The 242,198-nt window shown below is 36.9% G+C and overlaps 7 protein-coding genes across 16 annotated transcripts; 2 read left to right on the top strand and 5 right to left on the bottom strand.

The window, feature by feature from the left end:
• Positions 1-3,217: 3,217 nt before the first annotated feature.
• On the bottom strand, positions 3,218-22,297 carry LOC101740465 (protein rolling stone). Of its 2 annotated transcripts, none has more exons than XM_004930000.5 (5): positions 22,043-22,297; positions 14,760-15,037; positions 7,613-7,723; positions 7,182-7,371; positions 3,218-4,442 (listed from the first exon to the last, which is right to left on the bottom strand). In XM_004930000.5, exons 1-5 carry the CDS (start codon positions 22,066-22,068, stop codon positions 4,235-4,237), a joined length of 813 nt encoding a protein of 270 aa, XP_004930057.3. In that variant the 5' UTR covers positions 22,069-22,297; the 3' UTR covers positions 3,218-4,234. The 2 variants fall into 2 exon arrangements, with proteins under 2 accessions (XP_004930057.3, XP_037866875.1); XM_038010947.2 differs by lacking the exon at positions 22,043-22,297 and adding an exon at positions 15,135-15,757.
• A 1,024-nt stretch (positions 22,298-23,321) lies between these two features.
• On the bottom strand, positions 23,322-26,306 carry LOC101746117 (protein rolling stone). The gene is made up of 5 exons (XM_021350565.3): positions 26,148-26,306; positions 25,572-25,912; positions 25,258-25,368; positions 24,757-24,946; positions 23,322-24,359 (listed from the first exon to the last, which is right to left on the bottom strand). Exons 1-5 carry the CDS (start codon positions 26,234-26,236, stop codon positions 24,116-24,118), a joined length of 975 nt encoding a protein of 324 aa, XP_021206240.1. The 5' UTR covers positions 26,237-26,306; the 3' UTR covers positions 23,322-24,115.
• A 2,319-nt stretch (positions 26,307-28,625) lies between these two features.
• LOC101746260 (uncharacterized) lies at positions 28,626-57,780 on the bottom strand. Its single transcript, XM_062668492.1, has 9 exons — positions 57,575-57,780; positions 51,615-51,968; positions 44,452-44,562; positions 43,905-44,100; positions 38,745-38,934; positions 34,385-34,739; positions 32,107-32,220; positions 29,966-30,152; positions 28,626-29,884 (listed from the first exon to the last, which is right to left on the bottom strand). Exons 2-9 carry the CDS (start codon positions 51,898-51,900, stop codon positions 29,686-29,688), a joined length of 1,638 nt encoding a protein of 545 aa, XP_062524476.1. The 5' UTR covers positions 51,901-51,968; positions 57,575-57,780; the 3' UTR covers positions 28,626-29,685.
• Positions 57,781-61,415: 3,635 nt separating this feature from the next.
• On the bottom strand, positions 61,416-85,204 carry LOC101746399 (protein rolling stone). 2 transcript variants are annotated; one of them, XM_004930216.5, is made up of 6 exons: positions 85,028-85,204; positions 68,456-68,606; positions 67,789-68,000; positions 65,505-65,651; positions 64,946-65,173; positions 61,416-64,107 (listed from the first exon to the last, which is right to left on the bottom strand). In XM_004930216.5, the coding sequence occupies exons 1-6, from the start codon at positions 85,074-85,076 to the stop codon at positions 63,956-63,958; spliced, it is 939 nt and encodes a 312-aa protein (XP_004930273.2). In that variant the 5' UTR covers positions 85,077-85,204; the 3' UTR covers positions 61,416-63,955. The 2 variants fall into 2 exon arrangements, with proteins under 2 accessions (XP_004930273.2, XP_012549327.2); XM_012693873.4 differs by lacking the exon at positions 85,028-85,204 and adding an exon at positions 78,957-79,765.
• A 12,899-nt stretch (positions 85,205-98,103) lies between these two features.
• On the top strand, positions 98,104-133,355 carry LOC101746536 (voltage-dependent calcium channel subunit alpha-2/delta-4). Its single transcript, XM_012693880.4, has 19 exons — positions 98,104-99,157; positions 108,908-108,989; positions 109,824-109,934; positions 110,689-110,968; positions 111,637-112,169; positions 113,707-113,926; positions 118,554-118,690; positions 119,394-119,432; positions 121,039-121,185; positions 122,213-122,287; positions 122,970-123,151; positions 123,414-123,617; positions 124,012-124,169; positions 124,616-124,892; positions 126,184-126,490; positions 128,851-129,084; positions 130,433-130,550; positions 131,170-131,576; positions 133,162-133,355. Exons 1-19 carry the CDS (start codon positions 99,081-99,083, stop codon positions 133,267-133,269), a joined length of 3,696 nt encoding a protein of 1,231 aa, XP_012549334.2. The 5' UTR covers positions 98,104-99,080; the 3' UTR covers positions 133,270-133,355.
• A 384-nt stretch (positions 133,356-133,739) lies between these two features.
• Positions 133,740-162,482, top strand: LOC101746672 (voltage-dependent calcium channel subunit alpha-2/delta-3). 8 transcript variants are annotated; one of them, XR_009973241.1, is made up of 28 exons: positions 133,746-134,281; positions 135,713-135,794; positions 135,877-136,252; positions 136,745-136,876; positions 137,225-137,484; positions 137,565-137,711; positions 138,879-138,998; positions 139,560-139,742; positions 140,356-140,490; positions 140,589-140,681; positions 141,725-141,751; positions 142,512-142,592; positions 143,715-143,789; positions 144,759-144,863; positions 145,087-145,158; positions 145,995-146,200; positions 147,246-147,403; positions 148,071-148,133; positions 148,582-148,675; positions 151,801-151,905; positions 152,752-153,019; positions 153,705-153,827; positions 155,745-155,870; positions 156,281-156,392; positions 156,945-156,962; positions 159,188-159,594; positions 160,193-160,346; positions 160,967-162,482. XR_009973241.1 is itself a non-coding variant. In XM_038010953.2 (27 exons), the coding sequence occupies exons 1-27, from the start codon at positions 134,169-134,171 to the stop codon at positions 160,286-160,288; spliced, it is 3,777 nt and encodes a 1,258-aa protein (XP_037866881.2). In that variant the 5' UTR covers positions 133,740-134,168; the 3' UTR covers positions 160,289-162,482. The 8 variants fall into 8 exon arrangements, 7 of the variants coding, with proteins under 7 accessions (XP_037866881.2, XP_037866882.2, XP_062524755.1 ...); XM_038010953.2 differs by having other exon boundaries at positions 133,740-134,281; positions 160,193-162,482; XM_062668771.1 differs by having other exon boundaries at positions 138,879-138,992; positions 160,193-162,482.
• A 201-nt stretch (positions 162,483-162,683) lies between these two features.
• Positions 162,684-164,760, bottom strand: LOC732994 (mitochondrial translational release factor 1). Its single transcript, NM_001046990.2, is given in 2 exon segments — positions 162,684-162,928; positions 163,625-164,760. Coding segments are annotated over 2 exon segments (1,206 nt in total). The 5' UTR covers positions 164,594-164,760; the 3' UTR covers positions 162,684-162,691.
• Positions 164,761-242,198: the final 77,438 nt, after the last annotated feature.

The following is a 242,198-nucleotide window of genomic DNA, read 5'->3' as shown; positions in this document are numbered from 1 at the left end:
ATTGTGGGTGCTTTTTAACAAACAAACAACATTCTTGTATATATATGGATGGTACAGTTAAAATATTATGTTTTTGGAAGAATGGTTTACAAGAAGTCAGAGGATGAATATTGCACATGGCACGAACACATTGCTTTTGTGCAATGAACACTCTATTTATGTGACTAGAATTTCCCCAGAGGGGTATACAGTATCTGATATTTGAGGCGACATATCCATGATAGGCCTGTAATGCAGTTTTTAAATTACATATTTTTGTAAGTCGCCAAAGTGCATATGAGAATCGATTAATTTTACTACAAGTAATATCTATGTGAAGATTCCAGCTACATTGATTATCCACATTTAATCCTAAAAATGTTATGCTATTACATTCATTTAGTGTGTTATTATTATAAGTTATATTTAAGTTATTAATAAATTTGTGTCTATTATAGAATTGTATATATCTCGTTTTGTCTAAATTAGCTTTTAAGTTATTCTTATTCATCCAATCTATGACCTTACTAACAGTAGCATTTATCTCATCATTTAAATCTAGTGTGGCATCTTTGGTGATTACAACGGCTATATCATCAGCAAATAAGCTGCATGGGTAATGTATGTGTTCTGGGAGATCATTTATATAAATGATAAAGAGTAGCGGTCCTAAAATGCTCCCTTGTGGGACACCTACTTTATTATACGCTAATGAAGATTTAAAAGCCACTTCTTCATTGTTATTATCAATATCCCTAATTTCAACATATTGTTGTCTGTTGCTTAGATAACTACTAAGCCATTTTTCAGCTATCCCTCTAATGCCATAATTATTACACTTCCGTAGAAGAATGTTATGGTCAACAAAGTCAAAGGCTTTGGTCATGTCAAAGAAAACTCCAACCGTGGGTATTTTTCTGTCTACATTTTCAGTAATTTTACTAATGAGTTTAAAAGCTGCTAGTGTAGTAGATTTGCCTTTTTGAAAACCGTGTTGTTCAGATTTTATAACTTCAGATTTATTAAGAAAAGTTGTGAGTCTAGAATGCATGATTTTTTCGAATATTTTTGCAAGTATAGGTATTAAAGTAATCGGTCGGTAGTTATTGATGCATTCCTTATGTCCTTTTTTGTATATAGGTTTCACTATTGAGATTTTCAATTTATCAGGAAATGTACCTTCAGTTAATGAAAGATTGATAATATGACAGAGTACAGGTGTAATGGCTATTGCACATTGTTTTAGTATAAAGGTGGGCAGTTCATCATAACCTGTTGAGTTAGTATTATTGAGAGAATGAATTGTTTTATAAATTTCCTCACATGTAGCTGGCATTAAAAATATACTTGAGCTAGATATATTTATGTTTTGTGTATTTATTGCTTGTATATTATTATAGTTTTTGTTTTCATCATTTGTTATTTCAATGTAATAATTGTTAAATATGCTAGCTATCTCTGTAGTGTCAGTGATTACTCTGCCATTATGTAAAATTTGTTTAATATTGCTTTTGTTATTTGAATTAATTTTGTTGTCATTTTGCTTTATAATATTCCACGATGTCCGACATATATTACTAGATTTATTTATATGATGTTCGTTTCTAATTTTTTGAGCTGTAATTATGCATGATTTTAATATTTTATTGTATTTTTTATATTTAATTTTTGAACTAGTAGTTTTATTCTTTATATATGAATATCTGAGTTTCCTTTTACTTACGCATGATTTTTTTATACCTGTAGTAATCCATAGCGTTTTTTGGCTTTTATTGTTATCAATTTTAATTTTTCTGAAAGGAAAGCATAAGTTATAGAGTAGAACAATATGATCATGAAATGAATTAAATGCTGCATTTAAATCAGTCATCTCACATTCCTCTGTCCAGGACAAGGAAGCTACGTATTCTATAAATTTATTAATATTATATTCATCAAAGTCCCGTTTTCTAATGTAATATATCTTTTGTGGTTTTTTTACATATTTCACAGGAATACAGACTGTTTGTCCAGTTTCATGGTCTGATAATCCCAGGGAATGTATTTTGCCTTCTGCTTCACTAACATTGCTTATTATTTGATCTAAGCACGCATTTTGTCGGGTAGGTTCGTTAATGTGAATATTAAATCTGTGATTTTGTGTTATTCTTTTATATTCATTTAATACATTGGAGCTTTTTAATAAATTTATATTAAAATCACCACAGACAATAATTATTGATAAAGCTTCTATTGTTTTGCACTGCAGTGTAACAAACGTCTGCTCAAGCATTTATATAACGGAATCACATGCTTTGGTTTACTTATTTTTAGCTAAGACGGACAGACGGGCCGATGTCGTCGGTTACAGGATCCCATAAGCAGGGCCGCGCCGACCACCGGCAGCGCCTGTGTGTGAAACCCATGAAGCGCCTCCTATTTTTACGAATCTTCATTTTTCAGTATATATTTTTAATTATTTGTTAATTTTGACTTAGTTTTGAAGTAAATTTTGGGATGCTTGTAATATAAATGCATTATATGTTTTGTTATTTACAAGTTATATGTTGTGGCTATTTTACCTATGGATACTCCACTACAAAGAATTTGTGGTTGTGTAAGTGTAACGTAAATAATTTCGGTGGCGGCGCGGCGCCCTTATTGTCTGGGCGCCTGTGTGCACCGCACACTTCGCACACAGGAGCAGCGCGGCCCTGCCCATAACCATCGTAAAGTTAATGAGACCTTGTGACATCGAAGTCTCAAGTCCTCGGCTGTATATCTCTAGAAACGTAAAAAGCGATATCAATCAGTGTGGGCTCAATATGTTGTCTACATCCAGTAGATAGTTCGAATTTTTTAGCTGTACTTAAGTGTTGTAGGGCTAAGCTTGCGTCTATTTAATTATTTCATTAAGATATTTCGAATGCTTTAAACAATTTTCGAGGCCACGAACGACCTATTTTATTATCTTGAATTTAACGAAACTTTGGATTACGTATACAGAAAGTTGTTTTTTGGCTCTTAAACCTAACCCATGGTCTAATTTTTAGGCCTTAGTGTTCATCTCAGGTTATTGTAGAATGAAGCCGATCGGAAAACCAGGACAGGAATTTGTGGAACGGTTATAAAGTGAGTATCCAACTGCCGACCAATGATGGGTAAGTATTGGTAGTACAAGAAGACCAGAGACGCGAACTCATATTTTTGAATCAAGGTAGATTATAAATTATTATTTTTTTCAGTGTATTAAAATAGCTTTTATTACAATTTAAATCAGTTTAATTTAATTTTTTTATTTACAATACCTACCACACTATTTTGAAACTTCGCAAATATTTACAAAGATAAATATCAATGTTTCTCATTTTTACAATGAATAGTGTGTAATTAAGAAGAGACAACCTGTCTTCGCTGTACAATTTTAGTATAAAAAAACTGTAGGAAGGTTTTTTTTGTTTGCACACAAGTGACGTCTAATTTCCTTTTTCATTTAATACGTTTTAATTATTCTAAATTAAATGTCTATAAGCCTTCATTTATATCGATATTTAAAATATTATTCATATAGTGTATGCGAGCTTTCAAACAAACGTAACACAACCAATAAAGTCTCAATATATTCAATAGTTCTCTGAATATTTTAAACATCGACTGGCTTCTGTTACTCGACAATAGTTCGAATAGTAAAGTAGCTTTAATTTTCTCCATAGAATAAATATTAAGGACTTGTACATATTAATAAAAATGTGAGCCGTCACGGGACGCCTGGCAGATGTGAAACATCGACATTATTTTGTAAAAGTAATATGCAGAAAAGAACAGATTGTGATAGGAAATATGTCATAATGATAAAATAAAATATTACAAAAAAAATATTTGTTTTGAAGTAAAATACAGAGAATCACACAGTCGATTGCGCATGGCGACGCGTCGCCACACCGTACACACTACTGCATTTAGACTGTATATATATACCATCATATAGCGTCGTCACGCCATAAATCGGTTTTACGTGCGGCTATAGATGTTTCACATCAATAATACTTTCAGACAATTTATTTAATAAATTAAAACAAACACCGATGTGTTGTTGACACAGAACAATGATAATATGTATTATCATAAAGGAGCTTTTGCAGAAACTCTACCATTAGAAAATGAAACACATAATAATTATGCTCTTAACCAACTACACAGGAATGGCCACACTTTAAAACACTTCTTATTAAATATATTATTTACGAATTTGTTCTTTGTTAGGATATAGGTTGTCTTATGCCATATGTCGATCGGGCGGTACGGGAGCTAAATCGTGGCTTGTGGTGCGTATGAGTGAGGTAGAGATCTTGTCCCGACAGAGAGCGAGCCCCCACAGAAACGCGTAGATGATGATCACACCGGCTGCAGCTCCACCTACGATGGCGCCTGCTCGCTTCGCTTGTCGCCAATCTAAAACTTCGTAGATATATGGGAAGCCGTTTCTGAAAAACAAAAAATTAAATAAATCGAATACAATATTTTTTCATTTAACTATAAAGTGGCAGGTACCATAAAATTCTATCCACCACGTGAATGTGAAACAAGCGTCTATAATTACAAAAAAATCATATGGAAGCATTATGGAAGTAAACATAAATGATGTTGCATGTGAAAGTTAGAGGTTTATTGTTGTTAGGTTCGTAAAACGAATTTTGAAAGACATTTTTCTATAATAGCAAAAATCTAACAACTAGCGTGTGTCTATAAGAGTATGATGAGGAAACATATTATCCTAAAGTGGATACCGCTACGAATCAGATTGTTACTCAACGTCAATGTTTGAAAGGTGTATGATTCATTATGTAATTCTTCGAATTAAGGTATTTACAGTCGTGCGAAAATATCATGGACCTTAAGGTAGAGGTACAATTTCCTTAAAATAATAATTGCACATGGATCTAGGTCAAAGGAATAAAATCGCGTGTTAAGATCAAACCAGTAAACTTTATATGTATATTTATATAATTTCCGACCGATTGCGTGATTGCCTTAACCCGCGCGAATTGGTATTGTTCTTGTTGAACGAAGGGTTCGACGTGTACAAGGACGGACTTGTCAAGATACATCGGTCGTATTGTAACCTAACCCACGCTGTTTCTCACTGGATTTTCTCAGTGGGTCGCGACTCCGATCCGGTGGTAGAAGAGATTAGAAGCACTGATTAGGGCTAGTATTAACAAGTTTTCCAGGTTGAGCCCCGTGATCTCATCGATCATACCGTGCATAGCTGGAATAGCCCCTCGAGGCTGCCAGCGGTTAACAGCGGTAGGCAGTGGCTTAGCTTTGCCCCTGGCATTGCTGATGTCCATGAGCGACGGTATCCACTCACCATCTGGTGGGCCGTATGCTCGTCTGCATACTAAGGCAATAAAAAAAACTGCGACTCCATACGGAAAAGAAGTATAACCGTCTTGGGGTAGGGGTCGAATTTCATTGTACGGCGCCTAGAGGCACTCGGGGAATGTGGGACTTGACACTTTGCAGACTGGAGATCCAAGGATATTTTTAAGGTCCTACCGAACAAACTACTCTTTGCACTCTCAATCAATCGGGACGGGGTTAGAGCCCGGGCAGAGTAGGTGGGTTCCCGCGGTTAACACTATAATCAAAATCGCGGCGCCACTCGTCCGAGTCGTCGAGGCGATCGGCCGCGACCAACGACACCGGTCTCCACGGTACTGCTTCAGGCCGCCCGGGCGATGCCGCTGGTGTTCCGGGATACCCTGCTGGGTCAAACCTACAGGGTCGGAACGCGCAACACTGCCGACCCGGTTTCTTTCTTACATTATGTCCGGCGACGACAATGACGACAGAAACGCGAATTGTACCATGGACCGCAGATACCGACGCGCCGACTCATCTAGGTGCCAGTGGGCTAGAGTTACGACAGCGTGCCCCGCAACCTCAACTTTTTCGGGTCCCCCCGTGACCATCGCCAGGGTGTTAGTCCACTCGAGCGGTAAGCCGCATTAAGGACTCATCGAATTGTTATAAACTGTATCTATTGTCGTGCTTATAATGAATACATTATAAGCACAACAATATTATCTTTTATTTACAACTGTGAAAAAGCGTTAAGTAATGGATGGTATTATTATGACGATAAATCATATCTATGTTGATAAAGCGTGAATTATGTCTGTGATCCGATCTGTTCCTAAAAACACCATAAAAAAAGTATTGTTTTTAATATTACTTTAAAAAACCTAGAAATATATTGTAAATAAAAAAAAGGAGAATCGTCATACCTTTGTATAACAACTTGGTATATTTGGTATATATTGTTTTTTTTTCATCGTTGTAGTCGGAAATTATCAGAGTGGATATAGATTATACTAAAACTGCGCCCACCTTGAAAACGTGGGTTGTAGTCTGAATTACGGCAAGATTAGTTTTAAATCGAAACGCATGATTGCTTCGTGGCAAAAACTGATAACACGGTGGTATCGATTCGTGCGTACACACAGGCGTATTGTAAAGCCGCCCACCTCTACATCGTGATTGCAGATTACATATTTGCGTACGAGCTTTTACGTACGTTTCACGAGCTTTGTTCATCGTGAATGTCATTCGTAAATACGTATTAGATACATGCATAGCTTAAATACAAAATTTTAACAAAACAGAAGATCGATTACAAAAAAATAAAAACATGAATGTGGTCGAAGTTAATTAAATATGCATTATTAAGTATGACTGGTCATAATATCATAATGAAATTTGAATGGAGTCACATGAAATGCACCGAACTTCTAGTGTTTTTTTTGGTGTTCGCGAGTCGTTGTTATAATCAAAAGTTATTTTACGTTACGAATACTTTATAATTTTCGTGGTGACGATTGGATTTCACGTCGAAGAATTTTAGGACCTTATTAAAATTAAATTTGTTTTCATTATATCATTTCCGAATTGTCAAATAATGCCGTTCGCGCGGTTCTTGCTGGAGTATCCCCTTATGCTACTAGCGAAATAGGTAGGGAAAAAAGTCGATTAATCTATAGTCATCATGGTAATGGATTGACCAATCAGTCGTCGATCAGTTAAAATAACTTTTAATTATATTTTCGAGTTCTCTGGTTTTATTGTATAATAAAGTATCCCGTTGCGCCGTGATAACTGCATTCTGGTCGGATTTTTTCAATAAAAAATAATTGTAATTTATATTAGAATTTAATACTTACACAGTGCCTCCAGCAACATAGTATATGGCCGAGAAGGCCGCGTAACACAAGCCCATTCCTAAGGGCTGGTATAGATGCAGGAATCGTATCGGCGTCCTCGTCGCCAATAGCTCAGCTAACATAATCAAGGAGTTTACTGCATGTGTTCCGATATCCAGCCACAAATCATGTGACTCCGGGTCCTCAGGTTCTGACGAAGACAAGTTTTTTTTTTACGTTCTTTAAGTAGGTATTTAGGGACATAAAAGATCACTTGGTCAGTCACAGTAAGTGCGAAATTTAATCAAACTAAAATAAAAACTCCAAAGCATAATTTGTGATTATAGGAAATTTCAAGCCAGAACTATTTCTATAATTTTATGTTCAGATAGAACGCAAGATTAAATCATAGAAGCGTTTAATGAATTGGGCACTTTCAATAACATCCTTACCTGGATCATAAATAAGTATCCAGTAGAGTGCAGTGATCATGATGGCGATGGTCACAGACACGTTGAATAGGAACCAATACGTGCTCACGAACCACGGTAGTCCATCCCCATCTGCAAAACAGATCCATCAGTTTTCCTTTTTCCAGAGTTTACTACGAAGGATCATACAAAGACTAGAATAGATATTAAGAGTTGCAACACTACAACTGTCTGCTTGAATAAATTAGTAGTTGTTTGTTTTTAAACGAAAATACAGTCATCTAATGTTTTAGATATTATGTATAGCTTGTCTCGGAGCTGGAGTTAAGAAATTATATTTTATGTGTAATGAGTTGTCTTTTGTAAAGAATACTGTCAGGTTCAGTGATCAGAAAAATAACTTGTTTTTTGTCACCTGTTCATCGGAATTATTGGCACTTGAATAAAATGTGTTTTTCATTAAATCAATAAGTTTTATGATAGGTTTTTTTTAATCTTCTTGTATACGACTACATTACGTAAATATTTAATTAAAATGAATCAGGGAGGACGCTAATCTTAATGTTTTATTTTTATTAAATATATAGCTGCTGCTAAATATACAGCTGTTTGGCCAAAAGTTTGGATTGAAAATTATCATAAATATATATTATGTATGTATGCAAAAGTGTCGAAATTCAATGTTACGAATGAAAGAAGGACTGTGGTGGCTATGTCTGCCTGCGGTGATTTCATTTTGTTGTAGTGCATTTGTAGAACTTACATTTCTACGTTATAATCCTACCAATAATCGTGGATGATTTCTTTAGAAAATCTTATTTATATTATAATGTGTGGACATTACGCAAAAAATTACATTATCTGCAGCTTAACGAGCATTTGAATTCTCTGTGCACCCTTTCTACACAATGTGTTCAATTATTCGTGCGCACTGCTTGTTTTGTTTGTGTCATTATAACTGAAATAGATTGAAATAGATAGTAATAGTAAAAGAAAATATTTGAAAAAAAACAAAAAAAAAGTCCGCTGAGTTTGTTTCGCCGGTTCTTCTCAGGACTGTGGCTTTTTTTGGAACCGGTGGTAGAGTTAACATTGTTATTTATATTTTGACATTCAACAAGTGTGTTATGCTGAGATCTAAGTTGAAAAAATGATTTTAAATTTGGATCAAAAAAAATTATAACATATAACTACGTGCGATGTCATTGGTTGTTGGTCCAATAAAATAAAATAACACAACCTCACTGTGTATCGTAGTTTTTTGTCAGAGCTATTTTCTTAGGAACTGGTAGTCGTTGAATATAATTGAATCTGTAAGTTATCACGTGTTTTTTAAATTCAATTTAGTGTAACCTTATTAAAAAGTTTATTATTAAGTCAATTTCATAAAAAGGTTTAGTTTTTTTTAGTTGACGCTTCAGTACCCTACTAGGTCAGGTAGGTATTCATTGAATAATTTTGAGGTCAATGTCGTGATCAAATTTCGTAAAAATCTATGTAATTTTCATAGTGATGGTTTTTTTGTAAATAAAATAAATTTACCGAATTCGGGTGGTCTAATCCGTACTGCAAAATTAAAATAGAACAACAACAGAGGTTTAGTATGTCTCAACGATTACTGATAGACCATGGAAGGACATGGAAAGGCAAGCGCTACAAAGACAGGCCGTTGACACGCTGAGACGTTGTCATCAAAAACAACGCGGGACTACAACGGTTATAAATAGCTCTATACCGAGAAATATGGTAATATTTCTCAAATATATTATGTGTATAATCTATGGTAATATTTGATGAAGGCTCTCACCTGAGAGGGCTTCCTGCGACGTAATAACATATCGTTATTATTTCAATATTACTGTTGTCGAATCTTGCTTTTTTAATTTTAAACAATAATTTAATATATATAAGATATTAATTATATATAAGAATTTTATATCAAAGTTTTATAACAAATAGTTAAGCTGTGATTACAGCTAGTAATTAAATGACTATAGAAGCTTTGAGCTTGTGAAAGTTGACACGGTACCTTGCGTACTTCTTTGATCAATAAATAATTGGTAAAAATATCTTCCCATTTCTTTTCCTGTATTATTTGTTACAACGTAAATTTTATGGCGCATACTTTTTTCAATATGCCCTTTTAATATCACTTTTAAAAATACTTTAGCAATTTCTATCGTACCTCTCATGATTACAAAAATATAAACCATTACATCACATACTAGATTCTATGTTGTTGCAATAAATGCACGTTACATCAGTCCGTGTTTACAAATAAAGCACACCATAGGTCTGGCGTAAATTGAGCAACTTTGATGTAATGTCTTGTCAAGCTGTCTTTACATAGTGAACTGGGAAGAAACTTAACCTACATTTGTTCGTAATTTCGTGTGTAGCTAGTACAGATTTTAGATTTATCATAAAGTATTGCGAAGTTTTAGAAATATTTAAAACTAGTATTTTCTTTGGTTTTCGTAAGTCTTAGACATAATTAAAACAAGTTTCACGACGACGTTTCAATTCAGATCGCGACCATGAAAACTGTAAAGTATCCGATAAGTCAGTAACTATAAAATGATAATAAAAAATCTCGAAATTAAACCATAAAAGTAGTTTTAATTAATATGAGTATATCACGGCCGTCTGGTGTAGTGGTAAGTGACATGGTCACTACACAAGGGGGTCGCGGTTTCGAATCCCGCCAAGGGAAGATATTTGTATGATAAATATAAATGTCTTTTCCAGGGTTATGGATTGTATATTAAATATATGTATGTGTATAATAAAAATATTACATTTATTTCCGTTATCTGGTACCTGTAACACAAGTTCTTTACGAACTTATCAGGGGACCAGTTAACGTGGCGTGATTGTTAGTAAATATTTATTTATTTATTTATCATGAATGCTCACACAAAAAAATTGCAAGCTGTTATCTGCAACTATTTACCTAATAAAGTTCACGACCAACGATTAGGTTTGAACTAGTACCTCGCCTTGAGGCAGAAATCAAAAATAAAATAAAATTATAATGTATATTAATTCCATGTAATGAACTAACAAACACTACTTCGCTAGTTGCAGTTTGCAGGTGAGTTAATAACATTTGTGCAAATATGTATGTTCTCAACAATAATCCAGCACTAATGGTATTATGATTTTTATTACCTGTGACATCATTTACAGTGTGCTAATTACGTACCAATATTTTAAGAGTGCACTGCAACATTCAAAAATAAATAATTCTACAGAACTAGAACTAGGTTATTGTGACATTATCGTTTGATTTTTTTGTAGTATTAATTGGAACCTTTCGCTTTTGTAGATATGTTTGACATTCTCGTAAAAACAAAATATATTTTTTGTTATTAATAACCATAGCGTCGTGAAGGAAGTCAGCGATTTTGATAAATTGGTACACGTTACACGTTTCAACAGTAACTAAAAACATACTTGTAACCGGCGGATGTAAATGTAGAATTACACACGTATTCAAAATGGGTAATTATTCACGAAGGCACATGCCAGCAACGTATTTAAGCGATGGTTTGTCTCTCATTGTATGTTATTATTAAGATGAAGGTTTTTTTACTATATTTTTACTTTTATTCTATATTCTACATCAATCGTCATTATCAACAGCCCACAGTCGTCCATTGCTGGACATAGGCCTCTCCCAATCCACATCACTGAGCCCGGTCTACGGCTCTCCTCATCCACTCCTTGCCGGCCACCGTTCGGAGGCCACATACCTAGTCAGGTCATAAATTCTGTCACATGTTTAATGTAAAATAATTGAAACAAGTTTATTCATTATGTAACCATTCATATACCAAAATGAACTTAACAAAACATAGATTCTTATGACACTAAAGTTTATTCAAAATGACCTCCGTGATTTTGAATACAGGCCTTCAATCTGCGCGGCCAGTCGTCTATCGCAGCACGAACGAGGTCCATGTCAATATCGGCGGCTGCCTTAATCAAGGATGTCTTGAGTGACTCCAAATTGGGATGAGGCTTTGGGCACGCCTTTTCCTCCAAGTGTTGCCATATCTTGTAATCTAACGGATTCAAATCTGGACTGGAGGAGGGCCAGTCTTCGTGCCGGATGAAGTCGATTTCACACGCCGCCAGCCAGTCTTGTGTGCTCTTCGCTCTATGAGCTGGCGCCGAATCTTGTTGGAATACCCAGTGCCTGTTATTGAACATGGTATGAGAAACAGGTTCCACAAGGTTCGTCAGGACTGTATTTTGATACACAACTGCATTCGTTTTTACACCTTTCTCACAAAAATGTACCTCTGTTAAGCCCCAATAAGAAACTCCCAACCATACCATGAGCGAGGATGGAAAATAACGTCGTTGGACACGCGAAATACGGTTGCTCGCTTCTTCACTACTGTGTGCGTACACCTTATCATTTTGTTTGTTGTAGCTCTCTTCTACGGTAAAAATTTTTTCATCCGAAAAAAGAATTTCCCGATATTTTTTTCCCGCGTACCGCTTCAACAAAGCGCGGCATCTCTTCAGTCTCAGGTCCATTAGACGAGCATTCAAACGATGTCCTGTTTTTCTTCGATATGCCCGAATCCCTAAGTCTTCATTTAACACCCTTTTCACCGTGGTTCTGCTTAACCCCATCTGAAGGGCCAACAGTTTTTGCTTACGTTTGGGATTTCTTTGAATTCGCGCCTTCACAGCTTTTATCACTGCTGGAGTTCTAACAGACCGAGGGCGACCACTTCTTGACCTGTCATCTACACTAGAGTCTTCATTGTATCGTTTGATGGTACGATAAACGAATCTTTTGGTTATATTCAAAATTTTCAGTATGTTAAAAATTTGAATTGGCGCGTAACCGCAACGATACAACGCAATAACTGCAACACGGTCTTCTTTAAGCGTCCACTCCATATTTAAAAATGAGTGAAAATTCCAAAAGTATACATTTTTATTTTCATGAACAATTCGAAATTCGAATTCAATAAACTTTTTTGTGGCCAGCATTCTAAAAGAAAAGTTTTTACTGTGTGACAATACTTATGACCTGACTAGTTATATTCCACAATATTCTATTATTCTACTATAATATATTCTTATTTTTTATTAAATACTCGTACTTTATATTTCATGTATAGTTTTGTATTGGTGTTAGTACTTACTAATATAAAACTCCTGCCCATTTCTGTTGCGAAGCAGTCGTGGGTTCGTGGTAGGATAGAGGTTATGCTATACGATTGAGATTTAGATTTCATGTCTCAAGGTGGCGAACGGCATGCACGCCGTGATTTTTATGGGTTCAGGTAACCATTTAGGTAAAGCCAGAATGGCAGTGAGCTCGTTCATCCATCTATGCAATAAAAATTTGTTAGCTACAGCGACACGATAAGTCTTTCATCGCGGTCACCATTAACGCCACTCTTAACCCAGTTGATACAGCTGGTAGCTGTCGTCAAAGCCTATATCTATAATTCCACCATATTAAAACGAGGGGATGCGAGCGTCATAACCGAGAACTAAGCCGATTAAAACCCCCTGTTGCTGTAGCTGTAAAACCCGCGCCCGAACCTCGGATGAGGTTCTCTCTTATCCAAGGTAGGCCGGGGGCATGTTGACGCATTCCGCGCACAGCGCAGATACCCCACTATCCCAGTAGATTGAATGTTTCTTTCATAGCTACTAGCGTCAAATAAGCACAATTTCCAAAAGCATGACGAATTTATTACTATGCCTTGGATGCGTTCTAAAACTAAGCCATATTAACTGTTTATTTAAATAAATACTGTCAAATATTTGTTTCCCTTACTAACTTTAGTAGTAACTAAAAATTAATTCGATGAAAAACTATTGTTACCCATTAATTTATAAGGAAGAATCCTGCAGTGCTCTACACTGGACCAAAGTCTGTTTAATACTTTGTAATACTATGTGTATATATTTTTTTTCCTACCTATGCTGATACCTTTGAGAGGCTATTTCAGCTTCACCCTAACGTGTGTAGGTGAGCTCGCGGGGCTAAAACCGGAGTGTTGCTAACACTGACCCTAGCAAGAGCAGTGCTTCGCAGAATATACCACCGGGTCGGAAACGAGACCCACTGAGAAGATCCGGCGAGAAACTCAGTGGGCTGTGTCTATGGGTTAATTCGCTCGTCGAGCCCTTCGTCGCAAGCGACGGGTTCGACGAGGACGGAGACCGGATATGTGTATAAGAATTAAAAGAAGCAGATAGAATTGACTTTACTATAAAATCTCACAATTTGAATGTAGATGTTTGATAGAAAAATAAGAACTTAGATTTGATTCATCTATTAAATACAAAACAAGATAGGTACAATAAACTATCAGTAACTATTATTTAAAGCAAATAACAACGGCAATAACACCTGACTTATTGCCATGTCATTGAATAAATACCACAATAAAACATTTATTAATTTTTAACATATTTTTCTGATATTATTTTTATAACAGGAAAAATAAATGGTAGTTTATATTTGATTATTTTCCTTCCTCGCTTTTTTTTAATTTCCTGCCTAGGTAGGGCGCGTTGCTCTTTTATTATTATTAATATTTCATTGTTACTCAGTGATCTTATCTGGTTTAATTTGCGTCACCATTTAATTTAGTTTTGATATTCAATAATAACACCGTTTTGGAATCTGGATTGTTTCCCCTACGCCCTACATAAAAACATGCAAATGGCAACATTAGGATTATCCAAACATCGTGTAGATAACTGTACCTAACAGCTGAATTAAACGTTGATTATAAAAATATTAACCACGCGATTATACGAGGACATGGGGATACGGCCCCGGCCTCCCAGTCCGATAAGGGCGTGAAGGCCAGTATACCTGTTTAATAAAACACAAACATTGATGTAGGTATCTAATCAATCGTTCAGGCTATTAACAGTAATCGATGTCATAAATGTATTTAATTATTCGTCGTAAAGAACCGGCGTCAATAATCTCACAATGATGTAGACAGAAATTTTTGACAGACAGAAACAAACACTTTTCAATTAACCTCGGTTTTCTGTTTGATTTGTTTGGACTTTTATTGACATCAACTTTCTGAGTAAAAGTACCTATATCTTTTTATCGCTTTGCAACATAAATACATTTAATTACGTTAAGGGTTTAGAAATTTTAGCTTACCCATGTTCTTTCTGCATAGAGCGATACATGACAAAACTAGGCCATTCAGTGTGGTCATCGCCACTAATACAAGGCCCCAGTTAGTGAGGAATACCAGCCATGTGGGCGTCGGGGATACGGTCACCGACCACACCAGGATCCCCAGAGCCGCACTTGCTAGTATCAACCTCATGACCAACAGAGGGACTGGTGCTTCTCCAGGTTGCCATGACGACGCGTAGAAATCACTCAGTTTATCATGCGAAGTCACCCACAAGTCCGAGTGCGTGATACTTTTCCTATAAAATTTCACCATTTTGATCACTGCACTGATTCACTCCATCTTAAGAATACGAATGTCTATCGAATCTCAGATAAGAACAGATAAATAGGTACCAAATGCCTCGAAACGTGCCGCGGAACACTAAGTCTGAAGGGCTGAACTGTTATCAGCTGAGAATTTTATCGATCACTATTCTATTCTGCCAATACTATGTATTGTTTAAGTTTAAAAATATTCATATAACATTTATTATTTATGAGTTTAATACGAGACCGAAAGAGTATGTTTTGAGCTACAAGTTCACCTTCAAATCAAGTTAAACAATCACAGCACTGTTTCTTTTTTGCGTACGTTCCATTGTTTTATTTAAAATGGCAGTTAAAATAACAAAGTAATTGTGAAGTTAATTCTGTGCGAGGTGCGCTTCTGATCGACTCTTGCGACGGACACAGCGCTGCGGCCGTTGCATCGAACGCTTCGTGCTATTCTGCAACACTTCGCATTGAACTTGCGCAAACTAATCCGACTCTCACTTATGTAATCGTTCGAGTTTTTATGTCGAAATACCTGTCATAATTATGTCATTAGTTCCTTGAATGCTTTTTAAATATCGAACAAAAATAAGTAAATTTGATTGATAATAATACCACGTGGGAACGAGCCGTTAGTTCCAGACCGTTGGTATTGTTATATTGTTAATGCATGCGAGAACGAACAAGTTTGGTAATCTAGCAACTACAATGAAGGAAAAAGTTTAAAATGTAGTAGTTTAAATGGTTTTTTGCGGGGTTTTCCAGAGACCGCGTGTTTTTGCGGAATTTTTAATCAGATACGCTTCGATCAATAATATTACAGATACGTAACATAAATAAACCCACATTTTTGACTTTGAACAGATTTAGGTACTCATTTATTTGAAAATATCGGAGGGTTCTTTATTCGGGGTATATGTTAAAAACAATATTTACACCTTAGGCAGTTCCTAAAGCTGAAGATAAGCTGAAAATAATAGAATTTAAAGGAAGCGGAATATAAGTATGTGTTGTTTCGAATAATCTGTAATCTAAAGGGAGGTTTTTGTCTCTACCTAATGTTAATAAGCTAAGGGGATATACCAACTAGGTACTCACGGACCGCTAGGTAAGCTCATGCGCTCATTCTTTTATTTATTTATTTATTGATGAACAAAACAAATTACAATCATTACAGTACATATTAGCTAAATCGTACAAGTAGTACCTAGATCTAATCTGGATTTCAATCTAAATGGTATGTGCACTCAGCAAATCCGTATTAATGTACATAACTTTGGTCATTGAAAACAAAATTACAAATAAGAATTAAAAAATTCAAATAAAAATAAAATTACGAATTTCAGAGAAAAAAAAATGGTATCTACATAAGTAGACAACAATACAATCAACACAAACAATATATTGATAACTAGCCATTGTTAAATAGGATATCCTTTACATATCTGACAAAATTCTGAGACAGTTGCTAACACTGACCCTAGCAAGAGCAGTTCTTGGCTGAACCTACAACCGGATTGGGATAGCGACTCGCTGACAAGATCCGGCCAGACATTAAATGGGTTGAAAGGCAGACTTCATAATGAATTAATTTAAATTAAGTAAAGCAGTTCGTTTTGCTTTCGGAAATAATTCTCATATACTCTCATGTATACTATATACATAACTAAAAATGTTATTTATATTGTGAATAGCTCGGTAGCGTAGTTGTTAGTGACCCTGACTGCCGGACCAAGGGTCGTTGGTTATTCCCACTTGAGATAAGTAGATATACGCGGGACGAAAAGGTTTTTTAATTCTTTGTCTGAGTGTTTAATATAACTAGTCAGGTCATAAGTATTGTCACACAGTAAAAACTTTTCTTTTAGAATGCTGGCCACAAAAAAGTTTATTGAATTCGAATTTCGAATTGTTCATGAAAATAAAAATGTATACTTTTAGAATTATACTCATTTTTAAATATGGAGTGGACGCTTAAAGAAGACCGTGTTGCAGTTATTGCGTTGCATCGTTGCGGTTACGCGCCAATTCAAATTTTTAACATACTGAAAAATTTTGAATATAACCAAAAGATTCGTTTATCGTACCATCAAACGATACAATGAAGACTCTAGTGTAGATGACAGGTCAAGAAGTGGTCGCCCTCGGTCTGTTAGGACTCCAGCAGTGATAAAAGCTGTGAAGGCGCGAATTCAAAGAAATCCCAAACGTAAGCAGAAACTGTTGGCCCTTCAGATGGGGTTAAGCAGACCACGGTGAAAAGGGTGTTAAATGAAGACTTAGGGCTTTGGGCATATCGAAGAAAAACAGGACATCGTTTGAATGCTCGTCTAATGGACCTGAGACTAAAGAGATGCCGCGCTTTGTTGAAGCGGTACGCGGGAAAAAAATATCGAAAAATTCTTTTTTCGGATGAAAAAATTTTTACCGTAGAAGAGAGCTACAACAAACAAAATGATAAGGTGTACGCACACAGTAGTGAAGAAGCGAGCAACCGTATTCCGCGTGTCCAACGAGGTCATTTTCCATCCTCGCTCATGGTATGGTTGGGAGTTTCTTATTGGGGCTTAACAGAGGTACATTTTTGTGAGAAAGGTGTAAAAACGAATGCAGTTGTGTATCAAAATACAGTCCTGACGAACCTTGTGGAACCTGTTTCTCATACCATGTTCAATAACAGGCACTGGGTATTCCAACAAGATTCGGCGCCAGCTCATAGAGCGAAGAGCACACAAGACTGGCTGGCGGCGCGTGAAATCGACTTCATCCGGCACGAAGACTGGCCCTCCTCCAGTCCAGATTTGAATCCGTTAGATTACAAGATATGGCAACACTTGGAGGAAAAGGCGTGCTCAAAGCCTCATCCCAATTTGGAGTCATTCAAGACATCCTTGATTAAGGCAGCCGCCGATATTGACATGGACCTCGTTCGTGCTGCGATAGACGACTGGCCGCGCAGATTGAAGGCCTGTATTCAAAATCACGGAGGTCATTTTGAATAAACTTTAGTGTCATAAGAATCTATGTTTTGTTCAGTTCATTTTGGTATATGAATGGGTACGTAATGAATAAACTTGTTTCAATTATTTTACATTAAACATGTGACAGAATTTATGACCTGACTAGGTACATTTTTTTTTACTTTACTTTTTTTACTTTCCTTTTTTTTACTTTTGTTTACTTATGACGACGCTTGTAGCTGAAAGTAAGTATTGTACTTTTTGACGAAGCATGTTGCTGATAACTCTCTATTTCTGTAATCTGACGAAGCGTGTTGCGGATAATAATATGTACTTTTAGGTTATTAAAATAATATACATATACTGAAGTGACTAATATATTTTTATTAAACACAAACATATAAATATAGGTTTAAAAGTATATAAGTATGTTGTACAGGGATTCCTAGTTTGGAGCCAAATGATCGGGTGTGATTTGTTGATACAACAGATCAGTACCTCTTCTCCTCTGTTTGATTTTCAGGTTTTTTGGATAGTACAGTAGTTGTTGATACGAGCTTTGGTATGATTAAAAACTTTTGTAAATATTTTGTTTCACCTTTACAACAAATTAAAAAAGAAAAAAGAAAGTATTGGAAGACATCGCAACGTGAAGGTTACAACCCACCTTGAGACATGAAGTCGAAGTCTCAAATGAATATTATAACGGCTGTCCCATCCTTCACACCGGAATGGATGACTAATCAGCTTACATTGTCTTATCACTGATCTGATATATATATATATAGAGCTATATCAGGATAAATTTTGGGTTATTATTCTGTGGTAGTCGAAGATGGAAATTGCTATTGCCAATATAAGATACAAGGCGTTTTTAATCCGGAATTGAGAGCACAAAATTACCAGCGCGGCTTTTTCTATAGGCCGAACCTTTTGTGGCCTCCCAGTGCCTAGGTAGCGCGCTCTATGGGAATCGACGGTCTGCAGATGTTGGAAACAAACCGTGGGACCGTAAATCCAAGAAGACCCACTAAACGACTGCTCTGCACTGTCTCTCAAGCATCCAATCCCCGACCGAGACCGGACTCGGGACTCGAAACGCAGTCAATACTACAATGCAACCAGACTCGTAGCTCATCCAAAGGAAGCCCTGCTGATGTAACATTCGTAGCGAATCCAAGGTTCTGAAACGTCAGCGGTGTTCCGAAAAAGAGCGCCGGGTCAGAACCAACCTGCCGGGCCAGGACGCGATACACCGCTAACTGGTCGCTCTTATGAGACGTGCTAGACTGCAAGTACGGCGTTAGGGGTCTCGACCCTCTCAGATCGTCCCGTGACCTTCACCGGGGGGAGGTCGTCTTCTAAAGATTTTCACCACGACCTTTTTTTACTACCTGCTGCAATATTTTTATTAAACAGTAAATAGTAATATAATAGTAGTCAGTAGTATAAGTTTATATTTTTACCACTAAGTAACCGCTTAATACCATGAATCCCGCGAGCTGATTTTCCATCATATCTGAGAAGACACCTACCAATGCGTGCACGCAGCAAATTCAGGGTGTTAACAAATGGTATTTAAAACAAATTCAAAACTTGTAGTTTAATAAAATTCTGACTTCATAGCGATACGCTACAATGTTCTTTTCATAATTCAGAAGGTACCTGATTAACTATTACTACTAATTCTTAACCTTATCGTGTTCAAATGTAGTTAACTGTTCTGGTTCAGACAATAAAACAAATACTACATAAGGATAATTACATATATGCATTTATAATGAGCTGCATAATTACACAGTTAATCTGTTGAAGGTATTACAACTGGCATACAAAGAAAAATATAAATTATTGATCAATCGGAGAACAGCAGACGTTGAAAAAATACTTTTGTTTTTATTTCCAGAAGCATCTGCGGCGACGAGATCTTTATGGCTGCAAACGAAATACCTGTCTTATCAAATCGTGTTGTTGAGTCTGCTCGTAAATGAAGAGGAATATTTGGGATGACGAAAAAAACATTATTTTTTTGCAGTTTTTTTAGGATCGCGAGATTAATAGTGGCTCATAGGCCATTTTAGTTTCACCAGAACAAATTATAACAAACTGAGGGAGGTCAAACAGTTGAGGGGCAGTATTTCTGCTGCACAGAAGATTCAGCTGATACTGTGGGCGAAGAACGTCGAACACTTCGATGGACTGGGCGAGTACGGTGAACTGAGCTTTAGCCGTTGCTAGGGTCTGAACTAGGACAGCCAACTGTACCGAAACTACTATCGGGACGTGTCCTAGTGTCAACGATGGGTGGCTGCTATGGAAGCCGGCCCAAAGAGGTAATTCAAGGTGTTAATGGGCTTATTGTGTCGCATCGGTGGTAGGATCTCTTGTGAGTCCGTACGGATAGGTACCACCACCCCGCCCATTTATGCCGTGAAGCAGTAATGCGTTTCGGTTTGAAGGGTGGGGTAGCCGTTGTAACTATACATATACCTAAGAACTTATATCTCAAGGTGGGTGGCGCTTTTACGTTGTAGATGTCTATGGGCTCCAGTAACCACTTAGCACCAGGTGGGCTGTGAGATCGTCTACCCATCTAAGAAATAAAAAAAAATCGTTGTCGCGAAGGAGCATTTCAATGTTGTCGTCATATAGATACTTAAGGATGAAGATGCTTATAATGCTGATGAACAGACGAGCTCACAGCCGTGGGCCCATAGAAACTTCAATGCCGACGTGAGGTCGCATTTTACATATCACTTTTTTGCGCATTGTTAAAGTGGATGATCGCACTGATAATTAAGTAGTTACCACCATCCTGTCTAATTAAAAAACGAAGCAATCTTGTAATCCGTTTTGTGAGGTGGAACAGTCGTTGCGCAAGCCTTGTTGACTACTGGAACCAACAAACGTCACAAGGCTAATACCGCGGCCCATTTTTTTTTGAATTTTTTTTACTTAGATGGGTGGACGAGCTCACAGCCCAACTGGTGTTAAGTGGTTACTGGAACCCATAGACATCCACAACGTAAATGCGCCACCCACCTTGAGATATAAGTTCTAAAGTCTCAAGTATAGTTACAACGGCTGCCCCACCCTTCAAACCGAAACGCACTACTGCTTCACGGCAGAAATAGGCGGGGTGGTGGTACCTACCCGCGCGGACTCACAAGAGGTCCTACCACGCAAATTATAATTTTGTGGGTTTCATTTTTATTACACGATGTTATTCCTTCACCGTGGAAATCGATCGTGAACATTTGTTGAGTACGTATTTCATTAGAAAAATTGGTACCCGCCTGAGATTCGAACACCGGTGCATCACTCAACACGAATGCACCGGACGTCTTATCCGTTAGGCCACGACGACTTTATCTATTATTTATTTATTTTATTATTATTTGTGGTGATAGCTTAACAAAGATTAATAGGTTAATGTTAATAAATGTATCACTATGTCCAGCTAGTAAAGCGTTCATGATACAATGGTGGGAATGTCAATAGTATCAAAGAGAAATACACGAATACTTAGCAGGAAACATAAAGAGGATATTGCTACTACGAATGAGTTGAGGGAATGCACCAGAGGCAGTTGGAAAGCAGGATTGTGTACCGGTATTCCCGGAAGAATAGCCGGATCGACTGTTACCAGCGTAGGATATAGGACTTTGAACTTTAGGATTAACGGCTCTAATTATTCAAAATAGGAAGGAATGGATAATTTATAACTTTTATATAAATTTAAATTTTTGGGAAACTACAATATTGTGGCAATCATAAAATTCACTGATTTAGAATTTTGTACGCTTTCATTATTATTGTATGACAATTGATACAGAAATCCAAATAGGTATATTCATGAATTCCTTCCACTGTGTAGGAGTAACATCGTGTAACAAACACTCCAAGGGTCAAGGTTTTCGTTCACGTTGTATTGTTTACCTATGGTAATGGTAACCAGTTACCACCAGGAGAGCTCGATCACTCGTATAAACAATTAAAAAAAAAAACTCATCAACTATTTCGACTTACCCATAATCATCTAAGTTTAAGTACATCACTGAGTTTTGATAAATTGCGATTTATTGGAAATTGAAATTTTAAAGATTTAGAGCTTAATTTTAATTTCTTAATTATAGCAAATTAATCACTTTAGTCCTATTAGATGTAACTAATGATAATATAATTCAATGTGGAGGATATATTTCGTCACAATAATTGATTGCAAATATCACATTCATTAACTACCAAGTTTGAATTTTACATTTGTTTAATCAATTAATCATGCAGCTAACTATCACAACGCTGTCTTGTCCCTAATTGTCTTTGTCATTTATTGTCTTTATTTCCAAGTTAATATAATATGTATTAATCCTCCTTGGTATTCTTTGATTGTATCTATGGAATCTCTTGGAATATAATTGAGCAATAAAGACATAACATACATACATATAACGATAAGTTATTTAGAATGAAGTATGTATAACTACAGTCAAACCTGGGTAAGTGAGAACTGGATAAGTCGTAAGAAAACTCTATAAGTGAGAGTAATAGCAAGGACCCGTCATTTTAAGCTCCCAAAACCTCTATTAGCGAGAAACAGAAACCTCTGTAAGAGAGAGTCGTTTTTTCCTCATGGACCTCCGTAAGTGAGACTGCTACCTATCTATACCTCTATAAGCGACAGCCGAGCTTTATTTATTTATTTATATTATTTAGGAGGAACAAATGACAAAACAAATTACAAATTTAACATCTGCTATTTTATGACTCATTTTTATCTTTCGTGGAACTTCTTATCATTGTTTTTGTATTGTTTTCTCGTGAATATTGAACATATTCTATTTCGTGGAACTAAATAACGTTGTTATTTTATCGTACTCTTTTATCGCATTATTTTCAAATGGACACGTGTGCCTGTGTACCGTCCTGTTTGTCGGACTTACTCAGTTTATCGTTAATCAATTGCGAAGGAAAGTTCTGTTCTGCATCATGTAAAAACGTAAAATTAAAGTACTGTCATTAAAGTCATAAACTTAAAATAGTGAATGCATTTGAATGCGGAAAATCGCGAATCGAAATTCAGAGGGAGCATTAGCGAGAAACTCGGGTTAGAAACCTCTATAAGCGAGAATGAGATTGGCGCTCCCTTGAACTCTCGCTTATCCAGGTTTGACTGTATTTGTAAATTTATGATTTTGCTTTAAATAGTAAAATGCTAGGTTTAAACAGTAAAATACATACACAAAGTTATATGGAAGCAATGTTATTAATTGGATATATTCAATAATTGCTATCATAGAAACAACTGTTTGGTAACAACATTTTATTTTATGTTTTTGCAGCAAAATCTTAATACTATTATTTGTACATCCAGTCATACACACACACTCATAGAATCAACAAAATTAGTCTAAGTTTTCATTAAGCCATTAGTTTTATCTTAATCCTATGAAACTTGAACACTGCATTGATTTTATACAACCAATTCGACAGTGTCTTGTAATTTATATAAATTAGTTTTACTAAGTTTATTTATCAACCAGCGGCCCGCTCCGGTTCCGCTCGGGTCTTTAACAAAAATTTCAACGGTTTTATTTCTTTTTAAATGAAAGAACACTTATTGCGGCATAACTGTAATAGTTAGACATATGCTGTCGCGACACTTTTTGTGAAAAGTAATGTGTTCTACAAAGTCGTAGTACATTATTTTATTCTATCATCAATAGTTTTCGCAGGGCACGCGATGTAAAGAATATTTTAGGTATTTTTTTTTACACCTTGGGTCATTGGAGTTTTAGTAAGGATCCCTATTTTTTTTTTAAAAAGATTATAGCATATGTCACTCGGGAATAGTGTAGCTTCCAAACAGTGAAAGAATTTTTGAAATCGATACAATAGTTTCGGAGCCTATTCAATACAAACAAACAAATCTTTCCTTTTTATAATATTAGTATAGATATACGCTAAAAACGCTACTGTATTTTCGAGCGAAAAAGTGTTAACTTCAAATATCAAGCGGGTCTCAGTGACCGATATTCGTTTTTCAATAACAGCTAATTTCGCCGTCTACATTGGTTTTGTTTCTTTATCTTTTTGAATCAATCAGCTGTCATTTAGTTGTACTGTTGCTGTTGGAGTTAGTGTAGGCTGCCGCAGAGGCACCTCCTCAGGTACGTTTGGTGATGTGGCATTAAGGAACTTTTTAGAGAGTTTGTCTCGGCCAACGGAAAACGCCACTGTTACTGAGTGCAATATGACCAGAAGTAGTCCAGTCAAAGCCACAACCCCGACAGTGGGTCCAGGGTTGGCCCAATTCACTACCGGATAAATCCAAGGGTTTCCTTCTCTGAAAAAAGGAAATAGTGTTAAGTAAGTTTCGGTGTAATAATGTATTATTTTATTGACTTCCATATTGTATCAACGTATAGAGATCACATCGTGAATGACGCAGACACCTTGAGATATTGAGACATGGGGTCCAATCCTCAATTACATCACGGAACGGTTCTCCCACCCTATAAAGCGGATTGCTTCACTTTTGAAAAAGACAGAATGGTGATAATAAGTTTTGCAAGCAAATTGATGTCCATCAGATAAACAACGATTTTCCAAGTGAGCTTGAATAGCTTAATTCATTCAAAATTCCATAATTATGAAATAAATCAACAATATTTGTGCTAAAGCAGTCGTGGGTCTACATTGGAACAAAATAATCTTAAATGAAAATCTGTTTAAATACTCACTGTTCAACCCCACCAGCGAAGTAGTATATAATCCCGAAGGTGACATAAACCACGGAGAAGGTTAAGGGTTGATAAATGTGTAGTAAGCGACTTGGGTGCAAAGAGCTCGACATCAACATGAACATTACCAAGGAGTTGATACCGTGGATGGCCACATCCAAGGCGTGGTTTAACTCTTCTTCAATTCCAGCTGGAAAATTGTAAGTTTTTTAATTGTGGCATGATAAAACTTCGAAATTATTTGAAAGTGTCGTCCTTTTGTGTGTTGAAAATTGCAATTAGTGTTTTAGATTATTAGATTGGTATTTTATTAATTATGTCTAATACTACTATATGGTTTAATTTACAATGACCTTTAGAAAACTGCTTTAAATTAAAATGAGGAGGAAGGATTTAAATTGGGTGTGGACCTACGTTTTTATTATTATTTATCCTTTATAGGATTCAGACTTTCAATTGTGTTATTAATTTTCATAAATCAATTAATAATGAAATACATACCCTCAAAAAGTAAAGACCAATAGAAAATTGTGATCAGGAATGCGAGTGGTACGGCAATGTTGTAGAGTACCCAGGAAACCTTGACATACCACGGTAGTTTGAATTCAGCGCCTGTTATAAAATAAAAGCAAACCTCCATTGACACAACAAAATGAAATTTTTTCTTTGAAATAAATACATTAAATAAATTATTTAAATACAAATATAATTAAACCGAGGAGGAAATTAATAAATACTGAAATACTCAATTAATTAAGAAACTGAAAATTTCAGGCGTGCAAATGAAAAATTAAAAAAAATATATATAAACTCACTAATTGGTCCGTAGAAGTAGCAACGTGCAGAAACAGCAGTTGCAAAACCCGTCGCCAGAGTGTTGATCGTGAGGCCCCAATGTGTGAGATAAATGAACCAGTAACCGAATTTGTCGTTCATTACATAAAAAGTCATCGAAGATATCACTGTGCTAAGCGAAGTGAGGAAGAGTAAAGTCCGCCAAATTAAAAGTGGCACGGGCGACCGCGTTGTCTGCCAAGCGCTTAGGTAAAAGTCAGATGGTTTCGCGTGTTCCAAACCAAGCATCCCAACGTGCGTTTCTTGTTTTATATACTTCATGAACGCGCTCATCTTGACAATTGTTTGAGTAACTTTTACACTGAAATACACGAAACGTTATCGATTAGAGAACGATAAAGGTATCTTTGATAGCGAACTATTTGTCAACGAGTCGTTGTGATTGTTATTATCATTGATGCCAAATATTTTGTATCAATATCACGCCGTTCGTTTAGTGATTTTAATTCAACAAAACTTAGTATATTATATTGCGAAACACTTCAGAAGTTTATCGTTAAAATAGTAATTTACTAAAAACCGATTCTAATCTTTACCTTTTATATAAAAAATAAAATATTTCACAACCCACAATCGTAAATATTAGCGTTAGTAGTTTTTGAATAGGAATAACTAGTGCCAACATTTTAAATTGTTTCAACGTTGCGCTTAATCAAAGCTAAAGGTTGAACTGTTAAATTCACAGTGATCTTTTCTAACATAACCAAGTCTTAAATACATTAATATTCTCCTGTAATTTACAAGCAACTTACGTCACATTTACTAAAGGAAATAACAAATACATCTCACATTATCGTGGAGGCAAAACCCTGAAAATTAATACACTGTTGCAAATAATGAATGGAAGCTGGTGGTAGGACCTCTTGTGAGTTCGCGCGGGTAGGTACCACCATCCTGCCTATTTCTGCCGTGAAGCAGTAATGCGTTTCGGTTTGAAGGGTGGGGCAAACGTTGTAACTATACTTGAAACCTTAGAGCTTATATCTCAGGGTGGGTGGCGAATTTGCGTTGTGGATGTCTATGGGCTCCAGTAACCACTTAACACCAGGTGGGCTGTGAGCTCGTCCACCCATCTAAGCAATAAATAAAAGGAATGATAACATTTTGACATACCTCACGTTAAACTTGATTTCTTTGAAAATTCAGACGATTATATTAATGGTCTAGTCTCCCGAAGAACACTCGTAGGAACTTAACAAAATATTTTTTTATTGTATTGATAAAATAGTAGTTACTTGTTTAATCTGTACGAAGATGAAGCCGCTAATAGTACTATGATTCTAAGGTTCATACAGCGGCCTACAGCTTTCCGAGAGTAATAGATTCGATATTCGAGTGATTGGATTTTGTAGATAGTTTAGAATGGGAGTATCTTGGAAGGTAAACCTAAATTGGCTTTAATATGTTGGGAGTTCATAACAGAGCGAACGTTATGCCTGATTAAAGATACGCTATTTAAAGCCCTGGACAAGCCTCGCGTCGAGTACTCTGTCTCGTCTGAGCCGGGGCTCTCAAGTACACACCATTTCCATTTGAGTCCATGTAGAAGAGGACTCTTTGGATTGTCGATACGGCCAATATCATGGATTCTTTGGAACTTCTGGGCCTAACGAGAAAATTTTAAGCTCTCTGTGTTCTTGAACTCAATGTTCCACAGGTTATGCTCTGAGGAATCTATACTAATATATAAATCTACAGTGGTGTTTACGGATGTTCCGTTATAACTACTGAAACGTGCATCAAATTGACTTGAAACTTGGTATCCATGTAGAATATACATGTACTTAATGGATAGGCTAATATTTTTACGAGTGTTGGACTCCCTACACCAGTTAAGGGGCGTTAATGATGAGAATCTTTGTGGGGGTGAGAAATAATAATGTTAATTTTAAATGCCCAGCGAAGCGGACGGGTACAGTTAGTTGTATATATGATCCTATCATTTCCTTTTAGCAATCATACCATTTATCACCTGAGCAATGTCCTTGATACTTATAACTACTGTGTTCAACGACAGTTTTAAATCGCCCTTTTTTATTTATTGCTTATGTGGATGAACTAGCTCACAGCCTACCTGGTGTTAAATGGTTACCGGAACCCATAGACATCTACAACGTAAATGCCTTCACCCACCTTGAGATGTGAGTTCTAAGGTGTCAGTATAATTACAACGGTTGCCCCACCCTTCAAACCGAAATGCATTACTGCTTCACGGCAGAAATGGCAGGGTGGTAGTACCTACCCGTGCGGACTCACATGACGTCCTACCACCAGTGAAGTGAAGTGAATTGTCATATACAGTCCGGCTTGAAATTAATTTCCAGGGTGTTTTCAGGTCACGTCTTTCTTTATACGAGTCAGTGGGTTGGCCATACTTCTGGTATTACTAGTGTCCATGAACAACGGTAATAACTTACCATCAGGTGCGACATTAGTTCTTCGCCTAATGTGGCAATACCGCTCAAGGTCTTTATTTGCAGGGGCATGTATGCCGAAAATACAGAAACCGTGCATATGGAATGGTAATATTGGTATGATTATAGGAGATACGTTCTCAGGCGATACTATTTAATAGCATTCTTGAGGCATATTTGTAATAAGGTCTACTTTACTTTTTCTATTAGTCCATTTGATAACGCGTTTACAAAGGTTGGATACCTAGATATTGGAATCTTTTTTATCAATGTGTATGTATCGATGTACCGCTTAGATCTGCGAATAAAGAAGTATAGGAATTGTATCGCATTTTAATTCGCGAATAATGAAAACCCGAATGAAGTAAGCGCCATTAAGCTTTTACTGTACTAAAATTTATGTACGTATAAAAAAAAAAAAAATGTGGCTTTCAGTAATGTATTAGATGAACTTGGGTTGAAATTGTTTTTATTTTCATCTAAAATAATGACAAATAAAAGAAAATTTAAGCACGTCAAAATTACGGATACACTTGCATGTACTTATAATCATAAAAGGAAAGATTGTTCGGGGCAATATATCAATTAAACGCAACAATGTACATTCGAAAATAATTTTATTTCAAATAATAATTTGTTCCAATATCCGTACAAAAATACACAGAACTGAAGCAAAAATTACAGGTGAACACTGAATTTCCTTTTGTTTTAAGTCGGGTAAAAATTACAAAAAAAACTTGTTTACATTTATTGTGAACGAATATCTTATATGTCGCAGAATTTATGAGGTTATAAGTTTTAGCTTTACAATTCAGTTACATTTTACTATTGATATAATTAAATTGTTAAGAATTATTGGACAATTTACATGCTTCAAGAAACTTATTGAAATTTACAAATCATAAATTGTTTCCTGTTTATGTTAACGCTAAAAATTCGCCACATGATACAAGGTTATACTGAACTGAAGTAAAAAAAAGTTTAACGCTTTTTTACTAATACCAATTCAATACATTATGTATGTCGGAGAGACCACATTATTAACACCATCGTCAGACATCATAGGGACGAATAGGGTAATCGAGCTAAGAGAAATATGGAGTACATCAATAACGTTTGATGTCTTAACGTTTCTTTTTTTCCACAGGAGAAAATTGCCGGCTTCCCACCCGTACGGCAGGTGGAGTATGTGGGAGTCGAACCTCACTAAAAACTCCTGCCGCTCACAGCCGGCGCACTACCCCGGACCGGGCGGGGCTATTGAGACGGCGGGACCGGGTTTACGCAGAGCATATTACATCCATCCCGCCGTAATAACGTTTGTTGTCTTAGAACAATTTAGAAATCTTCTCTTGACGTTAGCAAACGAAAACGAATGACAGTTCTTAGGCCGCAGGCACCGCTCTTCAAGAAGGCTATTTGGTAAGTGCGATGGCGTCTACGCTTCTCCATGACCTGGGCTCTGTCGTAGCATGAAGTTAGCCGAGTTCCGACGATACCGCAATCGTGCTACCATCTCCCGGGAATCGTGCTGCGTTTCGTTTAGCTACCAAACTAATGACTTTCTCCGATATGTATATTTTAATACCACATTCTGGCCGATAAAATACCTAACAGCACACTCTAATAATTATAGTAATGAGATTTCGAACGGAAAATATTAATGGTATAGGTCATTAGATATGTCCAATGAGTGTGGGTACTTCGTGAAACGTCTTGTAAGGCTGTCCCTTGCAACTGACAAGAGAACAATTATGATGTGTACTATGATGATAAATATTGCCGAGCCCACAGTTGTAATGGCAGCCACCCCAGGATTCGACCAGTCCAGCATCGGGTACACATACGGCTCACCAAAGCTGTTGGATAACAATCAAAAGTTTTAGCTTTCTAGTCGAGATCGTGATGAAATTCATCAAAGAAGTAGCAATAAATCTTACGGATTAGTTCCGCCAGCGTAGTAATAAACAATGCTGAAGATGAGATATACGACTCCGAGCAATAGCGGATGGTGGAAATGTAGACATCGTACAGGATGACGAGAGAACATTAGTAGAACTAACATCAGGATCGCATTAACAGCATGGATGAACACGTCTAGAATCGGATCCATAGCATATTCATCTTCTGAAATTAAAAAAAAGTATTGGGTTAGTTGATGTGAGTTGTACTGTATGTAAGCATTTAAATCTTATCTAATTCGGTCAATTAATGTTAACAATAATTACTCTACTCAATGTTATAAGTACCTTACAAAACTTAATTGCATTGTACTACCATGCCAAAATTATTTTCCGTACTTATTGTCAAGTTCCGTCCGAACTTTTCCTTTATCGAGTCCCGTCAGAATTAATTAAATAATCGGTTTTGAAGGGACAATAGAGTGTGAAAAAAATTTAAAATATTTTTTATAATAACGAAATAACGACTTATTATAAGTAATAATTTTTTTTTAAATAAAAGAGACTTCAAGAAAAATATATTTAAAACGACTAAATTGAAATAAAAGTTAATCGTGTTTTGAAAACAAGAGAGGAGACAAAGGAACATGTTTGTTTTATTATTCAAGATAGCCGTACTCGCCCGCTTCGCTGGGCTTTTAAGATGTACATTAAGTATTATTTATTGTCATTATTATTAGGGAGTCCAGCACTCATATAAATATTAGCCTACCCATTAAGTACATGTATTTTATACATGGATACCAAGTTTCAAGTCCATCGGATGCATGGTTCAGTAGTTATAACGGAACATCCGTAAAAACCACTGTAGATTTATATATTAGTATAGATTTGTTTCGTTCATCAAATTTACCAATTGACGTCAATTTAAGTGCAATATGACGTCTTGTTAAAGTACCAATTTAAAGTAGGTATTGTGTAATCCATAATGAGGAAATCCTAAATAATATTGTTGTGGTTTCCTCAAAAATAATACAAGTTTCAATTGGTGCAGACAGTTTGACGAGCCACCAGGAAGACATTTATCATCTCACTTTTAGCTTTATTATTATTATTATTATTGCTTAGATGGGTGGACGAGCTCACAGGCTACCTGGTGTTAAGTGGTTACTGGAGCCCATAGACATCTACAACGTAAAATGCACCACCCACCCTGAGATATAAGTTCTAAGGTCTCAGTATAGTTACAACGGCTGCCCCACCCTTCAAACCGAAACGCATTACTGCTTCACGGCAGAAATAGGCAGGGTGGTGGTACCTACCGCGCGGACTCACAAGAGGTCCTACCACCAGTATTTACGCAAATTATAATTTTTGCGGGTTTGATTTTTATTACACGATTTTCAGGTCTCTGGTTTATTTGTTCTTCTTTCTTTCACTGGATACATCCTCCACTGGCAGTGGGAATATCCTACTTAGGAGTGGGACATTTCCGGCGGAAGAGACAAGTAATTAGTGATGAAAGGGAAAATTGTAACTCTAGTCAGTAGATACCACCGTTCTCCTTGTTTTTGGACCTGCTTGCAGATCTGCATTCCTATTTGAAGGGCAGAACAGCCGTTAAACTATACATTGGTGACATAGATACAATTGGGTGGCGAGATTAACATCATGATCATGGGATCTGGTAACCACTTAACACCCGGTTAGCTGTGAATTTTTCAACCGTCTAGGCAATAAAAAAGAAATTGTAGGCAGAGTTGAGTTCACACAAGGCTATATACTACCGCGTTTTCGCTCAGTGGTAGTAGTTAATCTATACTAATATATAAATCTATAGTGTTTTTTACGGATTTTCCGTTATAACTACTGAACCATGCATCCGATTGACTTGATGCTTGGTATCCATGTAAAAAATACATGTACTTAACGGATGGGCTAATATTTATGTGAGTGTTGGACTCCCTTCACCAGTTGTGGGGGCGTTAATGTTGAGAATCTTTGTGGGGGTGAGAAATTATAATGTTAATTTTAAATGCCCAGCGAAGCGGCCGGGTACAGCTAGTTATTAATAAAATCACATATTATAACCGAAACATGTTTGTGTTGTATAATTGCTTGGCAAGTAATATTTTATGACCAAAATAATAGGCAATTGTTAATTACAATTAAACATTTACCTGTTTTGGTCAGTAAGCTCCAGTAGAATATCGTGATAAAAAACGCAATAGGAACTGTGATATTGAAGCACACCCAGTACGCTTTCACGTACCACGGTAGTACAAATGATGCTTCTGAAAACATATAAAAAAAAACATTATATAAATCGTATCAAAGGGATCGGTAGAGTCTAAACATTTTCTTAAGCTCAACGAATAAACGGAACTCTATTAGTGGTAGTATTATGAATTAAAAACTTCACAGTAGTATTGGGAGTATTAGCTTTAGTTCTGACGATTAGGCCATAAAAACTCGGTTATTAAAGGGCAGGCATTCTATAATATTTGTAGATTATTTATGGCTGACCATTTGCGAGCCTGCTCGGGTTGGAGTCAGTACTTATATCTATGGCGAAGATTCCGGGCGCCATTTCGGGTAGTGGATTTTACCTCGTGTTTCAATGTAAGCAGTGGTACTCACGATGTCTATGGGTTTCGATAATAACTAAGACCCAAGGGGGGCAGGGGGTATATGGGATAAAAGAAACATTTTAACTTAACACACAACACCACATTTCTTTTTTTTATGACTGATAGATTACTGGTGGCCCGAAGGCCTTTCCAGTTCCACCAGGACAGGTGGACGAGCAAAGGCTCAGCCAGGAGGGGTGGGCTTTGCTAACAACTGCCCGAGCTCCTGCGAAGGAGACCTAACAACTCAAGAGCAGCTGCTTCGCGAATGAATCTACTACCGAATCGGAATCGCGACCCGCTGAGAAGATCCGGCGAGAAACTCAGCGGGCTGATGCATTGGTTAGGTTGCACGATCACATTCCATGCACTCGGTTGTGGATTTCTAGTGAGTAATAAACGCACATCGCAATCATCAGGAAATACTGTGATAAAAATTAAGAATTGAAACAATTAGTCATTTTAAATCTTTGTTCACTATCTAATCAACAAATTCGAATTAAAATGGTATCAGTACAAAATGTCTTGTCTGTAAATTTCAATGATTTTACACGTTCTTTTTATCTCTTAGCAGGCTATCAATAACCTTGTTATTCAAAAGTCTTCATTAAGCATTCGAGACAGTCATATTCAACCATGTTGCTGGATTTAGTATCTGAATTAGTATTGATCTAATTTTATGAATACGATTATACAACCTAATCTATTGTAACAACGACCACCTGACCAAATAAATATGTATTTAAAGTGTTTACTGGGTCAAGTACACCTAGTGAGTAAATTTGACGAAGATCTATTATGACGATAAACCACACGTCTATGATTGAAAAGGTATGCACGTTTTTTGGGGTTCGTTTCAGAATTACCAACGACGTTGTAAGTTAATACTTTTCAAAATGTATCGAATCTATTTAAATTCCTGATGAATTCGGTGTTTTGTTCTCTGACTCAGCCCGGTGTTTTAAGTTTTGACACGCGAACATCTTAAATGTTATAATTACTTAGACTTTCGATTAGCAATAATATAAATTCGGATCCTCCCGATCCACTAACAGTGCTTTTAGGTACTTCAAGCACCGGTCAAAGTTCTCGTCGAACCCGTCGCTTGCGACGAAGGGCTCGACGAGCAAATTAACTCTCAGACACAGCCCACTGAGTTTCTCGCCGGATCTTCTCAGTGGGTCGCGTTTCCGATCCGGTGGTAGATTCTGCGAAGCACGACTCTTGCTAGGGTTCGTGTTAGCATCGTAGTCAGGTTTGAACCCCGTGAGCTCACCTACAAACGTTAGGGCGAAGCTGAAATAGCCTCTCAAGGCTATCAGCATAGGTAGGGAAAAAAAAAAAAAATAATAATCGAAAATGTGCTTTCTGCATCGCCCTTGTAGCTACGAAGTATCTACCATTTTTTGGAAACCGTTAATGCTTCAAAGAATGACATTATTATATAAATACATAGAATGTCCGTGAAACCACTGTGCGCACCTAGAAAACAAAAAATTCTCAAGAGACCACAAGCCGGGCACTATAAGGAATTATAAAATTCGCCGAGTCCATGTCCAAATTGAATGTGATATTTTTTTACCTAGTGTCAACAGATGCAATTAGAAGTAGCCGTTATCAGAAAATTTGGCAGTTACAGGAGACCAAACATACCAAACAGATCCTAACTGCTGTTACCTCTTGAGACATGAATTCTAAATCTCAACTGTAATATAATATTCAATTAGCTTCGTAAGTCTATCAACTTGCTTTGCTTAAAAAATGATACAACTCGCCTACCAAATTGAAGTAATTATAATTCAATCTAAAATATAACAAAAAATCTTACCTATACATCCAGTTTTTAATGATACCAAAGAAACTGCGAGGGCCGCTCCCGACGTGATTGTAATTAGAATAATTCCCCAATGAGTTAAATATATTGTCCAGTACCCGAAAGTCATACTTTGGCTTGTTAATATTAATGACGCCATTAAAATACCAGCTGATCCCAGGAACACCAAGGCCCTAACACACAACAATGGCACACTTGAACGGCTACTCTGGTAACAAGACAAATAAAAGTCCGATGCAGCATCGTGGTTTAAATTAAAATTGCTCAATTGAAATTCTGATTTGAAATATTTCTTAACTCTTCCCATGTCGAAGGATTTGTAATAACTGACGATTTTTGCGATCGGACAAAATTGTTATCAGTTACAATTTTATGACTGAGTAACATTCATATCGATTTTGTAGATAACGTTCCTTTAAAATGGTTTCCTGATGTTGCGAAATGATTCAAGTTATAGTTGTAACGGCTTACCGAAAATGTTTAGTTTATGTGTACTTCGAATTTTATAATATTCGATTTTTTATTTAAATATCGTATCTAAGTAATTAGGCTCATGATGACAGCCCATAAGAACGAACATAAGATTGTTTTCTATTTTTTCTTAACCAAAATTGTTGTCGTTGAATTGTTTTACTTTGAATAAAATGTCATTTTATATTTAGTTCTGTTTTTTTTCATCTAACAATTTTTGGAATTTTGTATACTTTGAAGTTTTCGTTGTCTAACAAATACAATGTCCATTACCCCATTAGGTACACGTGTTAATATTTCATTATTTTTATTAAATAATGTCTTCAGCTCGCTGACTTCGGGGCCTCAATCTCACGTTTCAAGGCGCTCATTAACAGATAGCTGTCCAAGGGTTTCGCTAATCACTCAAAACCAGTGTGCTTAGTGCGTGTTTTTTAACGCTCTCGATAGCGCAAAAGTTAGCTCATATTTGTATGGAATGGGATCGATTGCGTACGTTCGCCGCTAGGGGCGCTGTTCCAACTGCATACAAAAATGGCTTAACTTTTACGCTATCGAGAACGTTAAGAAACTCGCACTAAGCACACCGGTGGGTCTTGAGTTTGTTTTCTCATCCAGAGCCATTACATTGTGAATTTCGTAGGGCTCGATATATGTATGTACGAGTACGTTGTTACATATTTAACTCAGTTAAGACACCAATCATCTCGGACAAAACACTTTGTAATTTTTTGTGGTTACTGGGAGTATCTAATGTCGGCCTAGAATAGTACCGCATCTCTTCCAGAAGGTGTCTTGAAAAGCGATAAATAGATTCTTCGAGAATGGGCAACAACGTTCCCTAAATATTACAGCAGCATATTGCTATTATGAAGCCGCATTTATTGGTCATAGAGACATTTGCGGACAGGGGTGGGTTCAATCACCCTGCCTATTTTCTAAGCGAAACAATGAAGCATTCCAGTTTGAAGAGTGTAAGTTTTACAAGACAAGGACTCTTATGAGATAGGACCGCCGCTTAAAACCAGGTGGGGAGTCAGTTTGTCTACCCATCTAAATCAAATATTCTTCCTTTCAGAAGTAGAGGAGTAGAAGAATTTTATCATTTAGATGTGTCCAGTATAAAACCGGAAATTGTATAGTTAATGTCAGTAACATCTAGTTGAAGTAATATGTATACATTGTAATTGCGTTTATAGGTTCATACGTCTTTCGTAATCGTAACGTATTAAGTCCACGTTCCGACTTTGTAAGGAATTACTTTTTAATTGTTTCATTTTAATCGGCTTAATATTTATGCGTGCGCGATAATAGAATCATAAGTTGTTGTGAAGTTATTTGCGGACCAACTCCAACTTTAATTAAATGTCAGACTAGCATTACAATGATATTGATATAGTAGAAAATTGATGACTCGTAAAGATATTCAAACGGATAATCGTTTGATTATGCTTTAATTATTTTATTTTGTTTCTATATTATATAATTAGTCTGGCCATAAATACTGTTACAATTAAAAATAAAAAAAAATCTATTGCAAATAACATTTATTACTTCTATAGTGTGTTAGTTTAATAGATATAGGTATATAAAACAATTTAAAGTATAAAAAGCATATTCGAAGTGGTCTCCATTGGCTGCAATACAGTCCTTTAAACGTTGAGGCCAGTTATCAATAGAAGCACGCACTCTTTCCATGGGAAAATTTTTCACTGCCAAATCGTACGGATTGTTTTAGGGACTCCAAATTATTATGGCGTTTAGAGCAAGTCGTACTCTTTAAAACTGACCATAAATCATAATCCAACGGATTAAGATCGGGACTAGACGACGGCCAGTCTTCAGCTCTGATGAAGTCCGAAACGTTCGTTTCCAACCAAGACTGCGTAGACCGAGCTTTATGACCTGGCGCCGAGTCTTGCTGGAAGGACCATTCTTGATTATTGAACATGGTGTTGTTTTAAAAATTGCATTTGGCTCCATATCTACTTTGTGTAATGCAATCACAGCGATTCGGTTCTCTTTATCACCCCACTCCATTTTAATATCGCAAAATATTGTACAATGTATTGGCGCCAAAATGAGAAAACTCAATGAGCAATCATATAAAAATGACAGATTCCAAATTCAAATGTAATATTTTGTTTATATTTAATTGTAGCAGTATTTATGGGCAGACATACTGTCTATATATCGAATATCTAATATACTATATTAGATATTTTATATTATTTTCTTACCTTTTATTTATTTGATTTTCTTGATTAAGTTCATATGTGCCGCAGTTATTTATTCTATGATCTCATAGTCCCAGACTCATCACTCACGTATGTTCACTCTTCGTTTATCCGTAATTGCTTAATATTACAATCGGTACAAACAACATACTGATATGTTTAAAACTTTCTGAATTCAAATTTACACAGCGCGAAGACTATTTTTCCGTTATCGACAGGTCGAGTAGTTTCATTATAACATCAAAATCATCAAAAATTCTAATGTATCCGTAATTACTAAACGATTGAGAAATAGATCTCAAGGTAGGTGGCGGAATTCCCGTTGTGATATGATAACCACTTAGCACCAAGTGAGCCGTGAGGACCAATGCAACGTCAAAGTTACCTTTCGTAAGTTTCGCAAAAAATATTGCGATTTCCATCCAACGTGACTTCGATAACAGTTAAGTATTTCAAACCTCGAAATAAAACACGGTCGTGATTTAACTTAAAGAATACAAAATCGTTTTTATTTACAACAACAAATAACATTCCTAACAGTTTTATTTAGTGAATTAACCTTAAAAATTAATAATACCGTTTAATAAAATAATAATAATAATTAATAGTATCGTCACAATACAATTTTTCTCTAATGTCATTGTTACAAAATTATTTTTTGTTAAATTTTATTTAAAAAAGGCAACAACACATCAACTTCACTTTAAGTCGTTTCTTTGGCAGTTTCGTAGTTCCGATTCGATTTCAGGTACTTTTGAATCAAGCTGGAGTACCAGGAAACAGCAAGTTTTTTCTATTGTTTGTTTTAAAATTGATTCATTACATTTCAGCTTTAGTTTCAACAATTAACCATTTATTTGATATCATCAATCAGTGAACGGTGTATTTTAATTAAATGGTAGCGTTTCTCTTGTGACATATTTATTTTAGCGACATGATTTATTCGACATGAGTAAAGCTTTATCCATGCTATACTCGTAGTAGTCAAACGGTTTGGGTATAAAAATGTTCATACTACATGTCATAAATATAATATTATTAAAGTTTGTCGAAAATTATTATTGTAAAATTTATAAGATTCAAATACTTTCAAATTTGTTCTGATTCTAAAGTTTCTGTCTCTCTTTATCAAATGACATTATTTTTGCGTTTCATGGGCTAAAAGAGTTCTTCTTTAGATTATGGCAGGCCGCTAGCTCACTGAATTTCTTACCAGATCTTCTCAGTGGGTCGCGTTTCCGATCCGCTGGTAGATTCTACGAAGCACTGCTCTTCCTAGAGTCAGTGTTACTAACACTTCCGGTTTCAGCCCCGTGAGCTCACCTACATATTGGAGTGAAGCTGAAATAGCCTTCTCAAGACTATCAGCATAAGTATGAAAAAAAAAGCGGCCGCATTTAGCGTTAGTATTATTGTAGCTGACACACTCTACAGCACCTCAATTGCAAAATATATGTATTTTAAAACCAGCCCATCAGTAATGATTAATATCTATTGATCGTACTATCAGTATGATCAAGGATATCAATCATATCGGAGGTTTCTTATTTATCAATCATCACTCATCACGTTCGCACTTTTCTTCTTTGATGAAGGCTTAATTCTGAACGAAAAATGTTGGTGAATGATGGAAAAATTCATTAGGGTTCGAATCCATCATTATAAACTCCTGTTGGATCTGGTTTACATTGCTTCGTAATGGAGTCCCGAGCAGCCGCCATTGCCACGGTGATGAGATGCATTAAGGCAAGGAATATAGCCGTGAGGATAATTACTACCATCGTTTGATTTGGCTTTGACCAGTCTATCACTGGATAGATGAATTTGTTCCCCCAGCTGAAAACAGAAAGATGTATTTTAATTTAAATTATAGTTAGAAATTGGGAAATAAATGACTATGGAGCAGAAATGAACAACTTATGGCGCAAGGTTCGAATAGCATTTAAAAAAAAGTAAGATCGTATATTCCTTATTAAAGATTGGTGTGCGACAGCAGTCTTCCCGAACTGCTAAAACTATAGCTTCCACAAAATCCATCTGAGTGGAGTTAAGAGTGCTGGTATGGAGCAGTACTTTTGACTCAACGGAGAGCTTTGAATTCATTGTGGGGTTGGGCATTTTGTGAACTGCGTAGTACCACGACTATGCGTATTATTACGTGCAGCTATAATATATTCTTCAAGTCATTTCATTTATAATTGCGATATATGTATCTATACTTTATATTATAAAGAGGAAAGATTTGTTTGTTTGTTTGTTTCGAATAGGCTCCGAAACTACTGGACCGATTTGAAAAATTCTTTTTCCATTAGAAGCCGACATTGTCCCTGATGAACATAGGCTACTTTATTTAAATTTTTTTAAATTTTTTTTTTTTGGTTTCATGTGTCTTTTAATGTTTCCGAAGCGAAGCGTGGTCGGGTCGCTAGTATTAAATAACATAAGATTTCGAATCTTTTTTTAGTGATGCCAATTTCTGTATTTGCTTTAATGAATTGATATAAATATACACTCTGTAGATAACATTTTAATAATTAAGTATTAATACTATCATATAAGATATGTATAAATATATATTTGCAAAGGCCTGCCCGTGTGTATATTTTAGTATAGGTTCAATCGGACATTCACAGATGAGTCAGAGACATTTGAATGTGAAATACGAGGGCGGCACTGAAAATTTCGGGAATTAACGAAGTGACACAACATTACTATTTAAAAATGTATTTATTGCTTTTCGAAGTATTCTCCGCGAAATTTGACACATTTTTCCATACGATGGAACCAATCATTGAAGCAACCATTCCATTCGGAAGTTGGGGTCTCCAAAATGGCCGTTTTGTAGGCGTCCACAGCTTCTTCAGGTGATGAAAATCTCTGTCCACGCAATTTATTCTTTATTTTAGGGAAAGTATAGAAATCATTAGGGCTTAGGTCGGGGCTGTACGGCGGATGGTCTAATAATTCTATGTTTTCTTGCTCTAAAAACTCTTTTGTTCTGTGCGCGGTGTGAGAACTCGCATTGTCGTGATGGAGGATGTGCGGCGGTTGCAGTTCTCTTTACGGAGTTCAGAAACGACCTGTGGCAAACAAATGCTAGCATACCATTCTGCATTAACCGTTCTTTGTCCCTCAAGAGGAATAGTCGTAACATGGCCGGTTTTGGAGACAAACGTGGCCACCATTTTTTTTGCAACACTCCGTGAACGAACAATTTTTGTTGGCTTTAACTCATTTTCGAACACCCAAACTCGTGACTGGTTTTTTGTTTCGGGTTAGTACGCGTATATCCAGGATTCGTCACCTGATACAATGTTGTATACAGCAATTGAGAATCCTGCGTGGAATCTTTCGAGAGTTCTGACGCACCAAGTAACGCGAGCCGCTTTTTGTTCTTCACAGAGCGAATGCGGTATCCATCGGGAAAACAACTTTTTTACACCTAATTGTTCATGCAAGATTATTTGGATTTGACTCATGCCAATGTCTAAAGTTGCCTGAATTTCGCGGTATGTCACATGTCGATCTTCCTCAATCAGCTTACGCACAGCATCAACGTTTTCTTGGGTGACTGCACTTTTTGGACGACCTGGACGGGGATCATCACTGAGCTTGACACGTCCACGTTGAAACTCAGCAAACCAGGGATAAATTGGGGCTTCATCACCAAATGCAGAAATCATCCGGTCAACACACTGTTTTTGTGTTAAACCACTTCGAAAGTCATAATAAATTATCGCTCTTGAATTTTCTCGAGTCAATACCATTTTCTCAACGACTAAACAAGTTTGACAAAACCTCGTGACAAGACCGAGAATCTTTTTTTAAATAAATAAATGGTATTCGATTTTTAAAACCAAGGAGTTTTCAGTTAAAAAGATTTTAATATGACAGGAACAGTGGAAATATTCCATTCCCGATACTTTTAGTGCAGCCTAGTATAATTATGGAGATGTCTATTAACTAGATGACAACTTAATAATAGTGTTACTGATTCTAAATGAAAAAAGATCTGTTATTGTCATATCGCCACGTGTTTTCTTTGGTAATATCTACTTCTAATAATAATGTGGTTTGGAGAAGTTAATGATTGCCTATGCATCATTTCGAATGCATCACCTTGAACATTGAGTAAGTTTGAAATTCTAAGTGCTCGAAGAAATACTGTCGTATCTTTAAACTGTAATATTTTTAAATGGCGAAGCGACAGTTGTAATTACGAAAATTCTCTTTCTATATTTGATGCCTTTTATTATAAAATACTTTATGTCGTCGTTTAGGTCTTAAGGTCGTTTGGTATGCATTTTGAGTATGCAGTCCGTGGTCTACTTTCGGAAATAAGCTAGAAATCACAATGTTTAATTTGTGTGGAATGACGACTGTACTATTTTTCAAACTGGAACGGACGACTTATTCCCGACAGGAATAGGTAGGGGTCTCACCACTTATATACGATGGTCCGTTCAATAAGTTTAGACACGTCATTACGGATCCTCCCGATCCATTAACGATGCTTTTAGGCACGGAATAGATAAATTTTTAGGTACCTCAAGCACCGTTCACCGTCGTCGTCGAACCTGTCGCTTGCGACGAAGGACTCGACGAGTAAATTAACACATAGACACATCCCACTGAGTTTCTCAGTGGATTTTCTCAGTGGGTCGTTGGTCGTGTTACACGTCAAGGAGAAGCTGAAATAGCCTCTCAAGGCTATCAGCATAGGTAGAGAAAAAAGTTTAGACATACGAAAATTCTTATGGTAGCGACTTAAAGTACATTTATATGTAAGTTCACATATAAGAAGATCAATCATGAAGAAAACATAAGAAGATAAAAATAAGTAAAGATAAAAAAATAGATTTTTAAATTTAAATCAACGATATTTACGTTAAAAATATTCTTAAAAGGATGTAATATTTCTAAATTAAAGCTTATGGCCCGCTGCTGTTACGTATATATATACGTCTTGATTTCTCGATTCATGGTTTCCAATCGTGAAAAAAGATTTTGCAGAGACTGATTTCAATATTTTGTAATGACTAAATAACATCCCTAATAGCAACCTGCTGAGTTTGTCAGCGTATCTTCAACGCGGGTCATTATTCCGATTCGCTAGCGGATGCATTAACGAAGCAGCCCTTGGGCTGTATTATATGTCTATTGTGATTTTTTTTACTTCTCGATCATTTAAACCTGAAATCAAATTAGTATGAAGTTGGAACAGCGCCCCTAGCGGCAAACGAAGAGAAACTAACACTGTTAGGCATTCGCGCAGTTGTTAGTCATCTCCCTCCTCACTCCTTCCTCTTATCATTAATACTGACCTTACTAATAATTATTACGTTTAATATACAGATTTTTTTCAATAAATACTTGCTAGTTTTATGACAAAATACATTATGTATTAGATATATTATGCATTATCTCAAAATAATGTAAGCAGCACAAAGTAGTGACTTAGAAATTTTGTTTAGTTGCGACTTACTTTCGAACAAAGATAGAGCGGATAGTTTCGACCTTAACACGGAGAATAACAAAGAAAACCGAACGACTCAGTGACGAGGTTCATTTGTAAAGGCTCTGTTACAACATGGCGCCGTAACGCGTCGGTCCCGTGCGATCTTGACTTTTATCACGTTTATTTGTTTTTAGCGCGGTTACTTATCAAATATGTAATTATTACGCGACGTTGAACTTGTGAATTGACATTGACATCAGTGTTTATATTGAACATCTCGAAAAGAGTCAATATTAAATACTCTAAATAAATCTTATTGGTAAATTTTTATTTCGATGGGCCCTCGTAAGGTTGTTGTTTCTTTCGTAATTCACCACTTGGCACCGACGCGGTACGTAAGGTGATAAAACGTGTTCTTTAAAGTTTTAGTCGGCATTTTGTAGGTTTGCAATATATTTCCAAGGTTAACATATACTAATGAATACTGAGACTATGGCAGCGGAGTAAAATTAAGTGATTCTTCTATTAAAATAAAACAGTAGGAGCCGTGTAGTATTTTCTTTGTTTCGCGAGTCGCCGATATAAATAAAACGATTGATAAGGCTCAATCTTGCATTTATTATTTCTATTTGTGACTGACGTGCAATCACGGGATGGGATCTAGAGTTTTTTTTAATTCGAAAGAGATATAAAATTTGGTTTAATATTATTTAATATCATTAAATTGCAAAATAAGAACCATAAACTTATGAAGTAACAGACACGCTAAAAGAAGAAACAGAAAAGTCCCTCACTACAGCACGTTCCAATCGATAGATTTAAGTCGTCGTGTCCTAAAGGATAAGACGTCCGTTGCATTCGTATCTAGCGATGCAATGGCGTTCGAATCCCGCAGGCGGGTACCATTTTTTCTAATGAAATACGTACCTAACATTTAATAAATGTTCACCATTGACTTCTATGGTGAAGGAATAACATCGTGTAATAAAAATCAAACCCGCAAAATTATAATTTGAGTAATTACTGGTGGTAGAGCCTCTTGTGAGTCCGCGCGGGTAGGTACCACCGCCCTGCTTATTTCTGCCCTGAAGCAGATAATGCGTTTCGGTCTGAAGGGTAGGGCAGCCGTTGTAACTATACTGAGATCTTAGAACTTATATCTCAAGGCGGGTGGCGCATTTACGTTGTAGGTGTCTATGGGCTCCAGTAACCACTTAACACCAGGTGGGCTGTAAGCTCGTCCATCAATCTAAGCAATAAAAAAAAAGTAGGATAAGGACAAGAAGTAGTCGAGTGGTAGTAACATTATATAATAGGCGCTTTAAGCATAAATATAGCACAAACTTACGGATCTAATCCACCAGCGAAATAATAAGTGACAGAGAATAGCATGTAGGCTCCGGCGAAGTACAGCGGTTGCATGATGTGTAGCAGTCTACTGGGATGCGCCGAGAACATCAGCTCAACGAACATTACAACGGAGTTGACGCCGTGAATCATTACGTCCAGCACAGGATTCGGTGAGAACTTCACTGTGTCCAATGCTGGAAAACATTTCCTGATATTACGTATAAATTATTATTATCACGATTATAAATATGATAATAATATTTAAAAAAAAAGTACAATAACATACACTATTTAAATATTTTATTTACAAAATTTGTTTATGTTTATTTACGTTTTTTTTTTGTTTTATGTTATTATTGTGGTGTGGGAAAATCATTATTGTATTATATATAATATTTATTCAGTAATTTCAGTTTTAGATAAATTTAATAATCCATATTGTATGCTAATTTTGTTAATTTTACCGTGTAGTGTTTTTTTTCTATACAAATGAAAAAATTCCAGGTTTGCATATTTTTTTAAATTCTTATTAAATGAGTACTTACATGATTTTAATATTCCCCAATAGAACACAGTAATGAGAAAGGCGACCGGGATTGAAATATTGTAGAGAACCCAGTACGTTTTTACATACCAAGGCAAGCCAAATGTAGCATCTGGAAATTAATTTATTTCTTTAATTAACACGAATGGTGAAGAGGTTTTGAGTCGATTTGCTCATAAAAAAAGAATCTTATTATATTTTTGTAAAAGTAATATTTCTTGGAGCACATCATCATTGTTTTTGAACGGTTAGCACAGGCGTAAGTTGCACTCCCCTGCACTCTTACACCAGGGGAATGCAACTTACGCCTGTGCTAACCTTTCAAGAACAAGGGCGGGCCCTAAAATCCTTGGGCCCGCGATCTGCTCTCAACACCTGCAGATCGTTGAGTCTCACATACCCCGCGCGCCCCCTAGGCGCGGGGACCTCATAGGAGGTTTGGCCCCCGGAAAAAAAAGGCGTAAGTTGCACGGATTTTTCTAAATTACCTTTTTTTATGATTGAAACATTACTGGTGGCCCGAAGGCCTTTCCAGTTTCACCAGGACAAGTGGGCGAGGGACAAGTGGGCGAGTCTAAATTACCGCCCAGAATTGTGCTGAATGGAAATAGAGGGAAAGGCCCCGACCTTAAACCTGATGTATATTAGTAATTAAATTATAATGAGTATTATTAACATTGCAATTTAATTTCCTTGACTGATGATTAAAATCAAAATTTCCTGGTAATTAAAAAAACAAAGATATCCTTTTTGAAAATTCTATTGTTGTGTTGAATTTTGATTTCTGTGTGCTACTTGAATTTTAATATGTTTTACATTTTATAATTTTAACCAATTTTAATTTAATTAGGTACTTTAATTTTACTTTAATGCTTAATTTAATTGCATTATTATTATTAAGGTTAATTTTAAAATTTAAATGCTAAAAGTCAAAGATTTTGTTTCGTATCTATATTTTAAATCCTTCCATTTCAACTTAATCGATTTTCTTTATACTTTTGATACATTTTTTGTCGAGTGCGTGTTTTGTTGATGCAGTGAAGTGGCACTTCTATTGGTACGTTGACCTCGCTTAGAAGTTGATGAGTAAAACTTAGGTACTTAGAGGCTGTATTTGGCAATTTTTGAATAATCGTACTTCAAAGCGCATATATTTATAATCGATAACCTCGAAGCTTGTGAGTGTCACAAATAGCGCTTCAGAAAAATAAATAGTCTCCTTGACTTTTCGAGACGAGATAATAGTATAATGCTGTCTGTAGTTTGTTATTTGATGAACCATCAATAAATCATTTATCGTCAATGTAGCTAAATTTCCCAACCGCGTTAACTTAACTACACAAGGGGGTTGCGGGTTCGAATCCCGCCAAGGGAAGATATTTGTATGATAAATATAAAATGTCTTTTCCAGGGTTATGGATGTATATTAAATATATGTATGTGTATAATAAAAATCTTACATTTATTTCCGTTATCTGGTACCTGTAACACAAGTTCTTTACGAACTTATCACGGGACCAGTACAAAAAAAAAAAAAAAAAAAACTTACACGATATTTTACTCGGTAGGTACTAGCACTCATAATTTGTTAGTTGTGTAAAAACTTCTGATAGCGTTGAATGTTTGGTATTCGCCTCCTGTCTGAGAAGATATTAGGAAATAAACTTGTTTTAAGGGCCGAGTTTATGTTAGCGTTAACTTAGGATTTAATTAGTCGTGAACAAGAATATTGCTAAGTTTATTTTTGTGTTCGACTAGTATATTCATACTATTACATACATTAGACATATTCAGTTTTATTTTTATTAAATTACTAGTATGCTAGCGCATCATTTGTAACATTTACAAAAATATTCATGCTACATTGGCAAAAATATTTCAAGGATTCACATTTCTAATATTTGAATATATTTTTAAGACGATTTTATTTGTATAAAAAGATTTTAATTACGCTTTAACAGCTTTGTTTGAGATTCTTAGGATTAATACTGATTTATGAAGAACTAAAGCGAATGGATAAGACTCGTCACACAGCCCCTTATAAGGTTTGTGTCAATAGGCACAAGGTAACAAGGATAACCACGCTTAGACGTGATCTTCTCTACGTGTTGTTGTCATTGCTTGGTCGTACGTAAATATACGGCGACGACATACAGTGAATACCTAGTCGTATTGTGCTTCTCATTTTGTGGGCGTTGTTACTTTGAACTGCAATGCTCCATACATACACTGGCAAAAAGATTGACTTACTGCGATGGTTTATTGTAAAACATTTATACTACCCGAAAAGGAAATAATATCACGAACGAAAAGGTTTATTAATTTTTAAAACTTATAGTAGGAAATTGTCCTTTGAGTAAGTTAAAAACAAATATGTTACATTTAGATCGATAATATTAGTGCATCCTAATGTTTGGTCGCAATTTTTAGTGGTATGAGGTTTTATGAAAACTAATTTTTGTTATCGGATTCATAGTCTTTCTCTCGTGTTTACGTAGTATACGATTGGATTTTATTGTTTGTAATTACGTTCTTAATAAATATGATTATCCATATCCGAAGTTGAACTGGAATCAACTATTAATATGCATTATACAGAAGAACTATTTCGAGGGGGAATAGCCCACTGAGTTTCTCGCTGGATCTTCTCGGTGGGTCGCGTTTCCAATGCGGCGGTAGATTCTGCGAAGCACGGCTCTTGCTAGAGTTCGTGTTAGCAACGCATCAGGTTGAGCCCCGTGAGCTCACCTACTAGCCCGGTGACGCTGATATGGTTTCTCTAGACCGTTAGCTTAGGTAGGAAAAAAGGGGGGGGGGGAAAGCCATTTGGTTGAAGCGACATTTTTGCAACTATACATATAAAATTTAAAATTTGGAAAAAATATCATAACAAAAAAACATCTTCAGCTATTTCAACGAAGTAAACTTAATTGCAGTTCAATTAAAAACACCGAAATGTTAATGCTAATCTATACATATAAATAAAATTAGAGTTTCTGTTTGTAGTATTGAAACAACTGCTTTTTACTACATGCATATGAATAAATATACATACACCAAAATAACATTTTTTACAATTTTTGTCTGTCTGTCTATCTGTCTGTCTGTTTGTTCCGGCTAATCTCTGGAACGGCTGAACCGATTTTGATGAGACTTCCACTAGTAGATAGCTGATGATGTAAGGAGTAACTTAGGCTGCTTTTTTTAGGCTAGCTTCGCCCCGCGGCGTCACCCGCAGTTATTGTCGTATCGCGCGCAACATGGCGGGCTTCGCCTATCAATAAAGGAAATTTAATGTTTCCGAAGCGAAGCGATGGCGGGTCGCTAGTACCAAATAAAACGCATCTTTAGTTACAAAGATTAATGTTGCGTATTAAGTATCGTTTTAAACAAACTAGATGATGACCCAGCTTTGTTCGGTTTTTTTTTCATAACGCCATCTTGTTGTGTCTTTAAAGCGGTTAGTTGCCCTCAATTAAGAAAAATAGTATTATTATTCGCCAATAGATGTCGGGAAGAGTTGATTATTGAAAACATGAATAAAACAACATTTTCTGAAAATAAATCGTAGCTAGATCGATTTATCGCCCCCGAAATCCCCTGTATACTAAATTTTATGAAAATCGTTGGAGCCGTTTCCGAAATTCAGATTTTATATATATATATATATATATATATATATATATATATATATATATATATATATATATATATATATATACAAGAATTCCTCGTTTAAACGTATAAGATAAATAGCCTTTCGCCCCTCAATTTAAAGACTAACTATAAGTACATACGAAACTACTTCTACCCTGAATAGATATTTCATCTGCAAATATAACGCGAAGAAACAGTTGGTAACTGTGACGAAATCGTAGAATTTGTGCCCAAAATAATTGTTTAATCAGCTGATTTTCACTTATAATTTTCTTAGTATTATTAGTATTATTTTGTGTGCACTCAATACAATTTACCTTATGTCTCCGTCTATAGAATTGGTTCTAATATATCATTATATGTATATATGTACTTAATTTATTTTATCAATACATTTTTACCTACAAGTTATTTGTTTATGTATTTTAGGTGAAGGTTAAACTTTATTTTTATTGCAACAAAGAAAAAATAAAGAAAATATGCATACCGATTGGTTTATCAATGTAAGCATAGACAGATATAGTGGTAGAAAAGGCCAATGTTACTGAAATTAGTAAGACACCCCAATGCGTGAAATAAATGAACCAATATTTTATATGCACGTTCAAAGTCAAGGGCAACATTATCACAGAGGCGAGCAGCACGCACGTCGCATACAGGAAAAGGGTGCTCCGTACTATGAGTAGTGGCAGCGAGGAGAGGTTGCTTTGCCAACAGCTCACGTAGAACTCGACAGGCGACGGGTGCTCCAACCCACACATCCGCCAGCCACAATGTTTTCTCGCACACTTTACATTCATCATTTGCTTTAAAAAAATAATTTCACTGATTTTAGAGATAACAACGCACGATGAATCGAACGAGAAACAGACAATACAAATGGATTAAATGTAAATATAATATTTGACGATTGGCCTTTGTTTTACCGAAGCGTTCAACCAGTCAATGTGACCGATCGTCGGTATTGTTACTGCCTAACTGAGTTGCGAAAATCGGTGGTAATCACTGAAGCGTAAGATCGACTGGATTTGTGTTTAAAAAAAAAAGCATTCACAATTATTGCATTTAAATGTTCATTGCAATATTGTGTTAAATGAATAGTCCTAGCTTTAATGTTTAAATTTGCATGTTTCCCGAGATTTCATTGTAATGAGCGTTACGGTGGTTGATAATTCACTTTACTAATGCAGATGCATGACTGGTTAACGTATTCTCAATGGTTTTATGGAGTCTGACCTACAAATGGATCTTGCGAAATAGCGCGTTAGCACACCAAATTATTTATGGTTAAAAGTTCACACACCTTCCATTAATCTCGATTATTCTCACAGCACATAATGCGTTCTGTCATAATAACAAACATTTTTGTACATTGTTCTGTTAATCTTGTTATATCGTAATTGTAATGCCAAATTATTGTAATCGGCTTTGGAATTAGATTAAATAAGTCAGGTTAAGACGACAAAAGTTCCAAACCGGTTCACTTGTTAGCGATTTGAAGAGATGCACGCACGTGATTTTTAAAATGATCTGATCAATTTGAATCGGCTCTGTTTGCGTAATGTGTGCGTAAAAACGTGATCGTTTATATAGCGAGCATCTGGTGCGTACATACATACAATGTATTGCCGTGAAATAGCGAGTTGTTCGAAAGTCACAAATAGTTTTGGCTGTCAGTCAACAGTACAGAAGAGGTGTAGGTGTACTACATTGCAGTATTTACTACGAATAGTATCGTGTAGATTATAATAATAGGTTGAGGAAAAAGTTTCTTCGCATTTTTTAAGAAACTTCACAAAATATTTTAATGTATTTATTTACATTTAATTAAAGTATGTATGTACCATTTTGTTCGATAACTTTTTGCCTTCTTGTAGGTAGGGACATGATCCAATTGCTATAGAAATTTTGGGGCTTCTGATCAAAATACCACGACAATTGGTTTTGGCAGTCCTCTCGTGATGTTAACCTGACACTGCCTAAAGAATTCTGAAGAGACCGAAACAGGTGAAAATCTGAAGGTGCAAGGTCAAGGCTATACGGCGGATGCTTTGACACCTCCCAGCCAAGTTCTCTCAATTTTTGCTGAGTGGCTAAAGATGTGTGAGCTTTAGCATTATCATGATGAAAAACCACACCCTTTCTGTTGATTAATTCCGGCCGCTTTCTCTCAATTTCTTGCTTTAATCTCATCAGTTGTTCGCAGTAGAGTTCAGAATCGATGGTCCTGTGATGGTCATCACCAGTTATCAGCTTCTTCAATGGTTCGGTTTCATTACGTCGTAATAAAGAATCACAAATGAGAACACGGTTCATTAGGTTTCTTTCAGTGAGCTCGTGAGGTACCCAAATATCGAGTTTTTTCGTGTACCCAGTTTTTTTCAAATGCGCCAAAACTGCTTAGTGGTCAATTCTCAATTCTTCAGCTATGTCGTAACTACTGATATGCCGATCTTGCTCCACTTTTTCAAAAATGGCATCCATTTTATCCGTAATAGGGCGACGTACATTTTTGACATCAAAATTTCCGGAATAGAAAACGCTTAAACCAAATTTGTGCTACTCTCACAGACACTGCACTAGGTCCGTAAGCATCGCAAATTTTTATCGCGGCTTGCGTTGCATTTTTATCTTTTTTGTTGTAAAATTTTAAAATGTATCGAATTTCTTCATTAGATTCACTCATCTTGACAGTACGAAAAATAAATAAAAATCACACATTTGCCTAATTTGAATTTGGAATTATCTTTTTTAAAATTTAAACTTTTAATGATACCATAACCAGCCAGATACGAATAGTATAGCCAAAGAGATTATATTACAAGTTCATACATACTATAATGCGAAAAGACTTTTCCCCAACCTATTATTTTCGAATTGCGCTGTAATATGTTGAAAATTTCGATTGTTAAACTGCAATTGATTTGAATGTGGAATATCTAGGTATAATTTTGAACTGTTTCTGAGATCAATTTTATATTAGCGTAGCTTAAGTTTTCCGTTTGTCGTCTTTGGAAGTTTCTTTGGGTTGCATTGGAAGATTACACCTATTATCGAGCAAGCCTTTTTTATCGCTCTATATATGTAGATGAGCGATCACATAGCGAAGTCGATTGGTGTCACAACACTTATGGGTTTCCGTGGCCACTTAAAATCGTGTGAGCTTGTCGATCTAAAGAAGAAACTCACCTTACAATTTTTTTCTATACCTTGGAAGAGTGGACGACGTAAATCTAGCCACTCATATTGATCCTAATTGTATTATATAGGGGCTGCTTCACAAATCGGAACACGTTACTGCTTCGCGGCAGTAATAAGCAGGATAGAGAGAGAGAGGGAGAGAGAGAGAGATACATGTTACAGATACCTACCCGTCCGGCCTCAAAGGATGTTAAACGACCAGTATCTTTATTGATTATATGTATATGGTGTTTGGAGGTCGTACAGAATAAACCTATTACGTAACAAAGGTTCAAAAGAGACGTATTGTATATAACTCAAACATACCTGGTCTTCCGCGTTTCCTTAGTACTACGATGACACCGAACATAGATTCCAGGACGATGAATAACAGACCCCAATGTGTCATATACACAAAGAATAGTTTCGTTGGCCCCCAGAAATAATTCATTGACATGAAAAGTGAGATGGTTGCCCACAAAAATATTGGTATCCTCCATAACAAAGGGGAAATGCTTCCCAAGCTGGATTTCATAAAGATCTCGACGGATTCATCCTCCGATCCCAGAAATGCCGAGATGCAGTACAATCCGTGTTTCCATGTGTATTTCATCTTGAAGGAGTTGTAGTATTACAATCAACACGAAGTAGTTGTTAATAGCATATCAACTGTTGCATAGTCTGTGGATAAAATTATAAAATTAAATTAATTATATATTTAAATATCTGTACGTTTCTTTTGCACATTTTAAACGGTATTGCAAAATATGTGTGACTGTGACCGTGAATGTTCGTTAGCGAATCTCTGTGACCTTCGAAGTCAGTTGTATGTCCTAGATTTAAAAAAAAATGCATAACAAACATCTGTTTATCATGGACGTTGATTATTAATAAGGCATTTTTCTGTTTAACTTTAATGATATACAGCATAGTTTGAATTTATCAATACATTTCAAGGCGGATTCATCCGTACTAGGTAACTAGCTTGCGCTCGTGTAGTATTGTAGATATTAATCGTTAGGTTAATTCTAAAGCGCTTTCAACAATGAGCTCTGAGTGTCATTCAAGATATAGCAGAGTCGAAACCAGGTAGGTGTCACTCTTATCATATTTTCTGAACAACAATGACATCTGTGTGTCGCAATAAGTTTTCACGGTTGGCAATATTTATGTACTGATAAAGGTGCAGGCCATATTTAAAGTTGGCAGTTAGCATGGCAAATCTAGTAGGCTCCGCGAATAGCTTTATAGGTTATTTATCGCTTAATTATCTTTATCTATCTAAGACTATGAAATAATAAATTGACAACATAAATAAGTTAAAAAATTGCGTGTTTCCATCTCATAAACCTAATCGACTTGCTTTGTATTTTTTATGTTAAGGTTGCTTTAAATTAAAAGAAATGAATCAGTCAATTTATTCATTTTATTACACTATAATAATTTTAGGCATATTTCGTATTGAAGGACAGGTCTATAAGGTTTGTAATACTGTACCAAGATAAGATGTCCTGTATATATTGAGATCAATGTCCGAGGCGCCGCAACGACTCGCCGGAATCAGGTCAAACGTTAATTTTGAACATTGAGTGAGGGAGCATGAGGATCTGCCTTGTCTACCGCCATCAGCCAAATTGAGAACGAAAATTGGAATTATTTCTATACCTACTACATGTATGTACATACTAATATTTTTATGTTCTATAAGCAGACGAAAAATGTGTCATTGTCATTTTTTTTTATTGCCTTTGTAGGCAGACGAGCGTACGGCCCACCTGATGGTAAGTGGTTACCGTCGCCCATGGACTTCAGCAATGCCAGGAGCAGAGCCAAGCCGCTGCCTACAATCATGTCAATGTCAATCATGTCAATCAACTGGCAAGGTGAACAGAACAAGACCACGAAGTAGAGGCCCGACACGTTGGACTGACCAGATCCGCACTACCCTCGACACCCCAGTTCACGATGCTCTACACTCGGTGGCAGATAGAGGCAAATGGCGTGGAATGGTCCGTAATAAACTCTTGTTGCGAGGAGGTGGTCACGACCCTCAGTATTGAGGAAACCGAAGCAAGAAGAAGAAAAAATAAGCAGGCGGTGAATTCGTTCACTCATTATTGAGTGCCAGTAGATAAAGGGAATACGAATCGAATCGAAGTGAATCGAATCGAAAAGAATTGCAAAAATTTTCTCTTTCCGGAAATCCGGTAATTTAAGAATGTATACAGACAGTCTGAAATATATAAAGCCACTAGATCTGTAGTTTTTATTTTCGAAGTGAACTAATATTTTGGACAATTAAGCGATAATGGTTAATGCCCCTTGAAAATTATTATCACCCATCTGATCGATTTCATGAATCGATAAATCATTCCCAATTAACACCAGTGGCACCAATTGTGCGACATAATTGATTAAGTTTTATTTTGAATAAGACAAGTTTGAGTACATGTGAATAAAAGAGAAAAATATTCTTGGTTATTGTAAACAAACATTACGAGTTTCTTGGATTTAAAATTTGATCAAAGGTCGTTTCGTGACTTCCTAATTATCATCTTGTTTATGGCAAGTTTTTATCATCGCGTAAACAAATCAAGACTATAATCGAAGGTAACGCTTTTGTATCAAATAATCCCCGTAAAATATTTAAGCAAAGAGATCTTGTCTCCGGTAATCAGCGTATAGTTGATTACTAATATTTTAATTGAAGTCCAGAAATTTATTAATAATGCTATTGAAAAGAAATGTTTTAGCCATTTGTATCCAAAACACAACATGTTGGTGTGAGTAAAATACAACTTGAACTTGGACGTTTGATATCAAATTGTTATTTTAATGTAATTATAATATTATATTCTGTTTAGTTTTAGTGAACGTAGGTTCCCGATTTTTTCTTTCCTCGCTTTTATTTTGATATGAGTAACAAAGCAAAAACGTTTGGAGCCCTGGGTCTACGGAGAGACTTTGGTTCCCCATGTGTTTTGTAGGCGACACATACCGTAGGGAGCGCTTTGAGAAATTATTCCAGATTATCCCTTTGTATTTTTTGCATCAACACAATGTCCACTATCGGAGCTGATTTCATCAAAACTATGTTTTTTTTTTATTCCTCAGATGGGTGGACGAGCTCACAGCCCACCTGGTGTTAAGTGGTTACTGGAGCCCATAGACATCTACAACGTAAATGCGCCACCCACCTTGAAATATAAGTTTTAGGTCTCAGTATAGTTACAACGGCTGCCCCGCCCTTCAAACCGAAACGCATTACTGCTTCACGGCAGAAATAGGCAGGGTGGTGGTACCTACCCGCGCAGACTCACAAGAGGTCCTACCACCAGTAAAAAAATGTTGAACGAACTAGGCGTCCATCTTTAGCGCCTGTTGAGAAATCTTTTTACCACATACCGTCCGGATTTAGAATGAACTCCCTTCCGCAAGCTTTCCCTAGCGCTATGACATGTCCTTCTTCAAACCAAATGTCAGGAAAGTCCCCTCAAGTAAGCAGAGACTTAGCTGTGGCCCTGGTATTGCTGAGGTCCTTGACCAATAGCGACTGCTTATCTGCTCTGACTGCAATTAAAATACAGCAATAATCGATTGTTCAGTAAAATAATTGTATGATGTACTTAGAAGCTATATTAACAGTACAATGTCTGGCTTGTAATGATAGCATTTAATAATATTTATAACCGGTCGGACGTGTTGTTGATATCACCGTTAATTAGGCATGGCACGAATGATAAACTAATGGTAATTTCAATTCAATTCAGAATTCGACCTTTATCTTAAGGTAAACGTTGCCATTATTCTCTTGGAGGTCCAGAGTCTGCGTGTCTTCGCGAACGAATGAATTGATAATATTTTGGAATTTTCTTCAAAATTGTAGTATTATTAACACTTTTTAAAATAATTATTACGATCTACTAACTAATATTGTCTGTCAACATTAGTAATTGAAAGATAAACGTAAACTCCACTTCGCATATGAATAAACAGACCGATTTAATTGTTTGAAATATATTTTCTGTTCAATTATAAAAACAAGACTTTTTAAGTCGATTAATTTTGCAAATTTTAAATTATATTACGTTCTAAAAATGCTGGTAGTTATTTAGGTATTCATTTTTTCTTTATTTCAACATTTCTTTATATAATCTGAATTTAAGATCATTTAAGTTCAGGGGCAAAACGAAACAGAGATATACCTCACACAAGATGGCAGAATTATATCACAAGGACAACGACCCGAAACTGGATACAGGTAGTTCAGAATAGAGAACATTAGTTTTTGTTGAAAGAGGCCTTAGCCCGAGGAGAGGTTATTGCAAATAAGTATAAATATATATATTATATATACACTTATGTATTGTAAAAATTGCTATTATTGATTGCAAGAAATGTAAAGGCTTTTTATTTTATTTTATATAAGAGCGTGATTCCTATGCAAATGTTTTGTACCCTATATATTATGATGTAATAAGTGACTAGTCAACATTTAAAAAAAAACTTATATTTGTTCTAGGTTTTTGTCGATCACGCAGACGCCTAATTTACGACTGAATTTTAAAATATTGCTATTTAAAATCGCTAATTCATCACCAGCAACCTATTTAAACAGCTATGACAACTCGTGAAACAAATTTAGAAAAATACAAACGTTAACTCTTTAACTAGTTGCTATTGATAAAAAAGGCTACATCGTAAAAGTACATCGTAAAAAGAAAGCATTATTCGTTTGCGTAAACAACCATTAATACTCGTAGTTTTAATCAGTTAATATTTATTTATTTATTTATTTATTTATTTATTAAGTCACACCAACAAAGTGATCATCAATACAAAACATTGACAAAAGTTCATGGCAGATGTCACCTCAATTATAGGTGCAATCGACAGTGCATTAACATCAAAAATAAAAAAAAATATACAGCTAAGATTTGAATACATTTCATTCATTGCTTAAGATTAATTTAATTTAATATTTTAATAAATAATAAATTAATTTAATATTTCCTTTCAATTTTAAAATGACTAGAAAATATCTGACTTAGTTTTCATGATTTTTTTGTTTCCACTCTATAAGTTAACAATTCGAATATAATTTAACCCACGAGTTAAATTTTATCAGGTGTATTTTACGTAATAGACATTACCCCTTTACATCGAACGGTAGTTGTGCCTATAATTAGTATTAATGAGTTCAAGGGTATAGAAAACGAAGTATGTATGTTAGTTCTTAATATTCCGATCCGATATATGAGTTGTGCTGCAAATGAGCGATTTGTAATAAAATTAAGGATATGATTTGGCTTGATGTTGCTTAATTTCCGATGTTATCGCGTATTGTATCAGCTATTCCTATAATTATGATGAAACAACTGTATTCAATTTTTATAGTTAAAAGAATAAACCGAAAAAAAAGATCCTGAATTTTATATGCTGTTAACGACGATTAACAATACTTAAGGAAAAAGGAGTATCAGGAGCTTGTACATTTACACGTGTAACAATTTAATGGGAATGCATAGGTGCTGTGCGGCAGAAATAGGCTGGATGGTGGTATCTACGCGTGCAAGCTACATTATAATAAAATATATACTCTATGACTAGTATACACGCAAATTGTAATATATTTAACAGAATTTTTTAAAAATGATCTTTCGTATTTGATAGTTTTCCTCCTACAAGTTTTACGCTCAGAGTTACTTATCAACATTGATCGGCAAACGAACAAGAACACGTTCAGAACACAATGCTATCATTATAAGGTTAATAACAACATATTTTATCTAATTAATTAGTAAACGTGGAAAAAATATGTTTTATATGAATAAGAAGTTTAAGTGCGTGAAATTTTAATTACAATAAGGTTATGTTTGAAAATCTGTCGATTGTAATTTAAACAAAGAAATTGTACATATTATTATAATGCGTTCGACTGAAATTACTCGTGTCTTTACTGATTGAGTAATAAGACAAGAATTTCAATGAAATTAATTTTATTAGTATTATAACAATGCGAGTTTTTATATGATAAGATAGGGTTGATTAACAAAAATAAATAATAATATAATAAATAATAATTAGAAATTTGTTACTTTACATATTAATTGAAAGTTATTTGAGAATAACATTAGTTCATGATCAGCTATATATTAAACAATAAAACATAAAAAGTACCAAGGCAATTAGGAACTAATAAAAAAAAAAACTAGCATTGTTCATAAGACCTTTGTAAATCTTAATTAAATCACTTGTATTAAATGAAATAAAAAAAAAACACTCACTAAAACTTTTTAACAGTTTTACCTTTAGCCATTTGATTTTCAATATTTTTTTTTAAATTTAATATTTATCTCGTAATTTTACAATTCACGTTTTAAAATATTTTCATCGTACATGCGAGTGTATTAGCGCGCGAGTTTGTCGTGACTAGTTCGGTTACTAGCGCGTTATCCCAAACACTGGATACTGCACATGCGCTGACGACTGTACAGTGAGGTTACGTCCACCAAAACGGACTTGAAATAGCGCCTGATTTTTCATTTCACTAATATTGTATATGTCGGCGCAAATATGATTATTTACCTACCTATTATAAAAATAATAATGATTCAATGTGATAATCGGATAATCTGGTCATCAACTAATTACTCTGTGTTTGTTAAGATGAGAAATTGATGTAAAAACAGTCCCTTTTATTGTAATGTCAAAACTTGTAAACACGCTGACGTGTACCAAGCCCTATAAATACGGCCGTGTGGTCTAGCGCTGATTCATCCTTACGTTAGCATTCTACAATGCTAACGGACTCGCGCGGCAACGCGATCAAATTTTCGAATTCCTCCACGACAATCTTGTAGATATTTTGTTAGTGCAGGAGACCTGTCTGAAGCCCTCGCGTCGTGACCCGAAAGTCGCGAATTACGTCATGGTTAGGAATGACAGACTCACCGCCTCCAAAGGCCGGACTGCCATTTACTATAGGCGGGCCCTGCACGTTGTCCCTCTCGATACTCCCTCGCTCTTACATATCGAGGCATCAGTGTGCCGTATCTCGCTGACGGGACACCAGCCGATCGTCATCGCATCCGTTTATCTCCCCCCGGACAAGCCCCTCCTGAGCAGTGACATCGAGTCACTGTTCGGCATGGGAGACTCCGTCATCCTGGCAGGCGATTTAAATTGCCACCACACTAGGTGGAACTGCCATCGTACGAACATTAACGGTAGGCGTCTCGACGCGTTTATAGACGACCTCACCTTTGAAGTAGTCGGTCCCCCAACTCCAACATGTTATCCGTATAACATCGCGCTCCGTCCGAGCACTATAGACCTGGCATTGCTTAGGAACGTAACTCTGCGCTTGCGTTCCATCGAAGCACTGTCAGAGCTCGACTCAGACCACCGACCTGTCGTTATGCAGCTCGGTCGCCCTCACAACCCAGTCACTGTTACGAGGACCATGGTGGATTGGAATAAGCTGCGCACGTGCCTAGCCGAAGCCGCTCCGCCAATCCTCCCTTACGGCCCGGATTCGAATCTATCCCCCGAGGACACCGTCGAATCCATAAACATAATTACCGATCACATCTCTTCCGCGATCATTAGATCTTCAAAAGAAGTCGATGTGGAGGACAGCTTCCACCGCATCAGACTGTCCCCCGATCTTAGGAATCTCTTAAGAGTTAGGAACGCGGCAATCCGGGCCTACGATCGTCTTCCCACGCATTCAAACCGGATTCGGATGCGTCGTCTACAACGCGAAGTCCACTCCCGCCTAAGCGACGCCCGTAACGATAATTGGCATAGTTATTTAGAACAACTCGCGCCTTCTCACCAAGCATACTGGCGACAAGTTAGGACTCTCAAATCCGAAACTACCGCCACTATGCCTCTCCTCGTACGCCCTTCAGGCCAACCACCGGCATTCGATGACGATGACAAGGCTGAGCTGCTGGCCGATGCACTGCAAGAGCAGTGCACTACCAGCATTCAACACGCGGACCCCGAACACACCGAGTTAGTCGACAGGGAGGTCGAGCGCAGAGCTTCCCTGCCGCCCTCGGACGCGTTACCCCCCATTACCACTGACGAAGTTAGAGACGCGATCCACAACCTCCAACCTAGGAAGGCACCCGGCTCCGACGGCATCCGCAACCACGTGCTAAAACTTTTGCCAGTCCAACTGATAGCAATGTTGGCTACAATTTTAAATGCCGCTATGACGCATTGCATCTTTCCCGCGGTGTGGAAAGAAGCGGACGTTATCGGTATACATAAGCCGGGCAAACCGACAAACGAAACTTCTAGTTACCGTCCGATTAGTCTCTTCCCGACGATAGGAAAAATTTACGAACGGCTCCTTAGGAAACGCCTCTGGGATTTTGTTACCGCGAACAAAATTTTCATAGACGAACAGTTCGGATTCCGCTTTAAACACTCGTGCGTACAACAAGTGCACCGCCGCACGGAGCACATCCTGATAGGACTAAATAGGCGTAAACAAATCCCGACCGGCACCCTCTTCACCTTCTTCGACATCGCGAAGGCGTTCGACAAAGTCTGGCACAACGGTTTAATTTATAAACTGTACCTCTCATCGTAGCCGCTGGAAATTACATACCCGACCCAGTAGACCTAATGGTAAACCGTCGACGTCGCCCAAAGCACGTCATTACGGATCCTCCTGATCCATTAACGGTGCTCTTAGGCACCACAAGCACCGGTCACCGTCCTCGTCGAACCCGTCGCTTGCGACGAAGGGCTCGTTACGTCAGCAATGGTGACGTCACACTTTTTAAAAACATTCTTTCAGCGTTTCTCCTCCGACATATATTATCGTATACTGATAGATTTAACGAAGAGAAGTTGTTACATAACTAAAAGGAAAATCCAGATAATCTTAACTGTAATGATCTTTAAATCAAATGTAAATCAATATTAGCCCACTAAATCATTTAATTGTAATAGTCTCGAGTACTACTGTTTCTGTACTGCCTATTTTTATCTGGTTGTACTTTTAGGTACAACTATATGGATCAATAGCTCATGTCCTGATATCATAATAAAAAAATATTTTAAATTTTCTTTGATTACGTAATAATGTGTATACATTGTTTGTATGTAGGATCTATCAGTGCGTGCGATCAACCTCACCGCAACCTCGTTCAAGGTGAAGGCGGTTCGTTTTGGTGCGTGTTTAGTTTTATTATAAGCTTATTATTTATTTTCTGTTATTTAATACTCCTATATAAAAATGGCTAAGGTTAGAAGATTTTAAGGCTAAGAAATATTTCACTAAAACTCTCGGTCTAGCCCTTTAATGGGGATTATCTGTCTACCATTTGTCCACTACCCTTCGTGATAACCCGTCTGAATTCGCACTGGAGTGTCCTTCTTTACTTTTCTACTTACTTACATATACCGTTCTCTTATAAACTCTTCTTCTACTCCTTCTTTACTTACAAAAGCCTTCGTTGTTGTGGTCTTTCTTCACGACGGTTGCCATGGTTACTGAACCCATTTGTCAGGAAGAGCTGAACGGGGCATGGGGATAATACAGGGGGGTCTATACCTATTACTTTGCCTATAGTTTGCTAAATACTATAACTATATTGCTGTAACTATACTCAGACCTTAGAACTTATAGCTCAAGGTGGGTTTCGCATTTACGTCGCAGATGTCTATGGGCTCCAGTAACCACTTAACACCAGGAGGGCTATGACCTCGTCCACCCATCTAAGCAATAAAAAATTAAAAAATATAGATTGATACGCAGGATAGTTAATAGAATAAAATTATTATTAATGGATATGTTCTAAAAAATCGATTATCGAAACAATACCCAAAGAGCATTGGTATTTTATAATATCGTTTAACGATATTTTCTGTTTTCCATCTCAATAAAAAGCTCGTCCTTATTAAACTTTCTAAGATTTTTGAGTGCAGAAGCTCTGTCGATTTCTGTTTAATTTAAGATGTTCTATTTTTTATTAGTTTTGTTGCTTTTTTTAGTGTATTTGGGTTTTGATGAACTGTTATTGGAAAGTGAGATGTTTGTAATCCTGTTATATACATCTACACATATGTATTTGGTTAAGCAGATTTAACTGAAAAAACGAAAGATATCTAACGTAAAATCCATTTAATTATGCCACAATACTGTAGTTTTAGTGTAGACATTAATCATTTTACTTAATCAAACACAATTACTTACAAACTTATCGTAAAATATATTATTAGGAACTTGCCTCAATTTGAATGATCTTGAGATTCTGTCGATACTTTAGATTGTGATAGAAACTTTCATAAGAAGTACGCTATTTTTTCTTCCATTACTGCACATACACCGTGATTTTATTAATAAAGAAGCGTATTACATATTTTTAGCAGTCCAATTGAAAAACATTCTAATGAGAAAGTTTATATGGAAAAATTCATTTATTTGGTTGTATATCTCTTTAATATATTTTCGTAAATTACGTCTTCAAAAACCTTTTTCGCTTAAAGTTTCACAAGATATTATATCTTACGTTTTATGCTATTGCTCGCGATATTAAGCTAAGCTCATTGCGTTTAAAGGAATACAATTATTAACAATTACATACATACATACATATCATCACAATACGAGACACTTAATTCTATGATAAATTACGTATTGTTTACAATATTGCAATTTAATATAATACATTACATAAAATACTTTTGAATCATAAACATACGATAATCTGTTATTCATAAGAAATTTGTTTATGATAAATATCACCAAAAGGATTCATTGATAAGTCACGAAAGAAAGAATTGAAATAGTTTCAGCAAATGCATATTTTTAGTTAATTTTAAATGAAAAATACAAAATTGCAAAATATGCAAAAAAACATTCTATGTTTCGCTTCTAGTGAGAGCACTAACAGTGAAGTCGTTTTTTTTTTATTTATTGCTTAGATGATTGGACGAGCTCACAGCCAACCTGATGTTAAGTGGTTACTGGAGCCCATAGACATTTACAACGCAAATGCGCCACCCGTCTTGAGATATAAGTTCTAAGGTCTCAAGTATAAGTTACAATGGCTGCCTCACCCTTCAAGCCGAAACGCATTACTGGTTCACGGCGGAAATAGGCGGGGTGGTGGTACCTACCCGTGCGGTCTCACATGAGGTCCTACCACGAGTAATTACACAAATTATAATTTTGCGGGTTTGATTTTTATTACACGATGTTATTCCTTCACCGTGGAAGCCGATCGTGACCATTTGTTAAGTTCATATTTCATTAGAAAAATTGGTACCCGCCTGCCGGATTCGAACACCGTTACATCGCTACATACGAATGCACCGGACGTCTTATCCTTTAGGCCACGACGACTTCTTATTTATTTACTAATGAAATTAACAATATAATTATATCGGCTAATACTTTACGTGATCAATGTTCTGTGCATCTTAAGCAATATTTATGCTGTGCTTTATGTTAACATTGCTAGAATATAATTTATTAAAGTCTGATTTCTTATTATCAGATCAAAGTTATTCTTAGTATAAATACAACATACAGAAATAAATATTACAGTTGTGTAAATAAAAAACTTAAATCCAATGTCTGCTGTTTCTTGTATCCAGTAAAGTTATGATTTGATTAAATGGACAATTTTTATTAGTTAAACTAGAAGTATACAGAACCCGTGGTAGATTATGTACTAAGTATTAAAATATAGCAATAAAACAATATGATATTCTGTTTTCTTATAGCTGCAAATGTATGCGTAAACCAGTACAGCGATAATAGAAAAATGAACAAAAAAGTTTTCATATTTAAATATGGAATTCATAAAATTATATAATTAACATATCAAAGAAAGAACAACAAATGTCATTCGTATAAATTAAATTTAAAAAAAAAAACATACAGGAACTTTTTCCATGAGATATCAAAACCATCACAATACATTCCAAAGGTGCCAGTAATTTATTTTATACATAGAATTGTGACAATACTGATCATTTCCTATGTCCGACCTAATAAGTTATTCTGAAACTTTTAAGTCTTAAAGAGTTACTATTCAGTAGTCACATGTATCGTTGATATACCTACAACTGTTGAATCATTCACAGTGCGTTTCCAGAGATTTTTTTTGACATGTAACTGGAATGAACGACCCTGTGTTTCTTGTCCAAATGAGGTTAGGAAAAAAATCTTTGCGGTGGACAACTTCTGCTGTGCTTTTGCTGCTGTCCACGAGCGACCGTGACCACTCGTCACCAAAGTTGACCGTTTGCTCCTCATCTGTCTTTGTAGGCATAAAGAATAAGACAAGTGTTTTTTCGAGGCATGAAAGGAACATTTTATGTAATCATAACCACATCGTTTTTCGATTCAAATGATTTTCCGACATAGTTGTTTTAATTCAAATTTGTTTCGTCTATTGTAAAATGCATTCAAGGTACAAATCGCCTTGATTTTCAATTCATAATGTATTATACTATGACTATTCTATGCATTTCTGTCCCATAAAATATAAATGCAACAACATTACGTACCCAAAATCCTACTCTTACCTAATTAATAAATCACTGACGGAAATTGGATAGTTAATGTCCGTTTAGCAATACTTTGAATTAACTTTGCGTTGGAGTCTAGGAGCTAGACGCCACACGACACTATATCAATGTGTCGGTAGGGTGAGTCTGTCGGATTGCGCGCGTTTTGCGTACAGGCGCTTGGCGAGACGCAAACGGACTACGGCTAGGCAGGTCGCGACGCCGTGAGCCATCACCAGCACCACAGCACACAGAGCGACGAAGCCAAATGCAGCGGCTAAAGAAAAATAGTAAATGTTGTACGTCCCTGATGGAAAACGCTGTGCCTTCATACACGTAAAAAAAAAACTATAATTGAGTTTCTACTGAATTACTTATCATTGTAACGCATGATTCCCTCACAGCAGAATTAGGTAGAATGTGCCGACAATACGTCCTGCCACCATTAATTACAAAAAGTGTTGTCATGTTTAATTTATTGTGTATAAAATATTATGCATGGAAGTCGTTCATGTAAAAGTGGTTTTTTTTTCCTACCTATGTTGGTAGCCTTGAGAGGCTATATAACCGTTACTCTAGCGTGTAGGTGAGCTCTCGGGGCTCAAACCGGAGGTGTTGCTAACACTGGCCCTTGCAAGAGCAGTGCTTCGCAGAATCTACGCGTCCCACTGAGAAGATCCGGCGAGAAACTCAGTGGGCTGTGTCTATGGGTTAATTTACTCGCCGAGCCCTTCGTCGCAAGCGACGGGTTCGACGAGGACGGTGCTTTGAAGCCCTCCAGCAGCCTGATTCCACATAAATAAGCCGGGCATCTTCTCCGCACGGGCCGGAGTTTTCAATGGTTACAAATAGGAAACTTGAAGGAATATCGTTGATAATTACTTTTTTACTAATTTTTAAATTTATACTTGTGTTATCTATTTTTGATTTATGTATTGCATTGTATTGTATGGCAGATATGAATTATTGAGAAGTTCCAAAAGCTTTTTACTCTTTCGAATTAGTCAAACTAGTTTTTTTTTGGTCCGTATTTTGTACATACTAGAGAATACTGTATGAATAGTGTTGTCTGTAGTAGTAGAGTGTAGTAAATTAAATACTATTTCATTATTTACCTGGTTTATTCCAATCCAGGGTGGGATATATAGCAGCCTGTCCAAGTCTGTCCGTGCCCCCTACTGCCCAGTAAAATGCACTGAAGAGTCCATAAGCAAGACCTGCTCCGGCTCCGTACATTGCATGAGCCATCCTAATGGGGTGTGCTGTGACAGCCAGCTCACACAACATGATCGCGGAATTTCCACCATGAACAAGAAGATTTATTGCATTTATTTCATGGATTTCTGAAGAAAAAACAAATGTTAACGTTATATTGTTTGATTATATTTTAATGTCAATTGCGTTTTAGTGTGCAATAAAGTATATTCTCTCTCTCATTCTCTCTCTCTCTCTCTCTCTCTACAAATATGTATAAATTTTAGATTTTGCAATATCATTTTTTTATAGCCTCATATTTGAAGCTTGACTTGTAGATTTTAAAAAAAAAAAAAAATATATATATCGTAATTTACCACAAAAAATATATAAAATATTATTACCAAAGTCTAGAAAAATATTCAAGTATCGGTTTATCCCGCAAAATACATATTTACGATTAAGACTGTTTGCACTAACCAGGGTCATACACTAGGGCCCAGTAAACAAGAGAGATGACGAAGGCGAGGTCTGTAGCGACGTTTTGTGTGAGCCAATACACGCGGCACAAAATTGGGGTACGTTTACGACGAGACATCGGTACAGGAACATCATCTTCATCGTAAGCTAAGAGAAAAAAAGGTTACAAAAATTATTAGTCCTAAACAAACAATTATCTATACATGTAAATAAAATTGGAGTGTCTGTTTGTAACGTTAAAATAACCGCTTTTCACAACATGCATATGAATATATCAGTACACACACCAAAATAATATTTTTTACAATTTTTGTATGTCTGTCTGTCTGTTCCGGCTAATCTCTGGAACAGCTGGACCGATTTTAACGAGAATTACACTGAGAGGTACCTGATGATATAAGGAGTAACGTTTTTTTTTTGACTAGCTTCGCCCCGCGGCGTCACCCGCGGTACGACAATAAAATCGCGGGACTCGGCTATCAATAATAACATTGAATGTTTCCGAAGCGAATCGAGGGCGTGTCGCTAGTCTTAAATACAAAATACGAAAATTATACTATTTCTACGTCAATTGACCACAAGGCGATGTCAATGACAGCTTTTGTATACTAGTTTACAACGATGAGTTAACAGTGTCAAAGTAAGAATGAGGAACCAATAAGGATAATTCGAGCACAATGTACAGTAGTACCGCGCTCGACTGGGGTCTTAATTGACGCAAAATTGTACCCAATCAACCGTTCATGACCCGAGCGCGCTCTGTCGATAAATTGAATACCGAAAATGGGCTGTTAGATATTTATGTTGGTTTCAAATACCCGAATTTCTAAAACGCACTCCTTAATTTCATAGGAATAACTGTTTTTATCAAAGCTGGTACTGGTGGTAGGACCTCTTGTGAGTCCGCGCGGATGGGTACCACCACCCTGCCTGTTTCTGCCGTGAATGAGTAATGCGTTTCGGTTTGAAGGGTGGGGCAGCCGTTGTAACTATACTTGAGAACTTATATCTCAAGGTGGGTAGCGCATTTACGTTGTGGATGTCTATGGGCTCCAGTAACCACTTAACACCAGGTGGGCTGTGTGCTCGTTCACCCAACTAAGCAATAAATAAAAAAAAAGCTGACCGTCGTGAAAATAGTTTACTGTTAAATGGAATATTAAGAATAGAGACAAAATTAACTGGATAAGGCACGTGTTCCGTTGACTTACAGGAATCGCCGCTGATGTTGATGACAGCACGCGATCGAATCATTCGGTTTAATTGAGTCGCTCAAGAAATTGCGCCGCACATGGAATGTTTTATGTAAGAGACACCCACGCGAGGATCTTGACATTGGTCAATTCTAAGACGAGTTCTATCAATTTACTGAGTAACTATACTGAGATCTTAGAACTTATATCTCAAGGTGGGTGGCGCATTTACATTGTAGATGTCCATGGGCTCCAGTAACCACTTAACACCAGGTGGGCTGTGAGCTCGTCCACACATCTAAGCAATAAAAATAAATAAAAAAAACAATTTGTCAATCAAAAGGACTTTTACGTTTTAATCTTGTATTTTTATTGTCAGTATATTTTTTGACGTCCGGAAAATAAGCCGGTAATCAACAAATTAAAGAGCGGACGGTTAGCGTGGTATGGACATGTGATGCGTAGAGAGAAGATGCATGTGACTAGGAGATGTATGGAAATGGTAGTGCAAGGTAGAGGGGGAAGAGGTCGACCGAAAAAGACATGGATGGAGTGTATGAATGACGATATGAGAGAGAGAGGAGTGAGTGTTGGGATGACGGCTGATAGAAGAGAATGGAAGAGAAAAATTAGCTGTGCCGACCCCAACCAGTGGGACAAGGTGGAGAAAAAGAAGAGTTTGCAATACAGATTTCGTAGTGACAAATTAGTCCGTGGTCGTATAATGACAATAAAAAACTCGAGATAAAACCGTTTAAGTAGTTTTAATCATGTCTACAAATTGCGAAGACCGAAGAAAATACTAAGTTGTCATTCCTAATGGAGTTAGTATACATTGTAAGACCATACGGTTTGCTGTCAGAATTCTATTCAAGTAGAAGACATAAAGGTGGACGGGGTGTCCCCATTCAACACAAAATACCAATACTATTTGAATAGATGAGCGTTGGATTGATTTACGCTCTGACATATTATATAGGTTTTGATAACAGCGGGGATATTGTTTAACAAGTAATCGTTTTGTAATCGTAAAAAGTAATCATTCGCTTGGAAATTCCCGTTTATATGAACTAGTATCTTTAGTTACTTACTTAGATTAAGATTCCTGTCGTTTTTATAGTAGTACACGACGCCAAGTGCGAGAGCTGCTTGAACAGCTATCAGCATAAATCCCCAATTAGTGAGGTAAATGAACCATTTAAAGTAATTTAGTTCCAATTTCAGTCCGTGATACTTCACTGGGATGCGCTGACAAGCAAAACTCGCAATGTTAATGGCCAATACCGCAATAAATACTATCCACCTGAAAATTAAAGTGTTAATTTAAGTGTATCTTCTGTTAAGGCGGTACACATCATCGAAAAGTGGAGCTACCGTTTCCGTAAGCATTAGCTTGATCCCTCTCATATAAAAGATCCAAAAAGTAATATTCGAATCATTGTTCTACCGCGGCAAGTATAACATGCTATAACTCGATTTAAGAGTTTGCTTTGATTTAGTCAATTTTGATTGTAGAACATAAACTTGTGATCCCGAGTCTCGTATATGCCTAAAACGTGCCTTTAATCCTTAATTCACAATAAGGCGCTCCGTGATCTCTGACCTTCTTCATTGGATACACAGACGTATAGAAGCCTAATTGACAGATAGCTAACTGCTAATGGTAAATCATGGTATATTATTTTCATTTTGCTACCAACGATCAGTCTACCATAATATCATATTCTATTTATTTTATTTTAAATGCTTATTAATTACCTGTACAGAATATAGTATTTGGAAGGTTGTTGCCTCTTCTGCCACTGGCAACAGCCAAAGCGGTGAGAAGGCCAATGATCCAAGCTAAAAGCTCGGCTACTGGCTTGCCACATGCGGCCAAGCATCGCTGGTTTGCAAGACTTCTGCATTGCTGAAAACAATGTTGGGTAATTCGTAGCATAACTAAACTTTTCAAGCTAAAGAAATTTTAGCTTAGTCACGCCGTTTCGCTGAAGATCGTGCAGCTAAATAAAATACAAAATTTTAACAAAAACGAATTCCGACTTCAACATAATAAAATGAGAAAATCATCATTGTAGTCGAAGTCAATTAAATATGCTTTAATAAGGACACAAACTTATAAAGTCATGGTCAAAACCTTAATGCGACCAGATGAGAAGCACCAGCATTGAAATAAAAGAAAAAAGCAACCACATTGGTTCACAGAGAAAAAAGTGTTCAGGTAATATATACAAATAAAAAAAAACAGACGAATTGAGAACCTCTTTCTTTTTTGAAGCGAGATAAAAGGATTTCAGGGTTGACCTGTAGCAGTAAGTAGGACATGCATATTACATCGCCCGATCATTCCAGTTATCACCGGAGGTATATGAGGACAAGTTAATAATTTTAATACCAAAGAAAGCCCTGTATGTATAGAGCATGGAATGTATTAACGAGTACTTACAGTTGCGAAGCTATGAGCATTGACATTATCAGTTTTTTTAGCGTAGATGGGAGGAACGAGACTAATTCAGTTCCCACCTCACCTGATGTTCAATAATTACCAAAGATACTTTAGTCTTATTTGTATTGGAATGACGCCTATTCGTTCACCCTTCAACCCGAAACCTCCAGATACTTGAGCTAGGTACTGAATAGTTGCAAAAAAAAGTAAAACTTTCTTCAATTAACGTATTTATAGGAATCTATAATTTTGGGTTCACTGAGTAATATCGCAGTCTTAGAGCACCGTAAAATGACTAAACTAGACATTGCAAATAAAATCTATTCAATTTACATCACGTGAGCCTCAACGAGCTGCACGCGATCACTTATTAACCGCTCTAATTAACAAACGCTTGACCCTGCGATAAAAGTCGACGACGATGTCGATGAGGCGACGAGAATCATGAGGTTCACATCAAGAATAGTCTACGATTTTTTGTTGGCGTTATACATTGACTGCAATAATGAAATCGTACTTTTTATCAGCCCACAGACGTCCACTGCTGGACATAGGCCTCCCCCAAGCCTCGCCACAAAGACCGGTCCTGCGCCTGCATCCAGCGGATCCCCGCGAACCTCAATAGATCGTCGGTCCATCTTGTGGGAGGCCTACCCACGCTACATCTTCTAGTATGCGTTCGCCACTCAAGAACTTTCTGACCCCAACGGCCATCCGTTCTACGAGCAATGTGTCCTGCCCACTGCCACTTCAATGTCGCAGTATCGTACATCTGCTATTAATACGTCACAGAGGTCCATTCATCACCAATCAGGCCAACCACTCCAAATAATGTGATTTTGCAAAAATAAACATCTCTTTGACCTGAATCACATACGACTTAATACTAAAAATGAATGAATGTGGAGTTCACGGTTCAATCGATAAGAGTATGAAAGTGCCATTGACTGCTTTACAATCAACGATTTCATATTTGATGTCGTTATTTTTCCAACTATTGATTTGATTCACTTGTTTAATTTATATTATAATAGCACTGTTATAAGAGTTTAAGACTGATTTTAAGCATAGAACGTGGTCTATCGAATTCTTTATCAGTATTTCATAGGTATTAGTTTAATTATTATTACTTAAAAACTTTTAGCACAACGAATACGTGCGGATTAATATACGTTATGGGTTCAAGTTATATTCTATCTAGGTACGCTGGAAGAAAAGGGAACATGGTTTGCTTCAATATGTTTTCATAAGATACTATAATGTAATGAGCGTTGTAGTTTTTCACAGTCACAGTATTCGTCGAAGGTACGATGGCGATACGATTCTCTCCAATTAAATACACACCCAAAACATGATAATAAACAACTTCCACGATAACGGAATAAACCTGTGTAATAATAATAAAATGCGAATAATAAAATATTGCGTAATAACGTTAGTAGTACTCCAGTACCTAATTGATACCAGGTCGCTTGAAGGAACAAGAAAATTAGAACATTATCAAAATCTCCTAACGCATTAATAAATTAGGAACGCCTACATCCCCAACGAAAATTTCATCAGTGTGCGCCCGGGGCATGTGATTTGATATGATTATGCAAGAAAAACAAAAAGTCTGCAAGTACAGTTGTTAGAAATCTTCGGTTTACGTGTTATGTATATTTACTTATTCAATCCGCGTGTGTGTTAATTTCATGTGGATTATTTAATAGAGGCCGTATGTGGGATTCTAGTTATATTGTTTTTTTTTGGCCTACCTATGCTGGTAACCTCGAAGGGTTATATTGTGTTTAGCGAGCGCGTAGGCGAGTTCACGGGGCTTAGCCTGGCCAATTTGATAACACTAGCCCCTAGCAAGAGCAGTGTTTTGTTGAATCTACCACCGGATCGGAATCGCGACCCGCTGTGAAGATTCGGGTTACGAGGATCCATAATTTGTTTTAATACCGACCGCTGAAATTATTTGGGCTTTAAGCCGTTTGCACGGACGTTTTGCAAGTATAATATCAACCACGTCAACAATTCATGACTTTCATTAGCAGTACCACAGCTTGCAAAGTATCCCAGACATATCGACCAGCTATTATATCGATAAGGATTTCAGTTCTCAATTATTAGTTTTGTAAAGTGGTCAATAGACATACAAGTATCAGATAGATAAATCTTAAATAGATAAATAGGTATTTTCTACGGTTTTCGAGAATCCTTTTTTTTCCTACCTCTTCTAGTAACCTCGACGGGTTATACTAGATTCTCCGAGCGAGTAGGTGAACTCACTAGCCTGGTCGCGAATCTTAGACATAATTAAAATTATAATACTTATACATTATGTTGTTTCTGATAGTTTCAAACGCTTTATAGTTTTCGTGGTCACGGATCCATGACTGATAAATAAATTGTGTTAAAAAAACTGACTATATCCACGATTTCACCTGTGTTAGTTTTAGGATTTGAGACACAGTGTTGTTGTTATTTAGTTTCGACTCTTTACTTAACTTTAAATGACCTAGATATTTACCTTGTCTAATGCAGAGTTTTATTTTAAAATCGGACCAGAATCACCTAAAATTATGATGAAATTATGCGCGTTAAAACAAAGAGACAAATTTCATTGTATTATTTCACACGCGCTGTGGGTTGTTTAAAAGGTTGTCGTCGGTCAAATTAAAAATGGCAATTACTGTTGCATTACTAAATCTATAAGGTAATATTGGACAAGGGGTGTGTGTATACAAAGGTGTTATTAGTAAAAAAAAATAACACCTTTTTAGAATTGAATGCGATATACTATGGAGTTTTGTGGAATTTGGAATTTTGTGGAATGAAAGGGTGGGGCAGCCGTTGTAACTGTATACTGAGACCTTAGAACTTATATCTAAATACATAATATAAACATAACATACAACATATAAAATCTCCATTATACCGTACGTTATATTATACCCGTACGAGATTATGAATACGAACGGCGCTCTGCTGTTTGAAGCCAAAAAGAAATAGAAGAAGAGCCGTGGCTTAGAAATTGAAGTAGTACAGGATTCCTAATGTTTGATAAGCCAATTCGACTTTATCATCCATATGGTTCCTGTCTTGAACAATTGGAACAAGAATAACTTTTTATTGAGAGGCTATTATGACCGGGTTCATTTTCGCACCGATTGCGCCGTAAATCTATATCCAATGAATTAAAGTTAATGCAATTTAATTCAGTTTAATACTCGTCGCGTCGGAGAGCTCTACTTTAGATACAAATTTTGGTCGGCTCTCATGCCCTGAAAAGCAACGATACCCACACTATCCAATTTCGGGGATAAGCTGCCAATAATATCAAGTCTATTGAGCATAACAAAATATAAGGTATAAAGAAAAAAACTTGATTATAATTACTATAAAATTACCTTAAAAGTTCTTTATTTAGGAAAAATTTTGCTTGTCTGCGTCGAGTCGTGGAAGGCAAGTTTCAAGTTTTGCGAGTTCACTATCTCGTAGGAGGCGGTGGATATTAAAAAAAGTACTGCCACATCACAAACATTTAATATTGAAAATAAAACTATTTAATTTATGGGCTGATGCATGTGACAATAACGGCGTACATAACATTGGCAATTCATCGGCCCGAAGATGGAATACAATAATAAAAATAAAAAGGATACCTAACGAAAACACACCTGAAATTAAAATTTAACAAGTAAAAAGAAAATAAGAAATGTCAATAGAATATCAAGCAACAAGTCAGTTATAAAACAACAAATGATTAACGATTAAAGTTAAGGTGCGTATTTTGTTCCTAAATACACTAGCTCTTCTTTGGGATGCTCAAACATAGTGTGTAGGGCAGTCATTAGTGGGTCTCATAAACAAGTTTCTTTTCATTTTCGTTGTATGGGACCGAGGACGCGAGGTTCTCAAGAGATCAGACCACCGACACAAAAAAGTTAATTTATTATCTTATTTATGATCATAATATGGGTAATATAATTCTTCTATACGTTGCATTAACTTCCTTTAATTTAATTAAAATATGCGCAACCACTTTTCTCACCAAGAAACAATAACATATTATATATTTTTTTGTAGTGTACTATCTTTTTTTAATTTTTAAATATATTTACAATTTATAGCCACTTTAATGCATAATTTGATAAGATTATGCCGCTAAATTAATGTTAGTTCATACTTATTAGTAGAAGGTTTTTAAAAATAAGGATAATAGAGTTTAATATGAGAAAAAAAAAAATTAATTAAGTAGAAGGTTCAAAATAGTATGTATCCCAATTACTACTAATAAAGCTTAAATCAATATTCAAACAAGTTCTTCTAAGAAAGCATATTTTTTTTTTACATATTTTCCATTCAAGAACAAAATTAAATCTTGAACATTAACACCTTGGCACCTTGGCTGTGGCAAGTAAAATCAGAAACCTTCACTTGGTGCGGCGGCGAGTCGAGATACGTCCCTAACGACTTGTCCACCAGCGCGGGGCAGGTCTTTCTCGACCCACTAGCACTAGGGTCTACCTTCAATCTATTGAAATGCTATAAATTTGCGACAACATACTGTATCTATATTAATATATAAATCTACAGTGTTTTTACGGATGTTCCAGTATAACTACTGAACCCTGCATCCGATTGACTTGAAACTTGGTATCCATGTAGAAAATACATGTACTTAATGGATAGGCTAATATTTATATGAATTTTGGACTCCTTACACCAGTTGCGGGGGCGTTAATGATGAGAATCTTTGTGGAGGTGAGAAATAATAATGTTCATTTTAAATGCCCAGCAAAGCGGACGGGTACAGCTAGTACAATTTATACTAAATTGTTGTCGGTGTCGCATTTCGCACCAGCGAAAGGGACATAGTATTCTTCGTTCGCACCAGCTGAAAGTACTGAGGTGGATATGGGCCTGTCTCGCAATGAAGGTGTTAAGCTTCCGTCTCCAAAATCCGCAGCAATACAACACATTAAGTTCTGATCTTGATATTGTCTATACAATATGGTAATATAATTTAAGTTTTCATTACATTTGTATCTACGCAATAAATATACTAATTATGGAATACGAGTTCCGTCGCAGTACCAATGTCGCGCAAATGGCTGACAACATTAATGCTGTTCGGAGTGAACACTAGTTACAAATGAACGCACCACTTGTTGTTTGGCTTAAACGCTTCCGATATGGAAATCTTGATCTATAAAATGAACCCCGTGGTCGCCTAAAACTAAACGTCAACAACGACGAATTAAAGGCGATAGTAGAAGCATTGTTATTTACGATAAAAATTCTTTTTGTAAATCTTAAGGAGTTATCGTGTTGGTTAGATCCTGGTTTGGGAATAGATATAGTGGGCATAGGTGCTAGTGCCGGTATAATTCGTCATAGTTTCTTACCTAATGGCATCAGCATTACTGCGGATGTGCACTGTGAGGAATTGGACATAATAATAGAGCAGGTCGCAAATTGTCGGCCAGCCTTGGTTAATCGCTCGGCCCCGTTGCTCTTATACGACAACGCTCGACCTCATACGCCCAGCAGACGGTCTCTAAGCTTCAATTCCAGGGCTGGAAGTGTTGAATCATTGACCGTACTCACCAGACATTGGGCTCATAGACTGAGAGACTAAAGTTTTTCATAAGTTTGGACAAGTCCATGGCCGGGAAGAATTCAATACCTACTACACTACTCTACACAGCACTACAAAGTGAGTTCTTCATGAAGAGCGTGGATTACCACAACGCTGGCAAAGATGCATATCAATCATTGTTGCATATTTTGATTGATAGAACTCAAAGCATTTATAACAAAATTACTTTCCCTTTTTGTAAACTAAACGGCAACATCGTAGCCAAATACCATACAACGACTGCCCCACCCTTGAAACTGAAACGCATTACTGCTTCAAAGCTGATACAGGCAGGGCAGTGATACCTACCCTTGCGGGCTAACAAAAAGCCCCACCACCAGTAATTATAGTTTTTCCGGGTTTGATTTTTATTACACGATGTTATTTCTTAATTATGAAAGGCTTACGTGAAAATGTGTTGATTTTGTATTTCATTACAAAAATATAGACCTGCTTGTGGGACTCGAACACCAGCACAGTTGCAAGGTTCGAAACGAATGCAAAAGTTCGATGAGTGAACTAACCCACTGAGTTTCTCGCCGGATCTTCTCAGTGGGTCGCGATTCTGATTTGGTGGTAGATTCTGCGAAGCACTGCTCTGCGACGAGCGAGCCCTATGAGCTCATCTACCAGTCACAGCCTAACTGGAATAGCCTCTTATGGTACCAGCGAATAGAAAAGGAAAAAATAAAATTCTAAATTTGAGTGATGTTTCTAAACAAGTAAAATTCGCATGAGAGCTGGTATCCCAGATACTCGAATAGTACTTGAAAAATTTTCACAATTTATGACTCTTTATAGCTACAAATTACAATTGAAGAAGACCGATTCAAAAGGAAAATATTGTAAATGTTAGTAGGCAACTTACTTCGTTATAATTAGATTAAAAAACTTTAGACAATAACTATACCAGTCGGTAACTTAAAAATAAAATTATAGCTAATGAATATTAGCATGAAAGTGAAGTTAAGTGCTTTGTGACGAGCCCCAAAAATAAGATCTTCCCAAATGTGTTTGTCGTCCTAGAATGACTTTCTAGGCGACTAAGGTATTTCTCGGCGAATGCGCAGCGTTCTTAGAGTATTGTACTAGCGGTTTTCAACTAAAACTAAATCGATATTCAACGGAAAACGCTAGAACAATTAAATAAAATAAGGCTCGTTACAGAGGCAGACAGTTCAAGTGGAGATCAATGTTCCATTGTAGTTTAATTACTCGAACAATATGTAATGGATTCAACCGCTCGACGTACCTACCCATAATAATTGGCAGTCTCCCATTAATCAATTCAGCAACATACATAAGCGATACAATTTGAACAGCCGTTATTTTTGCATTAAAACTTTCAATTACATAATAAATGGTTGACTTTGTGGAATCAAATTAATTTATGAGATTTTCACGACTCGTAGAGATAATTTGCCTGATAATTATTAATATCAGTTTTGGGGTTAAGTTTCATGTTTTGTTTGATTCATTTTATAAACGCCTACGTTAAACTCGTCATTTTGCGGACACAAAAAATGTTAAGATGCTTTTGAAAGATGTTTCAGGTACATATAATATAAAAAGCCTATTTTAAGGAAATTATATTTCTTGTATCTACTCCGTACCTAAAAACAATTACGTAGTATGTATGTGTGTAGTATGTAGCTGAAAATATATTATAATTTCTCATTCAATTAATATTGTAGTATTTTTTTAAATCGACATTGTGTTTTTTATTCGGTTGGCTTAACAATACAGCTTCCGTGATAGTGATCTGTGGCCTTATGGGGGACACGTTATTGCTGCAGCCTTGACACACGGGATTTATCACGTAACTAGTACAGATGAACCACGGCTATGCAATTGAATTTGTATTTCAGTTAGAGACAAATATTCAGGATGGAGGTCGCATTATAAACAGGAAAATCTTAAGGATGTCTCATTGCAAAATTAACATTATCTCGTTTACTAAATGAATAAGATTCCAACCGAAATTGCTCAAATATTGATACATTTACCGGTTTGATTTCTTTGACATTTTATAGAATAGTTCGGAGAATGAACTGACGACCTTATTGTTTAGTGGTTATCGGAGCCCATAGATATCACGACGTGAAGTCGGTTAACTTGGCCCATGAGTTCGAAATTTTAACAACGGTCTCTTTCAAATCCGCACGCTTGACTCTAGGTAGAAATAGGCAGAACGGTTCTAAGTAACCGTGCGGGCTATTAAATGAAAATACAAATAAAAATATATGATGAAATTAATTATAAGAAGTTGTGTTCTAAAGGATAAGACTTCCTTTTCATTTAAAGCAAGTATTTTTTTTTGTGTCCTGTGTGAGGTAAACGTTGCTGGCGATAGGTAGGGTAAATCGGGGTTGAATCGATTAAAACCGTCGTCGCTTAACCCGCGTCCGAGTCTAAACAGAGTTCAACCTGGGCGGGCTGGGGCAAGTAGCAAGCGCTCCGCGCTGAGCGCACCTCTTCCTCTTCCCTCGGCGGGCGATCCGAGACCCACTTTGACAGCGCCGCGAAATTTAATCCCCGGAATTTCCAGCGAATAATAACCAGCATGGGTCACGGAGGGAAGTTGCTCTTTTTTAACACGTGTGCTTCAGAACCTACATATCCATAAATTTTGTTTATTTTGCCCCAAAAAAGCTCAGTCCATATGAGTTGCATACAGGTGAATTTTATAAGTTTGTGCTATTTCACATTGGAAACATCTATTATTAGTTTGTTATATTAGTAGAACAAATGCTGACAGTATCATTATTATATTATGTACAGATTCGTACAACGCGGATTAGACGTAATATGTAACTCATACATACTCAGTTTCAATTTCATACAAACGTTTAGAAGGTGCAAATGAATTTTATACAGATTTTTTTCCTCGATTAAACATTTTAAAAGAGGTAAATGCTATTAAATTTATTAAATTCTTTAAAACAACAAAACATATTCTAAATAGTGCACCCGAGTGCTCCTGACCCGAATCTCTTAGAAAATTACACGTGGCCTAGATTTGCAAATAGAAATAAAAAAAAAAGTCGAACTGTTAGTATTCGTAATGTTTGCAGGGATTCGCAACGCAGCTGATTATTTTCTTGCGATGATGGGAATTCGGGTTTCGTTAACTTTCTCTGCTAATATGTATTTATTTACAAAATATTTTTATACGTATTGTTATACATGTATACAAATATGATGAAGATAAAGCCTTCGGTCTCGAGTTTAAATACGGTTATATGAATTTACAGTTTCCTTCTTCCATATTTCCATATTTTACTGGTGGTAGGACCTCTTGTGAGTTCGCACGGATAGGTACCACCACCCTGCCTATTTCTGCCGTGAAGCAGTAATGCGTTTCGGTTTGAAGGGTGGGGCAGCCGTTGAACTATATTGAGACCTTAGAACTTATCTCAAGGTGGGTGGCGCATTTGCGTTGTAGATGTCTATGGGCTCCAGTAACCACTTAACACCAGGTGGGCTGTGAGCTCGTTCACCCACCAAAGCAATAAAAAAATATATATATAATAGACTATTAAAATATAGTTTTTTTTTAGATTGTATAGTCTATGCCAGACTACGAGTATTAAATGCAATGTTAAATATTTTTTTTAATTAATCAGAAGGCGCTTGTTTAATTTTCGTTGGGCATCGATAATATATATGTTTATTTTTGTGTATTGACAGACGGAAAGGCTGTTTGTTGTTTTTCATAAACAACATTGTTTTTCATAAAATTTTGTTAGTTCTAGTCATGGCAATCTGACTCATTATTACTAAGCCATACAAGAAATTTATTTTAAATATCTTATTTTCTAATCTAAACTCAATGCAGAAAAGTCATGATATTAATTCATTTAGCTTTGAAAACCAGGTGGATTTAGTGGTCTTCTGCCAACCACCGTAACAAATGATATTAAATATTAATTTTCAAAGTTTGAGGAAACATTTACGAAATAATACAATATATTATAATAATTTATTATTTACCAGTGCACTTAATTAGTTCCGAAAGATATGAATCATAATATTGCAATAATTTACTGAATTCTGAGTGTGAGCTATGTGTAATATTAACGAAGACTAACTAATATTGGTTTTGTACTTTACACTCACGTCACATATAGCTAAGTGCAAGAATACTTGTGCCATATAAAAAGTTCACAACGTCGACTTACAGATATCCAATTTCGGTAACTTCATTTTTCCTGATATCATAAGGTCTCGAATTTCAAAACGTGTCCAATTCGTGTCGCGAATTCGTTTGATTATACAAATGCATTATACGATGAACGCCCGAGAGTTAAATTTCTGCTTTTGTAGCGACCGGTGTGTAGAATTCTTATGTTCAATGTTTATAAAAGGCTGTGTGCGCATGTGCCCTCGTTCGGCTTATCACTGCGGCGTCGCGGACTAGACCGCTACGAGCTAGTTCTTAAAATCTATACAGCTACTAGAATTAGAATCCGTCCATAGACAGTTTGGTTGATTTTTAATTTCAAGGCTCGTGCAGGTCATATTGTATTTTGTTGAAATAATGTCTTATTAAAATAAAATAATAACGGAACAAGGAAGAAAACATTGTGCTTTGCTAAAATTTTGTTCAGTGGGTCGCGTTTCCGATCCGGCGGTAGATTCTGCGAAGTACGGCTTTTGTTAGGGTTCGTGTTAGCAGCATCGTCAGGTTTGAGCCCCGTGAGCTCACCTAGTAGGTGTCGGTTCATGGTCTCGAGTCGATCAATTGATAGTATAATTGATAGTAGGTACGTGATATCCACTGTATACATTTTTAACCCATTCATTTCTCTCTGCTGCATATTGACCATCGATGCGATGAGGATGTACATACGTACTATTAAAACATTCTTTGTATATGTATAAATGCATATTTATGGGTACATTTGTTTCACACTACGAGTATAAGCTACATATTGTAATGCAAATTTCAAACATTTCATTCAGCATGATATATTAAATAAATATGAAACAATACGTTTTTCTTTTTATTATGTTTCAATACTATACCGCCCGTTGTACTTTAAGAACTCAATCACAATAGTTGCATATATGCATATCTAAATATGTAGATATTGCGGTTAATATACTTGATTATTACAACTTGTCTTGGTGTGCGTTGTTTTCTCTGTCTGTAGTGAATCGTAAAAAATAAAAAAGATACATTATAACTCTGTGTAAGCTATTAGAGCCCACGAACAATTAGTAGTGACTATTGACGCAAAAAAATTCCAGTCTTCAATAGAATTATTTGTGCTCTACAATAAATGGACAAGTAATTTAAAGCAATTGGTTGAATTGCCAAATGGTGAGATTTTTAATTTACAAGTGGCCCGGGTCTTTCCCAGAAATATTTATTGAATGTTCACGTGGTATACATTCAATTGAAACAAATGAGGTGTTGATGAACTATTATAAATTCAAATTTTGATCTAGTTTCGGTAGTTTGGTTAAAAAGCAACATCAAGGCACAATCAGAAGTGAAGACAATTTGTCTTAATATCAGTTTGGCTGTATTCAATTGTCGCCTATCGCCATCACCATGATCAGTATATTTACCTAGTCAGGTCATAAATTCTGTCACATGTTTAATGTAAAATAATTGAAACAAGTTTATTCATTATGTAACCATTCATATACCAAAATGAACTTAACAAAACATAGATTCTTACGACACTAAAGTTTATTCAAAATGAAATCCGTGATTTTGAATACAGGCCTTCAATCTGCGCGGCCAGTCGTCTATCGCAGCACGAACGAGGTCCATGTCAATATCGGCGGCTGCCTTAATCAAAGATGTCTTGAGTGACTCCAAATTGGGATGAGGCTTTGAGCACGCCTTTTCCTCCAAGTGTTGCCATATCTTGTAATCTAACGGATTCAAATCTGGACTGGAGGAGGGCCAGTCTTCGTCCGGATGAAGTCGATTTCACGCGCCGCCAGCCAGTCTTGTGTGCTTTTCGCTCTATGAGCTGGCGCCGAATCTTATTGGAATACCCAGTGCCTGTTATTAAACATGGTATGAGAAACAGGTTCCACAAGGTTCGTCAGGACTGTATTTTGATACACAACTGCATTCGGTTTTACACCTTTCTCACAAAAATGTACCTCTGTTAAGCCCCAATAAGAAACTCCCAACCATACCATGAGCGAGGATGGAAAATGACCTCGTTGGACACGCGGAATACGGTTGCTCGCTTCTTCACTACTGTGTGCGTACACCTTATCATTTTGTTTGTTGTAGCTCTCTTCTACGGTAAAAATTTTTTCATCCGAAACAGAATTTCCCGATATTTTTTTCTCGCGTACCGCTTCAACAAAGCGCGGCAACTCTTCAGTCTCAGGTCCATTAGACGAGCATTCAAACGATGTCCTGTTTTTCTTCGATATGCCCGAAGCCCTAAGTCTTCATTTAACACCCTTTTCACCGTGGTTCTACTTAACCCCATCTGAAGGGCCAACAGTTTCTGCTTACTTTTGGGATTTCTTTGAATTCGCACCTTCACAGCTTTTATCACTGCTGGAGTCCTAACAGACCGAGGGCGACCACTTCTTGACCTGTCATCTACACTAGAGTCTTCATTGTATCGTTTGATGGTACGATAAACGAATCTTTTGGTTCTATTAAAATTTTTCAGTATGTTTTAAATTTGAATTAGCGCGTAACCGCAACGATGCAACGCAATAACTGCAACACGGTCTTCTTTAAGCGTCCACTCCATATTTAAAAATGAGTAAAATTCTAAAAGTATACACTTTTATTTTCATGAACAATTCGAAATTCGAATTCAATAAACTTTTTTGTGGCCAGCATTCTAAAAGAAAAGTTTTTACTGTGTGACAATACTTATGACCTGACTAGTTACAGTTTGCGAAAATGCCACAGTTAATAGATCTTAATAGAAAACAATGGTGGTAGGACCTCTTGAGAGTCCGCGCGGTTAGGTACCACCACCCTGCTTATTTCTGCCGTGAAGCAGTAATGCGTTTCGGTTTGAAGGGTGGGGCAGCCGTTGTAAATATACCTGAAACCTTAGAACTTATGTCTCAAGGTGCGTGGCGCATTTACGTTGTAGATGTCTATGGGCTCCAGTAATCACTTAACATCAGGTGGGCTGTGAGCTCGTCCACCCATCTAAGCAATAAATAAAAAAAACAAGCACATAGTAAATAACTGCTCTTGAAATCCATTGGAGGGTTGAATCATTTTTTTTTTATTGCCCTTGTAGGCATACGAGCATAAGGCCCACCTGATGGTGAGTGGTTACCGTCGCCCATGGACTTCAGCAATGCCAGGGGCAGTGCCAAGCCGCTGCCTACCGCTTAATACTCTCCACAAGCCTCTTTTAAAGAAGGACATGTCATAGCGCTCAGGAAACACCGTGGAGGGGAGCTCATTCCATAGCCGGATGGTACGTGGCAAAAAAGACCTCTGGAAACGCACTGTCGATGACCGCAGTGGCTCCAGGTAGTATGGATGAACTCTACTCCGGTGGCGGGCGGTGCGATGGTAAAAACGAGATGCCGGTATCATCTCGAACAATTCCTCAGAGCACTCCCCATGGAACATACGGTACAAAATACAGAAGGAACCGAATTCCCTCCGCAGACCCAAAGGTTCCAAACGATCCGTGAGAATGGGATTATCGACGACTCGAACGGCCCTCCTCTGTATGGAGTCAAATGGAAGAAGCTGGTATTTGGGAGCCCCGGCCCACAGATGGGAGCAGTACTCCACGCGAGGCCGGACTTGTGCTTTATAAAGCAAAAGTCTTTGTCCAGGCGTGAAATACCGCTTCGCTCTGTTGAGGACTTCCAGCATTTTTGACGCCAACTTGGCTTTGCCTTCCAAATGACTCCGAAATTGGACATCACTCGAAATGTCGACCCCAAGTATCCCGATACTCGCGGAAGGTTGCAGGGATACTCCTTGGAATTGCGGCGCCATGACAAAGGGGTCCTTCTTCGCAGTAAACGCGCAAACTTGTGTCTTCAACGGGTTGAATTGAACTAAGTTCGATTAACCCCACTCGGAGACTCGCCCCAGAGAGTTCTCCACTTCAGACACAAGTTTAGATCGTCTCTCTTGCACCACGCTCCGAGAAAGACTCCGATGGCCGATATATCGCGCATCCCCCGTGCTGTCATCCGCATAGTAATGCATGCCATCAATAGACAGCATGTCATTGATATACAGGATGAAAAGCGTGGGGGAGTGCACCGAACCTTGTGGAACGCCAGCATTAATGGTCATGGTATCAGAACAGTCACCATATACAACGACCGTGATGCTCCGCCCATGCAAAAAGTTAGCGATTATATTTACTCTTTTGAAACCTTTTTTAAAATATTAAACGCCATATATGATTCACAAGTCACGTCAAATGTTCGAGAAATACTAACTTCAATCTCTGATTGTGTACTATTTTTCGAACTGGAAATCGTGTCTGCTTTTCGGCCGGAATGGTAGGACATTGTTCACTATTAACTAGCAGCTTTTACTTGCTGTAACGGTTAAAATTACGCGAGTTTGATTATATTTTCCTTCATCGTGGATGTCGTCCTTGATTTCACTTTAAGCACATAAAAAATGATTTTTTTTTAATTCTTTAATATCGGTTGACGGGATGACGGTAGATGTCTCTTTCACGGTCAACTTTGTATTAACTGACTAGATACAAGAACTCAGGGAAGACTCCATGTTAGTACTGCTACCTGAAGTCACAAACTTATGAATTACGTCCGGATTTAATTTGTATACAGCGGTGATCCTTCATTGTGTAAATTTACTTGCGAATAGGACGTGTTAGGCGTAGTTTGATTGAAAAAAGCTATCATAGCATTCAAATTACGGCATGGTCGAATCAGTCGATAGAATATTCAGCTGTAGACTGCGAATGAACTGTGCGAGCTTGGCATTTCTGAAATCCATCGACAATGACCACTCATCACCAGTCAGCTGTATGCTCGTTGGCCTACTAAGGCAATAAAAAGAACCTTATATTCCATACATAGGATGCTTCAAAATATATATTTTTTGTTTTTTGTTTAATGGGTGGACGAGCTCACAGCCCACCTGGTGTTTAGTGGTTACTGGAGCCCATAGACATCCACAACGTAAATGCGCTACCCACCTTGAGATATAAGTTCTAATATCTCAGTATAGTTACAACGGCTGCCCCAACCTTCAAACCGAAACGCATTACTGCTTCACGGCAGAAATAAACGGGGCGGTGGTATCTACCCGTGCGGACTCACAACAGGTCCTACCACCAGTGATTACGCAAATTATAATTTTGCGGGTTTGATTTTTATTACACGATGTTATTCCTTCACCGTGGAAGTCAATCGTGAACATTTGTCGAGTACGTATTTCATTAGAAAAATTGGTACCCGCCTGAGATTCGAACATCGGTTCATAGCTCAACACGAGTGCACCGGACGTCTTATCCTTTAGGCCACGACGACTTCAAAAATTGAATAAAGCTATCATAGCATTCAAATTACGGTATAGTCGAATCAGTCGATAGAATATTCAGCTGTAGACTGCGAATTAACTGTGCGAGCTTGGAATTTCTGAGATCCATCAGAGACAATGACCACTCATCACCAGTCAGCTGTATGCTCGTCGGCCTACTAAGGCATTAAAAATAACCTTATATTCTATGCATAGGATGTTTCAAAATATGGCGGTACATCAAAATTTAACAACGAAAGCTATTTTTTGAGGGCTAAACACAATACCTATGTGCAGTTTAATTTTGTGCTTACAATTTCCTACAATTCGAATAACTACTTTAGAATTTATGAGATCAAATTTAATGTTATTACGGAAAGTATAACGTATAAATGTGTTGAAAAAAACATCTTTATTTAGTTTCGTTTGATGCGTTTAGGTCCTTCTGCATTACATGAGATAGATAATGTACAAATTTCATATTTCAAAATTCTATTGACAAATACATATTGTTTTGGTTTGGTTTAAAAATATATTTTGAGATTTAAAAACTTTTGTAGGATACTGTTTGATTTAACTCTCTGCGTATTATTGTGTTTTTATAATAATCGAATGTTGTATTATATAATTTAGTTTATTATTTATATTTCGAAACTTTTTTGTATGTTTGAAACAAACTGTATTAGTAGGAAATATTTCATACACGATTAATTGAAAAAAAACTGATCATACCTATTACAAAATTTAATTTTAGCGAAAGTAAAAAAAAATCATTACCTGGATCCACAGATGATTTCAAGGGGATTAAGACGACGTTTTTGCACATTTCGTATTTTTAGTGTCAATTGTTATTGCTGCGTGAAGCGGGCTAATTACATTTTTGTTTGAGTGTAGCGTGTGGATCGCGCGCTCGGCGGCGACTGTAGCCTGTAGCCACGGAAACATATGTACGCAGTACTGTCCGTCAATATTACTTCCCGAATAGCCTGGATGTACACCGAGTGCAAGTTTAATTTATATAAATAAAAAATTGAAATCACTTGCGTTTTCACTAAAAACTAACGATTATTCGAACTTTTATCCGTTTTGACGATTCGGAAGCAGGACTAAACCATAGACATCTTCCTTTTTTATTGCTTGGGTGGACGAGCTCACAGCTCCCTGGTGTTAAGTGGTTACTGGAGCCCATAGACATTTACGACGTAAATGCGCCACCCACCTTGAGATATAAGTTATAAGGTCTCAGTATAGTTACAACGGCTGCTCCACCCTTCAAACCGAAACGCATTACTGCTTCACGGAATGAAATAGGCGGGGTGGTAGTACCTACCCGTGCGGACTCACAAAAGGTCCTACCACCAATAAAAATCGTGGCCGCTGCAAATTACATACCAGATCCAGACAAACAAACAAAAAACAGTCACCGTTGTCTTAAAAAAGTTATTTCGTATCCTCCCTCTTGGTGCTTTTAGACATTTCAAGTACCGGTCACCGTTCCCGTCGAACGCGTCGAAGGGTTCGTCGTGAAAATTTACCCACAGACACAGCCCACTGAGTGTCTCGACGGATCGTTTCCGTAAGCCGCAATTCCGATATAGTGGTAGATTCAGTGGTAGATTCACGTGGCGAATCACCGCCTCATGCTAGGGCAGGTGTTAACAAAGTCTCCGAGGCTGAGCCTACATTCCATAATCAGGAGGCTACTAGCAATAGGTAGGCAAAAACAAAGTTTTGGAGTAGTTTCTAAGTGCTTTATCTTTATTGAAAACCCTTTCCATGGTTCAGGTTCTTTCCGACGGTATCTTCAAAGGTCTTTTTTCGTAACTTTAAAGCATCAAATATCATTCGACACCAATATGTCTGTATTCAGACTAGATCGGTATTGTGTCGTGTTCTCCTTCTAAATAGCATTTTACTAAAATTAAACTTTTTATATTAGTTATAGTTTATTTAATATTGTTGGTGATAGCACTTATCTGTACGCAATACAAACTTAGAATTTGAGTTGTAGTCGATCTCTCAGGCCGACATTTGTGTTATTATATTATCAAGTTTAGATCTCGTTGTATTCCCACCCTATCGCAGCTGTTGTTATTCTCGCCCCGTTCCCCTTAGGATCACGATTTTTTAACAACCCTTTCCTTGCCGCCATATTGTCTGCAGTGTCTGCTTCCGGTATTGGGAAAGCTGAAATGTCATAAAAACTTTATGCACATTTAGTGCAATTGATTTTGATCGATCAGATTTTTAATGCTTCAGATATGTTGTCGGAATTTAGAATACATAGCAAGTTCATTAAGCATACAATTTTTTGTTGCCTAGTTAGATTTTTAATAGGGTTTTAATCTAGTAAAATTGTGGAAGGTGACCTTATATCTTTTTTTATTCCTACCTATGCTGATAGTCTTGAGAGGCTATATCAGCTTCTCCTTGACGTGTAGGTGAGCTCACGGGGCTCAAACGGGGAGTGTTGCTAGCACTGACCCTAGCAAGACATTTTTACTGGAGTAAGTTCTATCTACTTATATTATAGATATTTGTTATTCGGGGTCTGGGTGAATTCTTTCTTATCTCCTACGTGTGCATTTGGTATCTAAAACAAAGGAGAGGATCCTAGGTTCAGGCCGTTGAATGTGAGACGTTTATTATTATTAATTTGATCTACTGTTTGTTAATAAGGCCATGAAACAATGTTTTGAAAGAGTTATTGCTATGAAACAGTATGATATTCAGAGCGATATGAACCAAAGGCAGAATGTCGTTACGTCCAAATTCGTGGAGGCGTCAATTTTATGCTCAAGTGAGTCACCCTTTATTTAAAAAGCCGCAGCTCGTAATATCCGATGAAAAAGGGTTGTTATATCAAAACGGTTGTTATATGATTTCATTGCCTCGTCTCGTTGCGAGAAGACGATGTCATAAAACATGGCAAACGTGTGTCCGATTACACACAGCGAATGTTCCTGTAGTTGAGCTGTTCTTTAAAAAGGTAAAATACAAATCAGTTACAAATATACTCGTACAATATATTATATTACTCCAATATTATGCTTGTACTCACTTTTATGTACTTGCGACTTGTAACCGAAAATAATCTCAAAAACGACTACTTTACTGAAAGCTTATTCATTTTTTTTTCTTCATTAAATTGTTTTGAGAATAGTTTCATATATTTTTTTGTTTAAAATTTTTCACCAACCAACTATGTCACTTAGAAATTTCGATATATTCTTTTAATTCTATTTATTGATATCGGACTTCCAAATATTTTTTTCTCATCCTTCACTTGTATGCTAGTAGTGCTCTTATGAGGTTGATATAACACAATATTTCATTAATATAGTAAGCCTTAGAAGGCAGATGAGCATAACCCCCACTTTGATTAGTGGTTACCGACGGTGATGGACAGCAACCATGCCAGGGGCATAGCTGAGCCACGGCCAACGGCTTAAGACCCCTTTCAAACCACGTTTCAAAAGACATGTCATAGTGCTAAATAAATACTGTGAAGAGGATTCCGTTTCAAAAGCCAAATAGTACAAAACGACATACCGTACAAAATAAAGTGAGATTCTAACTTCCTATCTATAACTATAATCCCAATGTATAATTCTTGAATAAAATCGCTGACATAACTAGATAGACTGTAGGAAACCGAAAAATGTACTGTAGATTTTACAGAAGTAATTGTGTTACACTGAAAAAGTTCACCTTCTGCTGCCCTTATTAAAATAAATGGTTCTTTAGTTGGAACACAAAAATACCAAAAGGATACTGGATATTAGAAGGAGAAGCTCAAAAAAGTATTTTGTATTTAATTAATGTAAAGTAACCGTAAAAATTTTTTTGTATACACAAATAAATTTGATACAAGAAAAGTCTCAATTAAAAACTTGGAATGGCAATTATTTTTAATCGTGACACAGGCTATAATCGGTAATCGAATTTGGACCGCGCGTTAGAGTACTCAAGCTCCCTAATCATTAGTAACAATGGGCAATCCGTGTATTGTTATTGTGTGTTATTTTTTCAGATTAGATTACTTGAAAACGCATGTTATTCTCGTATAACAATGGAATGCCTGATTAAGAATTATTGATATTTGGTATCAGGATTTTACACATACATACATATGTATGCCGCATATGAACTCGGTTACGCGATGACCTAGAATAGCACTATCTCTTCCTGTAATTCCTGAAGGCAACATAGGTATTCGCCGGATACCGGGTAGTTAGGTTATGATTAGGTTTATATACTTATATACATATTTTTTCTCTACCTGGTTATCCTAAGGGGTTATTCTAGTTACGCGCGGCCGGGCTATATTAATATGCACAAACATTAAGTACCTATCGTTCTCTTCTCTGTTTGTCAACCAATTTAATTTTTTTTCATTTTGTTTATGAGTTTTAAGGACATTAATAATAAAATATTGGAAATACTTTTTCATAATGACAATGAAAAAACTAAAGATAGTCCTAAGGTGATTGATTATGGTTCAATTACATACATAATAATATGTATAAACTATAAGATATGTAAAAATACCAGTAGACGTGGATTGTCATACACGATCTTTGATAAACATTTAATACTAAATGAGCTGTGAACTACAGTCTACCAATAAATACAGAAAAAAACTACTACAGCGCAAATTACGTGGGTTCTACGTATAAACTATACTATCAGAAAATTATACTTATCGATTTAACACAAAGTGCGATACGATGGGCAATGAATAATTTATTGCTTAGATGGGTGGACGAGCTCACAGCCCACCTGGTGTTCAATAGTTACTGGAGCAAATAGACATCTACAAGGTAAATGCGCCACCCACCTTGAGATATAAGTTCTAAGATCTCAAGTATAGTTACAACGGCTACCCCACCCTTCAAACCGAAACGCATTACTGCTTCACGGCAGAAATAGGCATGGTGGTGGTACCTACCCGTGCAGACTCACAAGAGGGCCTACCACCAATTTAGAATGGATTGTTAGTGACATTTCTTATCGCTAAAAATATAATTTGCGTATTTACTGGGCGTCTCGTGAGCTTGCATGGGTAGGAGCTACCACTCTGCCTACTTCCGCGTAAAACAGTAATATGCTTTTCCGTTTGATGGCTGGGGCAGACGTTGTACTATACTGCAATACTTAGAGCTCAAGTGTCAAGGTGGTCAGTGGCATTAGCGTTGTTGCTGTCCATGGGTTCCGGTAAGCATTTAACTCCAGGAAAGCCGGGAAGATAGTCCGTCCATCTAAGAAAAAAAATGATAAGTATTCAGGTTCAGGGATGACGTTGAGACTATGTTTGATCATCAACTGTATTGGTAGTATTGGTACTACTATATTGTCTACTTCTCAAGCTGGGGCGCTTCTTTGTCCAAGTAGGAAGTTGTAATTAGAAAGTGAGGTAAAAAAAATACGTGAGATTGACGACTTTGGTCCATTCAATAAGAAATATTTACCGGGTAATACGCAACCCACGGCCCTTTGACTCCTCGGTTACGGCTCTTTCGCAAAATATTAGGCCCCGAATATTACTCCATTATCTTGCCTTGTATGAGACGAGTAAACGTTATTGAAACATAAGGCTATAAAAATATACCTAGCTATTTAAAAAAATGGCTCTTTGAATAAATTTCAATTGTGTGTTATTTATATTTGGCTCTTTTGGTTGACAACGTTTTCGATCATTGTTTTAGATAGTTAACAAAGGATTTTAATGATAACAGTTTTTCTGACTATTAATCGTTTGTTAGTGAGGATTCGCTTTTTATGTATAGTCTAACAGGTAAATTAGGTACTAATTTTTACAATTATAAATTTTGAATTTGAATGTTACGCGCTGGGGTTCGGGATAAATAAAAATTCTACCGAAGTGCAAATTAAAACTCTATTTAACTTAAAACACTTAACGAACACTTTAAATTTCTCAATTCACCTCACCTTCTTCCCCTTCGCTTCATGTGATCCGTTCGCTGTTTCGCTTCGAGTAGTTCCGATTATTAACTGCCTTCGTGACGTCACGTTTTTATAGTCGATACGACATCCCTAGAATTATCGAGAACATTCTCCACAAGTCCAGTATTTACTTTAATTTATTTAATTCAATTTCTCAGCGGCAAATTGCAAAATACATCTTACAGCTTTTCTATTATCCGTTCGTAGTGGCAAATGGACAAATTATTATTTTTGTACCTAACTCCTCAAAAGCAAATATTTTGCCATATTATCTTCGGGGGTATGGAATATAATTTTCCATCAATTCCTGACGTAGTAATTTTGAAGATTATTGAACCTATATTATCTAACCAATAATTTATAAAAGACATTCAAATTGCTTTCGCTGATCGGTATTAACGAATATGTAGAATAACGGGTATGTAGGCGCCAGTGTGACGCGTCTATGTCATTGGCAACCCGCCCTCGAGACGCCTGTCTTGGCCTTGTTGGGCGGCGCCTTCAAATCAAATCAAATCAAATCAAAAAGTTTTATTCAACATAAATGAAAGTACATACTTATTGAACGTCAAAAGAATTACCGCCAATTCACAAGAATTAGCCTCCGTCCTGAGAAGAATTGGCAAGAAACTCAGCGGGCATGTTTTTTTTTTTTTTTTAATATTAGATTTTTATTTTTATTTTAAATATATTTTTTTTTTTTTTAAATATTCATATTACAATAAGTTATTATAACATAACAATTTTACAATATTGAAATTCCCGGAGCGAGCAACTCATTCCCACTTTGTGCAATCTTCTAGATAATCATTGACTTTATAGTAAGCTTTATTGCACAGATGTTCTTTAATAGTTTTCTTAAACCTATGTATATGTAGGTTCTGAACATCTTGTGGGATTTTGTTGTACAGGCGCACAGACAAACACCCGAATGAATTTCGTATCTTATGTAACCTACTCATCGGCACAACAAGCTTGTGTTTGTTCCTAGTATTTCTATTATGTATGTCCGACATCTTAGGAAACTCCTCAATATGTTTACGAACATACATCAAATTTTCAAAGATGTACTGGGATGGCATAGTGAGAACTTTAATTTCTTTAAATTTTTCCCTCAGGGATTCCCTTGAGTGCATGTTATAAATAGCACGTATAGCTCTTTTCTGCAGAATAAATATCATTTCTACATCGGCCGCATTGGCCCATAGCAAAATGCCATAGGACATGACACTGTGGAAGTAACTAAAGTAAACTAAACGGGCCGTGTCCGCATTTGTTAACATTCTAATTTTTTTTACTGCGTATGCTGCAGAGCTAAGCTTACTCGCCAATTTATGAATATGAGGTCCCCACTGCAGTTTGGAGTCCACTGTTATACCAAGAAATACGGTTGACTCAACAAGCTCCAATGATTCCTCAGAAACAATTACATTACTATCTACTTGTCTCACATTTAAAGATGATTTAATACATTTTAAAGTAAATTTAATACATTTCGTTTTCTTACTATTCAATAATAGGTTATTGATACGGAACCAATGAACCACACACGAAATCGCATCATTCACTTCGTCATAGACTTGTAATTGTCGTTTAATTTTAAATAATAAAGATGTATCATCTGCGAATAATACGACCTCGTGTCGGGACTCAATAAAACTAGGCAAATCGTTTATATATATTAGAAATAAAAAAGGACCCAAAATGGAACCCTGAGGTACACCCATTTTCAACGTGGCGCCTGAAGATCTAAACACTTCACAGCTAATTCCTCAAATATCGAGTAATGAATAAGGAAACTAAGGACTGGGAATAATTCTAACGTCACACAGCTGCGTTTTCTATGAATAATAAGTTTACTTCTAAATTAGTTACTGCATAATATTATTGGTACCATTTACCCGTTGCTTCCACGAAATAGTGTTACGTTTCGGTTAGTTTGGTAGGGAAGCTGTTGTAATTAACGGCTGATGCTTGAACGTCATGTCTCCGGACCGGAGTCTCAAATCTGAATGAAATATATCTAAATCACATTTCGTAATTAATCATATATTTTAGTCTCAGACTTATTCTATATTAAAATGGTTATTTAAAGTTCCAGTAGTTTTTAAGTTCAGCGTATAAATGAAACCTATACGGTCACGACCCGGAAGCTTAAGTCAAATTCACAAAGTTTTGTCTTTGATAAAACACAAACGTTGGCTAACGGACTCCGACGGGAAAAGAAGCTTCAAGTGGCCTTTACACAAAAAGGAAAGTTATGTCTGGTACTTGTTGTCCCTTTTGAAGTTTCAAGTAGATTCTTTGTGTTGGGTACAGTTGAGGGCCATCTTGACGGTATATGATATTACTAGCGACCCGCCCTCGCTTCGCTTCGGAAACTGTAATTTATTATTGATTTCTCCGCTATTTAATGGATGTTATTATACATATAAGCATTTCTCTTCAATCACTATCTATTAAAAAAAACCGCATCAAAATCCGTTGCGAAGTTTTAAAGATTTAAGCATACATAGGGATATAGGGACAGAGAAAGCGACTTTGTTTTATACTATGTAGTGATGTTAGGGATATACAATAAATATATTACACAATACAATAATACCTTCAGGGCGTTGTTGCGACTTCTACCTTATTGTAGTGTATGGTTGCCGATGCACACACTTATGAGTATTTCGCGATTATGCCCAAAAAGGTGACATCCATTATGTGTAGAGTAGAGGAATGCACCAATGTCTTGAGTGGATTAGCAGAAAGGCTGAATGGATCAACCTTAGGTAGGTTCAACTTGCATGTTCTATATGCTGCTTGCTGCCAGGGATGGATTTGACTTGATTCACTTTACTTTAAAATATTTATTTACTAAATTTTTATTTTTTTTATTGCTTAGATGGGTGGACGAGCTCACAGCCCACCTGGTGTTGAGTGATTACTGGAGCCCATAGACATCTACAACGTAAATGCGCCACCCACCTTGAGATATAAGTTCTAAGGTCTCAATATAGTTACAACGCATCACTGCTTCACGCCAGAATTAGGCAGGGCGATGGTTAATATAGTTTTTAGTTAATTTTGTTTCCCTACCTAATCGTTGGTAGCCTAAGAGCCTATTCCAACTTTGCGCGAACCGGTAGAGGAGCTCACGGGCTCAGCCTAAGAGAATTGCTAACACTAGCCCTAGCAAGAGCAGTGCTTCGCTGAATCTACTATCGGATCGGAATCGCGGCCCACTGAGAAAATCCGGCGAAAAACTCAGCGGGTTGTGTCTAGGAGGAGTTCTTAAGTTATTTGTAATACTGGCACACTATGAGCCTATGATGTCTTGAAATAAAAGTTTATCATTTTTTATTGTGTTGCGACTGAGCGAGATAAATATTGCACATCGACGTTTGGAAAGAGGCAATCGACTAATTTTGGCTTCGTATAACGTTGTCTTCGTATGGGTTCGTAGACATTTTAATTTATACTAACTACCGTCTAATATTTATATATTAATACGTGAAGCAAAACTTTGTATCCCTTTTTACGAAAATTGCGCGGACGGAGGAGTAAGAAATTTTCCACACTTATAGAGAATATAGAGAAGAAGTGCACAATGCTAATATTTTTTTTAAATAATGCATAAAAGATACTTTAAATCAATAAAGAAAACATTAAACACACTACCATGTATTTGACACAACACATACATAAAAATATACTCTTTGTTAACTGTCAATTGGGAAACTTTTGTTATTTTTTAAAGTCTGTGGTCGAATTGAAAATAGATTAATATTGTTTGTATTTAATATTATTGATCTATAGTGCAGTTTTGGCGAATATTGTGATTATATTATCGAATTATAATAGTGTTTGACAATAGAACCATAATAATGCTTAAACTAATAATTTCAATTAATTATAGTCGAATTTCGACTACTGCGGGGCCACTAGTTTAAATAAACATGTTTTTTTTTTTTTTTTTTAGCTTACGAACTAAAAATCTAACAGTATTTTGAAGGCTAGTAGTTCGTTTGACTTGGGTTTGAGGTCACTCATACATTCCTACAATCACTAAGCATAAAAAAGAGCATTCAATTTCCTATTAACGTACCATTAATTAATAAGTTATGTTAATTTTATATAATAAAAATATTTATTAAATATATTTATGCACTTAATATAAATATTCAAATAGTTCGCTGAAATTAATTTTATAGCAACGTGGGAGTTGGGTTATGTGTTTCTATGATTAAATTTTCATTTAGCGTATTCGTGGAGGTTTTACAGCCCTCGTTTTATTTGGATCATGCAAGGGTGCGCCATAATGTATTCATTACAAATGGGAAATTTACCTACCTACGTACGTGGCGGTGTGTTTGTGGTATCATAGATAATACAGTATTAAAGTTTTTTCTATGCATATGTTTTAGACAGATTTAAGTGTCATTTGATTCGATAATTAGTGGGTTCGAATTTAATTTGAATTCTGTTTGTTTAAAGGACAGAATGTTCGAAAATATTGGTCTTTTCGTACTTTTGATAATTTGTATTTTAAAATTAAAACGAAAATGCAATTTTTTATTTAATTATTGTATAGGTGGGTGAATGAGATCACGGACTTTATACTTCACAACGTAACGACTATCTTAAGACCTCAGAATACAGAAAAAAACGTTTTTTCTGTATTCTGAGCTTAAGACACGTGACGAGTAAATTGGAATGAAGGCAAAAAAAAATTTACTTTCAAGAGGTCTAAGAACCCAGGAAATATGGATATTAGAATATTAAAAAAAAGACAGGGAATGGATGATTTGTTTATGGTTCGAAATTAATTTTTTTGTTGTTGTTCGATTAGCATTGGTTTTTCATTTTGGGGTGGAGCTTGAGTAGCATATTTTATTTAGATTAAATATACTGCGGTTTTTAGTGACAATATTTAGTGAGTATTGAGAATTTCTCAATGGATAAAGATATCGAACAATGAGTTTGTCTTTAATTTTGCATCGCCAATAGAATTTGGTGTTCGAAGTCACTGAAAATATTACAGAAGGCTTACGGTTAACCAAAAACTATATCAAAAATACGTGCTTTTTTTAATGCTTAGATGGGTGGACGAGCTCACAGCCCACCTGGTGTTAAGTGGTTACTGGACCCCATAGACATCTACAACGCAAATGCACCACCCATCTTGATATTTCAAGTATAGTTACAACGGCTGCCCCACCCTTCAAACCGAAACGCATTACAGCTTCACGGTAGAAGCAGGCACGGTGGTGGCCCGTCTACCCGTGCGGACTCACAAGAATGACAAGAGGTCCTACCACCAGTAAAGGTATATGAGCGGTAAAAAGCGTTTAAAAGCCGCTGAGATGTGATGGAGCATTTGTCTTGCTTTTAATAGGTCATCAATGTCTGCAACTGAAGTTAGCATCGCAAAGACGAAGGCAAATTGAATGAAAAAAGAAAGATGTGTGGTGTCGTGGGACACCGGATAACGAAGTTCCTTATTATAAAAATATTAATTTTAAGTTCTATTCGAGGTTTCTAGAAAATAATTATTCGAGTATACATTTTTTATTATGATTTTTTTATTGATAAAAATAAATAAACTATTTCACAAAATTATCAACTTTATTTTATTCACAATGATTTATAAAAAATATATTATCATAATATACAAAGAAACAGCTATTTATATGAATAATATTAATAATAACCGTCATCACGTAGTCTATATATACATCAGACACTGTATAGCCATCATACTAAGACTATACATAAATAATAAAAATCTTACGTTACGGACGTTTTTTCCCGGTTAGGATACCCCTCCGCATTGCCACTTAAGGAACTTCGTTTCAAAAAAAAATTGACAACCTAAAGTCGACAAGATTTAAAAAACACGTCCAATGGATAACCTCTTCTATTTTTTTAATATGAAACTGAAGCGAAATATCGCATACATCGACTTACAAGAATAAAATAGATTAGAATAACAAAATCAAAATATTGTCTGAAATTAGTGGCATCCTGTTTAAAGTAAATATAATCGGTCTTAGGGAGATTACATTATAAACTTAGTTATTGATTGAAGAGTTCATTATGTAAATTCTCAAGCCAGAGCACTCAGGAACCTTTAGGGAGTCCTTACATTTTTAATGCTGACCTCGTCATGTTTTCTTCGGAAACTTTTCTTTCCGTTTTTAACAAATGATGTTACTTGTGTAATACGAAGTACCACAAAACTTTCTTTTATTGTCATTCTTCTATTGAACCAGAAAAACTTTTTTGTATTACTTATTTTAATTTCAACAAGTTCAAGTTCAACCAAAGTCGGATAATGACTGGAGAGCATTGCTTTTAATAAATAATAACGACAGACATTCTTGTGGTAAAAATATATTTAATCATTCAATGAGTTTTTTATTCATTGTCCGTCGAAAATTTTATAATAATAAAGTAAATGGATCTACAAAGCGGTACTTAGTTACAATTTTCGTGTCACCCGTTACAAGATCAGTAGTTACATAGTTACATTAGTGAGGGAACGATATAGAAAATGAAGAAGTTACAAGATCGTCAGTGATTACAGCGTTAATAATATGTAGTTACGCCTCGTGAAATCCTTAGGATATACAATTCGACTGGTAGTTTATGGATCAGAGAGAGTCACATAAGTAACTCGTTTACCGAGATGTTTCAATTGTTACTACTACTACTTACTTACTTACTACATGTTTCAATTACAAATATAACACGGTCGAAACGACAGCACGTAGATGTGTCGTGTTCTGAATTAAATAAGCACATTGAGCAGCGAGACAGTGAGAAGATAGGACTAAGAATATATTTCCAGTCAAAGTCAAAACACTAGTGCTAAGTATTTGATTAATTTGAAAATCTGACTGTTAACTGACATATAACAGTTTACAGTTTACGTGGTCAACTGTCGACAGCCGGAAAGCATTTTAAGCATCGGAAAAGGTATAATGATAATAAATTAATCAGTTAAAGTACTTTTTGTTATGACCCGGGAAAATCGAAAAAAGTATTAAATGATTTGAAATTAATTTCACATTGCGAGCTTTAGTGGGAATTTAACACCAGAATGTGAGCTCGCCTAATCATGGACCATTTAAAAATAAAATTCGATTCCAAACATAAATTGTCAAACAAGTTTGACACTAAATCATGTTTAACAGACCACCCAAAATTGCCAACTTTCAATGAAGTTAGAAAGTTCCAGTATAAATTACTGAGTTTGGAGCTTTATCCGAGAAATACTACGAAATCAGCACAAGAATATTTGGTAAAAGGGAAATAAAAAGCGTTGATATACAGGAAGACGTATATTATTATTTTATTAGCAGATTTCAGACATTTTTTCAGATGATGCCGGTAAAGTTATTTACAGATTTCCGGCAAAAGTTCAAATTACATAAAAGCATCACTTAAATGTGATATATTATTTACTCTTCGATTTAATGTTTTCAAAATATAATTCACCTTTCACTGGAATTTGTACAAATATTGAACGTTTTTTTCGCAAATATTCAGTGAAAGTATCGACTTTCCAATAAATATTCAATTAATTTACTGAAATGGTCGGCCACTACACGTGAAGCGTTTAAGACGAGGGTTCGTAAACTGTTTCTCAGAGAGTTAGCAGAGTCATCTAATTGATAATATTTATTTATATATATTTTTGTATGTATATATTTATGTATATGCACTTATTTAAATATGAGTATTTGTATCTATAAATATTATGTATGTTATATATATACACATGTGTTTAAGTAATATTACTATCACACTACACCTCATCTCTGCACCCCTCTAAGGTAGACTGTCAGAGAATGCCTATGGCATTAAGACCGCCTTAATACTGTCTAGTATTAAATTAAAGAAGCCTTTATTAACAAACTCAATTCATATTTAGGTACATACTATTAATTTTTTTCTTCTTTTTTTTCTTTGCATTTGACATCGGCTAAGATTGTTTTGCTTTCGCATAGGCCTCCCCCAAATCCAGCCATAAGTTCCGGTCGTGGCATTTCCTCTTCCACGTAGAGCCTGCAACGGCTTTTGTGTCGTCTACCCACCTTTGGAACGGTCGTCCTTTTAATATTTTCCCCTCTCGAAAGGTCATTTTATAAGAAGCAAAACAGAAAAATGGGCTAAATTACTAACTGTCTAGTATATAAAGTTATAAATAAAAATAAAAATATAAATGGTAAAATCTTTAATATGAAAACTTTTCAACTGAACCTAAACCGTGTTGTGTTGCATAAATATATTATGTATTGCAGCTTATCGTATATACGTTCGTCGTCCAGCGGCCGACCTATATCGTATCCGCTCGATTCCGCCCGAAGCTCGCCCGACTCGTCGCCGGGCCGCCCAGAATAGACGCAGCACGTGCGTCTAAAGCGACACACGCGCCGCGCGATCCGGACTCGCACCGTCGTCTTAAAGCTCACCCTCATTGAGCCCAACTCCACTTCATCACACAATCGTGTATAACGTCGTCCAAACGTAAAGCCGCCGTTTTCGTACGGGCTGGTTTCACCCCCACGGACCGCCACCGAAAACTAATAGTAAACTATTTTTAACTTCATTACGGTGAAAGCATTTAATGCGTGTGAATGTTTATGTGATGGCCTTGGTCGTGTCTCCGGCGAAAGCTTATGATATTTCGTTCAAAAATAATGTTACGCTTCGTCTAGTTTACGGGTAACATTGTCGTTTTGTGTCTTAATACCTTAATAAAATACAGTAATTACGTGCCTTATCTTCGTAAAATATTTGTGAATTTCGAGGCGTTTCGCAAAGTTAACGCGAAGTGTTCGTTGTTGGCGTGTGAGTCATCGGCCCTAATATGCGATGCTTGAAGCTCACGATCCTCTTGGTGCTGTTTCTGACACCAGATCCTGTCCCAGCCTGGCGAGCTGACATGTAAGATACCACTAGTTAGTTTGTTAAAGTTTTTTAATTGTTCTCAGAGATAGCTCACGGCTTAACTGGTATGAAGTGATTACTTTAGCGTCAAAGTTTAAGTCTCATTATATTGCATTGGTATTTTACAAACTGAATGGCTTGACTGATTAGCGGTAGAAATTGGCAGTGTAGCGTGCGTGTGTGACAGCTGTGTGTGCTGAAAATACGCCTTTACACCTATAGGAATGGTTTCATGGGTTCCAACTTTTAAACTCCATGTTATCGGTTGTATAAAACAAAAGTAATTTGTTACCATAAGTCTCCTTAAGTCCAATTATCGTTAATTTGATATTATGTTGTTAAAAAGTAAGTTTTGCGTTTTCTTTTCTATACCTAATACGAATTCGATGGCAAGAAATAGTTTACGATTCTTTCAATATTTTTACGTTTTACGATTTTCGCGAACTGAGTCGTCCGTGACCACGAAAACTGTAAAGTATACGAAACTTTGGAAATAATAGAATAACACTAAAAACGCGAGATTAAACCGTAAAATTAATTTAAATTACTTTACGATTATTTTTTGATTTTGTATTTAAATAAAATTAAATGGTGCTTAAGCGGTAATCATATTATTAATTATATTTACTCGGTAAATCTAAGAAATATGTAAAATATATCAGTCTGAGTTTCTAAGTACCTGAGCTTTGAGTTTATTGAAAGGTCAAGGTTGTGATATTTATTTACGAAGCATTTTCATAAAAAAATTATTGGTTTTAAATTTTGTTTTTTGAAGAGCGTATTCTGTTTTCGGTTATGTAGGTGTTAGTTTAATATAGAAATTTATAAGCATCGAAGCTTTTCATCCAAAAAGGTTACGATTTTTAATTGAAAAGTTGAGACATTTTTTACAATTTCTTTATTACAATTGAGTCGTCTATTATCAAAGGTGGCAATCTGTGCATTTGGACAAAAAAAAATTATTGATATTTCAATACAGATTGATTTGAATATAATGGTCTCCTTCAAAGAATACGGTTCAAAACCTGCATTAAATAAAGGTTAATACTTAACCTGTTATTTATCTAAGATGTCGTTCAGAAGAGTTTTGTGACTGCCAATGGTATTCCAAAGTCAATAATTCGTTTTTTCTGATTTACCAATAATTATCCAAAAGTCACATGGCCGGCTTTGATAATAGTCGACTCAATTACAATTTCATATAACGACTGATTATACAAGAAACGTTTCTGGGGTGCCTATGATTTGGCAAGATTATAAAATAATATTTGTGAGGTTGTTCGGACGATTGTTTTCTTCAATCATGGACTTTGTGTATAAAATATAATACGTAAGATATTAGGACAGTTTTATGTCCTCCTGTAATAGACCTCAATTTCTGTCTGGCGATGACATGTACTGGATTCAATAAATCTCATAATATCTGGATGCCGTCATGCATATGAGATTGATGCCCGAGATGTATTGGAATGTCGGTTTTAATACTGACTTCAATAATACATCTTCTCTGTACAATCATAAATTCTCAAAATAAGAGCCAATAGAATACGTGCTTAAACTAAGGGTTATTTAAAACTATTGACGTTCTTGTTTAATTTTATTTTTCCTTTTATTTCCATTTATTATTTTACTTTAATTATTTTCCATATACATATGTTTCAGTATAATTCAGGTGTGATAACGGCAATAACAAATTCACTAACATTAATAAAATAAAAACACGAATTATAAACTTTATTTTGCGGTATTATTTTGCGGTAGGCAGCGGCTTGGCTCTGCCCTTGGCATTGCTGAAGTCCATGGGCGACGGTAACCACTCACCATCAGGTGGGCCGTATGCTCGTCTGCCTACAAAGGCAATAAAAAAAAAAAAAAACTTGTGTCTTGTTTATAGGTAACACAATCGATCTTCATGATATTTCCATTGATTAAATCTTCATCTGAAAACAATATATTGTAATCTCCGCTTTAATCCGCTAAATTACCGAGTTAATCCGATCCCTGAATTGTGTTTTAGTGAGACAGTACAAGGAATATGGCACATTAACTTTACGACGCCAAAGCCAATATGTTTTAATATCGCGCAGTAACTTGTGAAATTTTGGTTATTATGTAATTAATTATGTTATTATGTAATTTGGTTATTATGTAAGTTAATTAAAATTAGCATGAACACAAAAATCACGTATCAAAATTAGAAAATTAGTTAATCATAGATAGTTTTCGTTTTGTATTATTTATTTCAATGATGGATGAATGAGCTCACGTCACATTTGGTGTTAAATAGTTTCTGGTGCCATTAGGTGTCATCATGTGACTTTTGTGACCCACACATGGCATGGTCACCAAAGTCACACTGTCCCCACTTTGAGACACGAGATCAAATAGCCAATTGTTTTCTATAAAGGCGAGCCTTCGCGGCAGAAATAAACAGGATAACCTACCCATTTTACAATACGCCCTACCGCCATTTTACCTCCTACCGGTATTTTCCATTAATTAAGGGATTTCATTGATCGGCCTATATTCTACGGTTCCCGACGTAACGTTCCGCTGATTTTTATAGCGTTTTTTTCTCTCTTCGAAACTGTATAATTTTCCGATATTGAAAACGCTAACAGGATTGACTCCCTTGATTTAAGGTGACCCGGTCACCAACATCAATAATGTCAGTATTTCGCTGACAAACTAACAACACTGAGAGCTTGTAAATAGTACAAATGCATTAAATAATAAATTATTGAATAATAAATTAATAAATTATATACACATAAATGTGTAATAATCTAAAATAACAATAAACCCTTAAATAGCAAACCGAGCTAATAATTACCTTTATATTTTTTTATCCGGTTGATATTAGATTGATATTAGAGAGAGGTTATAAAATTATTGTATTTCTTTTAAGTTTGTAGACGTATTGGAGTCAGTGAAAATTACATTCAAATTACATTCAAAGCTAATAAAAGCAAGTGAAAATATGTTGTATGAGCATTAAATTATGATTAATTAAGATTTTTTTTTAAATTAAGAATTTATTTTATTACATTTATTATTAACATAGAAGTTTAGAATTAACCAACGAAGTGTCAGATATCTCACAGTTTCGCAAATGCTACCTTTGGACTAAGTGGGATTCTAAAACATTGGACCAATTGTTACGTTGGACCAAAGTTTTGATGGCAGGGAATATTGAAAGTTGCACGGGTAGGTACCTACTCCTATTGAATATATCCGGTTTGAAGATGGAAAATCAATTTTAGAATGTACTTGAGATTTGATCCAGATATATCGAAATACAGCATCCAGTAACCGTTTCACATCAGACAGGCTATGAGCTCCACAAACAACAAAACCCAACGAAGACAAGAGCAACGAAAAGAGGTTCCCAGGCATGCGAATGACATTTCCTGCTTACTATCGTGAAGTGATAGGTTATTTTAAAGTAAAATTTTAAAGGTTTAAGCGACATTTTTGAAATATATCAGGGTAACTAATTAAACTTTAAATTTGGAAAAAATATCATAACAAAAAGAAATATCTTCATCTATTTCAATCCAGCAAACCTAATTGAAGTTAAATTCAAAACATCAAACTGTTGATACTAATACCAAATAAAACGGTCCTTTAATTACATAGGTAAATGTTGCGTATTAAGCGAAATGTCGTCTAAACCAAATAGCTTTTTACCCCTCAGTATCATTTAACAACAACGAAATAAAATGATATATTTCAAAACCTTTTTTGCGGCTTAATCTTTATTTATTTATTTATTTATTCTTATTATATCATTTCTGATGTCTCGAATACGAAAGAAAATACTAAAATAAAATGGAATTTCCCGGAGCAAACAATAATTCAGCAACAACTATTCCAACGCTGTGTTATCTTTTAAATTCTAGAATAATTACACGAAGCCAACTTAAAGCAGCATAGAACTTCAGCTCTGTTTATGACAGTTTGGAAATTAAGTAGTGAGAGTATGAATGGATCGTGCTGTAAAATTACAACATTTGTATTATGTTTTAAATTAAACGAGTTAAAATGCTTATTTGTGAATGACTTGTGCAATTAAACTTATGTACTTATTATGCCGACAAGTTGAATTGAATAAATGTAAAAAAATTTTGGTTAAATCTATATCAATGCATTCATGTTAATTACCTTTAAACTTAGTAATTATAGAGAGGTATTGACATTCATATTCATATAAACAAGTGCATCTTAATGATAAGCAGTTTGGTTTTAGGAATGGGTTATCGACTGATACTGCGATAATGACACTTAAGAGTACTGTGCAGTATTATACTGGGAGGAAGACGCCTGTGTACGCATGTTTCCTGGATCTGTCCAGGGCTTTTGATCTTGTTCGATATGATTTACTATGGAATAAGTTAGCTAGGGAAGTAAAGCTGCCGCCTGAATTAATTAAAAATTTTCAGTATTAGTATGGCAATCAAAATAATAGTGTGAGATGGGCCGGTGCGCACTCTGATGCGTACCGTTTAGAATGTGGTGTGAGGCAGGGGGGTCTAACCTCACCTTTGCTATTTAGCATATATATGAATAAGCTCATCGATGAGCTCAGTAGTGCGGGTGTCGGCTGCATGATCGATGGAGTTTCTTTTAACAATATTAGTTATGCAGACGATATGGTATTGCTGAGCCCATCCATGAGTGCACTCAGGAAACTTTAAAAAATTTGTGAGAACTATGCTGAGTCCCACGGGCTGAGGTACAATGCCAAGAAGAGTGAACTGCTAGTGTTCAAAGCGCAGAACAAAACTTACGAGAACGTACCTCCAATCTGGCTAGTGGGCGCAACGCTTACACAAGTCAAGCGCTTCAAGTACCTCGGTCACTGGATAACAGAGGATGGTACGGATGATTGTGATATAGATAGGGAGCGTAGGGCGTTGATAGTAAGATGCAATATGCTGGCCCGCAGATTTACTGGTTGCGATAGCTATGTTAAACTTACAATTTTTAAAGCTTATTGCCAGAATTTTTACGCCAGTAGTCTGTGGACCACATACACGCGGAGAGCTTACAATGCCCTACGCGTTCAATATAATAATGCGTTTAGGATGATGTTGTCACTGCCACAATGTTTGCGACATCTCACACCGATGACTTCTTTGCAATAATGCGGAAGAGAAGTGCATCGTTATTGCGTCGAGTTCGTGACAGTGGCAACAGTCTTTTGAGAATCATATCGAGCAAGATCGAGGGACTGCTGATCAATAGCCTTTGCAGTAGGCACTTGGAAGGAGAAAAATAAATAAAATAAAAAATGTAATGGTTTAAAATGTATATATATAATGAGAGTTATGTGTTAGATTTTTTAAGTCACTAACATAGATATAAGTAATTACTACTAACAAAATGTTATGGTTTTAAAAAACAAAACTGAAATAAAGAATTAATAATAATAATAATAATATTGTGGCGGGTAGCCATCATACAACGCAAGATATTTGACAGATGCTTGAATCTCGCTTACGACATTTTCAAGATGAGCTTGCATATATACAAGTTCCGAACGACAACATTCGGACCGTCGGTCTACCGAGCAATATCACCCGCTCGGTGGAAGATCTTCCTTTTGTCGTTAAACATCACTAAAATGTATACCCGATGGGTGTCGTTAAATTGTGTTAAGGATCCACCGGAGAATGGGCAGCAGCATTCTTTGAGAGTATTATATCGGCATACTCTAATCGCCAACCGGAACTTACAAGTGATTAAACGCAATGTGAGGCGGCACTGGAAGTTAGAAGTCACTATCCAACATACTTCTGCTGTGAAGCAATCACGTTTTCCGGTTTGAAGGGTGGCAGAATCGTTGAACAATATAATTGAGACTTCGACCTCGTACCTCAAGATGTATGGCGGTACTAACTTTGTGATGTTTCTAGCATTTTGAAGATTCTTTGTTCTAATACAATATAGCACCCATTAATAATACCTCTTCGGCGTCCCGAAAGCCTTCCGGAGGGAGAGGTACGGACGCTAAGCATTCGAACGAGCAAAACAGCTAGTTAAAACTTGTGTAGGTATGTTTACGTTTTCTATTCTGTTTTCTATGATAGGCATAATGTACGTGATCATGTTTAGATATAAAATTATGAACAGAATTGCCTACGGCACCAAGAATTACCCGGGTCTGAGTTATTAAATGGCATTATTTATTACATGGACATTATTTATTACATGAGTTATTTTGCTATTATCTTCTTCCTAGAGTTTTCCTGGTTTAGTGCCAAGGGTCCGCTTTCCTACTAAAATTCCTCCTCCACTTTGCCCGGTCTTCGACACCCTTCTGCGTGAGGTTATTCTCCTCCATATACGCTTTTACTACACTCAACAGCCTTTTTTAAGCCTACCGCGGGATATTGGACTTGGCACGTAGAGATTGAGGCATCTATCTTCGATTATTATATAAAATTATACAAAAAATGCATTACACAAAAAAAAAAAACTTAAGTAGATAAACCTCGTTAATCGGCAGACCGCGTCGTTTCTTTTTACTCACTCCAACGAATTTTTGAACAAATCTGTACAATATAAAACGAAAGTTTGAAGCTTTTGTTGTATAATTGGTGTTTGTTCTCCGAAAGTTTCAAATAAACCAAAGTTTGAACGTTTACATGTTTAATTATGAGTAAACTCATATCCAACGTTGTTGCATATTCAAATATTAAATTAATACGTTTCTGCATATTATTTAAAATGAAGTTTGACATAAAAATATGATTTACTAGCGACCCGTCGTCGCTTCGCTTCGGAAACATTAAAACACACATGAAACCAAAAAAATAAAATAAAAAAAATTAAAAAAAGTAGCCTATGTTCATCAGGGACAATATCGGCTTCTAATGGAAAAAGAATTTTTCAAATCGGTCCAGTAGTTTCGGAGCTTATTCGAAACAAACAAACAAACAAATCTTCCTCTTCATAATATTAGTATAGATATAGATATAGATAAGATATCGGGCGTACGATCTGTATGTACATCTCAACTACATTTACTAACACTGTAAATAAATTTAATGGGTTACTCAATGGAAAATCGGGTAACGGATTTAGGTAAAATTTCGCATATAGTTTATAACACGTAGGATAGTTTTATCATGGTAAATAGCATGACCCGGGCAACGCCGGGTATATCAGCTATAATAAATACGAGAGTGTCTTCACTGACTTGTGATTATACGTAGTTTATGGTCAGAAAGGGACACAAGCAACTCTTTACAGCGGGTTAATGGAGCGAGTTTCATCATTCCAGAATTACAAATTTAATGCGTTCAGTAAATGAATAAAGTGCAACTCCCTTAATCATTTTTGTTTAATTGCTTATATGGGTGGACGAGCTCACAGCCCACCTGGTGTTAAGTGGTTACTGGAGCCCATAGGCATCTACAACGTAAATGCACCACCCACCTTGAGATATAAGTTCTAAGCTCTTAGTATAGTTACAACGGCTGCCCCACCCTTCAAACCGAAACACATTACTGCTTTACGGCGGAAATAGGCAGGGCAGTGGTACCTACCCGTGCGGACTCACATAAAGTCCTACCGCCAATAAACATATTGAGTTCTATTGGTAGAGCATATTGTATTGTCTAAATATTCCTAAGCCAGTGCAATCAAGCTTCGACTTCACGTTCCGAGGTGGAATGCTGGAATGAAATTGTGGTTTCTCTCAACGCGAAATATGCGTCAGCTGGTCTCTCCAAGTAATAAGTAAAATACAATTAATTACATTGAATAATCAAGTGATTCTTGATTGAACGCGTGAGTTCCATCGCAGGCAGTACAAATGTTCTAAAAATATTCGCGCCCCAAATAAAATGCCCGTAACCACCAATCTCCGTTGTAGATAAAGCTAAAAGTGATGCTTCGAGTGCCGATAAAACTAAATTTGCTTGATCGATACATCGATGGTTGGTACATTGGTTAGATAAGTAACTTTAGTGCCACTACAACGTAAATATCGGTACAGCTAATCGGTATGTTGTGACACATTGAATAGCGTCAGCCGTAATATGAGAGAGATTAGGGTTGCATATTCGAGATTGAAAAGCTGTCAGTATATTTTTAGTTCATCTGTAAATAATTTGTACGTGATGTGAACTGACTGGTTTTCTTCCAATCTGTGCGACGATTGCTCTAAAGCTAGATTACCTTAGCAAGTCAAAAACACAGACCTTTTTCATTTACGTTTCATAATATATATTACCTTTTATAATATGTATTTTAACTACGGTAATTGCGATCAAAATAAAACCGGGAATGCAAACAGTCTCTGACAGCCGAACATTAGTTACAAAAAATATTCAAAAACTCATATGGCAAAATTTTAAGGTCACCACTTTTTCATAGCTATCTTTATCTGTCTGTATGTTTATTTCTGATTGATTCTGACGATACGTCGTTTTCTTGTTAGAGTCAGAAGAAATCCTCCAAGGCTCTGCCTAATAATTGAAAAGCCTTATCTAATATTTGAGCACCGATTAAATTTTTACCGGAATATCGGCCATATTTTTTGTGGCTCCTTACAATGTTATTTTAATACACAATCGGTTGATTATTTCTGCTAGTGGTAGGACCTCTTGTGAGTCCGCACGGGTAGGTACTATCACCCCGCCTATTTCTGCCGCGAAGCAGTAATGCGTTTCGGTTTGAAGGGCCGGGCAGCCGTTGTAACTATACTGAGACCTTAGAACTTATACCTCAAGGTGGGTGGCGCATTTACGTTGTAGATGTCTATGGGCTCCAGTAACCACTTAACATGAGGTGGGATGTGAGCTCGTCCACCCAAATAAGCAATAAAAAAAAATCTGATCTTAAATGTTATAATATATTAGTAGTATATTAATATTGTAATATATTAGTTTGAAAACATAATATTCGTTAAACTGAACTGAACAGTTCTGAAAATAGGATAAGCAATAATTACTTTAGGATATTCACGTCATAATCCAATTCCAATTCTCGAGCATTCCGATCGTGAGATCGAGTTTTGCCTAATCGATTTCTGAGAGTAAAATATAATTCTGTTTTGTAGGAAAATTGTATTGTTGTTTAGTTGTATTTATGATGAAATATTGTTAGTTTCGAAGTATAACTTCTTCTTGATATGAGTGTAACTCAGATCTTTTGTTTTTCTCATTTGGGTGAACGAGATTATGGGCCACCAGGTGTTAAGCGTTTACCGGAATTTATAGACAAGTCTGAAGTGTCAATTTTATAGTATAACAGCTGTCCTTTCAAATTGAATCGCATGAGTGCTTCGCGACATAAATATGCAAAATAATGATAATTATTATGCGTCCTAAGAATACGCTCCATTGCTAGCAAATGGCGGTAGGCGATCGTAGGACGTTTTGTGGTCACCCTGCCTATTTCTGCAATGAAGCAGTAATGCGTTTCGGTTTGAAGGGCCAACAGTCGTTGTATTGTAAAAACTAAGACCTTAGAACATGTCTCGTGCTGGGTGGTGGCATTTATGTTGTAGATATCTATGAGCTCCGTTAACCACTTAACACCAAGTCGTGAGCTGGTCCATCCATCTAAGCAATAAATAAATAAAGTGCAGGCAATGATTCAGGATATAGTTTCTAACCTAATCTAATACCAGGTGTGTCGTGAGCCATGACGATGCAGTAGAATATCATATTATTACAACGCATAACTGAGTGGCACATTAATTTGCTGAATATTTTACTTGAATTTTGTTTCCAGAGTAAAAACTTGGGCAAGAAACTTGGGCGAAGAGATATGGAGACTCAGCGAAGCACTCACAAAATCAGATCAAATCAGAATCGTGAGTTCGAATTTTTATTTACATATTTATATGAATGTTAAACTCGCTGGTTTGTATCGTGAACATAAGTGTTTCAAATATATTTTATACGTACTTTTGTATTCGTTATTTTTTATTTGATTTTAACTTGATATTGATATTGAGTTCCTGTTGATATTGAAATTTAATCTATCGGATTTCCATAATTTTTTGCGCTTTTTTTTGCCTACCTATGCTAATAGCCTTTAGAGGTTATTTCAGCTTCGCCCTAACGTATAGGTGAGCTCATGGGGCTCAAACCTGACGATGCTGCTAACACTGGCCCTAGCAAGAGCAGTGCTTCGCAGAATCTACCGGATCGGAAACGCGACCCACTTTGTTGTTGTTGTTTTGCGTTGTTGAGCGCTATAACATGTCTTTCTTCAAACGACGCTTGAGGAGAGTGCAAGAGCTTGACTGTGGCCCTAGCATTACTCACGTCCATGAGCGATGGTAGCCACTCATCATCAAATGGGCCGTATGCTCGTCAGCTTACAATAAAAAACTGATATCGATTAATAACAGTTGAAGAAAAAAATACCAGACATGTGTAATTAAAAATTATCTTTATCAATAACATGCACAAAAGAACCAAAGAATGAGAAGAAAACAAGTTTAATACTTCTTTAGTTCGTTTCAAAACATGGCTTATACATAAAAAGCCACTCTTTTTAACGTGTTTATCGGAACCCGTAGATACTACAGTCGAAACTGTCCCCCTAAAGTGGTTAAAATACCAAAGCTGCGATAAAATATAATCACCGGCCATAGCATAAACTGGATTCGCTCCGAATCTTATTTGTCTCAATTCAACAGAAATACAAACAAATGAACGCGAGCGTAAAGAAGAAGGATGGCAAACAAATATTGGAATCGTCTCTACGTTCAGTTAGTACAATGCTTACAAGGAAAATTAACGCTGTCAAGGTAAGTTCCCGCATTCCCGTTTAATTACAGTTCTTAATAATACATTTGTAAAGTAGTATAGGACGTCTAGTAGCAAGGTGGAGCGAAGACATGAGCTGGATAGCGAGCAGTGGATGGAGACAAGAAGCCCAGGATTGGGTCGCGTGACGTGCCTTGATAGAGGTCCTATGTCCTATGTCCTATGTCCAACAGTGAACTATAATACGCTGTTAACAATACATTTCATGCTCAATTTCTATATTGATATGAATTGCTAATGAACACTAAAATAAATTTAAGGTCGTCTTCGTTTCCATTGCTTCTTTTTAACACGTTTTTATTGCCTTTGCATATACATATGTATGTTTGTTTTGTCTTTTTCACCGACTTCAAGACGCCGATCAACTTGAAAATTTGCAAACGCACTAACAATTGTTAACAATTCAATCTTTTTATAACTTCATTCAAATATCTTGCTCAGTATTATGAACAGGGTAAAATCTAACATTAAGTTAAATTAGTTCAGTTTGCTATTTAAGCGTAGTTTTTAGTATATTTTACATATATTAATCAGTCGATGCTTTCAATCAAATTTCTGAATATTCCGTTGGATAAATACCATAATTTATTATAATACTTACTATTCCGCCTACAGCGCCACTTGTTTTAGTCATACTTTGAATAGTATTTTTGAATTCCCATTGATTATTTAACAATATCATTTGATTTGAGAAAAATATTGGCTCTGAGCTTCTCAAATAGTGTGTGATTTCAGTGCATTCACGAAACAGCGATACAAATAGCAAGGAACTTCAATTATGTTAAAAATGCATCGGAAATACAGGATTTTACATATTGTTCGGCTAAATACTCGAATTTCACATACGAGATACCAGGAGACAAGCCCGTTTCAGATGAAAAATCTAAACCGAAGTTCACAAAAAACAATCCACACTACACTACAGTATCTCTAGTGAGGGATTCGCATTTTTATGATATTAACGTCAATACGAACCACAGCTGTGTGCACGTTCCGACAAATATATTTTATTTAGGTGAGTGTTTATAATAAAATACGTTTGAACTAAAATACTTACGTATCATTCCTCTTTATTATCGACGTAAATTTCCGATACAGAATGTTAAATAGTAAAAAAATATTCTTTTACGATAAATCGATAAATTTGTCGATCATCCGAGCAATCACACCCGCTGAAATATACTGGCGGTAGGACCTCTTGTGAGTCCGCGCCGGTAGGCACCACCACCCTGCCTATTTCTGCCGTGAAGCAGTAATGCGTTTCGGTTTGAAGGGTGGGGCAGCCGTTGTAACTATACTGAGACTTTACTACTTATATCTCAAGGTGGGTGGCGCATTTACGTCGTAGATGTCTATGGGCTCCAGTAAACACTTAACACCAGGTGGGCTGTGAGCTCATCCACCCATCTAAGCAATAAAAAAAAAATCGTTTGATAAAATTTGTAAGTTAACCAAACTTATTATTTTCGGATAAAAGAGATATTCTAAAAATTTCGATTAAAAAAAAACCTAATGATTTCTTCAAAATCTTCAACAAACATTAGTAGAGCACTTTGATTTATGTAATAAAGATTTGGGGTACTAGTTCCCTTGCCACAATTAAATATGAAAAATATTCTACTATTCAATCTAAATTTACAAAACCGTTAGAATAAAATCTAAGCTATGCATTTAATTTTACAGAGAATAACGTCTTTAATGCAATAGAATGGTCAAAAGAACTGAATCAGGTATTTACAAAAAACTATCAGTCGGATCCGTCTCTGTCGTGGCAGTACTTCGGTAGCTCTCACGGAGTTTTAAGGTTTTACCCCGGTATGCCTTGGAATACAAAGGAAGTAGATACGTACGATTGCAGAGTTATGTCTTGGTATATTGAAGCCGCCACTTGTTCCAAGGACGTCATCATCCTGTTCGACATATCTGGTTCAATGACCGGATTCAAGAATTACGTGGCAAGAAGAACTTTGCGGTCCTTATTGGACACTTTGTCGAACAATGACTATGTTAATGTTTATAAGTTTAACGATACGGTAACCGAAGTTGTGAAATGCTTTAAAGGATTGGTTCAGGCCACTCCCGAGAATCTTAAAACTATTACCGCAACTTTAGAGCCTTTTGTCGACGCGGAAGGACACTTGAAACCTAATGTACCTTTAGCAGGAAACGCCAATTTAACGGCCGCATTCGTGAAAGCTTTCGACACTTTAAAAGAGGTGGGTTAAAGTGTAATTTTATTTTGCAATTACTTTTTTTTATTACGTTACTTGATTTATCCAACTGATGTTAGAGTTTTCATCCTATCATTAATTTTGTTGCAATTAATGTGTACTTTGTTTTTAGTTATTATTTGTTGATCAGCCGAATTAACAGGACTATTCTGAGTTATTTATTTTTCTATTCCACACCGAGTAGCGTGTTTATCTTAGAAAAATTGTATTGTAAAATAGTCTGTGAATTTACATGTTTGAGCGGATAGCCAAGCTGTCAGCCCAGCAATTATAATATACCTTAGATAAAATGTCATTCTCATTCGTCATTCTTCATACGACGTTTCAAGAGTATTTGGTCTTAGTTAGAGGCTTGATGTTATAATCTATTAGCGATGGTACTACTCACCATCGCCTGATGGTGTCACATGCTCATCTGCCTTTGAAGGCAATAAAAATAATTCTGCTAATTGGATTGTCGGTTGTCCCTTAATAATTACACTAGTTGATGACCGAGCTTCGCTCGGTTTTTTTTTGATAACGCCATTTTGTTGTGTCTTTAAAGCGATTAGTTGCCCTCAATTAAGAAAAATTGTATTATTATTCGCCAATAGATGTCGGGAAGAGTTGATTATTGAAAACACGAATAAAACAACATTTTCTGAAAATAAATCGTACCTAGATCGATTTATCGCCCCCGAATTTATGAAAATCGTTGGAGCCGTTTCCGAGATTCAGATTATATATATATATCAATATACAAGATTTGCTCGTTTAAAGGTATAAGATTACTGAATTATGTTTATGGTTATGAAATGTCATAGTAACCTACGAATAAATAGACTTATTATTTATTCGTAGATCGTAACGGAGTAAACGACTTATGGAGTTTGATATATAATAAGTACTATTTAGTACTAGTAAACACTGAAACATTTTATATAAGTATTTGAAGTAGCTCGTGTTTGTTAATATTGACGAACCTGCAGCCCATCTGATAGAAAGTTATATACATATATCATGAAACCAGCAACACGAAGCTTCTTAAACATCTTATTACGAGACATATCTTAGAATTTAAAATGCATTGTGTGATTCGGAATTTGATTGTAATCCCCACAAAAATAACGAAAAACAGATATACGGAATCCAGAGTCTCATGTCACGTCAGAGTCTCATGTCACATGAGGAGTTGCACCTACCAGATGGTCATTCTTCTAGTTTATGAGTTCACTAAAAATGAAATAATTGAAACGACATGTACATATTAATGCTCAGTTTAACAAATAAAATTTATTTTTCCCAATAATAATGATTTTTATTCAGTAATAAATTATCTAGTAATAAATGCATGAGTTAGAGATAAATTTGGACAACTAAGCCTCCTATTTAAAATATTCATGATTATCTAAACGTATGATACATTGCTTGAGATACAGGTTTTATCACCTAGTTCAAGCACAGATGCAAATTATGATTGTGTTTCTACTTCTATGTTAACAATAAATAAATAAAATAAAAATAAATCTTTTTGCATGTATAGAGAAGAAAACAATGCAATGTGAGCAGTACACAGGGCTGTAATCAGTTGATTATGGTGATAACAGACTACGTCGCCGGGAATCTTAGTGACGTGTTCGAAAAATACAACAGAGTTGTCGTCAACGGAAAAACGTATACTCCGGTCAGGGTATTCACTTACCTCATCGGAAAAGAAGTTACAAATGTACCAGAAATAGAATGGATGGCTTGCTCTAACAGAGGTATTTTTAAATGAAAATTTGCTTTTAAATGTTTAAGATATAATATAATCAACCTTAGATAATTGCTAACCCTTTGAAGCCATCGTGGCCTAAAGGATAAGACCTCCGGTGCATTCGTGTTGAAGCGATGCACCGTTGTTCGAATCCCAGGCGGGTACCAATTTTTCTAATGAAATACGTACTCAACAAATGTTCACGATTTACTTCCAAGGTGAAGGAATAACATCGTGTAATAAAAATCAAACCCGGAAAATTATAATTTGCGTAATCACTGGTGGTAGGACCTCTTGTGAGTCCGCTTGCTATGAGTGAGCTCGTCCACCCATCTAAGCAATAAAAATAAAATAACGCTAGCAATAGCAATGTTTCGCTGAATCTATCACCGAAAGCTATTTTTACCACCGGCCCATTACGCTAAATCATCAGATATGTACATACTACTGACTGTAGTAGAAGTGAATTAGAATGTTATCTATGTGAAAAGTAATTGGCAGTAATGATACCTACCTACATGTATATTTTTTATCCCAAACATAAGATTGGTTAAATATTTAATTTGATGCTTCCTGCCTTAAAAAGATACTAACTTTACAGAATATGAGCCGAGATGAACGGTATATTTTTGAAGAACGCCCAAAATATGTGTAGGTACATTTCTTTCTAAACAGAAACAAGTATATGACATTTCGGTCTTTCCCCATTGAAAATTATATACCGTACAACATACAATCTTCATCTTGTTCATCCCTTATTTAATCCCCTTAAGAGTGTAATTTCCAAAAATCCTTAGTGAATTTTTACGGTATAAAACCATCAATTGCCCAAATTTCATTTTTCTAGCTTCGATAGTTTATGTTCTGCGTTTATGAATTAATTAGTCAGTCAAGACAGTACATTTTAGATATTATCAAAAGTTTACTTGTCTCCATTTTTAATTTTAGACTTTTTATAGATCCTTGACTTTTCTCCGATAGTACGTGTACGATAGTAAACGAATCTTGTAATAATAAAATCCTTATTTTCATGTCTTCAAGGTCAATTGAGGTCAAGGTTTACGTCACCTTGACATAAATTTGAGTTAAACACGTATTAGAACTTATATCTCATGGTGGGTGGCGCATTTACGTTGTAGATGTCTATGGGCTCCAGTAACCACTTAACAGTTTTTGTAGTCTTTTGTAGTCTTTTGTAGTCAAACCACTTTTTGTAGTCGTCGTGGCCTAACGGATAAGACGTCCGGTGCATTCGTGCTGAGCGATGCACCGGTGTTCGAATCCCGCAGGCGGGTACCAATTTTTCAAATGAAATGCGTACTCAACAAATGTTCACGATTGACTTCCACGGTGAAGGAATAACATCGTGTAATAAAAATGAAACCCGCAAAATTATAATTTGCGTAATTACTGGTGGTAGGACCTCTTGTGAGTCCGCGCGGGTGGGTACCACCACCCTGCCTATTTCTGCCGTGAAGCAGTAATGCGTTTCGGTTTGAAGGGTGGGGCAGCCGTCGTTACTATACTTGAGACCTTAGAACTTGTATCTCAAGGTGGGTGGCGCATTTACGTTGTGGATGTCTATGGGCTCCAGTAACCACTTAACATCAGGTGGGCTGTGAGCTCGTCCACCCATCTAAGCAATAAAAAAAAAAAAAAAAAATCTAAAAATAAAAAAAAAAAACGATAAATTTAAGTATGACCGTTGATGTACTGTTACAAAAATATCTATTACCTCCGTAATATCATGTTAGTAAACAGTTTTATTACAAGATAGATTACTCGAGGCCTATTTAAATTTATTGCGTAAAATATTCGCAAACAAACATAATCGATTTAATGAAATGAATAATGGGTCTGATGTGGTAATCTGCGTTTTAATATCGTTAAGACATTAAATTTGTATTGTGTGTTTAATTTTTCTGTAAATATTTACTTTTCGTAAAGATTAGATTCCATTAACGAGTGAAAGAAAATTTATCTTGAATATAATAGCGATACGATTAATGGATAATTTTAGGAAGAAAGTTTACGATCACGGCAGCATTTTTTAGAAAAGTGGGGAAGTTTTGATACCTTTGGTAAGCTAAGGGAACCACTGCAGCAAATGGACATCTCCGGGTGGCGCCACCCCTCTATCGAATTACTATTCAATGCCAGCGCTATTTCCTGTGGCAAAACAAAACAAGCTTACTTTCTGAATTGATTTTTTTTTATTGCTTACATGGGTGGACTAGCTCACAGCCCACCTGGTGTTAAGTGGTTACTGGAGCCCACAGACATCTACAACGTAAATGCGCCACCCACCCTGAGATATAAGTTCTAAGGTACTACCAAGGTATAGTTACAGAGCAGTACGGCTTCCGGGAGGGCCGTTCGACCGTGGATGCAATTCTTCGCGTGCGGTCCCTCTCGGACGAGGCCGTTTCTCGGGGTGGGGTGGCGCTGGCGGTGTCTCTTGACATCGCCAACGCATTTAACACTCTGCCCTGGACCGTGATAGGGGGGGCACTGGAGAGGCATGGAGTGCCCCTCTACCTCCGCCGGCTGGTTGGGTCCTATCTGGGGGCCAGGTCGGTCGTATGTACCGGGTACGGTGGGACCCTTCATCGTTTTCCGGTCGTGCGTGGTGTTCCGCAGGGGTCGGTTCTCGGCCCCCTCTTGTGGAATATCGGGTACGACTGGGTGCTGAGGGGCGCCCTCCTCCCGGGCCTCCGCGTTATTTGTTACGCGGACGACACGTTGGTCGTGGCCCGGGGGGATGATTATAGGGAGTCTGCCCGTCTCGCCACAGCGGGAGTGGCCCTCGTCGTCGGAAGGATAAGGAGGCTGGGTCTCGACGTGGCGCTCAGTAAATCCGAGGCTCTGTGGTTTCACGGGCCGCGGATGGCGCCACCCGTTGACACCCACATCGTGGTTGTAGGCGTCCGGATAGGGGTCGGGGTGCAGTTGAAGTACCTCGGCCTCGTGTTGGATAGCCGGTGGGCTTTTCGTGCTCACTTTGCGGAGCTGGTCTCCCGATTGATGAGGACGGCCGGTTCTTTGAGCCGGCTGCTCCCGAATATTGGGGGACCGGATCAGGTTGTGCGCCGCCTCTACGCGGGGGTGGTGCGATCGATGGCCCTGTACGGTGCACCTGTGTGGGCTGAGCCGCGTAACCGGGCCACTATGGCTCGGTTCCTGCGCCGGCCGCAGCGCACCGTTGCCATCAGGGTCATCCGCGGATATCGCACCGTCTCCTTCGAGGCGGCGTGTGTTTTGGCGGGGACGCCGCCATGGGAGCTGGAGGCGAAGTCGCTCGCTGCCGACTATCGGTGGCGCAGCGAGCTTCGTGCTCGGGGCGTGGCGCGTGTCCCCGAAAGTGAGCTGCGGGCGCGGAAGGCCCATTCTCGGCGGTCCGTGCTCGAGTCGTGGTCGAGGCGATTGGCCAACCTCACGTGGGGGCTACGGACCGTCGAGGCGGTTTACCCGGTCTTTGATGACTGGGTGAATCGTGGCGAGGGACGTCTCACCTTTCGCCTGGTGCAGGTGCTGACCGGGCACGGATGCTTCGGGAAGTACCTGCGCCGGATAGGGGCTGAGCCGACGACGAGGTGTCACCATTGTGGACACGACCTGGACACGGCGGAGCATACGCTCGCTGTCTGCCCCGCTTGGGAGGTGCAGCGCCGTGTCCTGGTCGCAAAGATAGGACCTGACTTGTCGCTGCCTGGCGTCGTGGCGTCGATGCTTGGCAGCGATGAGTCATGGAAGGCTATGCTCGACTTCTGCGAGTGCACCATCTCGCAGAAGGAGGCGGCGGGGCGAGTGAGGGAAAGCTCTCCTCACTACGCAGAAACCCGCCGCCGCCGAGCAGGGGGTCGGGACCGGGGTCGTATCCGTGACCTGGCCCCCTAAGAACTAGGGGTCCCACCCGTTTTGTGCGGGGAGAGACCCAGACGTGGGGTGGCGTGCATTGCACGCTCACCCGCAATAGGAAGCCGGGTGATGGTAGACCGCGTTCCCCCGTCCGCTCTGGGGGAAGGTGTAACGCGGCGCCATCAAAGCGGGCTCTCGGCCCGCTGAACGAGGTAACCGGTGGTCGTGTCGCTGGCGGCCACCGGTCCGGCGTCCGTGGGACGGTGGGATGGATGTAATGTGCTCTGCGTCAACCCTGTCCCGCCGTTTCAATAGCCCCGACTGGGCTCCGGCCCGGTCCGAGGTAGGGCGCCGGTTGTGAGCGGCAGGAGTTTTTAGTGAGGGTCAACTCCCACATACCCCACCTGCCGCGCGGGTGGGGATCCGGCGATTTTCTCCTGTGGAAAAAAAATAAAAAAAATAAAAGGTATAGTTACAACGGCTGCCCCACCCTTCAAACCGAAACGCATCACTGCTTCACGGCAGAAATAGGCGGGGTGGTACCTACCTACCCGTGCGGAATCACAAGAGGTCCTATCGCTAGTATTAAAGTAATTTCTATAGTTAAAGAGGTATGTATGTATATTAGTCTATTAGTTTACGTGCGTCGTAGACTATTTTTGTGATTGAATCCCGCGTTTTTTATTTTCATTCCTTTATTTGGAACGTTTCGAACATTTTTTTTGTGAATACGACGACCAAAAGTTATTTTAAAAAAGGGACTGTTATTTTTTTAGGTTATTTTGTACACATACATTCTGTAGAAGAAGTACAGCAGCAAGTGTTGAAGTACATCAACGTGATCGCCCTTCCCATGATCCTAGTGGCAGAGAAGCCACCTCCAACGTGGACCCACGCCAATATAGATTACACGGTTTGTTATATATTTGTTGCTTTGCTATTATTATGTTTATGAAGTTTAGTGAACTGTAATTCGAGTCTTATCGAAATATTAGATCAATGAAGAAGTATTTTTTTATTTTTTTTATTGCTTATATGGGTGGATCACAGCCCACCTGGTGTTAAGTGGTTACTGGAGCCCATAGACATTTACGACGTAAATGCGCCAGCCACCTTGAGATGTAAGTTCTAAGGTCTCAGTTACAACGGCTGCCCCACCCTTCAAACCGAAACGCATTACTGCTTCACGGCAGAAATAGCTGGGTGGTGGTACCTACCCGGGCGGACTCACAAGAGCCACCAGTAAGTAATTAATTACCTCTACTGTGTTTAATTGGCGTAGATTGGGAAATGGGCTCATGGCCTATTTGTCCGATATCGGAGTCCATATTATCTTTTAAGGCAGACTAGTGTACGACCCACTTGATGGTAAGTAGTTACCGTCGCTCATATAGATCACCAATATAAGAGGCACAGCCAAGCCTCTGCCTACAAAAGATAGTATAATAAGATAAATATTCGATTACTACAAACGGGTGATCAGACAATGGTAGAAGTAAAAAACGACCAAGACTGTCGTGTCCGAGTTCTCATATTCGTAAATGAATAAACTTTTATCATTAAAGATTCTGTGACATTGACTTGTTATTCCACTCAAAATCAAATATTATTCACAGAGGACCGCGAAATGGGATGTCAGCGGTGATATCGATAAGGTATGTACATTTATGTATCTCTTCCACATAGTATTTAATTTGCGGCACCTACGAATAAATAATAAGTATTTATTCGTAATAAATAATAAGTATTTATTCGTAATAAATAATAAGTATTTATTCGTAATAAATAATAAGTATTTATTCGTAATAAATAATAGGTATTTATTCGTAATAAATAATAGGTATTTATTCGTAATAAATAATAGGTATTTATTCGTAATAAATAATAGGTATTTATTCGTAATAAATAATAGGTATTTATTCGTAATAAATAATAAGTATTTATTCGTAATAAATAATAAGTATTTATTCGTAATAAATAATAAGTATTTATTCGTAATAAATAATAAGTATTTATTCGTAATAAATAATAAGTATTTATTCGTAGTGCGGTACGAAGTAAGTTTTGCAGTTGTATTGCTACAAGAAATATTCTCTGTACTACTCTTGACAATATAGATGCCATTTTATATCCGACTAGCGGCCCACTCCGGTTCCGCTCGGGTTTTTAACAAAAATTCCAACGATATTTGACGTTGTTTTATTTTTTTAAATAAAAGAACACTTAATGCGGCATAACTATAATAGTTAGACATATTCTGTCGCGACACTTTTTGTAAATAATGATCTGTTCTACAAAGTCGTAATATATTATTTTATTCTATCATCAATAGTTTTCGCAGGGCACGCGATGTAAAGAATATTTTAGGTATTTTTTTTACACCTTGGGTTACATTATTGGAGTTTTAGTAAGGATCCCTGATTTTTTTCAAAAAAGATTATAGCCTATGTCACTCAGGAATAGTGTAGCTTCCAAACAGTGAAAGATTTTTTAAAATCGGTTCAGTAGTGTCGGAGCCTATTCAATACAAACAAACAAACAAATCTTTCCTCTTTATAATATTAGTATAAGTATAAAAGTATAGATTGCCAATGGTACCAATGTTTGCGAGCTAAACGGGCTCTTGGATTAATCGATCCACAGGAAGGTAGTTGTCAAAACGTGTGCAAATATTTTCAAGCATTAAAGACTTAAATTAGGTGCTCAGTCTGGAAACTTAAAGACCAAAGAGTGTTTGTTTGCGCCTATCTAACACACAACACAAACTGTCTTGAATACTTATGCTATTAAAAGCTATGCATAATTCGTTATGCCAAAATAGATAATGAAATAAAAAGTATGCAAATCAAAAGGATCTCTTCGGATCCCTTACTCTGCAACCCAACCTAAAATCCTTATCTTAAGGAGCCTTCAAATTTTTTATGTATGTTAAGGCCAGGTTACAACAATATTGATTTTGAAATTTCAAAATACATCTCAAAATATTTTAGTGCTTTATCATTATAAATTTAATTTAAGTTTAAAATTATTTAAAAAAAACCCTAGACCTGCTGTCAACCTCTTTTTTTTTATTCATTCATTAACAAATTATTTAATTCAATCGCCATCTCAAAAGCAGATTATCGCCGGAAAAATCGTTAGGAATGCGCAGTAGTATATTAATTTAATAATAAGCCAGGAAAAAATCGAACGATGTTATTTTGTGGACATCCAAATTCTGAAGTATAAAGTTGGTCATTAAATCTTAATGCAATGTTGTAGCCGGGTGAGGACAAATTAGTGACTTCAGTGGCCATCCCAGCTTTTGATTTCAAAAAAGACGATAACAGCAGTAATGCGAGACTGCTAGGCGTTGCAGGAACTGATGTCCCCATCGATAGCATAGCCAAATTGGCTCAACCACATCAGGTACATGGTAAAATTTGTTTATTTTATCATTATTCAAATAGTATAGCCAACCAGAACTTCTTGGTATTAACCGATGACTGTAGTACATAAAGACAGATATAGATAATATAGTTTCTATCAAAGTACACAGTTGAAAATTCTTGTATTCAAGCATATAAAAGCTTCCATATTAAATAGGCTTATAAGGGTTCCCGGATAGTTACTGAAGCTAAAACCGCAACAATCTACTATATTTTGATGATTATTTGGGGATATTTTACCTTGCTGGTGACCCGGCTAGTGAGCTTGGTTTTGATTGTCGAATCAATGTCTTTGTTGAAGTGTCTTGGTTTTTGTGGTCTGTTTGCTCTAGTTCTTATCTTCTTTTTTGTATGGATGTGTTTCTGTTACACATGATACAGAAAGAAATCATAGCTAGAGTTCGTTGAATAATAATAATAATAATAATAAATGGAAACAAATTACGCACGATCAACCGACTCCAAATTAGGATTCCTTGTATTATGGGTACCATAGACTGACATTTGTATGTACATACTTTTTATTTTTCTATTATATACACATAAACAAATAAGAAACGTTCAGAAAAAGAGCAAACAAACCTATTCATCACACGAACATTTACCCGATCGAACCCACGACTCTTGGCGCAACAGTCAGGGGCGTTAATTACTGCACCACCGAGTCAGTCCGTGTGGACATAATTTATTTATTTATGGTTAATGTATACGACAAACAAACATTATTTACTAAGATATATCAAATGGTAATTTCTGCACTGTTTTAAAGTATTTAAATATAATATGAGTTTTTTTTTAAACGTAAATGTCGCTACCCACCTCGAGACATGAGTTGTAAGGTTTCCGTTTTAATAGTACAACGACTGCCCCACCCTTCAAACCGAAACGCAAATTACTGCTTCACGGCAGAAATAGGCAGGGCGGTGGTACCTACCCGTGCGGACTCACAAGAGGTCCTCCCACCAGTAGTGTTGTAAAACTTAAAAATAAAAATTGTTTGATTTCAGTTGGGAGTTAATGGTTATTCTTTTATTGTGAGTAATAATGGATATTTGCTTCTACACCCTTTGCTCATAACATCGGTGAGTATCTCATATTTTATAGAAATATTTGATGTTGCATGATAAAATACTGATAAAGTTGAGATTTTTTTTGTTGAAGTTCCCACCCAGCGAACGTAGGACACATTTTTAAAGACTTTATTTATTTAATTAAAAAAGGCACAGATATAATTTGCAAATAAAGACGTAATATATTTTCATTAACTTTTGCATAGCGATCCTTATAAATTGACTAACTCATTATACAACTTCATTGATAAGTTCATTTTATTTTAGATATAAATATTGAACACCAAAATTAAATGATTAATGAATAACTTATATTTTTATAAAAAAATATTTAGAAATTCTCAAAAAACATGTTACGTAATAACAAAAAACCTTTGCTACTCAAAACTACATTGAAAAAAAAACAAATGCATCGACATTTCGACTGTCCTACTTGTTTCTTTTATACTTTTAAAAGAACAAGACCATGGTTCTCAGCCATGCAGACTTGCAATATATACCGGCAGCATGTAAAGTAGGAAATAGGTTTAGCAAGTTAACGGACGCATCATAAAGACGAAATCGATAAGATCCTCTGATTAAAAAATTGATCAACTTTTGATTTATTTTTTCAATATTGTAGCTGTCTTAGAAAAATGCGTCTTAAATATTGTTATCGATAAAGTTAAGCACGAAATTGTAAATACATCTTCAGATAAATGGAAATATGCAAGACAATTACAATAGCGTAGATTTCGTCGAAGTGGAACAAGTAGATGACGGTAAAGGTTCACGCGAACTAGGGGAACAAATTAAGAAATTACGTGCAAGTCTGGTCGATGGAGAAGATGGCTACATGAAGGAAGTTAAAGTTCTGTATCATTATGATAACATGAGGTCAGTATTAATAGTCGCCTAATTACACCGTGAATTGTAAACACCTAATTAAAAAAACCTGTTTAATAAACAATTAAAAAATACCATTAAGCCCATTTCGGTTGTCTAATGACACGGAAAACTCAGTAACACAATTTTTTTATTAGTATATTTTTTAGTATTCAGTAATAAAAATAAATATACATATTATAATAAAATTAATCTTCAAGTAGCTCTATCGAAGAAACCAGAAAGAGTTCATATTGAGATATATTTTTTTCAGGCGTATAGCGCGCGTCGAACACGATTATTTCTTTAATCGACTTGTGGGAACTCCGTTTTCTATGGGTATTTCTTTGCCTAAGGGATACGGAGACACGGAGCTTTTGCTTAAGGATAATCCTCTTGAGGCCAAACAAGGAAAGGCACTCACCGGAATAAATGTAACAGATTATTTCAAATTTAGCTACAGAGTTCATCCCGATTGGTAAGATAGTAATGTTCTTTAAATTGATTACACTAGTATTCAGGGTACATTAAATGTATATTTAATCTACAGACTTTCGCTGTAACTTTTTTTAGATAAGAGTCGATAGGGAAAAATAAGTTCATGCTATTCTTAAAACAAAAATTAAAAATCTGTTTGAAATTTATTCTATAAAAATATATAGAAATATCGGTTTTAGAACGAAAATAAACATCCTTAATATTGACTATATAGCACATAATCTTTAAATCCATTCAGACTTTAAGTTAGGAGATATAGATGAATAAGTCAAAGAAACAGATATAGATAGGATTTTCATTCTAGCAGCGGCATTTCTTAGCGTAAATTGAAATGATGACTTCTCTTAATAACTTCGTTTATTTACGTTTTTCAGGGTCTACTGCAAGTATCACTATTTGGAAGGCCACGAATCGGAGAATGTGGAGTTGGAAGTCTGGAAATTCCTTGTGAGGATATCCCACAACGATCTGAATATTACAGAAGAACAGTACATGCAAGAAACTGCGAAAGAAGTTCCCTGGTCCATTGAAAGTGAGTTTGGAATACCTTGATTCCCTTTGGCAATGTCTCAGATTGTAGTCACAAACACCATACGTTAATGTTTAGTGTACTGTCTGTCCATATGCTAGTGTTAAAAAACTGGTATCCAAATCCCCAAAAAAAAATATAGACAACTATTTCTAATTGAAAAATTGATTGACCCACTTAGTGTTAAGTGGTAACCGGTGCCCATAGACATTAACACCATGAGACACAAGTTCTAAGTCTCAGTTTTTACAGTACAAGGACTGCCCCGGCCTTCAAACCGAAACGCTTTACTGCTTCACGGCAGAAATAGGCAGGGTGGTGGTACCTATCCGAGCGGGTTCACAAGACCCTCTATATATGTTATGGATTTCTAGAAATAAAAGTACAGGAGAAAATCCTAATGGTTCAATGAGGGACATTTGAATACATTTACATTCATATTATTCCAGCGCACTGTGGCAACGCGACCCGGGAGTTAGGAGTCGATGACTACTATTGTAACGAGGATCTAGTCAAACAACTCGTTTTTGATGCTAAGTTAACGACTCCTTACTTCGAAAATTGGGATGCGACCAATGAAGAAATTAATTTAGCTAAAAAATACAATGTTAGCGTCCGTTTCATAGCTACAGCCAGTGGACTGACTAGATGGCATTATATAAATGATAAAACAAAAAACGAAAAGGTCAATGACACTGGTTATCGGCATAAGGAGTACAAGGGGAAGTATGTTTATGACTTATATATAAAATAAAATTAATTTCAATGAATCGGTATGATTGACATGGTATTTTAGTCTTTGGAAATACTATTACTTTCTAATTATGAAAACAGAAGATCGTTCCAACTCAGCTACATCTTTATTTAATCTTAAAACGTCTCGCAGTTCCTACATTATTTATAGTCGAAAGGTTGCTCCCTCACTCTTTGTCTCCACCTTATCCCATTAGTTGTGGTCGGTACAGCATTTTTTTTTATTCTATTCACTTCTATCAGCCGTCATCTCAACACTCACTCTTCTCTTTCTTATATCCTCATTCACAAATTCCATCCACGTCTTCTTCGTTCAACCTCTTCCCCCTCTACCGTGCACTACCATTTCCATACATCTCCTAGTCACATGCATCTCGTCTCTACGTATCACATGTCCATACCACGCTGGCCGTCCGCGCTTTAATTTATCAATCAATGGGCTACTTTCACATTTTCTCTCATATATTCTCAAGGAACGTTGTCGTCAGGCAGGCGGCGGTCGTAAAGCTTTGCCAAAACCTTCACAGCGATGAATACGGGGGCTTATGATGAGAGCGATAGTCGAAAGGTTGCGTATTCATTTTTCCCTCAGTTATTTGCTAGTAGCCTAAGGGGATAAATGTATTGAAAATATGTGATTCGAATGTTTATGTATGAACTATCGATATCATTATGGAAATAATGAATAGTACGTTTGAATCAGAATCGTAAAATAAGAAAAGTTCTTTTAAGGTTTAATCTAAATGTAGTACAATATTCAAACTTTGACGAATAGTACCTTAATCGTCTGTAGTGATGACGAAAAATGTAAAGTATTCTGAACGTTGTAAATAATGTAATGATAATAAAGAACACGAGGTTAAACAGTAATTATGATTTTTAATTACGTCTTGCAAATCTCGGTCTTGAAAACCGCCTCGTAAAATAGGCGAGGGCCGACAAAGGTGTACCTACAAGGTAGTAATAAAAGTGAGCGTAAAATATTGCAGATTTTTTCTTACTCATTTTTTATTTATTGCTCAAATAGATGGACGAGCTCACGGCTCACCTGGTGTTAAGTGGTAACTGGAGCCCATAGACTTGGGGCATGAATTCTAAGGTCTCACTTTTAGCTACGACTGCCCTCGCCTTTCAAACCGACACGCATTACTGCTTCACGGCAGAAGAAATAGGCAGGGTGGTGGTACCTACCCGTGCGGACTCGCAAGACGTCGTACCACCAGTAAACATCATCATCAATCATTTCAGAAAACGTTTGTTTTAGAGTATTCGGCGATATTTATTTCAACGCTATCGAGGAAAACTGGTACAAAGCGGCAGTACTCCAGCACATGATCAACAAGGAGTCCCTAGTTATATCGACCCCGCTACCCATATTGGACGACATCATACAAAACAAGCCTCCGGTACAGAATGAGGACGGAGACATCACAGTGACTTCTACCTACGCAATTTTTTATAAAGACGGCGAATCCGAGACTCCGGCTTCGGTTGTTGGATTCGAATATTCATATTTGAGTTTCTATGATCGGTTCATGGAAATAACGAACGTCAGCTGGAGTGGCAGTAGGGTGAGTGTATTGATAATAAAATGGTCTAAATTCATCTGACCCTTATTGATTGAAATTCAACCATAATTTGAAGCCATCAGTTCAAAAGCGGCCTAAGCACACCATAGTTAGTATGGAGATAAATAAGGTTGAATTTACTTTTAAACTGCTTCGTAGGCAAACACAATACGCGTAAAAATGATGTTTACAAAGCCATTGGTTATCTATCGGTGAAACTCGGGATAGGCCTTGTTTTAATAGATTTTTAAATAAATTGTACGAGGGCGGCACTGAAAATTTCGGGAATTAACGAAGTGACACAACATTACTATTTAAAAATGTATTTATTGCTTTTCGAAGTATTCTCCGCAAAATTTGACACATTTTTCCATACGATGGAACCAATCATTGAAGCAACCATTCCATTCGGAAGTTGGGGTCTCCAAAATGGCCGTTTTGTAGGCGTCCACAGCTTCTTCAGGTGATGAAAATCTCTGTTCACGTAATTTATTCTTTATTTTAGGGAAAGTATAGAAATCATTAGGGCTTAGGTCGGGGCTGTACGGTTAATGGTCTAATAATTCTATGTTTTCTTGCTCTAAAAACTCTTTTGTTCTGTGCGCGGTGTGAGAACTCGCATTGTCGTGATGGAGGATGATGCGGCGGTTGCAGTTCTCTTTACGGAGTTCAGAAACGACCTGTGGCAAACAAATGCTAGCATACCATTCTGCATTAACCGTTCTTTGTCCCTCAAGAGGAATAGTCGTAACATGGCCGGTTTTGGAGACAAACGTGGCCACCATTTTTTTTGCAACACTCCGTGATAGAACAATTTTTGTTGGCTTTAACTCATTTTCGAACATCCAAACTCGTGACTGGTTTTTTGTTTCGGGTTCGTACGCGTATATCCAGGATTCGTCACCTGATACAATGTTGTATACAGGATTTGAGGATCCTGCGTGGAATCTTTCGAGAGTTCTGACGCACCAAGTAACGCAAGCCGCTTTTTGCTCTTCACAGAGCGAATGCGGTATCCATCGGGAAAACAACTTTTTTACACCTAATTGTTCATGCAAGATTATTTGTATTTGACTCATGCTAATGTCTAAAGTTGCCTGAATTTCGCGGTATGTCACACGTCGATCTTCCTCAATCAGCTTACGCACAGCATCAACGTTTTCTTGGGTGACTGCAGTTTTTGGACGACCTTGACGGGGATCATCACTGAGCTTGACACGTCCACGTTGAAACTCAGCAAACCAGCGATAAATTGTGGTTTTGGATGGGGCTTCATCACCAAATGCAGAAATCATCCGGTCAACACACTGTTTTTGTGTTAAACCACTTCGAAAGTCATAATAAATCATCGCTCTTGAATTTTCTCGAGTCAATTCCATTTTCTCAACGACTAAACAAGTTTGACAAAACCTCGTAACGAGACCGAGAATCTTTTTTTAAATAAATAAATGGTATTCGATTTTTAAAACCAAGGAGTTTTCAATTAAAAAGATTTTAATATGACAGGAACAGTGGAAATATTCCATTCCCGATACTTTTAGTGCAGCCTAGTAATACATATATACATATAAGGACGAATATGAAAAATTGAGGGTTAAGTAACTTTTGCGCTGACTGCCTCATTTCTGACATCATAAAGTTCATATTCTTTAAGTATTCTCTTGCTGGTCATTGGTATTTTGAAAGAAATCTTATCTAATTTAAGAAAAAATGTAACACTCGTTACAATTAATACTAAACAATTGATCGGGGCAATTTTTGGTATTTTTTTTATAGCTTAAGTGGCTGGATGAACTCTCAGCTCACCTGGTGTTAATTGGTTACCGGACCCCATAGGCATCTACTACATAAATTACGTGAGTTCTAAGTATATGAGTTCTAAGTTTTAACAGTACAACGGCTGCTCCACCCTTCAAACCGAAACGCATTACTGCTTCACGGCAAAAATGGGCGGGATGGAGGTACCTACCCGTGCGAACTCATAAGTCGTCCTACCACCAGTAATTACGCAAATTATAATTTTGCGTGTTTGATTTTTCTTACACGATGTTATTCCTTTACCGTGGAAGTAAATCGTGAAAATATTTTGTTAAGTACGTATTTCATTAGAAAAATTGGTACATTCCGTTGCATCGCTAGATACGAATGCACCGGACGTCTTATCCTTTAGGCCACGACGGCTTCAAGATGGCTTCTGTCTGGCTGATGGCTGATTTCTTGGCTTGACTTTACTCATGGCACTGCGTTCATGAGCTGGACAATAGCCATTGCGTTCATGAATAGATGTACCCACTCACCATCAGCCGTGGGACGTGTGCTGCTTTTTTGTCTACGACTGCAATAATTAGATACACTGTTTTCAGGAAGTAACATGTAGCGGTGAAGATTACGATTGTTATCTCATCGATAGCTCAGGGTACATAGTTCTGTCCAAAGACAAGGAAGAAGTCGGCCAATTCTTCGGGATCGTCAACAAATACGTCTTACAATCATTTCTGGATCAGAATATATTTCAACACGTTGAAGTTTTCGACTATCAAGCTTTGTGTCCAATAGACATATTGCCGGAGAAGAATAATTCATGGTCGCTGGTGAATGTGGGTTCAATTTGTAAACTCTAGATCTTTTTAAAACCATATCAATGTAATCAAGTTAAATAATGAGGTTTTTTTTTTAAATTATCACATTAAAAAAAACCCTGTTGCATTTATGTAACTAATATGGCTGTTTACGGAATTGAAAGAACAAAAAAAATCGTTTTCGTTAATTTAACGAGAATTTAGATAAATCATAAATAATAATAAATATAAATACAGTATGGTTGTAATTGATCAAAAATCACAAGAAACAATAATTGCACTTGTGATTTGAATTGAGAATATCGTATTGAATATATTGCACAGATATTTAAAACGCAAAATATAAGTAACCTATAATAATTTTAATACTTGTGGCTTCTTTGAACTCTAATACCAAGCTATCAAAAGTACATAACTGACAGGATGTAGCAATTTGCTCCACGTCAACGATTGTGTCCGTTTAAAAACATGGGCCAAGGAACATTTACATTGTGTATTTTGCTTTTATTTATTTATTGCTTAGATGGGTGGACGAGCTCACAGCCCACCTGGTGCTAAGTGGTTACTTGAGCCCATAGACATCTACAACGTAAATGCGCCACCTACCTTGAGATACAAGTTCTAAGGTCTCAGTATAGTTACAACGGCTGCTCCACCCTTCAAACCGAAACGCATAACTGCTTCACGGCAGGAATAGGCAGGGTGGTGGTACCTACCCGTGCGGACTAACAAGAGGTATTTATCATTGGTAGTCAAATTCGACTACGATCGAAAAATATTATTGGAAAAATACGATGTAAGCTATGTATTACATAGCGTTCATAAAATTTACCTATGATAAATACGCGGACATTCAAACATTCGTATTTATTTAACATGTTTTAGTGTATTTGTTATATGAATTTACGGATCAACCTGTCTTAAATGGTGACCAGTGTTAGTTTTATATTGTATTCCTTTCGTGGTAAAGTTCACAAGGCATTAGGTGTTAAGTAATGACATCCACAGATATCACAGCTTAAATGCAGTCCAGTTTAACCAGGTCGGAGTCTCAATTGCAGATGTATTGCCAATGTTGTCAGTAAAAATGGTACGCTTCGCAGCAGATAAGAAAAGGATGGTGGTATCTATCCTAATAGGCCAAAAAATCCTTAACCTCTGTGATTCCGTAGATTACATATCAGAACGAGAATCTTCTCCATTTTATGATATTAAGTTGAAATTTCAAATACATCAAAATAACAGCTGTCCTACTCTTCAAACTAACACCGCCATCTTGTAATATACTGGTATTTCCAACACATTGGGCTGAAAACACGCCTTGTAAATCAAATTTTGTCCTGATCACTTTATGTGACGATTTTAGACATTCACCTTAGTCGGGAATATCCTGCGATGGTTGCTCGTGGAAACACTTTTCTTGCTATCGAACGTTTACAACTGGAAGGAATATTACGTTTACGGCGAGGTTATGGAAATTTATGGTATGTGTTTATTTATTTAAATATCATTTTCCTTAAACTATGTTAAATTTGCAATTGCATTGAAAAAATCATGTCATACTGTGTACAAAAGAATAAAAAAATAAAAAAATCACGTGTGGCACGCGGGGACTGCCGCGGTTAAGCTGTTGCATAGCATTTTTTATCAACTTATGCTATTATAATTAGACACTAATAATAATAAATTTAATATTAAAACAATAATAAAATAAGACCACGCTATAATTATAAACATTAACAAAAGTAAAACATTAACTGTCCCCTTCACAGTCATAAGCTAGACCGCGCGAGAGAGAGATGGGCAGACTTTTCATGATGCGCATGCAGTGCGACGTTACGCCACGCGCTTATTCACTAACACTACACATGCGCAACGTGTGAATGTGTTGAACGCGAGCTACATGGCATAGGCAGAGTGGGGATGTCAGGTTTTATTTTCGTTACGGAATTTTTTGATTCGGTCACCGCGCTCAAAGCGCGCGATAAAAGCTATGCAATAGCTTAATAAGTTTTAGTAAATTAATTATTTTCCGTTATAGTATTTTTTATTTTAATGTCTTATTTCTTTAAAATAAAGTTACGTAAATATCTCTCATACCAGAAACAACGGAAGAGCCCACCACCACTGCAATCCCACCATTGAATAACGGATCGGAGGCTGCGAAGGAACCAGAAGAAAATCCATTCTCGTGTGACCACATAATAAAGCTGTTCATATTGAATCAGACATATTTCTCGGAGGCAATGGGCGCTTCGCCCGTCGTTTACAAGGACGAACCGGGGGAGTGCCACCCGGCGTATTGGGCTTCGTTAGTGAAGAAAACAAATTTACTACTTGTCGTTGTGAAAACTGAAAACAGACGTTATCCGGATACGTGCAAGGAGCCACCGAATACGAAACCACGTCCGACCAGCGAGTCCACCGCCAGCCGCGAGCCCTGTCATAAGTTGGATTTAGGCGCCCTGCACAGACGACGTCTTGAAGATTGCTTCACATACCATGATGAGGTGAAATATTATGACGCACATAGCACATATTAAATTTATAATCGGCTGGCGTTCAATACCCTCAATGTTAAAACAAACACAATTCGAATCCACAATGACGTACATATGCAATTCACATATCGATAGGTGAAAGGTTATTTGGTTTAAGCGACATTTCGCTTAATACTTTACTTTATTTACTGGTGGTATGACCTCTTGTGAGTCCGCACGGGTAGGTACCACCACCCTGCCTATTTCTGCCGTGAAGCAGTAATGCGTTTCGGTTTGAAGGGTGGGGCAGCCGTTGTAACTATACCTGAGACCTTAGAACTTATGTCTCAAGGTGGGTGGCGCATTTACGTTATAGATGGGCTATGGGCTCCAGTAACCACTTAACACTAGGTGGTTACTGGAGTTAGTGGTCTGTGAGCTTGTCCACCCATCTAAGCAATAAAAAATAAAAATAAACGCGGCATTTCATTTTGTAATTTAAGGTACGTTTTATTCGGTATTAGCATAATGAGTTCGATGTTTTTAATTGAACTTCAATTAAGTTTACTCCCTTTAAAAAAACTGAAGAAGTTTTTTTGTTATATTATTTTTGCCAAATTTTATACTTTAAATAGTTCTCCTGTGAAGTTTCAAAAATGTCGCTTAAACCAAATAGTCTTTCTTCCTTCGATATAATGCACGTTCGCACATGTTCGAAGGCTACTTTCAACTCAACTGTTTGACCTGACCTTAATGAAGGTAGTTTTGATTTACTGTTCCACCCTTTAAATCGCAACATGTGTTTTCTTTGCACAAGAAATAGGTAGGATGATGGTACCTAAACACGAGAGATATGTCCTAACAACCTATACTAGTGAATATGTTTGTATCTGCGCGACTTGGTAAAAGATGTCGCTAATTTTGAGAGTAGAATAATATTTTTTTGAGAAATTCAATCTTCTAGTTGAAGTCATGATTCAATACTAATTATCAGCATCATTTTTCTGTGTAATTCGCTAAATAATTTGTAGATTAAAACTTAACCGTTCGTTGTCGCGGACAACGGGAGAGGCCTACGTCCAACAGTGGAGAGATACAAGCTGATGATGATGATGATAAAAAATTTAAATACACGCTTTTAAAAAAACCTAACTAACAATGATTTCGTCTTTTTTATCCTCTTGATTGGTCATGATATTAGATCGAAGTTACAAAATTGTTGTATTAACATCGGCCCTTAATGCGTTTACAAAATAATAAGTTACATCGGACGTTTTGAGTTGGGTGAAAATGACGTTCTAGGATATCATTATATTACTTTCACTGGTGGTAGGACCTCTTGTGAGTCCGCACGGGTAGGTACCACCACCCCGCCTATTTCTGCCGTGAAGCAGTAATGCGATTCGGTTTGAAGGGTGGGGTAGCCGTTGTAACTATACTGAGACCTTAGAACTTATATCTCAAGGTGGGTGGCGCATTTACGTCGTAGATGTCTATGGGCTCCAATAACCACTTAACACCAGGTGGGCTGTGAGCTCGTCCACCCATCTAAGTAATAAAAAAAAATAAAAAAAAAACCTGGGGATATTCTATCAGGCTGCCTTTCTTGTTACAGGAACGGCACATCATGGCGTGCGATCACGCGAACATTCTGGCAACTGACTCAATTGTTTTGGGTATATTAGCTTCAATAGCTATTCTGTCATACAAAACGTATTTATGATGTTAATAATTGTGACTAGTTAGCAATAGATGAACCGCGTGACGTTTGTACCTTTGTTACTTTATCAATAAAACTTGTTGCACCCCTGCTTCGTTTTATTTGTTTTTATATTAATCTATTAAACCAAAATTCTCAATGATTCATATTTATATTACAACCATGTTTAGTGTATAATTTGGAGCAAGTTTCTAATCTAGAACCAATCTTCTATCTATGGAAGATAGTTAGAAGTTTTATTTTATTTTATTTAATCTATTAAGCCGAAAATTTTAATGATTCATATTTTTATATTACAACTAAATCGTAAATGCCTAGTTTATAATTTAAAACAAGTTTATAATATCGCGAATTAATCTCTAAAGTAAAAATAACGTGCAAAACTACAACGTGTTGTGTTCTGTGTAAACATAATAAATACGCGTGGTAGAAACATTATGTTTTATATTTAAACTATTCGTATACAAACTATCGGAGATTAACTAGCTCGCTGGAGGAGGGAGAGCGTGCGTTCTATTAAATTCGATTTATTGTTTGCGCGCTCCAGCGACACGGTGACCTAGTATTCGCGTTAGGGGAACAAATCGATGCGTTCTGTGGATAGACAATACTATTAAACAAGTTACGTGAATATAGGTAACGAACACATACAAATGAAACGGGCTTTGAAGGTGGAGGTCATCAGTAGGAATGCGCAAACCGAATAGTGCGCATGCCCGGACGTGCTCCCTCACGCCTGCGCTTCGCCCGTCGCGGTTAACTCCTTATCAACGTTGCACTGATATTGTAAATTCGTTGAATCAGTGTTATATTTGTGTAATCCAGAAAATTATAATGAACTTATATCACGTTTTGAGCAAACAATTATAGTCGGCTAACATAAACGGTTAACTTGTTTTCTGATGTGCAACCGTGTCGGCGGTTCGATATCGATACTTGTGCTCTTACTCCTGAACACCAGGAACTGTTCGGCTAGCATTCAATATGATGCCCCTGGCAAGATATCGTTCAACTCGTAAGTATTCATCACTATAACGTATTTGTTGTTATTTCGTTACAAAAGTACAGTGAAATCGACAATATACATTGATTTTTTGCGACGTAATAATATCAATTTTATTTAAGTTAATGAATGTTAGCATAGTTACATCCAAGAGTGTTATTCTAATAACAAATATCTTAAAACCTAGTATCGCATATTGGAATTCGATGAGTTTATCTGGTGTGATGATGGAATTTGGATCTGATCTTTAATGTCAAATAGTCTCTTTTCTCTGCACAAACGCTGAGGTGGTATTATTGTCTTTATAGCGAAGACGTGCCATCAGTGAGAATTTATTTTCCTATTATGACGGAGAATCAATCAAAACTGGCTACTGTAAACATCGCGGACGGACTGCAGCGCCCATTATATATACAACAGAATACGAGAACGCCTAATATCTCGCGATTGTGATTACTAAAAAAAATTTACGAGTTCTAGATTTTCAGTTCAGGCGTTACCCATTGGATGTTAAGCGATTACCGGAGCTCAGACAGAACGATATTCGTGCCGTCACGCAGTTGGAGTTCCGATTATTGTAATGACGCCTCTAAACTAAAACGCATAGCCATAAAATACTACGATCTACAACGCTATCGGATGGTTATAGCTTCAGTCGTTTATGGATAGTACCATAGCTAAATTGTTGGTTACCTCTAGATAGGCTGAACTTAAACGATGTTTATATTTTTCATTTATATATTGCTTTGATCGGTAGACGAAGCTCACAGCCCACCTGGAGTTTTTTTATTTTTATTGCCTTTGTAGGCAGACGAGCATACGGCCCACCTGATGGTAAGTAGTCACCGTCGCTCATGGACGTCAGCAATGCCAGGGTTAAGTGGTTACTTGAGCCCATAGACATCTACAACGCAAATGCGCCACCCACTTTGATATATGGGTTCTAAGGTCTCAGTATAGCTACGACGGCTGCCCCACCCTTGAAACCGAAATGCATTACTGCTTCACAGAAATAGGCAGGGTGGTGGTACCTACCCGTGCGGACTCACAAGAGTTTTTTTTTATTGCCCTTGTAGGCAAACGAGCATACGGCCCACCCGATGGTGAGTGGTTACCGTCGCCCATGGACTTCAGCAATGCCAGGGGCAGAGCCAAGCCGTAAACTGCCTACCGTAAAAGAGTTACTACCACCAGTAAAAACGAATACTACTAATATGTATTTATTTGGCAAATGAGTCTACTTATGTTAAGCTCATACTAAAGGTCATATCACATTGAAAAACAACTCCACCCATTTTGATGCAAGAATTCGAAATTTCAGTTTCATTAGAGTAAAATTTTCCATGAATATCGTAATTATAAATCAGAAAGAATAGTTGCTTCGCAGCGTAGGTGGGACACTGGTACATAAGCTTGTAATCTCATAATACAGAATATTCACAGGGTGCAGGCGTGGGCAGTCAAACTTGGTACAGAATTATATCATTTTGGTGAGTTTATTACTCGGAAGAAAGAAGTTCAGGATGTAAGTATGATAACTAAAGCAATTAAAAAAATTAACATATTACATTATAGAGGTTTGCTAAGTGTCTTTTTGTATTATTCAGAGTTTTAAGTCCGCGCAAATTGAAGTGCGGGATGGAGAAAAATTAGTACAAAATATGGCGGACGATATTCGAGCCATGATGGAGCTCAAAATTAGTGCCGTTAAAAGGATCGTAGAAGCGGCTGAGAACATGGCGTTCGATAAACAAAATGAACCTGTACCGGAAGATTTTCAATTTTACAATAGCAAAGAAATGGACGAACCTTACGATGATGTATCGTTGACGACCACACCAGAACCGGAATTCAATGTTGATAATTGGATTGTTCGACCGCCAACGAAAAGTGCTCATCTACAAGCGAATCCCCACTTTTCAAACATACCTGTGAACGCCAATTTTAGTAGCGTTCATGTTCCTACCAATGTTTATGCTTGGGGTTAGTAAATATTTTAGTCAAGATATATAAATAAATAAATAAATATAAATATAAATATTTTACTAACAATGACGCCACGTTAACTGGTCCCGTGATAAGTTCGTATAGAACTTGTGTTACAGGTACCAGGTAACGGAAATAAATGTAAGATTTTTATTATACACATACATATATTTAACATACATCCATAACCCTGGAAAAGACATTTATATTTATAATACAAATATCTTCCTTTGGCGGGATTCGAACCCGCGACCCCCTAGTATAGTGACCATGTCACTTACCCCTACACCAGACGGACGTTAACATACATTTAATTTTAATACATTTAATTAAACATACATTTAAATGCCTTCTAAATTATTTGTTGTTTAATATTTTGTTTAAACCTACGTATAAATACGTTAGTTTACATATTATGTTAGAATATAAATTAATTTTTTAAATAATTATTATTTATAAATCACTAATTCGAAATAAATGTTATTGTAGCGCCGGAAGTAATAAAAGGAATACATTGGTCCGAAGGCTTAGATACGCACTTTATCAATAATTATCAAAGTGATCCGACACTCTCTTGGCAGTACTTCGGCAGTTCAACAGGATTCATGAGGCATTACCCTGGTAAACTACTTAGTATTGAGACAAAGATATATTTAGTCATATAGAATTCAATGATTTCTGTACATCTTTCCTTTTTTGCCACAATTCACTACAATCCCTATAAAGATCAGAGGTCGGTAAAACTTGTATTTGATGTTAGTAGTGTTTGCTTTGTAGTATTAATCGACTTCTTATCAATCTTTAATGCCCCTTGTATTCGAAAGTCAGGATATTAATTAATAGGATGGCTATGTGGGAATACAAGGAGAGATGTAACAGATAAGTGAATATTGGCAATCGAAAATTAACTTCGTGTTTTATTGCTTTTCGTGTACTTCTTTGTTTTTCTTTTAACGATATCAATTGCAGCAATGAAATGGCGGGCTGATCCTGTTGATATATACGATTGTCGTACAAGAGCTTGGTACATGGAAGCGGCAGCCAGTCCAAAGGATGTAGTAATTTTGGTCGATCGCAGCGGGTCAATGACTGGACAAAGACGGGATATAGCTAAGCACGTTGTTACGAATATATTGGATACCCTCGGTAATAATGATTTCGTCAGCGTCATGACCTTTGCTGATACAGTCGAAGAAATTGTACCTTGCTTTGAAGATTCCCTTGTTCAGGTATTACCTATATTTACAAACGTTTTGATTAGATTTAATCTAATTCAATTGTAATATGAATTTTGTTTTATTTACGGCAGGCAACTTTAGGTAATCTACGTGAGCTGAAATTGGCATTGGATAATTTTGAAACAATGGAAATAGCAAACTTTTCTGCAGCTTTGACTAGGGCGTTCGAGTTATTAGAAATCTATCGAAACAACAGTGGCGGAGCTAATTGTAATCAGGTAATTAATTTATTCTTAAGAATTTTATTTCATGTCTTCAATTTATGCCATGCTAGTAAGATTGTGCCCTAATTTATTTTGAACCGTTTTGTGCGGTATTTGCCACAGTATATGTATTTGCACAGTATTAGTCTAATTATAATCCCTGATACAGGGGATACTGAGTATTTAGATGTACTCAAAAATTGGAGGTGATGACGTCAATACAAATCTTACTGACAATTGAATTGGGATAGCTGTTAATAATAATATTAGCTTCGAAATATGTAATTGAATAACTGAATCGGGGTAGCTGTTAATAATATTAACTTCGAAATATGTATTTATCATCGTGGAAATTATAATCACAAAAATAGATTTTCTATAGCAGGATTTGAACTCAGCACTCCAAAGTCGCATCTTAAAATCTTGCCTTCTTTATGCTGCTCAGCCCTCAAAAAGCACTTATTGTATATTTTGTAAACATATAAAAGTATAGCTATATTTAGTTATATATAGTTTTTCTACTATTGTCATAATAGTAAATGTAGTAGATAGCGGATTGGCGTTGCTGATGTCCTAGAACGATAGTGACTACTTATTGTAAGCTGTGCCCTAAGATCGCCTGTCTGCTAAGACATAAAAAATTGGTATATAATGTATCAATATCATCATCATCAATATCAAGCGATATCAAACGATTATTACCTATGTATGTGTTGAATAAAGCCAACTAGAGTTATTATCTAGTATAGATATTTAATGTAGGGTGTTTTGAGATTGTTTTCGAAATCAAAACGATGATAAAATACTGGTTCAACGTAAATGAATTAAGAAGAGCCGAGTTATTCTTAACACAAGTGTTTTTGACCATTGTAGTAAATTGCCAATAGGTACAACCCACTGAGTTTAGCATCGATCCGGTGGTAGATTCAGCGAAGCACTGCTCTTGCCAGTGCTAACTATTGTCTCAGGTTGAGCCCGTGAGCTCACCTACTGGTCCGCTCATATCTCTAGAATAGATCTTTAGCCTACTAACGAAAAAAAGGAAATTTTACTGGATGCGTCTGTCAAACATAAAAATAATGATTTTACTGTTAATACTCGCTGTGGATTCCCTGACACCACAATGTATTGCGTCGTTTAAAAAAAAACATTTCATTCTGCATTTTATAACACTTTTTTCAGGCAATTATGCTAGTTACTGATGGCGTTCCATACAACTACAAAGAAATTTTCGAGAGATACAATTGGAAATACGAGACTCCAGTGAGGGTGTTCACGTACCTGATAGGGCGCGAGGTAAAGGTAGTACCATTTCAGGTATTATTGTGTGTCGTAGCCATTGTGCAGCCAGCATAATGTCCTTCCTTCGTTTTGTCTGTCTACCAGTACTCCTAGAACATGGTATTCTGTCTAGCTATTCTACCAACTGTGCAATTTCTCTTAAGCACATTTCCTAAAACCTAGCATGCTATCTGAATCTTGGTATAGTGACCACATTCGACTTAATAAATAATGTTATCCTAGCTACTGAATGTTGCTTTGCATTTTGTATATGTTTTTAGAGAATGCTACTATTTTAGAATTTACTTTATCAATCTTTACTTAAATCAACAATGGATGTAGTGAATCGTTTTATGTATTTATTCGTTAAACTTCATACAGATTAATGTACACGGACATTGTTAATACCTCATTCTCGATTAATCAACTTCCAATTTCAACATTTTGTAGTCTGATTTAATATAGATATAGAATTTTATTGATTATGTAAATTCCATTTAAATTTTTTGCAGATTCATTGCCACATTAGATTTTTTTTGCATTACAATTACAATCGAATACTATAGCTTGAAGATTGTACAGGTTGCTGATGTCAGGGAAGTGAAATGGATGGCTTGTGCAAATCGAGGATTCTACGTTCATCTCAGTACTTTAGCAGAAGTAAGGGAGCGGGTCTTGGAGCACGTTAATGTTTTGGCGCGGCCCCTTGTGTTGCAAAGAGAAAAACATCCTGTAGTTTGGACTCCTGTATATGCAAATGTTACCGTGAGTCTTCATTGTTAATCGTATAAAAATGATTTGCCAAAAACCGACATCATTACTATTTATGAATATCGAAAACAGTAGCAGTCAAAATTTTAACAAAGCTACACTGTATATATGCGATATTTATCATTCTTAAATGTTTCAATAAAAATGAGATGCTGTTCTTCGGTAATCGCATTATTTGAGAACAACTAGTTCGATTTGGCTTAAGCAGTCTTAAAAAATCGCGTCTTATCGTTTATCATGTCAGCTGGTCGAAAGTTCAGGATTAGGGGAAAAGTGATCTAGGAAATAAGGTGTATTAAGGATCTAGGATTATACAATAAGCATAAGGGAATAAGATTAAAACATTCAACACTAGATTTAATAGACTGATGATTAGAGTCGCAATCATGTATTTTATAATAAGTAGTCGGACATGGTATTATTAAACAAAAACCTACGGTCAGATGAGTTGAAACATTCCTGCAACAGTTTATTGCAGATTATGGAATTTTCTGCAGTATTTTAATGAACTTCTTTCTAAAGCAATTTATGAATATGTAGTTACATAGCCATTATTGTTCTGTCGGCGATTTAGCATGGTTTATTTTGTGACAAATCGTTTCAACAGGATCCTAAAGTGGCTGATTATCTGTGGGAGCAACGCGAAAGAGCCGAACAGAAGGAGCGTTTCTTGAGTCAGCGAAGGGACAAGGTACTCTTCAACTCTGAGAAAGAACAGGATCGCCGTTGGAGAATCACACAGGTACTAAGCTGTAGGCTCTTCTGCCAACACATGCATTTCAATTACCACTGAAATGGCCTAAGGACTTATGATACATATTAACATATGCCTTCGTCTAGATGAAACAGGGGCAGTACAGTGAACTAGGAAACTCCCAGTATCAGTTGATGACTTCAGTTTCTATGCCGGTCTACGATCTTCGCCATAATGAGGTGATTGTAATTTCGGTGCATTATTCACATCTCTATATCTCTTACTTAACGTTTATAAATGAACTGTGAAATAATTCTCTTTGATAGTTAAAGTTCTCGTCTCGTTTACTTATAGTTTTTTCCTCCCATCCAAATTCTAAAATCAGTCTTATTAATGCATGTACGAAATTAGGGTCCTGTTCCTTTTAATATGTTTACAGATTGTTTTTACTATTCATACCAATTGGATCGTAAGCTCTTTCAAACTCTGAGATATTGAATGAAAACGCATTTCATTTCCTTAATTTCTACTAATAACTCCGTTTTGTTTGATGATTTCCCCTCAGAACATCACAGAGAATGTACTGATAAATGAAGCTTACTGGGTATCGGTTACCAAAGAGGTACTATTAACACTTAGACTTTGATGATTTAATGTAAAGTTTTTGCAAGATACAAGAAAGTTTTTATGATTTAGTATTTTGGATTTCAGTAACGGTATAATGTTATTTGGCCCCGTTAGTGATGCATCTGCCCTGGATAGATGACGAAAGCGTCGAGGGTGCGAACATGGGCGCCGAACCGGCCAAATATGTTGTTCGACCTTTGTGGCTTGTCGTAGTGTCGTAGTTTATTAATAGCTCGTAGGCGTAGACCACTAGGGTGTTTTGATCAACTTTTCTATCAATAAATATCAAACAAATTTTATATGCAAGAGTTATGGTCACTACACACACTATTCGATAAAACATTACAGTTTTTGCCTGAATGTAGCGATGTCTTCGTAGAGACATTTTAAATAATCGACCTTTAAATTTATAAGTAATGTAAATATTTTAATTTAAAATATCGAACAGCCCGACATTTGACACGTTTGGGGCTTTTGTAATCTATTCAATTTAAACTATCTTCTTAAAGAATGACAAAACTTTTAATGTTCTTACTGACAATTTTAGTTAACTTTTATCTTTGAGCAAGGACCGATGTTAGTGGAGGTTATTACAGAACATTTATCTATATGTTATTATATTTTATTGCATTCATACGTCCACAACAAATCGCAGTCCGTAGAGGAGAATGGACCGAAAGAGGTAGGCGATGTTCACACAATACCTACTGATCTTTAAGACGAATGCTGATGACGTGTGAGCGATGATGGATGCACTCAACAATACTATTACTCATAAGATTCCGGTCTTAGATAAAACTAGAACATCAGCTACGCATACTTATTTTAAACCCATACCGAAATTCTTGGCGCAATATTTTTTTACGTTGTGACTTAACCTATTTTAATAATCGCAATGTTGGCAGATATAAACAGGAATTACAAAGGGTATTCTAATAATTATAATGTAGTGGGTTTTCTAGAATAAAAAAAAATAAAGCGTAGTATGTATTGTATTTTAAAAATCATTATAAACAATATCCACGTAGTTTTGCTAGAACCTGTAACAACTTTTGATAATAACGACATACCTATAAAACGGTTCTATATAAATTTAGAACTTACTAACGGGGCTTAGATGCTAAACGTAAGATTGCTAGAAGATTTCAGAATAAAATTGATTCAATTTATTTAAATATTCGTAGTAAACAAATGGCAATACAGCCAATCGTTTGCGTAGCTAGTGGATTTTTATATATTGACACCTACATTGACACGAAAAAAATTTTTACTGTCATGAAAATATATTTAAAGTAGTCTTACGAGATTATATGGAGTAGACTTTAGAAATATTTTTAAAAATTATTTTAATAAACGTAGAAAAAAAAATTACCAGCTCTGAAATTAATGAACCTAATTATATATTTTTTTTGTTTTTATATGTGAGTTCTCTAATTTTATAGATGCGTATTGCTAAATTATTGGGAGTAGCTGGCACGGACGTTCCCTTATCAGAAATACAAGCTCTAATGACACCTTATAAGGTAAGAGAGTTTACAAAGTACTATTCTTGAAATTAATATGTAATCGTTTCAAATTGAACTCGAAAATTATGAGAAAATCTTTCGTGTATGGCAGGTAATCATGTTATGCCCATTTTTCTTATTTTATTACAGTTAAGCTAAAGTAAAAACTGGTGAGCTTAAATTTGAAACAAAGCTTACAAAGTGTACAAAATTTCCAGTACAAAAGCAATTAAAAACCAGAAAAAGCCATAGTGCGTTAGCCGGATCCTCTCCAAACGTATCGTTAATATTGCAAGCCGTTTCAGCTGCGTTAGAATCACACCCGAACTCGGATTCCAAAACTACTATATTTTTTGAGGTTTCCGTGTTAAACTTAAATAATGAATCTGAAAACAATTGAAATTCAAATCATAGAAAGTCATAAAGATGGATGTTAAAATTTTCTCATCACCAATTCTTGTATCGGCTTAATACAAATTTTATTATAATTCAGTATGGACGTAACTAATATAAAGCATCGGTTCCATCGGTTTCAAACCCTATTAGGAAATACTTTATTACCTAGAATCAAAAAATCAATAATAAAATTGATACCTTATTATTTAACGAAAAGAAAATATATGAGTTTTGAAGTCGTCGTGACATCCGGTGCATTCGTATCTAGCGATGCAAGAGTGTTCGAATCCCGCAGGCGGGTACCAATTTTTCTAATGAAATACGTATTTGACAAATGCTCACGATTGACGGTGAAGGAATAACATCACGTAATAAAAATCAAACCAATTATAATTTGCGCAATTACTGGTGGTAGGACCTCTTGTGAGTCCGCACGGGAAGGTACCATCACCCTGCCTATTTCTGCCGTGAAGCAGTAATGCGTTTCGGTTTGAAGGATGGGGCAGCCGTTGTTATTATACTGAGACCTTAAAACTTATATCTCAAGATGGGTGGCGCATTTACGTTGTAGATGTCTATGGGCTTCAGTAAGCACTAAATACCAGGTGGGCTGTGAGCTCGTCCACCCATTTAAGCAATAATAAAAAATCATGAATAAAGTTAAAATGCAACAAAACTTAAACTTATATATGTATATCGATCTATTTATGGTTTTGGGAATAAATAGAAATAAATAATTTTTAGATTGGAGTCAACGGGTATGCCTTTATAGTGACCAACAACGGATACATTTTGTTACATCCTGACTTGCGACCTGTGGTAAGTGTTTTAATTTCAAATGACTTGCCGACAAACAGTTTTAATCCACGGTTAATATTTTAAGCAAAAGTTGCAAGCGGTAAAAAATTATGTACTACCAAGTGTAAAGATAGTTTCCGAAGTCAAAACGGTAATAAACTATTAACTAAAGTCATCATTTACTAAACTGAGCCAAGTTATTTGTGTACGCAGTTTCATAAGTTCGTATTTCGTGAACACAAAGACAGCTGACAGTTACTTTGAACTGTGAGACATTACGTGAATAATATAATCATCAGTTTTTTATCACCCAACCTACCGAGAAGGATTCCAATACGACCTGTACACTATATAAATAAATATAAGTTAAAAATAAAAAATAACTGCTATTGGAGTAAGGCAAATTAAAAAATTCAATTATAACTTTTTTACTTTGACGGTTCTTGTCAGGATATTAAGCGTAAAGAATCACACAATCACAAAGTAAGAATCACAAGGAGGACTGGATGACATATTGAAGATCGTGGGAATCCGCTGGATGCGGGGTGCGCAGAAGGGTTCATGTCGATCCTTGGGGGAGGCCTATGACGGTCCGTATGTTGACGTCTCTGGGCTGATGATGATTACGAATAAAATTATTATATTGTCATCAGTCCTTGATAGGTGGGACATTTCAAGTTAATCGGACAACTTAAGCTTAGTAAAAGTTACGTTAAAAGATTCTGTTACCATAGCATTACCCAGATAAATAGATAGACAGTATTGATTACCTGTACCATTATTTTTGATACTGATTAGCTATTAGCAAAGGTAATACTAATAAAAATATGTCAAAAAAGGTAATGATGCGAAGCAATCAAACATTTCGGCTTGATCGTAGAAAAAACATTGTAGTAAAGAAAACTAAGACTCCAATCCTATGTCTCAAGGTGGAATGATAGTGACAGGAATGACACACCATTACTATTATGTACAATTTAATGTTTGCAGTTTCAACAAATCCTAAAGCCGAGCTACAACAGTGTGGATATGATTGAAGTTGAGTTGTTTGATGATGACCGAGGACCTAGGAACTTCAGCAAGGAGCTAACTGCGGTACAAATTCTTTTTTTATTTTTTTATTGCCTTTGTTGGCAGACGGCATACGGCCCATCTGATGGTGAGTGGTTACTGTCGCCCATGGACTTCAGAAATGTCAGGGGCAGAGCCAAGCCGCTGCCTACCGCTTAATACTCTATTCTGTTCATCGAGTAACATTCAGCGCTAACACAAATATATTTTATATTTATTTTACATTTTTGGATATTGTTTGTTTCAGCTCCGTAAAGAAATCATCGATCAAAAGACAGGCAATAAAGTGATGAACGTCAAATATCACTTGGATGACATGGTAGGTTGATCATTCAGATGGAAAACTATTCGAAAATTATACAAAGAACAGCGTACAATGTGAAAATTTCTCATGTTTTATTGTACATCGAGAAAAACCTCAAAAACTTACGAAATAAGCATGTTCAAAAGCGTGATTATCTGAAACATTACTGTTTTCCAAGTAAACCTCGAATTTATAGATCAAGTACTAAATGATATACATGAGTCGACTATTATCAAAGGCGGCAATCTGACTTTTGGACAATGATTGGTAAATCAGAAAAACGAATTATTGACTTTGTATTCCATCGGCAGTCACAAAACTCTTCTGAACGACATCTTAGATAAATAACAGGTTAACTATTAACCTTTATTTAATGCAGGTTTTGAACCGTATTCTTTGAAGGAGACGATTATATTCAAATCAATCTGTATTGACATATCAATAAAAAAAATTTGTCCAAATGCACAGATTGCCACCTTTGATAATAGACGACTCACATATCTACTTAATAATAGATTTTAGAGAAGTTTAATTTAATAAAAAGCGTATATAATTATATCAATTTGCGTGACTTAGCCCGAGGACACATTAACAATCTAGAAATATCTAAATAAATATCGTATTTACTTGTACCAAAACTTGATACTCCCCATTCCAGTTTTTTAAACATGAAACTTAAATCTCTTATCTTAAGAATGGTCGGTGGCACGTTGTGGTACCAAAGCGGTTCAGTAATTACTAAACCCTTAGCGAGCTTATCTGCTCAATTATATGTAAAAAAGACATGTAAATTTTGAAAAACTGTACTTTATATATAATAATATGACTTCAATATTAATTTTGATTTCCAGAAAAGAGTATCGCGAGCTAAGAAGCATTACTTCTGGACGGGCATCAGTGACTCACCGTTTACTTTGGTAGTTACGATCCCCGAGAACTACGGACGTCATCGTATCACACCTCCCCCGACGGATGATATTCACCGCTTATCGCTCACATCCAAGAACATATCGGCCCGGCAGTATTTATCTGATAAATGGAGCGTCCACCCTGATTGGTAAGAACTTGAGCTTAACCTGCCTCGTCAGAGTATTTTAAAAATGTTGCGAGTTCAAACGACGCTAACTTCTTCGGTTTTTACTATTACAAAGAGAAGCCCTTCCATTGAGTTGATATCTTTGATCAATAGCTATTTATTGTTTATTTCATTTAGGCTATCAGAGATTAGGTAGGCAAAAATTAGCGTATAGTGTCTATGTTCATGAGTCGACGTCCCGTGATTTTTGCTAAGTTTGACAAATAAACTTAAGGCCTTCTTCTTCATCTTCTCGCTTCGGTTTCCTCAATACTGAGGGTCGTGACCACTTCCTCGTAACAAGAGCTTATTCCGGATCATTCCACGCCATTTGCTCCTATCTGCCGCCGAGTGTAGAGCATCGTGAACTGTGGTGTCGAGGGTAGTGCGGACCTGGTCAGTCCAACGTGTCGGGCCTCTACCTCGTGGTCTTCTTCCGTCTACCTTGCTAGTGACCGTTGGCTTTTCCAAGCTGCCACTATTTAAGACCTACTTGATATTAAATATATGTTTAGCAAAAACTATTGTCCGACATAACAGATGACATTGATACAACGTGTGATGGCTTTGAATTTTGTGATGTTGTTTTATTTTTTGGGATAAAAGTCACGTACTTTTTTACTTAGGAAAATTGGTACCTGCCTTCAGGATTTTAATCCAGGAATACGACTAAATAGATCGGGTATCTTCTCCGTCACGTAACGGACAAACATTTTGTTGCCAATTTGCCATAAATAACTGTACCTTAACAAAAGTTATGATTGTTTTTAAATGCATTAAGTGTACCTTTAAATTTCGATTTATTTATTGTATATGAACGGCACAATTCTTTTTTTTTTTAATTGCTTAGGTGTGTGAACGAGCTCACAACCCACCTGGTGTTAAGTGGTTACTGAGCCCATAGACTGAGATATAAGTTCTAAGGTCTCAAGTATAGTTACAACGGCTGCCCCACCCTTTAAACCGAAACACATTACTGCTTCACGGCAGAAATAATAATAATTCAATTTACGCATTTAACTTTGAGGTTGTACTGTCGTCACTACGAGCGTACTTTTTCATCGCCCGAAGAAGAGTTGCTTTACTTTTTGGAGCGCGTTGCGAAGCCAGGGTGGAGATGGCCGGCGAAACCTAGACCCCCGGAACACCACAAGAACAAACAAGGCCACGAACGACATAACAATGGTAATGTTTACTAGAATTGAAACAGCTGCAATCACTTGATAGTTTAGTGTTCTTAAATTGAGTACTCATCTACTCATAAACGAACTCATGGCCCATCTAGTGCTAGACTAACTGAGCCAATGGACTTATAGTATATAATTAAATATTTACTGGTGGTAGGACCTCTTGTGAGTCCGCGCGGGTGGGTACCACCACCCTGCCTATTTCTGCCATGAAGCAGTAATGCGTTTCGGTTTGAAGGGTGGGTCAGCCGTTGTAACTATACTTGAGACCTTAGAACTTATATCTCAAGGTGGGTGGCGCATTTACGTTGTGGATGTCTATGGGCTCCAGTAACCACTTACCACCAGGTGGGCTGTGAGCTCGTCCACCCATCTAAGCAATAAATAAATAAATGCCAATACCGCCACCTACTTAGACCTGACATCGAAGTCTCAATTGTATTGTGTAAGGGTTGTTCCACCCTGCCTGTTTTTGAAATCGGATTGCATAACTTTTTTGATCGAACTTACATGATAAAGTAAAGCTGCACTTTTTAGCATCAGCTAACGTCTCTGCGTCAGAAACGTAGTATGCAAACCCTATTGACAAATAAGCTCATTAAGTTGTTCGACATATGAAAATACCCCGCAATTGTGGTTATAAGAGATTACAAATTATTTTTCAGGAACACCGGAAACTAAAGATCGGAACAAAGTTACAAACAGCACTCCCAGAAATGAATATTACTGTAAGTACAAAGTCTATTTTCGACTATTTTACTGATAGTGTTAAGTAGACAGAGCTATTTTAATCGAATGAGATGAAAGACTTAGCCTTTTGTAATAAAAGCTCGTCCCACCTTTCGAATCGGAACCAACGAATCCACCGCGGCAGAAAAAGAGCTGAATCGTAATACAATAAGAATCACTCACTACGGGAATTAGAGACAGGAGTATATGAATTTAGGAAGGAAATGAAATCTACCTACCTAAATTTTACGTTGATCGTTACCGTATTATTTATCTTTATCGTATCTTAATTGAGATATTTTATTCGAGCTATAGTTACAACGTAGCGTTTTTTTGCAATGAAAATTATTTCTAAAACATTAAACTACACAATTGAACAGGAGTTAGATTTTAACTGACCTAGATAAAATGTATTGAATCATTAAAAAGTCCTATTTTACGATACAGGTGACCACGGCTTGATGCAGGCTCTGGTATATGATGCCAGAAACACAGCATGGTTCAATAAGAGTATTTTGGATTCGGCTTCCGATGAAAAAGCGTAAGTATATAACACTACTTGTATGTAAACAGAGTTTATTTATATTTTGCCATACTATCGAATCACGCTTGCAGTAAATTTTAATTTTCGAAATAAATTGCTATATTGCATTAATCGGATAAGGATCGATGTCAAGAGTGAATTGTTGACTCCCAATTGTGGGATTTACGGGGCACTTTCAAAAAAATTGAAATTAGAATAATAATTATTATTTACTGGGACACACAGAACATTTAGATTTTTATATCAGATCTTTTTGGTGCACTGGTCAACCAAATTACTGACACGATAAGCATTTTCATAAACTAAACCAAGCAAATGAAAATGTTTATTTTGTGTTAGTTTATGTGTGTATAAATGAGTCGACTATTATCAAAGGCGGCAATGTGACTTTTGGACAATTATTGGTAAATCAGAAAAATGAATTATTGACTTTGTATTCCATTGGCAGTTACAAAACTATTCTGAACGACATCTTAGATAAATAACAGGTTAAGTATTAACCTTTATTTAATGCAGGTTTTGAACCGTATTCTTTGAAGGAGACGATTATATTCAAATCAATCTGTATTGATATATCAATAACATTTTTTTGTCCAAATGCACAGATTGCCACCTTTGATAATAGACGACTCAAATACCCTTTCGGTTTTCGGAGCGGCTCCGTAATATAAAAGTATTTTATGATTTCGAAACGATTGCTTTTTTTTAGCATAATAGAAAATATTAGTAGCATTTCTCACGCACATTAATTTATTTTCAAATATGTATGATTTTGTGATTGTCACCTGGATAGCCCATTGACAAAAGTGATTGGACTATTGCCGAGGTAAAGTACCTTTAGATTACAAATTACTTTACAAATGTACTTGTTGCATGAACGAAAAAAAGTAATTTCTCGGACCCGATTTTAATGTCAAATATTCTTTAATAGTATTTAAAAGTAAAATTTTATAGGAATGAAACTTAAAAATTAAAAAGAAATCTGGTATATAGAATATAACACTATATTTTAGACAACTAAATATACGAGAGAACTATTAGTTATATGTAATAGCAAGTTTTTTCATAGTTGATAATAAATATCCTTTGATTGTGTAACTAAACAATGCAGCCTCGGAAAGGTTTGTACGTTGTAAGTACATGAAGCGATTAACGGAATTGTAGTTGTGAGTATGAGAAACTGTAGTGTTTTAGCTACAGTTTACGAAACGCATGACGGATAAACTTATTTCGCAGACTACCTAGTCTTGCCATAAATACTGACACAAAGGAAAAAATATATATTGCAAATAACATTTATTACTTTGACTGTGTGTTAGTTTAATACATAAATATAAAACAATTTAAAGTATAAAAAGCTTATTCGAAATGGTCTCCATTGGCTGCAATACAGTCCTTTAAACGTTGAGGCCAGTTATCAGTAGAAGCACGCACTCTTTCCATGGGAAAAATTTTCACTGCCAATCGTACGGATTGTTTTAGGGACTCCAAATTATCATGGCGTTTAGAGCAAGCTGTACTCTGTAATACTGACCATAAATCATTATCCAGCGGATTAAGATCGGGACTAGACGACGGCCAGTCTTCAGCTCATGAAGTCCGAAACGTTCGTTTCCAACCAAGACTGCGTAGACCGAGTTTTATGATTTGGCGCCGAGTCTTGCTGGAAGGACCATTCTTGATTATTGAACATGGTGTTGTTAAGGGGCTTCACTACCTTCCCAAGAATGGTATCTTGATACACTTGTGCCGATGTTTTGATACCTTTTTCACAAAAGTATGGCTCAGTCACTCCTTCATAGCTAATACCCAGCCAAACCATCACTGAAGTCGGATAGTGCGCATGTTGCACTCTGTCGACTAATTGGGAAGCTTCCTTAGAGCTTTGAGATAAATACGGTCATTTTGTTTGTTAAAATATTGCTCAATTGTAAAAAAAATCTCATCCGTAAACAAAATTTTTCTATGACCTCCCTTTGCGTACCGCTTCAGTAGTTGTTTCGATTTTACCACCCTATTCTCTTTTAAATTATCAGTTAAGAAATGACCAGTACGTCTCTTATAGGCTGCAAGTTCTAAGTCATATTTTAAAATACGCGACATGGTTCTAAGTGCTATCTTCATGTCCCGAGATAAAATCTTTTGCTTTCCGACAGGATTTCTTCGAATTCTTTCCCTTACTGCTTTGACCACCTTTTTCGTACGAACACTACGTGGACGGCCAGATCTTCTTCTGTCACAAGCAGAGGAGGTCTCATTGTACCTATTAATAGCCCGGTACACAAACATTTTACTAATACCAAGCGTATGGAGAGTTTTAAAAATTGCATTTAGCTCCATACCTACTTTGTGTAATGCAATCACAGGGATTTGGTTCTCTATCACCCCACTCCATTTTAATATCGCAAAATATTGTACAATGTATTGGCGCCAAAATGAGAAAACTCAATGAGCAACCATATAAAAATGACAGATTCCAAATTCAAATGTAATATTTTGTTTATTTTTAATTGTAACAGTATTTATGGCCAGACTAAGTATATGACCAGATGTTTGATGTCGAATTATGTTTTTCATTACTAAAGAACAATCTTATATGGAGTACAAGTTGATTTGAAGAACAAAACACAGCTAAAAATCCAACCAAAATAACGCTATCGTAGCATGTATTTATTATATTATTATGAATGTAGCAGTTGTAAACGGAATGAAGTGTACGGAGTTGAAAACCTTAATTTAATACTTTTCGACGGTAATTTGTAAATTAAATCAGTGTGCTTAGTACGAGTTTATTAACGTTCTCGATAGCGTAAAAGTTAATTCATATTTGTATGGAATGGGATCGTTTGCCTACGTTTGCCGTTAGGGGCGCTGTTCCAACTGCATACAAAATTGGTTTAACTTTTACACTATCGAGTACGTTAAAAACTCGCACTAAGCACACTGTTCTTGATAGCGTCGCCCTAACTTATCGCTTTTCGATGGTCGATGGACACTTTTTTATACACTAGAGTAGTAAAAATCAAGAAATTCTTGGTATACAATTTTATTGGTTTACAATGTATTTAGAGTTTCACTAAACACGAAGCTCGCAGTCCTAATCACAAACGAATTGATCACAGGTCTGAGTTCATTCAGCGTTTTGGATACATCGTGGCATTTCTGTCAACTCACAGCGGATTGACCCGATGGCAAACTCATCCGCCGAGGGAGCAGGATAACGTTAGGTGACTCAGTTCAGCTTCATGCTAGTTAGTAGCTATTGTTTCAAGAAACCCAGCAACAACGGTTATTTCGACTTCGAGTTGCTTAGTACGAGTTTTTTAACTTCTCGATCGCGTAAAAGTTAACGCAAATTTGAATGGAATTGGAACAGTGCCCCTAGCGGCAAAATTAAGGGCGCTGTTCCAACTTTGTACACAGAGTAGTGAGTAATTAGAGATTCTTCACTACGTCACAGATTTCAGTACATTGTGCTCCAAGGGAGAAAGACATTTCCTCCCGCGTGTTTGCCACGCAATTTTACACGCGGAAGGAAATGTCCTACTTTTTTACCGCGGTGCACATACTATTTTTTCTCCTACCAGGCCGAAAGTTCGTGGAGTACCGAGCCGGGGTCCAGGGCCGAAGCCTTGGCCGGGGTTAGGGGGGCGAAGCCCCCCCTTCTCATAAAAAAACAATCTAACTGTTTTTTTTATTTTTATATAAACTACTACTAATTGAATAAGAACTGTCTGATGAACTCATCTTTGTTTAATACTTCACTATTAAATTTTATTGCCTTTTGTTTATCTCACTTTTACACTAAACACAATATTGCAAATATTACCCGAGCACAACAATGGCGGAAAATTTTATGTGCGTGAGAGCAGACGTAGACACTAACGCGCATGCGCACTTGTCAGTACCCAGGGAGGAAAAGTTACACTTTCTTCCCTGTACAGCGGGAGGAAAACCGAACTTTCGGCGTAGGTAGGAGAAAAAACAAATTTCGCTACTCTCTAATTAGACCTCAATAGATTACTTTTAATACTTTTTTGAATATTAGTACCTATATCTTTAAATATCTTCAGGGCTGAATTCGGAAAGCAATGGCCCCGTTCGATAGATGAAGTGTGGTATCGACGCGCAGTCGAGCAACATTACGTGGATCCCCTCAGCTACGTTTACAGCGTTGAAATAAACACAGATAAGTTTCCGTTGAATATCAGTAATGCTGTTGTAACTGCTTCTCATGCGGTGTTCCACGGAGACGGCTACAAGAAAGCGCCAGCAGCCGTAGTCGGGTTCCAGTTCAAGCACGAACGTCTTAGCGAGTGGTTTGAGAATATAACTTCGTCGGTAAGTTTTCGGGAGGATTGTACAATAAAAAAAACAAATGAAGTACTTACTCAACCAACTTTTATACTTTGATGTAATTTTAAGCACTTACCCATAAAGAGTAAATAAAAAAAAAATTGCTTAGATGGGTGGACGAGCTCACAGTCCACACCTGGTTTTAAGTGGTTACTGGAGCCCATAGACATCTACAACGTAAATGCGCCACCCATCTTGCGATATAAGTTCTAAGGTTTCAGTATAGTTACAACGACTGTCCCACCCTTTCAAACCGAAACGCATTACTGCTTCACGGCAGAAATAGGCGGGGTGGCGGTACCTACCCGTGCGGACGCATAAGAGGTCCTACCACTAGTAATTACGCAAATTATAATTTTTGCGGGTTTGATTTTTATTACACGATGTTAATCCTTCAACGTGGAAGTCAATCGTGAACATTTGTCGAGTACGTATTTCATTAGAAAAATTGTTACCCGTCTGCGGGATTCGAACACCGTTGCATCGCTAGATACGAATGCACCGGACGTCTTATCCTTTAGGCCACGACGAGTTCAGTCCGAATTTCATTTCTTTTAACCATAAATAGTTTAATATACAGGGACCTATATAAATTATTGTTGTATTATTTTGTGTATTTAAATTCGTAAATTAAAGAATAATTTATATACAATGACCGGACGTGCTTTAGTGTGAGCACAACAAGGAATGCGTGACTTGTCTCTCGGACACCTGGGACTGTTACCTCGTCGATAACAACGGTTGGATCGTCGTCAGCGAGGATGTTACACAAAATGGCCAATTCTTTGGAAGGGTTCGTTTATTTTCAGTTTTAATATAAAGTATCCGTTTTCATTTATTTATTATTATTAGATAGAAAGTCGAAGGAACTCATGGACGGTATTCGAGGTCAGTATCAATTTCATAGTTTAACCAGTGTTCACTTTACACAAGAACGCATGAGCGCTTCACGCCACAGAAATCTGCGGAGGGACTTCGGTTCCCTCTGTATTTTGTACCGCATGTTCCATGGGGAGTGCTCTGAGGAATTGTTCGAGATGATACCAACTTTTTTGCCACGTACCATCCGGCTATGGAATGAGCTCCCCTCCACGGTGTTTCCCGAGCGCTATGACATGTCCTTCTTCAAACTAGGCTTGTGGAGAATATTAAGCGGTAGGCAGCGGCTTGGCTCTGCCCTTGGCATTGTTGAAGTCCATGGGCGACGGTAACCACTCACCATCCGTGGTGGGCCGTATGCTCGTCTGCCTAGAAAGGCAATAAAAAAAAATTAAAAAAATGGGTAGAGAGATGTAACTTACCAATGGCGGATTAATCAAAATTACAATACGCCATACCACCACTAGTATTAAATTGATATTAGTTTATTCAAAAGACGATTCATAAATAGCTTAACCTTTTACGGAATGTCTCAATGGTATAAGTAAAAGACTCTCCACAGAAAAATACCTACATCATTGTTTCGGTTGCACGCAATGTGAAACAATTGAAATCGGTTAGTTCAAGGACATTGTTTAATATGAAGCAGGCAACGACCGCCTTGCTTTGCTTTACAATGAGTGCTACGAAATATGTGCTGTAACTATAATATAACTTAGAATCTGAATATTGCTTTTCATTATTTTCTACTATATCTAAGATGTGTATTTTAGCAATGAAAGTGAGTGATAGCCGGACTCATGGATACCAAAAGCATAGGAAAGTTGCCTACGGCCGAGCCCCTTGTGCTTAGTGCGAGTTTTTTAACGTTCTCGATAGCGTAAAAGTTAACCCAATTTTGAATGCAGTTGGAACAGCGCCCCTAGCGGCAAACGTAGGCAAACGATCCCATTTCATACAAATATGAACTAACTTTTACGCTATCGAGAGAACCACTGAGTTTCTCGCCGGATCTTCTCAGTGGGTCGCGTTTCCGATCCGGTGGTAGATTCTGCGAAGCACGGCTCTTGCTAGGGTTCGTGTTAGCAACATCGTCAGGTTTGAGCCCCGTGAGCTCACCTACTAAAGTTAGGGTTACGCTGACATAGCCGCTAGGGCTATCAGCTTAGGTAGGAAAAAAAAAAAAAAAAACGCTATCGAGAACGCTAAAAAACTCGCACTAAGCACTCTAATATGTTCTTTGAAGAAGACATGTTATGTATTATTGATTAAGACACACCGATGAAGGAAGTTCAAGAGCCGAATGGTACGTTGCAAAAATATCCCTGGAAATGCACCGTGAAAAAATTACGTTTTCGTTGAAGTAGTTTGTAGTATTGTAATCAATCCCTTACTCTGATTTTCCTCAAACTTGGTCAAGTAGGGTAAGGTGGGTGAAAAATGACCAGTATAATTTTATTGCATGCATACATAAATATCACCAAATAGTTTAAGAGATTTTCAATTTATTAGCAATTCAAATAAAATTTATCAATAGCTCTGAATTGGATAACATTTGAAATTTACTGGTGGTAGGACCTCTTGTGAGTCCGCACGGGTAGGTAGGTACCACCGCTCCGCCTATTTCTGCCGTGAAGCAGTAATGCGTTTCGGTATATAAGCCGTTGTAACTATACTTGAGACCTTAGAACTTATACCTCAAGGTGGGTGGCGCATTTACGTTGTAGATGTCTATGGGCTCCAGTAACCACTTAACACCAGGTGGGCTGTGAGCTCGTCCACCCATCTAAGCAAAAAAAAAAAAATTGTATTCTATAATGCAAAATTTCAGATTCGTCCCGATATAATGACGAAGCTGGTCGAAGACGAAGTTTACAAAGCCGTGCATATTGTGGACTATCAAGCTGTCTGCTTCCGAGAAAAGAAAACCACGAATCCTGCTTCAAAATTGATGACGGTGAATATAACGATCTTACATTGATTGTATTTGTAATATTATCTAATTATGAATTCTAATACATATTACATTCATTGAATTGTTTATGTCCAACTGTCCACGCACCGTGTATCGGACTGTGTTAAAAACATGAAAAAAATCTGGGTACTTCAAAATTCATCAGACGGAATTGTCTTGGCTTTACACCTGACATTGCTGACGCACATGACCACCCCTCATTATCTGTATAGTCTAGTATATCTGTAGCGACAAAAAAATTAAAATAATTCCTTAAAAAAGTTTTGACATAAATTTAATTTCAAACTGGAACATATTTCAATTTCACAAATTTTTTTTTGTGTTTGCATACCTAAACTACTGTACGAGATTTATTTCGATGGATGGTCAATCAAAGTATTATAATGTTGCAGCCGTTGCACAATTTTAAGATCATAACGTCATGGTTTGTGTCTACAACTTTATGGTTTTACAATTCGATCGCTTTAAGTCTCGCTCAAGCCTCCAGCTACTCTTTCGACGATGGTAAGTGATTTATTTACTCCAGTAGCTTTTGTTGCAATATTGATAGAAATCAATAAATATATTAATGAATATATATGACGCTAACTGTCGCGCATGTGGAATGTACACGTGTGAATTTATTGTGTAAGTGTCTAGTTACCAAAGAGCATATCCCAACAATCTGCTTTAAATGTACCCAGAGGTTTTAAAAGAGAAAGTGCACTACAAATGTTACTAAGAAATAAATACTGTCCATTGTATGGCAATCATTTTACAGTGTTCTGCACAATTGTCAAAATATTGGCGAATTGCATGATCACAATTGTTCTTTTTATAAAAATCGATTATTGCTGAACTATTGAGTATTTTGTTCTCTCAATTAATGTTTGTTACTCAATAGGTCTATCGTATCGAGCAATTGGGCAGCCTTATCTTTCTGTTAGATTCTGAGCGAGCACTAGTTTCACAAACTATTTAGATCACTATAAAATATAGAAGTCAAAATTTGTTGATGGAGTCAACAATTGGACTTAGATGTTTGACTAAAGTAGTAATGACTCCATTTGTTTTCAGACTATGTTACACCCACCGGTGAGTTATAGAGCACTGTAGAATTTACATATAGTCATTTAGGTACAGACTTCAAGCGTTTTTTTTATGTAAACCACAAATTTTTAACATCCTAGTTCATGCTCTAAATATTTGTGGTGGGTAATGTTTCTAGTTGGCACGGGATATTTATTACTGTTCTACTTATTATTATTTTTCCCTACCTATTCGTTGGTAGCCTATGCGGCTATTCCAGCTACGCCCTCACGGGTAGGTGAGCTCACGGGCTCAATCTGAGAGAATTTGCTAACAGCCCTAGCAAGAGCAGCGCTTCGCAGAATCTACCACCGGATCGGAATCGCGAGCCACTGAGAAGATCGCGCGCGAACCTCAGTGGGCTTTCTACTTATTTTACGCGAAGCATCGTACGTTCTGATTTGAAGGAAATTCAATTAGGACTTTAATCTCACGCCTTTACGGACTCAAATACTCATTCAACATCTAGCCATCGTCAACATTCACGTGAGCTCACCTGGTTAATTTTAGTTTGAAAAAAGATACAAATACCATTCCATATTTTCAACGTATAGGTATATAAAAGTATAAGGCCAACATTGAAACAACGATTAAATATACATTACTTTGCCTGTTTCCACTATTTCGATTTCTTATATAGATAGATGTAGATGCTATATCATTTTCTTTAAATACCTTTTAAGATTTCACAAGTAACAATAATAGTTCTGAATTTTAGTGACTTCATTTCGTAATGCACTTTAGTTTAATTTTGTTTGGAATATAGGTATTTTATTTACCCGATATTACTTATAGTGCATCACTAGTTTTCATAAAGAATTTGAGGAAAAGATTTTCATATCGAAAATCAATTGTTGTTTTGTAGTCAATACGTCTGAATAAAACTTAACATTATATATTAAACATAATTGAATTTGATATTTATGATCGTATTCTTCTGAATATATTTGACGAAAAATAAAAATGCATTTGTAAATGTTAAAAAATAATTGAAGTCGTGGAACTGAAAATTCCATTTTGTATAAATGGAACTTTGGTCCAACAGACCATGTTTATTTCGGAGATTACAATCCACGAATTCTACGATTACAGACCATAACTTTTGCATTAAAAGGTGCGCTATCTAGCTATTTAGTGAGTATTTTTGTAAACCACTGATTAAATAAATTTAACTTTTACTGTATAATAAGAACATAAAGCTTGATAACAAATAAATACTATTTGAAAGTGGAAAAAGACTTAGTTTTTACCGTCTTAAAAGGCAGACGAGGGTACAGCCTACTTGAAGATGAGTGCTATTGATGCTCACGGATATCAGCAATGTCAAAAGCACAACTAAGCCGATATGTTGACAATTCAAAACATCCAGAAGATGTTCCTTGATTTTTTACATAGTATGTTAAGTGGATAGTCACAGTAATCAGGACTGATTCACTAGTTCAGCGACTGCTTTCCTGAAGACCAGTATGTTTCTGAAAGATATTGTTTTTCCGATACCTAAAATATGCACAGGATAAAGTAATTTTATTTTTTTAATTAACTAACCGTTCTACTGTACCTATCAGCGTGGGTAGATGTTATCTCGTTTATTTACGACAATTTATTTTGTAAAAATTATTTCCGTTCTATTTTTAATACACTTCTTTCACTGACTTCGTAACTTAACATCTGTAATTAACAATACCTTGTCATTTCAGGGGAACTTAATCGATGGGATTTTTGTATTTTATTAAGCTTTCACTGGTCTCAAGCATAAGATTGAACTGTAAAACTCTCGCTTAATCATGTTATACTTTTTTAGTAAAATACTTTTTGAAACCATACCATTCATATTCTCAACTTTTAAATTTCTTCACGTGCATGAACAGGGCAAAAGGAGGTCACATTTTTTTTAAACAAATCTACCATGTAACTGTAAACAGTATTGTATTATACATAATTCGACGTTTGAAAGGCAAACGTGACTAAGCGACAATGCGTGAACTTTACAGTAGACTAATTTAAAGTTGAAATACCTGAAAAATATTATTTTAACGAATCTAGCTGTAGGATTGAAATTATTTTAATAGACGTAGAAAATTTTTTTTTTTTGCGCATCGAATATGGTTATTGCCTATCATTTATGTACAAAGCAGTTATTGTCGCTTAGTCACGTTTGCCTTTCAAGTGTCGATATGCATGTTTCATCATTGCATTGTTTATGTTTAGTAATATCACAATTTTGACCGCAGTTGCATATCAGAGTTACGAGAACGATGAAGAAAATGACGACTCTTACATGTCGAAACCGACGAATATGCGAACTTTAGAGAGGGACTTCGAGAAATTGGTGTTGATCAACAGAACCAGACCGACGCCTTGCGATAGAGAAATGTTCCTTTACCAACTCGAGTACAGCAATTTGGACGCGAAATTAAACAAGCCAGTTAAAGACTGCGAAAGGCCGTTTTACGCTCAGCTTGTGAACTATACGAATATGCTTATGATAGTTGTCGATGCGAGCTGCCCTAGAGAAGAAGCGTCTATGTCTTTTATAGAAGCGACTGAAGTCCAATACAATGAATCGTTGCCATGCTTAAAACATGTGCATCCTCTTTACAGAAAACAACCTACGTCGTGTATCAAGAACCACACAGAAGTACGTACATTTTTTTATACATAGCTAATGCTAAATAAATAGCGGAACTCTAAAATCTCGTTGTGCAATTTGTCCGTATGTCAACAGTTAATTAATCAGGTAGGCAGCGGCGTGGCTCTGCCCCTGGTATTGCTCACCATCAGGTGGACGGACGGTATGCTCGTCTGGCTATACGGCAATAAAAAAAATCGGGGACTAGCAAACTTTTTTTGAAATTTGGAAAGTATTGCATAGATTTCTGTGTGCTTACTTAGTGTGAGTTTTTTAACGTTCTCGATAGCGTAAAAGTTAGCCCAATTTTGTATGCAGTTGGAACAGCACCCCTAATGGCAAACGTCGGCAAACAGTCCCATTCCATACAAATATGAGCTAACTTTTACGCTATCGAGAACGTTAAAAAACTCTCGCTAAGCACACAGTATGCAAGGAGCCGAAATTAGAATTGTAGGTATTAAAGCAGTATTAAAATTAAACTGAGCATTTCTAGAGCTGTAACTTTTCATATCAAAACTATTCAGGCTAGGTAAAATAATAATTAGGTAGATAGGTAATTTTGTTCTATGAATGAAATTGCTTAAAGTTTTTTGTTTCTTTTCAGGAAAGCAACATCGACATGTGCGGCAGAGGATCCCTTCCGAGCTCTAATTTTTTTTGGATAATATTTAGCACTTTCGTCACATATCATCATTTATAAATAATTAAATATGTATAATAACCGGCAAACTTCTTGAGCATTTGTTGACGTAGTGGGGGTAAGTTTGCGCATGGTACACTCACGTGCAAAAACATTATTTACTTTGCGTCATAATGCTATTAAATTATTAAAATCAACATATGTATTTATTTATATATTTATTAGAACATCAACAAAACATATAGGTTAATAATTGTAATAATTTAATCTTGGGGTAAAATAGATATTCCTTCTATTAAGTCAAAACTAGAGCTGTTGCCAGGTCTTCGTTCAGTTGAAGCGAAGCTGGTATTTGTAATTTTTTTTTCGTTATCATAATCTTGACCATCATCATCATCACTGTTTTCATCACCCGAGTCGCTATCATCGTGATGAGTCGACATAGGGCTCATCGGCGTAGTTTACAACTCCGTCGATTCGGTCTTCTTTTTTGTCTATAATTAATTATTTTTGAAGATATTCGATTCGTAGTAATCTAATGTTACTTTTTTCATTTACCAGCTTCCGATTATTTTCTGTTCTTTTTTTCCATCTGAAGCCTAGCTCTTTCATAATTCGTCGTAAGCTTCATTCCGAGCCATTAAAATTGATATCTTCTTTAAAGTTTTCGAAGCCTTTCTACGATACGGAGTTTCGCTACTTGTTACGTAGTTATTATGATTACATCTTTTTTTACAGGTTGAACGAAACTATCCATTCCGGTAACTTTCTTCTTCCCTGATCTTTTCTTACCCGGAGTCCGAAACACGGCGAGCAAGCCAGAGCCTTTAGCTTCGTTAATAATGCACCTAACAGTACTCACTGATGTTTTTGTTGCTTCCGAAGTCTGTTTTAATTTTTCCATATCATTCTTCCCCTGTTTTATAATGAAGCAATATACGTCGTACACAAATTTTCTACCCTTTCTTTTAAGTACTACACCAGTTTGTCACGGCAGAGTGTATGTTTTATAAAAAATCAACAAACACTCATCAAATAGCAATGGCAACAAAGTCCACAAGCAATTATAACAAATAACTTAACGATTAATAACGATAGACTTTCCACTGTACGCAAGCGTACTTTTGGGAGCAAGCGGAATGAGGGCGCGGTGCGGGACGCAAGGTTCGACTGATCTACCAATAACGCGCTCGATACGATTTCCCCTGCCGTCGCGCCTCACCCTCACCACCAAAGTGATCTAAAATTCGGTTCTGCGCAGTCAAGGTCATTTGCTCAAGAAGTTTGCCGATTACTATACGTAACTTTCGAAACATCTAAATGTACAACGCTACAGATCTATGGGGTTGGTTTAGAAATATCACAATAAGGGCGATTTTAAAATTAATGTCTCAAAATGTACCTATAATAGTACCTATTATAGTTACATTTACATAATTTAAAAAAATCTAATGTATGTGAATGATAAGGAAATAATAAATAATGCAGACAAATCCAATAATTTCCTATATAAAACATATTAATTGTCGATAAAATTCATATGATGTAAATTTTATTGATCTCTAAAATATTTATCAAAAAAAAAACATATTATTTTTTTAAGCCCTAATAATTATTGTTATGTATAATATATGTACATGTCATGGTAACATATCAATAATTGTTTTTAACGTTTTAAGTTCAATCGTAGTGTTATGCTCCCGTGGTGCCACGATTAGAAAACTTAAATAAAGAAAACAATAAAATCATCATATCAAACATACAAGTATTCTCCGTTTAATTTTCATTATAATTGTTAATCTAAAATAAGGAAGTATAAAATAATGTGTAGCTTTTGTAAAACAATGGCTTTTTAAAACAATCAATGAACTAAGAAACTGTGAACTGTTACTTTTTTGTAAACTCCGTCCTTTTAAGTTTATTGGATGGAGTTAAAATAAAATTTATTTACATACTTATTATGCTCTTTTAAAATTTATTATAAATATATTATATAGATTTTAATCTTATTTAACCTACCAAGGGCCATAGCAACTGAACCTTACCTTGAAATTAATGACTGGTGGAACCTGTTGGAAGAGAATAATATCTTGTTTTATCGTGATCTCTGTTATTATGCCATAATAGAATTAAAGTACAGAATTCCTAAATTTTATTTTTAACGTTAGTTCAATAAATTTTAATAATGTAATAAACCTTTTTATTCAAATATGATTGTTGTTGGGTACAAAATAAATATTGTCTCTATTTCAAATTGTTTATTTTTAAACAAAACAAAAACAACATTAGCGAGCTTCTTTTATCCGTTTACAGTTACACCATTTCATTTACTCCATAAATTAACTTCCAATCTTTTAGTTATCAGAATGCTGCTCACAATAAATCCTTGATATAGAATAATATTAGCGAAAGTCTTCTAACTATATACTTATTGTTGTTACATAGAAGTAGTTTTAGGACGAACTAATTACTTTCAATGGTTTTTCCTCTGTGTTTATTCAGAATGTTTTCAATTTCTTCCAGTAAAAGCTTGTGTCTTTCTTTCTTAAGGAGTGACTCCTGTAACTGTTCTAGTTGCTCTCCACCTTCCATAAAACCTTTGAGATTATGGAATGTCCCACCACCATCTCGATGTTCTGTCACTCTATCTTGAGGGAAGTTGTATGTTCTTATTTTTTCATTTCTGTTGCCAGACCCAACCTGAAATGATACAAGAATAGCTTAAAATCTTAGATTGTGAAGGAGCTGTGTATTCTAGTTTGAAGGTTGTAATACAATGCAAATGAAGTCTTTGAATCATGTCTCAAGGTGGTCAGATTGCATTCAAATTGTGATGTCTATGAGTTTCAGAAAAAAAGCTCATGGCAACTTAACATCAAACAGGCCAAAACCTTGTTCCCTTGTTTATTGCATAGACAACAAAAGCCTAATTTAAATGTTCAGATTAATCTACAAAATATAGTTTTCGAATTCACATAAATAAAATAAAAATAAAGTTGAATTCAATTTTTTTAAATAGTTTCATTTCTTACTGATTTTTCTGCCCAACAATAATGTTTATTACCAACACAGGAGGTGGGTTGTGAATTGCTCTGCAGAATTATTTATCATAATCCCTCAATTTCCAATTTACCATTGCACCCCAACTACAGGAGTAGAGTTCTTCCATACAATCTGGAAACGTTATTTTCTTCCAGACTTTGGAATTAACTCCCCTCCAGGGTTTGTTCCCAAATACTATGACACGTCCTTACTTAAGCAAGGTTTGACAGTACTTAGTAGTAAACAGAAATTGGCTATGACCCTGGATGGTTGTTGATGAGTAATGATGACCATATTATCAGATGGGCCATAATATGTTTATTTGCTTACAAAGAGAATAAAAATTTGACAAACCTGCGATTTCCTCTCACTTTGCAGTTTTAAAGCTTGTTCTTGTATCTGCTTCTCCAATAAAAGTGTTCTCAGTTTCTGCATAGCAATTTGTTTGTTCTTTATTTGTGATCTTCCTTCTTGACACTCAACCGTTGTTCCCGTCGGTGTATGTATTAGCCTTACAGCACTATCGGTTGTGTTTACATGCTGACCTCCAGCCCCACTAGCTCTTTTTGTCTCTATTACTACATCACGTTCAGGGATGTTCAGTTCTATTTCAGAGGGCTGTGGTAAAATAGCGACAGTGACTGTACTAGTATGTATACGTCCACCTTTCTCCGTAGCAGGAATTCTTTGAACACGATGAACTCCAGCCTCCATCCTCATCAGTTCAGGTACACCAAAACCTTGTATCAACATTGATCCTTTACGAACTCCACCTATTTCGGTTAAGTCAAATGATGCTATATCAACTTCCCAACCTTTGTTGATAGCATAAGACTGGTACATGTTGAAGAGTTCTTTTGCAAATAACATCGCTTCTTGCCCTCCAGCTCCTGCAGTTAGTTCTAAGAGTACACCACCTTCAGTTAATGGTGGTTCGAGAAGAATTAACTGTAAATCGTCATCTATTTCCTTTAGACGTTTCAGATATATCGCCGCTTCTTCCTTTATCATCTTTTTTATCTCACTATCGTCACCTTCTTTTTTATTTAATTCTTTAAGTGATTCAATACTATCATATAAAGCTATCCTTTGTTCTAGGACATTTACGATTGGTTTTATTTCCTGTAAGCGTCTAGCTTCTTCGGAGGATTTTTTCATTTTACTTAGCAAGTTTTCATGCTCTACCATCAAATGCTTAAGATATGTTTGAATAGCAGGGTCCGAAAGGTTCATGATATTATGTGAGCAGTGTCTACGAAATTGCAATAATTGTCTTTCAGAATTCAAGAACGAGCGAAGAAAGAGAAGTTTCGGAAACGACATTGTTAAATCGGCCAGTCAATTTTGAAGTTATTAGAATTTGTCAATTTTATATAATACTTGTTTCTTGGTTATGTTTTGATTGTCAATTGTTAACATAATGTTGGTAACCTACCAAGCCTGTACTATTGTACGTTTTACGACAATTTAATCCCGAATTCAATTCAACTTTGTGACTCAATCAGCTGAGACATGACATTGACACCTAATAGAGTGACAACCATCAAGTTTCCATTTGCCAATAATTTTGCTTGAAAAAAACTAATATTTAACTCTATGATTCCATAGCTTATCATCACATTAAACGGCTCTGTAAATTTGGCCCCCTTTTTTTTTCGAATTTTTTTATTTTTAATTATTTGTTCGTCGTTTGTTCGGTAATGTTCGAATGTAAAAATTGTTTGTTCGTTTTTTGTTTATTTATAATTAATTAAATAAATGATCCCCGTTAAGTGGGCTCCCTTTACTAGATATCTTTATTTTTATCGCTCAGATTAATTCATTTTGATCAATTATCGTTTGTTCGACGACTATTGGTGATTGTTCGATCATAAAAATAATTAAATTCCCAATTATTAATTATTTTATATTAATGTAATACCGAAATACTTCACGAGATGGCGTTACAAAAAATCCCTTCCCAAAACTATAAAACCGTTGTTATACTGAATAAATAATATTTATTCGTATAATAAATAATATAATAAATAATATTTATTCGTAGGTCATTGTTTAAGATGTTATGAATATTTCAGTTTTGATTTCATCAAAATAACTTGAACTTTACTACTGAATTCCGAAAAAAAATCTAATTAAGGCTGAGTTAAGTTCAGCTTTTTATTTAAGCCTCTTACTGTAGTTTTTAAATTACATTTATGCGGATTGATGTTTCAAAGCTTTCAGATTTCAATTTTAAAATCTGAAATAGTTAAGAACAGCGTCATCTACCGTTCACATTTGAAACAGAATTTAATTCGGCTTAAATTTGTAAAAGTTGATGTTGATTATTATTACAATTTAATAATTAATTGAGCGTTTCATTAGCTGTTAAGCTGAGTGACTATTTATAATTTATTTTTATTCTATTGTCTATTGTTGTTAAGTAATAAATGACCAAAAAATAATACTTAACAAAAAGATATGAAATCCGAACAAAAACAGTTTTACTGTAAAAAATTGCGCCAAGTCCACGTTTATAAAACTCATCTCAATAACATTTGCACTTTACAAAAAAAATAAGACTTCAATAACTTTCATTCTCTACAAAAAGATACCAAGAAACCGTCATAATATTGAAAAAATAAAAAAATAAATATTTGAAAATTTCAAAATTAAAAAAATTAATTATGTGGTGTCGTGGGTCACCAGGTAGGAACGAAGTTCCTTTGGCTAATGTAGAATCGACAAAATTTGCAAAAAAAGAAATGGTGCTCAATTTTATGTAGGTTTTCTTGGTTTTTCTCTTAAATTTTGCTGATTAGTTTTTATTTAAGTACGGGAAAGTATTTAGGAAATTCAGTATTTTAGGAAATAATAAATTACGTAAAATAAAAAAAATAGTAATTCAAATTATCAATTAAAATAACAAAATATATCTCTTTATTTTTGGTTGACAACATAAAATTACATAGAAATAGAAATAATTACTAAATAGAGAGAGAAGGGATTAGAAAACGAAAAGAAAGAAGGAGAAAGAGAAAGGTATTATACACTACTCGCGACTGTCGCGCCTGCGCACGTCTCATTTAACGGTTTTATTCCACGCACTTTTTTACACGGATTTTTTCTTACGGTTTTACTATCACATTTTTTTCAGTTCGGTCGCGCAGCAAAATCCCTATCCCCTCCAAGCCTGCCGTAAGGAGCTTCGTTCCAAAAAAAATTATTTAACGTACTTGGCGCGCGTCATTGAGTACCCCAAATTTTTTCGGAAGAATTTCAACCCGAGAAAAAAACCATTTTGCTTTAATATACAGTGAAAGCTGTAAAAAGTTACCCAGGTTGTCTTTTTTCGCTCTTTTAGCGTTTTATGAGAAATTGAGACAGAACTATATATATATATATATATAAATACACACACATATATTCAATTAACATCAAATTATGTTAGCGCTTCTGTTTCTGTTGGTATTGAAAGTAGTTAGCGTGATATGTGATGCGTAGGGAGGAGATGCATTTGACTAGAGATGTGTGGAAAAGGTAGAGGGGGAAGAAGTCGACCGAAGAAGACTTGGATGGAGTGAGAGACTTGGATGTGAAAAAGGGAGTGGAGTGAGTGTTGAGATGACGGCTGCTAGAAGAGAATGGAAAACTAAAATTCGCTGTGCCGACCCCACTTAGTGGGATAAGGTGGAGACAATGAGGAGATTTTTAAGGATATATCTATCGTGTAATAGAAACTGAACCCGGAAAAATATGGATTTGCGGAATTACTCAATTGATACACATACATCTCAAGTATCAAGATTGGTGGCAGCATTAACGTTATATCTATTGATTTCGATGTCTGCTCAACACCGGACGGGACGTGAGCCTGTTCAGAAGTCTAAGCTAAAAAAAAGGACTTATGAATCTACTCATTGTTATACCTAAAACGTTTCGTAAACAATTCATTCTAGTTATTTTTTTCTTACCTATGCTCATAGACTTGAGAGGCTATTTAAGCTTCACCGTAGCGTGTAGGTGAGCTTTCGGGGCTCAAATCGTGTTGCTAACACTGGCTCTAACAAGAGCAGTCTTTCGCAGAATCTACCACCGGATCGGAAACGCGACCCTCTGAGAAGATCCGGCGAGAAACTCAGTGGGCCGAGTTAATTCTATACGAGTTCTAAGGCCGCCACATAAACAAAATACAAAATACTCGCCAAAACAAAGACTTAAATGCCCCTAAAATATATTATTATTTCGGTATCGTTCAATCATTAGGTCGTGCCTATCGCCGGGCGGAGAGCCGCCGGGTCCTGGGCGAGGCGATGGAATTAAATCACACGCACGACACTTCCTCCCTCTCCCTACCACTTAAACTTAGGGCTGCCTCCCTTTACTGTTATTTTTGCATATTAAAAGCCTCTACAATTTCTGCCGCTGGGGGCTTTTACTGCATTCCTAGGCGGATCGACAGTATATCTCCTGTATGCGTGTGCTTTTATAGATGTCATTTAAAAACGAAACTTTATAAGAGTAGGCGAGTACATAGTGGAGATAATTAATTACTTCCACAAGACTTGCTGTGGCTTGTATATAGACGCGTATATAGACGCGTTAAAAACTTTACTAGTTTATCTATATATTCATACGTGAAGCAAAAACTTTGTACCCCTTTTTACGAAAATTGCGCGGACGGAGGAGTATGTTATTTCCCACACTTATAGAGAACATAGAGAAAGAGTGCAGAATATTTTTTATTTATGCCTAAAAAAAAATCATTAAATCAATAAAGAAAACATTACATACACTACCATGTATTTTACACACACCCACGCATATACTCTTTTGTTTATTGATAAAATCTGTGATCAAATTGAGAATAAAAAAATATATTTTGTCTTTAATATTATTTGCCTATAGTGTATTTGTGAAATCTGTGATTATAGAACTCTTTGACAATAGAACCATAATAATGTTCAAAGTTATAATTGAAATTAATTATGGTAAAATTTCGACCACTGGACGTTCATTAGTTATTAATTCATGTAATGTTGCATATACGAGTATAATAAATAATATTACATTTCAGTTTTCCAGCTAAGATCTTTGGTCATGTGTTTTTTGGAAACGAATATGGATCAGTAAAATACCGACCTTTCAGATTACATCACAACAATTCAATTTATTATGGTCGAATTTCGACTACCGGACGACCACTAATGTTTTTAATTTAATTGAAGTCGTCGTGGCGTGGTCGTGGTAAGGCGTCCGGTGCATTCGTGTCTAACGATGCAACGGTGTTCGAATCCCGCAGGCGGGTACCAATTTTTCAAATGAAATACGTACTCAACAAACGGCTGGTGCTAGTTGCTGGAGCTAGCAGCTGGAGCTAGCGGCTGGTGCAAGTTGCTGGAGCTTGGGCTGGTGCTAGCGGTTGGTGCAAGTGGCTGGTGCAAGTGGCTGGAGCTAGCGGCTGGTACTAAAATGCTGGCGCTAACGGCTGGGGCTTGTTGCTAGAGCTAGCGGCTGGTGCTAGTTGCTGGAGCTAGCGGCTGGTGCTAATTGCTGGAGCTAGTGGCTGGTGCTAGCGGTTTGGGCTAGCGGCTGGTGCAAGTTGCTGGAGCTAGCGGCTAGAACTAGCGGCTGGTGCAAGCGGCTGGAACTAGCGGCTGGTGCAAGCGGCTGGAGCTAGCGGCTGGTGCAAGCGGCTGGTGCAAGCGGCTGGAACTAGCGGCTGGTGCAAGTTGCTGGAGCTAGCGGTTGGTGCAAGCGGCTGGAGCTAGCGGCTGGTGCAAGCGGCTGGTACTAGCGGCTGGTGCAAGCGGCTGGAGCTAGCGGCTGGTGCTAGCGGCTGGAGCTAGCGGCTGGTGCAAGTTGCTGGAGCTAGCGGTTGGTGCAAGCGGCTGGAGCTAGCGGCTGGTGCAAGCGGCTGGTACTAGCGGCTGGTGCAAGCGGCTGGAGCTAGCGGCTGGTGCAAGTGGCTGGTGCAAGCGGCTGGAACTAGCGGCTGGTGCTAGCGGCTGGAGCTAGCGGCTGGTGCAAGTTGCTGGAGCTAGCGGTTGGTGCAAGCGGCTGGTGCAAGCGGCTGGTGCAAGCGGCTGGTACTAAATGCTGGGGGCTTGTTGCTAGAGCTAGCGGCTGGTGCAAGCGGCTGGTATTAAATGCTGGCGCTAACGGCTGGGGCTTGTTGCTAGAGCTAGCGGCTGGTGCTAGTTGCTGGTGCAAGCGGCTGGTGCAAGCGGCTGGAGCTAGCGGCTGGTGCAAGCGGCTGGAACTAGCGGCTGGTGCTAGCGGCTGGAGCTAGCGGCTGGAGCAAGCGGCTGGAGCTAGCGGCTGGAGCTAGCGGCTGGAGCTAGCGGCTGGAGCTAGCGGCTGGTGCTAGGTGCTGGTGCAAGTGGCTGTAGCTAGCGGCTGGAGCTAGCGGCTGGTGCAAGCGGCTGGAGCAAGCGGCTGGAGCTAGCGGCTAGAACTAGCGGCTGGTGCAATCGGCTGGAACTAGCGGCTGGTGCAAGCGGCTGGAGCTAGTGGCTGGTGCAAGCGGCTGGTGCAAGCGGCTGGAGCTAGCGGCTGGAGCTAGCGGCTGGTGCAAGCGGCTGGAGCAAGCGGCTGGAGCTAGCGGCTAGAACTAGCGGCTGGTGCAATCGGCTGGAACTAGCGGCTGGTGCAAGCGGCTGGAGCTAGCGGCTGGTGCAAGCGGCTGGTGCAAGCGGCTGGTGCAAGCGGCTGGTGCAAGCGGCTGGAGCTAGCGGCTGGTGCAAGCGGCTGGTGCAAGCGGCTGGTGCAAGCGGCTGGTGCAAGCGGCTGGTGCAAGCGGCTGGTGCAAGCGGCTGGTGCAAGCGGCTGGTGCAAGCGGCTGGTGCAAGCGGCTGGTGCAAGCGGCTGGAGCTAGCGGCTGGAGCTAGCGGCTGGTGCAAGCGGCTGGTGCAAGCGGCTGGTGCAAGCGGCTGGTGCAAGCGGCTGGTGCAAGCGGCTGGTGCAAGCGGCTGGTGCAAGCGGCTGGTGCAAGCGGCTGGTGCAAGCGGCTGGTGCAAGCGGCTGGTGCAAGCGGCTGGTGCAAGCGGCTGGAGCTAGCCGCTGGTACAAAATCATAAAAATAATGGTAAAAAATCATAAAGGTAACATAATATAATCATAACTCGAAAACTATTAAAAATCGCGGAACATACATAGGGGTGATTCGGATACCCCACGACCCCAACCCTAAAAAAAAATTTAGGTCTCTCGTGAGAGACCTAAATTTTTTTTGGACGTCAATGATCCGGCCACCCTGTATAGGTCGAAATGCATTACTGCTACACGGCAGGGTGGTGGTACCTACCCGTACGGACTCACAACCACCAGGTTTACTTAGAACATGCTCACGAATGACTTTGATTATGAAGGAATATCGTGTTACTTAAACGAAATTCGCAAAAAATATAATTTACGTAATTACTAACGGTGGAGGGCTCTGTGAGCTCGCACGGATAGATACCGCCGTCCTGTGTGCTTAGTGCGAGTTTGCAACGATAACGACTTAAAAACCTGCCTATTTCTGCCGTGAAGCAGTAATGCGTTTCGGCTTGAAGGGTGGGGCAGCCGTTGTAACTATACTTGAAACCTTAGAACTTATATCTCAAGGAGGGTGGCGCTCTTGTACAATTGTACAATTTAATATCTACTTACAATTTACATAATGTTACAATATTTTAAAGTCAGAGGGATGTTTAAAATTTTAAGCTATGATTATTCTTATCTACAATGTAGGTTTGATGCCAAGCCTAATAAGTTATAAAAAATTTTCGTCTGCCTTCATCATAGACACTTCAGTGGCCTTCATAAAAGGATTTGAGACTAGACTTAATTGGGCTGTGAATTTGGCCCCCCCCCTTTTTTTGAATTTTTATTTTTTTTATTTTTATATATTTGGCCGTCATTTGTTCGTTAATGTTCGAATGTAAAAATTGTTTGTTCGTCTTTTATTTATTTATAATTAATTAAACAAATGATCACCGCTAAGTGGGCCCCCTTACTAGATATGTTTATTTTTATCGCTCAGATTTTGATCAATCAATTTTGATCAATTATCGTTTGTTCGACGACTATTGTTCGATCATAAAAACAATTAAATTCCCAATTATTAATTATTTTATATCTAGCTAGCGACCCGCCCTCGCTTCGCTTCGGAAACATTAAAACACACATGAAACAAAAAAAAAAAAATTAAAAAATTAAAAAAAAGCAGCCTATGTTCATCAGGGACAATGTCGGCTTCTAATGGAAAAAGAATTTTTCAAATCGGTCCAGTAGTTTTGGAGCCTATTCGAAACAAACAAACAAACAAATCTTTCCTCTTTATAATATTAAGTATAGATAAGCAAACCATCACCTCACGCCTACATTGCGCATGCGCCGGTTTTGTCAGTCAGCTGGCAATGGCCATAGATATTAAGTGTATAATCTATGGCCATAGATTATACACTTAATATTGGCAATGGCCGTATTTACTAGCGTTTTGTTAACAAGTGCGTTTATATATTATCGAGAAGTATCTTGATTGATATATATTACAAGGCTTCGTTTTTTTAATTTAATAATTAAATAAGCATAACATTTACTTACATACAGAGATTAATCTTTACATAGAAAGATTTTAGTACTAGGTAATTATTAGGTGACTAGCATTCACCCAACTTTAAATCATTGAGCATCGCGCCACCTACTGAAGAGTAGCAAAATATATTTAAATTCCTTTATTTAACAATAGATGGCGCCCTATTCCACATCGATAAACCATTTACAAAAATTAAGTTTAAGTTACAAATTAGTAGTGACTACTGAAAAAATTATAACTAGGTTACGAAGACAAATTTAATCAACGGTTCAAAGTATGTTTTAGCTTTTGGCTTTTGCAGACAGTACATTCTGCAACCCTTTTTAATATTTCTGCCGTGAAGCAGTAATGCGTTTCGGTTTGAAGGGTGGGGTAGCCGTTGTAACTATAGACTACTATAGAGTGAGACCTTAGAACTTATATCGCAAGGTGGGTGGCGCATTTACGTTGTAGATGTCTATGGGCTCCAATTACCACTTAACACATGGGCTGTGAGCTCGTCCACTAAATTTGATTCGAATGCTGAACATGATTTTAAGATATTTTCGTCAAACATATCAATTGGCCTTCTGACTAATTTTGAGTAATTTACGGTAGGCAGCAGGTTGGCTCTGCCCCTGGCATTGCTGACGTCATGGGCGACGGTAACAACTCACCATCAGGTGGGCCGTATGCCGGCCTGCCTACAAGGGCAATAAAAAAATATAAACGTAACTAACGAACTTTTTTTTTCTTTTTTTTATAGAGGGTTTTCTATCTAACGTACTTGATGTAATTAATGATCATGAAAACTATGAAAGTGTTTTAAATCAACAATATTTTTTAGATCTATTTGTATACCGCTCTTTATCATATATTACTGCTTTTGTGAGTTCACTATATTATTATGTCTACGGCTATATTAATTGCATTGACTGCTTATTTTACATAAGAACAGTTGATCACATAGCTCCTTGTGTTAATTGATTACCTAAGATCATACACGTAAATGTGGACGCCGCTCCGGAATTAAAGACTTTAGTCTTAAATAATTAATACGAGAATGTTTTATTTTATTTTAATTTATAGTTTTCTTACTTCTATTGTTATCATGTTATGTTTAGTTAAATAAGTTAAAATCTAACAGTAATAAAGGCTTATTTAATTATTATTTTAAGCCGGCACGTATGACTGGCGGACGGAAAAAGTTTGCCATCAGTAGCTACTAATATTTACGTTTGATCTTATTACACGATGTTCTTATGTCCAGAATAACACATTTGGCGCATTAGCTAATCAACCGGACAGATCATCGAGGACTTTATGATTTGTCATATAAAACCATTTTTTACAGGCTAGAGTCCCGTGAGCTCACCTACTCACTCGGTGAATCTTGTATGACCCCTTGAGGTCACTAGAATAGGAAGAAAAAAGGTTACGCATCGAGACTATAAAGAGATGAGTTTCACATCACCAGGGAGGGACTGGATTTTATGCTATCGGCAATGGCACATTTACTCCATTTTCAGTGACAGATGCATATTTTGTCATCATCATGGTGAAATGATGTTGATCAAATCACGCTGTGTATTTTAGATAAAATTTAATTTTGCGACTCTCTATAACAGCTTAGTAATTAGTTTATTTTGTGTATTCTTAAAGATGTGTTATAATATTGATGATACAAATTAAATAATTCTCAAAATTTGAGCGCAAATGCTTCAATTTCAGCTTAATGTTAATATTTCAAAGATTATTCAAAGTTATGTTATATGCACCTTGTTGCTCTAAAACAGATTTTCAGTGTATCTCTGTTTTTCCCTGTTTTGAATTCGGCATCCGCTGTTGTTGACACAATTGAAAATCAAATGGAACAAATAGAGAAAAGGCTGGTTCATCCGCAATACATCGTACTATTAACAGGTACTTCAATAGAATTAGCTGCAGTATAAACTGCAGAGAGGTTTGTTACAGAACACCAATGACGAGGATATGACAGTAGCAACAGGACCTTTGCATGTCTTTAGTTTTTTTTTTTTCTGCGTTGCTTAGGTGAGTGGACAAACTCACCGCCAACTTGGTGTTAAGTGGTTACTGCATATAATTTTGCCGGATCCCTCAGACAAAATAACACTTAGCTATTATATACGAATCGAATATTATATACGTTCGAATGGAGGAGACCAGATTGCTTAGATGGGTGGACGAGCTCACAGCCCACCTGGTGTTAAGTGGTTACTGGAGCCCATATACATCTACAACGTAAATGCGCCACCCACCTTGAGATATAAGTTCTAAGGTCTCAGTATAGTTACAACGGCTACCCCACCCTTCAAACCGAAACGCATTACTGCTTCACGGCAGAAATAGGCAGGGCGGTGGTACCTACCCGTGCGGACTCACAATAGGTCCTACCACCAGTGATTACGCAAATTATAATTTTGCGGGTTTGATTTTTATTACACGATGTTATATTCCTTCACCGTGGAAGTCAATCATGAACATTTGTTAAGTACGTATTTCATTCGAAAAATTCCAAGACAACTGCTCTATGGCAAACCAGAGGGCCGCAGAAGTCTTAGCAGACCCAAACTCCGATGGTTGGATGGCGTGGAGCGCGACCTGAAAGTTATCTCAGTGTTAGGAACTGGAAGGAGAAAGCCCCGAAGAGAGCAGTCTTGAAAGACATACCTACTGGACCAGCCTAAGGCCCACCCTGGGTGGTAGGCCTAAGATGATGATGATTATATACGAACCTCTGATTCTCGGAGAAGCTATAGCAGATATACACAATTTGCAGATTAAAATTGTCACGAAATTCTCGTGTATAATTAAGAAAAACACTATTCATTAAAATATCTAATGAAAAAGACGCTTCGACCACATACGTCCGTTCGTCAATCTACATATTTCCTGTGTCAATTGTTATACGGGTCCCTAATGGTTGCATTCCAAACATTTTCTTGACGCGCGATTACCACGTCGACCGCAACGATATGCCTATTTATAGAATTAGGGCTGCGTCGCCTCAACAAAGAGAATTGCTTCGCCGAAACCGCAGGGATGTGACTTTTGCGTTACTGTACATAGTCTTTCCTGCTGCTCGTATGGAGTTATTAGTGTTAATGACGGACAGACGGACAGACAGTTACGGCGGTCTGACCGCATAGCTTCCTCTTCTTGCGGGCCTCGTGGTGTAGTCATCTTGCTAAATTGAATGATAGCAGATAAGTGGCTGCTTTTAGAATCATATATTGATATTGATTGATGTTTGGCTGAATGAGGAATTTTTTAAAGACTGGATTTATCTTATTTTCATGAGATATGGCGTGACATAGTCCTTTACAATAATTGAAACGGCAATTACAACAATATTTTTTCAGTGGCTTCACTTCAATATTCTCTAGTTTTTAGCTAACAGATTTGTTTGTAACGAGCCTTGTCTTAAACTTAAGAGGCTATTTACAACAAAAAAAAACTCGGACGTCTTAAGCTCAGTAAAAACACGTATTACGCGTCATGTCACAATATACAGGAAAGTTCGCAAGGCCCCCCAATCTAAACGATCACGCAATTATCTATGCAGCAAACGCAGCGCCTAGCTTAAATAGGTGTCTTTTATTGCGTTTCGTTCGTACGTACATATGTCGTAATAACCACACATAATTAATGAGTATATAAGCGGCAAATAAAAAGGCGGTATACGGTAGCTCCCTCGGTCGCCGGCAGTTTGCACAAACGGCATTGAATTAAATTGATAGCATACCGTATGCGATAATGGGGCCTAATATGAGGTAATTACTGACCGACAACCATGCCGTATCTACTGCCAGTAAAGTTATTCATTAAATTAATGAATAAACACATCGACCGGTACAAAGTTACGTCTTCAATTAAAAACGACGCAGCGTATATAGGCAGGAGTGGTTTTTATTACATTTTATAGCCCGAGCATTGTGATTTTCACGTGAGCTGGCTAGAAATAGTGGGATTGCTTTATTACATGGCACGTTCATATTTTTTGAGCAATTATAAGTCTAGTTTATGATATATTTATGTCTTATTTTTTATTTAATGATATTGCTAATGGTTTGATACTTTAACTTCCGAAACACGGAAAGTTGAGCGTGTAAGAACAAAATTATGTAGGAGAATAGCGTTAAAGAAGTTGACAGGCGCATTTATCTGGTTTGAGTAGTTTTAGAAACACTCCGTCAAATATTCTCAGTGCCTTTCCCACAAAACCTTAAAATTTTAATATCTGCTTGTTGAAGTATTCTTGAATCTTATGCTATAAATATATGCTTGAAGAATATGTATCTTCCAGCTTTTATTTATTGTTTTATTTGTTTGTTTTGTTGTTTATTGTGCAGTGAGTCTTAGTTTTAAGGCCAAATTAACTTATGTGATTTGTCGATTATATTTATTTATTTTAACCGCGCACTGTAAATCGAACTGCAAAATGTCTTCCTACTCGTTGGTTACGTGACCACATGAAACTAAAATAGATTATAGACAATTCATTGTGGTGCACTAGACGAGAGGCCCATCAGATTTAGTATCATTTAGTATTTTTATTTTTTGAAGGAAGGATTAATAGCTGCTGAAGGCCTTTCCAGTTTCACAAGGACAGATTGACTAGTAAAGGCTCAGCCAGGAGGGGTGGGAAAGTGACCTAGCAGCTCAAGGTCAGCTGCTTCGCGAATGCATCTGAATATTATTCAGTAGTGGAGAGGCATGGAAATATGACATGACACCACACCACATGTACTCAAGTAGCCTTGAGATTCATTAAAAATCCTGCGATCTAAAATCGCACAGCCAGCAACATTTCACCTGAAATAATGAATTAGGGTGTGTAATGGCTGCCCTATTTATTCCCTACGTGAGGGTTTCGGTACAACTAAACGGAAGAAGGCAGCACCATTCATTTTCTACCAGTAAATATTGGTTCACTAAATCCGCAATAAAGGGGAAGTATTTTAAGTTCATTACAAAACCTCAAAAAGCAATTAAATCGTAATCAGGAAAACTATTGTCACTTAATTTACTACATTAGAAGCTAAAGGGAGATTTAATTTTTGCTGAATTTAATTTAAGTTAATTTAGTTTTTAAGTTATTGGATAATTTAGTATATTATGTAAATAGAATGTATCTCTATTTGTGTAGCTATTGCCAGTAAACAGGTGCCTATAACAAAGTACATAATACACTACTACATGATGCAAGTTAAATAAGCCAATACATTTTTTAGGTCAGAGGATTTTAGTGATAAATGCTTAGCACACGACATTTCCGGATATTCCATCCCGACCACTATCTACTGCAAGCACAGCCCTTTAACCTAGCATAGAAGCCACATCCTCGCTTATTCTTCTACCAAAGCTCCTAAGACCTAATCCCATAGTTCATATCATAAGCAGGGGTCGTGGTGCATGTTGCAAGTCGCCAGGGATTGTTGCTACCGTACTGCTTATAAAAGTTTTAACGTTAGCAATGCAGTTGAGAAATTTAAGCTTATGCCTTCCTGACAGCAGTTATCACGGTGTGGAGTCTGTATTCCTACATCTACAAACTAATCATCAAGCGGACGGTTCGTCTCAGCTCATTCAAAAATTGAAGCACAAGTCTTGTTTGATTGACAAATTAATAGATAAAATACAAAATATAAAAATCCTCGATAAGCAAATTCCTTGTTAATTCGTTATGAAATACCTACATGATTATTTCTCGTTACACGAACCGGGACCTTAACCGATTTGTAGGATTGATGTGATGTTTCAATCCGACATTTTCTTGGAGCTCCACAAGGCACACATTAGTTCCGGCCCATTTCCGTCGGGAGTGCACAGTTTGCGTAGCCCGTACTTAAAGCCTCTTAAATAAATACCGCACGTTTGTGCAATATAACCGCTAACAACACTTCACACTTTACTCCCGGCAACTAAGACTTTTATAGCGGTCGTATAAATCTCGGAGATTTACTCTTTCTGTTATATTAAACGTGTTATGTGAGACAGGGTAACTGCATAATCCGTTTACTGCGTGAAAAATGAAGCACAGAGCAAAAATTTTTTTTTATGTTTGCGCGTGTCATTCACACGCAAAATGTTCATTAAATATTATTCTTTCAATATTATTATAGTGTAACTGAAGAACTTATGAAAGGCTATTAATAATTTCCCAAATGAAAAATCTTTAGTCATTTAGCAACACCGATATTAACAAACTGGGTCGTGCTTCAAAATTTTTAACTGACCCGGAATATAAATTTCGACATAATCACATCACTAAATACAAGTATGTACCTACCTACATCTTACCCGTTAGAGCACGGATATTTCCAACAGGGAGTTTTCGTAAATACTGCCATTAAAACGAAATTTGAAAACAAAGAACTTTTCAACGATTCTAAGACTTGTAATGAACTGTATGTAAATACATATTATAAACTCTGGCTATAACTATTAACGTGCTTTGGGGAATATTTATTTTCTGTCTTAGTTCCTTAGTTTAAAATGGCTCATCGCCTAATAAAAAGTGCTGGTAGTATATTGTAAGGACCAAAACAGCAAATGCAAAAGCAAACCGAAGTAGTAGTAAAATCTGCTTGGATGTACCAGAATTTTGAAATGTGCGTGAAAGAACAACACGCAGTAAGTTCTTGAATGAGGTTATCACCAAGCTCAGTGTTTAATTCTCTAGTTTTGTTAATTAGGCAGAGAAATGCCGAATCATGGGAGCCATCAGCTTATAGTTGTGTTATAGTTTGAACTATATACTCAAACTATGGTCAAATTAATGCACTTTCCCACTTACACGATGTCTTCATTTACTATAGACTATGCTTTTCTGGGTAGTTCGAAAATGCAATATTTACTTGCACTGCAACGCATAAGACTTGCCTCAATTATTCAATCTAGGTACGCTTACAAAAAGATTAGTATCAACGCCAAAATAGGTTTTAAAAATATGTTTTTACCATACTAACCTACGCCACTTACTGTGTATGCAAATCATAAACCCAACGGCTTGTCCTTTAACAATGTTATTTTAAATTTTATTGTGATAGGAATCTCTTACTTTACCTTCGCTTCTTTTTTGCCTTCGTCGTTTACCTCCATTTTCGGGAGACGTTCCCACATACTGCATGTTGTATAGCTTTCCAGTTATAAATACCGGAATAATTGTAACTGAAGTGTACAATTTCCTTCATTATTTCGAATTTTATTGCTGTAGTTTGAATTCACCGAACAAAGAATTTACGCAGCCATGCTGGTATCGTAATTTTCTGTTTGCGAATGAAATTTTATGAAAACAAACGGCTGTCGGTACCGGCTTATCTAGTGACAGTAATGGCTCGCGTGTTCGTGAAATGAATTAGCTCACCCGCTCCAAAGTAATTGACTATTAAACTTTATGTAAACACTAGATTGATTTCCGTCGTGTTTCTGCTGTCTCGAGTCTATTCATTGGTAAATCAATTTAACATCTACATGTCATTAATATATGTGTAAACTTTTATACGATAATTTGGAACACGAACGAGAAATTATTATTGGCTGAGCAGCATTTGCATCGGGTTATGTGAACTTATTTACTGTTCACATTAAATGTTGTATGTAACATGTCATATAATGTTAATATATTACTTAATACGTACATAGAATATTACTAGCGTGTAATATATTATTGTAATCTTAAAATATAATGGAAACTTCGAACTCGTGTCTCAAAGGCGGAAACATTCGTCTCGGGTCTGTCTATGGTAATAGCCCCATGGTAACATCACCAAGTTGGAAAGCTGACTGCTCGTTTACGGCAAAAATATGCTCCGGCTATATCGCCTCAAGGTCCATGCGCTAGTCTATGGTCGCTGCATTGCATGTATCTGTTTCTATAAAATTACGTTTTATGTCAAACTAGAGGTCCCGCAGTAGTTGAAATTCGAGGAATTGTAAATTTGTAGACTATTATGATTGTATTTTATACTTCTACTAGCGACCCGCCCTCGCTTCGCTTCGGAAACATTAAAACACACATGAAACCAAAAAAAGAATATTTAAAAAAAAATAAAAAAAGTAGCCTATGTTCATCAGGGACAATGTCGGCTTCTAATGGAAAAAGAATTTTTCAAATCGGTCCAGTAGTTTCGGAGCCTATTCGAAACAAACAAACAAACAAATCTTTCCTCTTTATAATATTAGTATAGATAATCACAAATTTCGCCAAGGCTACACTATAAAAAAATATGAATAAAGACAAACAATATTTAATCTATTCTTAATTTGACCACAGACGTCAAGAACAAAAGTTTGACAATAAATAGTATGCATGCGTGTGTGCGTCAAATACATGGTATGTAGTGTGTGTAATGTTTTCTTTATTGATTTAATGTATCTTTTATGCATTATTTAAAAAAAATATTAGCATTGTGCACTTCTTCTCTATATTCTCTATAAGTGTAGAAAATTTCATACTCCTCCGTCCGCGCAATTTTCGTAAAAAGGGATACAAAGTTTTTGCTTCACGTATTAATATATAGATTACTTACTATTCAATCTAAATTTTCAGATATATATCTAACAGTTGGATCTCATGTATATAAAATATATAGAAATGGATAATAATGAATATAAAATATATAGAAGTTGGTTAATATCCCTTAACGTATGACTAAATGTTTTGAGATTTCATAAAAATGATTGCATACCGAAATCTTTATTCGCACAATGGGATGTTATTCCATTTATTTATGGCTTACCAAAACATTTACCCTATTATTGTTGCGTCGTTATGGCTGTATTAAAAGGTTATAAAATTTATGATGCTTGCTAATTTCGTTACTGTACAATTTCGACCTTAAGAATATATGTTATAAAGTGGACTATTCTTTGTTTCGTCGTTTTTTGGAGGGTAACATGACAAACGCGAATCGGTCGCGTCCCCCTCGATTACTGTCGCAAAGGCGCGAAGTCTCCACAATGTCGAGTCAGCATATTGTTCGCCTTGCTCCAGAATGGGCCGGAATGTCCCGGGACAAATAATGATAAAGGGGTAGTTTGTGGGGAACATGAATAGAGCCGACGTGGAAAATTGATTGTGTTGTGATTCTGTACTGTGCAATATTGTAATTTGAATTAATTTTTAATGTAATTGTAACGGTTACGGTGCGAGACGCGATTTGTTTTGTCTAGTTAATACGAGATGGCGCTAGTAATTTATCAACTTGATAAATGGGATGTTTCGTGAATTGTTTTATAAGGAAATACATTTCAAGATAGTTAGCTAGCTTTCCATACTGTATATTTTTTGTTAAGAAGCACAATGTTATATGACTCCACGTTTTAAAATATTTATAACAAAATTAAAAGGTAATTAATCATCAAAACTAAATGAAAAAGTCAAGTATTTAGTATGTAAGTGTAGTAAAAACAGGCGTCTAATCAAACATTTTTCCATAGCCCATCCATCATGTCAAACTGTGGGCGTTAATTCGTCTACTCATTAGGCTCAATGGTCGAAACAAGAGGTATCCAGTGTTTTGCTCGCATTGGATTCGGATCTCTTGGCATCAAATTAAAAAAGTAATGTTGTAGATTAGACGTGGTAATAGTTTCGTAAGTAATCACTTTAGTTCTTGATAGGTATATCTGATTGATCCTGTTAGAAATTGATAAAAGAAAGTAATGAAGTTTTTCTTGCTATCTCATAGTAGATTATTATGGATGTTTTTTCTTACGTCAAGACAATTTCTCTGGAGTAAAAAGTTGGTAACACTTAGGTACCTAAATACCATATTTTGAGTAGATTTTTTTTAATGTCGGGAGCCCGAAGACTTTTAGATATGCTTGGAACGTATTACGGATGGTCTTCACGTAGTTAATTTTAACAATGTGCAAGCAGTGTACAGTAAGTAGCTTACGCTGCTCTTGAGTTGTTAGGTCTCCTTTGGAGGCGCTAGGGCAGCTTTTAGCAAATCCTACCCCTCCTGACTGAGCCTTTGCTCGCCCACCTGTCATGGTGAGCCTAGAAAGGCCTCCGTGCCACCAGTAATCATTCAATCCTAAAAAAAAGCTCACGCAACGCCCTTAGAATGTACGTATACTGACTGGCTTTCATTAAAATTATTAGCTAAGTATCTATTTATTGGACCAGACATAATTGAGTCAACATTCATAAAACATCATTTACCTACACAAGACAGGATAAGAATTAAACAATACCATTAAATAATAGTACCTAAATACCTACCTACTAAGTTAATTTCTCATGTTTTTGTTGCAGTAACATACCCAACGCAAGGTCCGTGATATGAATATTATTTAATATTTTTATTGCTTAGGTGGGTGGACCAGCTCACCGCCCACCTGCAGTTAAGTGGTTACCGGAGCCCATAGACAACTACGACGTAAATGCCGCCACCTACATCGAGACATAAGTTCTAAGTCTCAGTTTTAACAGTACAACGACTGCTTTACCCTTCAAACCGAAACGCATTACTGCTTCACGTTAGAAATAGGCAGGCCGGTGGTACCTACCCGTGCGGATTCAAGATGTCCTACCACCAGAATATCGCTAAACACACACCTTTCTTTCTTATTTATCTGAATTATTGGTAAGATATATACTAATTTGTGAGTCTTAGTATCCAATAACTTTACTACACGGAGGCTTCTGAGGGAATATGTGCTCGTAGGCTAAATTTATGACTCGGTTGAAGTGAAATAAATAAATCAGTACCGGTTCACTGCAGAATGCTGTAGCGTGTAATCTTTTAGGTACGACTCGTGATTAATAACCTCAACTGCGCTTTTAATATGCATAGGTATGTGAAAAATGTTACGTTCAAAAATATTGACACCTTCTAATATTAAATTATTATTTTATTTTTTATTTCATTTATTGTATACATGGTTACCGGAGTCCATAGACATCTACAACGTAAATGCCGTCAACCAACTTGAGATATGAGTTCTAAGGTCTCAGTATGGTTACAACGGCTGCCCCACCCTTTAAACCGAAACGCATTACTGCTTCATGGTAGAAAAAGGTAGGGCAGTGGTGCTGGGCTACCCGTGCGGACTCACAAAAGGTCCTGCCACCAGTAAATTTTATTTTACGTAATTTACTATCTTAAGATACTATGTCTTTTCTGAAATCTTACGTAGTTTCCACTGAAATTGACGACATTCATTATAAATCTGAGAATCCAATTCGCCAATAGGTTTATTTTTTTAATTACTACGAGTATACCTAAAGTTTTTTATGATTCAAAATTGTATTTTAATAGATAAAACACATTTCATGAATTAAGATTCAACTATAATAAATAATATTGTGGTAGAAATAAGTTTTAGTTCTTATCTTTTATAACAAAGAAATTAATGAACTACATAATTACTAAAGATCGGGGTATTTACTATGTTTCTAGAAAGTTTTTTTAAGCTTTCGTTTTAGTTAATTCTTTTCATTTTACTATAATATTTCTCACTTTTCGAATATTACGTAGTTTCAGTGGCCACAGAGATTATACCCTCTTCGGCCAACCAATACTCTGGGCCAGGAAGGTCAAGTAGCTGGGAGTCACCCTGGATACATCGGTGACGTTCCGTCCGCACATTAAACCAGTCCGCGACAGCGCCGAGTTTATTCTCGGCAGACTATACTTACTATTTATATGTCAGCGAAGTAAAATGTCTCTCCGGATCAAGATGACGCTTTAGAAAACTTGCATTAGCCCGTTATGACTCCATCGATAAAGTTATGATAATAACATTATCGTTGCCGCCGCTGACTACAGCACCACGCAGGAGCTAGTCACGGTCAACGCCCTAGACACGAACTTTCGTATCCATCAGATCATTCAGATCCGATTAGCCTAGCATTAGACAGCTTTAACTCTATCAATAGGAATAAGGACACCGGTAACCGTAGGTACTTGTCGAACTCGACAAAGAGTTCGACGTGCAACCTAACCTAAGCATCAGCCTGCTGAGTTTCTCACCGGATCTTCTCAGCGGGTTGGATCCGGTAGTAGATTCATTCGTAAAGCAGCTGCCCTTGAGTTTTTAGGTCTCCTTTGGGGGCGCTCGTGTAGCTGTTAGCTAGGTAATCCCAACGCTCCTGGCTGAGCCCTTGCTCGCCCACCTGTCCTGGGGCCACTATTACTACCTTAATCATAATAAATTAGTTCAAAAGTAGTTCACGACTCTCGAAAACTGAAGAAAATACTACGTTTTTGTTGTTGCTGTTAACAGTTGCCAGTTATCGGTTGATCGTGAGTTCAAAACAACTCAACTTTTTATAATCTCATTACCATATCTCTTAGTCCTATTACATTGATAGTAATTTCACGCGTCGAAGTGTGATTTTTCACGTTTTCTCCCAAGATGCTAACGTGACCCGGAGCTGGCTCCGTTTATGATCGGTGCACCGAAATGGCCGACAAATAGCCGCCAAATGAGAGGCTTCGTTCGCCGATATAGGCCGCTGCTACACTCGTCTGACCAATTTCTGGTGAGCGATCTGAGTTGTTAAGCATGCACTGCTGGTTTACTTGATAAAATATTTGGGTAATGACATCATAGCGTGTAATGGATTAGTGGATGTATGAGTGCGGTCACAAGTGTCAGTGTTACGGGCAGCTCGAGGCACATTTGATTATACGTTGAGAGAGGGCTAATCGCGCTCGACGGGCGAACACCTCGAGATCAAACACGAGGCGCGCCGCCAGATATTTTTGTTTCTATTAAACAACACCCGACGTAATAATGTTTAACAATCGTGCAGCGATAATTTGAACAGCGGACTGCGTAGAGTCGCTTTTAAACTTATTTGCTTTCGATTTTCGGGTCACCATTAAATATCGACTTATTAATGAATATTCTGTTGATGATATATCATAACTGTGTATTCTTTGTTTGTTTGTATTAATTTGTTTTTCATCTTAATCTGATTTTCTTAATCATAATATGCATTTAATTAATACTCCTGAAGTTTCGCGACGTAACATTCTGTGTCAGCAGTGTTATTTACAGTCTGTGTTTATGTTAATTTATCGTTATTGTTAATTGAACTATTAGAACGATGCTGTGTCTAGGTGCAAAAAAAAGAACAATCAGTACTGCACTTTTTAATGTGACACTTATGCTATAATTTAAAAACTAGTAATGAGCAAAGCCTGTGGTACGTTGCCCGAATAGAACACCAATTTTGATAAAACAATTTTATTGATTGCACGTGTTGTTGAATGCTATATCCGTGATCCGTCCATGAGGATTTGGCAAAACAAAGTAAAATGACAACTAATTTGACAGTTGTAACTTCAACAAGATGACCATTGTCAACTGTCAAAGTTCGGAAGTCCCTGTTGGAAGACCTTTTACAAGGCGATGAAATTAATTGAAACTACGTAATTGTTTAATATAAATATGTTTTTTTTTTTAGTTTATCAGCGTACGAAATTTGACGCGAGTGTTAAGAAAATGCCGCCTCCCACTTTGAGACTTGAGTGCTCTCAACTTGTAATTTGTGTCAAATTCTTTTTTATACACGATTTTATTCCTTGATTGCGATCTTTTGTGCACTCTACTACACATACTATACAGTGCGGTAAGCATTAAGTCTTCTATGCAGAACATATTAATGAATCACTTAAACGATCAGAAGGGTTGTGAGCTCGTCCACCCTTTTAGAAAATAAAATTATAAAAAAATAATGCATTCCTATACGATACCATACTATTTTACTCGGTCTTAGAAATTTCGAAAGATCGGTTAGTACAAATTACTACAAAACAAATCACCACATAATCTCATAAAATTAAAATGTCAAACCGATCTTCATCTCTATTCATTTCGTTGTCGTCTTTGAACAGATAAGTGGTCATCAGAGAGGATCTCGGATTATTATTAAATATTTGTGTTGTAGCGCAATTAGCGAGCGGCAGCTCACCGGCTAATTGATCGACCGAATACTGCATTACAATGCACAATAATTTGCAATCATAAAGAACGCCAATGATCAACAAATTGGAATGCGTTCAATTAGTAATAGGTAATACGTACGTGTGTTTGTACATTTTGAATATAGACGTCCTTACGGATCCATCAGATCCAATAACTCTTGTATTAGATTAGACCTTCAGCTCTAACACTAGGAGCAGGCTGAGGAACCCCGATAACCGTACTCGTCGAATTCGACAAAGAGGTAGACGTGCAACCTAACCCATGCATCAGCTCGCTGAGTTTCTCGCCGGATCTTCTCAGCGGGTCGCGATTCCGATCCGGTAGTAGATTCATTCGCGAAGCATTTGCTCTTGAGTTGTCAGGTCTCCTTCGGAGGCGCTCGGGCAGCTGTTAGCAAATCCTACCCCTTCTGGCTGAGCTTTTGCTGGCCCACCTATCCTGGCGAAACTGGAAAGGCCTTCGGGCCACCAGTAATACATCAATCATAAAAAAAACATTCTGTATAAATATGTTAGGTAAGCAGACAACGAATTTTTTAAATAAACAATTCTAATATACACAGCTCTGACAGAAGCTGTCAGTATATGCATTATTCAGGTACGACGAAAACAATATTATATTCTTCGATTAGATGATAAATTTTACTTCTATTCATTATGTAAAACTGTAATTGTATGTATTTTTAAGATGAATCCGTAAACACACATTACTTAAATGAAACAGACATAAAAATACAAGTATTCCGTTTATTTTCGGTGAACATTTAAACAGTAAGACACTGTTCACAAATTCAACTAGAATAGCGCGACTTTTTTCTTTCACAGAACGATGTCAGACAATTTGACTCCTCGGACCCATATATCTCGTGTAAACCGATGCATTGTGATACATTAATAAAAGCGCTAAACACCGACCTTATTGTCTATTAAGAATTAGTTTTCTCGCGGCGCTCACAATGGGCCGGCGGAGCTCAAAGCGCCGAGATACTTATCGTTGAAGGAACATTAATACGCAATAGGCACGCCCCGATCACGAAACACTAGATCCGTTTATGTTTGATACGTATTTGTATGTAATGCGCTCTTTATTTTCACGCCACATTAAAATATCGTTACGAGACATTTAAATAATACTAGCGACCCGCCCTCGCTTCGCTTCGGAACATTAAAACACACATGAAAACAAAAAAAAAAAAAAAATTAAAAAAAGTAGCCTATGTTCATCAGGGACAATGTCGGCTTCTAATGGAAAAAGAATTTTTCAAATCGGTCCAGTCGTTTCGGAGCCTATTCGAAACAAACAAACAAACAAATCTTTCCTCTTTATAATATTAGTATTAATATAATATTGTGTGTGCGCTTTCGAGACGGTTAACCGTGTATAGGTTTAAATGTTTTTTATTGTATCTTAGAGGTTATATTTTCTCCATTTATTGAATGTTAATATTCTTAATTTTAAGTCTCCCGCTTGGTGGTGGTTCATACCCGATCTTATGGACCGAATAATAAACAGTCGACGTCGTGCTAAGCAGGTCATTACGGATCCTCCCGATCCATTAATGGTGCTTTTGGACACTTCAAGCACCGGTCACCGTTCTGGCCGAACCCGTCGCTTGCGATGAAAGGCTCGGCGAGTAAACTAGCCCATAGACACAGCCCACTGAGTTTCTCGCCGGATCTTCTCATTGGGTCGCGTTTCCGATCCGGTGGTAGATTCTGCGAAGCACTGCTCTTGCTAGGGCCAATTTTAGCAACACCTCCGGGTTTGAGCCCCGAGAGTTCACCTACACGCTAAGGCAACGCTTAAATAGTCTCTCAAGGCTATCAGTACAGGTAGGGAGAAAAAAGATGGTGATTACGACCAAAGAGTATTAATTCCATAGAGTACGTCAGGGTATGTGTCAATTCTAAGATTATTTAAATACAAATTTTTCACCGATCCAATCCAAAATCATACATGTGATACATTGTGATAGCGACTTAAGAGCGAGCAGAAAGGCGTAAAACAGGTTTGAAAACGGTCACACTTCGTCGTACTGTCGTCAATTATTCACATTACGTCCGATATGGAATTAAAATTAAAAAAAACAACGCCGCGCGGTAAATTGTCACGTTGCACAAGCAGTGGGTCATTCCAGGGTTGCCACAGCTTAAATTATAAAATTACAGAGTAATCAAAAGATAATGTGAAAAATTTAAAAGTGCTACCAAATTGAGTAGCACAATAGCACTGGCTTATTAAAGTCACAGTTTTTTAGATTGTACCATAAACCACATTAATCATTTTCAAGGAATTATCAGTATTATATTGATGATAATAACCAGTAGCAAAACCAAATAATAGCTATATTATGGTGACCAAACGATTAGAGTACCTCTTTCCACGGGTGTCGTGCACGGTGACTAAGGATAAGATTGGAATTGGGCAAAAATGGATAGTAGGCTTCTCTGAGTATTATACTACGATCGCGGAGAGGTTTTTAATGATATCTTAACTATTTCTGCCGTGAGTCAGTTATGAATTCCGGCTACAGGGAAGATGCACCCGTAATGTAAAATAATTAGAACTACGACGTCATGTCCAGGGGTGGTAGGCGTCATGCACATTGTAATGTCGATCGGACTCCAGTCACCATTTTGTAATATGTGGATCGTGAGATTGTTCGCAATGGAAAAAAAAATTGAAGCCGGCGAGAATTGAATTCAGAGACACCTTTTTTTTTGTATTTGATATTCAATCAAACTATCTACGAGTGAGTCGCTATTGTAATTAGCTTATGTTTTTATAAAAAAAAAACAATGTAACAAGGCTTAAGCCTAAAATTTAAAGCATCACATAAAAATTGAATTAGCTTTTTATCTTTCAACAAGATCTGTTGTTCTCCCATGCAACAACATGGTAATAATATTTAGTTTTTTTTTTTAATCGCAAATTTGAATATTTCGGCCATCACACTAAGTAAAATCGTAACTCTATAATATTTCGTTTCAATATAAGCTATACTTCCAAAAGTTTTCAAAAAGTGAAATTAATTACTTGAAAAACTTTTGGTCGAAGTTACATTGGCACAACAAAATATGTCCTACTCTTCACACCAAAGCGTACATTATTTTATTGACCTAAGTATCTAGATATATAGATAGCACTATTAATTATTGACTAGCTAACAGAAGATATTTGTTATAAATACATTGTTGCATAATATGTAATGCAAATTGAGGAAAATCTACAGTTGGTTGGAAGGGTCTGTAATCCCATGTTAGGTTGACTAACCGGAGTTGATGACAGTTGATGAGTTGACAGTTGATGAGTTAGTACATTACAGATCTGTGATAAGTATATCGAATAAGTATATCACATAGCGAATGTTATTTTTTTCTATTAAAATTTATAGTGCCTATTATGTAATACCTAAGTTCTTTTACTTCGGTAGTGAAGGGATTCGCTCTTGCATTAAAGACAAACAATTAATTTACAAGCACTTGCTTGGAAAACAAAATCTTTCCAAAGTATTACATGTAAAAAAGTTTTGATTGACCCGGTGGTGGTAGTTAGGGCTCCTAACTGTAACGCTGAAGGTCGTGGGTCCGATTCCCACTTCGGGCAACCATTTGTGTGATAAGCAGGTTTGTTTGCTCTTTGTCTGGGTGTTTATTATCTATGTCAGTCATCAAGTATCTATGTCCGTCTCTGGTATCCATAAAACAGGAAATCCTAATTTGGGGCCGGATGACCGTGTGTGCTTGGTTCCGAGTTTATTCCTTGTTAAAAAGTTAATACTTTTACTATAGTTATATTTCAAATTTACTATTCCTATATTTTCAGTACTTTTCTTCGGTTGAGCTGTTCTAAGCTCACTGTCAGACTTCGGGACACCATCATCTCTCTCTGTGTATAATTAAAAGTAAACGCGCAATGTATTTAGCACAATATACTAGGCTGCACTAAAAGTATCGGGAATGGAATATTTCCACTGTTCCTGTCATATTAAAATCTTTTTAATTGAAAACTCCTTGGTTTTAAAAATCGAATACCGTTTATTTATTTAAAAAAAGAATCTCGGTCTTGTCACGAGGTTTTGTCAAACTTGTTTAGTCGTTGAAAAAATGGAATTGACTCGAGAAAATTCAAGAGCGATGATTTATTATGACTTTCGAAGTGGTTTAACACAAAAACAGTGTGTTGACCGGATGATTTCTGCATTTGGTGATAAAGCCCCATCCAAAACCACAATTTATGGCTGGTTTGCTGAGTTTCAACGTGGACGTGTCAAGCTCAGTGATGATCCCCGTCAAGGTCGTCCAAAAACTGCAGTCACCCAAGAAAACGTTGATGCTGTGCGTAAGCTGATTGAGGAAGATCGACATGTGACATACCGCGAAATTCAGGCAACTTTAGACATTGGCATGAGTCAAATACAAATACTCTTGCATGAACAATTAGGTGTAAAAAAGTTGTTTTCCCGATGGATACCGCATTCGCTCTGTGAAGAGCAAAAAGCGGCTCGCGTTACTTAGTGCGGCAGAACTCTCGAAAGATTCCACGCAGGATCCTCAAATGCTGTATACAACATTGTATCAGGTGACGAATCCTGGATATATGCGTACGAACCCGAAACAAAAAACCAGTCACGAGTTTGGGTGTTCGAAAATGAGTTAAAGCCAACAAAAATTGTTCGTTCACGGAGTGTTGCAAAAAAAATGGTGGCCACGTTTGTCTCCAAAACCGGCCATGTTACGACTATTCCTCTTGAGGGACAAAGAACGGTTAATGCAGAATGGTATGCTAGCATTTGTTTGCCACAGGTCGTTTCTAAACTCCGTAAAGAGAACTGCAACCGCCGCATCATCCCCTATCACGACAATGCGAGTTCTCACACCGCGCACAGAACAAAAGAGTTTTTAGAGCAAGAAAACATAGAATTATTAGACCATCCGCCGTACAGCCCCGACCTAAGCCCTAATGATTTCTATACTTTCCCTAAAATAAAGAATAAATTGCGTGGACCGAGATTTTCATCACCTGAAGAAGCTGTGGACGCCTACAAAACGGCCATTTTGGAGACCCCGACTTCCGAATGGAATGGTTGCTTCAATGATTGGTTCCATCGTATGGAAAAATGTGTCAAATTTCGCGGAGAATACTTCGAAAAGCAATGAATACATTTTTAAATAGTAATGTTGTGTCACTTTGTTAATTCCCGAAATTTTCAGTGCCGCCCTCGTACAAACATTGGTGAATAACATCTTTGTCGTCGGCATCCACGGAAACTGAAAATAATTCGAAACATCCGAAATAAGAAATAATTTTAACTTTGTTTACTAGTCGCGAAAATAATAGAAAATTTCCTATTAAAAATATTCAGCAAGCGATCAATGTATAGAGATGTAAAAAAAATCGTTACCTTCTAAACCGGCGGGAATGTAACCTCGAGAATTATCACTATCACTCTATTTCGGAATAGATTTGAATTAGTAACGGCAATTCTGATTCCGTTTATTCTCGAAATCGATCAAATATCAAGAATCGATATTAGAAAGTTGCGTGTAAATGTTTTTCAAACACGATAACTCATTGGATTTCCAATAGTTATGATACTTTCAAGGTAAACTTTGGACGTGTATTGAAATTTCCCCTTTCAGATATTCTATCTGGGTATTGGAATAGCAAAACAATGTTTATGATTGGTCTTTTGAATGGGCAGATGCTCTCACGAGTCCCATAATTGATTATTCTTAGGAATTTCAATGTTTATAAACATTGCAACATTAAGTTAATGCGTCAATTCCATTGCAATCACCGCGATTCCCTCTTAAAGTTCAGGTAGATCACATTAGGATGTAAGTGAAATGTAGGCCAGATGTAGACCAGTAGATGTAGATGTAGGTAGATGTACAACCAGCTTAGAGTCACGTAAAATTTCACCACAACCACCATTCATCATTTCTCAATTTTATTCTACATTATGTTATGGTACTTATACTAAATTGACTTATGAATGTATATTAGGTAAAATTAGTAAGAAAATCTGATAATGAACCGAACTTAGGCACCGAATAATTGGCACGTAAAGTTGTACTTATGTAATAAGCGTTTTATTTAGACTTCATTCTTTATTTACTGAAACCAGTACATATCTATGTACAAATTGCCACAGACAAAACCGCAGCAAAAAAAAAATAGCTGGTTGGAGGACCTTTTTTGAGTACGCACGGGTAAGTACCACGACCCCGCCTATTTCTGCCGTGAAGCAGTAATGCGTTTCGGCTTGAAGGGTGGGGCAGCCGTTGTAACTATATTGAGACCTTAGAACTTATATCTCAAGGTTGGTAGCGCATTTACGTTGTAGATGTCTATGGGCTCCAGTACCACTCAACACCATGTGGACTGTGAGCTCGTCTACCCATCTAAGCAATAAAAAAACGCTTTTTTCTCTGCTCGTATCCGATTTTATTTCTTGTTTATTTAATAATATGATTGGCAAACAATAAAAATAGCTTTTTTACAAAATTTCAATAACAAACCAAATGAATGAAATGTATAGGTACAATATATCGAGATCTTAAAAAATCCGCGTTTATGGTCGAATTTCGATATTTGGGTCAACACTAGTTTATATAATATTAATAATCCTAGTGGATGGACGAGCTAATAGCCGACTACAACGGTGAAAATGTAAATACATACCTAGCAGTTGAAGTCTCAACTGTATTGTACAACGGCTGTATACAATATACTTCAAACTAAACGCAAGATGTTGTTGTTACAGAAATAAGCACGACACCTACCATACCATAGCATGAAAAAAAGCTTGGGTATGTTGATATGTTCCAATACTAAAACGAAAATTAGTCTTACAGCTTTTTTTCGTACAAAAGTTTTACTGTATAATTGCTACATAAAAACAAACCTCAATGAGTGAACACGACAAAACATTCCCAGAATTTTGTGTAATAAATTTGTAAACGATACCACAAAACTTCTGTATAAGAAAAAAAAAAAAAAAACAAAAACACGAATATTTTCTTAGATACAGAATACATTGCGTGGTCTGCATTTTTTGAACAGCAAAGTTCTTGAATTTACAAGGCAATGGAAATTGTTACTACGAAACACACACATTTATCACTTATTCGTGAAGAAAAGGTCGAACACCTGTGCGAGGCCGGCAGTTTATGAGTTTATAGCATTACACCTTTCGGGATAGGAGACCCCTGCTGATAATTGCTTCATGAAAGCCTCATAAACAAAAACGGCCTCATAATTAGATACAAATAGAACGACTTTTTTATCGGCTATATTGGACAGACTAACTCACACCCCACCAGATACTAAACGGTTACAGAAGCATATTAACGAATGTCAGTACTCACCTGCTGATATGGTTGAAGTCGTTGGGAGGTACAGCAGCTGCTCGACTCTTCAAAATGGAAAGCGTGATTGTTTTGCATAAGAAATGGATAGTTGTACCTACGTTGGTTGTTGCGTCTTCACAATGCTCACTGCCACCAGGTGATCGTAGTACACTGGTGCCCCTTCAACGGTGAATTCTTTAGTCACCCCCCATAGACAAGCCCACTGAGTTTCTCGCCGGATCTACTCAATGGGTCGCGTTTCCGATCCGGTGGTAGATTCTGCGAAGGACTGCTCTTGCTAGGGCCAGTGTTAGCAACACCTCCGCTTTGAGCCCCGTGAGCTCACCTACACGCTAAGGTAAAGCTGAAATAGGCAAGGCAATCAAGGCAATCAGTATAGTTAGGAAAAAAATATGTCACCTTTTACGGAACCGACGGAAAGGGATGAGTTGATATTATTCTAAGACACGCGGTCGTTTTATATGAAAATAGGTACTGCAAAAATTTTGGAAGTATGTTAGGAATACAGTAAATCTGTAAAAAAAACGAAGGAGGATATCTGGTTGGAAGCTCATAATGGTGCCTGTGAACGTTTTATGACGCTGTTTCAGAAATAGACCCATAATAAACTGAAAGATGTTTATCTTCAACTTGTTAACAGAATATTGAGAGAAAATTTTTGTATCCACTAGGGCAGTAGATAATCAATAACAGATACTACGGCACGTATACAGCTTATAGCTCATCGATCTTTCAATCAATTATCCTAAAAAGTCAAAGCGAATTACATTCACAAAATAAACTTCAAAAACCGCGTTTGAATGGACCCGAAAGGTAAATAGAAGAAAATTGAATCCGTGCGTACGATAGGTATCCTACCGCGGAAAATCGTATTCGAATGCGTGCCCTACAACGCGACGTAAAGTCTCGCATCACCGAAGTCCGAGATGCCAGATGGTCTGATTTCTTAGAAGGACTCGCGCCCTCTCAAAGGTCTTACTACCGCTTAGCTCGTACCCTCAAATCGGATACGGTAGTAACTATGCCCCCCCTCGTAGGCCCCTCAGGCCGACTCGCGGCGTTCGATGATGACGAAAAAGCAGAGCTGCTGGCCGATACATTGCAAACCCAGTGCACGCCCAGCACTCAATCCGTGGACCCTGTTCATGTAGAATTAGTAGACAGTGAGGTAGAACGCAGAGCCTCCTTGCCACCCTCTGATGCGTTACCACCCGTCACCCCGATGGAAGTTAAAGACTTGATCAAAGACCTACGTCCTCGCAAGGCTCCCGGTTCCGACGGTATATCCAACCGCGTTATTAAACTTCTACCCGTCCAACTCATCGTGATGTTGGCATCTATTTTCAATGCCGCTATGGCGAACTGTATCTTTCCCGCGGTGTGGAAAGAAGCGGACGTTATCGGCATACATAAACCCGGTAAACCAAAAAATCATCCGACGAGCTACCGCCCGATTAGCCTCCTCATGTCTCTAGGCAAACTGTATGAGCGTCTGCTCTACAAACGCCTCGGAGACTTCGTCTCATCCAAGGGCATTCTTATCGATGAACAATTCGGATTCCGTACAAATCACTCATGCGTTCAACAGGTGCACCGCCTCACGGAGCACATTCTTGTGGGGCTTAATCGACCAAAACCGTTATACACGGGAGCTCTCTTCTTCGACGTCGCAAAAGCGTTCGACAAAGTCTGGCACAATGGTTTGATTTTCAAACTATTCAACATGGGCGTGCCGGATAGTCTCGTGCTCATCATACGGGACTTCTTGTCGAACCGCTCTTTTCGATATCGAGTCGAGGGAACCCGCTCCTCCCCACGACCTCTCACAGCTGGAGTCCCGCAAGGCTCTGTCCTCTCACCCCTCCTATTTAGCTTATTCGTCAACGATATTCCCCGGTCGCCGCCGACCCATTTAGCTTTATTCGCCGACGACACGACTGTTTACTATTCTAGTAGAAATAAGTCCCTAATCGCGAAGAAGCTTCAGAGCGCAGCCCTAGCCCTAGGACAGTGGTTCCGAAAATGGCGCATAGACATCAACCCAGCGAAAAGTACTGCGGTGCTATTTCAGAGGGGAAGCTCCACACGGATTTCCTCCCGGATTAGGAGGAGGAATCTCACACCCCCGATTACTCTCTTTAGACAACCCATACCCTGGGCCAGGAAGGTCAAGTACCTGGGCGTTACCCTGGATGCATCGATGACATTCCGCCCGCATATAAAATCAGTCCGTGACCGTGCCGCGTTTATTCTCGGTAGACTCTACCCCATGATCTGTAAGCGGAGTAAAATGTCCCTTCGGAACAAGGTGACACTTTACAAAACTTGCATAAGGCCCGTCATGACTTACGCGAGTGTGGTGTTCGCTCACGCGGCCCGCACACACATAGACACCCTCCAATCCCTACAATCCCGCTTTTGCAGGTTAGCTGTCGGGGCTCCGTGGTTCGTGAGGAACGTTGACCTACACGACGACCTGGGCCTCGAATCAATTCGGAAATACATGAAGTCAGCGTCGGAACGATACTTCGATAAGGCTATGCGTCATGATAATCGCCTTATCGTTGCCGCCGCTGACTACTCCCCGAATCCTGATCATGCAGGAGCCAGTCACCGTCGACGCCCTAGACACGTCCTTACGGATCCATCAGATCCAATAACCTTTGCATTAGATGCCTTCAGCTCTAATACTAGGGGCAGGCTTAGGGACCCCGGTAACCGTACTCGTCGAACTCGACAAAGAGGTCGACGTGCAACCTAACCCATGCATCAGCCCGCTGAGTTTCTCGCCGGATCTTCTCAGCGGGTCGCGATTCCGATCCGGTAGTAGATTCATTCGCGAAACAATTGCTCTTGAGTTGTTAGGTCTCCTTCGGAGGCGCTCGGGCAGTTGTTAGCAAATCCCACCCCTCTTGGCTGAGCCTTTGCTCGCCCACCTGTCCTGGTGAAACTGGAAAGGCCTTCGGGCCACCAGTAAACTTTCAATCATAAAAAAAAAAAAAAAAAAAAAAGAAGAATGTGTTTTCAATGGAAGACCGTGGTGGCCGCCGACAATGGGACAATGCGGCCTCAGTCAGATCGAAGTAGGTAATCTGTTCGTCATTAATAATAGCTCTTCACACGTATAGTGTTAACATGACAAATGCAAGAGGGTACAAAGGCGGTCGGCCGGCTCGCCGCGGGGCGTCCCACTCGCTCCCGATCACTTTACCACACAGGATCAGATCGGTATTAGGTATTGTTCTCCTGGGATTCGAACGGCCAAGCTTTTTTTTTCGAACTTGTACATTGAAATCGAAAATTAAATACTCTTTTGTACGTTGACTAACATTAGAATCGTGGCACTTCATTCAGTAAGTTTTAATTACTTGACACTTAACGATTCGTTGAAGTCTATCAGCAAAGTTAATTTATATTTTATGAAGTCTGCCACTGTATGAGTTCAACAAATAACCGTTTTATGGACGGTAATCAGCAAAAAACACCTTCCTAACATAATTACATTGTGTGTAAAAACGATTGAACAAACAAGACAAAAACTGGTATTGATTTAGCGCAGCATAGAACAAAAAGGGTGCACGCGATAAACTTCCAACCTATACGTGACGTCACCATTTAGTAGTCTGCATCTTGCCGCCGGGGCCTAACTGCAATTATTGCAAGTAGAAAATTAAATTAACACACACGCACGTCGTATAACTGGGGAGGGCAAACGTCCACTCAATCGTGACCTATGTGAAGTTGCTCGTGAAGTTTAATTATAAACAAGGAAGAGATCAAGCTATTTTGGGGAGCCAGTCAGCCATTTTGCTTCGTCAACTAATTGTAGGTTTTTCAATACTGTCGATGACCACGATGAACGTCTTTCAACTAATTACTGCGGTTTGTATTTTTCGAATTAGCACTTCTATAGTTTCCGTTGTTTCCTGTGCCCTATTGTTATGTTTGAGAACTGTCTGTTGCAGAACATGTGGTTACACATTGACCTTTCATAGGTTTTTCAGCGGAAATAGAGGTGAGCCATTATTGGTAATAAACAATAGCTGTAAGGGTAATCAGTAATTACGTTTTCCAGGTTTTACCAAGTTGCGAACAATAAAAACTGTTTTTCCTATTTCTGAATTATTTTATCACTGTAATTAAATACATGTGGTGTATTAAAAGTCACATTATTACCTAGAACCTAAATTGCCGTGGGTGATAAAAAAACTACTACCGACTACCTAGCGACTGTGAGTGAAGTTTTTGTACTCAAACCCGGTTCATGAATATATAATACAAAACTTGTGTTTTTTTCATTTACAATCTTATTCATTAATATATTATTACGTATATTGCCAACGATCATTTTTTTTAATTGATTTACGTAAACAAATGATGCAGAAGCTAAGCAGGCTAACATTTTAATAACTTCATGAAGAATACCAGAGATGGCTGCGGTTTCTTTCATGTTAAAGGGTTTAAAAATGTGGCATATACCCGAGATATGGGGTTGCCAATAGGGAGTCGCTATTGCTGCCCTATACTGAGGCACTGGAATGAAGTCCATGTTGGCTCAAGACCAGCCATGGTCAATATAAAATAAATAAAATGAACTGCTTTTTTTAAGAAAGATTTTGTTTTACTAACACTTCAAGATTTTGTATTACTAACACTTCATATGGAATTTAATTCTGAAATAAAAATGTATTATTATTATTATAAATCAAAGATACAAACTTTCACATTTATTACAATAGTGTAAATTGTTCATACTCTTCATTGTAATCTTTTTAAAATATTGAACCCCGGTTTTCGTGTTCAATTACAATTCGATTGAAGAACACATCATACTGTAAAAAAAAAAAAAAACCAAGTGTTGCCCAAAATTGAGCGTAGCCACCAATAAGTTTTTAATTCGGCTCACGAATACTCTTTGTATTTTTTAATCGAGACCATGGTTGATTGGAACCAATCAAATGATGTAGTTTATAGACATTTTATGGGCATGGGATCCTGTTCAGTGCGTACAGGATTTTACATCGACCTTGACTGTGTAAGATTTACTAAACTACACGAGTTAATCCTTTGTGACGAATTGCTGATCAGGAATTCCGTGTATTCATCGGACAAGTTTTAAAAAAAATAATCTTCCATCTTTGTTACAAGTAAAAAAGGGGGGAACGACAATGTCATAATTTTAAAATTCAAATCTACATTTCAGGTATCCTTGAAACCACGCTTGATACAATTTTTAATAGGCAATTTATCGAAATAAAATTACAGTAATTAGACTTTATATTTTTAACATGTTGCTTATTATATGCATGTTCGATCGATTTATTTGACCTCAACAGTGTTCCGTTTCAACCACTTATTGATTATACAGATTATAAACGTAAGTTACAAAAAGTTAAATACCGTCGAGGCTTCCAAATAAAGTAGCTTCCAAATTACTGAACTTGATTGAATTTATTATTTGTGAGTTAAGATACAAAAAATTTCAATATTAAATTTAAAATCGCCAATGTGTTGTTTATGTTAAATACTAATCGATCATCATTGTGAAGTCTTCAGAGGTACGATTGTAGTATGATCTTTACAATAATCTGTCGGGTTATTTATGAGAAGATATAGATTGAAGATGTATCAGCCCAGACAAGACTGCTTCTGGTCTGTAGTTGTTATTGTACCTTGGAATCTATATATGAGTATCCTATTAATTTCCATACGGATTTGTTAAAAAAATGTTACTATTACCAAGTCGGGATGACATAATGCATGACATAGGTCCTTTTAAGTTCAATACGGGGGATTTTCCTTGGCGACCGGATCAGAGGGCTTCTCTGAAACGTCCAAAAGTTTTGCTTGTTGGAGTTGCAATTCACACAAAAGAGGCGGTCGATGGTGATGTACTTACGTTTCCATGACGACCGCGTCTTAGCCGCACGCAATGTCACAATGTCGCGTTGTAGTCCACGACGAATAACAGCAACTATGAGAGCACACATCAAATCCAACGCAATGTTTGTGTTGGTTTGTCTTTGTGTATAAATATTACTAGATGATGACCGAGCTTTGCTCGTTTTTTTTTTATAACGCCATTTATTCTGTCTTTAAAGCGGTTAGTTGCCCTCAATTAAGACAAATAGTATTATTATTCACCAATAGATGTCGGGAAGAGTTGATTATTGAAAACACGAATTAAACAACATTTTCTGAAAATAAATCGTATCTAGATCGATTTATCGCCCCCGAAATCCCCTGTATACTAAATTTTATGAAAATCATTGGAGCTGTTTCCGAGATTCAGATTATATATGACGGAGGAGAAACGCTGAAGGAATGTTTTTAAAAAGTGTGACGTCACCATTGCTGACGTCACGGTCATTACGTTCTCGATGTATGACCCATGTTTGGGCTTCCAAAACAAAACTTCACGAGAACTGCGTATATTGCACGAGAAGCATAACAACGTTACAGAGAGATCCGTACTGTACTACGGCTCGGACACGAATGAATAAACGCTAGACAGCACGGCCGTATTTATAGGACTTCGCACACGTCAGCGTGTTTACAAGTATTAAACACGTGAGCGTGTTTACAAGATTTTAAAGTATTGAAATTACAATAAAAGGGACTGTTTAACATCAATTTCTTATCACAGAGTAATTAGTTGATGATCAGTAGGTAAATAATCATATTTGCGCCGACACGGCCATACTGACAGGCGGTGCGCGCTCTGCACCGGCCTCGTCGATTCTCGTAGGTTTTTCTTTGATTCTCATTGACCTGCAGGAATAAAAAGTTTCTCTGAGTAGCGCATCTGTCATACTTGCGTTACTTGTAACTATGTAAGTTTGAGACTATTAATGCACTTTGATCGTAGGGTTCTCGGAGGGTATCGTAGGGTGCTCGGAGGGTATCGTAGGGTTCTCGGAGGGTATCGTAGGGTTCTCGGAGGGTATCGTAGGGTTCTCGGCGGTTCTCGTAGATTTCTCGGCGGTTCTCGTAGATTTCTCGGCGGTTCTCGTAGATTTATTTAAGGTATTCGGATAAGGATGTTGTGTAGTGTGATGTTGTGGCGTAAACTGTGGTACTTATGTAGTGGGCGTACACTGTGGTACTTATGTGGTGGAATGTTAGTAATCAAAAATAAAAACTTATCTTTGAGTGTTGATTTTGTTGCTCGACCATGCTGATTTGTGAAGTAGATGTATAGGCTCATCGGCTGTTGCTGGAGGTTAGTCTTCTTCCGCCGATATGGTTAAATGGTCTCCAGGTTGTTGCTAAGCGGAGGCGGCATGTGATCCCACTTCTGATGACGGAGGAGAAACGCTGAAGGAATGTTTTTAAAAAGTGTGACGTCACCATTGCTGACGTCACGGTCATTACGTTCTCGATGTATGACCCATGTTTGGGCTTCCAAAACAAAACTTCACGAGAACTGCGTATATTGCACGAGAAGCATAACAACGTTACAGAGAGATCCGTACTGTACTACGGCTCGGACACGAATGAATAAACGCTTTTTTTTTTTTTTTTTTTTTTTTTTTCCTACCTATGCTGATAGCCTTGAGAGGCTATTTCAGCTTACCCTAGCTTGTGTAGGTGAGCTCGCGGGGCTCAAACCGGAGAATTGCTAACACCGCCCTAGCAAGAGCAGTGCTTCGCAGAATCTACCACCGGATCGGAAGCGCGACCCACTGAGAAGATCCGGCGAGAAACTCAGTGGGCTGTGTCTGTGGGTTAATTCGCTCGTCGAGCCCTTCGTCGCAAGCGACGGGTTCGGCGAGGACGGTGACCGGTGCTTGTATTGCCTAAAAGCACCGTTAGTGGATCAGGAGGATCCGTGATGACGTGCTTTGGGCGACGTCGACGGTTTACCAAACGGTCTACAGGATCGGGTATGTAGTTTCCGGCGGCCACGACAAGAGGGTTCTCATGTCGTGCCGCCTTCTCAAAGTGGCGCAGCGATGCCGACTGTAGATACTTACTGACGGGGTCGAGCTCCAGGTCATCGTGGAAATAAACGCTAGACAGCACGGCCGTATTTATAGGACTTCGCACACGTCAGCGTGTTTACAAGTATTAAACACGTGAGCGTGTTTACAAGATTTTAAAGTATTGAAATTACAATAAAAGGGACTGTTTAACATCAATTTCTTATCACAGAGTAATTAGTTGATGATCAGTAGGTAAATAGTCATATTTGCGCCGACATATATATATATTAATATACAAGAATTACTCGTTTAAAGGTATAAGATTGCTTCAGCATGCTTTTTTTTGTATATAGGTTAAAATGTAACGCATCTAATACATAATTAAAATTTATACTACGGCTTAATCACGCGTTTTTTATCGTAATTAAATTATTTCTGACGATTCTAATACCATTATTACAGTTTTCCTGTTCACGGAAGACTAAGGTGCTATTCGTCGACACTTAATGATCGTGCTAACTACTATCATCTATATTCTATATTAGCCTCGCAAATAATAACCGTAAAATTAATATTAATTAGAGGTCCCGCAGTAGTCGAAATTCGACTATAATTAATTGGAATTGTATAATAAGTTTGTACATTATTATTATTGTATTTTATACTTCTATAATCACAAATTTCGCCAAGACTACACTATAAAAAAATATTAATAAAGACAAACAATATTTAATCTATTCTCAATTTGACCACAGACGTCAAGAACAAAAGTTTGACAATAAATAGTATGCATGCGTGTGTGCGTCAAATACATGGTATGTAGTGTGTGTAATGTTTTCTTTATTGATTTAATGTATCTTTTATGCATTATTTAAAAAAAAATTAGCATTGTGCACTTCTTCTCTATATTCTCTATAAGTGTGGAAAATTTCATATTCCTCCGTCCGCGCAATTTTCGTAAAAAGGGATACAAAGTTTTTGCTTCACGTATTAATATATAGATTATGTCTACGAATCGCGAAACCGAAGAAGGTTCGAGAAGAACTATTAGAACGAAAAAGCCTCCCGATAAATTAATTATTGATAGGCGTTTATTAATCCGATATTATCCGATGCCGTAAAATTAAGATTGCCGTCACAGACCGGTTTGTTTTGTACTTAATCAGCTGTTGTGGTGTCAGAGACGCAATAAAGCAGTGATGAGGCCAAATGCGGGCGAAATTTGATAGAATTAATACCAAAATTGCGGGTTCGAATCTCCGCTTCGAACTTGTTTTTTATGACTGTTTGAGCTCAGCCGTACTCTGTTATTTGGGCATCAATTTGAGGTGTATTGCACCTGCTAACCTCTTTAAATATTTATTAATGTACGGACACAGCGCGTCGAGTTTGTGTGGATAATTTGGTAACTATTTTCGTTCAATATCGAGTAATTTTGTTCAAAGTTTTTCAATTATGGCATTTGCCGGTAGAAATGACGAACGAACCGAGCTTTTTTCGAAAAACAAATGTTCTAGATTATATTATTGTGTATTGTTAAAACGTCATTGTGTAGGTGTCTAATCAGTTTAAGCCTTGAGTATATCTCTATTAGAATATTGAAACACTGCCTCTTACTCAGAGAAGGGCATCATAATATGTTTTTCTTTTATTGCTTAGATGGGTGGACGAGCATTCAGCCCACCTGGTGTTAAGTGGTTACTGGAACCCATAGACATCTATGACGTAAATGCGCCACCCACCATTATAAGGTCTCAGGTATACCTAGTTACAACGGCTGCCCCACTCTTCAAACCGAAACGCATTACTGCTTCACGGCAGAAATAGGCAGGGTGGTGGTACCTACCTGTGCGGACTCACAAGAGGTTCTACCACCAGTAATTACGCAAATTATAATTTTGCAGGTTTGATTTTTTATTACACGTTGTTATTCCTTGACCGTGGAAGTCAATCGTGAACATTTGTTAAGTACGTATTTTATTAGAAAAATTGGTACCCGCCTGTGAGATTCGAACACCGTTGCATCATCATCATCATCATCATCAGCCGTTATCTGCCCACTGCTGGACATAGGCCTTCCCCAATGCCTTCCACATAATGCGGTCCTCCGCCTTCCGCATCCAACGACTTCCCGCCGTGCGCACTAAGTCGTCAGTCCACCTGGTTGGAGGAAACCCCACGCTCCTTGTACCCATCCGTGGCTTCCATTCGAGGACTTTCCTCCCCCACCTGGCGTCGCTGGCTCGACAGATGTGACCGGCCCATTGCCACTTCAGCCTGCTAGCTTTGAGAGCTATGTCGTCGACTTTGGTTCTCCGTCGAATTTCTTCGTTCCGGATTTTGTTCGCTCGATACGAATGCAACGGAGGTCTTCTCCATTAGGCCACGACTACTTCAAAAATGTTCACAAATGTTTTTATTGTTCGTAATACTTATGAAAGAAAAAAGGTCCGAGCGAGTATTCCGCCAATGAATGTATGTAGGTACTCATCAATATTGTTAGTTCTTATTCCTCTGTCTATTTAATTATGAAAATTCTAGGTACATAATTTAAAAAAAAATCGCCTAGGCTGGCTGTCACCGCCGCTGATGTTTAATTAATTCTTGAAACAAATCGTAGGAAAACGACAAATCATTAACTTTCCTCTAACTTTATTAAATAGTATTTTAATGTGAAGTTGTTGTCTACATGAGTGATTGCCCTAATAATATCATTAGCGTACCATATACAAGGGATCCCGCCCATGCGTTTTGTACAATTTTTCGTTGCTCCCTCTGCATCCGGTTTCGTTTTGTCGTTTTCGGTAAACCGCACGGCGAAGGGGTAGGGACTTGCAAATGGAATAACAGTTATTCTCTTTGTATGCATAATGTAATCTATATATTAATTAATACGTGAAGCAAAAACTTTGTACACCTTTTTACGCGAATTACGCGGACGGAGGAGTATGAAATTTCCCACACTTATAGAGAACATAGAGTACAGAATGTTAGTATTTTTTTTTAATTATGCATAAAAATACATTAAATCGATTAAAAAAAAACATTACACACACTACAAAGTATTTGACACACACTCGTATGCATACTAATTGTTTATTGTCAAACTTTTCTTATTGCTTATAGTCTGTGGTCAAATTGAGAATAGATTAAATTTTGTTTGTCTTTATTAATATTTGTCTAAAGTGTAACTAATCTTAGCAAAATCTGTGATTATAGAAGTATATTAGTCTTGGACAATCAAAGACTCATAATAGTGTACAAACATATAATTTCAATGAATTATAGTCGAATTTCGACTACCAGAGGACCACTAGTTTTAATTAATCTGTTATAGACTGCGTGACTGGTATGTCACATTTAAAAAAAAACAATTTGAAGGTTTCTTTTCCGGGAGAGTCTAATCGAATCGCGTCAAACCAGTTATTTGACGAATCAATTATCGAGAATTTAATTAAAACGAATTCCCGAACGGTATTTATAAACGAACAATATTAGAATACGCATGTACCTAATTCGAACAGAAAAATATTGTACATTGCGTCTGTCGAATCGTTGATTGCGGAGGACGAGTCGCGGCGAGCGTCGGCACGCGATCGTAACAAAACGAACGAATTTAAAACGATCAAAATTACTAGCACGATCGTCCAAAACCTACCGGAACAGCACTAGATACACCCGGAGTGGTACCGATACCGCACGCGTCTCGATTACACACAAATCGATTCGAGCAGCGCACACCGAACGATCGTAACGATTACCTACACCCGTGCCACGAACATTCCACTATTAAATAGAACGTTTTTGTTTAAATCTGAGACTAATCGTAAATTTGAGCACTGTTGTTATACGAGCCCGTCTTATTTACGGTTTTTATTAAGCCTTGTCATGCGACGGGAGTGCCGGAATATGTTTATTGATTCACGCTACGTTTTCAGATATCTCTAAATTTCACACCCATTAAAAACTATACGAAATAAGATTATTTGAAATTTTAATTGTTCATTGTAACGTTTTCGCGATTCAAATAAAAACACATTCAAATAAAGTTATGTTTTCGTACGTTTTCGACTACGATTTAAGATGAGATATAGTTTGAAATGATCCCATCATCTCGTTTTCCCCACCCGCCATAGGAACAGAATTCACCCAAACCACCAGGAATGGCTGCGTTCATTCGCAGTGGCTTTCCAGAGACATTTTACGCTGCGTATTAAATACTAAAATAAAATAAGATTTTAAAATAAATAAAAAATAAAAATGTTAAATTACAACTTTTTACAAAATTAAATTTAATAAATTTTTGTTGTAAATATTCAGCTATCAGTTGTTATTCATATTCCTACGATCTTATTTGGTAACTAGGTCCGAACACTTTTGAGCACAGCACCCGTTCTTTGAGGCCTAACTGTCCAGGTTAGACCCCGTGAGCTCACCAACTCGCTCGGTGAATCTAGTATGACCCCTCGAGGTCACCAAAATAAGTAGGAAAAGAAAGAGACCTAACAATTTATTAGTATTTCACCAACATCAGCAGTCTGTTGTTCACATCCTCATTTTAACTGTCGTACAATTTCGTTTACTTTTTTCCTAATTCCTTTGGTTTAAGTGAACGTGTTCTCAGCTCGGACGCGTTGGTACTGCCTTCTTTAATTTTTTTCTCTAACCATATGATTAAAAAACACGTGAATTTAGAGGCAGTGAGATTAATCAATGTAATGTAATCAAATGTGATTTAAGCCACGACAGCCTATTAATTAGTGGGCAGAGAGCTGTTATCTATACTTCTATACTAATATTATAAAGAGGAAAGATTTCTTTGTTTGTTTGTATTGAATAGGCTCCGAAACTACTAAACCGATTTGAAAAATTCTTTCACTGTTTGGAAGCTACACTATTGCCGAGTGACATAGGCTATAATATATTTTTTTTAAATTAGGAATCCTTACTAAAACTGAAATAATGTAGCCCAAGATGTAAAAAAAATACCTAATATATTCTTTACATTGCGGGCCCTGTGAAAAGTATTGATGATAGAATAAAATAATGTACTACGATTTTGTAGAACACATTATTACTTACAAAAAGTGTCACGACAGCATATGTCAACTATTATAGTTATGCAGCAATAAGCGTTCTTTTATTTAAAAAAATAAAACAACGTCAAATCAAATATCGTTGATATTTGTTAAAGACCCGAGCCGGATTTTGTTTTAGATAGCGGAGCCGGAGCGGTCCGCTATCTAAAACAAAATATGTAACATGATGGAGTATCTAATCTTAAGAATAATTTTACTAATACTGTGAACAATTTCAAAAAGTACGCACAAAAATCAATAGCTTATATTGTATGTAAATTAATGACAACACATTAGTTCACAAGGATTTTCCCTGCAGCCCAACAACGATTTATCATTTTCAAATTTTGCTACGCAGCGTACGCTATTTTCAAAACGCGAGTCCTCTCTTCACGGCGCGTTATGGAATCATAAAATAAAATAATGTTTGTTGTGACACAAAGGTTCCCGCATGACAAAATACGACCATTTATTCGGTACAACAATGTACAAACTCTTAATATATGTTTAACGACCATTTCATGGAATCAAAATTACCCTTCGATTCACATTTGTGTAATGTTACGGAAATTACTTTCAAATAATGGAAGCATTCATTAAAAAAAAAACTTTAACTTAGGGGCTTCAATTGGTGAACTGGACTGGAGCTTAGTAAGGTTTGATTCTCGTCAATACGTTTAAAAAAAATCTAAGCTCATGATAAGACACTCAAAGCCAAACTTTCTTTCGTGAAACTGAACAAAAATCGCTTTATGAAAAGTGTACATTATGAGAAATCTAATGATGTTTCTAACGATGAACTCGATTTTCCAGCTTCAATTACCGAATTTCCATCTTCATCATCGTGCCAAGTTCGTATTATAAATATCATTGATAATAAATCATCAAGTTTTATTATGATAAACCAATTACTCGTAGAAGTTGGTGAAAACATAGATTACATTTCATAAGTAACATACCTATATGTCAAATTAAGATGTCAATAGATATTTCGGGCAACTTCTGTTCTTTTATAAATCATGCATCGTATTAGTGACAATAGGTAAGCAATATTATATTAGCAAGTTCGGACTTATCTTTAAAGATCAAAACTTTCAAGTACACGTAGAATCTTATTTGTTTTTTTCCATACTCCGAGTATAATTAGCAAATCGATACATTTATTAAACAAACGAACGAAAATAGCTAACAACGCAACCCGCATATTACAGACTCGAGAGTTTTCGTACAAATCTGTCAAGGTATGAAATACTGCCCAAGAACTGCGTGGAATTGAATTTTATTCTGCCCCGATGTGGTGTAACGATCTAATAAATCGAGAGGATGCGCCCGTAAGTCAGGGTTCACCGCAGTGCTCGTAACTCGCGAACGCAATGTGCCACGAAATCAATAGACTTGACAGACACATTACTTAAAACCGGTGCTTTTCATTAGTCACTTTTAAATAAAACTAGGGATCCCTCGGTAGTCGAAATTCGACTACAATTAATTGAGATTATAAGTTTGTACACTATTATGATTCTACTGTCAAACTATTATACTCTTATACTTCTATAATCACAGATTTCGCCAAGACTACACTTTAGACAAATATTAATAAAGACAAACAATATTAAATTTAATCTATCCTCAATTTGACCACAGACTATAAGCAATAAGAAAAGTTTGACAATAAACAAATAGTATGCACGCGTGTGTGTGTTAAATACATGGTAGTGTGTGTCATGTTTTTTATTTCATACTCCTCCGTCCGCGCAATTTTCGTAAAAAGGGGTACAAAGTTTTTGCTTCACGTATTGATATATAGATGAAAATTTCAGTTTTAGATTACATTAGTTATGTAATATTCAAATATGACATGCCTATGTTGTTTTTCCTCTCTTTTTAAATAGGATCCTTGAAAAGAGTCCATATGCTATTCATATCCATCGTCAATATGAAACTTGACTCTTTATTGCAGTTGTGTAGTGTGTAGTGTATGTTGTTATTTTTTTTATTGCTTCAATGGGTGGACGAGCTCACAGGCCACCTGGTGTTAAGTGGTTACTGGAGCCCATAGACATGTACGACGTAAATGCGCCACCCACCTTTAGATATAAGTTCTAAGGTATCAAGTATAGTTACAACGGCTGCCACATCCTTCAAACCGAAACGCATTACTGCTTCACGGCAGAAATAGGCAAGGTGGTGATACTCACCCGCGCGGACTCACAATAGGCCCTACCACCAGTAATTACGCAAATTATAATTTTGCGGGTTTCATTTTTATTACACGATGTTATTCCATCACCGTGGAAGTCAATTGTGAACATCTGTTTAGTACGTATTTCATTAGAAAAATTGGTACCCGCGAGATTCGAACACCGGTGCATCGCTCAACAAGAATGCGCCGGACGTCTTATCGGTGAGGCCACGACGACTTCAAAAAATCTAATTTAATTCAAAATTTAAAAACAAACATAAACTTGATTATGGAGATTGAAGAAAGCCAAAACTAAAAGGCCGCGTTCCGTTTCGTGTACATACATACCTGACATTTTACAAATCAATTTTCGGTCACATCAATTGTCATTGATCAAGGGCCTCCGGGCGCTCATGAAAGAAACTTAATGGTAAGCGGCGAGCAATCAAACGCAAGAACAAGCATAAATTTATTAACGATGCTGAAATATCGCCACATAAATCGCTATCTGACCTGTCAGTTTATCGACAATTATTCTTAATTGGATTATGAAAGCGAAGTATGAAATAGGCGTTAGTATAACACAAGAGAGGATAGCGGGTTTGACCTTGTTATCCCATCGGCTAGGCATAAATAATAAAAACTCTGAAGAGAATAGAAATTATAATCTTATTTGAATATGAGATAGTATGAGTACATCTTACAATAATAACTCTGACATCGCATTTTTTTTAATACCAATAATTAATGGAATTAACGAAGAGACTGCTACAACTTCCTTCTCCTCGCGACGAATCAACACCCGCTATAAATGTTAAGTAAGATCTCAAATTAAATCAATTGATTCGGTTATGCTTATTTGCGGGAATCTCTTTGATTCGAATTATAATGCGTGTAAAGTGTATGTCCGCTGATAACTTGTTATTGAGGCCGGGTCCAGATTTGAGGCAAGCGGCGTCGTCTGAAGCATCTTCGGAGACAAGCCAGGGCTTTCTGATTGGCGGAATGGAAGGGGGCGGCTCGATGCCACCGCCTTCACTGCACACTTTACCCGTTCTGTGAGGAACACGCTCTAATATGCTTTCACACTTCCTTCGCGTCGTTAACTAGAAAGTTGCTGAAACAAGTGACCTTCATTTTGGGACTTGGATGGCTTGCAACGATTTTATAACAAACAACCTAACGCATCAATTGAACTGTAATACGGTATCTTGTGTTCATTGATTAGAGGTAGATTAGATTAGATAGATAATAATATATAGATAAATAATGTTTAACTGTACACCAAATTAAGTCGCAAAATTAAATCAGAAATAATAATATATAATGTAGAATAGGTCATCTTATTGCTTTATTCTAGACACGAGCGATTTATTCTGGACAAATGTGAGTGTATATTTAACAACTTGCTGTATTTAAACTGAATTACGATAGGTAAATTATGATTGAAAAGAGGAAATTCGTTTTTAATATATGTTTTATCGAGTAAATTAGTTCATGTCCACCTAGTGTTAAGTTGTAATTGGGGTCCATAGAAAAGACAAGATGAGAGCCGCTACCCATTTTAAAATACGCGGTACACATTTCAATTGTATTATATAATAACTCTGTTACTGCTTCAAGGAGATAGAGTAGTGATATATTTTAATCTAAAACAAAAACCGCCCGATTAGCCTCCTCCCAACGACAAGCAAACTGTATGAAAGACTGATTCGTAAACGCCTCTGAGACTTTGTTACTTCAGAAGGGAACCTCATGAACGAAGTTTGAATTCCGCGTCAAATATTCGTGCATCCATCAAGTGCACCGCCTCACGGAACACATCTTAGTAGGACTAAATAGATCTAGACCCGTCCCCATGGGGGACCTCTTATTCGATATCGCAAAGGCGTTCGACAAAGTCTGGCACAAAGGTTTAATTTACAAACTGTACAACATGGTAGTGCCAGACAGACTCGTGCTCATCATACGAGACTTCTTGTCGAACCGTTCGTTTCGGTATCGAATAGAAGAAATTCCGTAAAGCTCCGCTCTCTCTCCGTTACTTTTCAGCTTATACCTTAACGGCTTGCCCTAATCGCCGGCGACCCGGTTAGTCCTCTTTGGCGATGATACGGCTATCTTTTACTCGAGTAGGAAAGTGTCATTTATCCACAGTAAACTCCAGATCGCAGCCACCAATTTAGGATAGTGGTTCCAGAAGTGGCGCATCGATATCAACGCTACGAAAAGCACAGCCATGCTCTTCAAAAGGGATCGATCTCCCGACACCACTGCTAATATCTCCCATAAACATTTTTGGCCAGCCCATACCGCGGGCTTCGAAGGCCAAGTACTTAGACGTCACCCTCGAATGAAGATGACATTCGGTCACTACATTAAATCAGTACGTGACCGAGCCACGTTCACTCGGTCGACTCTACCCCATGATCTGCAAGCGAAGTAAGTTGTTCCTTCATGAGAAGGTACAACAAGGAACTCTACAAAACTTGCATACATTCCGTCATGACCTATGCAACTGTAGTGTTTGCTCACGCGGCCCGTACACACATTAATTCTCTCCAGGTCATCCAATGCCGTTTCTGCAGGATAGCCGTCGGAGCACCGTGGTATCTGAGGAATGTAGATCTTCACGACGACCTAAATCTAAAACCGATACGTAAGTATCTTCGAGAAGCATCAGAACGCTACTTTGAGAAAGCAGCGCGGCACAATAACCCTCTTATCGTGGCCACCGCTAACTACATATCCGACCCAGGCGACAGGGCAAAGTAAAGCCGCCATCGCCATGTCTTACGAGATCCCCCAGATCCACTATCGTTGCTTTTAGGCTCTTCAAGCACCGGTCATCGTCCTCGTCGAGCTCATCTACTCCGACGGTAAGTTCGACGTGCGGACTAGCCCATAGACACAACCCACTGAGTTTCTCTTCTCAGTGGGTTGCGATTCCGATCCGGTAGTAGATTTAACGAAGCACTGCCCTTGCTAGGGCTAATGTTAGCAGTTCTCTCAGGTTGAGCCTGTGAGCTCATCCAATTTCACGTGAACCGGTTCACGTGAAGTTGGAATAGTCGCTTAGGCTAGCAGCGATTAGATGGGGAAAATTAAAAAAATAAAGCAAAAAATACTTCAAGTTACATAATGTATGTACATTTATTTTTAATGCCAGTATAACAGATGAGCATATGGTTCACTTGAAGGGAAGTAGCTATCGTTGCTCATGGACTTCAGCAATACCAGGGGCGAAGCAAAGCCGCTGCCCACTGCTGAGCACTCATCAAAGCTCAATAGAAGAAGGACATGTGACGTTCATCTGTACGTGAAAACAAAATCCCTAAAAATGCTCTGTGAAAAAATATAAGGACTTTAGGTATTATGGACGAACTCTGCTCCGGTAGCAAGGGATGAGACGTTCGAGAATCATCTCGAACAATTCCTTAGAGCCATTCCCCATAAAAAATACTGTACAAAACACAGAAACTGTACAAACTGACTACACCCAGAGGCTCCAAGCGATTATAGCAGAATACAGATAACATTTGCGAATTGTTTTGCGAACAAATGTTAATAAATAATATAAAGTAACGGTAAATTATGTCCACTGTCAAAACACTCTCCTCTTCAATATGTCAAAGGAGAGCCATTGAAGCTCTGAATTAACCACAGCATTTACCAGCTGCTAGGTCCTCCAGAGCTCGAGCCCAAGAAATTAAACTTGTATGGTCTTGGATCGTGATGCGGTGAGGATATCGCTTTTTTCAAATTTTTACTATCTCTGTAGCGCGCCCTTCATCCTGGTCTATAATGTCGGTTGGTGGTAGCGGAAGAGGAGCAAAGGCGCTTAGAAAACTCAAAAGCGCCTGCAAATTATCTCATACTATCTAGCCTACGTACTAATTGTGCAAAATAAGGTCACACAAATGTGAATTGGACTCTGCTGGTGGTAGGGCTATTGTGAGTCCGTAAGCACTACCACAAATACCAATACCATACTTATTTTTACTACAAATTATTCATGCCCTCAGGTTTGAATTGCGGGACTGTGGGACGTTATCTTTTACAATCGAAACTTTGATCTCATATCTCAAAGTGGGTAGCGGCAGTAGGGAGCAGCTTAGCTGTGCCCTAGCATTAAATTGACTATTTAATATCCGCTAAGGTATTTGCTCACCTGCCTACAATAGCAATATAAATCCCGTTGCGATATGTATAGGCTTTGGTAACCGCTTAACCCAAAAAGGCGGTGCAAGAAAAAAAGTATGAATTAAAATCTATTTACCATATGCACTTACATTTGAAGACATACAAAGTCAACGCCTTACTATTTCAGAACTTAAAGAAGCAATATTTCCCTGGCATTTATAACCAAATCATTTAAAATTCATATTTTAGTACATGTTGTTTCGAGGCAAAATAACAAATTAAAAATTTAGCATTATTACGCAATCCAAGAAATAAGTACATTCATTACATTCTATACGAGATTATAAAAATCCCATACTTACAGAATTAATGTTCACAAAACGATGGCAACAATAAAAAATGTTCATTACTTAGTTCAAATTAACATCAAACAATACAATAATCTCATCAATCTTCTGGTTGCACATTACATAGTAGCCTAATCTTCCATAATAAATCGTCTCTTAGCTCAATTCCACGTATTTACATTTAAAGTGGGTATTTCAACTAGGAAGTAATTAAAAAAACTACGAGTTATTACTTATGTATGCAAAGATTGTTCTTAATCAGCTTCTGTAATCTGTTTTAATTGCGGAAATCGTCTTAAACAAATAACCCGAAATTCTGATGTATGTAACTACGTGTTTCAATTTGACATAATTTGATAGAGTGTTTGGCCGCGGTGACTTTTTAAAAACACAATTTATAACTTTATTACCTCTTATATTGTATTCAAGGTAAGCTGAATACGGATACAGCGGAGTCTTTTCATTAATATGTATAGAAAATTTTGTTGTAATTGCAATTATACGAAGTTGGTAGGCCCATCAATTCTATAAGCATTTAATAAACGGTAGCATGGAATTTAAATGTGTACAGTGACGTACAAAACGTCGTGAATTTAATTATTTTCGATATATATTTTTTTTTAGTTTAGGCCCTTGGAACAAAAAAGATTTGTTATATTAATCTGAATTATACACAAATAAATAATTCTTTTCTAAGACTGTTTAAATATAAGCTATTTAAATAAGCTCCTGCGATTTCATGTTCAATACTCATCGTTCTGCGAAGTAATTCCATGAGTTGTAAAAGCGTATTCTATTAATTATATTAGTGTATTCATTTGAAATTTCCGTTCGCTTCTATACACTGTTATTCATAATTTTGTAATTAATGTATTTAAAAATGATGTAAACGTGCAGCTGCTAATTCAATATATGAGTTATTTATGGTTACTTCGTTGATAATAACTTAAAGCGATAGGAGAAATTCTAGAAGGTTACTAGGTATATAAACTAATAAAAGTACTGCGTTCTGGTTTAAAATCTTAACATTCTTAACTTGTCGCTTGTTGGGTTTAAGCGTAGGTAATTGATACTGTTCATTGAAGTCAAACTTCCTTAGGCGCGTTGAGAGTAAAATTTAACTCGCGACAAATTTGTTATGGCTAAAGAGAAAAAATACAATTTAGGACTAGCGAGAGTGAGAAATTAGACAGAGCGTCTCGCGAACCACTCGACCTTGGAGAGAGGGAGAAAGTTAACTAGTTCGTTTCTCTTATACATATTCTGCTTACGGGCGTCGGCCACTAGATGGCCTGTTATTAGTTTCTCAATGCTCCTGTAGATGGCAGTAACATAGTAACTACTTATATTTTATTTTTAATGAAGGATTTGAATTTCTTTTTATTCGTTTTTTCTATATGTAATTTTAAATAAATGGAGAAGAGGTCATTTCTCTTATACACAGAGCTCCCTATTACAAGAGAAATTTGATTTAAGGATGAAAAATGAAGAACGCCGCAAAAGAAGTTTCACTTCTTTCACGTGCACCAAATTGCACGCGCACCATTTTTATTATTATTACTATAATGTTTTTTGATATCGTCGTGGCCTAAAGGGCGTCTGATGTACTCGTATTGAGCGATACGACTGTGCCGATAGTCAAATCCAACATGCAGGTCCACAAGTATCAAGTTGGGTGGCGGCATTCACGATGTGATATCTGTGGGTCCCTGTGCCTATTTAACAACAGGTGAGACGTGAGCTTCTTGATTGATGTATACAACAAGAAATAATAATAAATAATAATAATAAAAAATAAAATACATTCTTAGCGCGTTGACTGCCGTTTCACCGGTACCCTACGTGGCGCACCGAAGTAATTATGTCGATTTCTGTTATTAAGGATCTGGATTGCTTAACTTTGTCTTCTTTTGTTTTTAAAATATGTTTTAGTATTTTGTCTTTTAGATATAGATTCATTGTTAGTATCTTCGGATTCGTCTTTCACATAGTCTACTAGATATTCCGGCGCCTTAGTAAGAAGATCGAAGAATGAAATCGACATAATTAACTTCAGTGCACCGGTGACCTACACGGCAGTCAATGTGTAATGTGACTAAGTGACGATTTAGCTCTATACAATTTCACGAGAGAAAAAAACAGTATACAATTTCTAGTTGAAACGTAAACGCGAGAAACAAGAACTTTATAGTATAATCTAAATCCGGGTAATAACACTAACAGTCCGGGTATTTATTGAGACCGCACACTATCACACTTGAGAAACGACTGACAAACGTCACATAGGTAGTTTATATACGACAGGGACAACGCTTTACGAAATCGATATTAGCCCATTGCCTCTTTTGAAAAGTCCATGTGCAATACCTAGTCGTCGTGGCCTAAAGGATAAGACGTCCGGTGCAATCGTATGTTGCGATGCACCGGTGTTCGAATCTCGCCGGCAGTTACCAATTTTTCCTACGAAATACGTACTTAACAAATGTTCACGATTGACTTCCACGGTAAAGGAATAACATCGTGTAATAAAAATGAAACCCGCAAAATTATAATTTGCGTAATTACTGGTGGTAGTACGTCTTGTGAGTCCGCACGGGTAGGTACCACACCCAGCCTATTTCTGTCGTAAAGCAGTAATGAGTTTCATTTTGAAGGGTGGGATAGCCGTTGTACTGTAAGAACTGAGACTTAAAACTCATGTCTCAAGATGGGTGTCGGCATTTACATTGTAGATGTCTATGAGCTTCGGTACCCACTTAACACCAGGTGGGCCGTAAGCTCGTCCACCATCGATGCAATAAAAAAAAACCTATCGAAGTGTACTTAGTATACAGGTACTCTAAGGGACTACTCGTGAACTGTTTTCCTTAGTCCGTAAACAACACAACACTTATCGCTTTCTCGATGCTCAAAGCTTGAACTGTTTAGTGTCACTGCCGTCCCACCCTATATTAATTAGTTTAACTTAATTATAGCGTTTCGGTTAATATTAATGGCACACCTGCTTGTTCTTAGGACTGTAGAGCTGTTTTCATAGGCAAAAGTACTAAATATCATCAAGCAGCTAGTATTAGTTTTTCATTGAATCATATTGACTAAAAGTAAACTTCCTAAAAATATTGTCCATAAGTAAAAGCGGTATAAAACATACTTTAATCTCAGTAAGCGGAGACATAGCATTAACTAACTAATGGCCTAGGATTATGATATTTTACGGCTGCATGCGACCGGGTTAAGCCCCACTCCCACTGCCGCTACTGAAAAGAAAGTATTTTAATCTAGTATGAGATAAAAATAGCTATCAATGTACTCAAAAACAGTTTTCTATTTTCGTTTCGCCATCGAGACCAAACGATTCTGCGACCCGCTTGATATTAAGTGGTTATCGTCGCTTAAGGACATTATCAGTGATATCAGCACAGCCAAGCTGTTTACTAAACAACGGTTTGTATGGCGTAAATAGCTATAGTTGGCGTAAATAGGCCGCTGCCGAGGGCGGGTGGCCATTGAGCGAATTGTAGTCCAGAGAAAGATTGAGGGTACCAGGCTGCGAGGAAAATCGCCTATAAGGTGGACTGGCCAGATAAAAGCGGCAGTAATTGGCTCATCAATGGACTAATCCACAAATTCACGAGGAGAGTATTAAACACTTACGGGAACTCACAATAGGCCCAGCTATTTGGAGACGTTAGGTCTAAGAGTAATTAATTGAAATACTAACTTTTTTTAAACCTGAGCGCATCACTACTGTTATAAGGTAATAAAATTGTGGGAAAAAGGTATGTCTGGACCCATAGCATATTGACGGCCTACCAGTAAATCATTGACGGTTTATTTTATATTTTTCTTGTTTGAGACATGTCTTTTTTGGGAATTTGCCCATCAATACACGCTAAGTACATTACTATTTAGAAATTTTCGTATGTACCAGATCCAACATCGACTTTTGCATAATCTAATGAATTCTGTGCCTACACAGAAAGCCTTACTCGGTCGTGAACGCTTGTCCGTAAATTCCAAGTCAATTCTATCATTTGGAATTAAAATTAATCCGTATTAAAATTATAATTAACCTTTAATTTATTTATAAGAATTAGCTTTTCCAAAACCCTTACTTTCGTTCTAAATCCGATATCGAGTTTTGGTTTTCGTACAAAATTGGCAGTGAAAGTTTTCGACTCTAATTCTTTTTAAGTTTCCGTACTATAGGACTTATAAAATAGCCGTTTTGAACGAAGAACGCACCTTATGCAAATGAAGCGGCTCGAAGCAAAGCGTTGCCTAAATATTAGTTTAATATTGGGAGATTGTATCGCGGCATGAGAACCGAAACATTGTAACTTGTTCAAAAAGTATTATTCAGTAAGGAAGTCAACGCACGTCCTCTTTATAACTTGTGGTTTTCTCTTCTGAAGTTCTGATGAACAAATCTACATTAAGTAAATAAAAATTTATTTATGTTGTTAAAATATGGAAATCGATCATATCTTATCTTAGTAGTAGAAAGTTCTTATATTTCTAAAATGCATAATTCAAGTACCGATACAATTTACTGAAATACATTTTTTAGCAACTACGATTTTTTCTAATAAAATACATATTTAACACACATTCATGAATGACTTCCACAATGAAGAAATAGCATCGTATAGTAAAAATCAAAACTATAATTATTATAATTTAAATTATTATTACTAGTAGGGCTCTATTCATCGTTCGTGTAGGTACCACCAATCTGACAATTTCTGCTGTAAAGCAGTAATGCGTTTCGATTTGAGGTTGGAGCCGTTGTACTATAGAACGGATACCTTAAGCTCTTTCTAATGTGGATGTCTATAGGCTCCAGTAGCCAGCTTACATCAGGTGGGCCGTGAGCCCATCCAACTATCTAAGGAATAAATATGCATGACGCATCAGCAAAATAATTATTACTGATCGATTTAACCGTAAATTCTTACTAAAACTAGAAAAATATTATAATCAAAAACAGAATATGTTATCAACCCAACCATTAACCGAATTTCAACAAACAAACATATTTTGTTTAAAGAACACAAAGCTTTCGAATTACAACGCTCTTTTAGGAGGCCGAATAAATTATGTAAATAGTACGTGGCGGGTTCTCGCTTTCTTGTAAATGATTTGGCGTTTTGTGTCTAATGGCCAAGCATGGACTAACCTAAAAATTATCTATTATTGCTTCCCGATGTACGGCGACCTGATGTGAAACCTTATGTGCCATTAGCTTAAATAAATTGAATGCACTCTAAGTCTATTACGTGCTAAAACAAAATAACGCGAAAGTCCATTAGGAGTTTAGGTAGGCGTATACATTAGTCACGTCCACCTCTCAATTATAAGTGACAAAGTTTGCTAAGCCTTTCTCAATACTGATTTGACTTGATTCTAGATACTGTCAAAAAGTACTGTATTGATTTTCGACTTAGGTAATTATCTTGTTGATCGGTAAAGCAAATACAGAGTCGCCTAATACCAGAAGTAAACATTGGTGCTGTTATAAGTGGGCATTAGAAAACCGCATTATTGTTTTTGTATGTTAGGATTTTTTTATATGTTTGTTGAAGTTATACTTCTTTAGGCGCGTTATGAAAAATTGATGAGCGTGAAATTTTACGATGAGCGCGCACCGTGATACAAAATTAACAGAATGAAGTTGCCCACTAAATCGCTCATTACAATACGACCGACATAACTTGGCGAGTCTGAATATAGCCGCAGGTGAACTTTCGCGCATGTACACTCGTAAAAAAGAGTGTTATTAGCATTCATTTTTTAGTAATATAAATGACAAAATTATGATTTAATATAATTCATACTAAATATTATCAAATTATTTATTTAAATAATTTAATAATAAATATTTATTATTAATTATTTAATATTTAAAAAACAAGAAATAAATGTAATAAAAATAAAGTATAACTTCTTACACGCACAGTTTTGCTCAATTTCAAGAACTTTTTTTTCTTTTTGATTCTACAAAACAATGGAAAAGTTCAATGTCAAAATATAATTACTATACAGTAATTAAGTAGAGCCAACACCGATTACCATACGAATCTCATCACAGACCAAATTAAGGTTTCCTGACGGAACAATTGAATATTTAACCAGGCCAATTTCCAAGATAAAGAGCACTGCGAGTCCTTGGGCCAGCTGCAAATAGGACGGGCCAACTTTGCTCAGTCACCTTATTTCGAAATAGCGACAAATGGAAGCGGCATCTTTCAACTGCACAATTTCCGCGAATGCTTTGCAAATATACGCCTTAAGTAGGAGGCGTATAGTTTAGGCTTAATTGTACGTTTGTGATTGAATAGATAATTATGCATTTCAGAAATATTCGTGGTCTTAAGTTTTTTCTCGGCATGTGGCAAATGGTGCTAATGGTCCATCTAGTTCTTAGTTGACATCCGTACATATTTTAACTTGAATATCATGCGCTTAAGTTAAGAAATCAAATAGTCAAGTAAATTGCCACGCTTTAATTAAAAAAAAAATGGACTTTTATTTTTAAATTAAATCAGAACATCAATAACGTTTATATGTATTGACATAACGCATTAATTTCTCATGTAATTTTAAATTAAATATGAAGATAAAGAAGCATTTTTCATTTTATTGAAAATATTATTATAATAATATTATCATAAATAAACGGCGACTTTGAATTACCTAATAAAGCTCTCAACAGCAATTTCCGTTAGATGTCATTTATGACGGATGTAGAACATAGATAGATCATAGACCTATATAGTAGGGACACGATATATTGTTCTATACGTACAATTGCTTATATAAATAGCACCCATTTTGAAGGCACACACATAAACATATATCTATCTCGTTCTTACTCAGCACTTTAACTCGCAGGAAAACAATATAACAGTATTTCAGTGCGTACATAAAATGAAACATGAATATACGTAAATGTCTCCGTCTCCGTCTAATGAGGCCGAAAATCCGCCATGTTTAGCGCGCCAAATGTCATTGTCACGTCAGTTCGGCCGTCTGTTTTGGGTTGTACATTATTTATTGACTTTGATATCGATTTAATATGATTGCTTATATAAAATTTCTAATTTTATCATGCTTAAAACATACAAAAATAATAATTAAAACATATTTTATAGGATCTCAAGAAGGTCGATGCCCCAAAACTATTATCTATATATATTTAAATTCATTATGGAGCCCTCATCCGAAACATATTTAGATATTTCGGGAAAAAGGCTACAGACAAAATCTCTTCGGAACTATTTAAATAAAATAGTTTTATTCCGCAGTGAGTAAAACACTATTGTAAATTCGTTAAATATTTATTAATTAAGTGATTTTAGAGAGGAAGTCACAAGGAATGACGTTTGTAATTTCATTAACGAATAAATGTTCTGTAGGTGTTTTTTTTATCAGGCGGTCCCTTGATAAGTTTAAAATTTGAATTACTCTCAAGTGAGAGTGATTCAAATGGTGCGGCGTACCTTCCTTGAGGTGCGCTGCGGTAGTGTGTTATGGACTTTAGAGTCAGCAAAACAATTAAAATAGATTGTAATAGTCTAAGAAAAACACGTACTCAAAATACGATAACATTCAGCATGCTAGAAATGGGCAGATGGCACTGTTCTACGCCATAACTTTATGTTTTGCGGCAAACGAAAACTTTATAAAATCAGTGTAGCAAATTTTAAAAATCGTCATATGGTTTACTTGGCAAATTTGAAACACGAACTCGTCTTAGATTTCACATAATATCTAAATCACATCATCTTTGCACATAACAATATACTTACTTCCTATTAAAGTATAAATTCTACAAATACATTCACTCAACAATATTTAAAATAAAATGAGCCAAGAACGTTTATCGATAAAACCTACTAACATTAAAATCTGGGCAGCACTAAAACCGCCATGTTTTGTGGCCAGATGACGTCACAGTGGCACGAATTTTTTGTTGACGTTTCTTTTCCATAGGTTTCCTACTTCAGTGAGATAGATGGATAGGTACAGCTAACACAAATTAAATATATACTCATAGTAAAATCGACAGATAAATGTCGTATCTATTGAAACTAGAGATATCTGTAGCATGTTGTATCTTATTATATATTTATATGAACTAGAGGTCCTGCAGTAGTCGAAATTCGACTATAATTAATTGGAATTGTAAGCTTGTACACTATTATGATTGTATTTTATACTTCTATAATCACAAATTTCGCCAAGACTACACTATAAAAAATATTAACTAAGACAAACAATATTTAATCTATTCTCAATTTGACAGCAGACGTCAAGAACAAAAGCTTGACAATAAATAGTATGCATGCATGCGTGTGTGCGTCAAATACATGGTATGTAGTGTGTGTAATGTTTTTTTTATTGATTTAATGTACCTTTTATGCATTACTTTAAATAAATATTAGCATTGTGCACTTCTTCTCTATATTCTCTATAAGTGTGGAAAATTTCATACTCCTCCGTCCGCGCAATTTTCGTAAAAAGGGATACAAAGTTTTTGCTTCACGTATTAATATATAGATGATCATATTTAAACCGAAAATGTAATTGTATTCTTATTAATATAGGATACTGGCGCAGTAAACCCACGCGCATGTGAAGTGCAGTGGCCATTGTCTAAGGCCGATTATTGAGGCATTAACTTGATGGAGCATCGTTGACGATAATAAAACTTAATATGAGATAATTATAGCAAAGAACATATGTACGTATCGTGCGATTAAGTGATTGTTTTCTGAGCATATAACGACGAAGGGACATAAGTCATAAAATAAAATAAGTCATTGGCTTAGTTTTATTTTTGAAATTTTCTGTCTATAAACATCGTTCTAATCAGTAACGAATCTGTGTTAAACATTAATGAAATTTAATCAAAAATGTTTTAGAATATTTCACTTTCTACGTAAATATATTTTTTAAATATATTTTACTAACAATCACGCCACGTTAACTGGTCCCGTGATAAGTTCGTAAAGAACTTGTGTTACAGGTACCTGATATCGGAAATAAATGTAAGATTTTTATTATACACATACATATAATATACATCCATAACCCTGGAAAAGACATTTATATTTATCATACAAATATCTTCCCTTGGCGGGATTCGAAACCGCGACCCCCTAGTGTAGTGATCATGTCACTTACCACTCACTACACCAGACGGACGTTTAGAAAAAATATCATTAACACAAACTTCGTTTTAATTAAAATTCAAATCGCTCCTACACTTAACAGAGGTTTCAAAGTAATTACACCAACTAACTTTATAACTGTAGGAATCACTGACCTGAACTATGGCTATCAAACCAAAAAACTCGTCAAATATAAGTACACGGGCAAATACAAGAACATATTTCATTTTTCCAAGTTTATGTTCGGTAATAAAACAACAGTTTAGCCACTGCGATACATTTTACGTTCAGTAATAATTCCAACTGCCAGCCAAGTCTTTTGTGGCGTGCAACGAGAAAGCCCACGGGCCTACAGCAAATTGAATCACTGTGTATCGTTCATTACTCGGTAGAAATACTGTCAATTCCCTTCGTGTTAATACGAAATTGAAATGATCGTTATCATAGCTTATGTACTAGTTATGGGCATACCATTCTATGTATTCTGTTTTAGCTGGCTCAAGTGGGGTGAGTTTTTAATGCGATTTAGTTAGCAGCACTGAATAATTTTATCACGTTTGAATTATTAACGCTGGTACGATTTAGACGATTTACAGCGCATTTTAGGTCAGCGGATTCGTTTTATTTATTTATTTTTTATTGCCCTTGTAGGCAGACGAGCATACGGCGCACCTGATGGTGAGTGGTTACCATCGCCCATGGACTTCAGCAATGCCAGGGGCAAAGCCAAGCCGCTGCCTACCGCTTAATACTCTCCACAAGCCTCGTTTGAAGAAGGACATGTCATAGCGCTCGAGAAACACCATGAAAGGGAGCTCATTCCATAACCGGCTGGTAGGTGGCAAAAAAGACCTCTGGAAACACACTGTCGATGAACGCAGCGGTTCCAGTTAATATGGATGAACTCTGCTCCAATGACGGGAGGTGCGATGATAAAAAGGAGTTTGAGGGGATCATCTCAAAGATTTTTTCAGAGCACTCCCCATGGAACATACGGTACAAAATACAGAGGGAACCGAAGTCCTTCCGCAGACCCATAGGTTCCAAACGATCCGCGAGAATGGGATTATCGACGATTCGAACGGCCCTCCTCTGTATGGAGTCAAATGGAAGAAGCTGGTATTTGGGAGCCCCGGCCCAGAGATGGGAGCAATACTCCACGCGAGGCCGGACTTGTGCTTTATAAAGCAAAAGTCTTTGTCCAGGCGTGAAATATCGCTTCGCTCTGTTGAGAACTCCCAGCATTTTGGACGCCAACTTGGCTTTGCCTTCTAGATGACTCCGAAATTGGACATCACTCGAAATGTCGACCCCAAGTATCCCGATACTTGCGGAAGGTTGCAGGGATACTCCTTGGAATTGCGGCGCTATGACAAAGAGGTCCTTCTTCGCAGTGAACGCGCAAACTTTTGTCTTCAACGGGTTGAATCTCTCTGTGGTGGTGGTATCTCTAGATGTGGATTCACGTCTTTGGACTCCGGAAAGCATCTTTTTTTTATTTTTAAGCGTTGCACTGATCAGGTGAAAGACCTTACTGAAACCCCACTTAACGAGTGTGTGCGCCGGGCCTCGGTTCACAAACTATGGAAACATCTGTCAAGGCTTTAATAAGCAAGAATTCCACATGACCACGATTGCTCTGCCAAGAGCAACCGATTATGATGATGATGAGCCATGAGCTTATTCAGTCTTCAAAGTTATATGAAAAATTTAATCTATTGGCTCAAGGTGTGCAACAGCATTCAAGTTGTGTTATTCTAGAGTATTAAAAAAACTCATTAATTTCATTACGGCGAAACTGGCGATTTTAACATCTTTTCCAACAGATAAAATAATTTAAATTTATAGTTTTCTCAATAAAAATGATTTAGTGTTATTGAATATAACCAGGGTAATCCTTTAACAGCTTTCATTTATTAATTTTGACACACACATACACACAAACACACACTCGTTGTCAATCTGTGTTTAACCTCATTTTAAAAGTAAAAATCATTTTAAATAACTTAGCTTCTGTTTGTAAAGACGTTTTTGGAGGTGTCATGTTTTTAAATTTTGACCAAACACGACAGGTTTCTTTGCATAAATTACAATTATTATTATTTATCGAATGACAGTTGATGTGTGACCTGGGAACTTTAGTAGCAGTAAAATGTTATGATTTGTGCTATTTGTCAAATATTGTTTGCATGGAAAAAGATTTGTTGATTTTCTTTATTTTATTTAAATTTTGTCCTGGCGGTAGGACCTCTTGTGAGTGCGCACCACCACCCTGCCTATTTCTGCTGTGAAGCAGTAATACATTTCGGTTTGAAGGTAGGGGCAACCGTTATAACTATACTAAGACCTTAGAACTTATATCTCAAAGTGGGTGGCGGCATTTCCGTTATAGATGTCTATGGGCTCCGGTAACCACTTAAAACCAAGTGGCCTGTGAGCTTATCCATCCATATATGCAATAAAAAATAAATAAAAAAAATTCGTCGAGACAGAATATAACAGGGCATTGTAATAACTGCTATTTCACATATTCAACTCATAATACATATACATATTAATTCGCTGTAGAAACCTGTAGAATCATGATTCCTACTCGTGCGGGTTCACGATACGTCCTACTACACAGACCACATCTGTTAGACTGCAAGCTTACCAATGTTTACGTGTATCAAACATATTTTATTTAAAAGTCCGCACGTGTAGGTACCACCACCCTGCCTGTTTCTGCCGTGAAGCGGTAATGCGTTCGGTTTGAAGGGCGGGGCAGCCGTTGTAACTATACTTAGACCTTAGAACTTATATCTTAAGGTAGGTGGCGGCATTTACGTTGTAGATGTCTATGGGCTCCGGTAACCACTTAAAACCAAGTGGGCTGTGAGCTCGTCCATCTATATATGCAATAAAAAATTAAAATTAACTTTCGTCGAGACAGAATATAACGGCATTCATTGTAATAACTGCTATTTAACTCATAAGGTCTCCTTCGGAGGCCCTCAGGCAGCTGTTAGGTAACCCCACCCTCCTGGCTGAGCCTTTGCTCACCTGTCCTGGTGAAACTGGAAAGGCCTCCAGCCCACCAGTACTCCTTTAATCATTAAAAAAACCTTCAACGCGAGGGATAGTGAAGTCATTAATTACTAATGTCTCCAAAACAATAAAGCAGTAGATATTTTGGTTATTGTTATTGTTAGGTTATTGTTTGCATGCAACAGTTTTTAAATCAGCCTCAGCCACAGTAATTAGCCACCAGTTTCACTTTGTTGAGGTATACTAACTATTTTACATGTAATGTCTACAATTAAACATCGTCCGAAATATCAACCTCGAGAACTCAAATTTCAAGTGGTCTGCTCTGAACCTAGTGACTTATCTGTGGATCCTCGGTCAATCTGCGGAGAAATGTAGCGAACGAAATTAAACTTTCTTTTATCAAAATTTTAATACAAAATGTACATATTTCATGGCTTTGTTTATCTATATACAGTGTGCGTCAAAAATGCTTACTATGATTATATATGATCTAGAATCCTCTTAAACGTGAACCGATCCGTACATATTTGAAGACAGCGTGAGAGCGTTTTCTCGATACGAGTAATCGATGCGAGTCGACGACGTTACGACGTTAGCCTTCTCAGCGTAGTCGCTCCAAACTACATCCCCGTCCCAAGCGACGGGACAACCAACATCTGCCACCGCCCCAGACATGTCTTTTCGGAACCTTTCGGTGCTTCCAATCATTCCAAGCACCAGCCACCGTTGTGCAACTTAACCCATATGCACAACCTACTGAGTTTTTCACCACATCTTCTCAGTTGGTCGCGATTCCAATTCGGTGATAGATTCAAAACACTAAATCTTGGTACGGCAAATGCTAGCAAAGACATTTTAGGCTAAGCTTACGTGAGCTTGCTCATCAGTCAGTGAAGCCAGAACAGTGCCTCGAGGATACTGGTAGATGGGTAGGCAAAAAGTGAAGATGAAAAACGCAATTTAAACAAACAGCCGTATTTCAAGATACTGCTAGTCATTTCTCTGTGAAATGAAACGTAAATATCAAGAAACTATTTTAATAAAAATATCTCCCTCCTCCTCCTTCAGTCGATCGCTCATTGCTGAGTATCGTGATGTGCCCGCCTGTGATTTTTTTTGTAATTTGTAATTCGTGCGTTTCGGTTCGAAGGGTGGGGTAGCCGTTGTAACTATACTGAGACCTTAGAACTTATATCTCAAGGTGGGTGGCGCATTTACGTTGTAGATGTCTATGGGCTCCAGTAACCACTTAACACCAGGTGGGCTGTGAGCTCGTCCACCCATCTAAGTAATAAAAAATAAAAATAAAAACTTATGTCGGTCAATGGCACAGTGAAATATCTAATTTGTATTAAAATAAGCTCTATGTTAGTAAGCACAGTATACAAATATCGACGAATCCGCGACCATAAAAACTGTCAAGCATTCTAAACGTCCGAAATAGTAAAATAAAAATAATAAACGCAAGATTGAATCGTAAAGTAGTTTTAGTTCTATACAAACTATGATTTTTAAAGAAAAAAATCTTTAATGTTTACACTCTAGACACTATACGAAAGTTCAGACCATAAATTGACATCAACAGACAGGTATAAGCCATATTTATTATTGAACCTGCATTGATTATGAACACATAGATATATAAAGTAACGGCTGTTTTGTTCGTACGTGATTATGTCGTAAATGTAAATAATTATGTCGTAAATGATAATTAAATTGCTACAATTTAATTTGTACACTAATGATTCTCTCTCATTCAATCAGACGACAGGGATCTCGTCAATGGCCAATGTCATAGAAGGTACCAATAAGAAAATGTGACATAATAAAAAAAAAGACCAATGTTTAGGCTTAGGACCAAAGGTTTTAAAATTCTTTTGTGACATCTGCAGAAAAGAGCACTCGATGGAGAGACAGACTGGTAGTCCAGGGCCGGGTGGAAGGCAGAAGATCACGCGGCCGCTCACCGACCCGCTGGACTTACCTAATAAAGAAGGCAACTGAGTCCACTATGGTCGAATGTAGTCGTAACGCTTCGAACCGCCAGACCTGGAAGCGCATTGCCTGGAGGGCGGTTGTCGGGAGCATGGGCGACCTAACAGGTCCTACTGCACATACAGCGTCAACGCAACCACGACCACTCTGACAAGAGTGTCCCACTGAGAAGGAGATAAAATCAAAAAAAATAGACTGGTCGCAGAGTCTGAGAGACTAATTAGAATGGTTAGACAACCTCCGTGAATATTCATTGTAATTAATGCAATATAATAATGAGACTGTCCAATTCGGTGTCCGTTTTAATCAATAAACAAGACATCGTATTGCTTTTACCACAATAAACGTAAATCATTCGTAATTAAGTTCTCAGAGCGGTTAATATTCATATAAATTTTCTCTCGTATTGTTATAGTCGCGATACCTTTTTTCTTTGCCATAATTTTTTAAACAAGAAAATGCGTTTTAAAATAGGAGCTATTTTTTATATATTTAACAGCCGTTTTAATTAAGACCATTTTAAAATTTGAACTACGAAACGAGTCACACATAATATCGACATGATAATTAAAAACTAAAACTCCATGTAGCATGTGGTTATAGTTCTTAATTTTTAGAATACAACGATACAGGCGTTTAGCACAATCCAAGAGCTAATTTAAGCATTTAATTTTGATGATATCAACGACAAGACATTCAGTTCATAATAACTTAAGTTCCGTTTCAAATTTACAATTTTGCTTTTCCTCGTCAAACACAGAATTGTAGCTGGTAGCAAGAACATTTACCTCAAAAGAACCTTTTTTTTTTGGTCAGGAGGAAATCGCTGGACTTCCGCCCTTCACTGGGAATGGAGGGGAGGGATGTCAGAGTCGAACTGACTAAAACCTCCTGTCGCTCAACAACCGTCGTCCAAACCACGCATGAGACAGAACTCATGAAAAGACAAAGGGGGGAAAGTGAAGCGCTTAGTGCGGAGCATATCTCTCCCATCACTCTCCCCCTCGGGACGCCGGACCAGCGGTCGTCGGCGCCACGACCACCAGCCCTCTCGGTCGGCAGACTATCCGAAGCCCGCCTAGATTGGGCCGGTTAGAGTGAGCTATCCTACGGAATACCCCGCTGGACCAGAACCAGCGTGGGTCGAGGATAGCCGGCCTTCCATCACCCGGATGCTCTTGCGTAAAAAAGAATATATAATAATTTACAAAGTCACTAATTTAATAACTTTATCGTTGCTACTGTGGCAATAAAGTGGAAATCTGCTTTCTTTAAAATGTAACAATTAAGTCTATTTGCTATCGTGGCTGAAACTATGCGTGTAAATTCGAAAATATTACAGTTTTTTTTTTTTTTTTGCTTAGATCGGTGGTAGAGCTCACATCCTGCCTGGTGTTAACTAGCGATTAGAGACCACAGACATCAACAATGTAAATGCCGCCACTCATCAGGTTTTTATTTTATATTTCCTACCTAAGCTGCTAGCCTTGAGAGGCCATTTCAGCGTAACCCTAACAATTAGGCGAGCTCACGGGGCTCAAACCCGACGGCGTTGCTAACACTAACCCTAGCAAGAGCAGTGCTTCGCAGAATCTACCATCGGATCGGAAACGCAACCCACTGAGAAGATCTGACGAAAAACTCAGTGGGCTGTGTCTGTGGGTTCATTTACTCGCCAAGCCCTTCGTCGCAAGCTACGGGTTCGAAGAGAACGATGACCGGCTCCTAAAACCGACTCACTCTGTCTCACTCACATACTGAATTCAAACGCATTACTGCTTTGCGACAGACATAGGTAGCGTGGCGGTACCTACCCCTGCAGACTCACAAGACGCCCTACCACCAGTATAAATGTCACAAAGAAATTCACCCAAGTTGCCGATATCAGCTCCTTTTTTTTAAAACACTGGTGACAAAAAGTACGTAGTGTCTAAAATAAATGAATTTAACAAGAAATTAATTTGAAAACCTTGTCTATAGACAAGTTGCAAAACATCCGCTGCCCAGATTACGACGACTTTGAATCGTAACAAACATTTAATATCCCACCGGAGCAGCAATTACTTGAAGCTGTTTAATATGGCGTTGTAAAAACTAATCAATTTTTATAGATCATCGACAATCATCCAACAACACCACTAATTATAAATAAACATAAAGCTGTAATCTAAAAGTGGCAAGGTTTATTTGGTTACTTAAAAAAAAAAAAAAACGATACGAAATTCAGAAAAAATAACAGAATCGTTAAATCATTATGATTGATTTACGAATTAGGAAAAAATCACTATATCTTAATCCTTAAGCATTTACATAGATATTGAAATATTGACATTTTACTGGTTTCGTATATTATTATTTATGTTAATGTTATTTTAATCTAATAACATTAGCATATGTAGCGCTGGCTATAATTAATATTTTGGCATATGCAGTTGATGGATTAATATTATTAGCGTTCAAAGCTGCAGAATAAATCACTACTAGGTACATCTTATTTTAAATTTTTGTCGTATAATCTAATTTAAATAAATTCCATCAATAAAATCCGAGAAATCGCTTAAGTTATGTTAACTGTCTATTTATCTTAAATTAGTTCATGATCATTATTTCGATGACATTGGGTTCCTTTTATAGTGTTGTTTGATTATATATTTCAAGAAATAATAATCTTCTTCAGCCTTTTAATAGTGGCTATAAGGAACTGCTACCGTAACAGCAAACAATATTTATGTATCTCAATCGCCTCCCACGGAAATTCATATTTTGTTAACTGAGACTGTCTTAGAGAAAACGACCTCATGACGTCACACGGGACCATTTATCCTGTAGTTTTTTTATGAAGGAGTTACTTTTGGATCAAGGCGTTATTCGTGTATCGTAGGTAAGTGGGGATGTGTATGAACTATTGATTTAGAATTCACCAGGATGACCTCTGTCTAAGTTTTCTGGTATTGATCCTTAATAAATGGTATACAAAAAATTATTAAACTACATTTTAGGTTTTTAGGCCGAGAACGGACTCTTTTTTTTAGCAAAAGTAACTTTTATAACTAGTTTTTCGAGTTCAAAATTTAATTTCTATTTTATGTCCATAACCTACAAAGAATGATTGACTGACGTTAATACTTACATTCAAAGCGGTCACTGGCTAAGCCACCAATAAAATATATGATTTTCACTAATTAAATAACATACTTTTTTTTTTTTGTACCATTACATCAGTACAAAATATTATAACATATACATTGATCCCACACTAAATGCTAACACAATTACAGGTACCGACTGCATGCATTGGTAAAGAAAAGCGGTTCATTGTATAAGACTAAAGAAAAAAATATATATATTTATTACATGAAAACCTTATATTGCACATTTACTACCAAATACGCTATTACTTAACTAAAAAAGCTCATTGAGCAAGGTTGTAGACTTCTCGTCTAAAACCGTCAACAGTGCCACCAAAAACGTCCAAGATATTCAATATACTTATCATCTATGCACACCCTAAAAGCCAAATTGAATTTGATACTTTAATGATTTGTTTCGATTAATCAATATGCATGTATGTATTTCGTATCAAGTCTATAATTAACAACTGCCATTCGTGTATAGTTCGCTAGAAGCCTTTGTTACTCGCAGCGTGATCCCTAGAGCTCGCTCAATTTTTCAATCTCATCATCAAAACAATGGAATTGAATAATTACCCGAGGGCCGCAAATCGTGACCGCGTGCCGACACTTAAAACTTCTCGGGCGCTGTTAGCCAATTACACACCTAACACTCTAATAACAAGCTTATATCAAATGAGAGCTTTCATGTCGATTCGTTTAACAATATTGTGTTTGACCAATCGGTGGATTGGTCGCGCTGCACGCTCGTATTTCTTCGAGCGAAAACGTGTGGATGTCACGGCAGCCCGCCGTCATGTCACCGAGTGCGATTAGTGTGACTACAAAAAGCGTTATTATACACTCACACGACAATGATGTTTCCTATAATTTGTTTGAGCGCAAAGGCGTTCGTTTATCGAGCGTACCACGAACAAAAGCGCTTAGGTCTCGTCTTAATTAATATGATTGATGACGCGAAAAGGCGGCTCGTTTTTGAACTCGCGTTACCGTTGTAATCGAGAAATAAATTAATTTTACGAGTAGTCCTCTCTAATAGAATAAGAGGTTCTAATGCCGACCGGGACTGGTCTCCCGCTTCTAATGACTGCGCTGTTGGACGTTTTCTCAGTCCGTTACGTTTCTTTAATTTCGAAATTGGGCGTTAAAACTCACCGATTATAATTAGAATTTATGACAGTACGTTGTACATATACAATATATAGACAACATTTTGAATGTACATATATTGTGACTGTTTACGGTTGGAAATTACTAACAAGGTTAAGGCATAGACTTTTTTAATAAATGCGTTTTCGAATAAAAAATTTTTCTTTAAAATAAACTTGTTTCACTATAAACGTTACAAAACAATCTAGTTTTATACTTCTCAAACGATATTCGTCGAACAATCAATAAAACTAGGTATTACTCAGTTCTTAATTAAATTTCAAACTAAACAACATCCGTTTATTTGGCAAACACATAACAAATAAAATTTGCATTTTTAGTGGTCTAAACGTGTTTTTTATTTATTTTTTCGTACTCCTTACTGGAATCAATGCGATTCAAGTTTTGTGGATTTTGACCTTAATCGGAAGTATTAAGGCACATTTTGGGTGTATTGTTTGAATTTGTTCGAGAGTTGGCTTTGGGGCACGATCGTGGCAGAGATAATTAGAGGCCGCGGCACTGTGGAGGCCATAAAAACGGCAAATTGACCGACGCGCGGCGGATAACCAGAAAGGCACAATGTGTTAGATAATAATTTCCAAATTATAGGTTATGTTGGTTCGCGAGAGTCGACCAGCTCTTTTTTCCGAAGGCCAACCGAGGTGCTAAGGGCAGGCTAATTATTATTTGGGTATCAGAACGGAGTTTTTAGTGCAGCTGCTACCTGTATAAATATTTATTATAACAAAATACCGACACCGATCTCGATGGAATCCCAATTTATTGGGTGTACCAATTACACATATTTTAATTGTAGCATACTTGAGAGCTGTTCAGTTATATGTAAAACATTTATCAGTATTTCAAAATTCAAAATCTGATTTAACTTTCATAAACGTAATTTATCATATAATAGGCTGTAACAAAACTTTGAATTAATCTATGTTTGTGTGAGTGTAACAATCGGGTTTCCTTTTTGGAATTTAGTGAAATTTATTTTGACGTTGTAGTCTCTTCCTTAACCTGTGTCTACCCAATGCTGAGTGTAGGTATGTTTGTATGCACTCCATTTTTTCGATTTCTTGCCTTTCGCATCCAGCTCTTACCAGCTATTGTGACCAGGTCGTCGGTCGTCCTCATTGGTTGTCTGCCATGTGGCGCACTGAAGTAATTATGACGAATTCTCTCTGCGATCTTCTTACTAAAACGCTAGAATATCTAGTAGATTCTGGGAACGATGAATCTGAAGATACTGAGAATGAATCTATTTCTAAGACACCTTATAGACTAAAACATACATTAAAAGGTGAAAAAGGCAAAGTTAGGCAACACAGACATTTACGTAACAGAAATCGGCATAATTACTTCAGCGCGCTGCGTAAAAAAAAGCGTAGGGCACCGGTGACCTAAATGGCAGTCATCGTGGTAAGAATTTGATTGTAACAAAACGTTAGTTGCACAGGAAGCGATGGAATGCTCTATGCTGGGCATCAATCTGATAGATCGGGTCCGCGATACCTAGATTAGACGCCAAACAAAAGTTGCAGATGCTGGTAAGAGAGTAGCGGATCTGGAATGGAGTTGGGCCGGACACCTGGTAAGAGAGTAGCGGTAGGCAGCGGCTTGGCTCTGCCCCTGGCATTGCTGAAGTCCATGGGCAACGGTAACCACTCATAATCAGGTGGGCCGTATGCTCGTCTGCCTATAAGGGCAATAAAAATAAATAAATAAAAAAAAACTTAGCTAGGCGATATGATAATAGATGGAGTAAGACAGTGACCGAATGTTGACCAAGATTAGGTCGCAGACGCTCCAGAAGACCTATGGCACGGTGGATTGATGATATAGTCAGAACTGCGGCGCGAAAGTGGATGTGAATGGCAGCCGATGGAACGCTATGGCATAAAAAAGGGGAGGCCCATGCCCAGAAGTAGGTATCAAAGGGTTGATGATAAAAAAAAATGATTAACTTCATCTGCAAAATGCAGAAACTCTAACAAATAAAGATTCGTTACAAATCAAACTAACGTATGTAGTATATATGCACATCTAAATACATAAATAAATTAATTAAATTTATTGGACCAATAATAAAGGTGTCATCGCCAAAAGTATGGGTTACGATTAAATGTTTTACTCATATACAATAGATCAGATTAACACAAAGTTTAAAATAATTTATATACAACATATAAAATATGAATACATCCTTCATGACCATACTCCGGGGTCAACGGGGTCACTAAGCTGGATAAAAGACTTACAGTCTAAGAATAAGCCGTGACATTTCTCCCTGACATTGCTATATAAACGTAACTGTCAATATTCCCTGTATAAATCAGATTGCGAACATGCACCCCTATCTCTTATTTATATTATACTCGAAATAGAGATGACCTGCTAGGATCAATTTGTCGTATTGTCACGTCCCTCCCTCGCTTGACATATCGGATGGTTTTTAAAGACAATGGGATCACGACGGGGTCCCAAACAAGGGACATGAACGCATCTGCGTGACACCATTGGCTCACAGCCGAGGGCGGGGCGCCGCCTACGACACTAGATGTATAGTTTTATTTGGAGTCGTATAAATTTACGCAATCAATTTGGGATTACATATATTGACTTCGCACATTGGAAGTACATATAATGATATGTAGAAGTAACTGATATTAACTTAGAGACTATAGTGCTTTAGTTTTGACAGAAATTATGTAACTATACTGAGACCTTAGAACTTATATCTCAAGATAGGTGGCGCATTTACATTGTAGATGTCTATGGGCTCCAGTAACCACTTAACACCAGGTGGGCTGTGAGCTCGTCCACCCATCTAACCAAAAAAAAATAAAAACAAAATATTTTATTATTGTCTTTTTAGTCAGACGAGCATACAGCCCTCCTGATGGTAAGTCATTCGTTCATGGACGTCAGCAATTCCAAAGGCACAGCCAAGTCATTGCCTACCATTGAGTAGTACTATCATTGAGTAGTACTATCATTGAATAGTACTATCATTGAGTAGTACTATCATTGAGTAGTACCATCATTGAGTAGTACCATCATTGAGGAGTACCACCAAGTACTTTATTTCTACACTCAATATCTCCAGGCTTGGATTTCACATCTGCTACGGATATGAAATACAGATACATGGGAGATAAACGCAGAAGTAGGGAAGCGTAGGCACCGAAATTAATATCTCTGACAAAAATAACCGGCCACATGTCAGACCCAAGTCGTTTCCAATAGTCAAGACTCACCTTGCACAAGGCCGACGAAGCTACAATATTGTTCATCTTTATGCTATACTGAAACGCGGAATATCCCTTTTATAAATAATAAAATAAGCTCTGCATCATATTCAAATTCAAAGTCCATTCGAATCGCAGTCGAGCGCATCAATTTAATTACGGTCCGTAATCGTTTCTGTTACCTGCCCAGTAAATTGGACATCCAGAAACGCTGCGACATCAAATCTGAATTCCTTGATTGTTTATCCACCAATTTTTCGAAACGTATCCCAATACAATTGTGTTTGTCAATGATAAATGAACGGGCGCGGTGCTTTTCATCTCTTTCCGTCAAAGGAACCGACCGATTAACTAGCCAGTGAAAAGTGAACTTTGCCATCAACGCATAAGAATCTATTTTAACTTGTACATTAATAATTACAAAACAGGACTAAATGATACGGTACTAATCAAAGTCGGGAATAAACGCGGATAATGTGGTTTAATATAGTTTGAAAGGAGCCTTTCGGCGGGTCGTCGCATTCAGAGGTAACGAGTTTATTCAAGGCTTTAATCGAATGAATCGGAGTAAGCAAATAGTACTCGAAGGACTCGAAAGAAATGGCTTTGGTGTCCAGAGCTATAAAATACTAGAACCGTCCGCGTATGCATTATGTAATTTTTGATTTAATTCAACACAACTAATGAGAAGGAACAGAGCCTAAGAAATGTCTAGAAATAATTAGGTAATGCTCATCGGGGTATGATCAAAAACCGGGAATCAAGTATGAGATTCAGGAGAATCATCGAAATAATTTGCGTTGTCACTAGAGTAGCCATGCTATATACTTACTTACTTTTATATAAAAATAATAAATTAGAAACATATGTGCCGGTAGCTATTAAAAAACATAAAATATTTGACAGATGCCTGAATCTTGCCAGCGACATTTTCCAGAGAAGTTGCGTATATACAAATTTTGAACAATAACTTTCGGAACGTTAGCTTGCCGAGCAATCTCAGCCGCTCGGTCAAAGATCTTCCCTTTATTGCTGACCTACAAACATATTACAAAAGACAGTAAGCATGGTCCTACAGACAACCACCAATAAAAGTATATGTCAATTTTATGCCAGAAAAAGTAGTGCTTAAATAATTTACATAAAAAATATTATTATTTCTATTTATTTCATATTGTACCTGTTTAAGAGGATTTATATTACTGACGCACGAACGAATAACCTTGCATTGCAAGCATTGGAAATTATAGCGAGGATCATACCTTATTACGTTTAGGAGTAAGTCTTCTTGTAGCTGTCATACGATAGTGTATTTTGGAGTTTCAAGATTACTACCTACCTAAACTGGTAGCCTTAGGAGACTATGCCAGCGTAACCTAACGAGTAGGTGGGTTCTCGAGGCTCTGGCCTGGGGGCGTTGCTAACACTAACCCTAGCAAGAGCAGTACTTCGCAGAATCCGCCGAATCAGAAACGCGAACCATTGAGAAGATCCAGCGAGAAACTCAGTGAGCTTATTAATACTGTCATTGAACTATATTAATATTTTATTCAGGTTTTGTTCTAAAAAATTGGAATTAGGCCATTGTCTCTTTCCAGACATCAATCAGCAATATTTATCGCCAAGTGAATTTATTTATTTGTCTTTCATGTTTTTTTTAAAATAAAATTTCCGTAAGTTGCACTTACGGAAAATTTACTACGGTTCAATAATTGTGCACGTCCTCTTGAGAATTCCAAAAGAGAACAAAGTGAATTATGCGTACGAAATGCAAAGGATTTTACGGGTTGTTTTTTATTATTTATTTATCAATAAAGGAATGTTTTTGAAATTTCAAACTGTCACATAAAGGACACAATGGATGTGCCCGCCACAAGAACCGCGGCTGCGGTGCGGTGGCGCACGATGCGGGCCCGTCCACACAACTGTACACTCTCTGATTGTTTTTATTGCCGTAATTAAATTTTAACGTTGTATTTGTCAATGTAGTTATTATCTTTTTATTTGGTGTATACGTATTACCTGAAATAGAAATTACATCTTTTTTATTATTTATTAACATTCGTGTTTCCGTAGGAAAGTAAACTCGGATTAATATGTTTAACATACAAAATTTTATGAACTGCCTTAAATTCTATATTATATTTGTAACTAACAAGCAGTTTCATATTTTAAATATACTAAATATATTGAACAAAAATTCTGATTCCGTTTAGAAATCGAACCTAAGCCCCGAGGTGGAGAATTCAGGCATACTTATTTTATTTGTTTATTATTTTATTGTTTAGATGCGTGGACGAGTATAATTACATAATCAAGTATAATTACAACGGCTACCCCACCCTTCAAACCGAAACGCACTACTGCTTCACGGCAGAAGTAGGCCGGGTGGTGGTACCTACCCGCGCGGACTCACAAGAGATCCTAGCACCAGTAATTACGCAAATTATAATTTTGCGGGTTTAATTTTTATTACACGATGTTATTCCTTCACCGTGGAAGTCAATCGTGAACATTTGAACATTCGTGCTCATTCTTTTTCTCTATTAATATCTAAAAATATTTGCATTAGAAAAAGCCGTCGGCTCTCCCCGCTACGACTCAACGTATGAGAATCCGTTTGTTGAAATTGCTCGCGTCCCACATTTATTGCGTTGGTGTTACTGTAACGAAATCTTTGCTGAATTATAGAATATTTGAGAGCAAATCGATTAAGAATAATAAAAAACACAAGAAATATTAACAAAAAATGCAAAAGTTCTTCAAGTATTATAGATTTTCTTAACACAGGTAATGGCTTGAAAAAGAAATAAATTCCAATTTGTATATCTTTTCTGTTCGTTTTTTACTCGATTAAATGATTTAAGGGATTACCCATTGAACTGTTATCTGCGTACACAACCTGCATATTAGATTTAGGCAAAACGCGTGCAAATTGATTTTAAGTAATACCACGATGACGAGATTCGAATTCCTTGATAGGCACCGGGTTTTCAAAATACTTTAATATGTTTTTGTGCTTTGGTGTTCTTCTGCTGTTCACGACGAAAATGCCACAATGAATCAATTGCATAAGTTACTATAATTTGTGATAAGGTGCTTGTCAGCCCGGACGGGTTAGATACCACACCATCCTACCTATTTTTGAAGTGCAGTCAATCATTCCGGTTTGAAAAGTGGACGTTTCAAGGTCGTTTTGGCATCGACGAAAGCTCGTTCAACCAATCATCATCATCATCATTATCATCATAATCGGTTGCTCTTGGCAGAGCAGTCGTGGTCATGTGGAATTCTTGCTTATTAAAACCTTGACAGATTTTTTCCATAGTTTGCGAATCGAGGCCTGGCGCACACATTCGTTCAGTGGGGTGTCAGTAAAGTCTTTCACCTGATCGGTCCAGCGCATGGGGATTCGTCCACGAGATCTCTTACCATTGACCCTACCCTGAACAACAAGTTTCTTGATAGACTCTGCTGGCCGTCGCGTTACGTGTCCAAAATATCGAAGAATCCTGGATGCACTGTTGACGACAATCTTTGAGAGATATTTAGTTCTTTTAGGATCGAGGCGTTGGTGCGATGCTCAGTCCAAGATATACGGACCATCCTTTTCCATCATTCAACCATCTGAACAAAAAAGATGTGTTAACCCACATTGCGAACCCGAATAAGGTTCTACCTCGATTCTGTTTTTTGTTGTGACACTCAGCAAACTCATATAGTCTGATTTGACGTACAGAACAACCCCTAAGGCAATCATTTGCGATTTCGACGACATAGCTGAAAATTGGTGACAGTAATCACGTTATGACTAACCGACTGCCAGCCCGTGAGTTAAACTGCACATTAACAGCAATTCATTGACACGATGACCACATGATACTGGAATAAACGGTAATATTAATTCAAATTAATACTTAAGGTATATTTTTCTTCTTCCTAGACCTGATTTTTTTAAGGTATAGTAATTTTAATCTTCGTTAGTACTATCTATCTACTAAATGCTCCGGCAATTAAACTATGAACATTTTAAAATCACACAACAATAAGTTTAAAAGAGTTATTGTTAAACGTTTTAATAGGAAATGAGACTATCGAAATATATGTAATATGTTTTACTTAATTACAGCTGTCACTGCCGTTAAAGTGCCGTCAGCCTTTTATAAATCGAAAATAATATAAAACTGAGTTAACCCTTGTAATTAGGCGGCCTGGCCTGTTCGCCCCGCCGCCAAATGGTCTGCCAGCAATCAATTAAAACAATATTTGAAATAGTGCTCCCAAAAAAAAGCAAGTTTTTGGAACAATAAACATTCCGTATTATGTCCGAGGGCTATCACTATCTCATTCGTGCATATATTGTTCTCCTCTTCGCTCTGCGCCGGTGCGTCTACCGTCTACACCGCTCTACGCGCTCCACTTAATACGCACAACACAACGCACAAGGATGCGAGCTTGAGGATGAGTTACGGCCGGCTGAGTAACCGCCAAAGATTGTTGGAGAGAGCCAAACCAATTAACTTCGACTCACTTAAAGATTATGAGTGACTCTGAAATTATTTTCAAGTTCTTACAACAAACGCGCTACGTCGTAGCACGTAGCCGTGTTATTCTATTTCGGTAGCGTATTATTGTTTAATTTAAATTTACGAGTGCTTTTCGTTTCACATGATGATGTTTAGTTGATTATCTTAAAATGTTCAACTACCAATAGATAAAATGGAACAATTTTGTTTGGTCCAAGTCTGAAGAGACATTGTCGGTACGCGTTATATCACTATACTGATTTTGTAAATACAAATAACATAAAAAAATTAATGCACGTGATTTAAAAAAAAACTTAATTAAAATACTTTCTTTTGTGATATCTATGTCAAAATCTTAAAATATAATCACAATGAAAACTGATATTATAAATGTGCCTTTAACGATTATAAACGACTCAGTGCATAACACCTCGGAACGTGACTTTTTTTTTCCTACATATTCGCTGGTAGCCTTTGGAGCTTGAAGCTGGAATCTTCACCAGGACGGGAACACATTTTGCTGCACGTACACTGAAGAATCTCAAGCTAGACGTTTATATCTCTATTCTGCAGTATTTATAATTTAGATAGCATACATTCTTGATAAAATATTTATTAACAAGAAAAATATTGAAATCTTGATGAATTCGTATTCATTTTAAAGTTTGCGGTCAAAATATCAACTAAATCAAAAATGTAAGTAATTTCTCTAATTACTTTGTTAGTTGAAACACGATAATTATTCTGTTTCAAGCAAATGAGTAATTAAATTTGGAATACAAATATTAAAATACTAGCGACCCGCCCTCGCTTCGCTTCGGAAGCATTAAAACACACATGAAACCAAAAAAAATAATGAAAAAATAAATAAAAAAGTAGCCTATGTTCATCAGGGACAATGTCGGCTTCTAATGGAAAAAGAATTTTTCTAATCGGTCCAGTAGTTTCAGAGCCTATTCGAAACAAACAAACAAACAAATCTTTCCTCTTTATAATATTAGTATAGATTCGTTTGGACTTAAATTAGACTATTCCCTTTTGCAAGCTACTGTCGTAAATAATACTGTCCGAACACGAATCATCAATCAATTTTATATTTCTAGAATCGTGTCTGCAAATAACTAGTACGCCATTTGTAATTGATAACCACACGCGTGTGGAATTTGTCCTCTATCATTTATGTATTAGTTAAATTAAACATCAGAAAAAACTAAATAAACATATAAAGTAATAGGTCCGCCTATCGCTTTTGCCTTGCGACGGAGGCGGCACTGACCACTCGAGCCGCTAATCGAGTTTGTCGGTCGATGTTATCTCCAAACCACACGTTAATAGCACCGACACCTACCTCGCCCCTCAGTCCGCACTCTACCCCACTCTTCATCCGTATTCAGTATATTAGAAATTCATTCGAATTTTATTTATTAGACTTTTTATTGCCATTGAAGACCAACTCTCGGCCTCTTTGATCGTAAATGGTTAAAGTCGCACATGGATATTGACAATGCTATAAACAAAGTCGATACCTACCATACCTTCCATACTTTTGGATTCTGTAAATGATGATATGTTATAGCGTATATGAAATACCGAGGACGTAAAATTCATTCAAGAGTCGCCCCAGAAACCGCTCTTCACCACTTCCGCCATTATTATTTTTTTGCTCGAGTAGGTGGACGAGCTTATAGCTCAACTGGTGCGACATCCTCATAGCTTCAAAAAGTGCTTCTAACGATTATATTCATATGCGAGACGCGACAAATGATAACAATTAAAGACTTATTTTAAGGATCAAAGGGAAAAGCTTATTCTAAATACGTCGTATTTACTATATCCGAAATTAATATCATATAAATATTACTTTTACTAATATTATTTTACATTAATGTTGAGTAAATCTTGTTTTGATTTATTACGTTTGAAGTGTTTTTTTTTAAATATAAATTTAGATTAAAACTGAAATTAATGTAAAGTACATACATCATTGCTTTTGGCTTGGTACATTTTAAGTGTAATTCTTAATATGAACTTAAATAAAAAGAAATACATGTTATTGTCAAAACAATAGTGATCAACAATAGTAAAAATAGTGCGTTTTAAGAACGAGACACCCGCTTTATATTACAATTAAGACTTCTTTCTCTCTCATGTTTTAAGTTGGTGATATTCCCGTAACGTCTATGAGTCTCGGTGACCACGTAAATCAGGTGGGCCATGAGCTCGTCAATCTAACATTAGCAATAAAAACGATTTATCAAAACATGCGTCTTGTACAAACACTTTTTATAACAATTAATAACGAAATAGGTTACCGTGTCAAGAAAATATCAAATCCCCTCGATTAGCCGGAAGCAATACTTTACTGTTATGGCACAAAAGAGTCCATTTGCTTTGAATATAATAGCTATTGTTCTAAAAGCCCTGAAATGTAATCACGGGAAGTTACCTTGATTTATAGCCTACGTACTCTCAGAAAACGACACGAAGCAAACATGGGTTTTTGTATGAAGCGCTTGAAAAAGTAACTAAATCTATAAGTTAGGTTAACATTTTCGACAGCGTCGTGTATACGAATACTTTTTTTTTCTTAGCTATGCTGATAGCCTTGGGAGGCTATTCCAGCTTCGCTCTAAAATGTAGGTGAGTTCACGGGGCTCAAACCGGAATGTTGCTAGCACTGGCCCTAGCAAGAGCATTGATTCGCAGAATCTACCACCGGATCGGAAACGCAACCGACTGAGAAGATTCGGCGAGAAACTCAGTGGGCTGTGTCTATGGGTTAATTCGCTCGTCGAGCCCTTCATCGCAAGCGACGGGTTCGACGAGGGCGGTGACCGGTGCTTGTGGTACCTAAAAGCACGTTAATGGATCGGGAAGATCCATAGTGACATGTTTTGGGCGACGTCGACTATTTACCATTCGGTCTACAGGATCGGTTATGTAATTCCCAGCGGCCACGACAAGAGGGTTCTCATGTCGTGCCGCCTTCTCAAAGTGCCGAATACATTAAAAAGCCACCCAGTTTTCTGTCTTAATTAATATAGAATAAATAAATATATCTGCAATTTGAGATAAGAAAAATGAAACAGTCTCTTGAATTTCC

The sequence above is a fragment of the Bombyx mori genome, chromosome 5 (assembly GCF_030269925.1).
Source record: "Bombyx mori chromosome 5, ASM3026992v2".
In the NCBI taxonomy this organism is placed as follows: Eukaryota; Metazoa; Arthropoda; class Insecta; order Lepidoptera; family Bombycidae; genus Bombyx; species Bombyx mori.
This window is presented reverse-complemented; position numbering and strand designations above follow the sequence as displayed.

Coding starts and splice junctions, on each gene's coding strand:
- LOC101746117 (XM_021350565.3), bottom strand. CDS start 26,236: ATGTTGGCACTAGTTATTCCTATTCAAAAACTACTAACGCTAATATTT. Junction 25,913..26,147: donor TTTTATTTTTTATATAAAAG/GTAAAGATTAGA, acceptor CGTGTATTTCAG/TGTAAAAGTTACTCAAACAA. Junction 25,369..25,571: donor CTACTTCTACGGACCAATTA/GTGAGTTTATAT, acceptor ATTTTATAACAG/GCGCTGAATTCAAACTACCG.
- LOC101746672 (XM_038010953.2), top strand. CDS start 134,169: ATGTGCAACCGTGTCGGCGGTTCGATATCGATACTTGTGCTCTTACTC. Junction 134,282..135,712: donor GGCAAGATATCGTTCAACTC/GTAAGTATTCAT, acceptor GAATATTCACAG/GGTGCAGGCGTGGGCAGTCA. Junction 136,877..137,224: donor ATTCATGAGGCATTACCCTG/GTAAACTACTTA, acceptor TATCAATTGCAG/CAATGAAATGGCGGGCTGAT.
- LOC101746399 (XM_004930216.5), bottom strand. CDS start 85,076: ATGTGCAAAAACGTCGTCTTAATCCCCTTGAAATCATCTGTGGATCCA. Junction 65,652..67,788: donor CGACAGGAATCTTAATCTAA/GTAAGTAACTAA, acceptor TTTTTCTCTTAG/CTTACGATGAAGATGATGTT. Junction 65,174..65,504: donor GGCCCTAGTGTATGACCCTG/GTTAGTGCAAAC, acceptor TTTTTTCTTCAG/AAATCCATGAAATAAATGCA.
- LOC101746260 (XM_062668492.1), bottom strand. CDS start 51,900: ATGAAATACACATGGAAACACGGATTGTACTGCATCTCGGCATTTCTG. Junction 34,740..38,744: donor TTTATAATGATGGATTCGAA/CCCTAATGAATT, acceptor TGATAACAATTT/TGTCCGATCGCAAAAATCGT. Junction 32,221..34,384: donor ATTAAAAACTGGATGTATAG/GTAAGATTTTTT, acceptor ATATGTTTTCAG/AAGCATCATTTGTACTACCG.
- LOC101740465 (XM_004930000.5), bottom strand. CDS start 22,068: ATGTACTTAAACTTAGATGATTATGG. Junction 15,038..22,042: donor TTAAACTTAGATGATTATGG/GTAAGTCGAAAT, acceptor GAAATTTTATAG/GAAAAGTATCACGCACTCGG. Junction 4,443..7,181: donor TATGTTGCTGGAGGCACTGT/GTAAGTATTAAA, acceptor TTTGTTTTTCAG/AAACGGCTTCCCATATATCT.
- LOC101746536 (XM_012693880.4), top strand. CDS start 99,081: ATGCGATGCTTGAAGCTCACGATCCTCTTGGTGCTGTTTCTGACACCA. Junction 129,085..130,432: donor ATTCATGGTCGCTGGTGAAT/GTGGGTTCAATT, acceptor TGACGATTTTAG/ACATTCACCTTAGTCGGGAA. Junction 131,577..133,161: donor GCTTCACATACCATGATGAG/GTGAAATATTAT, acceptor TTCTTGTTACAG/GAACGGCACATCATGGCGTG.